At 38.1% G+C, this 288,358-nt stretch overlaps 1 protein-coding gene and 1 pseudogene across 1 annotated transcript; one reads left to right on the top strand and one right to left on the bottom strand.

The window, feature by feature from the left end:
• Positions 1-140,841: 140,841 nt before the first annotated feature.
• On the bottom strand, positions 140,842-253,756 carry LOC149244407 (exocyst complex component SEC5A pseudogene; annotated as a pseudogene).
• On the top strand, positions 207,871-210,426 carry LOC149244408 (uncharacterized). Its single transcript, XM_089367995.1, has 2 exons — positions 207,871-209,418; positions 209,571-210,426. Exons 1-2 carry the CDS (start codon positions 207,996-207,998, stop codon positions 209,948-209,950), a joined length of 1,803 nt encoding a protein of 600 aa, XP_089224121.1. The 5' UTR covers positions 207,871-207,995; the 3' UTR covers positions 209,951-210,426.
• Positions 253,757-288,358: the final 34,602 nt, after the last annotated feature.

Genomic DNA, 288,358 nt, shown 5'->3' with positions numbered 1-288,358 from the left:
TTTAATTAATAGATGAAATTATTTTCTAACAACTATAATAGGCCAGGAATGAATATAATAACCTCTGAGTACATGAGATATAATGCCCTTTAAGCTGACATGGGGAGGGGGATCAAAATCGAGGAAGCCCTGCTAAACAGGAAAGGGATCTGAAGATCTGAATGAATCATTTGGAGGAGACTGCATGCTATAGTCGTTACAAGCGGCAGAAACCGAACCCATCAAATCTGCAGAACTGCATCGGAGGTTGGATCAACATCTCTAGTCATTTGGGAATGTGGGGGGATACCTGAAGGGCCACCCCCTCATGAGGTCTGAAACATCTCACACACACCTGGGAATCACTGGGACAATCGTCTAGATCACCAAACTGTCAAGTGTACGAATCTCAATCGTGTGATAAGGAGCTGATGTCGAGCATGTGAGAAACAACCAAGTCAAAGGGCAATAATGAGTCCCTTTGCTTGATCCGAGGCACTGAACAAAGATGGAAGTTGGAACCAAGGTACATCGCCTTGTAGACTACCCTTTTAGAACAAATGTGCTGAGGTCGATAGAAGAAGGCTCACCATAGTTAAGGAAATGAGGAATCCTTAACAAAGACATGAGGGAATATAGTAGAGTGACTGATGGACTGAGACTAGGGATGGTGATGGAAGGAAGAAAGATGAATGGCGAACTGGTGACTTCCCTTATCAGAGCATAATAAAAAGTGTTTGACCTCATAGCGACTGACTAGATTCTAGAGGGGATGGTCGATGGCTCAAATGGGGGTTTGACAAAGATAGATGAGAAGGACTAGAGACCAAATATGAATAAAATGGAAGAAATGTGGCATGATGACTAATGAAACATTGTAACGGGACTCAATGGGGACTTCAAATGCACTCCATAATTATGAGGGTGACACATCTCGGATTCCTTGAACAAGGGTGACTCGATGATGTTAAGCAAGATTTGTCACTACAGTTACCTTCATCCCACAGGGGTGGTTGAGTCTTGAGCTTCTTGGTAGTCAACCACCACATGAATTCCCTGCCATGGGTTGGGTAGTCCTGAGGAGAAATACTCATTAGCTAGCCTAACCCCCTTTGAATCAGGTTTCTGATGCACTCCAGCTTTGACCGTGGGATGGTGAAGGATTTTAAGCTCCCTAATATGTCAACTTATATGTTTCAATGAAAAGTGACCGATGGGTGTTATTGGAAGCCTATCCCGCTACCCCTACCCCTACACTATAAAGATTGTTTGGCCTTGATGCCCAAGTGGGCTTAATCTATGTGTGTTGATTTATTAAGGTATATTGTTTAAAGTTTTGGCTTGGCGGTGTTAACCAGGCTCATGTTCGCTTAAGGTGTGAGTGTGTGAAAATGATGTGTCAATTGGATGAGTTAATTAAGCATGCTTCATGATGACATGTGTTGTTGAAAGTAAAATTTTGAAAATACTATAAATAAATTTGAAAATGATAGAAGAATAAACATCCAATCAATCACACAAAACCCCACCCACAAGGGCTACTAAGAAGCTAAGCAAGAGAAGGAAAAACAAGCAACTCAAAGACACAAAAAGAGGCCAAAAATATCTAATGTCAAGGGATTGGTATCTAAAGTCACTAATATGTTATAAATGATGTAGACAAACAATAAAATCAGAAGTGAAAAATGCTACAAAGGACAGATGTGAAGCTCAAAGGCCCAGGATTCTCAAGGGGATCCTAAGGTGGAAAAGGTAAACCCAAAATCTAAAGGGAGAAAGGTGAAATAAACATATCCAATGGATCTGAAAGTAATGGATCATATCTAAAAATTAGAGGCTGAGAATGTTGAAAACCCTAAACTCCTCACTCAACAAATCTCTTCCTAACAATGGGGAGGTGTACTCTAAAACCTAGGGGGCTATTTCCTTCATCAAAGAGACAAATAAAGTGGATCTAGGCCTAAGGGAGACTGAAAATAGAGATGAATAACCCAAACCAGTATGTAGACAACACTCTCTGCAAAACTGTAAAAATTTTGAAAAATTTCCAGAAAATTTCCAGAACACAACTACTAACCTGGAATTGAGGAAAACGTAGGTTTTGAGCCAAAATGTTTGCTCTGAAACACACTTATGGGGAAAAAAGTGCATTATGTTCCCGGGACTCTTGGTTGGCAGATCTAGCACCAATTTTGTCGTCTCCTGCTCGGCTGGTACCTGTGACCTACGGAAAAGACCAGAAACCCAATATAATCTGAAAAGTTGACGAAAGGGTTTAATATTATAAATAGAAATTTATATAAAAAAAAGTTGAATAAAACCCTAAAATTAAACTATATATATGAGCCTCTCTCTTGTGAACAAACTTGACATTGTTAGATATAAGGATGAACCACATTAGTTGGTTCGAAACGTTGACCAAATCCTAACGATGTGATTAATCCGAAAGATTGATATCTAAACTTGACATTATTTGATCAACTTTTGAAGAGTTTTTGTAGTAGACTATTTGGAGCACCTTTGAAGACCTTTGGAGCACTCTTTTTAAGCATTTTTTAACAAAATTGAATACATACTTGAGAAAGTTCTAGCAATAGCCTGTAGAAGACATGTTGTTCAGAATTGAAACCATTGTTGGAGCATCCTTTAGAAGACTTGTTGTGCAGATTTGAAGCCCTTATTGGAGCAACCTTTAGAACACTTGTTATGCAGGCTTGAATCCATTGTCAGATCAGCTTTTAGAATACTTGTTGAAGAAAAATTGAAGCCTTTGTTGGAGACATATTGCACAAGGTAATACTAAAGTCTATTTCGAAAGGTTGGAGCCTAGGAGGATTGGAGCCCTCATTTTGACCAAGTTGGTGCTTGTATTTGTTTAGAGGATTGGAGTCCTCAATATATTCATCAATAAAATTATTTTTTGTTCTATTTATTGTGTTATATTTCTTGTGGTTTATTTTAATTTGTGATAAAAATATTAACTGGCATAATATAACAATTGAAAAAAATATTGATTCACTTCCCCTCTCAGTATTTCCAACTAGTGGAATCAAATGCAACTTCTTCAAGATTAGCCTAATAGTTGGAAGAAGGATTTTTTAATCACAATTTCCAGTAAACATGGTAAGGCCTCCCAATTTGATGGAACAAATTTTTTCTTCTGGAAGGTCAAAATGGAGTACTACTTAATGTCTCTTGGAGTTGAAGTTTGGAAATCTATTATAGACCCATACAAGATCCCATCTCCTCTTCCAGTAGATCTGAATAGGAAGAAAGCATATTTGGCAAATGAAAAGGCCTTAAATTCTATAAAAAGTGGTCTATTAGATTCAAAATTCACCAAATTTATGGGTATTAAAATAGATAAAGAGATGTGGGACAAGATCATCCAGATTTATGAAGGAGATGAAAAGGTCAAAAAGGAAAAGCTTCAAACCTATAGGGGGTAGTTTTAAAGTTTCAAAATGAATGATGAAGAAGATATTGCTACTTATTTTCTTTGAGTAGATGAGGTAGATAGTTGTCTCAAAGGACTAGGTGAAGATGTCAAAGAAAATATGGCAGTCCAAAAGGTCCTGAGCTCTCTTCTAGATTATTTTGATGCCAAGGTTTGTGCCATAGAAGAAGTAAAATATTTGGATTCATTATCAATGGATGAACTTCATGGAATTCTCACAACATACGAAATGAGGTCAGGAAATTCAACTCATAAGGAAGTGACATTCAAGGCATCCATGACATCAAGAAAGGGAAAGAATTGAAATTGTAACAATGATGGTTTTGATACTAAAATGGCACAAATCATCAAGAATTTGAAGAAAGTATCCAAACCCAAATGTAAGTTACCTATCATTTTCTTTAGATGTGGTAAAATAGGAATTTATGTTGGAAATAATACTGAGAGGCGAGGGGGGGGCGCGAGGGTGAACCAGTCAAATCAATAACCTTTTCTTTTCATACTCTAATTTATATACGCTACATCAATGAAGGTAACTTGCATGTACACACAACTGTATTTAAGGCAACCAACGTATATCCAACAAACTTATGATTCAGTTAATTCATCATATGTTGATCTTTAATAAGTGCATTAGTACTTTATTAACCATATAAATAGTAACCATGTGCAATAATAATAGAACAAACCATCACACATAAGAAACAAAAATGAACACCAAGATTTAAGGTGGAAACCCAGTGCAGGACAAGAACCACCTCCTGCTGTCTTCTTTTAAAATAAGAAAAACCTACTTACAATCTTGTACTAGTGCAGACTCATACCATTATGTAGGCACCCACTTGCAGAAGGCTACAACCTTCTCTCTTTCTCCAGCTTATACTGGAAGGGAGCTACAACCCATAGTACTTTTATTAGCCAATCCATTTACTAGTACATAGGCATCGGCCTACAGAAGGCTCCAACATTCACTCATTTTCCAGTTGCTACTGGAGGGGAGCTCCAACCCCCTGTCTCTTGCACTAGTCAATCCATTTACTAGTATGTAGGCACTGGCTTACAGAATGCTACAACCTTCACTCGTTCTCTAGTTGCTACTAGAAGGGAGATCCAACCCCCTAATCAAATCACCAGCCACTACTGGTGGGAAGCTTAGACTTCCTCACTGAAAGCTCCAACCCTCAACATCCTCCAGGGACCACGTTTCATAAATTTTCAGACTGGATACTCCTGGAACACAACACCACAATCCAAAGGCCATGTTTCATCAAATTTTCATACTAGACCCATCAACAACATTGAAGCTAAAAGTCAATCACAATTGCAATACAACCATCAAATACATTTGCATCAACCAATCACTAAAACTTAATCATCAATATCTGAATCAATCAATCATTGACAACCCATCATCACTAAAGCAGATCACAATCAATCAATATGAACTTTCATAACACAGTCACCAGAACACAAAGTATAACCCAGAACTCTGCAACAACAACCAGATCCAACTGCAACCTCAAATATCATATTTCAAAATGTATGCACTACTTGGATGTGACTAACCAGCATGTATACGCACTTCTATCAAAGTGAACTAGCATACAGATCTGAAAATACTAACTTAAAACTTCACAACTATTCCAAACTTCAATCATACCCAGATCAGAACATTTAAAGTGTAAATCATGCATTAGCATTTAGATCTATAATATCCATGATCAAACCATATAATAATAATTGATTTTAGGTCTCATGATCCTAATCCATCATTATATCTCATCCCCCATCAACTGCTAAGGTTTATCCTTAGTTTAGATCAAGCAAAGCACTCGAAACCCATAACATGAATATTTGTTTTTGATCTCACTCTTCATAAGATATTCATTACTTGCACACCTATCCCTTTTATATTCTCCTCCTTATATAGTTTTAGGCCTTTCTCAATACCTCAGACCAAAACCACTTAGGACCAATACCTTGGAACAAATACCTCGGATCAATACCTCGGACCAAATACCTTGAACCAAATACCTTGGACCAATACCTTGGACCAAAACCTTGATTTTCAATCCTGTACGCGATTTTCTTCTTTCAAGAGTGTGTGTATACATATACACTCTTTTTTTTATGTGTACCTGTGCATACACGTTACTTGGAAAAAGTGAACGAGCGTATACCTCTCTTTCTTCAATCTCGAGAGTCTGATCTGTAATCATTTGTTGTTAATCATGTTGCACTGTGAACTGTTATCTATGTGGGTTACCATCAAGGACAACACCTGTATCACAATGCCAAAAATCTCCCCCTTTGGACTTGATGGCAACAAAACAACAACACCAATACACTCTTCCCCTTTGACATCAAGGGCAAAGGGCAGACGAAGATATTATCCCCCTCTGATATAAATTGTGTTTTCCATGTGCCCCCTGAGTACATGCTGAAATATCTGATTAAGCTCCCCCTTTGTACATGCTGAGATGCACTAAACTATCCATGCTCCCCTTGAGCACGTGCAAAGTCTGCAAAAATATCTTCCAAAAGAAAATCATGACTCTGTAACTCAACTATGTGAGTATTACCTTCGTATCACCAATGAATCATACATACATCAATCTCCCAACTAAGTGGGGACACACCAAGTGTTTATACATGAATGAAATAGCAATTATCCTTCCCATGCATAGTGGGGTTACAATTTAGGTATTTTTATGACCTTTACATCAAATGATATACATGACATTTATAACAAGGACCAACAATCTAGACAAGACCATGATAGTCATCAACAGTTATCATACACCATATATGAACTGCACCATCAACATCTTCCAGTAGCATCAAGATCAAAAGTCTGTATATGTCCATCATCAAAAGATTCACCTGAATCAAAACAACTATGTGGATCAAGCAATATAAGTATCTTCATGTACCAAGATATTCTAACATAATTCCAATAATGCATTATTAGAAGCATATGCTCCCCCTGAACCTTTACCAACTGTTAATTGTCAGATCTGATCATTGCAAATATCAATAAGAATCATCAAGACATCACCATCAACCAGTTATTCATCAACTTATTAAGAGTTTATGAGGGCCAAAAATACTTCCACATATCATCAAAAAACTATAACCATCATCAATCAGAACAAAACAAATAATTTATAATTGACTGAACCATATTAGATCACTTGTATGAGTATTTCCCACTATTTTTACTTCAAACCAACATATACACGATTGTGAAGCTTCGAACTCACGTATATACGTGACTTGTATTCATGATAACTGCGTATGAGATTTAGAGCACTAAATTTGCTCTTGCATTCCTTTGCTATATGTCCAAACTTGTTGCATGCATAACATCTTACATGTTTCATATTCCCTCTATAGCATTCAATGGCGTTGTGACCAAACATATTGCAAGAAAAACAATATCCCTTAAAGTACCTGGAAGCTGATGATCTTTCTATGCGATGGTCTTGAATCATTCTACTTCTGCATCTCGTTGCAACGTGTCCAAAATTATGACATATAAAAAATTCAACATTATTCATTAGAGAAAATAACTGACTATCACTTCCATAGTTAGGAGTAAAATATTTTATTTTAAGACTTTCTTTCCTTGGTTGTTGATGGGGTTTACCTCTCATCTTCTTGTTGAGAATTTCAGATTTTGCATTGGAGTTCCTTGCTTCATCTTGAGAGTTAGATTCACCTTCAACAGATTCATGAAAACCAAGACCAGTTTTGATGGTAGGAGACCTTTGACTACTAATAATATTATCCAAAATCTTAGTACTTTCTTGAAATCGTAATAATTTATCCTTTTCTTCTAAATTACCTTTTAATATATTTGACTCAACCTAATATTGCTCTTCCTTTTCCAGATATTGCTTCTTCAAGATTTCTTCAGCCTTTCTTCCTTCTTCCACCTATTGCTTTTATTTGAGAATCTCGTTTTCTTGTTCTTCATCTGCTTGAGGTAGTTCTTCATTCTGCTTATTTGATTTTTCAAGGTCTTGTTTTAGAAAGAGGATCTTAGCTCAAGACTTTCATAGTAATTGGATCTATCTTTAAGTCTCTTGATTGTTGTACACTTTTCATTTACTTCATTTCTTAATGATGTCACTTCATCCTGCAACTTTTGACATTGATCTTCCTTTTCCTTGTACTGCTTCCTTACTTTGTTTCCTTCCTCCAACTGAGCTTTTAATATGGTAACTTCTTCTCTGAAGGCACACTCCCTTTTGTTAAATAGATCTTGTTGATATCTGATTTTATCTACGAGTCTTTTAACTTATTCCTCTATGTTTCTTTCACAATCACATTCAATATATTCAACATTGCTTGAACAGAGAAAAATATCACTAGAATACCAAATATTTGTACCTGATACTTCTTTCGCTTGTTCATCTTCAATTTGAGGTGATTCTAAATCTTAATACTTTCTTCCACGTAACACCCAATTATCTCTACTGTTCCTTTGAGATGTCTTCTTCTTATCAGGTGCTTTCTTCTTCAGTTTCTTTCCCTTTGTTTCTATGGATCTCCTTCAAGCAATCAAGCTGCTGCCAAAGGACCTCCTCTGATAACAATTGTTGGAAATAATACTGGGAGGGCAGGGGGGGGCGACGGGGGGTCAATAAGTCAAATCAATAACTTTCTCTTTTCATACTCTAATTTATATACGCTACTTCAATGAAGGTAACTCATGTTTACACGCAACTGTATTTAAGGCAACCAACATATATCTAGCAAACTTATGATTTAGTTAATTCATCATATGTTGATCTTTAATCAGTGCATCAGTACTTCAATAACCATATAAATAGTAACCATGTGTAGTAATAATATAACAAACCATCACACATGAGAAACACACATGAACACCAAGATTTAAGGTGGAAACCTAATGTGAGACAAAAACCACCTCCTCATGTCTTATTTTAATATAAGAAAAACCTGTTTACAATCTTGTACTAGTGCAGACTCATACCCGTATGTAGGCTGTAGAAAATCTAGTGCAGGTTAACCCGATAATTCAATATAAATCAAAGCAAAATACTATAACCTACTTCTACTATCAATTTGTGGAAGCTTAAATATTGAGCTGAATAATATAACTAGAAGAAGAATCAATCGCACAATAAACATGAAAATACTTTGGGGAAAGCCTTAGCTAAAAACCCCACTATCTGTATTATCATACAAGGTGGAAATACATAAGAATTATACAAATCCTTAGCTCTCACAGCTAGCCAGCTCTCAGTACAATCCTCACAGATGCTCACAGCCAATCTTAGCTTCTCTCTAGCCTTCATCTCTACTGTCCAAGCTCCTATTTCCTTGAGATGTTCCTTGTGGATGATCTTCACCTCACCAAGTGGAAAACCTCTGCACCTAGTGGATGATCTCTTGATCTCACACACTGTCAGAACTGCACAATCCTCAAGGAATGATGCCTTGACTACATGCATGAGTTTTCTTTATAGGAAAACATATGCAACTGATAGTACATTATCCTTGACATTAATCTCAACTAGGTCTTTCTTTGAATAGACATGCATGAGTTTCTGATAAGGGAATCTTTAGTTAACTGGAGTAGCACTAGTTGAGTGCATACATGCATCAACTGACTATTAACTCACTTTTAGTTCCTCAAATAGTTTGGAACTAATTAAGCTGGACTTAACTCAGTAAATTGAGTTAACTAATTACATATCTAATATAACTCAATCTTATCTCATGTTGATGCCTTGAAAATCGCTGCAACAACATCGGGGAAAACCACTAGGTCCAAACCTTAAAGGCAACTCATTTTCCGTTTGGTGTGGTGGCTCCGACTGGAAATAATGGGACCAATTTACCAATGATTGGTAATTAGGATGGATAAGTGGTTGATTCTCTAATATAATGATAATGGATGAATGATTCGATCTAAAAAGTAAAATTATGAACAACTATCCTATCCTAGGGAAATTTCTGCTTTAGTGTAACTTTTGATGATCTTTATCCACAAACAGGCATATAGATGACGCTATTGGTAAACAAAGACATTTATTCATATGATAATTACTTTGTTCAAGTAGTTGAACAAAGTAATCATTAAAACATTTTTACACTATTCTTCATATATCATAGACATAAATATGATTGAAAGAATAACACTCCTTGAACATTCAATAGTGATAAGCATAAGGACTGCTATTAAAACACATACATATATCCAATGATAACAAGATTAAATAAACGTTGATTCACATGAAAGAATGAAACAAGAGCATAGATAATAGTACCATATGTTATTTGGATCACTCCCGATATCAATCGCATTCAAATTCCTTCTTCTAAGTTAGAAACACTTCCACAACAAGGCAATAGTGCACATCTCATCAAAGCTTTCTTCGTTAAAATTCAGAATACTAGCCCAGTCTTTATAAAAATATATCAGAAGCACAATAGTGTGACTTATTGATTTGACTTCATACAAAAACTGAGGACCCTTTCTAAATGCATGAAAGGGCCTATAAATACTAATTAGGCTAACTAATTACAAAATAATAATGTTATTAAATGGTACAAATATATCATGAGTATCTCCTCAAAATAGGCTTGTTCACAGTCGGCTCCATGATTCATTGTTTCGGATGATCTCCCTTTGGCTTGAGCTAGCATATAGTAAGCATCGGTTGCAATTCTGGAGGGCGACTCAGACAAGAATGCAGTTGGGCTGAGTATGTGGCATCATGGATTTCGGGAATCGTGTAACCGATCGCATCAGTTAAATATTTGAGTGCGGCCCTTTGACTATATGGTTTAATTAGGAAAAACCAAAAGGTATCCCAAGTTAAACTTTGGATGCCAACGATTAATATTCCATTCTTCTCCAATTCTTGATTGCATGTTTGTTCCAATGCTTTGGCTGACAACAATTTACCTGGAGTGCACTGTGAAATCATGTTAGACAGATAAAGAGTGTCATTGATTAACTCAATTAAATTACTGGTTGATAATCTGCATCTTGAGGTTTCTCTCTCTACTTTCATCAGTTGTGACTTCCATTCTAGGAAAATGATTTCTTTGTGTGATTCTAGAATTTTAGGCATATTCACGGCTTGCCCTTCACTGGTGTCTTCCCAAGCAAGAAAGTTGGTTAAATTCTCATCGGCCTGTTCCAAATCCTGCCTAGCATTGACTGATTTGTCAACTATTGATGCAGTAATCTCACAAAGGGGCTCAACTAGAGAAATGTTATGACATAGCAGTTTTAGCTGTGTAATCATTGCTTTATTGATTTGGAGGGCTTCAAACCTGAAATCTGCTGGTTGCGGAAGACTCTTAAACTTTTCTACCTGGTGTGACAGTTGAACGATTTGCTCATCTTTCGTCTTACTCATTTGTTCATTCATTGTCTTCAACCTTGCCAATGCTTCAGATAATTTCTTTTGTTTCTGTACTGCGCTTAAGTTTATCCTCTGCTTCTCCTTGAGCAATTGCTCATTTAATTGATTGTTTATCTGCTGCTGTGTTGATAGTTGCTATTCTAACTGTTCTATTTTTTGTTGTCTTTCGAACACCTGTGACTGCAATGAAACAATTGTTTGGTCTCTTTCCTTAAGTAGATTTCTTACTTCCGAGGCTTTATCCATGGTGGTTGCCGAATAGGCTCCGGCATACTGAGAAAGTTTTGTAAGGCCATCGGAAGGGTTAAATTCCTCCTTCCACACCACTTTAGCCATCTCTATTTGTGCTGATAAAAGGGAAGATTGATCAAGTCTTCTCCTTTTCCTTTGTCTTTTCACTACAACCCTGTGTTTGGGACTGTAAAAGACATCTAATGGTGGTATGTTTTCTATCTGCAAAACAATTTGATCGGATGGATCTTTAGGAATTATTTCTGCATCTTTGCTAGTGGATAGTCCGCTGGTCCCTTCAATTGGAACCGTAGTTGTTGTTGTCTCTTGACCGATTGTTACTTGAGGTGTGCTGAACCCTTGTGAAGTCTCGGGATTGCTTCTGATAGAGTCAAATTGTTGCCACTCTTTGAGGAGTTTGGGATCAATCTGAGTATCTATATCAATATATTCATTGTCCTGTTTCTTTTCTTTCTCGTGCTCTGTTTCCTTTTCTGGTTGCTTTTCTTGCTCAGGAATCTTCTCTTTAGCAGGAGGTTTGTCAATAATTTGTTGTTCAAGCTCACTTTACTGAGTTGTTGGGGTAGTAGCTAATAAGTCAAGAGGTAGAGTTTGCAACCTCTGTTCTCTGAGTCTATTGAATTCTACCAGCCCTTCATCTTTATATTTCATTTTGGCCAATGTTTTTACCTAAAATAATGATTTTGATGAAGAAAACAGGTCGTCAAATTCATCTTTTTCATGATCAAACTTTGTAATTTTGACTTGTTCAAGCATGTTATAGGCAAGCTTTCCTTGGGTTGTATTGCCTGTTAGGGATGGTTGCAAGATTGGGCATGTTTATTTTTTCTGTCTCCTTCTCCGCATGTTTGTAATCATGTAGAGTGTAAACACTGCACCTCAAAGGAAATGTAGGCCACGACTGTTTTTTAGAATTCCTAAGAGTTTTGGATGTTCCTGCTGTGGTTATTTGGTAGGCCAACTCTCGAGCCCCAAGAATCATGCATTCCCCACATTCTACACATCATTGCCCCAAGATAACAGTAAGGAGATGATAATGAATCCACAAAGTACTTACCCGATGATTCATGTTTGTGCTTTGCGGGATTATGTCTCCATTGCTTAATTGGGGCCGATTCAGTCTCGTTCTCTGCTGTGAATTTTTCTAGAAACGCTTTGTTGTATTTCTTTTCAGATTCGGGCAAATTATACACCTTCCTTAAGTCATCAGGCTAAAATGAACCAAAAATTCTTCCGTCAAATATGCAAAACATTCTATTTGAAACTGGAATTTTTTCAACCACCCATATGACTACATCAGTGTATGGAAGAATTTTCTCCCGTGCTGCTATCCTATGCAACTATGAGTCAGCTAAATCTTTCGGGGAAGCTTCTGATTTATTAGTTGAGTCTGTAGTAGCTTCTTCCGACACTTCCTCAGGCTCCTCTGCTTCAATTAAATTGTAGATACTTTGCCAACTTGTATTTCCAAGGCCGAGACTCGTAATGTCTGAGATTAAACCTTTTTTACTTGGTCCTACATCACTGGTGGGCAACACTGTTGCTGTAGGAGCTGCTGCTGCCACGGATCTCTTGGATTTCTTTCCCATTTGTTTCAAATTTGTTATTTCGGCGGAGTTCTGCGCAAGGAATGAAAACAACGTGATACAGAGAATAGGTAGTATGAGCCAATATGAAAGAATTATATCGATTAGCGGATAATAAAGGATTATAGTGAAACTGCCGCATATACAATCTAAAGGAAAATCTCGGCATAACTGCTTCATTAATTGGCCGTTTAACCTATCAATCATGGTAAAGGAGTTTTTAAATACCCATCATATCGTTTATATGATGAATGATCCATTCAAGCGTGGCTTAGATTTTTTGGCGGATAATCAGAAGTAAATCGCAATCGGTGATTGGTAATGTGAACGGGAAGGTTTTAATAATAGTCCAAAATATCCTTCGATCACCAAAAGGTGATACAATGCATGCAAGCCTTTTTTAAATATGTTTTGAAACATGCGCCTTGATTTAATGCATCGCAATCGGGGATGGGTTCGGGTCATATTACTTATGCCATTGCAAAATCTCCGATCGCCGATGGCGATTCGCCTTATCGCATCGAAGGATTTGAAGATGTCACAATTCATGTATTGAGTTGTTACGGCCGACTGCCAATGGTAATATCCTTTATTGCATCGGGGAAATGAGGGAGGTGTTTCTCTATACTATGTGTTTTTTCTTTTCCCCGATATCCGATAGCGATTTCCTTTTTCGGATCGGAGTGATTCATTGGGTCTTTTATATATGTTTTTCTTATTATTGCGATATGCGATCTTGCGATCGCTTTATCGTAATAACTAAGAACTTTATAATTATTTAAAAGACCTATTTTATTTCTGTTCATAAAGGTTTATTTTAAAATATATCATTTCCATTGGACCTTTTTGATGAGGGTTTTTCTAATGATGAGTTAATACCGATTTATTCACACATCTAAGTTTAAAAGGGACCCCCATTTCCTATTATGATTTCTTAAAGAAAAATTTATGAAATGGGGGGTTGTTGTACAGCACAACATCTCCTTAATTTAAGGGATAATGGTTGCATGACTTCAAAAATACTTCTAACTTGAATTTCTCCAACTAATTAATTAAAAATGGATTAATTAATTATTTCCAAGTAGTTGTTAAGACTAAATTTGATTTTAATTCACAATTTAATTCAAGGACAAATTAAATTGGAATATTCTTGTTGCCACATTTCAACACTCCCTTTCAACAAGAAAGGGATTATCTACCACCCAGATCATGTCTCTATGGAACTTGAATATACACTTTGACAATGCCTTTGTCAAAATGTCAACATCTTGCTCCTCGGTCGAAATATATTGTAGCAACATGATCCTCCCATCATTAGCAGCTTGCTTTACCTTGTAAAGCCAACGAGAACTCACAACTGACTTGTTCTCTGGTCTCAGAACCATGTCCCAAACAATGTTACGAACTATGGTTCATACTACTCCACCATAGCATCTGTTGGGTAGCAAAGGCCCCGCGTAACAGTTTTGGGGCTTAAAGCCTAGAAGTTTGGGAAATAATACTATAAATCTCCGAAATGCGCAGAGCAAGAAATGTAATATGTCGAGTCAAGGGGTTGTCTGCCCAAAAGTAATATAGAATAATATGAAAGTAGGTCGGTCTGCCCATGGTCCACGAACCATGGGAATGTATAAATAGAGTGAGGCTCTAAGGGTAGAAGGTAGTTTTCGGCTGAAGAACAGTGCTATGGGATTTTGAAAGTAAATGCACTCTTAGTCTATACGTCCGGGTTGTGAAATGTTAGTAGTTGGATAGAGGCTTCGCAGCTGTGTGCGCGAAGGCCTGATAGAGTCCACTACTGTGTGCGTGGACCCCTGCAGCTATGTGCGTAGGGCAGGAAGTGAATTGTACTGAATCTAGAATATTAATAAAGATAAGTTGGTTCTGAAATACTGTGTAAACTCTGAAACATTGTGGTTCTGGTTCATTTCTGGTTTATATATCTATGTCGATCTGTGTGCTATGCTTATGTTCTAAATTTATGCAAATCTATAACATTTTTGGGTGTGCGTATTGGTTATCTCTATTAAATAGTTGCTTAAAGACTGTAAGGAGTAGATCTGATCTATAACAAACTCCTAAATAATAACTATTAAGGAAGTGCCTTGTTTCGGATCTACGCGGAAGTAAAGTAGCGCGAGGCCACAGAACGGTTCACAACCCCTCTAGACCACATCAAGACATCCCAAGGGTGCGGAAACCTAGTTCTAGCACCCTCCCCTGCTACCTTGGGTGAGACCTCAGTCCGCGCTCCGTGGGCTGTCGCCGAAAGGGCTAGTAGCTGCGGGATTTTTTTGGTTAATAACTCTTCCGAACCTGGGTCAGGGCCCAATAAACCAATAAATGGTTCCATTACCGAGACTGTGATCTACCTAAGGGATGTTTTATGTCATGACACTGGAACCCTACGAAGAACAATTCTGAGGATTTATTGGAATAGGAGTGGTACAAGTTTATAGTAGGTCCTAGCACATTGACGTGCAAACTAGAGGTTAAACATGACAAGCGCGATCTATTTGCTAGTATTCAAAGGAGCACGAAGCGAATATCTAGAAAAATTTTGTTTCATAGTAAGGGTAGTATGGGAAGCGCACAGAGTTACAGACGATAACATCAAAAATGCCACCCGTGTTAGTGCACTACAGGACTGCGCACTAACATGGTATATAAAGTACTCAAGTGATCACCCGAATGTGGGAACAACAGAGATCTGGGCTAAATTGAAAAAAGAATTTAGCCGACCGAAATCAAAGATGTAATAGATCATCAGGTTCAAAGAGATCGCGATGTTGCCTGGTGAAACCCCATGGGATCTTGATTAGAGATTGAAAATCACAATCTGCGAGGCTAACATGACATTGAAGGATGCACAACACTTCACGTGGTTTGTGGCATCTTTGACACCACATCTGAGGATAGCACTATCACAGCAAAATATCTCAACCCAAGCCGAAGCATTAGAGACGGCAATGAGGTTGCACGAAAACCCAATACAGGATATGGGGTTGGGAGTTCAGCAAATCCACATGGAAATACAAAACCTATGTTTAGAAATGCAGAGTTTAAGACAAGAAAAGGAATCTCGGCCAAAGGCCCGGGAGGAAGTGTGGTGTATAAAATGTAGAAGCCAGGGCCATGATAAGTATCACTGTCTGGTCTTTGCGAACTATGTGGCAGTGGGGGGACAAACACCATTGTGACCAGAGGCACAAGCAGGGCCAAGCGCGACACCCTCGCTCTGGTGCACAATCTATTAGTTGAGAGGAAAGCACAACACATACAACTATCATCTACTCCCAAAATTTAACCAGACCCCCCAGCAGCAATTTTGCAACTTTAGCAGACCGGTGGGCCATGAGGAGTGAGATTGTCGTAGTTATCAATTATTGATGGATTGGTCACCTGCCTACAGAATGCAAACTGAAGTCCAAGGTCAGGATTGAGCTGCGATAGCGCGCAGTGGGTTCCAGGGATGTGGACAAGGACGGGGAGTAATGGGGCCAGGAAGGGGTCGTGGGCAGCTATTCTGTTACAATTGTGGAGGACTAGGGCACTACGCGTGATATTGTACTAACCTTACCAGAATATCATGCCCCTACTATGATCAGTTTGATCATGAAATGATAGATTGCCCCACACTGATAGCATAGATTCGTGAGAAAAGGGCAACACAACCTACAATGATGTAGAACGTCTAGATGATGAGGTCTAAACCACGCAAGGAAGACCGCAATGTGAACATGATGCTCAAAAGTAGCATGGCCACAGGGGAGGATAAGGGGAAACGAACCAAGGGCGACGCAGGGGTTCCGAAGGAGACATGTCTGGAAGCTAGGAAGAGCTTCGCGGAGGTCTCTACCCCAGGTAGTAAGGATCAACCCGAGCCAGAAAGGGATCCCTCGATGCTAACTACCTTTTTAGAGACATGCATGAAATTTCTTCATGACAATAGGGTGGTTAAAGGATTACAAGAGTTGATAACTAGGTACGCAGGTTCGGGTGAACCTCACGTGGTTTGAAAATTGGGGAAACATGCTTCGCGTACTGGGCGGGAAATGTGATTAACGATGTAGATTGGCGACTATGAGATGGATCAGATCATTCTGGACTTGGGCTCAGATGCAAATGTACTACCTAAACAGACTTGGGAGCGCATGGGCAAGCCCACACTATAATGGTCTCCTATTCAATTGCGAATGGCGAACCAATAGAAGATCCTGCCCATGGGAAGATTGCAAGGAATTATAGTAGATATAGAAGGTGCGAGCACCCAAACGGACTTTGAGGTAATAAAAATCATGGATGAAAGTAGCCCTTACCCTGCAATGTTAGGGATAGACTGGGCCACAGATATGAATGGGGTTATTAATTTAAAGAAGCAGAAAATGATATTTGAGAAGTCACTCCATGTAGTCATTCCGCTAGACCCGACTGAAGGACCGCATTACACTGAACCCATGCGCGACAAAGGAAGTGATGATGAACTAGATTGTATCTACAGGATTACTACATGAAATCAAGATTGGGTCAATCCAACTGTGGAGGGAAGAATATTGTGGGTCCATGCTGAGTCCTGCACCGAAGATTCAACTGAGGAAGATGAGTGGTAGCATAATCGGTTGAACGAAGTTACCACATTAAACTGCAACATGATGACTAGGTCGTTGTATTGCATCAGAGCTCAGAATCGCAACCTACCGATGTATGATGAGCTGACAACAGTAGATGAATTCCTGACCAAGTTTGAAAGCATGGTACCAGAGCACCAATGGTTTGATGCATTGAGATGGGCATTGCGCATGATGCCTGCACGTTGGTGGGGCACACATGAAGGAACCTTTGAAGATTGGCACGGCTGCAGGCGCATGATGTAGATAAGATTTGGGAAGCCGGAATTACGAATAACTGAGAAATACAATGGATGTGATGACCCGCGCATGCACCTTACCAAATGGGTCCAAGCCTATGGAGAAGAGCTTCAATCCGAGTGGGTACACTTATTTTATCATACCCTAGATGTCATTCCAAGGAACTGGTACACTGAAACATAGCTCCGACATGGTATAGGTGAATGGGATATCTTGTGAGAAGGATTTTTATTAACATTATTATTTGAGGACCAATGGATGGACACTATTGACGATGCATTACAAGTAGTAAAGGCTGCCATTTTCAAGGTACCATTGGAACCGGAAGAAATAGTGCAGCGAGAATGGTCGCGCCAGCTGATCCGGGCCCTTGAATGTTACAATGTACAAATTTAAGATGATGAGGATGGTCCTAGAAACATCAATATTCCAGAAATTGTGGGGAGTCACGAGGTGCGTGGACTAGTGATCGAGGACCCCGACATCACCGCACTACTGAAAACGAAACAATTGAACATTGGCACGAAGGAGGAACCGAAGTATGCAACACTTGGGGACTATTGGGATGATGCAATGGTGGAAAAGGTTGTCAAATTACTTCGCAAGTATCAGGATTTATTCCCAACCAAAATTAAAGAGCTAAAAGGAATCCTCGACGAACTCAAGATGATGAAGATAAATCTAAATCCAGATGCGAAGACAGTTAGTTAAGTAGCGGCCCTATTGGTTGAATCCAAAATATAAAGCAAAGGTCCGTGAAGAATTGGATAAAATGCTTGCAGTAGGAATAATTGAACTAGTAGAGGAATCCGACTAGGTAAGTCCTATGGTTGTACAGGAGAAAAAACAAAAGGGAGAAATTTGCATCTAGGTGGATCTCAAGAAGCTCAATGATGCATTTGTTAATGATCCATTACCAATGCCATTTACAGGTGAATACCTAGAAAATGTTGGGGGACAAGAAGCCTACTCCTTTACAGACGGTTTCTCGGGGTACCACCAGATCAAGATTGCACCGGAGGATAGGAGTAAAACAACGTTCACTACCGAATGGGGCTGTTTTCAGTATACAGTGATTCCCTTTGGACTAAAGAATGCACAAGTGATATTCTCATGCGTTGTGGTAGCTGCATTCAAGGAATTTATACACAAGTTCTTAGAGGTATATCTTGATTATTGGACCGTATTTGGGTTGGTTAAGAAACATACTGCGAGCTTACAGTTAATGCTGGATACTTGTCGACGGCACCAGATTGTGCTAAATATAAAGAAGTGTACTTTCCTCATCCCCTTCGAGAACTTGCTCGGCCATGTGGTCTGCAAGCAAGGCCTGATGGTAGACCCGACAAAGATTGCTGTCACACTCAATATGCAAGCACTGCGAAGGAACAGTTGTTGAAGAAGGACACTACTTATTGCTGGAATGAGGAATGTAACAAAAGTTTGGAAACACTCAAGCAAAAGATGACATCAGCTCCTATATTGGTCTTTCTAAAATGGGACATCGAATTTCACGTGCATGTTGACATGTCATGTATCACACTGGGAGCGGTACTCACACAGGAAGAAGTGGAAGGAATTGATCACCCAATCGCATTCGCAAGTTGAGAATTGTCCAAAGCTGAGAAAAACTACTCCAATTTTGAGTGTGAGGGATTGGAGATGGTATAAGAGCTCCATAAATACCACCACTACTTACTCAAAGGACACTTTAAGATGTATACTGACCACTCGGCGCTAAAATACCTAGTGAACAAGCCTGTGTTGGGGCGGCGTATTTGTAGATGGTTGTTATTGTTTCGAGAATATGATTTTGAAGTCATCGTAAAGCCAGGGCGTCTAAATGCGGGCCCTGATCACCTATCCCAAATTGAGAATGGTGAAGAACCCACGAACCTAGAGGAGGGACTACCTGATGCACAGCTTTATGCAGTACGCATCACGAATGGCCACTTTGAGGATATAGTCCACTTCTTAAACATAGGAACTACACCGCAGGGATATTCTATTCAGTAAAGAAAGAATTGGTGATACACACAGTGGACTTTACTATTATTGCAGGGAACCTCCTCAAAATTGTTATAGACATTTTTGGGCACTGCAACCCCAATCATAAATGTCCATAAACCAAGGTCTCCTAAGTCCCTAAAGGTGTTGTTCCAAACCCTAAAAGAACAAGGTCAACTGATTGCAGCATCTCCCAGAGTTCTCCATGAAAAACTACTCAGAACTGGTCAAAACTGGACCATTTCACCTGCTCCATGGTCAAAGTGCGTTGCATCCCACCTGAATACACACAGTAGGTGTGATGCATGTTGAAAAGCCATTCTATGGGGTGCGATGGGCGAGAGTGGACAAATGGCAGGGTCAATCCGCAAGGTGGAGGAGCATGGAATCTTCCAGAAACTTCTCCTGTGACACTTGCCTCTCTACATTCGCCCAGGGATGAGTAAGAGATCATCAATCTCCAAGTGGAATCAAGAACTATCAGAGAGAGGAAACTAATAAAATCTCAAAAGCTGACTCATCTCCCTTGCAAACATCTATATATGGATCCCTCATGCCAGAGATCCAGGGGCTGGAGTTTTGTATCTTGTAAGGAAGTGCTGTTGGTTTCTTGGTGCAATGTCATAGTGTTGGGTGATCTAAGATTTTCATGAGGTGAAGAAGGGCTTTCTTGCTGAGAAGATGATGCTGGGTCAGAACAATTGGTTGTAATCCTCTTTGCTCTTTCTTGATTATCAGTAAAGCTATTCAAGTTTTCCTCCACATTCTTGTATGATTGATGTTATATGCATTTGTGTGGTCAATATATCTCTGGTCCTATATTGTTTATGATAATAGATCTATGTTCTTGGATAGTGTTATGCTGCTTTGATTCTACAAGTGCTCTTTGAAGTTAGGTAGACGAGGAAGCGAGCGGCGAAGACCTATCAGAAGGGAGAGGAATCGAGCAAGGAACCAAGCGCAAGACAGAGGTTGGTCTCCTTATTCCCCTCTTATCTATTTTTCATAAAGGAAAATGAAAGTAGTTTTTAGTTTGTTTGTTTCTAAGGTAGCTACCAGCCTTAGTGAGACTAGCAGCTCCACATAGACACTAGTTTTCCCGATAACAAAAATGGGTAATGATGAAATGTTACACAGATCTGTACCTGAATTCAAGTGAGGACAGATCCTGGCCGAAGCACATGGGGGAGTCGCTGGAGGACATTATGCGGGCCACGCCATAGCATAGAAGATTCTTCGTGCTAGATTATGATGGCCAACTCTACATCAAGACTCAAAAGCATACTGTCAGGCCTGCGAGGTATGTCAATGCACTAGGAAACCATCGCGAAGGAATGAAATGCTGCTCAAGCCACAGATGACGCTGCAACCATTTGAGAAATGGGCGATCAATTTTGTGGGGCCTATCACACCTCCAGGAAAGACAAGGGTGTGCTATATCATCACGGCGACAGAATACTTGACCCGATGTGCATAAGAATACTCGGTTAAAGACTGCATGACCTCTACAGCTGTGAAATTATTGTTTGAGAATGTGTTAACGCGATTTGGATGTCCAAACATTCTAACGAGTGACCGCAGAACACATTTTCTAAATGAGATTATCAATGCACTCACTAAGGAATTTCAAATACATCATCAACAGAGTACACTGTACCATCTACAAGCAAATGAGACTGTTGAAGCATTTAACAAAATTTTGGAGACAACATTGACCAAGGTATGTAATGCGCAGTGAAACAATTGGGATTTGTGCATATCTAGTGTGCTATGGGCATACTAAACAACGTGAAAGAAGATGATGGGCCAGACCCCTTTTTGGTTAGTCTATGGCAAGGAGGTTGTCATGCTAATGGAGTACATTGTACCTAGTTTACAAATAGCAGCGGCGATAGGCATGGTAGACCATGTGGCTTTGGAAGAGAGGATTGCGCAACTGGAAGAACTTGAGGAGGAACAGCTTCTAGCAGGATTCCATCAACAGGTACAAAAGCAGTGGGAAAAATGTTGGTATGATTGCCATATGAAGTTGCACACATTCAAAGAAAATGATCTAGTATTACTATATGACAGCAAGTTCAAGAAATTCCCTAGAAAACTCTGAATGCATTGGTTAGGACCCCATGTAGTCAGAGAAGTCACAGATGGAGGCATGGTCCAGCATGACAAGTTGAATGGGGAGACTTTCCTAGGCAGAGTAAATGGAAGTTGCCTGAAGCTCTACATGGGTGGGCCAACAGCCTGACTAACCGATCGTAGGATAGTCTCACTGCTCCAAGCAATTGGAAGAGAGCACGAGACGTTAAAGCAGTCTGTGGGGGACCTGCACGACGATCAGGGGGCACGCCGAATTGGTATGAGATCGTGGTCGCGCAGAAGGGGATGCGCTGCTGCATGGAAAAGTAGAGAGGTGACCATTGTTGACACTATTCATGACAAGATGTCTAAGTTATGGCAAAAGGGAGCAGGCGGCGGGCAATTAAGAGACAAGGTATGAGCTAGATCTGCAATGATCTGCTGCAGGCTTAACGTTACAGCACTAGAAAATGAGGGAACCAATGAATTTGAATTTCAAAACACTTATAAATCATGGGGGGCATCCACCGAACAAGCTGCATTTCTGAGAAAAGAAAGCTATTGTGCCTTCCCGCCGCTAAGGAACTAGTCATTATCTATGCTTAAGGAATAAGACCGAGGGTTGTGATATGGCCAATGAAGATGCAGGACTTTCTGAATAGTATGGCATTGATGGCTACGGCCATCGCACAGAATTCAACATCGATGCTAAGGGATGTGTTGAAAATTGTTAGACACGAAGTAGAACTGGTCCGGATGCTACTACCAAACCCATGGGCTGGTCAGCGAACCATAAAAGATAAGGGAAAGGCTTTAAATATGGATACAAATGGTGGAATTGTAGTTCACAAGTCGTCTCTGATGCACCTTGAAGATTGGGATCTCACGGACAACAGACATGGTATTGCAAAATTGCAACACAAGCTATAGAAGACAGTGTGTATAGAAGATACAGAATTGGAAATTGGCTACATTGGCATGAAGAGAACCTGTATACGACACCCCAGCTCGAGCTAAAATGCTATGAGGGGGTGCTCTATGTTAACCGAGTAGACCAGAATGAGCATCATCGGTTGCATGAACTAGTGGAGGCAGTGGAGTAGGAGCGAGATGAAGAGTTGTAGGAGTCAAAGACGGAGCAGCAGAACAGAGTGCATCACTCATAGGGATGGTGGACTGCGAAGCCTAGGCATTGCGTATTGCAGCACCAACGAGTGACTCAAGACAAGTCACGTTGATTGTGTTGGGGGCCTATTGGGTAGCAAGGGCCCCGTGTAATGGTTTTGGGGCTTAAAGCCTAGAAGTTGGGAAATAATACTGTAAATATCCGAAATGTGCAGAGCAAGAAATGTAATAGGTCGAGTCAAGGGGTTGTCCACCCAAAAATAATATATAATAATAGGAAAGTAGGTTGGTCTACCCATGGTCTGCAGACTATGGGAATGTATAAATAAAGTGAGGCTCTAAGGGTATAAGGTAGTTTTTGGTTGGAGAATAGTGTTATGGGTTTTTGAAATTAAATGTGCTCTAAGTCTGTACGTCCAGGTCGTGAAGTGTTAGTAGTTGGATAGAGGCTCCACAACTATGTGCGCAGACCCCTGCAGCTATGTGCCTAGTGTAGGAAGTGAATTGTACTAAATCCAGAATATTAATAAAGATAAGTTGGTTCTGAAATATTGTGTAAACTCTGAAACATTGTGGTTTTGGTTCATTTTCGGTTTATATATTTGTGTCGATATGTACGCTATGCTTATGTTCTGAATCTATGCAAATCTATAACATTTTTGGGCACGCGTATTGGTTATCTCTATTAAATAGTTGCTTAAAGACTATAAGGAGTAGATCTAATCTATAATGAACACCTAAATAATAACTATTAAGGAAGTTCCTTGTTTCGAATCTATGCAGAAGTAAAGTAGTACGAGGCCACAGACTGGTTCGCAACCCCTCTAGACCACATCAAGACATCCCAAGGGTGCGGAAACCTAGTTCCAACACCCTCCCCTGCTACCTCGGGTGAGACCTCAGTCCATGTTCCATTGGCTATCGCCGAAAGGGCTAGTAGCTACAGGATTTGTTTGGCTAATAACTCTTCTGAACCTCGGTCAGGGCCTGATAAGCCAACAGCATCAACCCAAATCAACTACTGCATTTCTTCCTCAAAGGAATATGGCTCTATCTGAACACATTCCCGAGCAAGGGCCATGTATCTAGTGTACCCCTCAGGTGACCTCTTCTATCTGCGCTGAGAAGATGGTGCTCCCACATTCTCTCTCGCATCCATCAAAAATCTGTCAGCTTCTCTTGTGCGCTTCTGTCCATCTCTAGAAGACTCTTCTTGAGTGGATGTCTCCACTCCTGGAACCTCTACATGTGGCTACTCCGCATCAATCTGATGCTCCTCCTCCTTAGAAACCAACAGTTCCTCCACAACCTATAGTTGGAGCTCCCTCTCAAGGGAAACTCACATGGCCTTCTGCTCATCAAACTTGAGATCTCTATGAACCACTGTCCTCCGACTGATAGGCAAGTACACCTGATAATTGTGAGGTGTATCAGTGTACCCCATAAGTATCCCCAACTTTGTTGTCGGCTCAAGCTTCTTCCATGTATCCTTTGTCACATGGAAATATACCGATGAGACAAAGATCCTAAAGTGACCCACATCTAGTCTCTTACCAGAGAAAGATTCCTCTGTTGTCCTCATCCCAAGTATGCAGTGCGGTCTTCTATTTTGCAAACAGACTGCTGTGTTGCATGCCTCAACCCACAAGTGAAGTGGTAGGCCTTCGTCATGTAGCATTTCTTGTGCTGCCCTACAATATTTTTTTTCTTCCTCTCGGCCACCCCATTTTGTTGTGGGTTATGAGGTGCCGTCAACTCTCGTTTAATTCCTTCCACTGCATAGAAGTCCTTAAACTCTTGAGAGATATATTCTCCATTGTTGTCACTTCTCAAGGCATTGATCTTCTTCCCTGACTCTTTCTCGACCAAAGCTTTCAACTCACAAAACTTTATGAATGTTTGGTCCTTCTTCTACATGAAATAAATCCAGCATTTACAAGAATAATAATCAATGAAAATCACATAATACCTTTGCTTCGTTGTGGATTTCATCAAGAATGTTCCACACAAATCAGTATGAACTCGCTCTACGATAGCCTTTGCTTTACTGTCTCGATCATGAAAGGAATACTTGGTGTACTTTCCTAAGGTACAACATTTTCATGTGTCAACTTGCTCAATTTTACCTTTGGGGAGTCCTGTAGATATCTGCTACATTATCTTCAAGGCCCCATGACGCAAATGGCCCAACCGCCTGTGCCATAACTCGCTAATGTCTTGGCTTTGCACCGTCATCTACCTCTAGTTTATACAGATTCTTCACCCAAATCCCTATCCTCTTGGTCTAACCTGTGATTATGTGTCTTAGGAACGCATTTCCTTTACCAAAGATAACATCATAGCCTTTGTCCTCCAATATCGCAACCGATACCAATTTCTTCTTCAGTCCAAGCACATACTTCACATCTGTCAAGGTGATAGGAGCTCCATGCTCCCTCTGAAAAGCAACCGTGCCCATTCCTGAAACACTATACCTTCCGTCGTCACCCATCTCTATGCGCATCTTGAGGTCTTTCTCCTCCAAGGCACTAAATAAACTTTTATCACCAGTCATGTTGAATGGGGCTCCACTATCAAGATACCAGATGCAACCCATCATCGATGACACCATACATGCGATGAGGGTAAAGTCTATTTCGAACTGAGTGGCTAATGCCTCACCTTCTGATCCTTCTGAGGATCCCTTCTTGGACTTATTCAATGGGAAATTAGTCGCATAATGTTCCATCTTGCAACAATTAAAGCATATCACTTTAGACATGTCACCCTTCTTCCCTCCATGAGAAGAATTCGATTTGGAATGGGAAGCCTTCCCCTTCCCTTTCCTTGCCTTACTTGCTAAGGCCAAATTTTCTTCATCATCATCCTTGGATGAAGAACCATCTCGTGTTCTCCTCTTGATCTCCTCCTACATAAGATCTGACCATAGTCATTCCCAATCCGGTAGTTTCTCCATTCCATTCATAGAGTCCTGGTAGCTATTCCAACTCTTTGGAAGGCCAAGGAGAGTGAGTCTCACCATATCATTATCGACAGTAGTTATTCCCACACTGCCAAGCTCATCTCTGCAGGTGGTGAGCTTGTTCAGATATGTGGAAATAGTATTGCCCTTCTCCATATTGATTCTTCGAAGATTATCCTTGAGTGCTAGAGGTCCTTCAATGTCTTCCACATTGAAAATGGAGTATCCTTCCCATGGAGACTTGAGACAATATGGTCTTGAACTCCCTCAAGGATGATCTGTCCCACCTTTGCCACACGCTTCTTCCACTCAGCCAACTCTTTTGCATTAGTTGAAGCTAGACTTTGGATTTCTTAATCAATGAATTCCTTCAAGCCATTGTCTTCTAATACAACCTCCATTCTATATTTCCATGCTATGTAATTTGAGCTACCTTCCAGGGCATACTCGAGTCTCAAGCCATAAAACGCCATTGGCCAACCTTGAAGTATGATATGAATTCAATTTGCACCTGCAACCCCAAACCTCAAACTTCAAATTCTCTTCTAAATATATTTTTCACAGCTTCGATATGGTGTAGAAAATTTCTACAAATCTAGCTTCGATACCATGTAAAAAATATGGTGCAGGTTAACCTGATAATGCAATATAAATCAAAGAAGAATATTATAACCTACTTCTACTATCAATTTGCGGAAGCTTAAAGATCAAGATGAACAATATAACCAGAAGAAGAAGCATCAATCGCACAATACAAATGAAAATACTTTGGGGAAAGCCTCAGCTGAAAACCCCAATAACTATATTATCATACAAGGTGGAAATACATATGAATTATACAAAGCCTTAGCTCTAATTGCTAGCCAGCTCTCATTAAAATCCTCATAGATGCTCACAGTAAATATTAGCTTCTCTCTAACCTTCCTCTCTACCCTCCAAGCTCCTATTTCCTTACGCTATTCCTTGTGGATGATCTTCACCTCACCAAGTGGAAAACCTCTGCACCTAGTGGATGATCTCCTGATCTCACACACTGTCAGAACTGTACAATCCCCAAGGAATGATGCCTTGACTGCATGGATGCTTTTTCTTTATAGGAAAAAATATGCAACTGATAGTACACTATCCTTGACATTAATCTGAACTGGGTCTTTCTCAGAATAGACATGCATGAGTTTCTGATGAGGGAATCTTCAGTTAATTGGAGTAGCACTAGTTGAGTGCATGCATGCATCAACTGACTGTTAACTCAATTTTAGTTCCTCAAACAATTTGGAACTAATTTAACTGGACTTAACTCAATAAATTGAGTTAACTAATTACAACTCAAATATAACTCAATCTTATCTCCTTAATTTAAGGGATAACTATTGCATGACTTCAGAAAGACTTCTAACTTGAATTTCTCCAACTAATTAATTAAAAATGAATTAATTAATTATTTGCAAGTAGTTGTTAAGACTAAATTGGATTTTAATTCAAAATTTAATTCAAGGACCAATTAAATTGGAATATTCTTGTTGCCACATTTCAACACAGGAACCCACCTACTGAAGGCTACAACCTTCTCTTGTTCTCCAGCTTCTACTGGAAGGGAGCTACAACCCCCTAGCTCTTTTATTAGTTGATTCATTTACTAGTACGTAGGCACCAGCCTACAGAAGGTGTCAACCTTCACTCATTTTCCAGCTTCTACTGGAAGAGAGATCCAACCCCTTAGCTCTTGTACTAGCCAATCCATTTACTAGTACGTAGGCGTAGGCCTATAAAAGGCTCCAACCTTCACTCATTCTCCAACTGCTATTGGAAGGGAGCTCCAACCCCTAATCAAATCACCAACCACTACTAGTGGGAAGCTTCAAATTCCTCACTGAAGGCTCCAATCCTTAGCATCCTCCAGGGACCACATTTCATAAATTTTTAGATTGGATACTCCTGGAACACAACACCACAATTTGAAGGCCACGTTTCATCAAATTTTCATACTGGACCCATCAACAACATTGAATCTAAAAATCAATCATAGCTGCAATACAACCATCAAATGCATCTACTTCAACCAATCACTAAAACTCAATAATCAATCTCTGAATCAACCACAACTGAATCAATCAATCATTAACAACCCATCATCACTGAAGCAGATCACAATCAATCAATCTAAACTTTCAGAACACTATCACTAGAACACAGACACTAGAACACAAAGTAGAACCTAAAACTTTGCAACAACAACCAGATCCAATTGCAACCTCAAATATCATATTTCATAATGTATACGCTACTTGGATGTGACTAACTAGTGTGTATACATGCTTTTATCAAAGTGAACCAGTGTATAGATCTGAAAATACTAACTTAAAACTTCACAACTGCTCCAAACTTCAATCATATCGAGATCAAAACCTTTACAGTGTAAATCATGCATTAGCATTCATATCTAGACTATTCATGATCAAACCATATAATAATAATTGATTTTAGGTCTCATGATCCTGATCCATCATTAGATCTCATCCCCTATCATTCGCTAAGGTTCATCCTTAGTTCAAATCAAGCAAAGCACCAGAAAGCCATAACATGCATATTTTCTTTTGATCTCAGTCTTCATAAGATATTCATTACTTGCACACCTATCCCTTTGATCTTCTCCTCCTTATACAGTTTTATTCCTTTCTCAATACCTCGGACCAAAACCACTTAGGACCAATACCTTGGACCAAATACCTCGGACCAAATACCTTGGACCAATACCTCAGACCAAAACCTTGATTTTCAATCTTGTACGTGCTTTTCTTCTTTCGAGAGTGCATGTACACTACTTGGACAAAGTGAACCAGCGTATACCTCTCTGTATTCAATCTCTGGAGTTTGATCTATAATCCTTTGTTGCTAATCCTATTGCACTGTGAACTGTCATCTATGTGGGTTTCCATCAAGGACAACACATGTATCATAATACCAACACTTTGTGCAACAAAGTACCCTTTTAAAGATGATAATGATAATGAAGATGAATCTAAGATAATAATATTCAAGAGGAAAAGATTAAACCAAAGAATTTCTTCTCCAAACAAGATAGTGATGAATCTGATGAAGAAGAATAATATGGTGGGAGAAGTGAATTATTGTTCATGGACTTCACAAATGAAAAAAATAGTCCAAAATAAGAAGAAAATCCAAAAGAAATAGAAGGAAATGTGGATGAACTATTAATTAATGCCATAGAAGAAAATGAGAAACTTAGGAAAAATAATTAAAAGTTATCTAGAGAAATCAACTCTCTCAAAACCAAGAACGAAGATGGTAAAATAAGAGAAGTGTTGAGCAATAATCTAAAGGAAAAGGAAGAAATTTGCTAAAAAAATGGAAGTTGAATTTGTATCACTAAAAGGAGAGTTTTACAAAGCCAATAAGAATTTGAAGAGTTCCCAAACCTTGGATGTCATTCTCATCTCTCAAAGACCAATACATGATGAATATGGACTTGGGTATATAGGAAAATCTTCCAATTCAAAGGAAGAAATCAAAGTTCATCATGAAGAAAAGCCCAAAATTTTTGTTAGTGTCCTTAAAGGATCTTATCATTATAAACTTGTAGGAAACAAAATTCATCCTAGGAATGAGAAGCAACCCCTTCTTGAAAGGAATATATCATCAAGGAAATTTTCTCCTAATAGGTATTTGCAAACTATTTTCCTTGGCCATTTTTTCTTTCGTAAAAATTTCAGTCACCAAAAAACAATTGCAAGGCTTATTAGGGTAATCATGAAAATAAGATTGTTGAACCAAAGAGGAAAGGCCAAATGAGGACTTATAACTCCTTTGATCCTCTTTCAAACTATAGTATAGAATTTTACAAATGTAATAATCTAGGCCACATAGCATAAAATTATCCTCTAGAACAAAGACAAAAAGTTTGGAGAAAGAAAATTGGAGAATCTACCTCTAAAAATTGCAGTCTATCTTTATGTGCTCAGAAAAAGGAAAATCGATAGTGTGCAAATAGTGGATGTTCTAGGAACATGATAGATGACTACAAATTTTCATCTCAATAAGCAAAGAAAATGATGGAAATGTGACCTTTATAGAAAACGGATATGCTAAAATTATTGGTAAAGGCATAGTGAGTCTCATCAGTGGCAAGGGAAAAGCACAAAATGCACTATATGTTGAAGGAACTAGCATAATATTGTAAGTGTCAGCCAAATATGTGATCAAGGATATGATCTCATCTTTTGTTCCAAGGAGTGTGATATAAGGATATCATCTTCAGGAAAAATGGTAGAAAGAGTAGTAAGAACAACATATAATGTATACATTCTCAGTGAAATTCAATAAGAAAGATGTTACATGAGTCAAGCAAATAAAGGTTGGCTATGGCACAATCAAGTTTCGATAACTTGGTGAAGAATAGGAAAACTCAAGCAGTAAGAAATGTTAGTTTTTGGTAGGAGTGGACAGGTGTTCTAGTCTCTATGGTGTCTGAGAAGCTAAGGAACATAGGAGGATAATTATATCCAAGACCTAGAAATTATTTAGAAGGAAAATGATTCAATTAGATTAGTTAGTCAATTATTAATTATTTTCCTAATCCTAAATTAGGGAGGTTGGGTAATTAACTAGTATTAATTGAGGAAAATCAATTTTTTTCTAGATACTTCTGCAAAATTCACTTTATGGGGTCAAGATGATCTTAGCCATGAGATCGTGGCCATTGGTTTCCCAACAAGATATTATGAGAGAAAGTTGATGAGGATTTGGAGCATACACAAAGACACTTCATTTGTGATTTGGAGTGAGAGCAAGGGCATAGAGGGAGACACCAACAATGAAGTTTCACCAAATTATTCTGTAGAGGCCATACGATGCAGTGCAAATTAGCTAGTGTGTACAACTGGGCAAGAGATCAATTTCTAGTTGATAGAGACAGGTGTCAGAGGAGGAGCGAGTTTCTTAGTCTAGTTGCAGGTAGAAGAAGACATTGTAGGAATGATTTTCAAGAAGTAGGATGAGTTCTTGTTTGGGTCATATGAAATTTCAGATTGCTAATGCAAGTTGCAGGCAGAAGTTGTGAGTTGTAGGAAGGAGGTTGATATGTTTTGTAGAATGGAAACTCTTATTTCCAGTTCAATTTTTCCAGTAGGAGTGGAGAAAAATATATACTGGAGATTTGTTAGTGAGAGGCAAGTAGTTGTTGTATTTCTTAAATTGCTAAAGAATTATTAATAATAGAAAACCTCATTTGGAGAACTAGTTTTCCCCATATTGAGGTTTTCCTAGGGACTATTGTCCAAAAATATCGGTGTCAATAACTTTGTGTGTGTGCATTATTCCTCAGTTCTTGTATTTATTTTTGAATATTTCGATAGTGAATTAATCATTATTTTCTATAATAATTTCTAAAGGCAAATAAACTAAATAAGTTAGAAGATTAAATTTCTAGCTACTACAATTAAGAAAATATCAAATGGTATCAGAGTTGATCTAGTTGCAGAGAAATTTCAAGAGTAAATCATTGTAGCCCACGGGAAGAGAAAGTTGAGGGTTTTAATTGAGTTTGATTTTTTTAGATTTCTTATTTTTATTTGAGTCTCACAAATTTCCAGAGGTTACGTAGTAGGATTAAGATATCATGGTAGATTGGATGGAGCCTCCAAATTTTGTGTGTGGAAGGCCAAAATATCATTCTTATTGGATGAGTATAGACTGAAGAAGTACGCAGAAAATGTAATTATCACGCCTTTAGTTCCACAACAACTAGCAACCTACAAGAAAGAAAATTCCAAAGCGAAGAGGGTTATCCTTGATGGGTTCAAGGCACATATTGTTCTGCATATTGCTGAGATGGAAATGGTGAAGCAGATGTGGGACACCATGGTAAAATTGTACCTAAATCCTTCAGAGAATAGGAATATTATTCTCAAAGAGAGTTTGAGGACCATCAAATAGCATAAGGGTGAAGATGTGACTTCCTACCTCACCATAGTTTGAATTGTCAGAGATGAGTTAGTTGTAGTAAGAGACGAGCCAAGTGATGACGAGTTAGTACACATAACACTAAATGGGTTTTCCAAGGAATGGAACATCCAAGTGATTATAGGTTATACATATGATGAGCACCAGTATTGCAACAAGGATGCTGCGACTCCTGGGCTACCAGCTTTACTTATCAACCTAGGGTTCGTACAAACTTGGAGGTGACAGTGCTATATGCAAAAGTAAAAGTGAAGGTCCTACCTATTGTCACTGTTCATTCAGTGAGAGACCCCAGGGGTTCCAAGCCAGACTTCTATAGGGTCAGAAGAAGCTTGATTCTTTTATGGAAGAAGAGAAAATTTATTCTAAGAGAGCTACTCTATTGCAGTAATGAAGAAAAACACATGTAATTCTAAATCACACCATATCCTAATTAACCATTAAAACAGCTACGCTAAGAAAATTGTTGAATCAATCCTAACATAATGTTGCTATCTAAGTTACAATAATAAAGGGCATCAAACCATCACAATGTATAAGCAAGAAAACTACAGTAAATTTGTTTTCACTTTTTTGGTTTTCTTTGGTAAAATCAAGCATGCAATTTAATTGTTCTTGTGGATGTGACAGGTGGATGAAAGGTGGTTGAGGATGGCTAGAAGGTCTATGGAGTGTTTGGATGGTGTGGGAGGGTCCTAGGAGGATTTATGTGACTTACTATAGGTTTCCCATCAATTCGACCTCAAAACAGGTCGTTTCAGGAAAACCTACAGGATGTACTGTAAACCTACAGGATGATCCTGTACGAATGATAGGAAACCTACAGGATGTAGCCAAAAGCTAATTTTGAGGTGTTGCAGGTGTTTGGAAGCTTGGAAAATTTGTGTGATGAGTGGGATAGGGTTTTAGAAGGTCTAGGAACACTCAGGAGTCAATATCCAAGAGAAGAGATGGCTATATTTGCTCAATGTGTCTAGGGGAATTTCAATGAAAAAGGACAAAAAAAATAGTGAGGGTGATGGTAGACCAAGAGATGGTTGAGGTGGATGAGGTGGAAGATGGATGTTGGTGATGAAGTCTAGACCTCCTCCTAAAGTACCTGTAATTCTTAAAACGTGTGTCTTCCAAGAACTATGCAACAAGATACATTCTCATAAACTAGAAAAGCATGAATCAATTGCCCATATTATGCATGAAGAAAGTGCTGAAGGAAATGAGAACATGAGTGAGATCTTATTGCAGAAAGAGAGTGCTGGAAAAAGATGACAATGAAATGAACCAAGTACTGAATCAAGACAACAAACTCCAAATCTCATGCAAGAACTAGAAATCTGTTTTGTTGGGGTTACTGAAGGGTCTCTTCCTCAAGTCATGGTCTCAGAGGGAAGAGGTGAGGCCAAGATACCTGCTAAAAACCTTATGATGATATTTTTATCCTTGCTAACCTGATAATTGAAACAAGGCACAAATGGAAGAAAACTAACATACAACCAATCTAATCTACACTATTGTAATGGAAATGCAACGACTTAAGAAAATGAACAATCAAACTATGAATCTATACTAACATACATGTACAATAAAGAGGAGCCTTGGCTTCTAGGGTTGGGCCCTAACCCAAGAGCTTCAGCCCTCTGAGCTAATTAAGTGTTGGCTCAAAACAAAACTCATTCCTATTATCAAAACAATGGATTACATCAAAAATTGTCACAAGTCTTGCAGCTCGAAAATAGAGTAGAGTTTTACAATAAAAAATCTGAATCCTACTGAGGTCCTAGGCCTCTCTACTTATGCATCTGAAGTCTCCAATGACTTACTTAAAATTAGGGAGGCTCGGCTCCCAAACTTGAGATAAACAAGTGCTTTGTCTTTCACTTGCTCGGTTGCCTTCTAGTCCTCATGAATTGGTTGTTTGCACTCTGAGCTGATGGAGGAATATTCGAATGGAGGAGTGGTAAATGAGGAGGATTTACCTCCTATAATTCCTCTCCCTTGTCCGATTCGATTTTTGACCAAGGTATTTTCCAAAATTCCTTTCTTTTATCCTTTAATCCTGCATTAAATGCACATTATACCATAAAGAAAAATATCCAACTCTAACTCATCTCATAAACAAAATATAATCAAAAGTATGCAATAAGTTGTGAGAATAGCTAGTTTGACTAAGCTAGGAGGTGAATTAAGGCCCATATAATTACCCCATGATGAGGCTCATCATCACCCCTCTACTAAAAGTGTTGCTCATCCTTTGAGCAACTTAGTCAATGTCCATGTCCTTCATGGCGCTAGTAGCCTCTCTGACATCCCATGGCTTTGTTGTGGTCTCTTCTTGTTGTTCATAGAAGCCTATTTTCTTTTCTACTTATTCCCACTGCCTCTTTTCCTCTTCTTATTTTCTCCCTTCTAGCATCCCTAGGAGTAGTGGTGGACTAAGTTTTAGGCCTATCCAATTGACCTTCAACCTTTGCATTGATTTCTTATACATAGGTTTCCTGTTGAGTGCCTCTCTCAACCTTTGAGGGGAGTGGTATTCTCTAATATTCAAGCTATGTGGAAGTGTGTTCCATCTCCTTAGGTAGGCATGTATACTATCATCTCCTAGCAGCCTAAACATATCCTCAAAATGTGAAATTGCTTGCTCTTGGGAAGCAAGATATCTAGGTGCCAGCTGAGGATCATTTGCAATCATATTGTGGGTGTTGATTAGCGCCATGGGATTTGATTGTTCAGTTTTAAAAAAAGAGGCTCATTTTTCTCCCTGGCCAACATTGTTTTCATCTTTGTAGCCCTTGACTCCTCATTGTTCATCCATGATGCCAAAGCCATTAATTGTAGGTCTCCTAGCTTGGCATTAGGATCCCAAACATTCATGTCTGTGAGGGCCATGTTGTGCAAGTAGAACTCAACCATTTTGGCCCTATCCTCTAGTGTACTTTGATCACAAAGATCAATAAACTGCCTATAGTCCTCAAATGGCATGGTGCCCCTTTGTGCTAGTGTTTTAATCTGGAACTGCATCCATTGTTCTTTGAGGTAAAGAGCATAGGATTTAGTTGGTATCCTACACTAGATGGCCTCCAAGGAGAGGCTAGCCATACATGCTAGTTGGTTCTCCCTTTCCTGTAGCTGTCCTCTCAACCATGCATTTTCCCTCTCAAGTTGATCTCTCATTATTACTTCTCTATCCCTTAAGCCACTTAGCTTTTTGCCCATTTCTTTGAGCTTCTCTTCCATGTGCCCAGTGTCTTCCACCCCTTTCGACTTGCCGATTTGCATCCATCAATGGGTTATGTCCCTCTTCTCATCAAGTTCAAAAAACAATTGGATGGAAAAAATTTTAGGTATCACCCTGCCTCCTTCAATAAACTGGTAGTAGGAGTCTAGGTTAGGTTGGGGACTTGGTTCCTTTGTTTTAGGGTCTTCCTCTTTTGTTCCTTGTTGCTCCCCTATCTTGCTTTCCAATTTGTGTGCTTCTTGTAGTTCTTGCAGTGTATCCTGTAGGACTATTTTTGCTTCCTATAGGTTTTGTTGTGGATCCTGTAGGATGTTCTTACCATTTAAGGAAGTTGATCTAGTACTATGCCTCCTTATGTAGGTGATTGGTCAGTTAAGGGAAGGCATTTTGTCTCTTGGTGTAGGGTAATATTCAATCTCGATAGGGATTTTTGTTGATATTTTTGGCTTCCCTTGTTTGATTCTTGTGCTCTTTCTTATTTTGAAATATAGAGGGTGTTGCCTCCTTCTTTCCCCTTTTTACTTGACTGGTGTGCTGAGAGTAGTGAGGGAAGTTGCTTCCTCCCTCTCAGGGTCCTCTAGAGATGCCCTAGGTGACTCCTCCTTGTGTTCTTCCGCTTCTATTTCAATGCCTTCTTCCTCTCTGTTTTTCTTATCTTCTTCCTCTTGTTGTTCTTCCTCATCTCCATAAATTTCTTCCTTAGTTTCCTCCTTTGTTTCATCATCATCCTCCTTCTCTTCTCCCTCTTCTTATTCTACTTCATCATGTTCCTTTGTATTAGTTTCTTCTTCATCCATCTCATCCCCATCTAGCTCTGTATTTTCTTCTTTTTGTTTTGCCTCCTCCTCACGATATAAGGACTAACATCATAGGTGAGGGTTTTGATGTCATCCTCTGCTGTCAAGTCTATGAAGACTTACCATGTTATAGGGATCCTGAGGCTTTGGAGGGAATCATCAATGAGGATCCTGATCAACCCATGGTGAGCCAATTGTTAGGAAGTCCTTTCCTTTACTTTGTTGCTAGAGTCTATGAGTGATTGCATCAGGAAATAGGGTATGTTGAGTCTTTGGTGAAATGGTGTCTCTACCCCAAATATTAATTCTTCAAGGATCCTAAAGTGGTAGCCATAAACAACACTGTATCTACCCTCACATGAGATATATTTGATGAGTTGGTAGCCTACCTCACTCCATGGGTATGGCAGACTATCCCTCCTTACTCCATTTTTATCCTATGTGGGTTCTTCACCTTCTAAAAATAATTTCCTTTTTGCCACCGAATTGTCTTCTTTGTCTTCTTTTCTCCATGTAATTCCTAGGGAAAGTGTTGTGACCCTATTGATGAGCTCTGGGGTGAGATCTATAGTGAGCCCTCTAACTATAACAGTGGCATGGATTCTGCTATGTGGGGTGAGGGAATGAGCAAATTCTTGAGCCACCTAATCGTCATACCATGTGAATTTTTTGAAAAACCCCATCTAGTTGTGTCTTCTAAAGATTTCAAGCACTTGGGGGTGTTGTTGTATCCTCATAGTGTTTGTGGGTTCTGTCCTATTAAACCCTCCTATCATCTTTCTTGTGAGGCTTGAGGAGAAAATGAGAGGTTTGACACCAATTTTTTTAAATTTAGGAGGAAAACAGTGTTTATTGTGTATGTAATTTGCCTCCTACTGTTGCTAACTCCACTAGATTTTAGAGCACTTCTAGTTCATTTTCTTGTAAAAGGGGATGGATTTTTAGATCCTATCTCCTTAGAATAATGGCAGTGGTAATTCCCGTGATATCTCTTCTTGAACTCTTCTCTGCCTATCGTGTAGACTGCCTCTGTGTATCCTATAGACTGCTCTTGTAGGAATTCCTGTGCATGCTCATGTATAAATTCTCTTCCAGAATGATGGATCCTTGCTTTCGATGGGTGGCCAGGGTTATGAGAGTGACTTGAGTGAGGGAGTTTTGAGGAGGTGGAATGCATGAATGCATGCAAACGATATTTTATTTCCCTCTATGGTGTTTCGGGGTGAGGTGGTGTGCTGGCAACAGAGGTACATTGCCATTTTTGGACCGTTGATCCCCACTAACACTTCATCATTTCCTCTCCTCATAATTAGATCCCACCTCATAGATCTGTAGTTAACCACCTCTTGTCCTATTCCTTCTCTGTCTTTGAGTTCACTGCAGCCACATGTGAGAGGACACCTAGTTTTGTATGTGATGACTGAATGAAGGTGGCCAAGTTAACTAGCCACCTTTTCACTTATAAACCAACTATCTCATAACCCTTACAACTTTTAATCAAATGATGCATATGAGTGAGTGAGTGAGATACTTACCTGTGGTCTCGATGCCATGTTGCAATTGTCAAAGCTCAAAGGTGTTGTGTTGTTTATTTGCTGCATGGTCATTCTTCTTCCTCCTCTTTTTGTCTGTTGATGGTTTCTTGGCTTTTGCAGGTGTCTGTGACTGAAGATATGATATTGTTGCTGCTATGGAGCTCCTGGATCATCCTATTGAAGACCTATAGCTAATGATTGACATTCTGTGGGCTAGGCTATTACAAGATTTCCTACAAGATGTCCTGTAACTACTTCTCCCTTAGAATTTTTTAATCATGTTGCCAGTTGGGGCTGTGAGGATGGTGCAATGAATGGACAGAGGGAGTAGGAGTTTGTGTGGAGCAAGGGACATTCAGGTAATGCTCTTACTCTCCTCTATTTTTCCTTTTTTTTTCTCTTTTTTCATAACTGGCAGAAACTAATCTCTTTTTGTTTTGGATGGTGATTGCAGGGATGATGATAATGGACGAGGTGAGGTGTTAGATCATGTCTAGGATGAATTTTAGGGACCTACCAACCCTACCATTCACCCTCGAATTACTTCTTATAGGTTTTCCGAGCCACTGTAATTTCTACAGGATCATCCTATAGGTTTTCAATGGATCCTGTAGGAATACAGGGGATCTTGTAGAAAACACAGTCTACGCATAAATTGAAGTAGTGGAGTGGAAAACGATAGAAATGATGGAGTGATGCATGGTAAGCAGTGGAGGAGTTGGATATGTGTGAGGTAGGGTTCCCTTTGGATCCTCTTTTTGCTTCTTGATTGTCTTTCTCGGCCACCTGCAAATAACAATTATATCTTTCTCTCTCTCTCTCCTTTTTTTTTTTGAAAAACACCTAGGCTGCCTCAGAGAGGTTTTCACCCTATATTTTTGCCTAGCTACCTCAATGAAGGTTTTCACCGAGGGATATTCTTATTCTTCTTTCTATTTTTTCTCATCCTTGGGCTGCCTCACAAGGTTTTCAACCCAAGTATGGGACTCAGGTGCCTCATGGAGGTTTTCACCTGAGTCCTTATTCTTTTTTTTTTTTTACTTAGTGACCTGATGAGGGAGGAGATGGAGCTTTCTCCACCATCATCACTATTTTATTGATATTTTCAATGAACTCTTTCTTTGATAAAGGCCTCTTGTACATTTTCAATCAATGTCCATTAACAAGCAATGGAATGGCTTCTTCATCTATATTTCTGATTTGCATTGAACCATTATCATGGCATCTATCCACCACATAAGGTCCGAGCCATCTTGTCCTTAGCTTGCCCTTGAATTTTTCATATCTAGAGTCATATAACAATGCCTAATTTCCCTCTTGGAATTGCTTCTCCTTAATATGTTTATCATGCCATATCTTCCTATGAACCTAAACTATCTATGTATGTTGGAGGGCCTACATTTTGAATTCATCCAAGTCATTCAATTGGAATAATCTTTCTTTTTGTGCATGAAAAAGATCCAAATCTAGTTGGGCTGCCATCCTTAATGTGTTATATTCAAACTCAATGGACAGCAAATCCTTTTTCCCATAGACCAGCTCATAGGGTGTAAATCCAGAGGTGGTCTTCCATGTTGTATTAGAGGCCCAGGTGGCCTCAACTAGTCTCTTTGCCTAATCTTTTTTGTTGCTACTCACTACCTTGGTTAAGATGCTTTCCAGTGCCATGTTAGTCACCTCCACTTGCCCATTATCTTGTGTATTATAGGGAGTTGAGGTCCTATGCTTGATTTTGTTATCGCTGAGTAGTTCTTCAGTCATGTTGGAGGTAAATTGGCCACCTTAGTCTGTGACTAGCTCTCTAGGGTACCCAAATTTGTAGAATGCATTCTCCCTTAGGAACTTAGCCACCTTCTCTTCTGTTGCTACCTTAATTGCCTTGGTATCATCGCACTTATTCAAATAATCAATGCACACAATAATGTACTATTTTTGCTTTGAAGGAGGGTTGATAGGCCCAATGAATTCCATGCCCCACTTGTCAAATGGCTTGAAAGTCACTTGAGGCTATAGGGGAATTTCGTCTCTTGGAGTAGGCTTTCCCATCCTCTCACACCGATCACACTAACTAATGTACTTTTTCACATCCTGATGAAGAGTGCGCCAATAATAGCCTACTTGTAACACTTTGAATTCTATCCTCCTTGCTGCAAAGTGACCTCGACAAGGCCCATCATGACAGGTCAGAAGGATGTCAAAAATTCCTCTTCCCGTACACACCTTCTCAAGATTTGATCTGGGCCATGTTTGAAAATATTTCCCCCAATCCAGGTGAAGGGGGTGCTCTTCCTGACTATCTTGCTCTTTTCTTTGGAGGGCAAGTTTGGTGGGAATTGTGTTGATACAAAATAGTTTGCTATATCAACAAACCATGGAGAGAGAACTGAAATAGCAAACAAGTGCTTGTCTGGTAAATAGTCATCCACCATTCCTTCTTCACTTGCAAGAAGATTCACCCTAGACAAAAAATCTGCAACAACATTTTCTTTGCCAGGCTTATCAACAATGGTTAGATCAAACTGTTGTAATAAAAGAAACCACCTTATAATTTGAGCATTCACATCTGGTTTGTTCATTAAATATTTGATTGCAGCATGGTCAGTATGCACAAATGTTTGATAACCTATAATGTAATGCCTAAATTTGTTTAATGAATGCACAACAACCAGGAGTTCCTTTCTGGTCACTTTATAATTTAGCTCAGCCTTTGACAAGTTCTTACCGATAAAATAGATGGCATAGGGAACTTTCTCCTCTACCTAAGCTAAGGCTTCCACTATGGCTTTGTGTGAGGCATCAGCATGAATATGAAAAGGGAGGGCTCAGTTTGGGCCTCGGAGAAATTGTGCAGTGGTTAACTTACCCTTTAGAATGTCTAAGGCCTATTGATAGCTTTTTGACAATATAAACTTAGAATCTTTGGCCAACAACCCAAATAAAGGCGAGGCCAACTTGCTAAAGTATTTTATGAACCTTTAGTAGTATCCAGCTAACCCTAACAAACTTCTGACATCTCTCTAATTTTGCGGAGGTGGGACCCTTTGTATGATTGCTATTTTGTTTGAATCCACCTGCAGTCCTTGCTGAGATATTGAATGACCTAGCACAGTCCCTTCAATAATTAAGAATTCACATTTTTATGGACTAAGAGACAGGTTCATTTCAATTCATTTGTGCAATAATCTACCTAAGTTTGTTAGGGCTTCTTGAAAATCATAGCCATAAGGTGTAAAATCATCCATATAAATTTCCACTGCGTCATGCACTAATTCGGCAAAAATACTCAAGACTGCTCTATAGAATGTGGCAGAATCATTACATAGACCAAAAGGAAGGACCCTGTAGGCAAAAGTTCCCCAAGGACAGGTATCTTTCTCATCATTTTCCGAATGAGTTTCACTCGGTCCTTGATTCTTCGAGATAATCTCATCCTTATTGTTCGTGTTCTTGCCATATCCTGAATTTAAACTAATGGGGGCAGATTTGGATTTGGTTGTACCCATTGAATCCATCTAGGAAAGAAAATAACTTCTTCCTTGCCCGGCCATCCAACACTTGGTTAATGAAGGGTAGGGGAAAATGATCCTTCTTTGTGGTTTTGTTCAACTCCCTATAATCGACACAAATTCTCCACTTGTCATTTTTCTTGGGAACTAAAACTAAAAGAGAGACCCACTCACTGTTAGAGATAGGGTAAATGAATCCTGCATCTAGCATTTTTTGCATTTCTTCTTTCACTATATCTTTAAGAGATGGATTCATCCTCCTTTGTGGTTTTCGAATAGGCTTTGGTATGAAACTAGCTCAAGAAAAGATAGAAAAGATATATCAACGCCTTAGAATTCAGCCTCTTCGAGGGGGAAACCTCCTTTACATTACATAAATGAACAATTCTTGGATGATTCAAATGACAAAATCTCCTTTCTATATATAGGAGTCTAAGGAGTCACAATATAACCCAGCCGACCTAACAATAATAATATAAAGCCATAAAAATAACAATAGAGGGATTCTATGGGGCACAGTAATAACAATATGGGGATAATAGGGGCACAACAATATTAATAAGGGGTAAAACTACAATAGTAATGGGGTAATCACTAGTATTATAGGGACCCAACATGCCCCTCTCCTTCAAAAAAAGTTTTTTACTCAATGCTTGAGAAGTTCTGGATGCTTTTGTATAAAATTCGCATCCTCCCATGTGGAATCTTTAGCGGATAAGTTCTTCCACTTGATAAGATACTCTGAAATTGATCGATTCCGTAGCTGTCGAGTTCTTGTTTTTGTGACTGCTTCCAGTTCCAATATAATTTTTCCTTCCTCGTCAAGTTCTGGCAATATTGTTTGAACTGGGAGCTTGTCGCCTATAACCTTCTTTAAACATGAAACATGGAAAACTGGGTGCAATCGAGAAGCTGTAGGAAGCTCCAATTTGTATGCCATAGTACCAATCTTTTGCAACACCTTGTATGGACGATAATACTTTGGTGATAATTTATTATCCTTCTTAGCTTGCTTGAGGGACATTTTCTTATATGGTTGTAGCCGTAGGAATACCCAATAACCTACATCAAAAATTATTTCGCTGCGATGTTGATCTGCCTGTTGTTTCATTCTATTTTGTGCCAACACAAGGTTATTCTTTAAGAGATGGAGGACTTGTTGTTGATGTTCGATGTGATGTTCCACTGCTTGAACCTTAGAATTTTCTCTTAAATATGATGTGATGGATGGTGGCTGATACCCATAAAGTGCCATAAATGGGGTCATTTTTGTTGTTGTATGGAAGGAAGTGTTATACCACCATTCAGCCAGAGGCAACCATTTGACCCATTGTGTCTATTTATCAGATACAAAGCAACGAAGATATCCTTGCAAACATTTGTTTACTATCTCAGTTTCCCCATTAGATTGAGGATGATAAGATGAGCTATGAGCTAACTAAGTACCAAGACAAGAAAATAATTCTGTCCAAAAATTTCCAGTGAAAATGGGATCTCTGTCAGTTACAATAATCTTTGGGTTTCCATGTAGCTTTTGAATTGTTTCCATAAATGCAGTAGAAACTGCACTGGCTTTAAATGGATGTGATAATGCACAAAAGTGTGCATACTTGGTAAGTCTGTCAACTACCACCATGATGACACTCTTCCCCTCATACTTGGGTAAGCCTGTGATAAAATCCATTGAAACCTCCTCCCAACATTGGCTTGGAATGGATAAAGGTTGTAATAGACCCGGTGTCTTAATTGTTTCAACTTTATTTTGTTGGCAAACCAAACATTCCGCCACAAACTTTTGAATATCTGATTTAAGGCCATCCCAAAAAAATTCCTTCTTAACCCTGTGGTAAGTTTTTAAAAATCCTGAGTGCCCTCCTAAGGGAGAAGTGTGCAATTCCATAAGAATCTTTTGTTTTAGTTGGGAATTCTTACATAGGTATAAGCGATCTTTGTACCATAACGAATCATTTTTCTAGCTAAATGTATCAGAAATACTAGAATCTTATTGTAGCTTTCGAATAAGTGCCCACAATTCTTCGTCATTCTTCCATTCCTCCCTTGCTTCGTTTATCCAATCTGGTTGGATAATAGAAATGGCACACAACAATGCTTCCACATCCTCATCCTTTCTTGAGAGTGCATCTGCCACCACATTTTGCTTCCCTTTTTTGTAGATGATTTCAAAGTCATAACCCAACATCTTTGTGACCCACTTTTGTTGCTCTTTAGAGGATAATCTTTGTTCTAAAAAGTATTTAAGGCTATCATGATCCGTTTTTACCTTGAAGTGTCTTCCCATTAGGTAGGGTTGCCATTTCTTAAGTGCATGGAGTATTGCCAACATTTCCTTCTCATAAATAGCTTTGTGTAAAAAATTTCCCTTGATTGGACGACTTTCAAAAGCAATGGGTCTTTCATCTTGCATTAAAATAGCACCAATTCCATTTCCTGAAGCATCACATTCCACAATAAAGGTTTTTGTGAAGTTCGGTGTAGCTAAGACTGGTGCTTGGCACATTGCCTCTTTAAGATGTTCGAATTCCTTTGTTGCTTCTGGAGTCCATGAAAATGCATATTTCTTCAATAATGTTGTTAGACGTGCTGCTATTCTCCCATAATTCTTAACAAACTTGCGATAATACCTTGTCAACCCGAGAAATCCTCGCAGATGCTTTATGGATGTGGGAATTTTCCATTCCTTAATGGCTTTAATTTTGCTAGGGTCTACCTTAACTCCTTCATGAGATACAATATGACCCAGATATTCCACCTGTTGTACTCCAAAGAAACATTTGGATCTTTTTGCATATAATTGTTTCTCCTCCAATAGTTGTAGCACCCTGTCAACATGTTCCACATGATCCTTCCAAGACTTGTTGTAGATTAGTATATCATCAAAAAATACCAACACAAATTTTCTAAGGAATGGTTTGAAAATTGAATTCATCAACCCTCGAAATGTTGAAGGTGCATTGGTAAGGCCAAAAGGCATGACCAAAAATTCATAATGACCCTCATGAGTTCTAAATGTTGTTTTCGGAATGTCTTCAGTCTTCATTCTGATTTGATGATATCCTGAATGAAGATCCAATTTGGTGAAGTAAATTGATCCATGCAATTCATCCAGTAATTCATCAATGACAGGAATGGGAAACTTATCTTTAATAGTGAGCTTGTTGAGCTCCCTATAATCCGGACACATGCGCCATGATCCATCCTTCTTGTGCACCAATACTACTGGAGCAGAGAAAGAACTTTAACTCGGTTGAATTATACCAGCCTCTAGCATTTCTGCAACCATACGTTCAATTTCACTCTTTTGGGCATAGGGATATCTGTACGGCCTGATGTTTGGAGGAACACTTCCTAGAATCAGATGAATAGCATGATCATGATCATGAATAGGTGGGAGACCTTTGGGAGTCTCAAATACCTTAGAATGATTGTCCAAGACTTTTTGGAGATCTGGAGAAATAGATGATTCCAATATGGGAACATCTAGTGAACATAATTGTGCAATTACACCTCTTTGTTCCTTTTTTAGAAGCTTTGTCATACTGTTAGAGCTGATTATCTTTCCTGGTTTCCCTGTAATACCCCTTAATTCCACTTCCTTTCCTTCCACAAAAAATTTCATGAAAAGTTCTTGAAAATTAAAAGCTATTGTACCCAGGGATTGTAGCCATTGGACTCCTAGTACAACATCAACACCTCCCATTGGAATGGAAAGCATTGGGCTAGTCAACACATATTCTCCCATGGATAGATTGATATTACGGCACTTTCCAGAGAAATTTATTGTTCCTCCATTTGCAACCATTACTTGACACTCTGGTGCTGGATATAAGAAGCAATTCAATTCTTTTGCTACCTTACAATGAATAAAATTATGGGTACTTTCTGAATCAATCAACACTATTACCTTTTTCTTCTTGATTTGTCCTTCTATCTTGATGGTTTGAGGAGTGGTAATTCCCGCCAATGCATTACAAGATATGGTTGGATTCATTTCTTCTTTATCTAGGCTTTGTTCCTGGAGTATATCCTCTTCTTTTGACCTTTCTTGCTCTTTTTCTTCTTCCTCTTCACAATCTATGTAGAATAATTTCTTCTCAGCACACTTATGACCTTTAGTGTATTTTCTATCACAACTATAACAAATCCATTTTGCTATTTTTCTTCCAATTGTTGTGGTGTCAACCTTATAGGTTGTGGAATACTAGGGGCAACAACACTTCCATCTTTATAGTTGTAAGTGGTATGCGTCCTGGCTGCCATAATTTTGCTTTCCATTTACTGGCTAACCTGAATGCCTTCTCTAATGAGTCAGGTTCCCAAAGGCAAACATCATGTTGGATATTATCCTTTAAAGTCCCTATGAACACATCAATCCTATGCTCTTCTGGAATATTTTTTACCCGTATGTTCAATTTTTGGAACTCCTCAATGTGCTCCATTATTGAACCCTTTTGTTTGAGACTTATCAATTGGCTAAAAAAAGTGTTGCTTTTTGTATCCTCATAATGTGCTGTCAATTCTTCCGTAAAAATTTCCCAAGTGATAATTTGTTTACGAGAGCAAAGCCATTGATACCATACAAACTGATTTGGTTCCAAATATAAAGTTGCAATACGTACCTTTTGTGTGTTTTGCACATTATTGAGATCGAAAAATTGCTCCATTTGTAATATCCATGTTGCGGGATCCTTGCCATCAAACTTCCTCATATCGATTTTTGGAATATGGTGGGTCTTCGATCCAACATTAGGGTCTATGGAATCATGATTAACATTTCTTTTTTTCTCATCATGAGTTTCCTTTACTACCCTTTCACCATTAGTGACCATTTCTTGTAGCAAGTTATTCATATTTATCTTCAATTCTTCCATGTCTGTCTTCAAATTTGTCTTCCAATCATCCATCTTAGCTTCCGTGCCATTCATCTTAGCTTCCACGCCCTTTATCTTAGATTCCGTGCCATTTATCTTAGCCTCTATTAGCTTTTGTGAGCGTGACATTTGTTGCACTTGTTCCTGTAATTTTGATATATCATGTACCATTTATTCCTCTTCTTCATGAGTCATGCTAGGGCTTTCAGGTTCCTTACTAGGTGTTAGCATTTTCTTTCCTCGGGGCATCCGTTACCGATAATAATGTTCTACTATGCCCTTTGAATTCCTTCAAAATAAATTTTCAAACCAATCTTAAGCAAAAATTTAAAAGAATCTACACACCTTTTTTCACTTTGTATGAGCTCAATATTGCCTCTGATGTATCTCTGTATTTTCAAATCATCCAATTTTGAAATTACGACTTGCAGTAGCCCTCTATATCCTCTTTCCAATGCCACCAATCTGATCCAAATTTGATTCTCCAAGGAAGAGTTATGCAAAATCTCCCACAGTGACCTGATTATAGACTAGTTCAGTAGAGCGAACTTGTACGACGTGCCATGAGTCACTGTTTCGACCTTTGGCTCTGAAAAATATATACAAGAAACTACAATCTGTCCTCTTTATGTAACTTCTTACAAAATTTCAATCAGATGCTCAAAGAGAAAGTTATGATGATTTTCCTCAAGTCACCTGTTTGGAATGCAATTCAAGAGTCTGCAAGAAGACCAACTTCCTCAGATCATATCTCCACAGATATAGCGCGAACAACTCTGAAATTTGGGCCTGCGATTCAACACGATTTCTTCTCAAATGGGTTTTTTTTTTAGCTTCTGAAACATCGCAGAAAAAAGTTATAGTGAAAATTCCACGATGACCTGTTTGGAATGAAATTCAGGAGTCTACAAGAAGACCAACGTCCTCAGATCATATCTCCGCAAATATAGCGCGAAAAACTCTGAAATTCGAACCCGAGATTCAATGTGATTTCTTCTCAAATGGGTTTTTTTTTAGATTCTGAAACGTCGCAGAAAAGAATTTATAGCGAAAATGCCACGATGACCTATTTGGAGCAGCGAAACCTTAGAATCCAAAGCTCTGATACCAAATGTTATGAAACCAACCCAAGAAAAGATAGAAAAGATAGATCAACGCCTTAGAATTCAGCCTCTTCGAGGGAGCAACCTCCTTTACATTACATAAATGAAAAATTCTTGGATGATTCAAATGACAAAACCTCCTTTCTATATATAAGAGTCTAAGGAGTCACAATATAACCTAGCCGACCTAACAATAACAATATAAAGCCATAAAAATAACAATAGAGGGATTCTATGGGGCACAGTAATAACAACATGGGGATAATAGGGGCACAACAATATTAATAAGGGTTACAACTACAATAGTAATGGGGTGATCACTAGTATTATAGGGACCCAACACGCTTGCAACCTTCTTTGATGTATATGTAGTGAGTACACACTGAGGGGTGTACTCCCTTCATTTCCTTGTAACTCCAAGCAAAGGCTTCTAGGTTTTTTCTCAACATTTTGCATAGCTTTTCCTCTTCGAGAGAAAAAAGAGATGGATTAATTTTCAAGGTTTTCTCTAGGCCAAATTCTATGGTTTTGACACGAAGTGGGTTGGGATCAGCCAAGCATAAGTCAATTGGATGATTGTTCTGGGTTTCCCTTACTTCTTCTTCTAATGGTAACGAACCAGGAATTGGACTTTGGAGCAGTTGCTCAATTAAATCATCCTCATCTTGATTTCCTCTTCCTATGGTTGCTTCCAAAGCATATATTTGGGTGGAATAAACCTCATCTTCTTCCTCCTCCTCCAACCATAAAGGTAAATCATGCTCTAGAGAAGGTTGAGTAGGAGGGTATATGACTAACTATTTGGACATATGCCCATTCTTGATGGTCATATTCCTAGTCCTGCAGCTAATGTAAGCATCGATTGTGGCCAACCATGGCCTCCCAAGGATGAGAGGGTAACCAGTAAACTTAGCCTTAGGCTGGAGAACTAGAAAATCTGCAGGGTACTCCCAGGAGTCAATGGATACCATTACATCCTCCACAATTCCCTCAAGGGTGACTGTGCAACGTCTGCAAGTTGCAGAACTATTTTGGTCTTCTTCAATGACCCTTGGAGGTTGAGCTTGAGCATGGTGTCCTTGGTCATCACATTAATGGCAGCCCCAAGATCGATTAGAGTGTGTGGGACGATGGTGCCATTGATGTGCACATCTACTACAGGGCTTCCAGGGTCCAAATATTTCAGACATATTACCTGCCCTAGCATTAAGTCGGACAGTTGCCTAATGACATTAATGGTAGGGGCATCCCTTTTTCTTCTTCCTGGATGCTTGAAGCACTTCTCCTTAATCAACTTATTGTAAATGGGGACATCTTTTATTGCCTAGAGAAGGGGGATCTTTACACATAGATTTTTCAATTCTCCCAGAAGTTCAGTTTCTTTTGGGGTAGGCTGGAGTGGTTGGGCTAACCTCTCAGGAAAGGGTGGATTTAATTTAAGGTTTCTTTCCTCTCTTTCTTCCTCAACCTCCCTATGTGGAGAGGGAGGTTGGTTATCCGGGATAATTCTCCCGGATATTGTTGAGATTTTTTGTTTTAATTAATTTTGGAAAAAATCTCATGTATGTGACAACAATAGGATTAGTTGCTATATTAGCTCCAGTATTTTTTGAGGAGGAGTTAATGCATCCTATATTTGTTGTGAGGGAATTTATGATTCAGTTTTATACTCCAGCTATAAGAAATGTAATCCCGTAGAGGATTGTGAGAGTGTAGAGAAAATAGGGTGAGCTGAGAGTATGTGTGAAGAATTAAAATTGTTGTAATCTCCTGTTGAATAATAAGATTGCCGATGCCTCTGTTCTGGTGGATGTAGCCCAGATTGGTTGGGTGAACCACGTTAAAATATTTGTGTTATGGTTTTGTGATTTTGTATGTGTTGTGTATGTATGTTTATTTTTATTTCCGCTGCGCATTGTTTGGTCTAACAATTGGTATCAGAGCGGCGCAGCGGAAGCGTGGAGGGCCAGAAAGGGCTATTGGCGCAAAAACGAAAGGGTTAATCGCGCCAATTTCCTGCCTTGCGTGGATTTCGTTTCAGGCATGGGTCTTCCGCCGTCGAGGAGTGCCAGGCAGTTTATTTTGTTTCAGGCGCGGGTTTTCCGCCGTCGAGGAGCGCCAGGCAGTTTTTCCTTCTGGTAAACCTGCAATTTTTTGTTTTTCTTTTCAAATTGTAATTACACGGTACGACAGAGGCATTTTATAGTATAAAGAAAAGGCATTTTTAATTTGGAATTGGAGATTCTGTTTGTTACAACATGGAAAAAACTCAAAGTGCTCGTTTTGAGATCGAGAAGTTCAATGGCAAAAATAACTTCGAAATCTGGAAAGTGAAGATGCATGATCTACTTGTGCAACAAGGCGTGGCGAAGGCGCTGTTGGGAAAATCCAAACAGCCTTACACCATGACAGATGATGAATGGAATGAATTGGATGGAAGAGCTCTGAGCGGTATTCGATTGTGTTTGGCGGATGATGTTTTGGTTAACATCGTGTCAGAGAAAACTGTTGCTGGTTTGTGGACAAAGCTTGAGAAGCTATACATGACAAAATCCTTAACCAATAGGATTCTTCTGAAGCGACAATTGTACAGTCTGAGCATGAAGGAAGGCACAACTATTACTAATCATTTGAATGTCTTTAATACTCTCCTGGTGCAATTAGAAAGTATAGAAGTAAAATTTGAATCAGAAGATAAAGCTATAACTTTATTATGTTCGTTGCCCGAGTCATGGGATCATTTTGTTACTTCTATAAGTCTAAGTATATAAAAAACCCTTGAATTTGATGATGTTGTTGGAGCTTAGGTTGATAACAAATATTAGGTTGATCTCCTAGATTTCTACAGCATAAGCTAGTTATGATGTCTCTCCACTTTATACTTGTTGAGCATGCATATTGTTCAGGTTTGGATTTGGCTAGGCAGGCATCTGGGGTTGCTTGGGTGGAACAGAGTGTAGGGGTTGTGGTTGGGTAGGTGGTGGAGGCAATAGAGCTGGATCATTGTTGTATTTGGGCCTCCACCCCTGGAGTAGTGGACTCCACTGAGGTTGTGGCAGAGCATAAGGTTGAAATGATTGGCTAGCTAGCTGAGAATGATACTGAGCTGCATAGGACTAAGGAGGGTGTGTAGACCAGGAAGGATGAGTAGGGGGTCCACAAGAATTTATAATTATGGTTTGGTTGGGGTTGTAATATGCATGGGATGATCCTTGCATACCTTGCTGGTAAGGTTTAGGTCCAGGAGGTATCCTTTGGTTGATGTAGAAAAGCTGCTCAGTGACCCCTTCGCTCCTTGATATACAACTTTGAGTCTGGGAAAAGAAGGGAACTTGTCTGTGGAGTGGTTTTCTTCATATACTGAGAAAATTTTAATACAGTTTAATGGAAATTCATTCCTAGGATGCCTCCTAGTGCATCTAGGACAAAAGATGATCAAGGCTCTCTCTGATTCCTCTTGCTTTCTTTTGATGTTCATGGTATCCAATTGCAAGGTAAGGGTTTGCAGCATCTCACTTTTCAAATCTTCTAGCATATTTCCAATTTCACCCTTAATGGATGAGTTGGAAGATGATGCACTGGTCATAAGTTGACTACTCCTACCCTTTTTCCTGCCTGCCCTAGAATGGTTTCTAAAGACATTCTTGATATCCTCATAGGGTAATTGGTAGATATCTCTTCCTGCTAACAAATATAAGGAATATAGAAGATCTTCCATTACTCCTCTGAGGAGGACCAACTTTAGTGACTTGGGGTCAAGTGCGCACCAGGCCCTTTTGTAACTGAGCTGGAATCTTTCTTCATAGTCTTCTAAGGATTCATCCTGTACCATGGTCATCCTGAAAATTTCTTCTTTAGTATCCTTTGATCTACAGTAGTCCTGATATTTTTTGTTATAATCCTGCTGCATCTGAGCCCAAGTTGTGATGGTATTTCCAGGTAAACCCATGAACCAACGCAATGTTGCATCCTGGAGTGTACATGGAAACAATTTTAACTTTATCTCATCACCTGTATAGCCATAGGTTCATCATACAACAACAAACTCAAATAGGAAAGTGTCGGGGTCCTCTATGGCTAGACCATGGAACTGAGGTAGGGCAGAGGGGCTTATATTCTTCATCTTAGTGCCACATTGGTTTCCTTGATGGGGAAGGCACCCTCTGTTGGCATTATGATGCATGTGTTGTACTTGATGGCAACCCTCTCATAGAAGAATATCTCACTTATGTATAACTGGGTGAATCTTCATAAGAGATATCAGATGTGACTGATGGAGGACAGCTCAAAGGAATCAGATGATGAATCTTCAGAAGAGATATCAGATGTGACTGATGGAGGACAGCTCAAAGGAATCAGATGATAGTTCTAAGTGTGACAAGTTAGCTTTGCCATCAAGTCCAAAGGGGGAGATTGTTGGCATTATGAGATAAGTGTTGTCCTTGATGGCAAACCTCACTGATGACAAATCATAGTACAGAAGGTCAGCAGCAAGGAATTGATGATCAGACTATAAGAAGAAGAGAAAGTTCATACACGCAGGTTCGTTAAGCCCAAGTCACATGTACACGCAGGTTGGCTTCAGTAAAAGCGCGTGTATGTGGAAAACTTATCTTTGGTCCATGGCGGTTATTCCTTGGAAGTTGTGCCTATGGTTTTGGACCTTGGTGTCTCGGTGGACGTGTTGATCCCTAGTTTTGAAGTTGATGGTATTGGATTTCTATGGTTTTGGCTCTTGGTATTGAACAAGGCCTAAGGCTATATAAAGGGAAGGAAATCATTAGGCAAGTGTATCTGAAATGTCTTGAATATCTGATGAAGCATTAGATCCAGTATGCAGGTTATGGGTTGATGATGCATTGCTTGATTTGAGCTAAGGAGAGATCTCATCGGTTGATGGAGAGCAAGATCTAAGGAGAGATCGGGATCAAATGGTTTGAAATGAACTATCTTTATGATGCTTATTCTAGATCTACATACTGACGCATGTATTGTTCTATAAGTATTATGAGTATGATTGATGTCTGGTACAACTGCAAGTTATGAGAAATTATTTTTAGATCTGTACGCGGGTTGTCTTTGGAAAAAGCGCGTATACACGCGGGTTTGATTCATCGAAGTAGCGTATACATTGTAAAGCTTGATACTTGAAGTTGCAGTTGGGTCTGACTGTTATTGCAGAGTTCTGTAGTCTGCTCTGTGTTCTGGTGACGGTGTTGTTAACAGGGTTTCAGTGATTCAGAGTTTGATGATTGTTTTGAGCTTCAATGATAGTTATGGGTCCAGTATGAAAATTGGATGAAATGTGGCCTTTCAGATTATGTGTTGTGCTTCAGTGTATCCAGTCTGTAAATTGATGAAACGTGGTACCTGGAGGAGAGAAGATTGTAGGAAAGCACCTACGTACTAGTATCTAAGCTAGTACAAAAGCTAAGGGAGATCTTTGGAGCATTGTAGCAGGTAGCAGCCTGTGTACTAGTAAATGGATCGGCTAGTACAAAAGCAAAGGGGGTTGTAGCTCCCGTACTGGTATAAGACTGCACCAGTACAAATATTGTAAAAGTATTTTCTTATTAAGAAGAAGATTGAGATGACTTGCAGCAGGTGGTTTTCACCCACATTGGGTTTCCACCTTATATCTTTGTGTTCATGTGTGTGGCTTTTGTGTGATGATCTGTTCTGTTATACTGCACCTGTTTACTGTTAATATGGTTAATAATGTTCTGATGCATTTACTGAAGATAAGCTAACTGAATCATAAGATTTCTGGATATACGCTAGTTGCTTTAGACACAGCAGCGTGTACACGCGGGTTCACTTAACTGAAGTAGCGTATATGTTTTTGAGAATTGGAAAAGTTTTATTGATCTGATAATACTGATTCACCCCCCCCCCTCTCAGTATTATTTCCAACAATTGGTATCAGAGCAGGTCCTTTGGTAGAATCTTGATCGCTTGAAGGAGATCCGTGGAACAATGGGAAAGAAGCTTAAGAAGAAAGCTCATAAGAAGAAGAAGACATCTCAGAAGGACTATGACAGTGGGAGAGTCGATTGGGGATTAGGTATAAGAAGTTCCTCAGATTCAGAATCAGATTCAGAATCATTATCAGGTATGAATGATGTTCCTGCTATATTTCCTTGTGAAAGTGATGGAAGTGATAGTGAAACTACTGAACATGCTTTTATGGGTGAGCAAGAAAAGTATCAAATAGAGGCAGTATTTAGAAGGCTTACAGACAAAGTTAAAGATCAACAAGATCTATTGAACAAAAGGGAATGTGCTTTCAAAGAAGAAGTTACCAAACTAAAGGCCCAACTAGAAGAAGGAAACAAGGTAAGAAAGCTACTCAAGGACAAGGAAGACCAATGTCAAAAATTGCAGCATGAAGTGACATCATTAAGAAAAGAAGTCAACGAAAGAAGCAAAACCATCAAGAAACTCAAAGATAGATCCAGCTACTATGAAAATCTTGAAGCTACGATCCTCTCACTAAAGGAAGATCTTGAAGAATCTAAGAAGCAGAGTGAAGATCTACACCAAGCAATTGAAAAACAAGACAACGAAGTCATCAGCTTAAAATCACAGTTGGAATGTGCCTTTAGAGTTCGTCAAATTCAGCAGGATCTGTATGAAAAGCAAGAAAAGGAGATACTCAATCTAAGGCAACAAATGGAAGAAGGAAGAAAAGATGGAGAAGACATGAAGAAGCAATGTCTAGAAAAGGAGGAACAACTTCAAGTTGAGGTAAATATCTTGAAAGGTAAATTAGAAGAAAAGGATAAACTTTTGAGATTTCAAGATAGTACTAAAGCCTTGGATGATATTCTTAGTAGTCAAAGGTCTCCTGCAATCAAGACTGGTCTTGGTTTTCATGAATCTGTTGAAGGTGAATCTAGCTCACAAGGTGAGGCAAGGAACTCTAAAGAGAAAACTAAAATGATCAAAAGGGAGATGAAAGGTCAACCCCATCAACAATCAAGGAAAGAGACTCCTCAAAGAAAATCGTTTACTCCTCCTATGAATAATGTTGAATGTTATGTATGTCATAATCTTGGACATATTGCAGCTAGATGTGGAAGAAGAAGGGTTCAAGACCATCATGTAGAAAGATCATCACATTCAAGGTACTTTAATGGATATTGCTTTGCTTGCAATATGTTTGGTCACAAAGCTGCTGATTGCTACAGGAGGAATATGAAATATGTAAGATGTTATGCATGTAACACGCTTGGACATATAGCAAAGGAATGCAGGAACAAAGGATGGACATCACACCAAAAGGAGAAAACCTCATCACACTTGAAGATATGGAGGAAGAAGGAAGTACAGTCAGCACAATGTACTGAGACACAGCACAGCACAGACATATCAGACTCAGGGGGAGCTGAAAGTGTAAAAATTCAGTGTCCTGAATCTCATACGCAAGTTTCTTAAAGGGAAGTCGCGTATATACGCGAGTTAGACACTGAAAAGTCGCGTATATATCAGTCTGAGGAAAAGCAGTGGGGACAGGCTCAGAAAAGGGATCTGACATGATTCAGTCCATTATTTGCTCTATTGGTTAATTGTTCAGTCTGTTGAGGATGTGTAAAAATGTTTTGATACCTGTAAGATGTCTAGAAGTGTTTTGATCCTAACTTGATGATGATGATGTCTTGATGCTTATTGCTGATATATGCATGATCAGATCTAACAGATGGCACAGGTTGAGGGGGAGCATATGCCTTTAATAATTCATTGTTGGCATATTCCTTGGTGATGATTCTTATATGGCTAAATGATATATCTTGCTATGATGTGGTTGTGAGTTGTCTATGATAAAATCTCATATGATTCTTGGGGTTACATAGTTGATGATCAGATCAGATTTATGGTTGATTCTTTGATGATGCATATATGGTGCTTACATGGTGATCTTCATAAGGACAAGGAGAAGTACAAAGCTTGAATATACATCTTCCTCACTTGATGATGGGTCACTCATATACTGCTGTTGTCATATGCATAAAAATCATACAGTTATGATGCAGGCACTCTTGTGGATAAGGATTGTTGCTGTTGATGATATCAAGAAGTTTTGTCAAATGAGCTTGAGCTCAAGATACATAAAGCTGATACATGGATGACTACTCAAAGTTGCTTTATTGGAGACATGGTGATGAGTTCTTATCTATATGATGATAGGTTGATACTTACATATGTTGATTGATGCAGATGTTCCCAAGTAATGATACTTGGATCATGTAGATCTTGAAGTTGATGTAATGGCTATGGTGGTTTCACATGTAATGTGAATGATTTCATGATGATGTTTAAAAGGAGGAGTTGACATCTATGTTCAGACATACCTTGCTGCAGGACATTTACAGGTTGCTGATATGAAAATGGTTGTACGCGAGTTTCATAAGGCCTATCCGCGTATATACGCTTGTTTATGTGGATGAATACGCGTATATGGAGTTTTGAAGGAAATCAGCAGGGACAGATGTTGGTTGCAGAAAGTCTGATATGGGTCCGACAGAGATCATCTGGCACAGATTCAGGGGGAGCAGATAATCTTCCAATGATGCATTGTTGGCATTATCTTAAAGCTTTTGGTTCTAGTTCACATTTGTTGTTGGTTTCAAGTGGAAAAAAGGCGAATTGGTTGCTGATCTGAATGGTGATTATCAGATGCTGATAGTAACTTTCATAAATCTTGGTCTTTCGTCTCTATGTCATATATCTCTTTTGTGGTATCTCTTTCATGGTGTCGAGGTCATGTAACGGCCTATTTTGGTTTCCCCACTATGCCTGGGATGATTGATGCAATATGATTGGTTGTCATATGTAAACTTTTGATGTATCCCCACTTGGTTGGGTGGATGAGTCAATTTTTGTATATCCTCACTTAGTTGAGAGATGGATGTATGTATGAGTATTTGGTGATAGGAAGGTCTTTTATGATGTATAGAGTCATGTTCTTCTTGAAGAACATCTTTTGCAGATCTTGCCTACAGTCAGGAAGAGCATGTACAACACACTTCAGCGGTACAGAGATTCAGCATGTACTCAGGGGGAGCATGGATAGATTGGCACACCTTGGCATATACAAAGGGGGAGACTATTCAGAGATTTCAGCAGGTACTCAGGGGGAGTATGGACAGTGGAATGATTCAGCAAAGGAAGAGAATATCTTGGTCCACCCTTTGCCCTTGATGTCAAAGGGGGAGAGTGATTTGGTGTTGTTGCCATCAAGTCCAAAGGGGGAGATTGTTGGCATTATGATGCATGTGTTGTACTTGATGGCAACCCTCTCATAGAAGAATATCTCACTTATGTATAACTGGGTGAATCTTCAGAAGAGATATCAGATGTGACTGATGGAGGACAGCTCAAAGGAATCAGATGATGAATCTTCAGAAGAGATATCAGATGTGACTGATGGAGGACAGCTCAAAGGAATCAGATGATAGTTCTAAGTGTGACAAGTTAGCTTTGCCATCAAGTCCAAAGGGGGAGATTGTTGGCATTATGAGATAAGTGTTGTCCTTGATGGCAAACCTCACTGATGACAAATCATAGTACAGAAGGTCAGCAGCAAGGAATTGATGATCAGACTATAAGAAGAAGAGAAAGTTCATACACGCAGGTTCGTTAAGCCCAAGTCGCGTGTACACGCAGGTTGGCTTCAGTAAAAGCGCGTGTATGTGGAAAACTTATCTTTGGTCCATGGCGGTTATTCCTTGGAAGTTGTGCCTATGGTTTTGGACCTTGGTGTCTCGGCGGACGTGTTGATCCCTAGTTTTGAAGTTGATGGTATTGGATTTCTATGGTTTTGGCTCTTGGTATTGAACAAGGCCTAAGGCTATATAAAGGGAAGGAAATCATTAGGCAAGTGTATCTGAAATGTCTTGAATATCTGATGAAGCATTAGATCCAGTATGCAGGTTATGGGTTGATGATGCATTGCTTGATCTGAGCTAAGGAGAGATCTCATCGGTTGATGGAGAGCAAGATCTAAGGAGAGATCGGGATCAAATGGTTTGAAATGAACTATCTTTATGATGCTTATTCTAGATCTACATACTGACGCATGTATTGTTCTATAAGTATTATGAGTATGATTGATGTCTGGTACAACTGCAAGTTATGAGAAATTATTTTTAGATCTGTACGCGGGTTGTCTTTGGAAAAAGCGCGTATACACGCGGGTTTGATTCATCGAAGTAGCGTATACATTGTAAAGCTTGATACTTGAAGTTGCAGTTGGGTCTGACTGTTATTGCAGAGTTCTGTAGTCTGCTCTGTGTTCTGGTGACAGTGTTGTTAACAGGGTTTCAGTGATTCAGAGTTTGATGATTGTTTTGAGCTTCAATGATAGTTATGGGTCCAGTATGAAAATTGGATGAAATGTGGCCTTTCAGATTATGTGTTGTGCTTCAGTGTATCCAGTCTGTAAATTGATGAAACGTGGTACCTGGAGGAGAGAAGATTGTAGGCAAGCACCTACGTACTAGTATCTAAGCTAGTACAAAAGCTAAGGGAGATCTTTGGAGCATTGTAGCAGGTAGCAGCCTGTGTACTAGTAAATGGATCGGCTAGTACAAAAGCAAAGGGGGTTGTAGCTCCCGTACTGGTATAAGACTGCACCAGTACAAATATTGTAAAAGTATTTTCTTATTAAGAAGAAGATTGAGATGACTTGCAGCAGGTGGTTTTCACCCACATTGGGTTTCCACCTTATATCTTTGTGTTCATGTGTGTGGCTTTTGTGTGATGATCTGTTCTGTTATACTGCACCTGTTTACTGTTAATATGGTTAATAATGCTCTGATGCATTTACTGAAGATAAGCTAACTGAATCATAAGATTTCTGGATATACGCTAGTTGCTTTAGACACAGCAGCGTGTACACGCGGGTTCACTTAACTGAAGTAGCGTATATGTTTTTGAGAATTGGAAAAGTTTTATTGATCTGATAATATTGATTCACCCCCCCCCCCCTCTCAGTATTATTTCCAACACCCTCAACTCTCTCTCTCTATTCCCTCTGTCATTTTGGTTTTCATCCATTGGTTCAGTAGAGATGGGTTCTTTGTCTTCTTCTTCCCCTGTAGGTTCTTCAAATATTTTTGGTTGCTCACCTAAAGGGTCCTCCAGTTCACAGCCACCAAAGAAGAGAGAAGGTTGGTTGTTGGATACAGTGGGGGTATTTAGCAATAATTTCCCTATTTTTCCCTATTCCTACGAGGCATGCAAGGAAGTGTTTTTGGGTTGGATGGATAATACTTTGTAGAAATGAAATTGCTAATTGAATCAAAACTACTGATAGAAAAAAACTACTTATAGAATGGAAAGGAAAGCAGATAATGACAACAGAAAGAAAGGAATCTACTAGATTAATTTGCAGAAATAAGCTAATCCCAGAACATTGGAAGCTGATTCTTTGATGGAAGAAGAGAAAATTAATTCTAAGAGAGCTACTCTACTGCAATAATGAAGAAAACAACATGTAATGTTAAATCACACAATATTCTAATTAACCATTTAAACAACTATGCTAAGAAAAATTGTTGAATCAACACTAACCTAATGCTGCTATCTAATTTATAGAAGTAAAGAGCATCAAACCATCACAATGTGTAAGCAATAAAACTAAACTAAATCTATTTTCACTTTTTTGGTTTTCTTTGGTAAAATAAAGCATGCAATTTAATTGTTCTTGTGGATGTGATAGGAGGATGGAAGGTGGTTGAGGATGGATAGAAGGTCTATGGAGTGTTTGGATGGTGTGGGAGGGTCCTAGGAGGCTTTTTGTGACTTCCTAGAGGTTCCCCATCAATTTGGCCTCAAAGCAGGCCATTTCAAGAAAACCTACAAGATGTACTAGAAACCTATAGGATGATCCTGTAGGAATTACATGAAACCTACAGGATGCAGCCGAAAGCTAATTTTGAAGTGTTGGAGGTGTTGGGAAGCTTGGAAAAGGGGTGTGATGAGTGGTATAGGGTGTTAGAAGGTCTAGGAACACTCAGGAGTCAATATCCAAGAGAATAGATGGCTAGATTTGCTCAATGTGTCTAGGGGAATTTCAATGAAAAAAGGAAAAAAAAACTAGTGAGGGTGATGGTGGATCAAGAGATGATTGAGGTGGATGAGGTGGAAGATGGATGTTAGTGATGAAGTCTAGACCTCCTCCTGAAGTACATGCAATGCTTAAAACGTGTGTGTCTTCCAAGAACTATGCAACACGATACATTCTCATAAACTAGAAAAGCATGAATCAAGTGCCCATATTATGCATGAAGAAAGTGATGAAGGAAATGAGAACATGAGTGAGATCTTATTGTAGAAAGAGAGTGCTGGAAAAATATGACAATGAAAGGAACCAAGTACTGAATCAAGACAAAAAACTCCAAAGCTCATGCAAGAACTAGAAATATGTGTTTTTGGGGTTGTTTAATGGTCTCTTCCTCAAGTCATGGTCCTATAGGGAGGAGGTGAGGCCAAGACACCTGCTAACAATATTATGCTGATCTTTTTCTCCTTGCCAACCTGATAATTGAAAGAAGGCACAAATGGAAGCAAACTAACATACAACCAATCTAATCTACACTACTGTAATCGAAATGCAGTGACTTAAGCAAATAAACAATCAAACTATGAATCTATGATAACATACATGTACAATAAAGAGGAGCCTTGGCTACTAGGGTTGGGCCCTAACCCAAGAGCTTCAGTCCTCTGAGATAACTCAGTGTTGGCTCAAAACAAAACTCATTCTTATTATCAAAACAATGGATTACATCAAAAACTGTAACAAGTCTTGCAGCTCAAAAATAGAGTAGAGTTTTACAATCAAAGATCTAAATCCTACTGAGGTCCTAGGCCTCTCTAATTATACATCTAAAGTCTCCAACGAATTCCTTAAAATTATGGAGGCTCAGCTCCCAAACTCGAGATAAACTAGTGCTTTGTCTTTCACTTGCTCGACAGCCTTCTAGTCCTCATGATTTGGTTGTTTTCACTCCGAGTTGATGAAGGAATATTCAAATGGAGGGGTAGTAAATGAGGAGGATTTACCTACTATAATTCCTCTCCCTTGCCCCATCCAAGTTTTGACCAAGGTCTTTGCCAAAATTCCTTTCTTTTGTCCTTTAATCCTGCATTAAATTCACATTAGACCACTGTAAAGAAAAATATCCAACTCTAACTCATCTCATAAACAAAATATAATCAAAAGTATGCAATAAGTTGCGAGAATAGTTGGTTTGACTAATCTAGGAGGGGAATTAAGGCCCATATAATTACCCCATGATGAGGCTCATCGACATACTTCCAATGTCAGATTATGGAGTGACTTCGCTGAGGAGGAGCTTATGCTCATATTGGTTAATGGCACTAGTAGCAGCAGTAAGGCATCGAAGGTAGAAAAGGAATAGGAAAATGTCAATCTAGCAGGAAAGGGAAAGGTGAAGAAAGATTCTAGCAAGGGGTTCAGCTAAAAAGGAGAGAAAAAGAAGAAGACTTATCAAAGTGGTTGTGCTCAATATGGAAACTATGAGAATTAATGTCTGAACGGAAAGAAGGATAAGAAGGGGAAATAGACAACAAATTCAATGAAATTTGAGGATTTGTCTTCTCGGTTGGTACATGCATTCACTCTCATAACTTCCCTCTTTAGATCCATGTTTGTAGGTGTTTGATGCATAGACAGTATAGAATCAACATGTATGATGAAGAATAGAGATTATTTCTCATGTTTAAAAGGAAGAGGATATGGACTTCTAGATAAAGCTTGGAAACAAGATGAAGTGTCCTCTAATTGGGAGAGCTGACATCCAATTTTAGAGGGAATCAGGTAAGCGAAACAATGTTTCAGATGTGTTGCATGTACCAGGTTTTGGGCATGAACCTGATTTCAGTTTTTTCACTACAGGATAAGGGGTATGATATTTACTCCATGGGGAAAATGGTGTATAAAAAGAACCTGAGTTGGAAGAGAGTCAAACAGATTTGGGTTCAAAGAAACAAGTTATACAAGTTGCACTTTGATTCTCCAAAGACATTGATCAGTAACAATAGTAGTGGAAAAGACTTGGGAGATCTATGACATAGGAAGATGGGACACTTGGATCATGGAGCACTCAGGTTACTCAAGGAGACCATGACAAAGGTTCCAGAATTGAGAATAAAACATGATGATATTTGTAAGGAGTGCATACTTGGGAAGTTCTCAAAGACAACATTCCCAAGGAATGACAATAGATCCAGGGGTGTGCTTCAATTAGTACACTCAAATATTTGTGGTTTGACGTCCACTATATATCTCAAAGGCTATGAATATTTCATGACCTTCATATATGATTTCTTTGGGAAAACTTGGATCTATTTTCTAAAGACGAAAGATGAGGTCTTCTTTCACTTCCAAGAGTTCAAAGGTCTTGTGGAGAACATGAAAAGTAAAAATATCAAGGTGCTTTTAATGGAAAATGGAAGTGAGTATATGGAAAAAGCCTTCATTGGTTTTTTGTGGGAAGGAGGACATCTAGAGAGAGAGGAGGAGGACATCAAGAGAAAGTGGCTAGTCGTTAGGGTCCAACCCTAACCCATTAATTAATATAATAATCCGAAGAGTCCCAATAAGTGTCATGATTAGTTAGTTTAATAAATAAAGCCTCTAATCATTGTAAGTGGTTGACCTACATTATAAAAAGGGGACCACAATTAGTTATAATGGGTCATAGCTAATAAATAAAGTGGTTAAACTACATTATGTAAGGGATCATGACTAGTTAGGTTTTTGGGTCTCAGGAATCTATATATTTTCAAATATAGTAAGCGAAGCCTTCTCTTGTGTTGTGTAATTGACCTTTTCTCTACTGTAGCTTCCCTCCTCAAAGATGAAAGTGAATAGTATTGTTGCAAACCTTAATAAAATATTTCCATTGTTATAAGCTCATTGTGTTATTTTCTATGGTATCTTTGACATATTTTGCACTTATGATATTTTTTATATGTCAACCATACTATAAGTGGTACCAGAGCACTTTCCCGGGCTAGTCTCGCCACCGATTTTAGAAAAAAAATTAGGCTAGAGATGTGTTCCAATGTCTTTAAACTACATATATATGTCATTATGTGCTTCAACCGGTGGTTGGGGAATCATACACGCGGGAACTATAAGAGGTGGTCATGTCAATTGGACTCCCTTATAACCCTTGTTGGTACCCCTTCGAGTAGTAGTGCATCAGACAACACATGTACATGGGTTTCCCTAAAACCAACCTTAGATAAGCCTTCGATCGTCTTGGTGCTACAGTACAGCAAGAATAACACTCGAGGATATTACTCACATGTACCTAGGGTAGTCAGGTAGTACAGCTAAGGGCATAGTCAATCCTCCTTAGCTAGAGCTCTGAAATATTGGTTTGATTACTATTGTTGGACCCCTAATATATATCGTGAAATGTAGCACCTGCCACTCCATATTGCTATAGTTCTCTCACTTCTTTTCGATTGGCCGCCACATTTTGCAATATCCAAAAGTTGGGGTTTCTTCCACCACAGTCTTGATCAATTGAGATAGCCAAATTCCTACACATTTTTCCATTTCCAATAGTTGGGGTTTCTACCTTTGTAGTATTGATCAGTTGGGACTGCCAAATTCCTACACAATTTGCACTATCTAAATTTTGGGATTTCAATCGCCGCATTATTGATTAGCTCATATTAATACTCCTCTTGGAGTAAAAAAAAAGTCTTGTGGTTCCTAAATTCCACTTGCAAGAGGCTTAATCTACAAGATTCAAGATGATGAGCTAATTGTAGTGATACCATCCACCAGTAAGTGTCATTTTTTTTTGCATTCCCAATTTTTTCCTAGGTGCTTTCAAGTGACCTACATCAACAAACTCCTTGTCTCGCACCTACTGTAGCCATACTAATTTTAAGTAAAACAAAAAAATCACTCAGGAAATTGTATGGTAACTATGAGGGCTCAAGCTATGGATAAAATCCAAAAAAAAGGTGGAATATATCGAAGCAAGCATCACCACCAAAATCGAAGACATAGTTAAAAGGGCCCTAGAACCCATACTACCATACATTAAGGATAAAGGCACAATGGGGAAGGGAAACCATATCGATGGAAGCTTAAAAGGAGAATCTAGCCACCATCAATATGAGGGGTATCACCATTTCCATCACCAATATTTTAGAAATAAGACACCCAAGATTGGCATGCACAAATTTGATGGTTATAACCTGGTACTGTGGGTGGAACAAATGGAAAAATATTTTCAACTCAATAATTTCTGGGATGATGAAACCATACCACATGTGGGAGCTCTTTATCTGGACCAAGAATGCTCGTAGTTGTGGAAATGGCATAAAAAAATGCTACACAGGAAAGTAAACTTGGAATATATTCTCTAAATCCATTTATGCTCATTTTGATAGGGAATCTCACTTTTTGGGTCACCTCACAAAGCTCAAACCATAACTGGTACATTCTAAGACTACATCATGTAATTTGAAAAACTTGTCATCCATACCAAGGGCTTAGGGGACGACTTCTATATGGAGCATTTCATCAGTGGCCTCAAGGAAGCCATCCAGACACATGTTAGAATGAATCAACCAACTACATGGTTGGAAGTCTTCTAGAAATATTTAGATGCAAAAGATGTTATTAATGCCCAATCTAGTCATCCTTCATTCATATAAAAGGCATGTCCCACCTCTAATAGTGGCCCCACCCAAAACCTTAAGGTGCAAAAGGTGTCACCAATGAAAATGGCCAAAAGAAGAAGACAAGGACTATGTTAATATTGTCATGAAACATATTCCCCAGGCCACAAATGCAAGGAACCAAAGTTCTTTCAGATTGACACCACTAAAAAAAGCCCAAAAAATGAGGCCTAGCCTGCTGAAGTGTCTGGGAGTACGTAATGGAACCCCAAGATACTACAACATATACTACAACAACACTTGATGAATTAATTATATCACTCTCACATTAGCCTATATTTCTTCTCCATAAATTCTTAAAATCAGGGGCTTTATCAAGAATCAACCAATGGTGGTATTTTTAGTTGATAGTGGAAACAGAGAATATTGTCCACAAATGGTTTGTTGAGGCCATGGATTTTTTTTTTGCAGAAAATATCCAATTTTTATGTCCTTATAGCTAATGGGGGGACCATGAAATGTGAAGGACATTGTGAGAACATAAAGCTCTAGATACAAGACTATCACCTTAAAACACACATGTTTTCTATTGAAATGGGAGGTTGTGACATTGTCCTCGGATCTAAATGGATTCGAACATTAGGCCCCATTACCATGGACTTCCAAGAGCTATATATGAGCTTCAAATAGAATGGAAACACTCATCCTCTCTGTGGGATCCAAGCAGGTGCTGCTACTATCATCAGCTCACATTGAATGGAGAACCTTTTTAAAAAGGGACACCATGGGGTAGTTTCTCAATTCAATGCAATCCAAGCCATTAAATCAAGCCCTGCCAACATTCATCCAAATCTGCAATAGGTGTTGAGTCACCATCGAAAAGTGGTTGAAAAACCTAGGGAACTAACCCCTTCTTGTGGTGATCATGATCATAGCATCCCTTTGATTTGGGTAGCCAATTGCCCAATTTTTCCCCTATAGGTATTCATTCAAACAAAAGAATGAGATTGAAAAGATTATTAAGAAGCCACTAGAAGAAGGCATGATTTATCCCCAGTGGTCACGGTGTTAAAGAAATATGGGGAGTGGTGCATGTGTCTCAAATCTAGGGCCCTCAACAAGCTCACCATCAAGGAGAAGTTCCCTATTCTAGTAGTTGATGATCTCCTTGATGAACTCCATGGAACCCAATTCTTTACCAAGTTGGATCTCCACTTAGGATATCACTAGATCAAAATGAAAGTACCAAACATTCCCAAGACATCTTTCAGAACCCATGAAGGTCACTATGAAATTTTGGGTATTCCCTTTCATCCGTGTTGTTAGCGCAAGGAGTTACTCCTAGACTGCAAAAGTAGTAATCCTTACACATCATGATTTCATTTCAAAATTTAAAAGGGTTTTTTGAGTAGTGGGATGGCTTCTCAAGGAGTTTTAAAATGATTGTGTTCCTCTTTAACTTTCATGCATTTGGCAAGTTGTGGCAAGCATAAATTGTATGGTTAAGTGAGTAATATAGGGGAGCAAATGAAAGAGAATAGGTAGCTGATAATTATCCTAAGAAACTAAGTATCTTAGGACAATCACTTCAACTACATAAAGCCTTGTAACAAACTCTGTTTTTTGGCATGGAGAATAACAGTTAGAAAGTATAAAAATGTATAAAGTATTTCACAAATCCTTTGTGAAACCTTCATTAACAATTTCTACATAAACTGATATTATGATTTACAAAAAATTGAATAGTAGATAAGTCATCATTAAATCCTCTTAATGATTCTCACTCATACTATACTAGTTGTTGTAATTTATCATTTAAAAGATTAAAATAGGCTTGACATGGAAGACAACAATTAGGAAGTAAAAACATGTATAAATTATCTCACAAATCCTTTGTGAAACCTTCACTAGCAAGTTCTACTTGAACATATATTATAATTTACAGAAAACTAGGTAGTATATAAGTCATCATTAGATCCTCTTAATGATTATCACTCATACTATACTAGCTACTACAAATTTATAATTAGGAGATAGAAAAACCACACATTAGATATGACTCAAATCACAAAGCCCTCTAGCAGGAAGTGCATAAAAAGCTATTTTATTAGGTTGTGTCTTCAGGTGAGCCAAAATTGAACCCTGAAATGATATTTACAAAAGGTATATATAGGGAGAGAGGCACCAACTCCAACTCTCCTTTATTGGTGGTTCCACTATATGCTTGTTACATGAGTGTCTTTTAGACATTAATATCATCTCCCATCGAATCACAGCAGAAAGTATAGGTGTAGGTGAGAAGAAGGTGAAGAATGACACTTTGCTATTGGAAAACTAACTGGCTACTCCTTTTGCTACTAAATTTTCTCTTTATGGTCTTGCCTATTGAATGACCATATTTATTCATTAAAAATAACCTTCAACAACCTCATAACTATCTTATATCCATCATCTTTCTTATCCATATCGTTATGAGTTGTTGCCTTACAAAACTGGCTCGGAGGTTTGCTGCTGATAGCTATATATTTTTGTTGTGACAGGTGCTATCTGAAATTCCGGTAATATCTGTAATGGTGAAAAAACTGGAAACACTTCGAAACTTTCGGTAGGATAATGTTTCCACTTCAAAATTTCAACAAAAATGCTTCAAAATACCCTTTCATCCTATGTGAGTTGTAGCCTCTGCAAGCTTATCCAAGTTGGTTTTAATTCTAGTAGATTAAGATCTTGTAAGTTTTGTTGTGTCTTCTTTGATGATGGTCTCTCTCTTTTCTGCTTCTTTTTGGATCTTTTTCCTTTTGGAAGACTCTGATGGTTGGTCCATGGGAGCTTTTCCTCTTTGTTTCTTCAAGGATATTATGATTTCTGCAATTGAGGGATCCTTATTCTCCAACTCTATAGGCTATTCTTCTATAACTATTACTTCCGTTAGCAAACTAGGGTTATTTAGGGCCTTTGATTTTAGTCTGTATTTGTTCTTTTGCCTAGTATGCCTCCTCCTAGTTCCAACAACTAGTTTTAGCTCTTCCTTCTTGTTTTTATTGGTTCTTGTATACCCTGCTTCTTTCAATATTTCCTCATCAGAATCAAGAGGTTTGTCTTATTATTAATGTTCATGTGCTTCTGGAATTTTAGGAAACACCTGCACTTTAGATTTCTCTTCAGCTACAAGTTTTCTTCTCCTAGTTCTTATGTAAACCTTAGGAAAAGGTCTAATAGGAGGAACCATTTTTGAGCTTTCAAATTTCTGGGCAGAAGAGATTTCTCCTTACTCCTTTTTCTTTTCAGTTTTAGTAGCTGAAGGCTTCTTTTTGCTGCTTTTGGCACCTCTGCTCACACCTTCCCTTCTTGTCTTTCTTTTGGAGCTTCCCTCAGCTGATGCAGTTAATGTCCTCTTTGTTTGAACCCATGTTGAAGAAGGTTTAACAGTTTCTTGGGGTTTTGGTGCAAGTTGGCCTACTCTGTAAAATAAGAAATGGTCCCAAGTCTAGTTCCTCTTTTTCAATTCTTCTTCAACCAGAACCTTGATAATTTCCTGATGATACAGGCTATACTCTGATGCTTCTTGATGTGTTTGAATCCTGGCTGCCATTTTGGTCAGGCTCTTCAATATAAAATAAGGCAAATTAAGAGTCCTCATACCTACAAAATGAAACAGAAACCTCATATGGTAAAGAAAAACTATTGTATATCTTCTCTCACAAGTGAGGAAAATCTTAACTAGCTTGATTGTTTCTTCCCATTCTTTCTTCAGATAATTGCTGGGAATTCCTTTGCCCTGGTTGGGAAATCTATATTCATTTATGATAAAAGCATTAAGATCTCCCCCAATGATAAGTTTTCCTTTTAACCACTTTTCTCCTTCTTGGGGAAGGTTAAAAGCCTCTGCAATAGATTGTTCTGAAACCTGTGTTATAGGACAAATTCATCTCCTAATCAACTCAGAGGTGAAAGACAAGATGACTGAAGAAATGACCACAATTGTAGGCCCAGAATCCACACTAACGCTCTCTATACATTGAAAACCTGCTTTATAAAGCTTGTTAACAACCATAAAGGAGCATTAGTCACCCTGCTAACTCTTGTTGTTAGACCAGGGGGAGTGTTAGTGAACTTAAGTGATGTTCCAAAGGTTATGCCAACGAATCTGCTCATAATATCTAGATATTAAATCCCTAAATTTGTGCAAGAAAAGCAAGGAAACTCCAAAAGTCAAGATATTTGGAGAAATTCTATTCCGAGAATGAAGGAAAATGGGAAAAAGCTTGTAAACAGGGCAAGTTCATGGTTTTTGCCCTAATGAACTATAGGTGGAGTTTGGTAGCCCTAATTTGAGTGTTATATAAGCAACGAGAGGGCCATTGCAAATGGATCAGAGCATTTGGAAGGGTAGCCCATAGAGCTGTTGTGAACTATCATATTCTTGAAGGAGCTAGCTAAAAGAAGGAGAGAGAGAGAGAGAGGAAGAAGGGGTAAGGAAGGCTGATACAATGAATTGTTGTAATCACTCTTCCATTATGAATATAGAACTGTAGTTGTGTTCCATACTCCAAAGTGTCGGTGATATTGTGCATTTATTTGTTCATTCTGATGCTTGTCGAGTTGAGTAGTTAAGTTATACATTTATACATGTTTGTTACAGATTCTTACATTTATTTTCAGAAGCGTATGCTGTGATTGGTTTGCCTTGTCCTTTGTGCAGGAATTGTCTTGGAGTCGGCTTAGAAGGAGTTCTTCTTGCTGCATGGAGATCCCCAAGCGAATCTAGAAGGAACCAAAGGTGATCCTCTTTCCATACCCTGTCAATTTATGTTTGATAGATGAACATGTGTGTAACTAGTAGCTTTTGCAGATAATCTTACAGTCTGTCGAAGGTCCCAGGAAGGCCTTTGAGGGTAGTTTTCATCTCGTGCATTTTACCCCATAGCAAAATTGGTGACTCCACTAGGGACTATACATCTAGTTCCCGGTTACCTAGACTCCTCTCAGACCTTCTCTTTCTTCTATGAGCTTCTTGCTTCTTCAAATCCTTTTCTGATCCACCATCTATCTTGTTTCATCCTACAAAGTTGTATTCTCCTCAAAAATTGATCCTAAAGGCCCTCTTTTTGAGCTATTTCCCTCACTAACGCAGGCTGCTAGTCTACACAGAGCTTTATAAAGCTCTTTAACTGTGCACAGGGAGCATTAGTGGCCAAACTAAAGCTCTGTTTACACACAGACAGAGCATTAGTCTCCCATTTCCATGTCTTTCAAGAGATTTTGTTGACCAAAAGGAGGGGAAACTTGTCTTAGGGCCTAAAGTAAGATCTGCAACAGTATCATGCTAACAAATTTGGTGTCTTAAAATTTATTTTTAAAGAAAATGTTTTAGTTTTTCTCTCTGAAAAGTCATTTTTTTTTGAAAGAAAAGCTAAGAAATTGTATATCTCCTTCTGTTGAAATAGTTGTAGGTTGCTTCATTTTGGTTTTCAGTAGTTGTTAGGGAATATTGAAAAAAAAAACTTTCGGTTATGCAAGTGTTGAATGGCTTTAGATGCACTGACAAATCCATGAATATGTGAAATGGTACATGTGTAGAATAAGACTTGTTTGAATAAGAAATTGATTTTTTTTTTTCAAAGCATTGTTCTGCATGGTTTATTGAGTCGAGAGTCTCACCATTTTCATACGTCAACACCCCTACCGAAGACAAATAAGCAAGTACACTAAAGTTTACATTAAAATCAATCAATTACTCTTTTTTTTAGGAAATCAACATTAGCTAGATTAAGACCTTGGGATAAGCATGTGAGTGAACTACCCAAGGTTGAAAATCAAAAATAGTGTCGTTAACGAGTGAAAAATCCTTTTGCACTCATATTACCAGGACCACTCCACTCACAATGGAGTGAAATAGGAGACAACATCAGAGTGTGATTAAAGGTAGCCTGCCTTCTCTTACAACTCCTTTGGGAATTCTGTGTATTGGGGGTCTCTTTGGGGATTTCGAAACTGAGTCGGGGACTCAGGTATCCTACCCACACAGCGTACTATCTATGACTATGTCCCCCCTGGTAATGTCTGTGATTTGAGGTATCTATAGTGGCCAAACCTTCTAGGTACTTACACAAGGTGAGTAGGACAGGTTGTCCTTGTACCTAAAACGGACGGACCTACTTTGTCTTCAGTTTTTGGGAGGGTGCTCGTCTTCACGAGAGTACTTGGCCCCTCAATATGATGTATAGTTGAAGCTCAAAAGTGACCGTAACCATACATTTGGCCATCCTTCTCTGTTACTCATTGAGAATCTGGCTTTCATCTCCAGTAATCGGTGTTTATCAAATGAGGTAATTTCCTCTGTTTGCTGATTGACATATTTAGTGTATTTTTTCTTTTTAGATACCTGAGTGCTATTGTTTTTTGAGACTTTAAAGAATATCACATTAAAATCTATTTGTTAAAACTTAACAGTGATTGTGGCTACATCCAGCCCCCATCATCAATCTAGATGATTATTAGGACTTCCTCCACTCACTGTGGAGGATATGTCGAGTTCCATTGACTCGGATTCCTCATCTTCGAGGAATCAGTCTCTTAAATCGCACACGGGGTCTATGTGGATGACCGATGATTCTGATTTACCGGAGGATTTCTTCACAGAAGGATTTCTTCCTCATTTTAACACTCCGCTTACAGATTTGTCGGAACCTCTCATTACTCCTGCGGTACCAGTACTTCCTTCTTTAGTAGGTGGAACTTTCCCATCTATCCAGCTGGTGCCTCAAGGGTTGTGGAATTATAGAGACATTGTTGGTCCTCTACCACTTACCCAGTCGACGGTCATCACAACACTGATAATGTGGAATCCCACAATCCCGTTCGTCCCAAGTACTGCAACTCACATAACACCCTCTATAAGTGGAACCCAGCAGATGCCAGGTTCCACTCCTATGGTGCCACAAAGCATACCTTCGACTAGTGCCACATATAGTGCTCCATATAACACTCAATGCGGCACTATGGGCACAGTTCTAGTTTACCAACAACAAGGTCGGCCGCCAATGTATAGTTCCAACCCCCAGATTCAAATATCTAGGGTGGTTCCCAATATGCACATGCCGGTGGGGAATGTCACAGTTCCCCCGCCATTCTCAGGAATGCATGGACAGTCGCTGATTGACATGAGTGTTCCCTCTGTCAATCAAAGCCATATGGTTAGTTCTGTGTCGGTTGGGAATCCACAAGGGATTCCCACCCAATCGATGGGGGCACCCTACTCAGATGAGTCAAGGGGGCACTGCTTATATTGGGGGAAACTTCATACCCCAGTATCAAAATCCTCGTGGAAATCCCATCTAAAACACCATACCGCAAAGCAACTGTTACAACACACAACCCATGTACACCAAGGAGAACCAAATGATGGGAGGAGCACATATCTCCTTAGGTGATCCATCATCACCATGGTCCGAGTTGTGGGCACCCAACAATTTGCCTTTTTTGGCAATGTCGGATATTACCAACTTATACAAGTTGACAAACGACCCCATCTACCACAAATTATAATGGTCGCCGATCCCGCATAAAATACCGACATACATTCCTAAGTTCGACGGAAAACAAGGGAAGGATCCGGGCACTCATGTCACCACCTACCATCTCTGGTGTGTTTCGAACTCTATGGTGGATGACAGTGTCCGGTTACATCTTTCTCCCCACGCCCTCACTAGCAATGCTGCAAAGTAGTATATTGAGTTACCACGCGCATTAGTGAATACCTTTGACGCTTTAGCAATGGAGTTCCTGAAGCACTTTCAGTTACCTATCCATTATGAGACAGGGACAGAGCTCCTTACTTCATTTCGTCAGGATACTGCCACCCACATCTCCAATCATATCCATGAATGGAGACATAGGCAGAGGTTAGTCAAAGCTCCCATCCCTGATTTTCTATTAACAGACTGGTTCTGTAAGTCGCTACTCCCACAAATCACTAGAGATGTCGCTCTAAGTGGTGCGGTCACAGAAGACCAATCCATACGTCATGCCCAGTGTTTAGATCTGATCTATTCGCAATCTAGCACTCTTTACGACATAATCCCCTATGCTCCCGATAACCCCAATCCTCCCACCACTCAACACCCTAGAGCGCACGCCGACAGGATCGTCGGCGCAACCTCCGGGGGTCACTGTAAAACAACTTTGTGGTTCCATTGCCAAGCTAGTAGTGGACCCCTCTACGAAAGTGACTGCTCTTCCTGCCACTGTGATAAACTCTATGTAGTCTACACAAAATCCTAGTGGTAAGAAAAAGACCGCTCCTTCTGTGGAGCAGTAAACAAAGCGGCCCAACCTAAAACAGAAGGCCGATGCTCCTACTATTGATGAAAAGGATAAACCCACTAGATATCCATGTAAACTCTATGCTGAAGACCATGAAACCTGGTGTTGTCTATGGCTTCAGGAATGAACTGATTACCTTGCCAAAAGGGATACTGGTAAGACCCCTGTGGTCCTTAGGAATCATTTTCCCACTCAGCAGTAGGAAAATCTTATTGCAAACCAATAGCAACCCACGCCAGGGGGCAACAATGGTTCACAACACCCTTCAGCTGGAGAAGGATCTTCTACCGTTTAAACATTTGGAATGGTAGATCTCGCCACAAGAGCCAAATCTTATCGAGCTCCTGTCACTCATGCAAAGGAACCATCCTCTAGTCCAAACCCACCGCCGCCCAACAGTCTGCAAATCGAAAGGCCAGTTGCAGACCTTGTAATTCAACCCCCAAAAGGGGCACTTTGATGCACAACGCACAATACATCTACTCGTGCTGTCTAACACTACAACATCGTAGAGGAATTGGCACAAGTTCCATCGGCTATGTTGGCGCTCGAAGTATTACAAACATGCCCAACACAATGGAAAGCTTTGCTTTCAGCTATTGGTGGTATCGACCCAGAGGATTCCATGCTTGCTATTTTCAACATGGACAAGTGTAAACCTCCCCTTTTTGACCAACTTGCATTCCAGGTGCATATCACCATGAAAGGTAAAGGTATACATAGAACTGTCATCGACGAAGGTGCTTCGACCTGCATCATGTCAGCTTCATGTTGGCTCGCCCTAGGTTCTCCAATCCTAACCCTACCGTCGAACTGCCTGAAAGCTTTCGACAGCCACATGTTTATCCCAAAAGGATACCTAGCTAGTTTCCCCATCACTTTGAGTGGGAAATCCATAATGGTGGACATAGAAGTCGTGGACAGAAAACTCGACTATAATCTCTTGCTGGGTCGCAGTTGGACATATGCCATGATGGCCATCGTATCTACTATCTTTCACATAATCCAATTTCCTTTGGATGGAAAGGTAGTTATAGTAGACCAGTTGTCTTTCTGCACCCCTGATTATTCACCATTACCAAGTGCCTCCGAAGCCCTAGTAGGAGGTGGAACTGACTCTAATGTTAGTTTAGGTATCGGTCTACTGAAGGATTCTTCCCTCATGGGTTGTTTTCTTCTTCAGCCGCCGAAGGTTTCACAGATTTTCAATATGCTTTCATCTATTCCTCATGAACAAAGCGATCCATGGATCCTAATGACTCCTTCAGACATTGACACATACGGAGTACAAATTATGTTGTCAGCAGCTGAATTGGCTTGCGAAGCAATTCAAATTGCATCCAAATCTCCGGTCACTTTGGTTTCGACCAACGGTACCACTGCCCCTCCCATAACCGCTTTTTCTTTCGATCCACTCAATCAAGTCCTACCGATGGACGAAGCTATTAGAGAGATCATGAGGTTAGAAGGCTGACCTTGGGAGGATTTGCAACATCATGTTTCGATATCTGATTTGGACATGATGCCTCTTCAAATCCTGCCATCCGACACACATGAAATTGTTTCCTCACCGTATACGACTATCCAACCTTTGGACTCGGAAGGAAACAGGGGCAATATTTTGAAAACATTTCTCCTCGATATTTTTGTCATGACAGGCATCGTGGAAAACATATAGATTGGAGCCAATCGCAATCTTGAGGAAATTGTGAGCTTCACCTACCCATTTAGGGACTTCCGTGATGTTTTTCCTTGGTCTTATGAGGAAATGCATGGCATAGACCCTTCTATTGTAAAGCATGAGATCAAGGAAGATTGAGCATTCTTTTTATGGTATTTTTCCTGCTCGTTAATCTGAAAAACCTCAAGTCTCCTTCTTTAGGCTCGTTAAACTACTACAAAGAACAATAGAGCATTTTTGGAGATATTTTATTGCTCTATAAATATATATATATAGATATATATATATATATAGATATATATATATATATATATATATAGATATATAGATATATATATATATATATATATATATATATATATATATATCGATATATATATATATATATATATATATAAACATCTCCGAGTTTTTTGTCGTGGGGCTCGTTAAACATATACCGTGATCAATAGAGCAGTGTTAGGGATATTTTATTGATCTTTAAAAAATATAAACATCCCCGAGCTTTCATCATTGCGCTCGTTAAATCTATGCAACGATAAATAGAGCACTGTTAGGGATATTTTATTGCTCTTTAAAAAATATAAAAATCCCCGAGTTTTCATCGTTAAGCTCGTTAAAATCTATCTAACAATGGCAGAGCACTTTTGGAGACATTTTATTACTCTTTAAAAAATATAAACATCTCTGAGTTTTTTGTAGTAGGGCTCGTTAAAATATCAATACCACAATCAGTAAAGCACTTTTAGGGATATTTTATCGCTCTTTAAACAATGTAAACATCCTCGAGTTTTTCATCATTTTCACTCGTTAAATATATGCAAACGATGCTCTGAGCACCTTTTTTTTTTATCTTGTTCCAGCTTATAAACTGAAAAAGACCAACGGAGCATCCTTTTTAGGCACTTTTTTCTCGCTCTTTAAACTGAAAAATCCTGAGTTGTGTCTTGTTGCTCATTAAACATGCTAAAGATGACCCGAGCATTATTTCAGGTACTTTTTCTTGCTCATTAAAAAATGAAAAATCCTGAGTTTTTGTTACTGAGCTCGTTAAATTTCATGACAAAACACGAGTTTAGTCTGTCGCCTCGTATTCGTAAAAAAATGAGGCTGACATCTATTGGAAAAAGGTTTCTCTTTATCTGGGTTCCATAGATTAAAATAAGGAAAAGTAACCGATCTGGGTATACTATTAACCTTTTGCTGCACCCGGTTAACAACTATGACAAAGGGACCACTATGGAGTCTCTCTTTACGATCTTTTCAGACTCTGTAAATATGAAAAGACCACCAAGATGTCTAGTCTGGACTCTTTAAATACACAGACAAGATATAGAGTCGTTCTTTTTACGATACTTTTCAGACTCTTAAAAGATGAAAAAATTGATGAGTTTGCCTGTCTGGACTCATTAAACTAATCAGATAGGGCAAAGAGTCATTCTTTTTTTGATCATTTTCAAACTCTTTAAACATGAAAAGATCGATGAGTTTACCCATCTAGACTCATTAAAAATCAGACAGGGAAATTGGACAATACAACTGTATATTGTATTCAAAAGCGTGGTTTGGCAGCATTCGTTCCCTTGAACATGGCACTCCCTCAGATAAACCTTCATTTTGATAGCCTCTCAATATGAACTCTACCAACCTATGAGTTTTTAGCCTATATACCCTAATGTAATTGCATCTCTGTATCTTAAACACTCTGTAGTGTTCTGTTGAGGACCCCGAAATCGGGTCAACAACAAGGGGGATACCCACCCAGTCCGGAACCTGGTTGGCGGCTCCTTGCCCGTTTGGAGTAGCGGGTCCGACTGGGGGTCATGGGACCAGTTTCCCAATGTGAGGGGTGTGTGTGTGTGTAGAGTTTGATGGTATTGATCTAGGGGTATTTTAAGCTAATTTAATTCTAACTTCTAAACTAACTCTATGCTATTGTAATCTAATGAAAAACAATACATCTAATCTACGCTAACCCGGGGTATTTTCTTCTATTATGCGATCTAAAAAGATTTCGAACAATAGCTGGTAATAAAGATCATTCAGCTATCATAAGAATAGAAATCCATTAAGATAAACCATTCTGCATAAAAAGTTAGGCAAAACAGTTGTGAATAGCATATCGCATAATTAGTTATTCATATGTCAAGCACAAATAAATGATTCCACCGTACAGAAGTGCCAAATGGTAATACACACATTCATACATTAACATATAAAGAACTCAGCTGCATATCACTTTAGGAATATAAGCAGAAATTAGTCAAGAGATAAAAGTACCATTTATGACTGATTTCACTAATAAACTTCAAGCAATAACGATTTATTTCTACTTGTTCTAATATCTGCTAAGAGTACAGAAGTGCAACATCAGTAACAGACATTAAAATGCAAACATAAATAAATCTCGATCCATCCATTCATCAAAAACCCCCTCCGAGGGTGCAAAAGTGCATGTTCTGAGGACAAGTTTTTTGACAGATTTCCGGACCCTTCTCCAAATGCCATGAGAAGGGTTAAATACTACTAACTAATTAATCTTAATTACACAAATTTAGGGAACGACTTCAAATGACCGCCCTTTTACTAAAAGCAAATTTATTTCTAAAAATCAAATCTAATTTCTAACCATTTCTGTATCTACTCCTTAGTGTTGTAAGCAATGCGTTGTTCGCCCTGAAAGAGTCGGCTAGTTGTCCTTTCCTTTTGTTCGAGCTTGAAAATTAGAAATAACAAGAGCTGGCACCTCTTTCTGACAGACTAGAAGATATTTTCGAAAACCTTTCTCTAGCTGGGTGTATTCGCTGGGCGTATACTTAGTACAACCCAGGTTCCTTTCGAACTGATTTTGTTGTTGCTATTTCGGTTTCCGGTCGTGCGAATGACTCAATGAGTTAGGAGTCGCATTGTCTGGAAAATCCCCTGTATCGAGAATTGCTTCCGTTCTTTGTTCCAAGCTTTTCTGGAGCATCCTCCTTCTTTTGCGTTTCTCTTTTTGCTTTACCCAGTCTGAGCTTCAAGATCTTTTGCAAACACGTTGCTTTTGTGCGCCTTTGACTCTGAGTCTTAGATAGTCTATTTTCATCAGCGCCTGTTGGGTGATACTCTGGAATCCGCGGTCCTGCTGCATGCGGCGTCCATTTGCGGAGGCATCTTCTCTCTGTTACCCCATTGGCGCTTTCCTCTTTTCCTTAGATGTTTCCTGCATATAGATTTATATCAGTTACATGTCTTGCAGATTACACAAAGAAGAAGAGAAATGACGAAAAGATTGACATGAAAGCATTAAGTTCTAATGAATGCGTAATTCTGACACTCATCATGATTTGACTCTTCGAAAAACGCGATACAATCATTCTTGGATACTGAAGCATGCGATCATTAATTTCCCTTAAGGTGCGCGCTCAATTTTGGGTTTACCGTTTATGTCGGAGAATTCTTGCAATGAGTCCTTTCTGCGATTGGAATCGCAGTATTGAGGACTGCGACATCATTAAGTGTTATCGCAAATTGCCAATATCGCAGATCGCAGTTTTGTATGATCGCAAATCGCAAGATCGCAAGATCGCAAGGTTTTCGCTTTATCACTATGTGCTGCTTATGCGACATTGCGACATGCGACGTCGTATATCGGCCGTCGGCGATTCCTTAGGTTTTCCCTTTTTGAGCGCTTTTAATGCACGCGATGCGATGGGTTCTCGCGTCACTCTTTTTTTTTTTAGTGTATTTATGCGCTTTGGGAAAACGCTTCTCTCCACCTTTGCGACGCGATATGGCTCTTAGGGAGTTAATACAAAAGATTTTTTAAACAAAATATTTTTTGGATTTTTGGTTAAGGGTCCCCCTTTGCTTGATGTTATTACTAATATCAAACAAAGAGGGGGGTTGTTGGTGACCACAACAATGGCGATTCACTGTGAAGAACCAGTTATCTCTGCTTTTCTATTGACCGTTCACTTCCGAAACAGCAAAATTTTTATATGTCTATATTTTGTTATGGACAGATAGATTAGATTACCCCTCACCTTGTCCACGATACTTTGTCTCAACCTTTTTTTATATCCCAATTGCTTGCTTCCTCAGGCTTTTTCTTGCATTCGCACCAGACATTACTTGGTCTTGATTAAACATAAAATAAGGTCTTCTCTGCATACTGGCTTAAAATTATGCTCATTTGTCGTAGGTAGAGCCTCTGCTGCCCGCAAGCGTCCATAGCCTCGACAGGGTTACCATGTTATCTAGCAATGATCCTTTTTTCTGCTTGAGGTTACTCGCAACATTCCAGAGAAAAAATCCTTTTTGACACACTTTTCCTTTTTTAATTCTCTAAAGAACAATGTCTTGGTTTGGTGGCCAAATTATGACACAGTCATTCACTTGATTTACACTTTTACTGAACAAGCCGGCTCATGATGAGACCTCTTGTCTTTTGATTGCAACAATCTTAAGTCGTTGCTCTGTTTTGATAGACAGTATTGGCAAAGTCAGCAAGTTATAATATTTGTGATCATGATAAGCCGGCTCGTGATGAGACCTCTTATTCTTTGAGATATAGTGTTTTCCTTAGATTGTTTCTTTGAATGCTGCAATTTCCTTTTAGCGGGGAGGAAGTCATTGTTTTTCCTTAAGAAAGCTCTGGACGACAATAATAGAGTTTTTGAAAACAACAGTTTTGCAGAGAATACTTATTTTATTATTGATGATACCTTTCATTGTGCTGATACAAAACAATTATTTACCAAAGGTTGCTTTTGTCAAAGTTTTTAGAGGTTGAAACTAGCATTGTAATCAAGGTGAAGTTAACTCTATCTGTCAATAATAAAATTCAGATTTTCAAAAATTTTGCTATTTGTACAAGTGAAATCAAAATCTGATAGAGAATTGGCGTGCTCTTTCATGAATCCTTTTTAAATGATCATTTACAACGGGTTTTATTCATAAAAAGAGAAAAACAAAACAAAATAAAAACTAAAAATTAAATCTATCCTACAAAAATTAGAAGAATTCTCTTCTATGGAAAATACATTTTGAGAATTTGTCAATTCACAGGCAGAGAATCTCTCCTGCTTGTTAAATCCTGCAACACAAAAGTCGATGGGCCTATGACCTCTACAATCTGAAAAGGACCAAGCCACAGCTTCTGGAATTTCGTATGTTTGCCCTTTTCTTCATGAGCCTTATCCCATTTTAAAACTAAATCACCCATCTGAAAGTTTTTTCTGGTTATGATGCTTGAGTCAAAAGAAGATTTTATTAGCGCTTGGTGATGAGCATGGGCTTTCCTAGCTTGTTCTCTTTGCTCTTCTAGTTTGATTATTTCCATTTGTCTTAGTCGTAAAGAGGAAGTAGATACTTCATTGATATATTGCACTAAAGACAAAGAGGGAATGGCTAGGTGAGTCGGAAGAACCACTTCTCTCCCATAAACTAAATTAAAGGGAGAAGTGCCGATAGAAGCTTTCTTTGTAATTCTATCTGCCCATAAGGCATTTACCAGCGCTTTGTGCCAATTCTTTTGGTTTTGGTCGACTGTCTTTTTAATAATCCTAATTAGGTTCTTGTTTGTTGATTCGGCCAACCCATTACCTTGCGGATAGTAGTTGGCAGAATACTTCAGTTTGAACCCTCTTTTGTGCGCAAACTCAGTCATTGCATTTCCAAAAAAATATGATGCATTATCAAACATTAAGGCCGTTGGCAATCCAAACCTAGTGATGATAAAATGATCTATGAATTCAATAATGTTTTCAGAATTAGCTGTCTTGAGAGGAACTGCTTCTACCCATTTGGTAAAATAGTCAGTTGCCGTGAGGATATACCTATGCTGTTTAGAAGAGTGAGGAACGATCTCACCTATTATGTCCAAGCCCCATTGACTGAACGGTTGCTCAATGTTAACCGGCTGCAGTGGCATGGATGACTTCTTTTGTTTCCCTGCAGCAGTCTGGCAGACTTGGCATTTCCTTACGTAATTGTATGAGTCTTTGAACAGCGTGGGCCAGTAATATCCTGCACGCAAGATTTTATGTGCGATGGCTTCTCCAGCATAGTGTCCACCTGCTGGTCCATCGTGAAGTTCCTACAAAACCTTTTCGGCTTCAGTTTTCTCAAGACATCTAAGAAGCACAAAATCGTAATTTCTTTTAAACAAAACATCATTTATGAGCTGGTATTGTTTAGCTTTCAATCTCAGGGCTCTCTTCTTGGTGTGATCCAGGTGAAATGGAGCATACCCGTTCTTAAGAAAATAAATGGTGTCAGCATATAATGATTCTGCGTCGTTTAGGATTACCTCATACGTGTGTACCTCTTCAGACGAGTTCTCAGGAATTTGCGATGCTCCAGCTAACATCTTGCAGAAGCCTTGACCTCTCACGATGTGTGCTAGCTTGATCTCAAGATCGTATTCTTGTAAGGCGGTGATCCAATTCGCTCTCTTTTCGCCCACGTCCTTCTGTATCAGGAGGTTTCTTACCGCTGGGAACGGTACTATGGCTTTGGTATGGGCTTTTAGCAAGAAAGGTCTGAAATATTTGATCGCTTTGAAAACGACATATGCCTGTTTCTCTACGTCTGAGTAATTAAGTTCAGCACCTTGTAAGTTCGAGCTAAAGAATGCGATTGGAGCTTCTGCCTTTTCTTGATTCGCTTGAGTTAAAATCGCAGCATAAGATTTCTCTGAGGAAAACGTGTATAAGATAAAAGGTTCTGAAAAATTTGGGGTTGCTAAAGATGGAGCGTTGATGATAGCTTGTTTGATTAAGTTGAATGCTTCGTGCTCATCTAGACTCCATTTGAAATTTGAATTCTTTTTTATCATATTTTGTAAGGGAGAAATAATGCTTGAAAAATCCCGGACAAATCTTTTGACAAAATTGATCTGTCCAAGGAAGGATTGCATGGCTTTCTTGTTATGGGGTATGGATATTTCGGAAATTTCTTTGATTCTGTCGGGTTCTATGTGAATACCAGATTTCGACACTATTAATCCGAGCAATTTCCCTTCGCTTAATGCAAAGAAAGATTTCTTTGGGTTGAGCGAAATCCCATACCTCAAACATCTTTGAAAGATTTGCTTCAAATCTTTGAGACGGTTGCTTCATTTTTTGGAGTACACTGTTATATCATCCAGGTAAATCACTACTGATTTATTGACTAACCCTTTAAACGCGATGTCCATGGCTCTCTGAAAGGTAGCTCCAGCATTGATCAGACCAAATGGCATCTTCCGATATGCATAAGTGCCCCATTTGGTTCAGAACGTAGTCTTTAACTGATCATCGGGATGCACCAATACTTGATTGTATCCTGAAAATCCATCCAGGAAAGACATTAATTCTGAGCCTGCTACTGCCTGTAATATTTGTTCCATAGGTGGGAGGGGAAAGTTATCTTTCTGACAGGCTTTGTTGAGATTTCGGAAATCGATACAGATTCTAATGTCTCTGTTTTTCTTCCTAACGGGTACCATATTGGATACCCATTTGGAATGCCTGATGGGGAAAATTATTCTAGCTCTCAACAACTTATTAAGCTCAGTTTTTATCTAATTTTCTAAGTTAGGGTGTATTTTTCTAAGCTTCTGCTGGACAGGTTTTTCATTGTCAATCATAGGGATAGTGTGTTGAATGATAGAAGTGTTGTAAGTCTTCAGCTCATTGTAATTCCAGGCAAAAACGTTTTTGTACTGTCTCAGAAGACGGATATATGCTGATTTCTCTTCAGGGGCTAGGCCGTTGCCTAGGTGAACGTTTTGTGGCTTCTGATCGGTTCCTAGGTTCACTGATTCATAGTTCAGAGTTGAACTGTAGAGTTTGGCATTAGCTGACCTTTTGAACCGACTTTTCAAATCATATAGGTCTTCTAACTTGACCACCGATTTGGGTATAGCATTATCAGTGCTACTTTGTTGTATTTGGTGATCATGATGGCCTTCGTCGATTATCTGATTTGAGTAGGATCCTTCAGAAGTAAGGAAATTTACGATGTCAGGATCGTCGTTGAATACTCTCCAATTGGTGATGTTGTCGGGGATGGATGGTCTAAAGATTAATTCTATTGAAAACCTATCAGGACTAAAATCTTCGGAAGGAATAAGTCTAGAGGCTACGTTAGCTAACAGGTTTGCGCTCGCGTTTTGAATTCTTGGAATTGACGAGATGTTGAATGCTATGAAATGTGCAGTGAGATCTTGAACTAACGATTGATAGTGCTTTAAATGACTTGACAGGCAATGTATGGTGTTACATACCTGTTTTACGACGATCTCAGAATCTCCAAAGACTTGAAGATACTTAACGTTCAATCCGATTGCTTTGTAGAGGCCTTGAACCAAGGCTTCATACTCCGCTGTGCTGTTCGTGCAATCAAACTCAAGTCTGCATGTGAGCATAATCTTGTTCCCGTCCGGGCTAATCAGAACGCATCCTTCTCCTGCTCCCTCATTGGATTTAGACCCGTCAAAATATAATTTCCAAAATAAAGATGTATTTACAGAATTATCTAAAAAACTAAAGCATTTTGAGTCATCAGTTTGGGAGAAATTTTCAACTTGGGATAAAACTGAATTCTCTAAGTAAGGTGAAATATGAGCATTGAAATTGCCGAGGAAAGAATCTACTGCGCAATTGCCTACAATGCTGCTATTGTATGTTATGGCTTCATTTTCTCCTTCCAGTTCTGTCACTATGTATTTTTGGTGCAACTCTCATTCAACCTTTATCTGATTTGGTTTACCATTGTATGGTAACCACATGTGCGACCAGTCGGTTGAGAAATATCCGTGGAGTTTCTTCGACCAATCCCTGCTAAGAATCAAACCATAGAACTCAGGGATATCAGCTACTAGAATGTCGATAACCTGGCACACTTTTGGGTTAGACGACAATCTTATGGTCACCTGATTAAGTTCACCAATCACTTCGACTTGGGATCGATCAAGCTGAACTATACGTACTGCGGATTTTTGAGGTTGCACATTCAATTTGGCACATATTGACCTGGGTAAAATATTCGTTGAAGCACCAGAATCGACCAAGCAATTGTGCACGTTTTTATTGAAGATTTCATATGTGAGAAGAAAAGGAGGAGTATGAGATCTTGATCTTCCTCCAATCAAGGCGATGTCATTTGGATCAATCTTATTGATCGCGTTGGTTGGAGGCCTTCCCAGATTGTGGGAAGCTACAGCTGTAGGTAAAGATGTAGTAGGCACAGCATGTAATTCTTTCATCATTACTTTCTGCTGGTGTTTCAATTTACTCAATTCATAAAGAGTGATGTTAGCCCTAGTCTTCTTCATGTCATCAATGATGTTATACTCCATTTCATCCGACACTATCAGTGTTCTTGATGGAGGTGCTTGATCAGATTGCACTGGACTAAACTGGGTCGCTTTAGCAGTTGTCTTTTTTGTTGCGACCTTATCTTTTGTTGCAGGGCTTGCGCCCTTTTCTTTTGGGGTAGTTTGGGGAGGATCAAGTTGATTTTTGCTTCTCGTGCTAACAGGAAATGCTTCTTGATCCTCTTCTTGTGGGAGGATGAAGTCCCACATTCCTTGTAGTTCTACAACTTCTTCATCGTCGGTCTGCCCTTCAGTGCTATTCTCTTCTTCTTCGTCTTCTTCAGATTCAACGTTTGAGACAGCACTGGGTGGTTTTACCTCCATGGGAGGATTTCTTTTAAAAGTCCTATAGGGCTTTTTCGAAGAAGTCTCTGCTACTTGTTTCTTAATATCAATCATCTCATTGGACATGGCTTTCAACACTTTTTGTAATCCTTCCAAATCGAAAGGATCTTTCGTTTGCTTCTTCTTGGTGTCTTCTTTGAAAGAGATCTTCTTAGATTTGCGTTCTTCTACAGCAGATCTCTTTTCTAGGGCTACCATGCGTTTTTCCACTGCTAACGCCTCTGTCAAGTTGTCAACTAAGGTGGTCTTGTTTGCCCTATCTACGAAGATAGCCAAGTTTGGAGGTAAAGCCGTGATGTACCATTCACATCTTACTTCCTCGCTGGGTTGTGAAGCAGCGGGGATTTTGTTGAGGATCTTATTGAACCGTAAGTTAAAATCTTTAATGGGTTCTCTAGCCTCAGCCTTAAGATTAGATAGGTCATTGATCAATGTCGCCGTGGATCTGTCATCACCAAACTTGGTGAGGAACTGACTTTGAAAAATGTCCCAGCTTGTGATGGATCTGGAAGGTAACGAAAAGTACCACGACCCGGCTGTTCCTTGCATTGTATAAGGGAAAATCCGGACAACAGCGTCTTCGTTAGTAACTCCGTTGAGATTAACAGAAAGCATGAAATTATTGATATGTTCTTCGGCTAGCATGCCTGCTTCTGGATTGAATTTAGGCAGCCATTTCTCAGGATGGGCCGGTATAGGGCTCAGGGGTGGAGGCATTAAAACCGCCCCAGGATTGTTCCATGGATACTGGGCCATCGTTGAGCTACTAGTCAATGGAAGTGCAGAAGATGATCCCTGATGCTGAGAAGATGGAGATATTATGATCTTCCATGATCGCGGAGGAAGGGTTGCGGAAGATGGATGAGTGATCTGGGGTGAGGATGTGGGTGGCTGACTTCGCGGTGAGGGAGTTGAAATGGACGAGGTAGATGAAAGAGTCTCTCTGTCAGACTCTGGAAGTGCTTTCCTTGCTCTTTTCCTAGTGGGGAGAGGGATTTCAGTTGGCTGGATGCCAAACTTTTCACTCTTCAATCTGGTCAGGGGATGAGCAGGATTGTACTGCAAAGTCACGCTGCCTTTAGATTTATCAAACCTCTGAGTAAAAATAGAGAATCCCTGGAGTTTACGAATCAAAGTTTGAAGTTCAGGGGGATCAATGATAGGTTGGTCTGATATATTAGAGTGTGTAGCAGCGGTGGATGCCCGAGCGACTTCTAGCTCCGAGTTTAATCGTACTGGAGAAGTCGAGGGAGTTGGTGAGGGTGATTTGCTCTCAGAATGGTATTTAGATTTTGATTTATGCGCCATTCATAGCTCGTGCCCTCCTTCTAGCGCCAAATATGTTGAGGGCCCCGAAATCGGGTCAACAACAAGGGGGATACCCACCCGGTCCGGAACCTGGTTGGCGGCTCCTTGCCCGTTTGGAGTAGCGGGTCCGACTGGGGCTAATGGGACCAGTTTCCCAATGTGAGGGGTGTGTGCGTGTGTAGACTTTGATGGTATTGATCTAGGGGTATTTTAAGCTAATTTAATTCTAACTTCTAAACTAACTCTATGCTATTGTAATCTAATGAAAAACAATACATCTAATCTATGCTAACCCGGGGTATTTTCTTCTATTATGTGATCTAAAAAGATTTCGAACAATAGCTGGTAATAAAGATCATTCAGCTATCATAAGAATAGAAATCCATTAAGATAAACCATTCTGCATAAAAAGTTAGGCAAAACAGTTGTGAACAGCATATCGCATAATTAGTTATTCATATGTCAAGCACAAATAAATGATTCCACCGTACAGAAGTGCCAAATGGTAATACACACATTCATACATTAACATATAAAGAACTCAGCTGCATATCACTTTAGGAATATAAGCAGAAATTAGTCAAGAGATAAAAGTACCATTTATGACTGATTTCACTAATAAACTTCAAGCAATAACGATTTATTTCTACTTGTTCTAATATCTGCTAAGAGTACAAAAGTGCAACATCAGTAACAGACATTAAAATGCAAACATAAATAAATCTCGATCCATCCATTCATCAAAAACCCCCTCCGAGGGTGCAAAAGTGCATGTTCTGAGGACAAGTTTTTTGACAGATTTCCGGACCCTTCTCCAAATGCCATGAGAAGGGTTAAATACTACTAACTAATTAATCTTAATTACACAAATTTAGGGAACGGCTTCAAATGACCGCCCTTTTACTAAAAGCAAATTTATTTCTAAAAATCAAATCTAATTTCTAACCGTTTCTGTATCTGCTCCTTAGTGCTGTAAGAAATGCGTTGTTCGCCCTGAAAGAGTCGGCTGGTTGTCCTTTCCTTTTGTTCGAGCTTGAAAATTAGAAATAACAAGAGCTGGCACCTCTTTCTGACAGACTAGAAGATATTTTCGAAAACCTTTCTCTAGCTGGGTGTATTCGCTGGGCGTATACTTAGTACAACCCAGGTTCCTTTCGAACTGATTTTGCTGTTGCTATTTCGGTTTCCGGTCGTGCAAATGACTCAATGAGTTAGGAGTCGCGTTGTCTGGACAATCCCTTGTATCGATAATTGCTTCCGTTCTTTGTTCCAGGCTTTTCTGGAGCGTCCTCCTTCCTTTGCGTTTCTCTTTTTGCTTTACCCAGTCTGAGCTTCAAGATCTTTTGCAAACACGTTGCTTTTGTGCGCCTTTGACTCTGAGTCTTAGATAGTCTATTTTCGTCAGCACCTGTTGGGTGATACTCTGGAATCCGCGGTCCTGTTGCATGCGGCGTCCATTTGCGGAGGCATCTTCTCTTTGCTACCCCATTGGCGCTTTCTTCTTTTCCTTAGATGTTTCCTGCATATAGATTTATATCAGTTACATGTCTTGCAGTTTACGCAAAGAAGAAGAGAAATGACGAAAAGATTGACATGAAAGCATTAAGTTCTAATGAATGCGTAATTCTGACACTCATCATGATTTGACTCTTCGAAAAACGTGATACAATCATTCTTGGATACTGAAGCATGCGATCATTAATTTCCCTTAAGGTGCGCGCTCAATTTTGGGTTTACCGTTTATGTCGGAGAATTATTGCGATGAGTCCTTTCTGCGATTGGAATCGCAGTATCAAGGACTGCGACGTCATTAAGTGTTATCGCAAATTGCCAATATCGCAGATCGCAGTTTTGTATGATCGCAAATCGCAAATCGCAAGATCGCAAGGTTTTCGCTTTATCACTCTGTGCTGCTTATGCGACATTGCGATGTGCGACGTCGTATATCGGCCGTCAGCGATTCCTTAGGTTTTCCCTTTTTGAGCGCTTTTAATGCACGCGATGCGATGGGTTCTCGCGTCGCTCTTTTTTTTTTAGTGTATTTATGCGCTTTGGGAAAACGCTTCTCTCCACCTTTGCGACGCGATATAGCTCTTAGGGAGTTAATACAAAATATTTTTTAAACAAAATATTTTTTGGATTTTTGGTTAAGGGTCCCCCTTTGCTTGATGTTATTACTAATATCAAACAAAGAGGGGGGTTGTTGGTGACCACAACATGTTCATGAGTCTAGTGCGATCTGGTTAAAACCATTTTCATGCCTTATATTGTTCAAGGGTCCCTATTTGTTTCCTCTATCAACTAATCCTACATATCCTTTCATCATGCCCTCCGTTGTTTAGACCCAAAAGCTCAAAATATTCTTCAGAAAACAAAATCATCCTTGTCCGGTTTCGTGTCAACTGATGTAGGACACGTCATTGCCTACCTTTCGACAGGTTTCTTCCTATCGACTTCAACACTCTATCTAGGAAGATAACCTAGAAACACATTCAGTGCCTTGGTGCTTGCAGACATTAGTGGCAGGTTACCTTGTGTTTGAGCACGGGTTTTCATTATTGGCTCCTTCTTAAACAATTCTACGAGTGTTCAATGACAAAAAATCTTTCACACTCATTAGTTTGCACTGTGAATCATGGAGACCATCACCATTATTGGTGGCCTTCCTCACATTTGTTAACAGTCTCCATTATTGGCTGGTAATCAGATGATTTTGTGCATGTTCGACGTCAACTCATTTTATCACATGTACCGATCTATGTTGTTCAGTGAAGTGGGAATCAAGACCTTGGGTAGAGACTTGCATCATTCAGCCTTGTTTCCTCTCCCAAGCTGCGATATTGTTATTTGGAGATAGTTATTTCAAGATGATCTATTATGACACTGGATCTGCCCTGTGCCATATTGGCGGCTAGCATTGTTATATCTCCGAGGAGAAAATTACTCTGACATAGCTACTGAGCATGGGAATGCCCAACTTAGGACATGATTTTAGCAGTTTATATATATGTATCTTTGTTGTATCAGGTTTTCCTTACCGCCTGAAACTTCTCTCTCTCTCTACAAAGATTTTGACAGCAAATTACAATGTTTTTTCATAAAGTATTTCGGCCATCGTCTCTGCCTCTGATATCATACTTTAGGGGGCATTTGTTATAGGACAAATTGACCTCCTAATCAACTCAGAGGTGAAAGACAAGATGACTGAAGCAATGACCACAATTGCAGGCCCAGAATCCACACTAACACTCTCTATACACTGACAACCTGCTTTATAAAGCTTGTTAACAAGCATAAAGGAGTGTTAGTCACCCTGCTAACTCTTGTTGTTAGACCAAGGGGAGCGTTAGTGAACTTAAGTGATGTTCCAAAGGTTATGCCAATGAATCTGCTCATAAATATCTAGATATTAAATCCCTAAATTTGTGTAAGAAAAGCAAGGAAACTCTAAAAATCAAGATATTTGGAGAAATTCTATTCCGAGAATGAAGGAAAATGGGAAAAAGCTTGTAAATAGGGCAGGTTCATGGTTTTTGCCCTAAATTATGAACTATAGGTGGAGTTTTGCAGCCCTAATTCGATTGCTATATAATCAACGAGAGGGCCATTGCAAATGGATCAAAGCATTTGGAAGGATAGCCCATAGAGCTGTTGTGAACTGTCATATTCTTGAAGGAGCTAACTGAAATAAGGAGAGAGAGAGAGAGAGGAAGAAGGGGTGAGAAAGGTTGATACAACAGATTGTTGTAATCACTCTTCCATTCTGAATTTAGAATTGCAGTTGTGTTCCCTACTCCAAAGTGTCAGTGATATTGTGCATTTATTTGTTCATTCTGATGCTTGTCGAGTTGAGTAGTTAAGTTATACATTTATACATGTTTGCTACGAATTCTTACATTTATTTTCAGAAGCAATATGCTATGATTGGTTTGCCTTGTCCTTTGTGTAGAAATTGTCTTGGAGCCGACTTAGAAAGAGTTCTTCTTGTTGCACAAAGATCCCCAAGCAAATCTAGAAGGAACTAAAGGTGATCCTCTTTCCATACCCTGTCAATTTATGTTTGATAGATGAACATGTGTGTAACTGGTAGCTTTCACAGATAACCTTACGATTTGTAGAAGGCCCCGGAAGGCCTTTGAGGGTAGTTTTCATCCCATGCATTTTACCCCCTAGCAACCTGCAACTAAAAACCAAAAATGGTAGCTTCCTGTCCATTGAAAATCTGAGCAAATTCACAGGCTACTCCTTGATGTGAGTCTCCTAACCTCTTGTAGAGTGGATACCAGCCTGCCTGAACGAACAACCTTCTAACCTTCATATTAGGATCGACTAACTTATCTCCTTGGGGTTCAATTCTCTTGAGCTTTCCACCTTTCCTAGACTTTGGTTCCATAGAATATATGCTTTCTGATTATGAAGAATAGGTGTCAAAGTGTGAAAGCTTACCCAATAGTTGTTGCAACTATCTTGAGTTAGGCTGCCTAGAAATCTGGCATATGTTCTTAAACTCCTTAATGAGTGTCTCCTTAGCTACTATTCCAAAATTTGAAATGGTGACATTTCCTTCACTTTCGAATATTTGAGATGAAGCTATGGTTCAATCTCCCATGCATATAATCCTTCATGATTACACAAGATTTCATGTCATGGTAGACAACATGTAGTTGTAATGATGAAGTCGAGTTGCCTTGGAGAGTCCAGTTGATCTATTACAGGTGGTTGTATGAGAATCTTGCAAATCTGGCAATGTTCCTGCATTAATTCTGAATGGATGGAAATTCTGGTAGTGAAATACATGGAATGGAAAGAACGACCATTAGAATTTAAATAACTGGCTGAGACTGACTTTGTAGACACACTTAAGATTTTGGGAAACCAAAGTTATTTAAGATGGGTGGGGTAGAAAACGGTTGGCTATGGTTGTGGCTGACACTTAGCAAACATGATCAACCAAAACGAATAATGACTACTACTTGACTTGACTTGGAGTTTGTGACCTATCCAATCATGAAATCTCATGATTTGGATTAGATATTCTGATGTTATGACACGTGGACAGTAAAAAACGGTTGAGTTTCGGGTTTATTTTTTAAAAACTGGAAATGCTACAGGAAATTATGGTAGCATCAATTTTTTTTAAAGAAAATAGGAAATAAAACAATAATGGAAATACTGTCTGAAAAACAGGGGAGACTATCTGAACGAGAAAATCGGTTTTTTTTTTAAATTTACAAAATTAATCCTAAAAAATAAAAATTTCAAAACCTACTCATGACTTAACCTAGAATTGTGCTAACACTTGTAATGCCCTGTCCACCTTTCAAATTCTCATGAATCACCTTCTCAAGCCTTATCTCAGAAATTTTTTCCTAGTATTTTTTGATGATATACTCATCTACAACAAAACATGGAAATACATCTTCAACACGCTGACCAAGTATTACAACTTTTGAAGGATACTAAATTATTTATCAAATTGTCCAAGTGTTCTTTTGGAATGGAAGAAGTGGAGTACTTGGGACACATTGTGGACCACAAATGAGTACAGGTGGATCCAAAAAAGGTTCAGGAAATGTAAGATTGGACACAACCTTGGACCTTGAAAAGTCTGTAAGGATTTTTGTCTCATGATATACTACCACAAATTTTTCCTAAATTATGGACACATTGCCTAACCCATAACAAATATTTTCTAGAAAAATGCATTCTTTTGTGTAGATGAAACTCAATAGGCCCTCTTGGATCTCAAACATGCCATGTGTTCCACCTTGGTTTTGGCCCTCCCAGATTTTACAAAATGCTTTGTGATTGAATGTGGCACTTCAGGGACTGGCATTGGAATAGTCTTAACACAAAAAGGTTGACCAATAGCCTTCACAAGTGAACAATTAAGTGGAAAGATCTAAAATGACCATCATAGTCTAAACTTTTTCTCGAGCAGGTATTATCCTTTGTGTAGAAAATAAATCGCTTACCAAAATGTTGGGATATGACTATGAGATAGTATATAAGAAGGTTCGAGACAATGTTGTAGTTGATTCCTTGTCACAACAAGTTGAGGAGGATGACATCCTCTTATCCTTATCCTTTCCCATTCCATCTTAGATTATTGAGCCATACCAAGAATGGTTTTCCCATCCATCTATCTCCCAACAAATCTAACGGTTACAAGTGGATCCTAACCCCTCGACAAGTTACACTTGGCGCAAATATATTCTTCAATATAAGGATCATGTCGTTCTCTCCCCTAACTCTACTCTCAAACTACACATCCTAGAAGAGCTGCACTCCTCACCCATTGTAGGAAATTTTTGTTTTCAGAAGACTTATGCTCGGACGTGCAACTCCTTACTTTGGGAAGGGATGAAATAGGGCTTTCTTACATTTGTAGTTGAATGTGATGTCATCTAATGCAACAAAGGGGGGAAATTTAACATGCCATGTACCTTACAACCCTTGTCGCTACCTGCTTCTATATGGACGAATGTCTCCATGGAATTGCTTGAAGGCATCCCTAAATCAAAAAATAGTGATGCGTGGACTTATCCCTCTTTTGAACAAGATCAATATCCCTATACTTCAAAGAAACCTAGTAACAAACGACCAGGAACTACTACCTTTCTCTAGACTATGATTGACTGGAGTAGATACTATGATGGAGGCCACTTACCATTTAAATGAAATGATTGATGAAGTCCCCTTCAAAGCTTTCGACCATCCACTCCATGATGATTTAGAGATCCTCTCGTCACTCCCCATAACTTCTCCATGATGTCCTGAAGGATATCTTCATAGATAGAAATAAACAAGAGATCAAAGCATCCAGTATATAATATAAGAGATAAATGGAGTAATTAACCAATAAATATGTAATCATAATCTATATACGTGATCAAAGAACCATGCAAATCACATTAGCTAAGATGTAATTGAGAAGAAAAATTTCCTTTATATTGATAAAATGGGGAATATCCTTACAACCGTGTAGCCTTGATGTTGCAAGTCCCTTCCCACAATCTCCAACCCTCTCCTTGAATGAATAGCCTTCCAACTTTATTCCTGCAGCATAAGCCTACTTCCAACAATCCTCCTCAATCCTTAGGCTTGGGTTAGCTTTATAGGCCAAGAGTGGGAAGTTTGGAATCCATTTTCCAACGGATGAGATCCACTAATGGTGGGATAGGGATTCCTCAAAGAGAGGGATCTGCTCCATGATGGAAGGGATCATGAATGAATAGGAAACCATTCAAATCTTATTAGTTGAGATAGATGCTACCAACAATGCTTCTAGACTTTAATTTTTGTCTTTACATGCATTAATTCATGTTCACAGGTAATAGTGCAGAGTTCCTAATAGACTCCTCTCCATATGAGATTGACACAAAAAATAATATGAAAAACACCAAATTCTTGTTATTTTTTTCCATGATTGCTACTAATGATCTCTTATGCTTATTTGCAGGGTTTTGAGCTGCAAATATGGAGTGGAGAGAGTGTGAACATGAAGAAGAAGACATAGCTACTCTAAACCATCCAGAAACCATACAGGCATTGACAAACTATGGCCTATACAAGTTTTTCACCATTCTGGGCATGAAAGCCCAATTAGACTTGCTAGAATGGATGGTGGGCAAGTGGAACATTCAAGAAGAATGTTTCATAGTTGGAAACCATAGAGTTTTCATTGATGCTAATGACATGTACTTATTGATAGGACTTCCACGTCGTGGGGTGGAAATCAAACTGTTTGGGCATAGGCGAGGTGGTGAAACCAATCCCACCTATCTCATACAATATTGTACTAACAAAACTGCTCTAAAAGATGGAGAAATGACATTAAGACCATTTCATCAATTCCTTTTAAAACTATCAGGTTCATCGTTGCATGACTATGTGGTAGTGTGGATTTGCATTTACTCACAAAGGCTCAGATGCAAACCATCATAGAGTGTTTGAAACCTACAATATTCAACTTGAGCGAGATTGTAGTTGCCAATCTGAAAGGGAAACTAAGTAGAGTCAGTGGTTTCTAGTTTGCCCAGATCGCACATAATCGCAAGGTACTCTCCCTCTCAACCACCAAGTCTCTAACCATTTCCTTGCTCCTCAAGGCTTGACCTCTACAGTGAACCCTACATGCTTTCCCTATTGCAATAGGCTAAGGTTTGTGAGAAAATGATGAATTTCAGGGATATCAGTGATGGGAAGTGTTTAAGAAGGTATATTAAATATAGGGGAAGGTGAAAATTAAAATACTTTGGGTATGATGCCTTTGTTATGTCATTTTCTCTAGATCGGATCCCTCTTATCGCTCCATGGGTAGCTATAGATAGAGGAGGACCTCGGGACCCTCGTATGCTGAAATTGATCACACTTATGGCACACCACGAAGTTGGCCAAGGAACAATGATCATATATACTCCTGAATTCTCTGATTTGTTGGAAAACCAAATCATTATGATTGAATATTTACCATACGTAGGGATGGATTACATAGGTGATCTACAAATGCAACCGCCACCTCGGATGTAGTGGGTAACATAGGTAAAACTTCATACTTTGGTTGATTTTTGAAAATATTCAAATTTTTTTTTTTTTTGGTATCTGATGAGCCCCAAAAATGGATAATTATATGGGCTCATTCAGCCTCCTAATTCGACTTAATTCACCATTCTCATTAGTTTATTGCATGTTTCTGATTATATGTATGCTAATAGAGTGAATTGGGTTAGTCATTATGCCAACAAGTCTAATGGGTGCTTTGTGCAGATTTTTAGTCAATTTTGAGACAAAATCAAAGGTTTAAATGAGCACTTGGCAGCCAAATTCGTGGAGAGGATTTTTAGGAAGGCGTCCCCTTCATTTATGGGCCCTTAGCTCGAATTCTCCACCATCAGCTCGGAGTTCAAGGGCCACCACATCAATTACCACAAGGGCAGCCGAGCAAGGGCTAGTAAAGGTGTTGTTAACTACAAGTTTTGGCAGCTAAGTTCCTAAAGTTTAGGAGGGCTGTTGGGGTCCTCAATTTGTATAAATAAGAAGGCTTAGGGCCTCATTTCAGTTAGTCACTTTGTGGGCAGAAGTTAGCTAGTTTGTAGTTCAATTTTAGTCATTTTTTAGGTAGTAGATTAGCTCTGCATTTCAGCACACTTTCAAGCTTTCCCTTGTGGACAGTTTTTGATGTAACTATTATTTCTTGCTCAATAAAGATGAATCCAGCTTTGCAACAGCTCTAATCTCTCTTAGGAGGTTGTAGCTCTTAGGGTTGGGCCCAACCCAAGTGCCCAATACCTCCTTTGTTTACTTTTATGTGTTTTTGCTGCATTTCTGGAATAAAATCTGTTATTTAGATTTAAATCTTGTTTTGTTGTTTAGGTTGCTTTTGATGATTAAAAAGGATTTTCATGTTCATATTGATTGATAGGTTAATAACAGAGAATATCTTCAGAAAAAGGCTATCAAGCACCTTTGATCTCGCCTCTCCCTCAGTGGGACCATGAGCTGGGACCAAGGATTCCTTGCTGCCACCAAAAACATTGTTTTTGCTTCATCATGCAATTATTAGTGTTAGATTCTCATTTGCAGAAGTTGATACCAGTTGTGATTACATGCTCAGGTTCATGATTGCTTAGTTTGCATAGCTACTTCACATGATTTCGTTGCAAATAAACTGTTGTTCATCTTCTTTGCCGTTATATAGGTCAGATTAGGTTAAAGTAGCTAGGTCCTTGATTTTTCGAGTCTTTGTTTGTGCAGTTTGAGAAATAACTTGCAGATCACCTGTAATACCTCTCTATCTATCCTTACCCCATCCATGCAACCTGCTCCATCCTCTAACTCGGATTCTTTCCTTACAGTTGCCACATTTTCCCACTTTGCCCTAATTTCTACATTCTTGTGCATCATTGCTCCCTCCATCCTTGAACCAAATACAATCACTCCTTAGCCTCATGCACCAGGTCCTAGACCCCTTAACATCCTTATCCAACCTCCATGTCCACTTTCCCACCGTTTTTTCTCCATCAAGCCTCCAAAATCCTCTTTTCGGAACATCCTGTAGAACCCCTGCAAACTTCCTATAGAAGCTCAGAAAAGCGGTTTCTTGAGATCCGATCACTGTGAAACTCTCTGGAAGGATGCTAGGGACTCTTTAGGCCCTCTTCTAACCTTCCCAACCTCCTAAAAGAATTTCCTTTCACCAATCCACCTCTACACAGTGAAAAACAGTTAAAGCACATGCATAATAATTCTGCCAACTTACTCAAAAATACAAAAAGATGTTTTTTTCTAGATTTCATTGTAGAAGTAGCTTAGTCACATGAATTTTACCTTCCTAGAAGTCAATGGAATCCATTTCCACTCCTTTCATCGCTTTTCTTGCACCAGTAGGGTTAGTCGGTAAAACTAGGGTTTGCTAAGGTTTGCATTTCCTTTCCGCTTTCAATTTCTTTCTGCAAGTAGATTAGCCTCCTTTGAGTTAGCTTTCATCCATCAGTTAAAAAGCTTCTTCTAAGAGCCCATAGAAGTTGTCTTAAGCTCCTAGCGGACTTGTGCCAGCTGATCAAGTGACAACCGCGGCAAGAGCTAGTACTTGTGCATATAGCACAGTCGCTTCCAAGTTTGTTACGAACTACCGGGTTGATAAAATTAAAGAAGGGAGTTCCAGGAGTTGCAGCATTATTGCTGCAATGCTGGGGCCAACCATTATTTTTGGCACCATTGTCGGGGAAGCGTCAAAGTATTGGTGATTGCTGCTTTTCTTCTATTTTCTACTACAACCTTCTACTAAGTAGTTTATTTCATTTCCATTCTGCAATTTCATTTATGCAAAAGTAGATTAGACATTTCCTGCTTTCATTTCATTTCAGCAAGTGTAGATTAGATATTTCCTACTTTCATAGATTAGCATTTCAATTCTGCAATTTCAATTCTGTAAGCGTAGCTTAGCATTTCATTTCTGCAATTTCATTTCAGCAACATAGGTTAGTCCTTTCCTACTTTCATTTCAATTCCGCATTTTCATTTCAGCAAGATAGATTTTAGTTAGTTGCAATTCAATCTATTTCAGTATTGCAGGTACAAGCATAAAAAAAAAAAATCAACCAAAAAGATTTCCTTTCATGCCTTGTAGGAGTAGAGATAATTCAGAAAAATGATTGCACGACGCCCCCACTGCTTCACAAAGCCAACCTTCTCTCTTCTTCGATGGCTGTGATTAAAGAACCCCTAGGTGGACAACAAGACATATTTGAAGAACCTCTAGGGGAGAAGAAGAAGAAACCATTCCTCTAGAGCAAATGGCTACAAACAGAAATGTTGGGAGTAGTACCTTATCCAAAAATGAATTTGCAACTCAGATGGAAGATTTCAAGAGCGAGGTGAGGCAATTTCTTGCCATGCAACTGGATACCTTGAAGATCCAAAGGAAGCAAGAGGAAGCCAAGAGGGCTTTGGACATATTTTGTTCTAGGTGCACTAGAAAGCATCCTAGGAACGAATGTCCAATGCACTCCCTAGAAGTGTGTTTCGTCTGTGAAGAATACCATCCTACGAATTAGTGCCCTTCCTTGCCTGGAATTAAAGATTCATATTAGAGAGCCAAAGGGGTCACTGAATCACTCTATTATATGAACCAAAGGAGTCCACATGGACCCATACCCTACCAGCAGGGAATGCAAGGGACATCCTAGACCTATTACGACCCCTATCAAGCCACTTCCATGCCTTCCTGGGGTCCCCCTGCTCACCCTTCTTGGTCCACACCCCCTCCTTGGTTGTATCCTCCTCAATACCATGCTTCTCCAGTTGCTCATTCGTTTCACTCTTATGCTCAGCCACAGCCTCAGTGGAATGCACCTCATCAGGGGTGGAGGCCCGAGTACAACTCTCCTCCCGCTCATTTGCCTCCACCACCTGCCCAACCACAACCCCATCCACATCCATCTCAAATATACACCCCCACTCAACTACCCTTGCCACTATTTCCAAATCCACACAATGGAGTAGCTCAACCCAATTACAATGCTGAGGCAAAACATTTTCAAACAACTCCTTTTGAGCTCAATGATATTCACCATAGCTCAAGAAGAGTATTGCAAAATAGAGATTATATTGATAGCATTGAAGGACCACATCCAGCAAAAGAAGATTCAAAAGAGGAGATCAAAGGACCATGGGCTGCACTTGATGAAGAGAAAACATCAAAATCAAAGGTTGAGAGTGCTTCCTCATGGTTACCATCAAATCCTCCATGTATTCAAGAGAAATATTAGCAAAAAGAGGAAGATGTGAAGGTCATGATAGAAGAATATATGGAGAATGATCCAGATCAGCAAAAGGACCAAGGATATCAGAGCTATATTGAGACATGGATCCAGATGGTCACTAAGTTGTAGCAGTACTCTCTTCTTCAGCTATGTTTGATCCCTTCAAAGTCAAATCATTTGGTCTCTGAAATCTGGATAGCTATCAAAGCATGCATTTCAAGCTGCCACATCATTTTGTCTCTAATCTCGATGTGCACATGGCTCCATTGGAAGTATTCTTATACTTGAAAATGATTTTGTTTTTCGAATAGGGTAGGGTAGAAAAAAGAGAAAAGAGAAAAAAATGAAAATAAGAAAGAAAATAAAAATCTAAGGTGAAAACCTCCTCGGAGGCGCCTTAGATTGGCTCATTGATTGAAAACCTCCATGAGGCGGTCAATGGGTTGGAAAGAAGAGAAAATAAAAAGAGAATAAGATCTCTGGGTGAAAACCTCCGTTGGAGGCGCCCAGGGCAGGAAATTAGGGTGAAAATCTCTGTGAGGCGCCCTAGTTGTTTTCAAAAAAAAGAGAAAAAGAAAAAGAAAAATAAACCTAATTTCCATTTGAATAATTGTAGGTTGCAGCAAGGACATTGCAAGTTAGGAGGATCACTCAAAACAAAGACAAAGGAAGTTTTGTGCCTTCTACAAGAAGTTTTGTGCCTTCTACAGGAAGTTTTGTGTCTTCTACAGGAAGCCTACAAACAAGCCAAAATTGATATCCGAAGAGGACCAGAAGGCTAGGAATATGTCCATGAGGCCTGAAAGCATCCATGTTTCCATCCCTCACCCTTCTATATCATTTTTCCATCTCATTGTGCTTCTTTCCTAAAAATTGTGTGTTCTACAGGAAGTTCCTGTAGAAATTACAAGATTTCTACAGGAAGCTAGAAATGGATTTAAAAAAGGCAGTTTGGCAAACATGATGGCTTCCTCACGGGTTCATAAGTCCTCCTACAATCCTCCAACCTCTCTCCCATCAATTCCATGCCTGCATCATAGCCCAAGCTCATTTTTCCTTACCATGCAAAAAACGCAGAATGCTTGGAAGCAAAAATACATAGTGCTGAAATTTGTTTATTCCCTAGCTTGAAAAATGTGCATCCATTTGCAAAACTATTACATGGGGAGTTGTACAGGGATGATGGAAACATTCTCGAGCAATTTCAGCCAATTTCAGTGCACGGTTTCCAAGAAATTGGCCTCCATCACCTTTAGCAATTTTTGCATTTTCTCCATATCCGTGCATCTGTTTCAAAACCTGTTTCATGGGGAGATGCATATAGGTGATAGTAACCTACCCAAGCAGTTTCAACTGATTCCAGTGCACGGTTTCCAAGAAATTGACCTCTGTAATCTTCAACCATTTTCCATTTTTCTAGAAATCTATGCTTCCATTGATCGCAATTTTGCTATGGGAGGTGCATAATGATGATAGGAACACGCTTAGAAAGTTCCAAATCAATCCGGTCTATCATTCAGGAGCAATGGAGAAAATAAGTCACTGCCTTGTAAAAACTCAACATCAGCAGCTTGAGGGGGCAAGTCTGAATGTGGAAACAAATTCCTGCAACTTAGATCCAGCCAGAGGACACCTGCACAAGGAAAACAACCATGAATCAGCCACCAAGCCATCATGCAACCACAGAAACAAATGCATGCAGCAAATGAAAGGCCACAGCAACCACACTCGACTTCCAGGTACATGACTAAACTCGTTCCTCTGATTGCATGAATGTAATTTGAAAACTGCATGAACAATGAGATGGTTGTGGTTAAAAAAATTGGTGGCCAGCCAACTGGCCACCTTCATCCAGTTCAACAGCGCTCGGTGTGTGAATACGACAAGTGTGCTCAGCCATCTTAGTAGGAAATCTGGAAACAGGTACTGGTGACCGTTTAAACTTCAATGTAATTGATGGAAGTGATCACAGGTAGAAAACATGAAGTTTCGGGACAAAACTACCATATGCATGGAGCCAACGCAACTTTTTCCACCTCATCCCCTCACCACGAATCACGCCGCAATTAAAACATGCTCGGCTGAAACCACCTGTTGTTCATTTGAACTTGCAACTGAAGTATGCGTCGTCCACTTCCACAAAATGATTAACTAGTCATCCTCCACCTGTTTTTCTACTTGTCTTCGAGATTCTGTTGCGTATCGGGCTCACTCAGAGGCACAGTAGTGTTCTACAGGAACCGGGGGGGTCTTCTATAGGAAGTACGGCACAACTTTCTGGAGCAGAGAAGCCTGGACTTTTCTTCGTCGAATTTGGAGTTCCGAGAGAGGTAGGCTCAAAAAAAATCTTCCATGGATGGTATATTTCGGAAAAAGTGGTGAATTGAACTGTCTTGAATTGGAGGGTTAGAGACAAGTCTACCTGTGAGTTGAAAATAGCAGTTTTCCTGTGCGTTGCATGGAATTTCTCAATTGGTTTTGCGTCAAATTCTCCTCCACCGTTCCTATTAAGAAAATTCCTCCTATAGAAAAGATAAAGCACTGTGATGGCTAACGTGTGTATGAAGAATGTGAATTTTACATGGTTGTATGTATGCTGGGGATGAAAATTGAGCTTTGCACTCTGTTTGTGGAAACCTAATTCTTCCTTATATAGATGGACAACTGAGTTCTGGGCAGCAATAGCCTTAAAACCAGGGAATTGGTGCTAATTAAAATTTGAACACCCGAGAGATCCCTTCTTGAATTTCAGGAGAGAAAACCAATGATGAAGGAACACGGGACAGTGAATCACAAAAAGAAAAGAAAGAAAAAAAATGAGAAAGGGCCAGATTGCTGAGCCTAAAACAGGGAAGAAACAACAGTAAAAACACCAAGGGAAAAGAGGATGCAGCGCAGAATAGAGAAGGCCGAAAAAGTCCAACTGAAGAGTGTTACAGCCAAAACAACTACACAGAAACAAAAGGAGAAAACCAGCAAAATGGGCAGAAATGGGCACAAGGATTTCTACATGAAGTGGGGGAAAAGGAGCAGCAAGAGGAGAAATCACCCGAGATATTGGCTAGGGAGGCAGCAACAGTGCTTGCTGCCCTAAGCACATATCCAAAGAAAAAAGGGAAGCGAAAAAGGGAGACTCCCATGTACTTTAAGGCAAGAAGGAGCACACGGATAAAAGTGGGTAGACCGAAACCACAGGCAAAGGAGCCAATTGTCATTAAGGACACAACAACTAAACAAAAGGAGGAGTCTCATTCAAAGATAACCATCACCTATGAATGAGGAATCCAAAAACCTTCACTTGGAGAGAGAGAATTCAGATGATGGAATCAAAGACAGCTCTACAGGAAGCTGAGATAATTCTACAGGAAGCTGAGACAGTTCTACAGGAAGCTGAGAATTCTCTACAGGAAACTCAGGCTAAGTTAAAAGAGACCGAGAAATTGGGGGAAAACGTGGCCAAACAATCACAGGAAGAAGGAAAGACAAGGAAACATCTGATGAACAGCAAAGAGAGGACAAGTTGTAGGCTAAGGTTGAGGTGCTAACAAAACTGCTACAAGAAAAGGAGCACAGGAAGTGGGAAGAAGTAGAGAGAAAAGAATGGTTTCATGACCGAGAAGAGGACATCACTTCAGAAGCTTGGCATGACAAGGAGGCCACCAGGGCCATCAAAGATGAAGAGATAGATTAGTTGCTCAGAGGATGAGCAACACTTTCAGTAGGGGATGATGATGAGCCCCAAAAATGGATAATTATATGGGCTCATTCAGCCTCCTAATTCGACTTAATCCACCATTCTCATTAGTTTATTGCATGTTTTTTATTATATTTATGCTAATAGAGTGAATTGGGTCAGTCATTATGCCAACAAGTCTAATGGGTGCTTTGTGCAGATTTTTAGTCAAATTTGAGACAAAATCAAAGGTTTAAATGAGCACTTTGCAGCCAAATTTGTGGAGAGGATTTTTAGGAAGGTGTCCCCTTAGTTTATGGGCCCTTACCTCGAATTCTCCACTATCAGCTCGGAGTTCAAGGGCCACCACATCAATTATCACAAGGGCAGCCGAGCAAGGGCTAGTAAAGGTGTTGTTAACTACAAGTTTTGGCAGCCGAGTTTCTAAAGTTTAGGAGGGTTTTTGGGGTCATCAATTTGTATAAATAAGAAGCCTTAGGGCCTCATTTCAGTTAGTCACTTTGTAGGCAAAAGTTAGCTAGTTTGTAGTTCGATTTTAGTCATTCTTTTAGTCATTTTTTAGGCAGTAGATTAGCTCTGCAATTCGGCACACTTTCAAGCTTTCCCTTGTGGACAATTTTTGATGTAACTATTATTTCTTGCTCAATAAAGATGAATCCAGCTTTGCACCAGCTCTAATCTCTCTTAGGAGGCTGTAGCTCTTGGGGTTGGGCCCAACCCAAGTGCCCAGTACCTCCTTTGTTTACTTTTATGTGTTTTTGCTGCATTCTTAGAATAAAATCTGCTATTTAGATTTAAATCTTGTTTTGTTGTTTAGGTTTCTTTTGATGATTAAAAAGGCTTTTCATGTTCAGATTGATTTGATAGGTTAATAACAGAGAATATCTTCAGAAAAAGGCTATCAAGCACCTCTGATCTCACCTCTCCCTCAGTGGGACCATGAGCTGGGACCAAGGTGTCCTTGCTGCCACCAAAAACACTGTTTTTGCTTCATCATGCAATTATTAGTGTTAGATTCTCATTTGCAGAAGTTGATACCAGTTGTGATTACATGCTCAGGTTCATGATTACTTATTTTTCATAGCTACTTCACATGATTTTGTTGCAAATAAACTGTTGTTCATTTTCTTTGCTATTATTTAGGTCAGATTAGGTTAAAGTAGCTAGGTCCTCGATTTTTCGAGTCTTTGTTTGTTCAGTTAGAGAAATAACTTGCAGAGCACCTATAATACCTCTCTATCTATCCTTACCCCATCCATGCAACCTGCTCCATCATCTAACTCGGATTCTTGCCTTACAATTGCCACATTTACCCACTTTGTCCTAATTCTACATTCTTGTGCATCATTGCTCCCCCCATCCTTGAACCAAATCCAATCGCTCCTTAGCCTCATGCACCAGGTCCTAGACCCCTTAAAATCCTTATCCAACCTCCATGTCCACATTCCCACCATTTTTCCCCCATCAACTCTCCAAAATCCTCTTTTCGGAACATCCTGTAGAAATTTCAGAACATCCTGTAGAACCCCTGTAGACTTCCTGTAGAAGCTCACGAAAGCAGTGTCTTGAGATCCGATCACTGTGAAACTCTCTGGAAGGGTGCTAGGGACTCCTTAGGCCCTCTTCTAACCTTCCCAGCCTCCTGCAAGCATTTCCTTTTGCCAATCCACCTCTACACAGTGAAAAACAGTTAAAGCACATGCATAATAATTCTGCCAACTTACTCAAAAATACAAAAAGATGTTTTTTTCTAGATTTCACTGTAGAAGTAGGTTAGTCACATGCATTTTACCTTCCTAGAAGTCAATGGCATCCATTTCCACTGCTTTAATCGCTTTTCTTGAACCGGTAGGGTTAGTCGGTAAAACTAGGGTTTGCTAGGGTTTGCATTTCCTTTCTGCTTTCAATTTCTTTCTGCAAGTAGATTAGCCTCCTTTGAGTTAGCTTTCATCCATCAGTTAAAAAGCTTCTTCTAAGAGCCCATAGAAGTTGGCTTAAGCTCCTAGCGGACTTGTGCCAATTGATCAATTGACAACCGTGGCAAGAGCTAGTACTTGTGCATACAGCACCGTTGCTTCCAAGTTTGTTACGAACTACCGGGTTGATAAAATTAAAGAAGGGAGTTCCAGGAGTTGCAGCATTATTTCTGCAATACTAGGGCCCACCAGTATCCAAAACTAATTTTTTGAAATTATCATGCAGATGTGGTCCCAATAAGGCCAATTGGATTATGCAGGTATGATAGACGTTGTGAGCAACTAATAGCTCCTACAGAGCCGAACCTAGATGCGGTGGAGGCATTGAGAAAGATATAGCACAACCTTTTGATCCAGGTGGATGTTGTTGGCCACCCACCTATTCCACTTGGACCCCCACCACTGTCTCTTTCATTCTTTTAGTTTCCTTAATTATAGCAAAGTTTACTATTTTTGGTAGTTTTTCAGGTCCTCGACTTTTGGAGCCATTTTGAGGCCCTAAATGACGTTTTTTGGGAAACCTGGGGCCATCTTTAGTTTTTGATTGATATTGGTCACTCAAAGGTTGTAGTGCTTAGAAAGATATTTCTAAAGAGGTATTGTGCACATCAAATGGAGATCGTATGCCAGAGTTATGACCCCGGGAAGTTGATGTACCAATTTACCCAAATGGGGCCCATAGTTTTGGAGCTTCATCTCCTAGGGTTAGGTGTTTGGATGTTTAAGGTTTTCCATTGTTTTTCAATAATAAAGAGGCCTCCGAGCCTCATTTTAACACAATTAAGAGGCATGTAGCCACCACAGATCTTCTCCAAGATAAGCTACCATCACCCGAGCTAGTCTTATTTCCATTCTATTTGTAAGCATATTTCAGTATTTGATATTAGTGAAATGAAGTGTTATTTCTGTTGTATCTCTCTATTTATGGTTATATTTGTAATTTGTTGTATTCTTGTTTAATTTTAGATCATTGGTATCAGAGCGGGACTTTCTCTTTCTATGTTTTTCTTTGCATATCCCAACGAGGTCGGGATATAAGGAGTTAGGGCTTGAACTAGTCAAACCTTTGCAAGGCCATCCTCACAAATCCCGATGACCTCCCATGGTGGAAGAGAAGAAAGATGAGTGGGAAAGAGATCCTTTTAAATATTGGTTGAAGAAGCCCCCGAGCGACAGTGGAACGTGATGATGGAAAACTTTACCCAGATCCTTCAGTGGCTACCCAAGGGATACGCATCTCCTTCTAGCAGCTACAATGGAAGCGCCACACCCTTTAAGGTACAATTTAACTTTCACACCCCATATTTGAGGATAAGATAGATGTGGAAATCGTAGTTAAATGGATAAATATACTAGAAGGATATTTTTTTGTTCATGATTTTTCCATCCAGGAAAATATTATTTTTCCACTTCTCAAAGTCACCCCCCACATCAAGGACTCGTGGGAAACCTATTGTGGGAAGAAGGAAAAATGTACACCCTCACTATTTTCAGTCGTACCCACTTGGAATTTGTTCCAGGATGCCATCAAGGAGTAGTATTACCCTGTTAGGATCTATGAGGATAAATACATAAGGTGGACCATGTTATGGAAGGGAAGGGACCAAGATGGGCCAGACTTTACCAATGTTTTTCATACCCTTCACACAAAGTTAGGTAACAAGGATTCTAAGAAACATTTGGTGCTCAAGTACCACTACTTCCTAGAAAGGTATATCTAGGATGAGATGGAGTTCTTGGACATCTCCTCGCTTGGCACAATGTACCGATAGGCTATCAAGATTGAGTAGAAGTTTAAATAGAAAAAGCGAGACTTTGGATCTCTGAATCTAAAGTAAGGGAAAGGCACCCCCAAACCACAGAGCAAAGGGAAAAGCCAAGGCAAGGTGACCTAGGATACCCCACTAAAGCCATAAGAAAAGAACAAGACAATGAAGACAAAGAAGGACATTGGAAAGTGGTGTGAGTTCCATAAGAGCTCCACTCACAACACAAGTGAGTGTCAGGCCAAGCAATCTCTGGTGGCAGAGTTGAAAGATTCTGAGCCAAAACCCGGCCAGGGGAATGACAAAGGGAATAAAATCATTAACGCGAAGCCTAGTGCCAGTGTGTCCACCACCAAGATCCAAAATATTGAGCCCAAAGATCCAGAGGAGGGGGAATGCCTATTCCACTCACGGATGTGGGTGAAGGGTTCTCTGCTACAATTCATTGTCAACATTGGGAGCCAAAAGAAACCCATTTCAGCAGAGGTCATGAAGCGGTTGGTCCTAATGAATATAACACATCTACAGTCATAGACCATCAGGTGGCTTCACTAAGGACAAGATCTCTGCATCAGCTAGTAACGTCACCTTCCTTTTAATATCAATCCCTTTACAAATGAGGTACTGTGTGATGTTGCTCCCCTTGATGTTTGCAATGCATTATTAGGAAAACCATACTTGTGGAAGAGTTATCTTGCATATGAGTCTAGACTCTGCTCTGTTATTATTTCTTTGGGTACTAAGTTATACAGGATACCGGAGATAGCCCTGCCTACTGTTGTCTATTTGATCTCTTCTAAGAAATGCAATAACATCATCTCCTAGACTAGGAAATTTGTTTTCATTCTAATTCATTCTCAAAGTAAGGGGAAGATCATATCCACATCCATGGCACCCGGAAATGGTTCCTCCATGCATAATAATTAGGTGGATATAGTCGTGGAAGAATACAAGGACATATTCTCCTCACCCACACGGGTACCCTTGCACTGTTAGGTCAAGAATTTAATTGATCTGACTCCCGGAGCACCTCTACCCAATGGGCTCATATATCACCACTCCATTCTGGAAAATGAAGAGATCAAGCGGAAAATCTAGGAATTGTTGCAAAAAGGGCACATCTAACCAAGTTCCTTGCCTTGTAGGAGCCCGATTATACTTGTACAGAAGAAGGATGGGACCCTAAGGCTCTACATTGATTATCAAGAACTAAACAAAATCATTGTCAGGAATAGGTATCCAATCCCATGGATTGATGACCTTCTGGACCAACTCAAGGGGGCCAAGTATTTCAGCAAGATTGATATGAATTTTAGCTATCACTAGGTTCCAATAGAGCCCACAGATGTATGGAAGATCACCTTCAAATCCAAGGAAGGCCTTTTTGAATGGTTGGTTATGCCCTTCAGGTTAACAAATTTCCCTACAACGTTTATGAGGCTAATGGATGACATCTTGTAGCCCTTCACCAACTCATTCATGGTTTTTTATCTAGATGACATCCTCATCTTCAACAAGAGTTGGGAAGAACACTTGCAACACATTCGGTAGGTCCTTCAAACCCTTTAGCAACACAAATTGTTTGCCAACTTGGAGAAATGCACCTTCGGCATGAGGCAAGTCCAATATTTTGGTTACATCATAGATGAGCGTGGGGTGTATGTGGATCTAACTAAGGTCCAAATCATTCGGGATTGGCTATCCCAAGCACCATCTAACAAAGCTTCATAGTTTTTTGGGCCTTGTAAATTTTTATTGGAGGTTCATGTTGGGATTCTCCCATATCACTTGGCCTTTGAGTCAAACTACTAAGGGCGGGGCGAAAGAAAATTTTTCCTGGTCCAAGTCCCAACAGAAGGCATTCATTGAGTTGAAGCACCGACTCTACTTTGCACTGGTACTCACACTGCAAGACTTACAACAACCATTGGAATCAAGACAGATGCCTCAGACTATGCTATTGGTGCAATCCTCACCCAACACAGGCATCCAGTGGCCTATCATAGTGAGACACTTTCCAATACAATTCAAAAGTGCCTCAACTATGATAAAGAGATGTATTCCATCGTGTAGGCTTGCTCGTAATGGAAGCATTACATTATGAGGAAGGAGACGATCATCCACACCAATCACTGACCTCTTCAGTTTATGCAGACACAAGGGAAGTTGTAGAATGATTACCATCAGAAGTGGTCTACATATCTGCAACAATTCCAGTTGAAAATTAAATACAAAAAGGGAAGCACCAATAATGTTGTAGACTGCCTTAGCTAACCCCCAGTTGTAGCATTGACAACTGCTCTCAAATCTTGTGGCCATGAGACCTCTGGATGGCTACAACTATACAAAATTGTTCCAGAGTTAACCTCCACATACCAGATGCTAGTAGATGGAAGGAAAGTTCCTAATCTCCACCTCCAAGATGCTTTATTATGCTACCTGGGCCACCTTTGTGTTCTTTCAAGCGAGAGTGGCAAGCTAATTTGGGAGGCACACTATAGTTGGGTTGCGAGACACTTTGGTGTGGAGAAAATTGTGATTGTACTACAAAGGTACTTTTATTTTCCAAAACTTCGACTGGATGTTGGGAAATATATCAAATCCTGTACTTTTTGTGCCATTGCCAAGCCAACAATAAAGAAGCAAGGCATGTACACTCCTCTGCCTACTCCCAGCTAGCCATGGGAATCCATCTCCATGGAATATATTTTTAGCCTCCCTTCTACCAAGAAGAGTATCACAACAGAAGAAACTTGCAAACTCTTATTTGAATCAGTATGGGTACATTTTGGGATCCCGCAGACCATTATATCAAATCAAGATAGCAGGTTCCTGAGAAGATTTTGGTGGAGCCTCTGGACATTATTGGACATCAAGCTTACCAAGTCAATTGTCTTCCATCTCCAGATTGATGGCTAAATGGAGGTCGTCAAAAAAAAAACTCCAAATGAATACGACATATGTTCAAGCTACATGGCATGCCACTCCAAATGAGTATAACATGTTGTCACTCACTACTTTACAAGTTTCCAGCTGCCCAGAATGCCTAATAGCAATGAACTTGAAGCAATTTCCAACGCAAAAAATCTCTTAGAGATAAATCAGGCCCTCTCCATTGCCTAGTCCTCGAAAAGATATTTCTAATGGTATATGGAAGTCCAAAAATGGACTCTTGGAGCAGAAGTTAGAGAATTTTGAATTTACCATTGTAAAGCCCAGAAAATAAAGAGGAATGACCAAGTATGAAGGAAAATCGCAATATCGAGGACCTAGGAGCCTATCGCAATTGCAAATTAGCAATCAGAGGGATCCGGGGCATAGGCTTATGATATATCAGTGGGTTATGGTACCGATCGCTAATATTGCAGTCCTGCCCCCAGAGGCTCACATCATCGGCACATCGGCATATCAACGTATGGACGATGGGCAGAGTCCTAACTTTAAATCCTCGCTCTATTGCGATTTGCAATATAGTGTAACATCATCAGAGGAGGTTGAAAAGAGTTTATAAAGGAAATGCGGGAAAAGCCAAGGCAAGATCACCCCCTTCTCTCTCCTCCACATGGAAGTACGACTTATCGATGATCGGCAATGGGTAGTCCCACATCCCACAGTCCCGTATATTGGCCATGTCGCATTCCCACAGTACCGCGATCCCACAGTCCCACAATCCCACAATTCCGTAGTCCCACATGGACCCTGCAATATCGGATGGGCCATCCTTAAGGAATTTCGGGCGGAAAACATGTTGATAGTGTTAAAGTGTTGGGGAGGGAAGAGGTCGATTTACACTAAAAATCACTGAAAAATCAAGGGAAAGCAGACCCCCCTTTCTCTCTCCTCCGAGGGGCCACATGGAAAACTACCCGTAGTCCCGCGATCCCACAATCCTATAGTACCACAGTCTCACGGCCCCGCAACATCACGCGATATCATCGATTTGCAATCTAGTGTAAAAGCGTCAGGGGAGGCCGAAAAATATTAAGTAAGGGAATCCATGGAAAAATGAAGGCGGGGCAGACCCTTTCTCTCTCCTCCATGCAGTAGTACAGAAGGTGACATGGCAAGGACAGAGGACAAGTGTCACTCAGAATCAACATTTTCAAGGGTCCTACAGGGGCATTTCCAGGTGACACGTGTCACCACTCATAGGGTGACACGTGGCAGTGATGACGTCAACCCCCACAAATCGGTGATTGGCAATTACACAAATTAAATTGCTCCTACACCAAAGTCTCCCCATCTTTCGATTGTGATATGCATGGGTTTCTTCCCAGGTGCGATATTTCATGTTTTCTACCCTATAAGGATTTCGCATCCAGACAAGTCAGCCCACGCTATGAAAAGAAGTGAATGGGTCTTCCTCTCCCGGGTTTCAATTGCGATATCTTCAGTGGGCCTGATCTCAGTGATCGTAGATCGCCATGTCAAGGGGAAGCACCAAAGGTAAATCGTATCAATCTCTAGGATGTGGTATTCGAAGTAACAAAGCAAAATGCACCCTGGACAGGAGCCTGAAGGCCTTATCACTCAAGGGCTAAGCCCCTAGTTGTAGCCCCCGGTCATATGATAAGAAAAGCATAAAGGGGATAAACCAAAGGGGGCAAGGAAGCATCAGATCTGTTGGACACCTAATCCTAAATGGTTAGTGTGGAAGTTGAATGGACAAAGCAGTCCAAGAGACCTTGGGATCTGAAACTCAAGAGTCAGATATTGTACTATAAATGTAAATCAATTGTTAATAAAAATCGAACTCACTGATTTATCTTTCATATCTTTTGTGCTGCCCATGTGTGTTTGACATGGTATCAGAGCAGGCGTATTCCTGCCCTGCAAAATTAATGTGAGCCATTTGTCTTATGGCCTTTCTATGCAGTCATTTCTGCCATCAATTCTGCATCAGGAATATTTTCTCACTAATATTTCTTCAGCTAAATGTTAGCTGCTCCTGGCACTGTCCAGCACTGTCCTTGTACCTGCGCTTCTGTTGTGCTGTCATCCTGACATTGAAATGCCTGAGCGTTGTCATAACCTGAGCGCTGCCCTCTTCACGCCTCTGGTCTCATAGATATTTTAGATTCTCTTGTAACTCCTATTTTCTGCCCATATTGCAGCACTGACACCTCCCTGACCTGGTAGCAGCGTTCTCTGCATTTTTCTAAACGTTGTATGTACGTTGGATCTGTAATCTGACATTGGATTTACGTTTGGAAGGTGCAACGATTGTCAAATCGTGAACGACTTTGAAGCTCACCCCACACCAGTTGCCGTGTTCTTTACCCAGAATAATGCATTCAATTCTCTGCCTCTGTCGTTCTGTCTCTGCGCTGTTCCTGACATAACGCTCTCTGGCTGCCTCTGTCCTATAACTCCTATTTTCTTTAAAGACTATCGATTCAAATCCCTTGGAGCTAACTGTGAGCGCTAGTTTTGGTTCTACAGTGCATTGAAATGTATTCCTCAGTCTCGATCAGAATGTGCGCTTGTGAGCGCTAGTTTTGGTTCTACAGTGCATTCAAATGTATTCCTCAGAGTCTCGATCAGAATGTGCGCTTAAAATAATTGTATGATATATATTGGATGTCTTTATGCTACATTGAATTGGAGATATGATACGATGTTGTGTTGTGTGAATTCTTGAATTTTGTGCTGGTATGAAGGTTGCATTGGAAATTTTTTAAAGACCATATGGCATAACAACACATGTTGTGTGTTTGCATACACATACTCTACGTTGAAATTGTTGGTCCAATCTACCGGATTTATTGGTCGTTGATGGTTCGAAGCTGCATTCGTTTTATGGTGGCAGTCGTATTATGTATGTGTTGCATCTGTCATTTATAAACAGTTGATATAAATCATTGTGTACAGATATGTTAACGTACCAGCCTTCTGTTTGTATATTGTTATGAACCCCTCGGCAACGCAGTGGAACCGGGGTCTGTGTGCGCAGTTGGATATTTAGTTGATATTTCAGTGTCATCTGTGATTTTGGCACAAATCCTCCAAGATGCCTAGAAAATAATTAGGTTGTCATGATAGCTCGTCCACAGCTGTAGAAATCAAAGAGAAAAAGTCGTATTATTTGCAGACATTTGTGAGCAACGAATTATGATAAATATCAATCAAGATATCGTGTGTTTATGTTATCTATTCTCTCTACCGCATGAACCTAAAATTGTATGTACTCTGGTTTATTGAAGACCTAACACGACTGTTGAATTGTTGGAGAAATTTCTGTTCAGAACGACGTGCAGTGTGCGGCAGAAGTTTTCCATTTGGGATGAGGATATTTTGGGTTTCAATGTGTGCGCCTCCGGATTATGGGCATTGCAAGAGCACCGGTATTCTGTTGCATTCAATACTGTAACTTGTTTGGTGAGCTCAACTTTACGGTTCGTTTTCTATGGGCAGGTGATTCGTTTCTAGTTTGGGTTTCCTCAGGGATGTTCGTTTTAAAGAGGCTGTGTGGCAGGTGGTGGGCCCGGACACTGATCGAGTTATTCAATTGATTGATTATATTATTGCAAATTCAGCCGCATAGCAGAAATAAGTTCCCATATCTACGACTCGCATATAGATGTTGAACTTCGTTCTTCTGCATATTAAATGTGATTTCTACAAGTCATCAATGCAAGTAGGTTCCGGCGCATAGAGTTTTGACCACCATCTCAGCGGACTGAAGAAAACATTTTACTTTAATATTTGTAAATGCAACAATGACACTAAGGTACAATTATCTGTAGTCTATTTCATTCTAGATCAAATCTTTGTGCATAACAGATTTAAGACTGATAGCAGCTGAACGTTCAATTCTCATTCTTATGTTACCAAGCTACCAAAGCATCTGAATGTTGCAAGAAATCAGAATAAACTCTGATCTATCGATAGAGTATCTGCCCGCTAACCATGGAAAGGAAATTTACTTTCAACTCCAAGATGTGCATATATCTTACAACAAATGAATCCGAAACCATCAACTGACTCGTTGAGACAAATATTGTTGAGACATATATTGAGCCCGAAACCATCAACTGACTCGTTTTTGGGTTTTGAAATTCATACACTGTTCACTGCACCACATTTTTTGGCAAGATATATATTTCCTCCATTAGAAAGGCCGAGTGCATACTTTGGTGGTTGATAAATCACTGTTGGAAAGTCGAATGCTTTGTATTTTGCACAAGTCCATATTATCTTTGTTGTAGCAGACTCTTTTAGAGATGCCAAGTTGAATTGGTTAAATGATTTTGGTGATTGAAGTCGAGGAGTTCTTGCCTGTTCATTTTCAGAAACTTTGTTTCAGTCCTGTGGCTTTAATTTGAGAAGACAGTTGGTTCCAGGCCTAAAGCAATCTTTCTAAAGTTGGTTCGTGACCTGCATAGGCCAACTTTGTATTTTCTACAGCGACTTCCATAAAGAATGATCTAGCCCCAAGGCTACAAACTTGTATTTTTTGTGGTTGTTTCAGTTGAGCAGCATATCACTGTACCTAAATGAGTATAGACTATTGGAAGTGATGTTTGGTGATGTACCTCTGCTATAGAGGGTCTCAAACTTCCTCATCTCATTGGATGTGTGGTTGTGAATATATTGAAGACACTCCATATTTATTTCCCTGTCTTGGAGCTGAATACGTTGCATATATTATCACTGTGGTGTTTTCTCTGTAATGATGGAGCTTCTTTGATGTTATAACACTTATCTACAGCCACTGCTCTTCCTAACATTTGCTGGTATATTCTACTTCAGATCTCTGTTATTATTAAAGTTGATATATCAGAAGTATATGTAATCCATTCCTGTAGTTGAAGTTTGAATTTCAAAGAAGGAAGAAGTCATCTAGTTGTGCATCCATACAAAGCGTATCTTGGTATACCTGAGCATTTTAAGGGTGAAACATATCTATTGTATCTGTGTTGGAAGGACTTTGAGCCTCTCATTCTTGCTGTGAAATTTCTACAGAATTTAAAGAACAGAATCTCTGAAAGTCTGGTGATATTTGACAGTTTCAAGATATCTCTGGTTGATTTTTCCCTTTAAGCTATAGGTCTCTCTTGTGCAACTTGAAGATATTTAGCAGCTTACATTTTTCTGTGGGATTTGGAGATTTTTAAGGTGTAGAAAAATGGCTAAGCTTGAAAGAATATTAGAATTATTGAGAACTCTAATCATGTCCACTGCTAACAGCACAGTCAAAATTAACAAAGCCTCTCTTTCAGACATTCAAACATGTCTGCAATATGCACAAGAAAAGATAGAGTTTTTGCAGCTTGAATCACAACTGCAGCAGGAAGAATTACAGTAGTGGAGTCATCATTCTGAACCTGTTTCTGTTCATAGGATTGAAACAGACTCCCATAAACAGCAAGTCAATAATTTTACCATTCATTCAAATAAAGCAACAGTTGTATATGCAGATGCAGAAACTCAGTCTGCACTTCCCAAGCCCATCATCAGAACTTGGGAACAGCTTGTCCACAACAAGCACAGAACTGGTCTTGGATATGACAAGGACTTGTCCTTTCATATTCCAGACTATGCCAAGCCCATTCAGTTTCAGAGTGCTGGATTCATTTATGACAGTTCACCTGCTCCTTATGACAGTTCAGTTTCAGTTGTTCCAGATTCTACTCCTCTTCCACAACAACAACAACAACAACAACAGATTGAGAAATGCCAACACTGTGATCGAGTTGGCCATCTGAAAGATCACTGTTTTGATCTTCATCCATGTAAGCACTGTCATAAAACCAGCCATTCTTCACACAGATGCTTCAGAAACAAACGTCCTGCAAGAACAAAGATTCATCTTGGATGGATCGCTTCTTGGCAATGGGCATCAACAGCCAAGAAGATATTCCAAACACATGTTAGAACTTGTTCCAGAGTATTGAACAGTCTTGCAGTTGAGTTTTCTCCATCTTCTCACCTTGTATCTGACAGGGGGGGAAATGATGGTCATCTACAAGCTTCAAAGTCACATCAAGCGAGCCTGAGCCAGAGACAAAGATGCCCGTGAACACAGATTGAGAACACTTCCTCTAGCAGAAGACTCCAGCTTCTTGCCAGTTTTGGAAGAGTTCCAGAGTTGTTGGTCATCCTTAAACCATCACAGATTGAGAACACTTCCTCTAGCAGAAGACTCCAGCTTCTTGCCAGTTTTGGAAGAGTTCCAGAGTTGTTGGTCATCCTTAAACCATCACAGATTGAGAACACTTCCTCTAGCAGAAGACTCCAGCTTCTTGCCAGTTTTGGAAGAGTTCAGGAATTGCATTAAGCATTCCAGAGTTGTTGGTCATCCTTAAACCATCACAGGTTGAGACTTCCCTTTTCAGGTTGAAGTTTTACCTTTTATGTGGGGTGAGACCTCCCTTTTATGGTTGAAGGTTTCCCTCTTTAAAACAATAGGATCACTTCCTCTAGCAGAAAACTTCAGTTTCTTGCCAGTTTTGGAAGAGTTCCGGGAACTGCACTAAGCGTTCCAGTGTTGGTGGTCATCCTTAAACCACCGCCCTTTTTTACCAACATTTCATAGAGCACATTCAGCCTAGTGTTGCCATGCATTTTTTGCACATTTTGTATTACAGCTCTCTTCTTGGACTCATACATAACCCTTCGGATTAAGGGGGGGAATGTTGGACACCTAATCCTAAATGATTAGTGTGGAAGTTGAATGGACAAAGCAGTCCAAGAGACCTTGGGATCTGAAACTCAAGAGTCAGATATTGTACTATAAATGTAAATCAATTGTTAATAAAAATCGAACTCACTGATTTATCTTTCATATCTTTTGTGCTGCCCATGTGTGTTTGACAAGATCCTGCCATTCTACAATGCTTTCAAGAGTAAAAGTCTCGCTGCCCCAGAGCCCCTATAGTATGGTACATGACTCTTAAGGCAGATGGGTCAGCATCTGAATTGTTAAATCAAATCGTGGCACAACAGTAGACCAGTAAGGGGGCTCAAGAAAACTTAATGGCACGACATGGAGCTCCACTCCGATACCTGTAAAGCACTGTCGAGACTATCCCCCATTTCTACTTTTTGATAGGCACTTACATTCGACCCACTCCCTAATCCAGAGAACAAGTCATTCACGCAGTAAAGGTAGCAGTGACAGGGAACCCGCTGAACAACCAGAAGGACACATGATGACAGAGATGTGGCTTGATAAGAAGGCTTCACAAGAACCTGTGTGACCTCTTCCTCCATCTTCCTATTGTTTCTTATTATTTTCTATAGTTTCTTATTTCCAAGAAATGGAGCAGATCCCGAATGTAATATTTGGGAAACGAAGCCTTACACTGGCCGAGACAGCTAGTCTAGCAGAAAGTTGGAACTCAGGCCAAGATATTTGTCTTAAATGTAACCCAAGCTCTTCCCCTCTTCTTATAAATAGGGGAAAGCAACATTATACAAAGGTTCCAGAATTTCTCACCCGATGGGTCTGAACACTGTGATACCAATTTGGATCATAAATCTATAAGAGAATGACTTGTATTTCAGGTTGTATTACTTTACACAGGTAGATATTTTAGACTAAGCAAAGAAATGGTGGTGATTCCGCCTTCTAAGTATTACAGTATGTTATCCTCCTATTTAATTCCATTATGTTCATATTCTTCTTTACATTCATTCTATAATAGCTGCTAGAAACTATTTCATGCTTCCCTGTAGATCCATGTGTGTTGATTTATAATGCATATACCTTAATGAAGGGCTGAAATTATATCTTTAAACTACTCTATGTGAATCGTAGCACCCATCCTCTCTCCAGTCCATTATCTCTGCTTGTAACTCAAACAAATGTATAATTTCCCATTGCTTGCAGCTCTATGTGTTCACTATATAATTCTGGATGTTTTGGGCTCTATATGATGAGTTATGCTTTCTCCTAATCCTCTCGCATTTACTCAACAAAACCTATTAAGCTATAATCCCATTTGAAGTAATTGAACTCCGCTTTTTATGTGATACTTCTAGGAACTGTGTGTGTGAGGAAGTACCTGAAATACATAACTCGTACCTTTGGAGGAATGAACCAAGCCCCCTTATTATCTTTCATTACATGACAATTGGAGTGCTACAAACCCCTCACATATAACCTTTCATGCACTCCTCTACTTAAGATGTCCTAGGCACTGGTCTATAATCAACCCAGAGGTTGTCTCTAGGAATATTTCTATCTCTCCTGTAGTACTTGTGTTGTCGATGCGATCTGAAGCGACAACATCTTTCTAGCATCATTGTCAGGGAACGGATTAGAATATTTTTCCCTAGGTACGACAAAAATTTACATTTCCTATGTTAGGTGAGTAGGGGAATTGTGGGTTGAAGATCTCTCACCTTGGTGACTCCACTGTTTCATTCTATGGTAAACATCCTAGCGACTCCACTGTCCATTTCTCTAGTTGATCATCCCGGCTTTCAGCTAGCCCAATACTTACTCTGATGCTATAGCAACCGAAGCTTTCCCTACTTTTGAAACTAAAATAACTCATACATGGAGGTTTTCGAGATGGCCCTTCCTGCATTTCTAGCCAACCAATTTGCCCCACTAGATTTGTCTTCTATTGTTGGTTATCCCAATCATTTCCCTGCATTTCATGAGTGGAATACTCATTTTCCTAGATTTAGTGGGAACACAAAGGGAGGACCTGACCAGCACCTCAAAAACTTTCATGAATGCATGGAGAAACAAGGTATTCTTCTTGAAGATGTACAAATGAAGTTGTTCAAATTGTCCTTAGATGATGATGCTAGAGTCTGGTACATAAAAATACCTTGTGGCAACATATCTTCCCTAAGAATTTTTCATATAGCATTCAATGACTATTACAAAGGATTATATCCACTGAATGCTCTATTTGAAGATTGTTTTGCATACTTTAATGACGAAGACATTCCCGAGGTTGATGACTCTACTAAAGATGTTTATGGAGCTCCACTCTGGGAAAACATCTACTCGCATCAAGAAGCATCACACACTAAGCGAGAAAGTGAAGAAGGAAACATCATTGAGCTGCCAACAAACCCTCCAGGGTCTGATTCAACCGAATTTGATTTTTTCCCGTCCTATGATGAATATGACTATGGTGAAGAGTCAAGTGATGCAGAGCCACAATGCTTCCAATCAGGGGAATTTGTGCAAGAAGAGGAAGCCAATCAAGAAGTCAGCAAAGAGCCTCCAGTTTTCAATGCTCAAATTTTTGCTAGAGAAGAAGACAAAGAACCTCCTCCAAATCATGATTCATATTATTCATAGGAGGAAGAGATGATCACTAGGGTCAAAAAAGGGTCATTTACTATCAAGTGGGGAGAAGGCTCCCAACAACAAGTTTTTCAAAAAGAGCCCAAAGCTAAAAGACCATGCAGAGCCTGTTGTTGCCTGCTGCAGAAAGATTACTACCAAGAATTTTCAACATATTCTCTAATATATGACTCTTACAGTTCATAAAATGAAGAATTCGTTGCAGATTTCTAAGAGGGTTGGCCCATTGAAGAATGGGTAGTAAAAGATCAACAACAAGTTTTTCTTGAAAAGGCTAAAGTGGAGGATCTGGTTAGTGGTTGTGGATGCCCTGGTCAAGAGGATATTAGTCAGTAGACTGCTCATGAGAAAGAGGCAGCTACAAACTTTCCCTGTCCATTCCATGATCCTATGGCTGAGCACATGAGCTTATTCTTAAGCCAACAACAAAGGTTATGCTAGAAGCATGCATCAAACTTTTCATTTGCAAATTTTTCATGTTGCATGCCTGTTTTAATTTTTAATTTGCAGTAGTATGAAGGCATAAGGTCCATTACTCAAATGAAAGTCCCATGGAGATTTTGCTGGTTACAAAGTTCATATATTACTGACTCCCTACCGAATACTGAAGGATTATGGTCTGCAGGTTCTCAGCACCTTGCCAGCAAGGAATTGTCCCTAGTTGGAGCCAATGTTGTCACTTACTCCTTTATAAGTTGCCAGCTATCCAAAATGCCTAACAACAATGATTTTTAAGTCATTTCCAATGCCAAAAAATCTCACAAAGATAAATTAGACCCTCTCCATTGCCTATTACTCAAAAAGAGCTTTCCAATGGTATATGGAAGTCCAAAAATGGACTCCTGGAGTAGAAGTTAGAGCATGTTGAAGTTACCATTGTAAAGCCCGAAAAACAAAGAGAAATGACCAAGTATGAAGGCAAATCGCAATATCAGGGACTCGAGAGCCTATCGCAATTGAAAATTGGCTATCAGAGGGGTCTCAGGCATAGGCTTATGGTTTATCGACATGTTATGGTACCGATCACTGATATCGCAGTCCCGCCCCCACAATCCTGCATCATCGACACAATGGCATATTGATGTATTGATGATCAGCGGGGTCCTAACTTTAAAGCCTCGTGGTGTTGCGATTTTCGATATAGTGTAACATTGTTAGAGGAGGCCGAAAAAAGTGTATAAAGGAAATGCAAGAAAAAAACAAGGTAGGGCCTCCCCCTTCTCTCTCCTCCATGTGGAGGTATGGCTTATCGGTGATTGACAGTGGGCAGTCCCACATCCCACAGTCACGCATATCGACCATGTTGCATTCCCGTAGTACTGCAATCCCGTAGTCTCGCAATACCGCGATCCCACATTCCTGCAGTCCCATGATCCCCCAGTCCTACATGGCCCCCACAATACCCGATGGGCCATCCTTAAGAAATTGCGGGGGGAAAACACGCTAATAGTGTTAAAGCATTGGGGAGGGAAGAGGCCGATTTATACTGAAAATCAATGGAAAAAAAAGGGCTGGCAGACCCCTTTTCTCTCTCCTCCAGGGGCCCACGTGGCACACTACTCACAGTCCCGCAATCCCGCGATCCAACAGTCCCACAACATCACATGATATTGTCAATTTACGATCTAGTGTAAAAGCACCATGGGAGGCCGAAAAAGACGAACAAAGGAAATGCATGGAAAAATCAAGGATGGGAGGACTCTTTCTCTCTCCTCCATGTGATAGTATGGAAGGTGATGAGGAAAGTACAAAGGAAACTGTCACTCAAAATTGGCATTTTGAGGGGTCCTACGGGCACGTGTCACCACTCACAGGGTGACACATGTCACCACTCACAGGGTGACACATGGCAGTGGTGACATCACCCCGCGAAGATCAGTGATCAACGGTCACACAAGTTAAACCACTCTTACACCAAATTCTCCCCGTCTTGCAATTGTGATATGCGAGGGTTTCTTCTCAGATGTGATATTTCCTGTGTTCCACCCTGTAAGGATTTCACGTCTGGACAAGTCAGCCCGCGCTATGAAAAGAAGTGAAAGGGTCTTCCTCTCTCGTGTTGTGATTGCGATATCTTCAGTGGGCTCAATCCCAGCTATTGGCGATCACCATGTCAAGGGGAAGCGCCAAAGTAAACCGTATCAAGCATCGGGATATGATATTTGAAGTAACAAAGGAAAATTCTCCCTGAACAGGCACCTAAAGGCCTTAGCGCCCGAGGGCTAAGACCTTGGTTATAGCCCCCAGTCATATGATAAGAAAAGCAGAAAAGGGGCTAAACCAAAGGGGGCCAGGGAGCATTAGATCCCATCTTTTTGCAACACTTTCAAGATTAAAAGTCTCGATGCCCGACAACCTTGATAGTATGGTATAGGACTCTTAAGGCAGATGGGTCGGTAGCTGAAGTATTAAGCGAAAGCATGGCGCAACGGTAGACCAGTAAGGGGGGCTTAGGAAAAATTAATGGCATGGCATGGACATCCACTCCAATACCCAGTAAATGATTGTCGAGACAAGCCCCCATTTCTACTCTGCGACAAGAACTTACAGTCAACCCACTCCCTACTCCAGAGAACAAGTCATTCACGTAGTAAAGGCAGAAGCGACAAGGAACCAGCTGAATAGCCAGAAGGACGCATGATGAAAGAGATGTGTCTTTATCAGAAGCCTTCACAGGAACCGCAAAGGACCTCTTCCTCCATCTTTCTCCCACTTCTTATTATTTTCTATAGTTTCTTATTTCCAAGAAACAGAGCAGATCCCAATTGTAATCTTTGGGCAACAAAGCCTTACACTAGGGGAGATAGCTAGTCTAACAAATAGCTAGAGCTCAAGCCAAGATATTGTTTTTAACTCTAACCCAATCTCTTCTCCTCTTCTTATAAATAGGGGAAAGCAACATTATACAAAGGTTCTGGAATTTCTCACCCGATGGGTCTGAACTCTGTGATACCAATTTGGCTCATAAATTTGTAAGAGAATGACTTGTATTTTAGACTGTATTACTTTACACAGGAAGATATTTCAAACTAAGAAAAGAAATGGTGGTGATTCCCCCTTCTAAGTATTACAGTATGTTATCCTCATGTTTAATTCCATTATGTTCATATTATTCTCTGCATTCATGCTATAATAGCTACTAGAAATGATTTCATGCTTCCTTGCAGATCCATGTGTGTTGATTTATTAATGCATATGCTTGAATGAAGGGTTGAAATTATATCTTTAAACTGCTCTATATGAATCATAGCACCCATCCTCTCTTTAGTCCATTATCTCTTCTTGTAACTCAAACAAGTGTAGAATTTCCCATTGCTTGTAGCTCTATGTGTTCACTATAGAATTCTGGATGTTTTGGGCTCTATATGATGAGTTATGATTTCTCCTAATCCTCTCTCATTTACTCAACAAATCCTATTAATTTTTAATCCCCTTTGAAGTAATCGGCTTCCGATGTTCTATGTGATACTTCTGGGAACTATGTGTGTGAGGAAGTACCTGACATACATAACTCATACCTTTGGAGGAATGAACCAATCCCCCTTATTATCTTTCATTACGTGACAATTAGAGTGTTTCAAACCCCTCACATATAACCTTTCATCACTATTATACTTAAGATGTCCTAGGCACTGGTATACAATCAACCCGGAGGTTGTCTCTAGGGGGATTTCTATCTCTCCTACAGTACTTGTGCTACTAGTGCGATCTGAAGCGATAACACAACATATCATCCCTAGGCAAATATTCAAACTGAAGCAGTAAACAAATGTTTGGAGACCTACCTATGGTGCTTTGCATCTGATAGAAAAGACCAATGGGTGCAGTGGTTACATTTAGCAGAATGGTGGTATAATAATAATTATCATGAGGAAACTAAGATGACACCGTATGAGGTGGTGTATGGCCAACTTCCACCTTCGCTAACTTCTTATATTCTAGGATATTCCAAAGTGCAGGAAATTGATAATTTTTTTTAGAACTGAGCCTCCACTCTCACCCTTCTGAAGGATAATCTCCATCAAGCGCAAAACCAGATGATGCAATAGATTAACCAACATTTCTCAGAAAATGTATTTTCGATTTAGTGACCAAGTGTTTCTTCAATTCTATCCTTCTAAGCAGATGCCTCTCAAAGAAATGGGCTTCCAAAAAGTAGCTCCAAAAATTTATGGGCCTTATCAGGTGATTCAACATATTGGCTTTGCTTCCCACAAACTAGCCCTACTAGCCACTTCAAAAATCCACCCCATATTCCATGTCTCTTGCCTCAAGAAATTTGTCGGGAATAATTGCAAGGTACAAACTATACTTCCTGAATTGGACGAGGAAGGTTCTATTTTGCTCAAAATAGAACATGTCCTATATTCACAGGAATGACATCTTCATGGACACATTATCAAGGTATTCCTAATCTAGTGGAAAGACACCTTACCAAAAGATGTGACATGGGAACCAACAATTATTATCTAGAGATTTCCACACCTCCATCCTTGAGGAAAAGGTTGCTTTTGAAGGGAGAGGGCATGTTAGGGTCCAACCCTAACCCCTTTATTAGTGTAATAATCCCAAGAGCCCTGTTAAAATCCATGATCAGTTAGTTTAATAAATAAATCCTATAATCATTGTAAGTGGTTGACCTGCATTATTAAAAAGGGGCCACAACTAGTTATAATGGGCCATAGCTAATAAATAAAGTGGTTAACTTGCATTATGCAAGGGACCATGAGTAGTTAGGGTTTTGGATCTCTGGAAACTATATTGTCAAAGATAGTAAGGGAAGTCTTGTATTTTGTTGTGTAATTGAGCTTTGCTCTACTAGAGGTTGCCTCCTCGAAGAGGCAAGTGAACAGAATTGTTGCAAAGCTTAATAAAATATTTCCATTGTTATCATCTCATTGTGTTATTTTATGTGGTATCTCTAGAATATTTCACACTGTCAAGCCTCAATTTTGTCATATTTAATACATCTTTTCCCTCATATTTTTACTTAGTTCTCATAGTTATTGTCATCATTTTCCACATTCTTGGGCTAATTCTCTTAAAAATAAGCTTGAAGAGGTAAATTAATAAATTTCCTTTATTTTCACTGATTTAAGAGTATTTATATAATATCAACATTAATTATAGATGTTTTCTTCTTCTCTGTGCAACATTATCTTGCAACCTTAATCTTGTATCATGATTTTGCACTCTTGATGATTCCCACACTAAGAAAAGATTGTGTATGTTGTCTTCATCACTCTGCAAATCTTTGGCATGTTAAGGTTCTCAGGAAAACATATGGAGTTACGAACAAACAATTGGACAACCAACTTCTATGTGCAACAAATTTCTAGTTTATTCCTGCACCAACAATAGTTCCTACACTAATTTGGGGCTTGACCTATTAACGTATTTCTGGTAGAAAACCAAGACATGGTTTTGTTACAGGGAAAAGTGTCTATACAGAACTGCTAATCCCACTAAGGCAGGTAACTATCTTAGAAACAAACAAAGTAAAACTACTTTCGTTTTCCTTTATGAAAGATAGATGAGAGAAGAATAAAAGAGACCAACCTCTGTCTTGCGCTTGGCTCCTTGCTCGATTCCTCTCTCTTCTGATAGTCCTTTGCTACTTTCTTTCATGTATACTTAGCTTCACAGAGTACCTGTAGAATCAAAGCAGCATAACACTATACAAGAACATGGATCTACTATCATAAACGATTTAGGATCAGATGTAAATTGACCATACAAATGCGTAAAACATAAATGACACAAGAGTATGGAGGAAAACTTGAATAGCTTTATTGATAATCAAGAAAGAGCCAAGAAAGTTACAACCAATTGTTCTGACCCAGCATCATCCTCTCAACAAGTAAGCCCTTCTTCACCTCATGCAAAACTTAGATCACCCAACACTATGATGTTGCTTCAAGAAATCAACAGCAATTCCTTACAAGATGCAAAATTCCAGCCTTTGGATCTCTGGGATGAGGGATCCATATATATATGTCTGTAAGGGAGATGATTCAGCTTGTGATTTGATTAGTGTCTTCCCTCTGATAGTTCTTGCTTCCACTTGGAGATTGATGATCTCTTACTCATCCTTGGTCGAATTCAGAGAGGCAAGTGTCACAGGAGAAGTTTCTGGAAGATTCCATGCTTCTCCACCTCGCGGATTGACACTGCCATTTGTCTCTTCTCACCCATCGCATCCCATAAAAGGGATTTTTGAAATGCAATGCACCCACTGAGTGTACTTAGGTGAGATGCAACGCACTTTGCCTATGGAGCAGGTGAAATGATCATGTTTTGACCAGTTCTGAGTAGTTTTTAATGGAGAACTTTTGGGAGAAGTTGTAATCAATTGACCTTGTTCCTTTAGGGGTTGGAACAACACTTTTAGGGACTTAGGAGCCCTTGGTTTATGGACATTTTATGCTTGGGGTTGTAGTGCCCAAAAATGTCTATAACAGTTGCCCCCTAAAGCATGAGGTCGTTAATCTTTTTGATGTCGGGTGAAATGCTTTATCATGAGGATCCGAAGTTCTTTCAAGTTGGAAGGAGACCTGTAATAAGGTACAATAAAATAAATTATCTCATAATATTTTCATGATCTAGCTAAGGCAGGCAGTCCCATGCTCAGCTTTATAAATTCATTTTCATGTACATAGGACAGACAATTGTCTAAGTGTAGACTGATGATTCTGGTAGAGCCATCATCCCTTTGATTGGATGATTATCTGTGCAACAATGATGTACATTTGATGTCTTTATTTTCCTGAATATATATCACAGCCCGGATGGATGAAACTAGATCTGGGGTCTTCAGTCTCGTTCGATCTTCACTCAAAGTACAAGTTGATCCATGTGAGAGATGTTCTGGAGTAAAACATGAAAGACATCACCTGATTACCAGCCAATGATGTAAGCTGTTAACAGGCGCGAGAGGAATCACCGATAATGATAATGACCCTCAAGGTACTACAGTACAATTCACGTGGTATGAATAAAGGACTTGGCGTCAAACACCACACAAAATCTTTCAGTCGAAGGTCATTGATATAAACCTGTCGCCGGAAGTGAGAAACTTTCCATTAAGGCATGCAAGCTTCAAAGTACTGAAAGGGTTGTCCCTAGATCGACTTCTTGGATAATGAGCTGATGTCGACAAGAAGCGATCCATCATAGGAGGGCCTTAATGAATCCCACATCAATGACACGGAACAGAGCAAATGATTTTAATGGAGGTGAAAACGGTCTGGTGATATAAGGTTCAGGGTGGCGGTCATGAAAGAATGGAATGCAAATGTATTGTAGCGGGTGAGATACAGGTGAATTCTCTGAGTGACTTCTCTTGAACATATCGGCGAAACTGACATGATGGATTGGTAGCATTAACCCCAAATGCGAATGGTGTGATGTGACCATGGTGATGTGACCGGTAAATGAAACAACCCAACCCGACTTAGATGCGGAGTGAAAGTGTCATGTTCAAGAGCGACTTGCTACCAACAAAGTTTCTTCAAGTTTTCTTCCCAATTTTTCCCCAGTCATTACTGACCAGTACCTCTTTATTTTTGTCAAGCTTGAGGAGGATAACATATGCTTTTTCTATAATTTTCCCTTTGGGAAAACCCATCGCTATGTTTTAACGAGCCTAGCGATAGTGAAACTCGTTATTGTCTGCTATGGACAAATTTGTCGCTATTAGGTTTTAACGAGTTTAACGACAAAGATAACTCGGTCCTTTTTAATTTTAGAGAGTCTGAAAAGGGACGTAAAGGAAACTCCAAAAATCCTTTTTCGTCATCTAATCCCTTAAGTCCAAAAAAGTATAAAACAATACAAAAGGGATGAATTTTCGATACTTTTAATGAGTCGAACAAAACAAGCACTCGATCTTTTTGTGTAATAATCCCTCAGGTCCAAAAATATTAAAATCTAAGGGAGGGATAGCACTTCCGATCCCTTTAACGAGTTGGAGAGGCCAATAGCTCGGCAATCTTTTCATATTTTACGAGTCAATTGAAAATAGCTTAAAGGAGACTCTTCTTTGAGGAACAAGTGATAAATTTGGGTAGCAGTTGATTCCAGGTAAGGTTTGGAATTTCCCAATCACGGTAGTGTTACAACGACGGCTAACAGGGTCACTCTTCGCAGCTGTTCCTCAAAAGGGGTAAACAATTAAATGGAGGTGAATGATCGGCCAATACAGAGTGGAGGTGATGATGAGAATATGACCAAGGCTTTAAAGGCTGAAGTACTACATTCACGACGGTTATTTACCAGAAATTGGTTCATTTTTTATTGATCTTAAACGCTAGGGGAAACATTTGCTCATTGCTTATGTTTATTTTTTAACGAGCATGAAGTCCGCGTTAAAACTGCTCGATATATCCAGTCATATAATAAGGATGTCTCATATGTAAAAACGGCAATTTTTCAAATCTTTGCCCCACATCCTTTATTTATGCAAGTTAGGAAATGACCAATCCTACGAGTTTAAAGGGTTAGAGGACCTACAAATTTAAAAAATAAATGGTCGCTTTTCGCTTGCATGCCAAAAGGTTTGCATGCCCCCAGGTATAGAGACATAGAGTTTCAAGGTTACCCCGCAATTTCGTAGACAAAACATTTGTTTGCCAAAAGGTCTACCTCTTTTAGGTTACCAAAGATTGTTTTATCTGCACCGCAAATAAAACACTTCTTCGGCGATGCCTACCGAAATAGACAAAGGCGAGTGGCGCAGACGCCTCCACCCACATAACTTTGACGAGGGAATCTTATTCCAGTCTAATCCCTTTTTCCAATTATGGACGGGAGTGTCAGACTAGTCATAATCTCTCATAGAAACCTATCCTATACCTGAAGTTTTCCTGCCGAAGTAGACCAGGGTGCATGCCCCTTGGGTTTCAGTCCTGTCCCTCGAATTACTCGCGCTCATCGGGTGGACGGACTGGAGATTGATGAGACATTCCTTGCATGAAAAGACCATTCAGGGATGATATATGACTATTTACTATGCGTGAACCGGGGAATGAAAGCTGGTCTACGAGCTTGACCACTCTTCCTTCGTGCGGAAAACACATTACTCTAAAGAGTGATGAGACAATGGCTCCCATGCAATAAATATAGTCTCATCCAAGGAGTAGATTATAATCCAGGGGTCCTTGGACTACCATTACGTTCATGTGAATGGTTTTCCCTCTCAATGTTATGGGCACATTGGGAAGGATCCCTAACAGTCGATTGGTTCCTTTGTCAAAGCCTGTTAGATTCCTCATCTTAGGCAAAAGCGATGGCGAGCCAAGCGCTTTCAAAGTAGTTGAGGAAAGGATACTCACAGAAGCCCCTTCATCTATGATGGTACCGACCATAACCATTCTATATACTTGAGCAATGATTCGGAATGGTACACTAGCCGGTAAATGGGGTCTGCCTAGCTGACTCCAGTCGAAGGAAACAACTAGGTTGCTTGGAGGTGGGACCGAATAGATGGCCGGGTATGACTCTGACGAACTTCCTTCCTGTGGTAAAGGAATGGGTAAATTGCCCCCATGTTCATCGGAGTCTATGTTTACGAAAAGAATTTGGACGGTGTCATCCTTGTTCTCTTCGGTGAGTGTATCATCTGAAGATGGAACCTCTGCAGGCAAGACCAGGTCAACTGCCGCCTCGACCTTTTGACTTTCATCTGGTATGGATTCAGATGGTTTATCTTCAATGATAGACGCTTCGTCCGACCACCTGGGCGGGCCAGCCGGATTTTCAACTAGTGACAGACTCGGCAAGAGTTTCTTATATCCAGGAGGAAGTCGTAACGGTGAAACTGGACGTTCGTCCAAAATTCTTTTAGCCTCGTCTAAGAAGGGACAGCGGTGGACGGCGTGATCATCTTCACACAATTTACAAGGAAATTTGCACTTTCCTTTTTGTCCAAGGGCTTCACTTTCACTAGTTGACGGTGTGCTTGCAACATGATCATCAGGGGTTGACGACACTGGGTTGTGCAAACGAGGGGACCAGTCCCTTAACATCCGAGGGATGCAGGGACAATCTCTGTGATAGTGGTCTCCTTTGCAAATGACACATGGCAATTTAGGCCTGGTCGGTGCAGTGTGTGGATTTTCGCTAGACGACGCTTGGTTGCCCCTTTTCGCCTTTGGCTCCTTCTTCTTCTTCTCTTTCTTCTTCTTTTCCTTCTTCTTCTCAGGTACTTGATTTTTGGCTTTTACCAGCCTCCTCAAGCGAAAGGAAGGAGGAGAGGAAGAATTGGACGAAGTAGAGGGTTGGGGGGTAACTCTGGAATTGTCTAGCTGCTGACTTGATTGTTCAGGAATTGTGGTGTTCTGAATGACGGAGGTTGAGAAAAGCCATACAGGCAAACCAATCGTCAATCCTGGAAGTGACAATCTGGCCATGTGGGGTGCACCAACATCTCCCCAAGAGGAGAAGGGACTAGGATTTCCTCCAAGGGGAACTCCTTGGTTGGTGGACTCCATTCTCTCAACCTAAGACCAACGTAGGAAAGGTGGTGATTATTCCGTTTAAAATAAATTTTAGATGCTTTGACACAACTTGTTTTTTCAATTTTTAAGAGTCGAGAAAAAACAAAAGATGACTCTAGTCGCCTTCGATTTTTAATGAACCTGAAGTGACAAGTGCTTAGATGGACCTTTTCCGTTAACGTGTCTGAAAAGGAGTGAAAGGGACTGCTATGGAAATCTAGGCAGAGGGATTACCAAACCAATCGCAAAATTGCAGAATACTTTTTACGGTACGGCAGTCAATCTTCCCGAATGTTGTGTTCAGTGCATTGCGATCGATAGGGCGGCAGACACGGCTTCCTATGGATAAAGGATTAAGCCTATTGTGGTCTCCCAAAATATACTCGACGGTACGTGGGAGCACAAGTCCGTACTGGCACTTATCGTCTCAAAGTGGAGGAATCACCCAAACAACAGTGAGAACAACAGTTACCAGGCTTTACGACGCTGGAATACGTCTCAGCCTAGACTTCTAGATGTTGTGTGTTAGGTTCCAAAGCATTGTTAGATTCATTAAATTTATTTTATAGTTGATATTGCTTAAGAAATTTTCCTTTCAGGTTCACCGCGTGATGTAGATGTGCAATTCCTAAAATGCAATCTAAGATGATAAACAACCTTTTTATCGAATTGAGACTTCTGTGATCCATATCAAATTTTTGAAGAATTCTTCGGCGAAAATCACATGGAGAAATTTATGTCGACGCGTTTCGAACCAACCAGTGTGGTTCATCGTCAGGACAAGTTGAATGAGCAGATCTTGCCTATGCACTTTAAATAGACTGGGCAGAATATCCAATGACTCATATTACTAGAAAGACAACAGCTCGATTTGGCCTAATAACGGCTAGTTTGACCATTATATTATTTATTTTATTTTATTTATATAACAAAAATTTTAGTTATAGAATAAATTAATCATAAAAAAAAAAAAAAAAAAAAAAAAAAAAAAAATTAAATATATTAATAAACTTAAATACATTAATAAACTTACAGCCTTTTTATCTTCTTTGTGCAATGAAAATCCTAGCTACTAAGGAAAGAGAGACAGTATTCTTTCAGCAAAGAGCATAGAGCACACATTATATGCACTGTCCTAAATCAGACCAATCAAACAGTCTAAATGAAAATGCACATGCATGTATTTGTTTTCAGCTTTCTTAATATGTGAATGATAAAAGAAAGCTAATGCGCAAATCTGAATTACTTTTCAAAGTGACAATTACTAACAAGTTTCTTTTCAAAATCAAAATGAAGACAATGACAACACTTTGCTATTTGGAAACGAAAACTTGCTTTCGATACTAGAAAAACCACTAATTCAGATCAAATACAATAGTAACAGGGCAATCGACTATTAAGAACAATCATATTCTCTTCTATGACTAAAAACGACACTTGCGACACTTTCAAATCAAGAAACGACAATACAATTACGTTACTTTTTTGCAAAGGAGAACTGAAAATGACTCAAAAATACACAAAAACATTTACAGTTCTTTGCACAATGGAGGCGGAATAACAGCAAGGAGTTTCAAACAGAGGTGTACTAATTACAGGCAGCAAAATTCTTGAATAGATCTGAAAAGAGTGAACAGAAATTCAGAACCAATGCCTAGTCTGATCAGCGCACCTGTAACACAGTGAATTTGAAATGCAGCGCACCTACTACACTCGGGAAGTGCGCTGAATTTGAGATTCACATAACAGATAGTGCGCTGGACCAGAAACGAGACTTTTCTTGGGTTCCGGGTCACATTTTGCAGTTCAGTTCAGGGATTTTGGCCGAGCAAGTGGTAATTAGTAAATCAACAACAGGGGTAGATCTAAGGAAGTTACTAGAGCCACCACAAGGGAAATTAGAGAGTTTGTAAATCAGTTGTTTAATTCATAAAAAAAAAAACCCGGAGATTGACTGAAGTGGCATTTATCTACTTTGCATTTGCATAGAAAATGTAGTTCGAAAGCTACCTGGCTCAACTTCAGGCTCCATCTGTAAGTTTATAAAGTAAACAAATGTAGATAGACAAACAACCTAGTTCCTCCCCAGTGGAGTCGCCATTTTGTTACAAGGAAAAGTGTCTATACAGAACTGCTAATTCCACTAAGGCGGGTAACTACCTTAGAAACAAACAAAGTAAAACTACTTCTGTTTTCCTTTATGAAAGATAGATGAGAGAAGAATAAAAGAGACCAACCTCTGTCTTGCGCTTGGCTCCTTGCTCGATTCCTCTCTCTTCTGATAGTCCTTTGCTACTTGCTTTCTTGTATACCCGGCTTCACAGAGTACCTGTAGAATCAAAGCAGCATAACACTATACAAGAACATGGATCTACTATCATAAAAAAATTAGGATCAAATGTAAATTGACCATACAAATGCGTAAAACATAAATGACACAAGAGTATGGAGGAAAACTTGAATAGCTTTATTGATAATCAAGAAAGAGCCAAGAGAGTTACAACCAATTGTTCTGACCCAACATCATCCTCTCAGCAAGTAAGCCCTTCTTCACCTCATGCAAAACTTAGATCACCCAACACTCTGATGTTGCCTCAAGAAACCAACAGCAATTCCTTACAAGATGCAAAATTCCAGCTTCCTGATCTCTGGGATGAGGGATCCATATATAGATGTCTGTAAGGGAGATGAGTCAGCTTATGATTTTATTAGTGTCTTCCCTCTGATAGTTCTTGCTTCCACTTGAAGATTGATGATCTCTTACTCATCCTTAGTCGAATTCAGAGAGGCAAGTGTCACAGGAGAAGTTTCTGGAAGATTCCATGCTTCTTCACCTCACGGATTGACACTGCCATTTGTCCCTTCTCGCCCATCGCACCCCATAAAAGGGCTTTCTGAAATGCAACGCACCCACTGAGTGTACTTAGGTGAGATGCAACGCACTTTCCCTATGGAGCAGGTGAAATGATCCTATTTTAACCAGTTCTGAGTAGTTTTTCATGGAGAACTTCTGGGAGAAGTTGTAATCAGTTGACCTTGTTCCTTTAGGGGTTGGAACAACGCTTTTAGGGACTTAGGAGCCCTTGGTTTATGGACATTTTATGCTTGGGGTTGTAGTGCCCAAAAATGTCTATAACAGGTTTATGTTCATAGTGATGTTTTCATGCTTCCACATGAGATAAAATGCATCTAGGTCATACAGATTGATTTTTAGAGAATAATTAATGCTTCAGACCCAAATTTGCACTAGTTTTCAAACTTTCAACTCCCTTCTTGATTTGCGTGCAAACGAGGGAAAATCTAAAAATTATAGAACATGGGTTTTTCTCAAAGTGTACGAAACTGATAACAAGTAAGCTGTTTTCCAAAATTCGACATGTTATAGGAGAAACAAAGGGTTTTATGGAGAAGATTTGTTAAAAATGCACAAATTTTTAGATTTATGAGTCATGCACAAATTTGAAAAAATGGGTTGTTACATCCTAAATTCGTAATGTAACTTGTATAGAAAGACATCCATGGCATGTGCTAAAGGAGGATGATGTTATTCTAGTCTTATATTGTTGGTTTGGACCTTGACCACATGGCCTCAAATGTAAAAGACTCTGTATTATTCAATACAAAGGATTCGTGGCACATTTTATTTTATCCATTTGTGAACTTTATGATTAATTTTGTCTCTGTAAATTAGATCGCTTTTACAGGGAGCGAGCTGGTTAGTTTCGGCCCACCAATCTAGCTCATCAACCCCTCTTCTTTGCACCTATTTATATCATAGTCTATAGATCTATTGATTGGTGTGTTCTTTGTTATTTGTGTAGAAATTAATGTGTAGATTCTAAACTTCTCATGAAATTTTCTAAATCACAATACTAGAAGCTACTCTACTAATCTGTGGAAGTAAATTCATGATTGAGAACACAAATCAATAACATGCATCAATATTCAACACATATACACATATATTTATCTAGGGGAAATAAAATTCTCAAAATCTCTTGCTATTTGTATTTCATTAATCAAATAATCATGATGAATATAATATGCTCTGCTCAAGCTTGAGCTCAACCTGCACCTGTATCTTTTATCCTCTACCTAACTAACTAACTTTGGCTAATACTTAGCCAAAAATTTGAGCTTCCAAGCTTTTATTTCCTTACATTGTTCCGTTCGTAAATTGCCCCTATTTTTTTAGGAATTTCTCACTAAGGAATTGTGCAATTATCATAAGTCAATTATTTGACTACATGCACCACCTGTACAAATTGAACTAGCTTACAACTAATAGTACACTGCCTTTGAACTCCTATATCAACTGGGAAACTCAAATTCTCTGCATGCAACAATTATTTTGGGCTAATTGATCAATTAACTAGATGATCACTCAGTGTGGAAAATGTTACACACCCACAAATTGACCTCCACTTGTTCTTCTTACAATGAGAACTAGTTAAATTGACAATAACTCAAATTAACTAAAATAGATTGCTACAAATTAGCAATCAATCATGTAAAACTAAACTCAAGTGTCTCCAACTCAAATTTACTGAGTTAACTGAGTGACAAGAGCCATGTCACCTCAGTTAACTACCTCCAAGTATTCTTCTAAAATTGAAATTTGAATTTTAATCTAGTTTGACCAAGGCAAAGTCAAAACTAGATTTTCTTGCTACATTTTCAACACTCCCTCTCAGCAAGAAAGGGATTATTAGATACCCCAATCCTGCTTCTATGGAAATCAATTTTTCCTCTTGACAAGGCCTTTGTCAAAATATCTGCATCTTATTCCTATGTTGGAATGTAATACAACAACATAATATACCTCTGCACACAACCTTGTAGATGGTGATACTAGATGTCGATATGCTTGGATTGATCATGAAATACTAGATTCTTAGAGAGTTTGATACAACTTTGATTGTCACAGTAAATCATTGTAGGATCCATATTCTGACCAAATAACCTAAAAATAATATTTCTCATCCAGATAGCCTCACATGATGCTTGACTTGCATCCATGTACTCTACTTCTGTTGAGCTGAGTACCACAAATCTTTGTGTCTTGCTGTACCAAGAAACTATTGCTGACCCAACACTGAAAATTCTTCCTGAAGTGCTCTTCCTGTATGATGGACTCCCCGCCTAATCTGCATCTGTGAAGCCTTGCAGCTTCACTCCCTCTATTTGTTTGTACCAAAGACCAAACTGAGTAGTTCCTCTGAGGTATATCAACATGTCCTTTTCTTCTTTCCAATACAATTTGGTTAGATTAACCATTTCTTGAATAAGTTGGTTAACTACATAACACATGTCTAGTTTTGTGTTCACCAAATACATGAGTGAACCCACAAGTGGCCTATAAATGGTAGCCTCCACTTTCCCACCTGAAGTGACATCCTCTTTCTTCCAATTACCTGCTAGAGGAGTGTCCAGGGTTTTCTACTCTCCATGTGCAACCTCTTCAGTATCTCATTGGAATACTTTCCTTGAGAGGAAAACAGTTCCCCATCTCCTTTCCATACCTCCAAACCAAGGAAATAATGCATGAGTCCCATTTCCTTCATCTTGAACTCTCTTGCAAGGTCCTCCTTCCAAGATTTGATCAGTTTCTCATCACTAGTAAGGATCAAGTCATCGACATATAACACAATAATCAATAATTTACCTTTTACGACAATGTGACAAATGCTTTCATTTTATTCACTTTTGGTGAAGCCCAAACCAATGAGATAGATATCGATTGTGGTATACCAATCATGGGTGCTTGCATGAGTCCATACAATTCTCACTTGAGTCTACACACATGCGACTCTCTATCAAAGATCTCAAACCCCTTCAGTTGCTCAATATACACCTCTTCCTCAATAACTCCATTGAGTAATGTTGTCTTCACATCCATATGGTGGATCTTCCACCCCATCTATGCTATCAATACTAGAATTGACTTGATGGATGAATACCTTTCTACTGGAGAAAAGGTCTCCTCATAGTCAATTCCCTCCACATGAGAGAACCCTTGGCCACAAATCTGGCCTTATGTTTCTCTATGCTCCTGTCTGCTGCACGATTTACCTTGTAAATTCATCTCGAACCAACCACTGATTTTCTTGTTGGTCTTGGGACCACTTCCCAAACATTGTTTTTGACAATGGAATCATATTCATCTACCATAGCATCAACCCATACTAGTTGTTCTGCAACTTCCTCTAATGAGGACGGTTCTATCTCTACCATCTCACTCATCATAGCCATGTAGCTAATGTACCAATATGGTGACCTCCTCTACCTGTGTTGTGATGTGGGTGCTCCCACATTCTCTCTAGCATTTTGTAATAAACTATCAGCTTCCTTGGTTTTCTTCCTTCCTTCTCTAGATGTCTTTGCTTGAGTGGATGCCTCCACTCTTTTCTCCTCTACTTGTGGTCGCTCCACAACTTCTTAAGGCTCCTCCTTTGGAGCCAAAAGATCCTGATTAGGCCGCAATTGAAGCACTGTCTCAAGGGAACACCTCATTTCCTTCTCCTCATCAAATTTCACATCCCTCCTAACCATTGTCATTGATCCAAGTGGATAGTGGTGGCCACTCGTCAATTCCACTTGGACCCCCACCATTTTTTCTTTCAGTTTTTCAGTTTCCTAAATAGTAGCATAGTTTACTATTTTTAGCATTTTTTCGGGTCCTAAACTTCCGGAGTCGTTTTGACACCCTAAACGGTTTCTTTTTGGAAATCTACCGTGAGTGACTTACGATAAGTCATTTTTTTCATCGTAGTCCATAGAGAGATATTTCCAACGAGATATCATGTGCGTCAAACAAAGACAATATGACTAAGTCACGACCTCAGGAAGTTGGCTACCCAACTAACCCAAACGGGGCCCATAAACTCTTGATGTTACATCTCCTCAAGTTATGGTTTTGGTTGTTTAGGGTTTGCTCTTATTGTTCAATAATATAAAGGCCCTTGAGCCTCATTGTAATGCAGTTCAGAGGCATGTAGCCACCACATCTCTTCTCAGAGATAAGCTACCATCGCCGAGCTAGTCTCATTTCCATATTGTTTGTAAGCATATTTCATTATTTGATATTAATAAAAGGAAGTGTTATTTTTGCTACATCTATGTATTTATGGTTATATCTATAATTTTTTGCATTCCTATTTAAATTCGGATCAGTCATATTGAGAGATGGCAAGTACACATGATATTTGTGAGTTGTATCAATGTACCCCACAAATATGCCCAACTCTATTGTAGGCTCTAGATTTCTCCTTGCTTCCTTGGAAACATGGTAGTAAAGTAATGACCCAAAGATCCTGAAGTGTGACACATCTACTTTCTTCCCTAAAAAATCTTCCTCCGGTGTACTCATGCCAAAAATCTTGTGAGGACTCCTATTATACAAATAGATTGTTGTGTTGCATGCCTCAGCAAACAAGTGTAGAGATATGCGTTGGTCATGCCACATCTCCCACAATACTTCTATTCTTCCTCTCAGCCACCCCATTTTATTGTGTGTTATGAGGTGTTGTCAACTCCCATTGAATGCCTTCCTTTGCACAAAAATTTTAAACTCATTCGACACATACTCACCACTGTTATCGCTCATGAGAGCCTTCACTTTCCTGCCACTCTCTTTCTCAATAAGTGCTTTAAAGTCAAAAAATTTGGAGAATGTTTGGTCTTTCTTCTACATGAAGTAGATCCAGAACTTCTATGAGAAATCATCTACAAAGATAACATAATACCTGTGTTTGACAGTGGAGGCTATCAAGAAAGGTCCACAGACATCATAGTGGATCCTTTAAAGGATTGCATGTGCCCTACTATCCCGATCATTGAAGGTGTATTTTGTGTAATTACCCAATGTAACCCTTTGCATGTATCTCATTGTTCTAGTGCTCCATTGGGGAGATATGTAGAAATTTGTTGCATGATCTTCAAAGCGCCATGACACAAATGGCCAAGTATTCTATGTCATAATTCATCGACATTTCAGATCTGTACCTTCTATGCTTTTGTGCTCAATGTTGCATAGTATTATACATCTAATTTATAAAGGTTCTTCACTCGAACCTCGATCTGTGTCACTTGTTCTGTGGCGATGTGTCTCAAGAAAGCCTTCCTTTTGTTGAATATCACATCGTAGCCATGGTCTTCCAACATCGTGATGAAAAACATATTCTTCTTCAAACCCAATACATACATCACATCCTTAAGCCTGAGAGGGGAGCCAAAATCCCTATGAAATGTAATTGTACCAATAATAGTCATGTTATACCTTCCATCATCTCCCATATCGATGTGCATCTAGAGACCCTTCTCCTCCAAGTCACTGAAAAAATATTTATTTCCTTTCATGTGGAATGAGGCATCGTTCTCAAGATACCACACACTACCCATCATTTTGCTTGTCATGCATGCAATGAGGGTAAAATCAAGTTCAAAATATGAAGTCAAGGCTTCACCCACTGTTTCTCCTGCAGTCTTCTTGCTTGTCTTCTTGTGTGGACATTTAGTGGCATAGTGTCCCAGTTCATGACAATGAAAGCACTTGATTTTGGACAAGTCTTTCATTTTCCCCCCTTGATTAGATTCTTCTTTGGATTAGTATTTCTTCCCTTTCCATTTTTTTTTCCTTTCCATCCAAGGTGTATTTTTCTTCATCCTCGCCCTTGGATGAATTCTCGTCTCTGTTTCTCCACCCTATTTCTTGTTGCACTAGATTAGACCATAACCATTCCCATCTTGCTAGTTTCTCTCTACTGTTTACCGAATCTTGATAACTATGCTAACTCTTGGGAAGGCCCAAGAGGGAAAGAGATACCAGATCTTCTTCAAGGACAGTAACAATGACCCTTCCAGGTTCATCATGACACTGTGTAAACCTGATCAGGTACTGCAGAACTATTTCATTCTTTTGCATTTAATAATTTGAAACTTATCCTTGAGTGCTAGGTTCCAGTGGTCACTATTGTTCTAAAAAAAAATTGTTAGTGTTTTCCACATCGTGACATAGTCTCTTTCCCATGGATATTCGAGACAATATGATCCCAAACTCCCTCTAATATGATCCTCCTCACTTTAGCCACATCCTTCTTCCACTGAGCAAGATCCTGGGCATCAGATGCTGGGGGTTTTTCTACATTTGTCTTGATGTATTCTAGCAGCCCATTATCATCCAATACTACCTCCATGTGGATCTTCCATGCCACAAAATTTGTGGTTCCTTCCAAAGCATACTCGAGCCTAAGTCCATTGAAATCCATCTTCTCAGTCCTGGAGAAAACCTATAACATTAATCTTTAAATTTGAACCTCCTGCAATGACAAGTTTGAAATATCTTGTCTACTGTGAATCTAGCTCTGATACAATGTAGAAATGAGTGTGTATATTCTAACATTCTCATGAAATTTTCTAAATCACAAGACTAGAAGCTACTCCACTAATCTGCGGAATTAAATTCATGATCGAGAATACAAATCATTAACATGCATCAAGATTCAACACATATACACAGAGATTTATCTAGGGGAAAGCAACTGATCAAAACCCCTTACTATCTATATTGCATTAATCAAAGAATGTTGATTAATACAATATGCTCTACTCAATCTTGAGCTCAACTTGCACATGTATCTTCTATCCTCTGCCTGACTGACTGCCCTTGGTCAACACTAATCCAAAATTTTGAGCCTCCAAGCACCTATTTCATTGTGATTTTCCCTTTGGAAATTGCCCCTATTTTTTTAGGAGATTCTCACCAAGGAATTGCGCAATTATTATAGGTCAATTATTTGAATGCATGCACCACTTGTACAACTTGAACTAGTTTAAAGCTGATAGTACACAACCTTTGAACTCCAATCTCATCTGGATAACTCAAATTCTCTGCATGCAACAATTATTTTGGGTTGATTGATTAGTTAACTGAATGATCACTCAGTGTGGAAAAAATTACACACCCATAACTTGACCTCCATTAGTTCTTCTGATAGTGAGAACTAGTTAAACTAACAATAACACAAATTAACTGAAATAGATTGCTACAAATTAACAATCAATCATGTAGAACTAAACTTAAGTATCTCCAACTCGAATTTACGGAGTTAATTGAGTGACAAGAGCCATGTCACATCAGTGAACTACCTTCAAGGATTTTGTTGAAATTCAAATTCAAATTTTAATCTAGTTTGACCAAGGCAAAGTCAAAACTAGATTTTCTTGCTATATTTTCAACAATTTGAATGTGCTAGTCCATTTTATTACTTTCAGATCTGAATTTTTTTTCAATATGTCACATGATGTATTCAAAGTAACCCATTTTAAGCCTGTGTGGAATGCATGTAGACTTGTAAATACGATCAATACAAAGGTGATAAACTAATGTTATGATTTTAATGTTTGAAAATACTTGGAACATGACGATGAAGGTTATCTTATAGATCCATAGATTATTGAGATGCATAACTCTTTTGAAAATATTTTAATTTTAATATAAGATTGGATTTTATTATCATGGATTGTGACACACTTATGTTAGCGTTTGTTATATTTTTTACAATGGAAACCAAACTTTTCATGCAAATTGAGAAGGATCACTATTTGAGAGCTACAACTTTGCACACAAATTTGATATAAATCTATTGAGGAATTCTGAGATCAAAAATGAATTGTTTCTTTCCCTAACTTTGTCAAGTTTGGTTGTGACAATAAATACACTTTCCAGAGGTCATATATTCTCCAAATTTTGATTGGTTATGGTTTTATATGCACAGGCTTCGTTTTTTAGTGATGAGTTTGAGAATATTGAGTTTGTATCATCACATGAAATTTCATTCTTATCCCATGATGAATTTTTTATTAAATTTTTTTGTTGTAGATTATCTCTTCTAGACGTCAATTGGATTGACTTAATTGGTGCACACCAACTTTTGTAGTGATTTTCATATTTGGGATGTATTGAATTTACATTGCATAAGCACCAACTCCACAAAGAATTCAGGTTTCAAATTCACTCGTTGACATAGATCTGTAACTCTTTTAAGAAGTTATAAACAAAATAATGATTTATGCTTTCAGGGTCATGATTTGGTTGATTAAATTGAATTTAATTTTTTAATGACATTTTGGAATTTGTGTGTAACTTTTTGTTGAAAAATGTAGCAAGAAATTTTCAATTTTATTTTGCCTTGATTAAATTGAGAAAAATCGAATTTCCACATTAGCAGACAACTTAGATGTACTTCACTTGTGTGACATGGCTTGTGTCACTTAGTTTACTTAGTAAATTCAAGTTGGATGAGTTAGAGTTCAATTAAGCATGTGTGATTGCTAATTTGTAACAATCAAAGTCAGTTATCTCAAGTTGTTTTTAGTTAAACTAGTTCTAACTGTTGGAGGAACTGGTGGAAGGTCAATTGTACAATGGGACTTCAGTCAAACTTAGTGATAATCCAGTGAACTGATCAATCAACCCAAAATATCTATTGCGTGTAGAGAATTTGATTTCCCTTGCTGTGGTGGAGATTCCAAGGAAGTGTAACATCAATTTTAGACTAGTCTTGAGTGTACAGGTGTTGCATGCAGTCAAATGAACAACCTTTGGAATTGTGTAATCCATTTTGGAGAAATTCCTCAATAATAGGAAATTAGGGTCCAAGCAAAGGTGGAAATTAACTAAGTCTGGGTCAAAACTTCTCAGTGAGAGGAGAGATAGGTTATTCAGTTGCACGTTGTGCTTAGTTGAGAAAAGCATTTGTAATACATGTTTATTCATTAGATTAATGCAAGCACGTATTGGGCTTTTTAGAAATTTCTTTCCTCAATAAAAATATTATGTAATGTGTGTTATTTCTTATTGCATGTCTGAAATTTTTGTTCTAAATTGTGAATTAACTTCCGCAGAGCAGTAGAGTAGGTTGTGTCTTGTGATTTTGATTAAAACTTCATGATCAGTTGCAAATCTACACCATGATTTCTACATGGTATCAGAGTAGGATTCACAATAGAACAATAATTTCGAAGTTTTTGATAAGGAGGATCAAATTTGTAGTTTAGTGTAGCATGATCTCTCCAACGCTGAGAATATGACCTTTAGTGGGCTAAGGCTAGAGTATGTCTCCGAAGGCACCTGGGTGAAAATGTGAATCTAGATTACACTTTTGTGAGAATTTCCCTCGAAAAAATCATAATCATATTTTTTCAGCGCAACTAAAAAATCGGCCTAACTAGTTAAAATTTTTCAAACAAACTCTTCTTCTCACCTTTAACCAAAAAAAAGTGACCATTTATATTAACTCCAACCATTTATTGATTCTTGTGTTGGAGGGGTTAAAGTTGAAAATAATTTTTTCCGACCGAAAAATATTTTCGGCCGAATATTTTTTTCTAGCCCAAAAAAATGTTTATATATATGACCGTCATCAGGTCGTTGCAAACTTTTCTATAGTTGTTGGTTCATTGTTGGTTTCCGCTCATTGTTCGGTTGGCCTATTAGTGCGCTGGAGGAATTTTCTCTGTAAGTCCTTATACCTTAATACAAAGCAGTTTTTTTTGATGAATTTTTTTTTTTTTCACATAATACAAACAATTTTTACACTGCATTAATGGGTGCACAATCCTTCGTTTGTAATGCAAACAATGTTTTCACTGGATTCATAACTTTTGTTCGTAATGCTCTCCTTCTGGAGTGAATTTTGTTTTTTATGGTTATTTTGGGCGTTTTGACAGACTTCACTCTAGCTATGGTCATAATTGATTTAAAAATTCTTATGTCCGTAGGCTCTTGATGACTGGGATGACCATATAAAATTTGTCTGTGACAATGGAGATTAATACTCATTGTATCTTCTTTGTGGCGTTAGAGATTAGTTCTCATTGTATCTTCTTTGTGGTGTTAGAGATTAATTCTCTCGTATATATGTACTTTGTTTACCTTAATAGAAAGCAATTTTTCTTTGTTGAAAAAAACTTTTGTTCATAATGAAAACAATGTTTGCACTGCATTCATGGGTGTATAGTCCTTCCCTTCAAAGGCAGAACATGCTTTAGATATTTCACGAATTTCTCGTCTCATAAATGGACAAGAAGATCAAATTCTTCAAGTTCCCAAAATTCATTTTGTACCTTAGTTTCGTAAACAAATATAATGTCTTATACCATTCCACCAACTTCATCCAAGGAATGATTTGAATACTTTATGTCACCAAAGTTGTCTTCAAAGGAATTTTGTCTAGAAGTACTTCTTTAATATTTCACTGAACCAGGAGTGCCATTTGTTTTTGGTTTTTGCTCGTTGTTTGGTTGGCATGTCAGTGCATTGGAAAAAAATTTGTATAATTCCCTAGCCTCTATTTTTATTTGTTACATCTTCGTTGTTCTTCATCGCTATTTTCAGTCCTTTTGTTTTTATTCGTTACTTCACATTATGAAGGTATGGTGTATGGTTTTTTGTCAACATTTTTGTCTTCCTGTTTCGAGATCCAACATTTGAGGTGATGTTTTGAGTTTTGTCTTCCTCCACAAGGAATGTCGATGAGAGGCTTTGGGAGAATTTGAAAGGGAATATTAAGAGACTAGTTTGTTGTTTATTTGGCTTAAATCACTGGAAGTTGTAATGAATTTGTGCATTTCTGAAAATTTCCAGAAATCAGAGGAAATATATTTTATATATTTCTAAAAAAATGTCATTTATCTTCCACAAACTGATTATTTGGAAATAAATTAAAAACATATTATATAATGTGTTAAAAAAAAAACCTGGAAATTATAAAAGAGAAACATGTATAAAGTAAGCAATTTTCTTCCTCTTTGGTCTTAATCCAACTTACAATAATATACTCTTTACTAAAATAAATAAAGTACTCCTTATGGGAAAAATAGAAAATAAACATGTATAAAGTAAGAAATTTTCCGTGTCTTTCATCTTAATCCAATACTTGTGAGTTCCCATTTTCTACGGTTGTAGAAACATTCTTACCCTTGATTTGAGAGAGCTCAGCTGCAATTTTCTCTAGAGATCTTGCAAACTCTATAAAACAATTAAAAAAGGTGAATATCATAGAATCTTGCATTTGGTGAACTTCCATATTCATATCATGGGCCTTACACGAATCACACTTCAAAGTTTCTACTAACTCACTAATTTCATCCATTGCAGAGACTAGAATTTCACAAAAGGATAGAGGCAAAGAATAAATAGCAAAAGTCGATCCATTGCATTCAAGAATAGTTATTGGCACCCATTATTCATCATTGACAATATCCAATGTAGTCGTTTTCATCCAAGATCAGAGCCTCAATATGACACCTTTATAACTTCTGTCCATAATGCTCTCCTCTCTAGAGCGACTTTTGTTTTTTATGGTTATTTTGGGTGTTTTGATAGACTTCTCTTCAGTTGTGGTGATAATTGATTTAAAACTTTTGATGTCTGTAGACTCTTGATGACTTGGCCGACCATATTGTATTTATCTATGCTGATAGAGATTAATTCTCATTATATCTTCTCTGTGGCGTTCTAGATTAATTCTCTTTGATATATGTACTTTCCTTACCTTAATCGAAAACAATTTTTCTTTGTTGAAAAAATAATTGTTCGCAATGAAAACAATGTTTCCACTGCATACATGGGTGCACAGTCCTTCCCTTCAAAGGTAGAACATGGTTTATATATTTCACGAATTTCTTGCCTCATAAATGGATGAAGAACATTGGATTCTTCAAGTTCCTGGAATGCATTTTGTACCTTAGTTTCATAAATAGATATAATGTCTTGTACCATTCCACCAACTTCCTCCAAGGAATGATTTGAATACTTTACGTCACCAAGGTTGTCTTCAAAGGAGTTTTTTCTAGTAGTACTTCTTTCAAGTTTCATTGAATCGGGAGCACCATTTGTTGAACCTCGCTTAGCAAACTTCCCATTGAATATTGAAAGAGATAATCTCCAAAATATTGGTACATGGTGCACAATGACATATGTAATTCTATGAATGAGTCTTCCTCTAGGCGCATATGCTTCTTCACTAGTCACCTATTTAAGATGAGACTCCCCTCTTATATCATTATCACCCAGCAGAAGGGAATAATCTACTAAACAATTTTTTTTTATTCTTGTTGAATCTACTTCTTTCATCAATAACACATGTTCACAAACATGGGAATGAAGAGCATCCATTTGTGCCTCAGGATCAAATGTACATCCTTCTAAGAGGCCACAAATTTTGCGGTTCTGAATATTAAGATAATGCCAAACTGGATCTGACTCAGGCTCCAACTTCGGCAACATCCTAATGGTATTCTCAATATTAGATTGTTGTAGTTGAGGATCCTCCATAGACTTGTAAAGTTTTGCCTTGAATTCTTGCACCACCTTTTCAACCTCTTCGAGAACTCCCTTTATTAGGCCTACATGAGAAGGCAACACAATTGACTTCACTTTCCTATATTCTATAACTGCCAAGTCATACTCCCCATTGTTGATGAATTCCCTAATTGTGTTGGCAAATTAAATATAGTAAGAACTCTTTTCAACATCCCTTGCAAAGACCTTATTTTTCAGCTTGAACCTGGCATTCGAAAAGGGGCTCAAAAGGATGGTTTGCAACAATATCCACGTCATGAACAACATTACCTAGACCTTCTGGATTTGACTCTATTTGTTTTAATTTCGACTAAATATCATCAATTGTAGTTTTACAAGTGTTAAACACACGCATGGTAGCAACAGAAATGATAAACAGGAGAGTGCATTTATTATTAAAAAATGATATACATCTATAGTACATGGTGTGACCCTTGGATTCATATTACAAGTGGTCTATTGGACTCCTTTTGGCTGTTCAGCTTCCACACCAACCCTTAGAGGATTAGGTGTCCAACATTCCCCCCTTAATCCGAAGGGTTATGTATGAGTCCAAGAAGAGAGCTGTAATAAAAAATGTGCAAATATGCATGGCAACACTAGGCTGAATGTGCTCTCTGAAATGTTGATATAAAGGGCAATGGTTTACGGATGACCACCAACACTGGAATGCTTAGTGTAGTTCCCAAAACTCTTCCAAGTCTAGCATGAAGCTCAAGTCTTCTGCTAGAGGAAGTGCTCCTATTGTTTTGAAGAGGGAAACCCTCAACTATGAAAGGGAGGTCTCACCCCGCATAAAAGGGAGAACTTCAACCTGAAAGGGGAAGTCTCAACCTATGATGGTTTAAGGATGACCAACAACTCTAGAATGCTTAATGCAATTCCTTGAACTCTTCCAAAATTGGCAAGAAGTTGAAGTTTTCTACTAGAGGAAGTGTCCCCAATTCTTTGAAGAGGTGTTACAAACTGAAGGCATGCTCAGGGGCATCTTTGTTTCTGGCTACAACTCTGAATCTGGTATGGCAAGTTGTGGCTCAGGCTCACTTGATGTGGCTTTGAAGCTTGTATATGACCATTATTTCCCCCCCTGTCAGATACAAGGTGAGATGATGGATAAAACTCAACTGCAAGACTGTTCAATACTCTAGAACAAGTTCTGACATGTGACTGGAATATCTTCTTGGTCGTTGATGCCCATTGCCAAGAAGCGACCATCCAAATTGAATCTTTGTTCTTGCAGTAGGCTTGTTTTTGAAGCATATGTTTGAAGAATGACTGGTTTTATGACAGTGCTTACATGGATGAAGATCAAAACAGTGATATTTCAGATGGCCAACTCGGTCACAGTGTTGGCATTTCACATTCTGTTGTTGTTGCTGTTGCGGAAGAGAACCAGAATCTGAAACAGCTGAAGATGAACTGTCATGAGGAGCAGGTGAAGATGAACCGTCGTGAAGAAATCCAACACTTTGAAATTGAATTGGTTTGGAGTAGTCTGGAATATGAAAGGACACGTCCTTGTCATATCCAAGACCATTTCTATGCTTGTTGTAGACAAGTTCTTCCCAAGGTCTGATGATGGGCTTGAGAAGTGCAAACTGAACTTCTGCATTTGCATGTACAACTGCTGCTTCATTGGGCACTAGATCTGAATCAACTTGCTGCTTATGGGAGTCTGTTTCAATGTTCTGAACAGAAACAGGTTTAGAATGATGAATCCACTGTGGTAATTCTTCCTACTGCAGTTGAGATTCAAGCTGCAAAAAATCAATCTGTTCATGTACATCTTGTAAACAACTGTGAATATCCGTGAGAAAATCCTTGTTGATTTTCACCGTATTATCCATAGTAGAGAGTATTAGATTGTTCAATAACTTTAAGATAGCACTAATTGGAGCCATTTTTTTTGGCAAGTCAATCTCAAAAAAATAGTAAAACAATGAGAAAAAGATGGACACCAATTTCTCTTTTATATAAACTTATGGCAACAACTTCAAATCAATCTTGGAAGCTTGCAATAGATTCAACACAAACAGATTCCTCATGCAAAAATGAATTTTCTCCAATTCACCTAAGAATTTAACATCCAACAAGGCAACAAGAAATTCAGGCCTCAAAAAAATATATTACTGTACCAGCCTCGAATCCAAGAGAACTTTTCGTGGCAACAACTTCAATCTAGTTCAATGAACAACCTTTAAGAAAATACACCAATTCTAGTTCAATAACAATCTTTAATATGATCAACTAGTAGATCAAATTAAAGGTTAAGATGGCTATACTATAGAGCTCGGATGGCGAAATGTTCGAATTGGAAAAGCCTGTGGCATTGATGTCCAATGTTCTGAAGTTGTCGATTGAGATGGATTAGAGAGATGGGATAACCACACTCATTTCTATGTTGAGCGTGGACAGTTTAAGCAAAATTGTGAAATTGGTTAAGGAGTTTTGCGAATTCCATCATGCCCACATGTGTTCGATTCCCCTGGTCTTTGGATCAGAGTTGATGCGTGTTTTGCATCAAAAGCCTCGTGTGTGGAGGAGACAGTGCAATCGAATGAATTTGAAAAACTCTGTGAGAAGCGTTGAAGAAATTCAGCTCATGGACAGGAACCATGAGAATTTCTTCAATTAGTGATTGTAGTGATGACGCTTCCCATAGTTGTTCTAATTCTAGTTCTGTCTTGATCGACTTTGGCAATCAGTCGTTGATGTCTATCTCTCTTGAAAGGTATTCCAGCGAGGGTTCTAACGCAGCCCAGATATATGGAGACAGAGGTATCACATTTGCGCAAGAGAGGATAAAGGGATCTTCATCATCTGGTAATTATTTCCACATCCTCCTCCGTAGAGAAATAAGCGGGAAGAGAACCCGGGTGTTCCCTTTCATTTTTCGGGATCATTATCATGTGCAAGCCTTCGATATTATCGATTGTTTGCTCGATATCAGCGACGTGGTATTTGCAGGTGAGTTGCTATTACTCTTCGGTAGTAAACCCGCGATTAATCCATACATTACACGGGATGGAGAAATCAAAGTTGGAGTGGTAGTATTAATAGCCTTTTCGTACATGTGTTACAACAACAACAATCAAGGACAATCATTCCTGGATAACTGTAACATTTTTTTTTCAGAGAGAAAAAACCATCATAACTTATATTAAGAGAATATAATGATCTGAATACATAGATATGTTGGAAACAGATTTTCCAAATACGCTGAAGAGTATCAAGTATTCCAAATAACTAATTACCAGATACCAAAATATAATATCATATCAGTCCAAAAACTTTCAGAATTGTCTTAGACCGATCAGCACATATTAACATGCCAAACTGAAAAGATTTACAAGATTGAAACGCTTTCAAAAACATATCAACAATCCTTGATAAGAGACACATAATTGAGAATCAAGGTCCAAAATCAGCCATTTAGGTCGTGACTTGCCAAAATTCGCAACAGAATAGAGTTCAGAGGTGCCCTTGAATCTTGAAAAATATTAGCATTCCTCCATTTCCACAAGAACCAGCAGACAAGGATAAACAAAGTTCGCCAGGATAAACTCTGCTCGCTCCACCATTTAAAGCCATCCTGAACAGAGGAAAAGACCAGGTAAGGAAAACCGAAAGACAAAGAAAGTTCATACCAGATATGGAGAGATGTAGCACATTGGAAGAACATATGAAAATTTGTCTCAGCCACATTTTGGCACATGGCGCATCTGCCCGGACCATGCCAACCTTTCTTTTGTAGGACCTCCCAAGTAAGGTTCCTGTTCCTGAAGACCAGCCACGAGAATAAAATCATTTTAAGTGGACATGTCGCCTTCCATAGTTGAGGAGGAAAGAGCAGGTCAGAATTACATGAGAGGCCTGAAGACATTGAAGCATATAAATCCTTTACTCGAAAAGGCTGAGAAGATCGCGGAAGAGCCTAGACCAGAGCATCCCTGGAGCCCGAACAATGAATCCCCAAGCCGTTTAGGCTCTGTAAAACAGAGTGCCAAAGGGGACGCATGGAGAGAGGCAAAAGTAAGTCCTCCCCTTCCTTCCATACAGGAGATGAGTGAGACCAAGTTTTAATCAGCTTGTCCCACGTGAAAATACCCTTTGAATGAAGGAAGGAAACCAAGCGAGGAGAGAAAGAGGAATCCAAACCATTAACTATGGAGTCGAAACCAATGAGAATGCTTGAGCCCGAGAATATTTTCCATCGTAAATTTTCCATGAAAAAAGGCTGAATTTTCCTGAAGCTTAACCAGATAGCAGACCCTTTTTTAATGCCCAAAGATTTCCTTCTGTACCAGGACTCCAAACTCCTGCCTTTTAAATATTTCATATTAATAACTTTGCTCCACGGACCCTTACCAAAGATACCTCTATGAAGGGACTTACAAAGAAGGGCTTTCCCGAAAGTCCTCATATCTAAAAGACCCCAGCCCCCCGCCTTCTTCGACTTAGAAATAGAATCCATCTTAACTAAATGAATCTTATTCTGAAAAGCTTTACCTCCCCATAGAAAATTGGCAGCCAATGAGCTCATTTTGTTAATAATAGAAGCGGGAAGGAAATAGAGGTGGGCCCAGTAAACCGCCAATTGAGATAGAACTGCCTGCACTAAAATAAATCTGCCAGCTAAAGAAAGAAATCTTGACTCCCATCCAGAAATTTTTTTGTATAAGTGGTCAATTAACCATTGCCAATCCTATTTGGAATTACCTTTTGCCTTCAGGTTGAAACCCAAATATTTGAACCCTTCCTTGATCGAAACCGGGTTGATGCCGATCAGTGCAGCTATCCATTGAACAGTATCCATATTTGACTCATTGTGATACAGCGAAGATTTGTTCATGTTGATAACTAATCCAGAAACTTATCAAGGATTTCATTTAGGCAATACCTGGTTGCCCTGCAGAGCATGGCAAAAATGAGGACATCGTCAACAAAGAGATTGTGTGATAGGAAAGTGTCCTTGCAGATCCTGATCGGCCGACATCTTCGTTCTGAAACAGCTTTGTTGATCTGTAGGCTGAGAGAGTTCATTACCAAGATGAATAGCAGAGGGGAGAGGGGACAACCCTGACGAAGTCCCCTCTCCGCTAGGAAAAAAGATGATGGAATTCCATTTATAATGACTGAATATCTGACATTTTCCACACACGCCATTATCCAGTTGATGCCTTGTGATCTCAACCCAGTTTTTGCCAGCAAGATTCTTAAGAAGCCCCAGTCGACGCAATCATACGCTTTTTCAAATCAATCTTTAGGATAGCCACATCGATATTGTTTGACAACATTGAGAACAAACATTCCTGAGTCATGGCCACAGCATCCAATATGTTCCGGTCTTTTAAAAAAGCGTGTTGATCCCTTGTTATAAAGGAGTTAAGAACTGGCTTCATCCTTTCAGCTATAATTTTTGAAATGATTTTAAACAAAATATTACATAAAGAAATAGGTTTGTAGTCGTGAAAAGAGTCTGATCGATCCTTTTTCGGAATAAGAGCAATCAGCGTGGAAGATAAAGCACTGTGAATACTACCTGACATACGGGAGGCCTCCACCATCCTCAGCAAATCCGCTTTAAACATGTCATAGAAGTGTGAGAAGAATTCGATTGGCCACCCATCTGGCCCGGGACTTTTATCCCTTTTGAAAGCTTTGATAGCAGCTTGGAGCTCCTCTTCCGTTACCGACTTAAAAAAGTTATCATTTGCTGCCTCGTCAAACATCTCTGGCATCAAGTCCACAGCCCAGAAGATATCATTAATGTTACCCTGTTGCCTTCTATATTGATTCTGAAAGAACCTTGTTGCTTCTGCAGAGATTTCTTGCTGAGAGTAGAGGAAACCTCCATTGCCATCTTCGATCTTCCAGATAGAGTTTTTCCTTCTTCTGGCATTTGCAAAATTATGAAAATACTTCGAATTCCGGTCCCCTTCCTTGAGCCATATGGCTCTGCTCTTGAGCCTCCATGAGGCCTCTTCCTTTAGCAGCAGCATTTGTTTCTTTTTTTCCAGTTTTCTAATATGACTTTTTTGCTCAAAAGTCAGGCAGTCTGGGTTTGCTGAGTTGATAAAAATTTCCAATTCATTTTGGATGACTTTCAGCTCCTGTTTATCCTTCTTTTTCTTTCAGATTTGCCAGTCCTTTGCTACGGCCCTCAGACTTTGGATCTTTTCCCGAAAAGTCATGAGAAGGGCCATTTCAGATTCCTGTAGTTCCTTCCATTTTTTTAATATAGTTTCATTGAAGGATTGGTCTTCTAAAAAGATCCTGTTGAATTTGAAGGAATAACCAAGCCTATAATCCTTTTCACGCCATTCAAGGAAAATAGGCCTATGATCAGAGGTGAAATCATTCCCAATAAGAGAAAACGGCATTCCCCATTTCGCAATGATGCTAGCATGAATGATAAAACGATCGATCCTCTTTGCAATGTAGGCTTGCCCCGTCCTACTGTTATCCCAAGTAGGCATCATTTTATCAGGCATGATATCCACTAAGTTCCTATTTAGAAATTCCTTTCGAAGTCTGTCAGCCAGAGGATCTTTTTTCCTTATGGAAGAAGCCATAACCGAGCGTCGAAGCAATAGAGATCGAAAACCGGGACGAAACCGAAAAAACCCGACCGGAAAGCGGAATGAAGCCCAGTCTCAGAGGGCAGGGAGCTTCAATTTTCAGAGAAAAAATTAAAAGCTACGTTACCTAGATCACCCACAACAGGCAACTGTCCATAAGAGACCCAGACCCGGAGAGTACCCAGTACCCCGGCCGGGAGGCCGAAAGAGAAACCTAACTCCGCTCGCAGAGGACTTCTCTTAAAGGATGACAGAATGAAGTTACAAACCAAAGGATTTCTTACCAGGTGTCAGCCTGCATGCAGGGGGAGGACACGTCCATCCTTCATGCAGAAAACTAAAAGCGTGTCCTGAAAACTATTAAGGTGGTCATGCAGGAAAAGGTGGCGCTAAACCTGGTTGGCTGTATCTGCAAGGTGGCTCTAACACCTGGTTGGTTGTATCTGCAAGGTGGTTGGCTGAGCAGTCGGCCGCTCGCTGGTCGATGCTCTCCCGTGTTCCTCTCCAAGCCCGCCTTGATAACTGTAACATAGTCCGTGTATAATTTCCGAGATATTTTAAGCTTACAAATTTCATCAATAAAAGAAAGACGGATGATATAGAGGTTATAGAATCCTATTTCCAGGAGAGTCCAACATATCTTGTTGGGAATTTGATATCTCAAATTGCAGGGGCATAATTCACAATATCAATGACAATTTGTTCAAAGTTTTCGAATTGAAGGAGCACTCATGCATAGGCCACGAGTGTATATCCCATGATATGGAGCAGCGATGAAATGAATAGTCCAGTGATGAAATGAACAGTCCATCCAGTGTGCCAAGGATATATCCCACGATATGGAGCAGCGATATATCACACGATATGGATGAAGCCCAAGTTATGGGAGGAGCGGTCGTAGTTCTGTCCCACTTACCATGATCCCACGCAATGTTCACCTTATGGAGGCTGTTCTCCTCATCATGATTAGGCTGGTCCTCGAGCTGCAAATGGGAGACCACATTACAGAGATCGTTTAAGGTAGAGGCGGGAGCGGCTACGATGGGAGTCTCCATGACTCTTCATCTTTCTGCCATGGCAGAACAGTCTGAGAGAGATTTTCTAAAGCAACCAAAAGTCTTTCTCAATTCCAAGACGTCTGGAAGGGGAAACGACCTGGAAAAGGTGGCAATAGGTTTTAGAAGAATGTTGGTATTGGCTTCAAGGGACGTACATCGACAAGAGGTGTCCATTCACTAGTACTGTTTCAATAAGAGGTTGTATATTAGCTGGAACATGTTACAGTGTGGAAGAAGCAACGCACATTGAATGAAACCGTTTCAAAATTAGGGTGTCGACTATGTATGATGAGCACCAATGTAGGAGTCGATTGTATTCTTGGATGGGAGGTAGTGTCAGAGCTGTCAAGCTAGCCAGAATCAGCAGAATAATAGTGAGAGAGATGTCAGTCTACATAGGCAGCATAGGGAGTTACAAAGGATAGGGAAGCCAAAAATGGCGCTGGAGAAATGACAGAGGTTGCAGCTAGAATTTAGCTGAAAAAATATTCATGAAATGCAGAACTGATGGTAGAAATGACCTGCATAGAAAGGCCATAAAATAAATGGCTCAAATATCAGCAGGGCAGGATATCGCCCGCTCTGATACCATGTTAAACACACACATGGCAACAACAGAATATGAATGATAAACAGGAGAGTGCATTTATTATTAACAAATTATATACATTTATAGGACATGGTGTGACCCTTGGATTCATATTCCAAGTGGTCTCTTGGACTCCTTTTGGTTGTTCAGCTTCCACACCAACTCTTAGAGGATTAGGTGTCCAACAACAAGACACAATGCAGCCAAATTTTTCTTTGACGAGTTGCTTCCATTGTTGTCCTCTATCATGCAAATCAATTTTCAAGGATAGAGCACCAAACTCCAGGTTTGTTGCACTTGTATTTTGGTGGATACGAGATAAGAAACATTTTGCATCAAATTTTCAGAACGGTACATTTCCTTTCCAATTGACTTTTAAGAGGGATATTAGAGCATTGAGCTTCCATTCCTCAATATCATTTAATTACCTCCTATTTCGATTTACTCAGGTGGACATTCATCTTATGTAAGTATGTAAGCAAAGAAATTCCAATTATTTCAATAGCATACCCCATTTGGGGTGGCTCTTGAAGTAGTTTACCCTTAGGAGATAATATATCTCACTTTATATCCTTCCCTATAACGAGTAAGCTTCTATATATAGAACTATTAACACTAGAAAATCAAATACGACTGAACATATACACATTAGGATCTGATATCCATATAAGGAAACCTTGGGCAAGAAGGCATAACGATCCATTTTGCATACCAAACTCGATGCACCCACATAAGTCCAGATAATGATTTCTTCCTCTACATGTTTTAACCTTAGCATATTCCTTTGTTGGAGTTAATCATCATATCAATGTCAGATATAAAATTCTAGGCTAAATCCTTCTTGTAATATTCCATCATTCAATTACAATAGATATTTATTTTTCACGATTCTCCCATAATCGAAGGCATTTGAAATAAAGAAATACATTATTCATTTTATTGAATTCGTTTTCTACATGGATCAAAAAACCCATTAAACATGCTTGAAAAATGGACATTATGCATAGAAGTTTCTTGTCATCCCAATCCAGGGAAAGAAGTGATTACTTATGTGTCATACAATATTGCAACAAACAAAGTCCTCTAAAAGAAAAGGAATGTACTTGGAAGGACAACAAACAATGAGGTATATTATATTGCATTGATAGAAGGCTTAAGAACAGTTAGGGAGTATGGATCCAATGGAATTTTATTCTTCACCAATTATAAAATTTTCTGCAACCAGATGAAAGGCACATACCAAGTAAAAAGGGAGAGGTCAAAACAACTGCATGGAGAAGAAAAAAATATTGTTAGTCAATTTCAATCATTTAGCATAAGACATTGTGAAAATTTTAATAGGATGTCTAACAATATATTGTATGGGGCAATGCAAATTCAAGATTTGTATGTGAAAGATGAATTGGTGTCAAGAAGCTCTCCATCAAAATTTATTGATGGACATTGTAAGATATCTTTGATATGTGTGTGTTTTTTAGTTATAAATGTGGCATTTTTAATGACCATGTGCTTTTTTCAATACTATACAAGTGTGCACCCACTATGTAAGTACAACTTGGTGAACTTGACATGTTTTAGAAAATTTTGCATTTAATTCTCAAAATGTGCACTTTAGCATTTGTGTTTTTAGTCTTGAGTATATTTGAAATGAAGAATTTACACCAAATAATTTTGAAGACACCCTTGGATAGTTACATTTATTTGTCTTATTAATTTTATGAATTCTTGATCTTTTTAAATAGCAATTTTAAAGGTTTTTAAATGCATGAGGGTCTGTATCATCACATGAGCAATTATATATATGCCTTACCTCAAGGACGAGAAAATGGGTTTAAAAATAATCCCCAGCCCACCTTTAAGGGGTTTAAAAAGAAAAAAGAAGAAGAGAGCGCTTTCAAAAGATTAGAAACCTTTAATAATAGGTGAATTTTTAAAATTTACATTAAGAATTTGACTATGGAAATTTCTGCAATCCCTATAAATCCTTCCTTTAAAGGGCATTTTACACGTTGGATTTTCAAAAATGGAAGTAGTCTTTAAACCAAAATTTCCAGCTATACGCTAATCAGTAATGTTGGTGGCCACTTACACTCAACTGGTTTCAGAGATAACAACTACCAATAATCGCGAGCTCACACAGTCATTGGTCATACACGAATTACCCGCACATAACATTTCTTATGCATTACTCATTCGCAATAGATTAACAAGTTTCTTTGATATCCAATTCTAACAATAGTTTTAGACCATCTTTGTGTCTTTGCTTCCTCACATAATATCTCTCTCCAGATATTTTTCAAAATTCTTTGACATACTCCCATACACTCGCTTTCCTTCTACTCGCGCCAATCATCTTCAACTAGTTAGCTTCCTACATTGGTGTGTGGTTGAGATATTCACTTAACCAAGAGATTGTATGTCCAAGATAGATTAATTATCTCGAGACATATCTTGTTGTATTTATATTGTATTATTATTTCACGTGAATAGTAATTTTTAGTGCATTTAGAAAATCTTTGTGGCACAGATTTTACAACTGAACTCCCTAGCATGTCGTTTTCCATTAGGATTGTCCTTTGGAAGTAGGTAAAAATATTCAGATTGTATGGGGATTCAAAAGTCTTTATGGTCTGGTTGAATGAAAGAGTTGACTTAAGGGTCCTTCATTTACAATTACGGGAAAGGAAAGTCTCCTAGATAGAGGAGCATTAAGATGATGTGCAAGTTCTTAATACTTACAGGGAAAATAATGCATTACCCTATATGTTATCCAAGGAAGCTCTAGTATTAAATGTTGGGTTAGTTTCCATCTCAAAAGTGTCTAATGGTAATGTGTTGTTCATTTTGTCCTTTAACTTGTTTTGATCTTGTTCAAATAGGATTTAGTTATGTTTTAAGATATGTTTAAGGTCCAAAATGTATCTCGGATTTTATTCTAAGCCAAGTTTTTAAGTTGTCGAGTGTGTTTTTATGCAACCAAGGGATTGTACCTTTTGGTTTCTTATGAAATATCAAAAGTATGTTTTTTCTTTTCATAAAAAAAAAAAACAAAGTAAGCAAAGCTAAAGTGAGAATAATGAAGGGTAGGAATTTCAAATTTGAAACACCTATAAAATTTGCCAATTTATGCAACTTTAGTGCCTGTTTTGTGCATTTTTATAAGAAATATTGATGAGCAAAGAAAATTTCTGGTTATAGTTAATAAGAAAATCCCCTGGTAAAAACAACTTTCCCATCAAATTTCTTCCCTAAATTATTGATATTTTATAATATTTTATCTTTTATTTAATGAATAATTTACTTTTATTATTAAAAAACAGAAAATGTAAACACTAAATTTAACTCAAAGAAATTACACAATTTTTTTAATACTAAATTTGTAAAATAATTGTAAACAAATATCTTTTCGATTAATCTCATTATTAAAATTTGGTCGAATTTTATTGTTTAAATTTCAATTTAAACCATTAAAAAACTATTTTTTTAAATATAATGATATGAGTGTAGGTAAACCTTAAAACTAACAGTTATAACCATGTGATTCGAGTGCTTAGTAATGAAGGCCGTAGTAGATAGATCAAATATTTAATGCTATGCGCCAAACAGTTAATAGTGCTTGTCGGAATAGTTATTGATCCCCGTCATTCCAAATCAAACATTAATTTTTAACGGTGCCGGAATAGTTATTGATCCTTGTGTGAAGTGCGTAAAGTGCGTTGGGTGGGCGGACATTTTCCATTGAAAAAGAAAACAAGAATCCATCGAAACTTGTGGTCACGAGGATACACTAAACAACTCGCGTACATAAATGCTCTCTCAAGCATATACATCTCATTTATTAAAAAAACATAAAAATTAACCATCTTATTTATTTAAAGTCTACTAAGATTCACATGGTTTACCAAACCTTAAGATTAAATAAAATTGTTTAAAATCTTATTTTTTTTTATGATTATAGTTTTTTTGAATTAAAAAGTCAACGAGGGTGGTAGTGTGATAAATATTCGCAAAATTAGATCAAATGTGAATATAAAAAAGTTAATTTTCATTAATTTATTTATTTTTAATAAATTTGATTGTGTAAGAGTAAATATATTAATTTAAATCGAAAATTTAAAATATAAATGATTTAAGCAAAATCTTTAGGTAGAAATTACATAAGAGAAATTTTTGGTTTAAAAAACTAGCCGTTTAATACACCCGTTTCTTATTAATATTTTTAATAAAGTAATATCATTATTTAAATATTATTTTTCAAAAACTAGTAATATTTGGTTTTAATAAATTAATTTAAATATTATTTTCCAAAAACAAGTCGTTTAATATAGTCGTATCTATTAATATTTTCTAATAAATTAATAAACTAATATCATTATTTAAATATTATTTTTCAAAAACTAGTCATTTAATATAGCCTTGACTTACCCGGATGCGGGTGCCACGCAGAGGAAGGGAGGAACGCCACATGGTCAGCATGGGCGGGCTCAAGCTTAAGCAAGTCATTAAATGCTCTACGCCGCCCTGGTTGGCAAGCGTGAGAGCAAGGGAGCGAGAGGACGACCATTCATTGCCGCGGCTGCGCTCCATTAACTGTGGCAGAGACGAGTTATGGCTTACCAGGACCGAGGCAAACCAATGCAGCATAAGTATGGCGAGAATTGGGAATGTTTTGTGTCGGATCAAGTCCGAATTGTGGAGGTGGGTTTCTGGGCGTCAAGGCTCAGAGCACAAGCTCGAGAACTCCCTCTGGCTTCCGGAAGTGGTGAAAGGGCATCAAAAGGGATTGAAGGCAGTCTTGCGCCCTCATCGAACCTCAAGGAAATCATGCCGCCGAGACAGAGGCTCATTAGCCGTCGCGGTACAGGACGAGGCGGAACTTCACGCCCCCCGGCTGCCAATCCGTCTTCAAATTGTTGTCGCTGTCTGTGCCACCGGGTGGAGGAAGCAAATCCCATCCAGTCGCAGCAATTTATGGATGTCAGGACGCAGGATTCAAGAGCTGCCCGCTACCTGCTTTTGGCACAGCGGTTTTCTCTTTCAGCAATGCCCAAGGCAATTCCAACATTCAAGCTCATGTCTCAGTCTTATTCATGGAAGAAGCGAAAGAAGAAGTTGGGGAGCAACCCAGTGCCCAAACTCATCCTGCAGAGAGCTCCAGAGTTGCTGAGGAAAAGGAAGGGGCACAATCCGAGCCAGGGGTCACTCCACCAACATCTCAACCAGCATCTGCGAAAGGCAAAGCCAAGTATGATTGGGGACCCCCACCAGAAGGCGAGTACTGGATTTATCCGGAAGATTCGGATGAATAGATGCTAGCTCGACCAAGCTTCAGTCCTCAGACCGAGATCAGGTTTTTTTGTGAACTGTTACTCTTATCACCAATGTTTAATGTATGTCGTGAATATGTATGTTTGGCTTGACAATTATGTAGTTCAGTGCATGTCCACTCCCCTGCGAGGGATTCTGCTGAAAATTTTCCTTTTCTCTCTTTTGCCCCTGCGTGGGATAGACATTTTTGCTTTTTCTGGTCTTCAAAGCTCTACAGCCTCTGCGTGGGCTTCCAGTTTCAGTCTTGGTCTCAATGATATCGCCCCTGCGTGGGTGTTCAGTCACAAGGAGAATGCCCCTGCGCGGGTAGTTGTTTTAGTGAATCTCTATCATCCAGAGTGCCACCCCAGGCCTCTGGCGACATGTAATCCTGGATGTAATTGTTCGCTGCTGTTACTGTAAATAATAGAATTAGTATAGTTTTAACGATAAAAAAAAAAAAAAAATATATATATATATATATATAGCCCTGACTTAATAATGTTTGTTTTTAATATATTAATAAATTAATATCATAATTTAAATATTATTATATATTGCTCTTTATTATTATGTCTCTATATTGCTCTCTATTTAAGCCTTTGCCATGGTATTTCATCTAGTCCTGATGAATTATTATTCAAATATAAAGGTTACTTGAAATTATGTCTCTATATTGCTCTCTATTTAAGCCTTTGCAATGGTACTTCATCTAGCCCTGATGAACCACACTTTTTGGTTTGAAACACATAGGCCAAAAATTTCTCTTATGTAACTTTTACCAATTTTTTTTTTACTTAATTCATTGTGATTTAATAGATCACAGGAAAATATATATATATATATATATATATAATTAAATTAATTTTATATAATATATTTAAAAAGCCATTAATTAAGCTGATAGGACTTCCTTTTGAATGAGTTCAATCATCAACACTTTCATTCTCTTATTGACATCTGGCATATGGTTTCCTACTTGACATCTGGCTATATCTTTTGTTGTTTGACACTCTCTCCAAAACCCAGTTATGGTTTGGTGGCATTATTGCTTAGCTCTCTCCAAAACCCAGTTATGCGGTGCACGATCAACAAATTCATGCTTTGAAAACCCTGTTTTGCGGTGCACACAAATTCGTGCTTTGAAAACCCTGTTTTGTGGTGCACGATCAACAAATTCGTGCTTTGAAAACCCTGTTCTATGGTGCACGACCAATTAAGATGTGCTTATTCCGTGCTTCCATGACCTTACCGGCAGCCTTCCTAGATCAAACTTCATCAACAAACAAACAACCCTATTTGACAATCCCACAAAGTATAACAATGTTCAAACTGACAGAGGAGCCTTGTCTGAAAATTTCATGAACGGAGCCGCAGTTCGTGAGCCGAAGCTGTGTTCGTAATACATATAGAAAATACGGCAAAGCGCTAGAGCCCTTTAGGTAAATGTAATGCGAATCTCTGTTGCATACAGTTATTTTAATGAATCTCATCTTTTTTAGGTTTTGTTGAATGCACTCTCTATAGCCCATGAATAGCAATGAAAATCGTAGATTATCTTAAGTTTTGCATATCAGTGATTGTAATATTATTTTCTTCACCCTCCTACAATTTTCCCAGCCGCCACACTATTCACGACCTGATCCAAAGCACTTTGCCTTTCAGGGTTCTTGGTAGTGAACAGGCTCCAGAAAGCCACTCTCTACTTTGGACTGCGAATAGTGCTCAAAATTAGGGCTTTTTCTTTTGGCGATTAGTATAAGGGAAAAACATGTTCAATTTTATCCCATCCTCACCCCCATTAAAGCTCGAAGCTCTAAATCCTAGAGGTTTTCCTCACCCCCATTATGACCAACCACTTTTAATAGTATATGCTTGGAGATCGTAGGTTGAGGACAAGGAGGAAAAGCTCGAAGCTCTAAATCGTGGATGTTTTTAGTGAGAAATTTGAGAGGTTCAGAAGAAGACTCATTCGCCTTGGAATTGCATTGTAGTGCCCGCTAATTCTTAATTATCTGGTGCAACTGGCTGGGAACAACACGCCTTTCATTCCCAAGGTAAAATTCTTCTGAATTATCAGCGTTAGATCTCGAATTTCGAGCTGGGAATTGCATTCCAGAGTTTGAAGGGGTTTTGTGGAGGATTTTAGCATTAATTTACGCATTTTATCCATCCGTTACCACAAATTCTCAGCGTTTGTGGGAAATTGGGGATGAAAAATCTCTTCTTCGGAGAAATGAAGGGTTTAAGGTCGAGAATTCTGAGACTTTAGCATCAATTGATGACATGCAGAAATAAACACTGGCCAAGAATTCAGGGACAAATGACAACAGTTCCTCACTCAACTAGCCATGAGTCTCATAAACTTGGAATAGGGAAAATAACCTTAGAAACTCCCTTATGCTTCCCTTTCTTCCAATACTTGTCATATTTGTCGAGACATGAAAACAATCTAGATGAACTTTCTGGTGAATAAGATGAAGCTTATCGTCGTTTGTGCTTTCTCTTCCTTTTTTCATTTCTCTCAGTTGCATCTGAAGAGGAAAAACCTGCCTTCTCGTTTTCCTAGGTTCCTTCTCCTCTTTGTTAACAAATTCTCCTTTGAGCCTTTTCTTATTTCTGCAGCTCGGAGAGCAGCTGCCTTAGTAGCAGATTTTACTGTTGATGCCCTGTTGGCAGCCTACTGTGATGCCAATGTCTGTGATCCGGATTTAAGCAGGAACGCAATAGATTACAGAGATAACCATAAATACAGAGATGCGATAACCATCAAAACAGAGATGCAGCGGAAATAATACTTCATTTCATTAATGGAGAATACTGAAATATGCTTACAAATAGAAATAACCCAACTAGGGCGATGGTAGCTTATCTCTGAGAAGAGATGTGTCGGCTACATGCCTATAAACTGTTTCGAACTGTGTTACAATGAGGCTCGAGGGCCTATTTATTGTTGAGAAACAATGGAAAACCCTTCACATTTAAAACCTAACCCTAGAAGATCAAACACCAAATTGTGGGCCCCGTTTTTGGGTAAGTTGGTACATCAACTTCCCGGGGTCGCGAATTGGTCGTACTATCTCCGTTTGACGCGCATGATAGCCCGTTGGAAAGATCTCTCCTAGGACTACGACGGAAAAGACGATTTTTAGATAGAATAAGCGTTGGCGGTGGATTTCCCAAAAAACGTCGTTTAGGGCCTCAAAACGGCTCCGGAAGTTTAGGACCCGAAAAAACTGCTAAAAATAGTAAACCGTGCTATAATTAAGGAAACAAAAAAACTAAAAGAGACAGTTGTGGGGGTCCAAATGGGATAGGTGGGTGGCCACCAACATCCACCTGGATCAGTCTGTTGCATCATCAATGCTTGTTGAAACTGTAGTTGCTGCATCATCACCGGCAAAGAGCCTATTTGAGTAGTATTTCTACTTGCATTAGAAGCAGATGTTACCATCTTTGGAGGCACTACTTTTCTCATCTCAACATTTAAACGTTGCCCACCAACGTCCATATTGTTCAATGACAAAGCACCCTGGGTTTCTTCTGGCTTGGAATACTCTACATAAAGCAATTCTTTTGAATCTATTAGCATGAAGTCAATGAGAGTTCCATAGTAACTAAAAAGCTGACGCAATTTCTCCAATGTAAGCAACATACTGATATTGCTAACTTGGAGTGTCCTTGACAGAAGATCATGTTTAATTGTTTCCTTTGATAAAGTACTATTGTCACCCTGTACCTTTAAACCTGATCATGAAACAATGTCACTGCCTTATTATGAAGTGAGTGTTTGAAAGTATACAAAGGCTTTGAGTGTTGCAGTGTGAGATTTCAACAAATGGATTGAAAGATGTTTAAAAAGAGATATATCGAACAGGATGATAGAATAGAATTTCAAGAACTAAATCATCTTCGTATGGATTGAAGTTTCAAAAACAAACTCATTTTTGTTCATAAATCAGAGAAAACTAATTTCCCACACATGCATCTTTGCCGAATAGTTTAGGCATTTGCACAGATTTCCCCGATTATATATTTCCTTAGCATGAGAAATACCATCACAAGAAACTTTATGATTTTCACATCAACTTCAATTTCATCTTAGGGAACTGTATAACTACTAAATTTTCCAGCCAAGCATGTAGAAAACTTCTCATGGAGCTATTCGAATGCAGGGGAAAAAAAACTTTTTTCTATCACTAGCAGAGAAGAAATAGTTTACTAAATTTATTAATTGACAATTTAATTTGAAATTTATATTTCATATTTGCACATCACATATCTCATACAGTTATATAGAGCTATATAAATCTTCCACACTCTACGTTTGGATCCTATAAAGGTCTTCCAAAGGCAATAATAATAGTTCAATTCATTCATACATCATTATCTTCCTTTAGCATTTCTTCTCTTTTTATAAGTGGCCGATCCCAAACTTTAGTATGTAAATTGGAAAAGATGAGCATAAATAATGAAGTCTATGAAATGAGGGCTGATTCAAGCGCACATATTTTGAACCTGAGAATTAATTATGAATGAATGAAACATCTCTACATGGATAAGGATGATTGAATGCAAATGCAAATATATATTACCTTTCTTTGGGATATCAAGTCCTGCTTTAGCACTATTTTGAACAAATGGCAGAGTGCAAGGAAACCATCTGATGCTTCCCAAAGTTGGACTTTTGCACCAACATTTGTGTATGCAATTCAACTTCCAGGGCTATTGTTGACCTTAGTGATATATCACACAAGGTTGACTTGAACTCAAAACTGTCCCATTTAAGAAGCTGGCATCCAAAAGTTTAATTTGTACTTTTGATTGTCATTTTACTTGAATGTGAAAAGAAGTTCTGTAAGATGTGGAGATCCTTCAACAAAAGAAACAATTAGCATGCAAAATTCTTTGCATACCGATCTCAATGAATTCTCAAATACTATTTCATCCAATTTTTATTGTCAAAAGAACATGATACAACTTCATCATATTGAGATGTCCAAATCTGTCATAGACATTATTGATTGCATTCGAACGGATTATGAAATGGTGTTTATGAGTTAGATAATGAGCTAAAAAGAATAGTAGATACATTTTCAAACCTGAAAAAGCTTTGTATTCTACATGTTAATCAGGTAGATCTAATGATTTTGATCAAGGACAGGGTTTCCCAAATAGGTTCCTTCAAATACGATACAACTTTGAGAGGACTAGATCATATGTTATCATCACTTGAAGAATACTTAAATCATATTTCTTGCCTTAGAGTGATCACGAGGTCTTGGTTGTGTCCAGAAAAAGTGCATTTTTTCCTCTATGAAAGAAAATATCTATACTAGGTTTGAAGCTTCATGCCCTTGATTGGGATTAGGGAGAAAATTTGGACAAGTAGCAAGATAAAAAATGTAGATCAAGGGAGGGAAAGGCATATTATGTTTATGGGCTGAGTTCGTTTAAGAACAATGAACCAAATTGGGAAACTCATGATTACATTAAGCAAGGCTTGAGTGGAGTAGTGACAGAGGGTATCCCATGTTGTAGACCAATTCAGCTTCTGGAGCTGGGGGTATTGTGGGAAAAATCAGATGAGTCCAAATTAATATCACATGGATCTTTTGATGAACTAGTAGTTGTACCTAAGCTAACCTTAACTGACAACACCTACAAGTCATTACCAACTCCCATGTTTTGTGATGCTAAACAATAACTTATAGCCTTATCTGTTACAAAAATGCTTCTCCATCAACAAAAGGAGCATTCTACATCTGCAAGTGAATGGACGGAGGGGCCTGCAACACATAGTTGTTTTCCTCTTCACAAAAATTTACAAGATGAAGACAATTGCAAATTGATTAATTTTACAGATCCTTCTTTGAAAGTGACTTCAATTTTTTTTTTAATATAATGGAGTATTTTGATAAGCACCAGGATAATCAATCTGAAAATAATGGTCCAGAGCTCTCCGACAGTGTTGGTATATCAGATATTCCAAGGTTCAAGTCTGAGACTGTTCTGGGCGGGGTACCTGACAACATTGACATGAAAACATAGGATAATCTACAAAATTAACTTTAATCAAGAACTAAGAAGGTCTCTTTATTGTTCAACTCTATGTTTGTATCTAGTGATCTGTCATTTTACTTGAATGTGAAAAGAAGTTCTGTAAGATGTGGAGATCCTTCAGCAAAAGAAATAAGTAGCATGCAAAATTCTTTGCATACCGATCTCAATGAATTCTCAAATACTATTTCATTCGATTTTTATTGTCAAAAGAACATGATACAACTTCATCATATTGAGATGTCCAAATCTTTCATAGACATTACTGATTGCATTTGAACGGATTATGAAAAGTATTCAACAGGATTCTAGAAATTGGAATCTAATAAATAGACTAGAAACCGCCCTAAAAAAAATCCATTCACCGGGAATCTAATCAAAGTTTGATAAATCAAAACATAATTAATATTTTTGTAGCTCTAATATATCATACATCATAAAATTTGCCATGTTTAATGTGCTTCGGCCATCCTATGCATCAAGATATGTATCGTTGAGTTTCTTGAGGGATTTTACGTGCCTTAAAGAGTCTCTACCTTTTTTAAATTGTTTTTCAGTAGTTGTACGTTTGAATGAAAACAATGTGTTTTTCTGTTCTGCTCTCTTAATTCCCTTGGTGTTGCCTTTTAAGCATAACTATTGAAAAAACCGTATAAACTAGTTAGTGAGCCTTATGAAAAGTAACAACGTTGAACCATAAAAGCCCGCTTGTTCATATATGAGAGTTGCATTACCCAAATTGAATTTGAAGTTTTCTTGATGCAATATCTATAGGAGTCATGACTTTTGTCATTTAGTAAATTACTCTAAGTAAGAAGAGTTACAATTGTGGAAGCATATGTTTGCGTAAAAGTTAACCAATACCCAAATTGAAAATACAATTGAGGTTTTAATATATATCTATATATATATATATATATTTATTAATAAAATATTTTAGACTGTACATCTTTTTTTTTTTTTTTTTTCCGAAGGTGGTAAAACCTATCAACTCAGGTGTCAAACCAACAGTGAGGACAGCCATCTCTGGCTGCTATATGCGAATGCTGGGTTTGACTCATCACTGTTAAATAGGAAAACCACGCCACCTGGCATAACCCTGCTGGTGGTCCGTAATCGGGAGCAGGTTCTCACTCCTGCCAGATGCCTCTGGGTCTTGGGCCGTTAACCTGTTTCCTTACGTCCGAGGAAGACGAGCTCTTAGCCAAGCAGAAGCAGTTTTACGGCATACTCCAGGCCGATTTAGACTGTACATCTTATATGGTTTCCAACATTCATTATTTTCTATTTTTAATAGTTTTTACAAAAATACTTGTACTTTTAAATCTTTTATAAAAATTCAACAATTCTAACTTCATAAGTCTATCGGCCTCTCTTTGTACCTTTTGGGACAATTTCTAGTAATAAAATAACACACTTACCCAATGTCCTTGCTTCTCTATTGTCCATCTCCACTTGATCCGCTCGGTACGCTTGTGGGAAAAACAAATTGGAAACAAATTCTGTGAATTTCTTCGTTTCACCCATAGGCAGTTGTAGCTGAGAAATAGTTGGAACTATCATCATGTTATGGTGTGCCAATATCCATTGATATCTAATTGGGATAAGAAAGGCATCAATAACTATACACTCACTTACTAGCACTGAACAAATTTTATAACATTAATTGCAAAAGACTTTTTATCGATAAGCTTGCCATTCCATGATGATGTCAATTTCTTGCGATATATCCACGCTTTCTTAACTATCAAAGGATTTTTATTTTTATTTTTATTTTTTTCCGAAAGTTTCTATATATTTTTTAAAAGTGATTTATTATTATAGTAAAAACATATGTTAATAAATTTAATTATAGATAATTATATAAGTATTTTAATATAGATAATATTAATTAATTATATTTTTTAATTTTTAGTAATGATATTCAACAATATAATATTGTATTAGTTGTTTTATTTTTGTGATGAAATTTGTTTTTTTCATTAAGTTATATTTAAGCTAAGTGACATTGTGTAGCTTTTGTTTCTATTTACTATTACATTTAAAATAGTAGAATTTTTATTTATTTATTATTTTAATTAAATTCTATTAATTCAAAAAAACAGATTACATCAGAGGGTTAGAAATTTTAAAGAACATCTTTAACATTTCTAGTTTGACACACCAAAATTGTTATGGTATGTTTTTTCCTTTTCTCCTATAGATATCTACCCAACCTACAAAATTATCAATTACAATTGAGGATAAGACCATATCCTCATTTTTTTTAGAGAGCTTGATTGCTTCCAGCTCACCCGAGCACAATTTTCTTTATCATTGTTGGAGTGGTCAAACTCGTGGGTGCACTTCTACCTGTTGATTATAGACGTGATTATTGTTGATGCTCATTCATTATCCCTTGCCGGGAGATTCTCCTTACTAAGGGATGAGGTTTTGTCACTGGGATCTGCTCTAGATTTTGAGAAGCCAAGATGTCTGGGGTTGTCTTATGTTGTTGTGAATGGTTCTTTTTCCTTGTGAAGTTCTTGACACTGCCTTCTGATTCGGCCGACCACGATTGGATTTTCTTGGCTCCAAGGAGCCGCACAACCCTTTTGAGGATGAACATGCATTCGGAAGATGCTCTTGCTGTTAATAAATTATACACCTGAAAGCGGTGTTTTCGTAATCCAAGGGTTGAGAATGTTCCTTTCCAACAAACTTAAGACTAATCTTATTCGGTAATCATTCACTCAAATCGAGAAGAATGAGATGAAGCCTTTAGCCAATCTTTCGCTCTCTATTTTGATGAAGCGACCAATTAAATTACCAATTTTTTTTAGGATATCTGGTTGAATTCATAGGAGGGGTGAATTTGGGAGCCTTACCCGTACCAAAGTAGCTAGACATTTTATGGAAAGAAGGTTAAACTCTGGAAACCTTTGCTGAATTGAAAGACCTACATGGCCCAGAAACAGGCCCCTAGTCGAAACCCTCTATTAGTCTTAAAAAAAACCCTTTTAAAGAATTTGATTAAAAATATTAGGTTTTAAATTATATTTTTAATATTGAATTAATTTAAAATTAATACATTTAATTTATATAATTCCATTTAAATTGGAATTAATAAGTTTAAATAAAATTTAAATAATAATTTTTATATAAGAATTAAAAGTATAATATGATTACACTTTTCTTTTAAAGTTACAATAAAATTTTGTTACAAAACATATTATAAGTTTTTTGAATTGATTCAAATTGGATTATGATATGTTTTTTTTCTGTATATGGGTTGGTTATTGGAATATTATATTTTAGGTTCTGTTTTAGTGGTTGATACTAATTTGGAAAATTAAGAATTAGATTTTTCTAGAGTATTTTGAGGCATAAAACACCATTTTTTGTGGTTGCAATGTCCAGAGCTTGTGCCACACCCTCAGAATTATTCTAGACTCTGAAACCTTTCCAATGGTATAAGAATCACTTCAATCATACCTTGTATGTGAAAGTTATGCCCCTCACAAATTCACCTACTATGTTGACCACCATGGTACAAATGGTTTCCATGTCAAGCCCACCACTCATGCATGTGGGCATAGCCACATGTAGAGGGATCTCTCGTTGATTTCCTCAGCTATATGAATTAAAGCCTAGACTTTGCAACCCAAATTTTGAACACAAGTTTATAGTGGTTATGGGTTTACACATAATTTGGGTTTCTTATTTTCTTTGTTTATGTCTCAAATTGCTACAATTCTCCTCTTCAAATGAATAACTCCAAAACTAGCTCTTTTTCCCCATCATCATTGAACATACGACTTTGTCATGAGGTACATAGCCCATGCTTGGGCAACTCTAATACCTCTTCTCCCATATTCTCATAACCACTTGGGGCAATCGATAGTTCAACATGAAACATCATCTATCAAAACATTAAATTAAGCCAAGACAACAAACTATCTAATCTCCCTTATGACTTCCTAATCAAGCTATCATTCAAGGCATCAGGATATGTATAGGATTACCCTTCTTCTTCAGCTTTAGCAATTTTATAATTAAATCAAAATATTTGTACATCAAACAACCTTGGTAATATATCCATATTGGATTTCTAGAATTATATCCTTTAATAACATTACATTACAAAACTCGGAATTTATAAAAAGGGATATTACAAATTCAGTGATAACCAAAGTAATTATCAAGTTTGGTGAAGAATTGTTCTCCTTGTAACTAATATAAGAGATTAGCAATAAATTGATGGGGAATTCAACTTTAACTATTAAGTCATTAAAATCATCAAAAGGAGAACACATGCACCATGTGCCTTCTAAGGACTATGACAATTGGAGTAGAGTGGGGATTGGTACTAGTATATATGATACCATTAACTAATAGCTCTCGTACAATCTTTTCAATTTGATTCTTTTAGGAAAAAGGATGATGATATGGGTGCACACTAGTTGATAAGATATTATGAATCAATGGAACGTTATGACCATGCTCTTCACATGACAGTGGAAATCCTTGTGGATGTTTAAAGACTTATTAGTGTTTCTCTAATACTATATACAAATTTGGATGAATTGGATGAGAGTAGTCCTAAAATTGAATAGATACAAACCGACCCCTTTTTAGAACCTTTTCCATACAATAAGAGTTGTTGATTTTTGTAGAGATTAGTTTGAAACCTTTGAGCATGTCATAATCACATCAAGCTTTCACTCAATAGACCTATAATATAGCATGTTATCACCAAAAAAGTATCACCTAGTCATTTCTAACTAGGCATATTGAAATCACCATGTAGGATTAATTTTACCATAGTAAAATCACTTTCACCATGGGAAATAATTTAGTAAACCTTTTTTTTAATAATATCTGATTAAAACTAAAACTCCATGAGAATAATTGAATAAATCATTATTTTTTAATTTTCTCTACGAATAATTATTAAATCGTTTGTGATAAGTATTCCTTGTCACATTTAACTAAATAACCTAAGAATAATTAAATAAATCACTATTTATTTATTATTCCTTAAATCTATTAGTGGAATAATTGTTAAATTACTATTTAATAATTATTTCAATTTCACACCATTCTTAATCCTCGTGAAATAGTTAATAAATCATTTTATTTGTTAATTATTTCTAAATAAAGATATTTGACCATTTTGAATATATTTTCCCTCTTCAGAAAATATAATAAAGTATTCCTAACAATTAGATCTTGATTTGGTCAATATTATTTTATTATTTTCCATTTTCGAGATCAGCCCATTACTTTGTTATAAATAAGAGAATTTTCGATTCATTCTTCAGCATGATCATTGTCATCGTCACCACTATCGTATTCTTGCATTTGAGATTCCACTAGAGTTCTACATACTGTTTTGGGTTTTTCTCATATTGAGAGAGAGAGTCGATCACTAAAACATCAAGGACATCAAAGAACCCATCCCACAGAGGGTGATTTGCAGACCCTTTTGTAGATCTCCTTCACTAGGTGTTATCAATAAAGATTATTATTCATTTAAAAGTCTTTCCATATTTGGTTATTACATTGGATTTCTATTGTTATTTGCTATTTTGGATCGGATATATCTTTTTATTGCAGGTTTTTATCATTTTATTATTGTAGATCTGAAGCGTAAGCAACCACAAATTGTTGTTAGGGTCACTTGTCACCAGTGACTTAAGTGAAGTCTTTATGGTACACCTTCCAAGAAATTTCATACTAACATAGCATGTTGGTCATGGATATTAAATAATAACCCTAATCTATCTTGATATTGGAAAATATCTACCATTATCCTTTTATTGAACCCATATTGAACCACCCTCCCAATGCAAAAACAAAAACAAAAACAAAACCAAAAACAAAAACAAAACTATTTTTATGAGATATCTTATGCATAATTTTTTGTGACATTTTTAATACCTATTTTTATTGCTTCCCCTAGTATAAAGATATGACATTACTCTTATAGCCCTATCGATCACAAAATTATCTAAAATATGTAAACTAGTGCATTAACATCCCTACATAGGGATATTCCATTGTATGAAGATAGACCTGGGTTCAAGGGAATGGTATTATATTACTTTTACCCCTCTTCATGGTTATAAATTTTCTAAGGAGGGGCTTATGTATATGGATATCTGTTTGTAGACTTAGAAAGGCAAGCCACCTCAATTTGTAACTCTTCATCCTTTAGATCTATGATCCAATGGATGTTTTAAGAAAAGTTAAGTATTTATATATAAGTCTTATCATTGTAGTAATCCTTAGGTGAGTGACTTGACTGATAACGTAATCCCATTTTCATATCATTAAAATTCAAAAGAACTCTCATTTATAGATATTTGAGAGATTGTGATCCTAGGGCTCAATCTAATTTAGGGAATTCTTATTGTCCTTTTAGGTCGAATGAGTCATTTCTTCCATGTACTCTATCATTTGATTATGTTTTTAATATATTAATATAAATATCACTTTTCTTAAACAATAAAGTATGTATATTATGTTGTAAAAGGGGTATATGGATCCTATGGGTTAAAATTATGATCCAATAGTGTTTGAAAAATCCACCCATCTTCGCTCATGTGTTCCCTTCCCATCCGATTATTATTGCAGGTTGCCAAGGGGTGCACTCATCTCAACCCACCTGTGTTAGAACCTCTCATGCACCTTCCTTGACTCACTACAACAGTCACATCCTTGCTACCAACAAAGTTGCCTTACTTTCCTTTGTGCGAAATCGTGGTCAAGCCATTGTTATACAACACACTACTGGGACTCCTACACCAAATGCTCTGAGGTCTAATTGGGAATTCTTAAGGGGAGATCCCCTGACATGTTGGTGGGTCCAGCACTATCAATAGGGGGTTAGGAAGAAAAGATCAGTGATCATGGTAATCATTCCATGGCATTTCATCTGAAGTAATGACCTCCATAATACTTTCGTCGATTGGAAACGTATAATCGAAAGGATTAGGGAGTGAACATGGCTCTAACCAAGGTAAAGGAGAATAATCATCATTGGTCGCATTCACTCGATCAATATTAGAAGATGATGGGTCAGAAAATAATTGAACTTCCTGATAAGCCAATTCAAACGGGCCCAAAGGAATCTCATTGCCATAGGAAGCTAATTTAGACTCTAAAGGCAGTATCAATGGATCAGAATATTCTATAGTGCTTGATGTAATCATGTTAACCTTGAAAATATTAGAAGGAAAATTTGGTGGAGGGAGCGCAAAGGTTCTCATCATTGATGAATATTTGAGTAAACCAACAATAATATCCTCATAAAGAGTATATGTTTTTCTAACAAAAGGTATGCTACCCATAGAGTTAGGGTTTGACATGTAGTAAGACAACTGGTCTACTTTGACAATTTTCCCTTTGTGATGAAATTTTATCATTCGAAAAAGGGATCAGACCACTATTGACATAGTGTATGTCCAACTTCGACGAATTAAAAGGTTGTAATTAAGCTGAGCATCAACAAGTTCAACTTCGATCATGACTGTTTTACACTCTATCTCTATGGGAAGATCGTTGAGGATTCCATAAGAGAAAAAACCTCTTCCATCAAAGGCTTGCAGAGTGATAGTTGACTGATTGATGGTTGGAGAACCTAAAGCTTTCCAACAAGAAATCGAAATAATACACATAGAATCTCCTTTGTCAACGACTGTGTGAAATAATTATATGGTTTTAACAAAAACTGGAATCTGGAATGATAGTAGATGAGGGTGTCTTGGGATATGACTCTCAAGATCAAATATAATTAGGTTAGAATCTTGTGGATAAATAGATCCTATGGCTGATAATAAAATCTTTCGTTGTCTCATGCATTTTTGCAGCACTTTGAGAGTTGACATTGCAGAAGGAGACGTAGCCAGGTCTTCAACAATGTTATAATTTTGTGTAGCTCTAGCATGTGGGTTGAAATCTGATTTCCGAAGCACACCTTTAGGAGGCGGTCTAATCATCATGTCAAGATTCAGTTTCTTGTTCTATATTGTTTCAACAGGAGGAGGAGGAATTGAAATAGAAGGTTGAGTAGATGAGCTAGACTCATTTCCATTATCAACAGGACAATTAGACCTGTAATATTTTGATCTTGTAGCTACCATAACTTGTTGTGAAGACATCATTGATATCTTGCGATGTGGAAGAGGAAGATGTATTATGAGAAACAATTTTTCTATCTTAAGAAGGAAATGGATCCTTCAAAATAGTGGGAGTTGGAGAACCATTAATGAATTTGGAAACCTCTGCCTGATGTGGGAATTCCTTCATATAATGATCCTCATTGCAACTAAGGCAAGGATAACGAGATTTTTGTTTCTCGTTAGTAGGCTCAGTTTTAGCGGGTTTCTCTTTAGAAGAAGCATTTTGTTTCGATTTACCTATCCCCTTATTTTTACCTCTGGTTGACTAACTCTTGCCAATATATGATTCTACGACATTAATTTTGGAAATAGCTTCCGGAGAAAGGTTTTGAGACAGTGAATCTTGTATGGCCAAAGTCTGAGTACTTTTAAAAAAATTCTTTTCCCTTTAGAATGTTGGCTAATAGAACCTATTATACCATCAAAGGGATTAGATCATGTAGGAGTTGTAATTATTGGATCATCTGTAGGGTAAGATAAATTCAGGATTTTCTCGTACAAGATGCCAGACTGGGTGTAGACTAAGTCTAAATACTAGGCACGAGCAATTACCTGCTCTTACGTGATGACAACTCCCTTAGCAATATCTTTGGTAATAACAGGAAGAAGTGACTTCGTAAACCATTCAGCTAAAATATGATCTAGAATAAAAGCTTTGACTAAGTGACATCTACCTCTCCGTTCATGTATATGATCGGAAATATGAGTCTATTTTTATTGTTTCAAAGAAGTCAATAGTTTGGTACCAGTACCATATCGAATCAGTAGTTGGAAATGGGTTAAAACAATTGTTTCTAGAGAGTTAAAGTTATGGAAAGAGGTGTGAGGAAGCTCAATGTACCATTTGGCTACCGAACCGGTTAAAGTTCGTTGGAAAAGGCAAAGGTAGATAGAATCATCAATTAGAGTCATCACATGATTAGATGAGTCTTCTCCTTATTTGCCTTCAATATCTCGTATGTCACTCGATAACCTAGTACGAATCATCGGTCAATAAGGATAATAGAAAATGGGATGAATCTTTAACCGGGATAAATCAGGTAAATCTAGGGTTGCAATAAATGGTAATTTTCGATTAGGGTCTTATGGTAAAGTTTGATAACCTTGCGGGTTAAGACCAACCACTGGAGGAGCATACCCAGGATATCCTAGAATAGCATGTGCAGCTAGAATTGGAATTCCACCAGGGTATCCAGGGTGAACCATACTAGGTTGAGGCTAAATAGGGACTTGACAAGTATGACCAAGGTATGGTTGAATCTACAAAGGTTGCGCTTGACCCATTTGACCTAAGTAATATTTCCCATGTATAGGTTGAACTTGCAAAGGTTGACCTTGAACAAATTGACTTTTAATAGGTTGAATTTGAATAAATTGATCTTGAAAATGTCAGTTTTAGAAAGTTTGACCTTGGAAAGGTGGAATTTGAAAAACTTGTCCTTAAAAAGGTGGAACCTGATAAACTTGACCTTGAAAAAGTGAGCTTTGGAAAGCTTGATCTTGAAGAGGTGTTTTCATTGTTCCTATAGTGGGTTTCCCAATAAGAATATGTGGTATACACTGGACCATAGGAATGGTTTAATAAGAAGAAAGCTAAGGGATCCCCTCAGTGGTTTGAGGAACTAATATTTGAGGGGTAACTGGAATAATCATTTGTGATACTCCTGGGATAGGTTTCTGAGGAGAACCTAGAACCAATTGCGAAACGGGTGTTTGAATAGTTGTTTGTGGTGCACTCTGAAAAGCTCATTGAATCAGTTGTTAAACTGGTGTTTGAGGAATTCCCTTGACATGTTATTGGACAATTGTTTGTGGAATCACCTGAACAGGTTGTTGGATAGGTACAAAACTACTTGGAATAGGTATTTGAGGAATAGTTTGTCCACTAGGCTAAACAAGTTGATAAAGTGGCACTTGTGGAGTAACTGGACCAAACTATTGAGTAAAAGCAGGATTTCAAATAGTGTTTGTCCCAGGGTAAGCATTATTAAGAAAATGTTGAGTTACAAAAAGTTGACCTAGATTGGGCTAAGGTATATGACCATAAGCTCTGGTGAAAGGTTCACCCCCAATCGTAGGATAAGATTCGACCACAGGTTATCCTCCAAGTGGAGGATAATGTTATTTCCCCCCAGATGGGTAATAAACACCAGTTGGGGTTACTTGAGTGTACTTGAGATACCATATACCATGTGAATTTGTTGGTCTGATGCTGTAGGCACTTCAGGCATGGATGTCACGCTCTGAGCAGTAGATGTAGATAGACCAGATGACCAAGTAGAAGTTTGGGGAGAAGAAGAAGTTCCTGAAAAAGTCCTAGTAAGTGACTGGTATCTAGGAGGAACTGATGGACCACCATACAATAATGATTCCAGGGAGATGGTAAACAAATATGAATCAATGGGTTGGATCCCAATAGGAATTTCTGACATAGTTCTTTCTGGTGAATAAAAAGGAATACGTGGCGGCAACAAATTATGACCTAAAAAGGTTAAAGTGGTATAATACCAAGGGTCAGGTCGGAAATGAGAGAAAGGAATTCTTAGGTCAAAAGATTCACTACCGGTAAATGGTGAATGAGGTGTTTTATTTCTCTTCATTTCTAGTAATATCTTCAATGATAATTAACCCAAGAGGTAATCTAGTCATAATTATCAGCGTCCTTCGAGGTGAAGGTGGCTTAGGAGTAGGAGCTATAACAGTCAAAGGTGATTCAGGTTGAGAAACTTCAGACTCAAGTTCTTCTACGTCTAGTTTATTTAGTTCAGTGTCTGAAACTTCACCAGTATCAGATTCAGTTTCAACTACTTCGGTAATTTCTGGGTGAGAGTGAACTAAGCCTGATTCTACTTCTTTCTATGGATTCACATTGGTTTCTACTATCTCATATTGTAAAATTGTCGATGTTTCAATTTCTTCTAAGGCTTTAGATGTTATTGAATTTGACATTTTAGTTTTTATCTTTTCCAATTGACTAGGTGTGTATTTAAGAGGTCTACCTTGCATTCTACGTGACTGCCTTGGTGATTTAGCCAGGATGGAAATTTATCACAAAAAAAAAAAAAAAATATTCACAATCCAATCCTATGTTCTCTAAAAACTAAAAGAAAAAAAATAACACACACTAAAAAATCGAAGGATTCAAACCATGCAAACAATCTTTTCACAGCGAGATCACTAGTTGTTAATGAAATCTAGCGTCATAGAAATCAAAGTGAAAAGTGGCTATAGATAGAGCGGGTGGAACAAGATACGCTTACATCCTAATTAATGTACATGATCTAGTGCAAGAAAACTTCATTTATGTCATCTCGAATGAAGAATACCCTCTAGAAATTTCTAAGTGAGTCTAGCCAATATCTGTTCCAGGTACAACAAAGACTTCCCATCCGTCGTCACCTTAGGTAAAATCCCTAAGAATATGGTCGCTAAGGCTACCATGTAAAACAATTCAACCTAGGGGAATAGTTGCAGATCAGACGTTTACTTCCAAGTGACTCCCAAGTACCTTTCGACACTGTTTTTAATACGTGTAAACCACTCTACCTTAGCCAATGAAGTGGGGTTGATAAATTCACTGGGTCCAATATGATCTCGTGCTTGACTCCTTTGTAAGGGGAGCTTCCTAGAGAAAATTTGTAGTAAATGGATTTTTCTCCCTATCACAAGATGTTAATGTTTGTTTGCAGCTTCAAAAAGTTAACTCTCTTCCATATTCCAAAGCCCTACAACATGATCTACTGTAGGTGGAAAATATCCCTAAAATAAAACTTTCTATATTTATTTTATTTCCGTTGATTTTAAGAGATGTTATTTACTCAAAGGTAACGGATGTGAAACTGATGAAATTATGACTTGACACAAATCTTAATGCAGTCGAAAATTAAAATGTAATTTTTTTTGTTTCAATGAAAATCTATCTGAGGTAAGGGAAGAGTCTTTCACTTTTTTCAACTGAATGCAAACAAAACTCTAAGTCCCATTATTTCCCTTTCCCTAAAATGAAGATATCCAATTTCAAATCACCCAAATATTGAAAATAGTTTCAAACTTTCACTTTTCCCAATAGCACAAGAAATCAAAAAATCTCTCTTTTCATACCATCACTCACAAATTCACAAAATGCAACAAGAAACCAATAATCACTAAAAATGAATTTTCCCTAATTGAATTTCATGAATTCACTTGCAGGGAAAGTACAGTTCATGAAAACTTCAACGACAACAAAAAAATGACTTTTCATTTTGAAACTAGCTCAAGAAGTATTTTTCATAAACAATACCTAATCTTGTAAATCATTGATTTTAACACACAAAACTAACTTTCACAAAAGAGAAAACTAGACTCAAAGCATGATGTAATCGAAAGAAGAAAGATACGTAGTCAACACAACAAGACCAACAAATCTTTATTTTGATAGATCAATCATTCATTGAATGAGACTTTACGCTTATTTGCAAAAACAAGACAATCACAAGACATTTTTTTCATAACACTCAACTAGATTGAAGAACACTCAGAGAAGGTAAAAACAAATGTAAATTAATAGGAAAAACCAAAAAGGTTTGACTGGATGAGGATAAAATTGAAATTTTTAACAATTCCAGGTATGTGCGCAGGTTCTAGAGGAAACCACTGCATATACACTCTATTGCTAAAATACGGGTGCATAGATATGTGCACTGTGCCTAAAACTTAAGTGCACACAGTAGGGAATTTTGGAAAAAATAAAAAAACAAGTCAAATCCAACCCAAAATCCAAAATTTTAAGATTTCCAAACACTCAAGGAAGGCTTGTACAGAAGGTTCAAAAGGTCAAACAAGAAAACTAATGGAGAGTGAAACAAGTCCCCAGTGGAGTCACCAATTTGTTATGTGGACTTATCCCTCTTGTGGACAAGAGTGATCTCCCTAGACTTCAAAGAAACCTAGTAACAAACAACCATGAACTGCTACATTTCTCTAGACTATGATTCACTGAAACATATATTATGATAGAGGCCACCAACCATTTAAACGAAACGATTGATGAAGTCCCCTTCAAAGATTTCAACCATATGCTCCTCAATGCTTTAGAGATCCTCGCGTCACTTCCCACAACTTCTCCATGATGTCCTGAAGGAGATATAAATAAATAAGAGATCAAAGCATCTACTATATAACATAAGCGATAAATGGAATAATAAACCAATCATGTATCATAAATTGATCAATATGCAGTCACAAGCTATGTAGGTGATTAATGAATCCTACAAATTACATCAACTAATATGTAATTGAGAAAGAACAATTACCTTTATATTAATTAAAATGGAGAATAGCCTTACAACCATGTAGCCTCGATGTTGCGAGTCCTTTCCCACAATCTCCAACCCTCTTCTTGAATGAATATCCTTCCAACTTTATTCTTGTAGCATAAGCCTACTTCCAATAGCCCTCCTCAATCCTCAGGCCTGGGTAAGATTTATAGGTCAAGAGTCGGAATTTTGGGATCCATTTTCCGAGGGATGAGATCCACCAATGGTGGGATAGGGATTCCACAAAGAGAGGGAGTTGTCCCATGATGGGAGGGATCATGTTTGAATAGGAAACCATTCGAATCTTGTTGGTTGTGATAGATACTACCAATAATGCTTCTAGAATTTACTTTTTTATTTTTACATGTGTTAATTCATGTTCATGGGTCACGATGTAAGAGAGTGTGTACTTCTGCACAGTTCCTAATGGACTCCTCTGTGTATGCACATAGATTGACTAGGGAACTGTGCAGGAAGCCAAAAACAAGATTTTGGACCATGGGATCCAAGAATTCCAGTTTCTTTGGGATAATTTGGATTCTAACTTTGCAGGGGAGTGCTTTGGCACACATTTGTGGATAGCGAAAGATCCAAACCGATGGTCATTTCCCTGATGTTAAAAAATGATATGTATTAGATTCCCCCCTAAAGTGAAAAGACAAAAGAAATATTTGATGACTGAAATGATTTATCATGCCAAGGTTTAGGTTAGATATTGTAGTCGGAGACCTGAAACAATAAAAAAAAATTACAATGGAATATATAATATCATCGTTGAGGTAGGCATTCACATACTCAGAACATAAATGTCTTAAAGAATAGTATGAAAATACATTTGAAGATCCATGTTAATAGAGGTCATTGTATGGATGCAACCATCAATGGATCTATGTTTTCAATCATGAATATTTAATAAATCCACACATCCTAGATGGATGAAACTAGGTCCATGGACTTGATCTCCACCTCTCAATCCGTAGTATGAATCTAGCCATGTGATTGAATGTCTCATAGTCAAACATGGTAGAAACCACTTGATTACAGGTCAATGATGTGTGTTGAAAAGTTTGCAACAAGAAATGCATGTTGAGAATGCAACAAGATGATGGAGCTTAGTGGAAAGGAGTCGCCTTCACTAAGTGGGCCCGCAAGCAAATTATGGCGCAAAGTCTATTTTTGGATCACATCAGGAGTGATTACAGCAGGAGTGATCACAGCAGGAGTGATCACAGCAGGAGTGATCAGAGTCTATTTTTAGACTGCTAGTCAAAAATAGAAAAGTCAAATATTATTGTCTCATAATAATATTTAGACTATAAACTTTATCTTATCCTCTTGGAGCACTTCAGTTTGAGCTACAGATGTGGCACATGCAGCTGACAGAAGGAAATACGTTTTCTTATGTGTTAGTTGAGCTATTTCATGCAGGACATCAGTTAGAACTCATGTGGTTGAGTTCTGTGGAGTTGGATGAGCAGTTAATGGAGTTGTGTTCAGTTTGACTTAGTTGAACTAGTTGTATTTAGTCTAACTGATCAATAGACTAAGTGATGAGTTGTGTGAATTAGTTATTAATTAATTCACTAATTATTAACTCATAATGCAACTGAAGAATACATCAGTTAACTCAGTGCATGTACAGTTCAGTGGAGACAGGTGTTAGAGGTTGAGATTGCTATCAGTTGTGCATGAGATTATGCACATGCATGGGATTGAGTTATGCCAATGATCTCTGCGTAGTGTGGGCCAATACCAAGTGAAATATAGCTTGTGCTCACATGATTTACAGTGTGGGTGATTTTCACAAGGTAAATAGGAGTTTGGATCAACCATTCTCATTCATTCTCAGTAGGTATTGTGCAGTGGAGGCAAGCAAGAAGCTGAGGAGATTTGGAGATTAGATCTAAGTTGTATTGTGTGTAACAGGTGGAGATAGTACTGAGTACTTGTGAGGAGTATTGTACTATGTTTGTTACATGTTCTTAATCAATATAATATACAGATAGTTGGGGTTTTTAGCGAGATTCTTTCCCGGGAAAATACTGTGTTGATATGTGTGATTGATGCTTCTATGTGCGCATGTTATTGTTTCTGCTTCTGTAAATTGATGATCAACGTAGAGGAGGTTATGTATTATGCATGTATTCCGCAATAGTGTATAATCGGGATAATCTCTGTTGAATATGTGTTTATTATTCAAAATTTCTACATGGTATCAGAGCAGCTGATTTGTAGAAGTTATACATGATATCAATGCTGTATTGATCATCAGATCTACTATTCAGGAAGTGTTTACATTCTATTTCTTCAGGCAGAGTCTGTAATCGGGCCAGGTAGCCTCTGGATTCATCCTTGCTTTGGAAGGTGAGATATCCGGTGAATTCCCATACAGTCGATCTCTATACAAGAAATACTTTGTTCTCACGAATTTTAGATCAGAAGCGGTTGAGTTTTGAGCTGGTGGAATGGCGTTCAAGGATAAACTCAAAAACATTAAGTGTGAGAATGGAGACAGTATGCCCCAGTATCTCACGAAGTTCACCCAATGCCGGGATGAGCTGGGAAGTGTGGGGGTAACTGTTGAGGATGAGGATATGGTGAGTCTAGCACTCCTTGGCCTTCCTAAGAGTTGGCATAGCTACCAGGACTTGGTGAATGAAAGGGAGAAATTGCCAGGATGGGAGAGACTTTGGTCGGATCTTGTGCAAGAGGAGATTAGACAACGCACCAGAGACAGTTCTTCATCTATGCATGATGAGGAGAACTGTGCCTTAGCGAGTAAGGCGAAGAAGGGGAAGGGGAAGGTTTCTCTTTCCGAATCTAGTTCTTCCAATGATTGGAAGAAGGTTGACAAGTCGAAGGTGCGATGCTTTCGTTGTCATGAATTGGTCCATTATGCTACTAATTGCCCAAAGAAGAAATCCAAGAAGGGATCCAGGGAAGGATCTGAAGGTGAGGCACTTGCTTCACAGGTTGAGTTGGATTTCACACTCTTCGCATGCATGGTTTCATCCATGGTGGGAAGTCGTTGGTTTCTTGACAGTGGAGCTTCTTTCCACATGACCGGTGACAAGATTTTGTTCAGTACTTTGGAGGAGAAAGATCTCCAGATACTCATAGCAATGGGTAATGATGAGAAGTATAATGTCTCAGGTGTAGGCACTGTTATTTTTCAGAGGGAGCATGGAGCTTGCCTTACCTTGACCGATGTCAAGTATGTACCAGGACTGAAGAGAAACTTGGTGTCGATCGCGATGCTGGAAGACAGAGGTTGTGATGTAGTTTCAGTAAGGGAAAGGTTTTCCTTAGACACATCATCACTAGACAGGTGAAGCAGATTGGTTCACAGGTCAAGAACCTATATGCTCTTGAGGTTCAAGATGCATGCAAAGCCTTGAGCAGCGAGGCAACTGATGGAGACTTGGTGGTTGAGATGGAGCGTACATTACCTCTCAACATGCAGAGCCAGAAGAAGTCTCAGACGATTGTGGAGGAGCCACGATTGGTGCAGCAGCTTCAGGAGGTTATGGAGCAGCCACAACAAGGGAAGTTGAGAGGAGATCGAGTAGAGACATCTACTAATGCAGAGACCTCTAGTAGGGGGAAACTTCGAGCCAGGTGGGCTGAGGGATCACATGCAGCCATGCCTCCAGGTAGGAGGTGGGGCGATATAGAGTGATCGTTCCAAGGAGGAGGGGCAGGATCCTTGAGGTACCCAACCTCTTGGCTGAGACCTTGCTACGGGAGCCCCGATGTGGAGTAGCAGGAACTGACTGATTGGGTAGAGACAGATGCAGATGGAGTGGCAGAGAGAGCGACAGTGCAGGGAATTCCAGGACAATGCATAGCATGCAAGCTGCAACAATGCGAGAGGCACAAGTGTTTTGCACAGTGCTAGGTGGCACAGAGAGGTGTGCAATGGTGCGAGATGCATGGAGATGTTTCAGTAGCGCAGATGTCAGAGAGGGAGCACTTGCCAACAACAGGTAGAGCTTCAGCATCAGAGTATGTTCCTAGCCCAACAGAGTGGTCATTTGGGAGTGTTTTTGTTCCAAGTGTTGTTGGAGCAAAGTGGATCAGGCAAATGTGTTGCATGCAGAACATTCCAGAGTTACAAGATCGGGTTTGAGAGGAAGCCTTTCTTGTTGAGAGGGAGTGTTGAAAAGTGTGCAACAAGAAATGCTTGTTGAGAATGCAACAAGATGATGGAGCTTAGTGGAAAGGAGTCGCCTTCACTAAGTGGGCCTGCAGGCAAATTATGGCGCAAAGTCTATTTTTGGATCACAGCAGGAGTGATTACAGCAGGAGTGATCACAGCAGGAGTGATCAGAGTCTATTTTTAGACTGCTAGTCAAAAATAGAAAAGTCAAATATTATTGTCTCATAATAATATTTAGACTATAAACTTTATCTTATCCTCTTGGAGCACTTCAGTTTGAGCTACAGATGTGGCACATGCAGCTGACAGAAAGAAATATGTTTTCTTATGTGTTAGTTGAGCTATTGCATGCAGGACATCAGTTAGAACTCATGTGGTTGAGTTATGTGGAGTTGGATGAGCAGTTAATGGAGTTGTGTTCAGTTTGACTTAGTTGAACTAGTTGTATTTAGTCTAACTGATCAATAGACTAAGTGATGAGTTGTGTTGAATTAGTTATTAATTAATTCACTAACTATTAACTCATAATGCAACTAAAGAATACATCAGTTAACTCAGTGCATGTACAGTTCAGTGGAGACAGGTGTTAGAGGTTGAGATTGCTATCAGTTGTGCATGAGATTAAGCACATGCATGTGATTGAGTTATGCCAATGATCTCTGCGTAGTGTGGGCCAATACCAAGTGAAATATAGCTTGTGCTCACGTGATTTACAGTGTGGGTGATTTTCACAAGGTAAATAGGAGTTTGGATCAACCATTCTCATTCATTCTCAACAGGTATTGTGCAGTGGAGGCAGGCAAGCAGCGGAGGAGATTTGGAGATCAGATTTGAGTTGTATTGTGTGTAACAAGTGGAGATAGTACTGAGTACTTGTGAGGAGTATTCTACTATGTTTGTTACATGTTCTCAATCAATATAATATAGAGATAGTTGGGGTTTTTAGTGAGATGTGTTCCCCGGGAAAACACTGTGTTGATATGTGTGATTGATGCTTCTATGTGCGCATGTTATTGTTTCTGCTTCTGTAAATTGATGATCAACGTAGAGGTGGTTATGAATTATGCATGTATTCCACAATAGTGTATAATCGGGATAATCTCTGTTGAATATGTGTTTATTATTCAAAATTTCTACAATGTGAACCATTAACAAGTGCGAGAGAAACCACCAATAATGAAAATGACTATCAAGGTACTTCTAGTACAATCTATGAAGTGTGAGTAGATGTTTTAATGTCTAGCACCTATAGAATCATTCGATCGAAGGTCGATGATGATAACTTGTTGTCAAAGGCGAGAATCCTGCCATTAAGGCATACAAGCCTGAAGGTAATGAAGGTTTCTAGATCAACTTCCTAGATAATGAGTTGAAATCGATAGGATGTGACCTGTCGTAGGAGGGCCTACGACACGATACTCATGTCAATTTTTGAAGAACAACAATTTGGAGTAATCTAGGACTGACTCAGGGATGGACAACGCGATTGAAAGATATGACTGTAAAAGTAGTTTCACTGAGGTTGTACTTCTCTTGTACATATCAGAGACATGGCATAATGACTTGGCAGCATTTCACTAAAAAATAATACCCAAACCAATTGACGACTTTCAATGAGATATGGTCAATTAGGAGACAAATGGATTTCCCAACTCGGACACAAAACATGACGGAGTGTCATGTTCAAGAGTGACATACAACCTTTTACAAATACAAAACAAAGATTCTTTCTCACTTTTCCCCCACCATTAGAGGAAAGTACCTATTTATTTTTTACAAGATTGAGGAGGATAAGATATGCTTGTCATGTGATCTCATCCTTCAAATGAGTCCTTTGAAGTATTTTTAACGAACCCTTGGAAGGAGTGGTTTAGCCTCGTCATGCTTGATGAGTCCTACACTGTTTAGATTTTAGGAGTCCAATAAAGAGGTAGCTCGATGTCGTTTTCATATTTAAAGAGTTTGAAAAGAAATGAAAAGAAAACTCACGCAGTTCTTTCAACATAAATTTTAACAAGCTCAGAGAAAGTGAAGCTACTGTTTTTCAGTTTTAGGGAGTCGGGAAAAAAACATAAGTAAACTCCACAGTGTCCTTTTTCATAAATTAAGTCTCTCAAGCCCAGAAAAGGGTAAAATAATGCATGAGAGAACTCTATTGACCATGGTTAGTCAATTTATACCTTTTTCATAAATAGTCTGATTCAGTCCGTAAAAGGGGTAAACTTATATTGAATAGACGGTTGTGTATTTACTTTTACGAGTTTGAACAATCAAGTACTCGATGATATTTTCATTTCGAAGGAGTTTGGAAAGGGCGTAAAGAGAACTCCAGGGTTTCAATTTTTGAAAGTTTTAACAAGTTCGATAAAGTTATAAAATATACTCAACACCAAAATGATTTTTTTCTTGTAAATAACCTATAACCTACAAATGTAAACTCAAAATAATAATAAATTTGTGTTTTAAAGGTTAATAGGAAAAACAACTCCAAATGAGTATAACATATCACCCCTAGGAAAATATTCAAACCAAAGTGGTAAACAAATGTTTGGATACCTACCTATGGTACTTTGCATCTAATAGAAAACACCAATGGGTGCAGTGGTTACCTTTAGTAGAATGGTGGTATAATACTAGTTATCATGAGGCAACTAAGATGACACCATACGAGGTGGTGTATAGCCAACTCCCACCTTCACCAACTTCTTATCTTCTAGGATATTTCAAAGTGCAGGAAATTGATAATTTGCTTCAGAATTGAGCCTCCACTCTCACCCTTCTGAAGTATAATCTCCATCAAGTGCAAAACCAAATGAAGCAATAGATTAACCAACATTTCTCAAAAAGGTATTTTCAATTGGGTGACCAAGTGTTTCTTAAATTCTAGCCTTATAAGTAGATGTCTCTCAAAGAAATGAGCTTCCAAAAATTAGCTCCAAAATTTTGTGGGCCTTATCAGGTGATTCAATGTATTGGCTTTGTTTCCTACAACTAGCCCTGTTAGCCACTTCAAAAATCCACCCCATCTTCCATGTCTCTTACCTCAAGAAATTTGTGGGGAATAATTGCAAGGTACAAACTATACTTCCTGAATTGGACGAGGAAGGTTCTATTTGGATCAAAATGGAAAATTTCCTATATTCACGGGAATGACATCTTCGTGGACGCAATATCAAGGAATTCCTCATCTAGTGGAAAGACACCATACCAGAAGATGACATGGGAACCAGCAACTATTCTCTAGAAATTTCCACACCTCCATCCTTGAGGACAAGGTTTCGTCTAAAGGGGGAGGGCATATTAGGGTCCAACCTCGACCCCTTTATTAATGTAATAATCCCAAGAGGACATGTTAAAATCCATGATTAGTTAGTTTAATAAATAAAGCCTATAATCATTGTAAGTGGTTAACCCGCATTATAAAAAAGGGACTGAAATTAGTTATAATGGGCCATAGCTAATAAATAATGTGGTTAACCCGCATTATGCAAGGTGTTATAGACAATTTTGTGCCTTACAGCAACAGACATGAATTGTCAATAATCCAAGGGATCCAAAGTTCCCTAAACATGATGTTCCTACCCCTAGAGGAACAAGGTCAGCAAACCAACAGCTCTCAGATCAGTTCTCCACCTGAAAATACTCGAAAACAAGCAATCCTGAAATCAAAGCAGGTGCTCCACTAGGTTTCTGCGCTGAAACTCAGTTGCTCCATGGTGTACCTGCGTTGCAAAGCAAGTGGGACAAAGGCCACCTGTGCTGAGCGAGATGGGACAAGTGGCACACTGAGTCATTGCTCTGGAATCTTCCAAAAATGACACTTGGATCAGGTATTTCGCCTTGTGATGAGTCAGAGGCTCTGTTTCTCCAAGTGGAAGCAAGGTTCTCCAAGTGGACTCAAGAACTGAAGATCAACTAAAGATTAACTGAAGAGAGAGAGGACACAAGGCAGCTACACATCAGTTGCAAGCTGACTCATCCTTTCTCAATTCATCTATATATTGAGCTCTCTCCTATGAGCTCAGGAGGCTGGAATTTGGTGCAAAGTAATGATATGCTGTTGGTTTCACTATAGAGCTATTGGGTGATTGTTTGAGAGAGGTGAAGAGGAGAAATTCTTTCTGCTGGGAGGTGTTGCTGGATTGGAGCCTTCAATGGTTGTAATACTCTCAGAACCTTTACTTCTTCATTAATAAAAGCTGTTGAGGTTCTTCTATGTGCTCTTGTTTCAATAATATATTGTGATAATTGCATGTTTGGTTTACACTAATCCTTGAACCAGTTATGATTGCATGCTTCTTGTAGTTTCCTTCTTTGTTATTTTGCAGGATCTCATTGTAGTTGGGCCAGCAAAAGAGCAAGGAGCTGGGATCAAGCAGCCAAAGAGAAGAGTTTTGATTCGACATTAAGCGCAAGGCAACGGTTAGTGCATTTATCCACTCTCTTTTGCTTTCATAAAGAAGTAAACCTTAAGTAGTTTTCTTTACAGTTGTTGCTGAGGTACTATCACCCTTAGAGTGGGATAGGGTCATCCGAGTCGGATACTTTTCCCTACAACAAACTGGCGACTCCGCTGGGGATCGTATCCGTTTGATTGTGTTTGTAGTATTTTGCTATTCATTTCCTGAACAAAAGAGTACCAAATCGAAAAGCTTTTGACTATATCAAAAGCGAAGTAGAGGGCAGCTACTCTAGCTCATTTCTGAGCAAGTTCATGATTTGAAGAGCTGATCTACAAGGATCCTTGTAAGCTCTTAGTGATAGCTTTTCACCTTCCTAATCATCCCTTTGAGTGTGCTTGACTGATTGTTTCTGATTTGAGCAAAAACTGTGCATTTTTGAGAAAATTATGACCCGGAAACTGTGAAAACGCAAGTTTCGTTTTCCAAAGCAGGTAGTACACAGGCTACCTGCTTTGCAACGCAGGTCCCGAAGGGGCTACCTGCGCTGAGAGCCAGACTGGCTGTGCAGCACCTGCGTTGGCCCAATTTTGCCTAGTGCTGTTGGGGTTTCCTCCTTTTCTCTTGCCTGTTTTCACTATTGATTTGGCTGCCAGTTACCAGTCTTGCACCTGTTCTGAAACCAATATTACTTGCCATCATTCTGCCTCTGTTATATAACGAAATTGTACTTGTTCTTTGTATTTCTTACTCATTTACAATTTCCCATAACGAAGAGTAAACTAGTCTTGCTTTTGGCCTCTTAGATCTGAACCTGTGTTAGGCATTTTGCTGGTCTAAAGAGTTAGCTTGTTTGCTGTCCATAGCTGATTAGTCATTTTTACTTTCGTCAGTATGGTTTGATTTCATGTATTTCCAGTGATTAAGCAAGTGAATCTTAAGGTGTCTTTTGATTTTGGACAAACTTGTTTGTTTTCGCTCTAAATCGAAATCAAAGTTATATAACCACTTTCTTTTTGTAATCCATCAACATTAAGAAAAGGAAAAGAAAATACATGCATTGTGCATTTTGCATTTGAAAAAGTTTGCATGATGATTTAGGAGAAAGTGCATTAGTTTGTGCTGTATGAACTGTGTGAAAAGAATTTGCCTTTCTTCTCTCTCAGTAGTTAAGATTTTCATCAGTCAAAAAGATTTGAAAAAGCTTGCTTCTCATCTTAGGCTGCATTTAGGAATTTGTCATATACATCTCGTGGTGAACCTTGAAAGGCAAACTTTAAAAAGATCAACTTAAAATATACTGAATGAACCTAACAACGCATTGTAACATAACACAAACATCTAGAGGTCTAGGTAGAGACGTGTTCCGGCGTCGTTAAACATAGTGACTGTCGATCTCTACGAAGGTGGGTGATTCCTCCTGAGAGTCGGTGGCACTAATACGGACTTGTGCTCCCACGTACCGTCGCGTATATATTGGGAGACCCCTATAGGCAATTATCCTTTATCCATAGGAAGCCGTGTCGGCCGCCCTACTGATCGCGATGCAGTGAACACAGCATTCACGAAGATCGACCACCCGTACCGTAAAACGTATTCTGTGGTTTCGCGAAAGGTTTGGCACACCCTCTGCCTAGATCTCCAGAGCAGTTTCTTTTGGCCTTTTTCAAACTCTATAACTGAAAAGGTCCAACCGAGCATTTGTCACTTCGGGCTCGTTAATACATCGAAGGAGACTAGAGTCATCTTTAGCTTTTTCTCGACTCTTAAAACATGAAAAAGCAAAGTTATGTTTAAAAGCGTCTAATAAAATTCATTCAAATCGGAAACACAAATTTTCCCCTTTATATTTTAGTTGATCGAGTAATCCGCAATCGTGGAAGAAAAGTCAATTGAATACCCGTCGTTCTCGGAGGCTTGCGAGTCAACCATCTTTGTCTCCGGAATCGAAAACAATCCGGGCAAAGCGAACTCGTCGAACCAGTTCAAAATCTCCTTTAAAAGTTAGAACAAGTGTTCCAACAACATCTGAGATTCTGGTCACTCCAAACATTTCCGGAAACCCTGCCTCCATAGAAGAAGTTCAACTGCCACAGAGGGACAGTAATACTGATCCTAGTCTGGGGGCAAATACTTGTATGACTGAACCAGTTCCATCTGTAACTGGTCCAGAGAGTTTTGTGCCTCAAACATCTGTCGCTTTTGATACAACCCCTTCTTCGGCACCGGAAATCTTTTACGGACCTGACGGTCTTCCTCTTCCACCTGGTCTGATTGCGATAGAGGAAATTATAGAGGAACCGCAAGTATCCACTCCAATTCAGTTTGGAGTAGAGGTCACTCTATTTCCTGCTACAACAAAAGTTTGTCCATCACCAGTGGAAGTTCCTGTAGAATCACTAGGCGATCAATTGGATAGACTAAAAATGTCTGAACAACCGTCAACATCTAGGACTGTGTCAAATGACACGGCGACGGCAGAATTACCTGCTGCAAATCCAACAATGTTCACCGGCATACCATCTGTCCCAACTAGCTCTCAATCGCTAGAAGGAGTCCACCAAGAGACTATCTCGACAGTATGGTCTGTTCCTGTTTGTTTCGGAGTAATGTCTGGTAACTCTCATGGTGAGACTCATCAAATTGACCCTTTTGGGAATCTAATTAGGCCATCCAGTCCTCCAAGACAATCAATTGCCTTGAGTTCTGGATTGCTACCGTATGGGGGGCAGTATGCCTTTTCATTACCCCCTCCGGGAGGGTACCCATACGGGAGTTCTCAACCTTATTCAAGTTATGGTGGAATTGCAACGAGTAGTTGGGTACCTATGCTATCCCAGCCACCAAGAGTTGTATATTCTATGCAACAGTGTGTACCTGTGACAAACATCCCAACTACACCGGCTATTGTGACCGTGTCGCAAGTTCAAACAATGCCTGTTGTGTGTCAACCTCAGATTTCTCAGGTTCTCATGCAATAGCCCCTTGACCCTGCGACCCAACCACAATCGCCTACTGGTGGGGCAACACAAGTACAGTCGGGTACAACTACCCCACATCTTGGTCCAATGGTTAGTATAGCGCAACAACCCATGGTGTCGCAACCGTGGATAGTGCAATACCAACAGCCACAATTCCAACAAGTGTACCATGGTTTTGAACAACAAATCTTTGCGAATACGGGACAACCATATAATCAAAATGGTCAAAATCAACCACTTTATAGTGGTCAAGTCCATCAACCGTATCAATCATACCAACATCAACTCCATTATGCTGGTATGCAAAGACCAACTGTTCAGGCGATTCCATCGTATCCTGGTTACGCTTCACCTAACTTGAATCAACAGTTACCATTCGTGGCGACTTTAGAGTTGCCTGATTTACATTGGTTAACCAATGATCCAATTGCTTACGCCCCATGGTGGCCAGTGATTCCGCACAAACTTCCATCCGATATTCCTAAATTCAATGGAAATCCAGGTGAAGACCCGTCGAATCATGTGATGACATTTCATCTATGGTGTTCGTCGAACACTTTGAATGACGATTCGATAAGGCTTCACCTCTTTCAGAGGACATTGACAGGTCCAGCGGCAAAATGGTATATAGAATTGCCTAGAGCTTCGTTCGACAATTTTAGCTCCCTTGCCACGACATTCTTAACCCACTTTCAATTACCAATAAGGTATGAAATGGGAACAGAGATATTGACCAACTTCAAACAGACAACCGCAACTCATATATCAGATCATATACATGAGTGGCGACGTCGACGAAGAATGGTTAAAACATACGTTCCTGATCAGCTTTTAGCTGAGTGGTTTATAAAGTCGTTACTTCCGGCCATAACGGAAGATGTGGCAAAGGGAGGAGTCGTAACAGAAGAGCAGGTTATCGCTCGTGCACAATATTTGGACTTAGTATATACTCAGTCCGGCACGCTCTATGACAAAATACCAGACGCCCCTAGACCAGAGTTTTCAATCCCTCCTCCTCCTAAATCAAACAGTGACTCTCATGCCAGTGATGGCGTGATTGGCACAGCAAACACGAATCCGAAAAAGACCCAACAAAAGAAGGCCCGTAAGGATTCGAATCAAAATGCGCATGAAGAAGTTCTTGCTTCGGAAGTAAATGCCGTATCGACAGATAAGGGCAAAGAAACCAATCAACCAGGAAGCAAGAAGAAACAAAACCAGGGGAAGAAGAATAAACAAGGTGAGTCATCTCCTAAGAAAAATTCTTCAAACCCTCCTGGGAATAGGAAACGGTATCCATGTCAAATATGCGATGACAAAGATCACAACACTAAGGATTGCCCATTCAAAGCTGAGCTAAAGAGGTTCTTTAAAAGTCCTCATACCTCAACTGTGTCAAGTGATCAATTTCCTAACCCAGGTCAAAATCTGGTTGATAGTGGAAACGCTTCCCCATCTCAAGTGCTTATGTTGTCGGTTTCAAAACAGCAAAATGATGCTTTGATTTCGACAAGGAACAAAGATTACGGGAACCCACAGGTGTCGAACGATAAAGGTAAAGATCAACCTAGCAGTTCGACAACAACTTCGGCAGAAGTCGTACCCCCCATCACGCATGAATTAACAATAAAACCGCCAAAGGGAGTAGTGCACAAGTCGACCTTTAATCCTCGTGCCAGAGCGGCACAGCATTATAACATAGTGGAAGATTTGGTGCAATCGCCATCTGCTATGTCGACTCTTGAGGTACTACAACATTGCCCATCCCAAAGGCAGGCATTGTTATCAGCAATTGGTGGGGTGGATCCTAAAGATTCCAATCTAGTGTCCTTTGATCACAAAGGTTATGATCCTCAGTTACCAGCTCAACTAGCTTTCCTCGTCCAAGTGAAAGCCCTCAACAAAACAGTTCATAGAACGATTATCGATGAGGGAGCATCGACATGTATTATGTCGATGAGTTGCTGGAAGACTTTAGGATCTCCAACCTTGTCGCGATCATCGACAACATTAAAAGCATTCGACGGAAGGATATATACCCCTTACGGTATCCTTAGTAACCTGAAAGTTGAACTAGGGGGCAAAACAGTAGAAATAGATGTTGAAGTCATTGATGGCAATCTTGACTATAACATCCTACTGGGAAGACCATGGATTTATACCATGCAAGCTGTTGTGTCGACTTATTTTAGGAAGATCGCATTCCCCTTTGAAGGAGGGATTACGGTCGTCGATCAACAAAACTTCCTCCCTAATGGTTCACAAGTTACAGGAAGCGTTCCCATGATCCATGGCAGCGACCGGTCGATTCAAGATATTGGGGTAGGTCTGTTGAAAGATCCCACTATGATGGGAACTTTCGCGCTACCACCTCCTATCTGCATAGGAAATGTACCATTTGTAGCAACATGCAATATGGTATCCACCTTGAAAGTCACAGAAGGCAGAGTCGCTATGGATCATTCGATGGTTTTGCCACCAAGCCCCATTGAAATATTGTAGCAATCAATGTTTCAGGCCTGGGAGGCGAACCCCAATCAGCGCTCATCGAGCGTTTGGGTAGATAGATCTAGAGAAAATGGTACCCCATTAGATCCTTGGTCGAAAGTACATGGGACTGACGAAGGAATCTTACAATCAATGATGATCGAGGGGGCACCATGGAATGATCACCACCATCGTTCCCTTCTTCCAGAATACGAAGAAGATACTCAGAAAGATCTTTACCACCCTTCAGTCTTTGAATTCCTAACAAATACTGTAAACACGGTGGATTCCGAGCGAAACTTATCAAATATTGAAGAGACTATAGCCATAAATATCTCGACAAAACCTGATGTTGTAGAGAATATTCATGTTGGCAAAGGTTGTTCCCCTTCAGAACTGGAAATATATAACGCTCTCTTTCGCGAATTTAGAGATGTCTTTGCTTGGTCATATGATGAAATGCCAGGCATCAACTTGAGTATCGTTGAACATGAAATTAAAATGTATCCTGATGTCAAACCAGTAAGACAACGGCTTCGACAGGTGCACCCTAAGAAAGCCGCTGCCATTAAAGCAGAAGTTGAGAAACTTCTCCATGCTGGATTCATCTACCCGGTTCCTCTAACCGATTGGGTATCGAATATTGTCCCTGTTATGAAAAAACAAGGGACGATAAGAGTGTGCGTCGATTATAGGGATGTAAACCAAGCTTGTCCGAAGGACAACTACCCTACGCCCTTCATCGACCAGATAATTGATGAATGCGCCGGATGTGAAATCTTTTCCTTTATGGATGGATTTTCCGGGTATAATCAAATAAATATCCGCCCACAGGACCAGTCAAAGACTGCATTTATATGTCCGTGGGGCACGTTCGCTTATCGAAAATTACCCTTTGGCTTGAAGAACGCAGGGGCAACTTTTCAGAGGGCTATGAATTACGCCTTCCATGACATCAAGAGCATTGTTCAACCATATCTCGACGATCTTCCGGCTCATTCGCGAAAGCGGACTGATCATCCGCAGCATTTAAGAGCGATATTTCTACGTTGCCGACACTACAAGATAAGACTCAACCCTCACAAATGTGTGTTTTGCGTCAGTTCTGGTCGTTTACTTGGCTTTGTAGTCTCTAAAGATGGGATTCGTCTCGACCCCTGTAAGGTTCAGGCAATCATTAATTTGCCTCCACCTTCGAATTTGCTTCAGATTCAGAAACTCCAAGGGAAAGCAAACTTTCTGAGGAGGTTCATTCCAAATTACGCAGAACTTGCTAAAGGTTATACACGTCTTTTGAAAAAGGATGTACCCTTCGATTGGGACCAGGTTGCGCAAGCTTCCTTTGACGCTTTGAAAGAGTCCCTAGTAAAAGCATCATTAATGTACGCCCCAGATTATCTTAGGGATTTTAACCTGTATCTAGCTGCGGCAGATACGACCATTGCGATGGTTTTAGTACAAGAAGTCAATGGAGTTGAACATCCTGTATATTATTTAAGTAAAAACTTAAATGATACAGAAAGTAAATATTCTAACGTTGAAAAGCTAGCGCTCGCTGCTGTTCAAGCGGTACAAAGATTTCGACATTATATCCTCTTTAAGAAAACTACCATTCTGTCAGATTGCAACCCCATGACTTATATACTGTCGCGACAGTTGCTGGGGGGCAAATATTCCAAATGGATAGCGATCCTTCAAGAGTTTGATCTGGAATTTGTGAAATCCAAGTCAAAGAAAGCTCTGGTATTCGCAGAATTATTATGCGATCTCCCATCATCGTCCAACGACGAAACTTCCAAGGAGTCAATAGTGGACGAGACTTTATTTCTGATATCTGCAAGCGATGAATGGTATGGAGATATAATTATCTATCTCCAAACCCAAAAGTTTCGGCCTGACACCTCGCACTCCGAACAGAAACGTATACGATACCAAGCAAAAGACTACATGATCGTCGGTGATACTCTTTACCGTCGTGGTATCGATACCGTTCTGAGGAGGTGTCTCACCCATGAAGAAGCCAAAAAAGCCCTGAATGAGTGTCATTCAGGCGCGTGTGGGGGGCATCAATAAGGTTTCGCTACAGCCCAAAATATATTAAGAGCAGGATATTTTTGGCCAACAATGTTCAAAGATTGCATAATCGCAGTCCGAAGTTGTCATTCCTGCCAAATCTTTGATAGCAAAACCAGAAGACCACCCGCACCGCTGCAACCAATAGTTGCGGTTGGGCCTTTCGCCAAATGGGGCATCGATTTCATGCAATGTAACCCCACCTCGATCGGGGGGCATGGGTATATTATAGTCGCAGTTGACTATTTTACCAAATGGGCCGAGGCGATGCCTACATTGGACAATACTGGTGAAACCGCTGCCCTATTCTTTTTCAATCATGTAGTCGCCAGGTTCGGTGTACCCCAGGCTATAGTTACAGATCATGGATCGCATTTCCGCAATCACATGATGGTCGAATTAGCTGCCAAACTAGGGCTATCTCACGACAGCTCTACTCCGTATTATCCACAAGCCAACGGACAAGTTGAAGCAATCAACAAGGTCCTGAAGCATATGTTGCAGAGGATGATCAGAGTTCATAAAAGAAGATGGCACCTAATCCTGTATGCAGCCTTGTGGGCCTACCGAACCTCGGTAAGAAACGCGACCAGTTTCACACCTTTCCAATTGGTGTACGGTCTAGAAGCGGTCTTACCGATCCAGTGTGAAATTTCGTCGCTTAAACTCGCAATTGATCTCCTCCCCGGAACTTCGGAAGAAGAGGCTCGTTTCTTGGAATTAATCCAATTGGATGAAACCCGTCGTGATGCCGCTTTGGCTAACGAAGCCCATAAGAAACGAGTCAAGGCTCAGTTCGACAAAAATGTCAAACCCCGTGTCTTCTCAGAAGGTGATTTGGTCTTGCTTTATGACCAAGAATCCGATAAATTAGGAGCAGGTAAATTCAATTCCTTATGGATGGGCCCCTATATTGTTAAAAGAGTGTTAGCAAAAGGAGCCTACGAGTTAATAGATTACGACGGAATTCCACTGGCGCAGCCCCGGAACGGGCTGTACCTCAAGCGTTACTATGCTTAAATAGTAACCTGCATGCTTTTGTTGTATTTTGTTTTCGCCAAAGTTCTTGTTCTGGTTGAGTGATTCCCTTTTTCATTCGTTGCAGATGTCAAACCTTATGGAGACATGTGTTGGATATGCCGACGGAGCGAGTCGTAGTTCGCGGAACCTATCCTCCGCAGCATGGGCCATTTTTGATCCAAGTGGCGAGTTAGTAAGTTTCAGAGGTGTATGTATTGGGCAATCAACGAATAACATCGTTGAATATAGCGCGTTGATAGAACTACTCTCTGATGCCATCACACGAGGCATACGCCGACTAATTGTCAGGCTAGACTCACAGCTCGTAGTACTACAACTCAATGGTATATATTCTGTTCGTAATCCAGCTATTTATCGCATGTTCCTAAGAATAAAGATCTTGGAAAGATGATTTGATTCAATTCAATATCAGCATATTTCAAGAAATCAAAACACATTAACTGACTCATTGGCAAACTATGTGTTAGATAGACATTTGCAACATTTATAAAGGACACATCATAAAAAGTGTACATATGAATCATCCAAATCAACCAGAATAAGACTCGAAAATCAAAATATATATATAAGTTGTTCATAAAGTTCATACATAATGTTCTGTAACCAAGACAAAATTGGTCATATGACCTAAAAACTCAAAATGCTAGGGGGCACCCTAGCCTAGTGATGCTCCTGATAGTAAGCCACAGTCTGTGCGATCATGCGCAGAAGACGGGTCCATCGTCTAGGTACACCGATAGTATGCTACTGCATCGGTAAAGGTAACTCGTCAATCTGTACGTCCGGAAGACCACGGGTAAGGTTCTCGACCTGCCCCTGCACAGCTGTAAGGGTCTCTGTGTCGCTAAGATCACGGATAATAACTCTCCGAGCAGGTTCCTCTGCCGGAGCAGTAACAGGTGGTCTCGGACGAAATGCCGGACGAACAGGACCGACATCTGCAAGCGCACATGAGTTCAATTAAAGTCTTGAAAGAATAAAGCACAAGAACATTATGAATGAAAACAATGAACGGTAATATGGTTGAAGTTCTTACCAGTAGCATCCCACTGAGCACCGTCTGGCAGTACCATATCCGGATCACCCCGGAAATCCATACCAACATATGGGTACTCGAAAAAAGCCATCTCCTGGCGATCAAACCACCTAAAGAAAGCAGCATTAAAAGAAATCTGGGATTGACCTGCATGCCTGGACATGTGATCGACCCATCGCTGCATACGTGGCTCGGTAGGAGAAGGCACTCCGAGATCAATGTACTGAGGTTGCATCAGAGGGATCTTCTCCAAGGCGAAGGCAGTCAGAATCGAACCAAAACCAAAGTTCTTCAGCTTCCCGTCCTTCACCTTGTTCAATTGATTTTTCATTTGACTAAGCACTGCATCACTCCAGTTGAAGATTTTCGGTTGGAGACATTCCAAGGCGTGCTGCATGTGAGACCTATTGGCAACATGTAAAGATGCGCTACCGGCCATCCTACCAAGAGTATACAGAATGGACCTGAGAGGCCTGCTAGTAACATCACGGATAACCACCTTGCCGTCTCTGCTCGGCTGGGACCCCTCCCTGCAATACTGGCGAACATAATCTCTCACGGAATCATTCCCCCGAACTGTACCTGATAAAGAAATGGGGGCACCCCGCCTTGACAGGCCAGTCAAGAAGTAAATATCTGTCACAGTCAATGGAATAGGTTTGTTCCTGATCTGGAATACTTGGTTAACAGGATCCCAAGCATCAAGCAAATACTGCAGTAGTGAAATCTGTGCTCTCATGCTAGAGATACGGAAAAACTTCAGTAAACCACAGTCTCGTAATGCGCCCACCGTAACAGGATCATGAAGGGCAATCATATCTTCTTCTTCATGTCCTCGTTCTCGCCATGTTAGGGCCATCTTGTTCAAGAATCCCTGCAAAACAAACAAGAGAATGAGTCAGCTCCTGAAATTGATGAAAAACTGGCGAAAATTTCATCAAAATCTGTAAAAAATTGTTGCTTTTATGCCCCAAAGCAGGTGCCCAGTGTACTACCTGCGTTGGGGGACGAGCTGCCTTCAAGCAGCTTGGATCCCAACGCAGTTTTCGAATGAGGAACCTGCGTTGATCAGAGGGCGCCCTGGCAAAACCCCAGAGGCTCAATAGAACAGCAAAACAGGCATAAAACAGGAAAATGAAACCATGAAAATGAAGAGCTAAGGTTTAGCTCCTACCTAGTCCAAACGGCACCGAAAATCGTCCGCAGAATCTCCCGGAATCAGCTGATGAAAATCGAGGGGAAAGAGGCTCCTCCAAAGCTCCAACAAGCAAAATGCAAATGAAATGGTAAAATGAGAGGTAAAACCCTTTTTATTTGCTTTCTTACGTAATTCAAGGTAAATATTAATGTGTTAATCTCATTTTCAAGTAAATATTACCCATTTCTAACTAGTTTGTTGCAGCAAATTGAAAATGCAGTGCTATCAATGAAAAAGAGAAGATAATTATGGTAAAAATCAAAAGTAAACCATATAATCGAGCAGTTTTAGCAATGTTCATGCTCGTTAAAAAATAAACGCAAGAATTGAGCAGTTTTAGCAATGTTCATGCTCGTTAAAAAATAAACGCAAGAATTGAGCAGTTTTAGCAGAGTTCATGCTCGTTAAAAAATAAACATAAATTGTGAGCAATCTTTCCCTAGCAGTTCAAGCTCACTCAGAAAAAATGAACCGGTAAATAACCATTGAGAAAAGTAACCTTTGAAAGCCATATTAAAAGCCCTTGGTCGTGTTTATATGCCATCACCTCCATCCGTTCATTTTGGCCAATCGTTCATCTCCATATGTGTGTTTACCCATTTTGAGGAACAGCTGCGAAGAGTGATTTCACTTAGCCATCCTTGTGACACTGTCGTGATTGGAAAATTCCAACCTGTACCTGGAATCTGCTGCTATCCCTGTTCATCACTCGTTCCTCAAAAGACGAGTCTTCTTTGAGCTCTTTTCACTGACTCGTGAAATATGAAAAGTTTGCCGAGTTTTGGCCTTCCAGCTCGTTAAAAGGACCGGAAGAGCTATCCCTCCTCTAGATTTTAATCTTTTTGGACCTGAGGGATTATTGCACAAAAAGATCGAGCGCTTGTTTTGTTCGGCTCGTTAAAGAAATCGAAAATTCATCCCTTCTGTATGGTTTTATACTTTTTCGGACTTAAGGGATTAGAAGACGAAAAAGGAATTTTGGAGTTAACTTTTCGTACCTTTTCAGACTCTCTAAAAATGAAAAGGACAGAGTTTTCCTTGTCGTTAGACTCGTTAAAATGATTAAATAGCGACAAACTTGTCTTTAGACGAGAACGAGTTTCCCTATCGCTAGGCTCGTTAAAACATAGCGATGGGCTTGCCCGAAGGGCAGGTTATAGAACAAGCATATGTTATCCTGCTCAAGCTTGACAAAAATAAAGAGGTACTGGTCAGCAATGACTGGGGAAAAATTGGGAGAACCTCACAGCATTAATGGTAGCAAGTCGCTCTTGAACATGACACTTTGTCCTCCGTATCACATCGGGTTGGGTTGTTTCATTCACCGGTCTCATAACCATGGTCCTTGCCACACCATCCACAATTGGGGTAATGCTACCAATCCATCACATCAGTGTCGTTATATGTTCAAGAGATGTGGTTCTGCAAAGAGTCAATCGTGTCCCATCCACTGCCATACATTATCTTCATCCACTTCATGACCACCACCCTGAATCATACATCACAGTTTGTTTTCACCTCATCACAATCACTAGCTCCGTTCCGTGTCACTGATGTGGGATTCATTAAGGCCCTCCTTTGACGGATCGCTCCTTGTCGACATCAGCTCATTATCCAAGGAGTTGATCTAGGAACACCCCCTTCAGTACTTTGAAGCTTGCATGCCTCAATGGCAAGTTTCTCACTTCCGGCGACAGGTATACATCAATGACCTTCGACCAGAAGATTTTGCATGGTGGTCGACGCCAAGTCCTTTATTCCCGCCATGTGAATTGTACTGCCGTACCTTGAGGGTCATCATCCTTATCGGTGATTCCTCTCGCGCTTGTTAACGGTTTACATCATTGACCGGTAATCAAGCGATGTCTTTCCATGTTCGACTTCAAAAAATTCTCACATGGATCGACTTGTACATCGAGTGAAGATCGGAAGAGATTGAAGACCCCGGATCTAGTTTCATCCATCCGGGCTGCGATATATATTCAGGACATAAAGACATTTGATATGTACATCATTACAGCAGATGATCATCCTTCTCAAAGGATGATAATTTCAGCAGAGAATTATCAGTCTACAATCAGACGATCGTCTGTTCTATGTACCAAAATGTATTTATAAAGCTGAGCATGGGAATGCCCGCCTCAGCTAGATCATGAAAATGTATGAAAAATAATGTATTGTATTGTATCTTATTACAGGACACTTCTCAGCAGATTGAATGAACTTCGGATCCTCTCAATAAAGCATTTCACCCGATAAACGACCTCATACTTTAGGGGGCATCTGTTATAGACAATTTTGTGCCTTACAGCAACAAACATGAATTGTCAATAATCCAAGGGATCCAAAGTTCCCTAAACATGATGTTCCTACCCCTAGAGGAACAAGGTCAGCAAACCAACAGCTCTCAGATCAGTTCTCCACCTGAAAATACTCAAAAACAAGCAATCCTGAAATCAAAGCAGGTGCTCCACTAGGTTTCTGCGCTGAAACTCAGTTGCTCCATGGTGTACCTGCGTTGCAAAGCAAGTGGGACAAAGGCCACCTGCGCTGAGCGAGATGGGACAAGTGGCACACTGAGTCATTGCTCTGGAATCTTCCAAAAATGACACTTGGATCAGGTATTTCGCCTTGTGATGAGTCAGAGGCTCTGTTTCTCCAAGTGGAAGCAAGGTTCTCCAAGTGGACTCAAGAACTGAAGATCAACTAAAGATTAACTGAAGAGAGAGAGGACACAAGGCAGCTACACATCAGTTGCAATCTGACTCATCCTTTCTCAATTCATCTATATATTGAGCTCTCTCCTATGAGCTCAGGAGGCTGGAATTTGGTGCAAAGTAATGATATGCTATTGGTTTCACTATAGAGCTATTGGGTGATTGTTTGAGAGAGGTGAAGAGGAGAAATTCTTTCTACTGGGAGGTGTTGCTGGATTGGAGCCTTCAATGGTTGTAATACTCTCAGAACCTTTACTTCTTCATTAATAAAAGCTGTTGAGGTTCTTCTATGTGCTCTTGTTTCAATAATATATTGTGATAATTGCATGTTTGGTTTACACTAATCCTTGAACCAGTTATGATTGCATGCTTCTTGTAGTTTCCTTCTTTGTTATTTTGCAGGATCTCATTGTAGCTGGGCCAGCAAAAGAGCAAGGAGCTGGGAGCAAGCAGCCAAAGAGAAGAGTTTGGATTCGACATTAAGCGCAAGGCAACGGTTAGTGCATTTATCCACTCTCTTTTGCTTTCATAAAGAAGTAAACCTTAAGTAGTTTTCTTTACAGTTGTTGCTGAGGTACTATCACCCTTAGAGTGGGATAGGGTCATTCGAGTCGGATACTTTTCCCTACAACACAAGGGACCATGAGTAGTTATGGTTTTGGGTCTCAGGAAACTATATTTTCAAAGATAGTAAGGGAAGTCGTGTCTTGTGTTGTGTAATTGAGCTTTGCTCTACTAGAGGTTGCCCCCTCGAAGAGGCAAGTGAACAGAATTGCTTCAGATCTTAATAAAATATTTCCATTGTTATCATCTCATTGTGTTATTTTATCTGGTATCTCTGGCATATTTCACACTGTCAAGCCTTCATTTTTTCATATTTAATACATCTTTTTCCCTGATATTTTTACTTAGTTCTCATAGTTATTGTCATCATTTTGCACATTCTTGGTCTAATTCTCTTAAAAATAAGCATGAAGAGGTAAATTAATAAATTTCCTTTATTTTCGTTGATTTAATAGTATTTATATAATATCGCCATTAATTATCGATGTTTTCTTCTTCTCTATGCAACATGATCTTGCAACCTTAATCTTGTATCATGATTCTGCACTCTTGATGTTTCCCGCACTAAGAAAAGATTGTGTATGTTGTCTTCATCACTCTGCAAATCTTTGGCATGTCAAGGTTCTCAGGAAAACATATGGAGTTATGAACAAACAATTGGTCAACCAACTTTTATGTGCAACAATATTCTAGTTTGTTCCTACACCAACAGTAGTTCCTGCACTAATTTGGAGCTTGACCTATTAACGCACTTCCGGGAGAAAACTAAGACACAGTTTATGTTCATAATGATGTTTTCATGCTTCCACATGATCTAGAATGCACCCAGGTCATACGGATTGATTTTTAGAGAATAATTAATGCTTCGAACCCAAATTCGCACTAGTTTTCAAAATTTCTACTCCCTTCTCGATTTGCGTGCAAACGAGGGAAAATATAAAAATTATAGAACATGGGTTTTTCTCAAAGTATATGAAATTGATAACACATAAGTAATTTTCCAAAATTTGACATGTTATAGGAGAAACAAAGGGTTCTATGGAGCAGATTTGTTAAAAATGCACAAATTTTCAAATTTATGAGTCATGCACAAATTTGCGAAAATGGGTTGTTACATCCTAAATTTGTAATGTAACTTGTATAAAAAGACATCCATGGCCTATGCTAAGGGAGCATGATGTTATTATAATCTTATATTGTTGGTTTGGACCTTGAGCATATGGCCCAAGATGTAATAGACTATGTATTATTCAATACAAAGGATTCGTGCCATATTTTATTTTATCCATTTGTGCACTTTATGATTAATTTTGTCTCTATAATTTAGATCTCTTTTACAAGGAGTGAGCTGGTTGGTTTTGACCCACCAATTCAACTTGTCACCCCCTCTTCTTTGGACCTATTTATATCATAGCCTATAGATCTATTGATTGGTGTGTTCTTTGTTTTTTGTGTAGAAATTAATGTGTAGATTCTAAACTTCTCATGAAAATTTCTAAATCACAAGACTAGAAGCTACTCTTCTCATCTACAGAAGTAAATTCACGATTGAGAACACAAATAATTAACATGCATCAATATTCAACACATATACACATATATTTATCTAGGGGAAATAAACTGCTCAAAACCCCTTACTATATGTATTTCATTAGTCAAAGAATCTCAATGAATACAATATGATATGCTCAAGATTGAGCTCAAACTGCACCTGTATCTTTTATCCTCTACCTAACTAACTAACCTTGGCTAATACTTAGACAAAAATTTGAGCTTCCAAGCTCTTATTTCGTTGCATTGTTCCCTTGGGAAATTGCCCCTCTTGTTTTAGGAATTTCTCACCAAGGAATTGTGCAATTATCATAGGTCAATTCTTTCATTGCATGCACCACCTATACAACTTGAACTAGATTACAACTAATAGTACACTTCCCTTGAACTTCTATATCAACTGGGCAACTCGAATTCCCTGCATGCAACAACTATTTTGGGCTAATTGATCAGTTAAGTAGATGATCACTCGATGTGGAAAATGTTACACAACCAAAAATTGACCTCCACTAGTTCTTCTTAAAGTGAGAACTAGTTAAACTGACATTAACTCAAATTAACTGAAATAGATTGCTACAAATTAGCAATCCATCATGTAAAACTAAAATCAAGTGTCTCCAACTTGAATTTACTAAGTTAACTGAGTAACAAGAGCCATGTCACCTCAGTTAACTACCTCCAAGTATTCTTCTAAAATTGAAATTTGAATTTTAATCTAGTTTGACCAAAGCAAAGTCAAAACTAAATTTTCTTGTTGCATTTTCAACACTCCTTCTCAGTGAGAAAGGGATTATCAAATACCCCAATCCTGCTTCTATGTAAATCTAATTTTCCTCTTAACAAGACCTTTGTCAAAATATCTGCATCTTGTTCCTATGTTGGGATGTACTGCAACAACATAATCTGCCTCTACACACAATATTGTAGATGGTGATACCATATATCAATACACTTGGATTGATCATGAAATAATGGATTCTCAGATAGTTTGATACAACTCTGATTGTCACAGTAAATCATTGTAGGATCCATATTCTGACCAAATAACCTAAAAAGAATATTTCTCATCTAGATAGCCTCACATGATGCTTGACTTGCATCCATGTACTCATCTTCTACTGAGTTGAGTGCCACAAATCTTTGCGTCTTGCTATACCAAGAAACTATTGCTGACCCAACACTGAAAATTCCTCCTAAAGTGCTCTTCCTGTATGATGAGCTTCCCACCCAATGTGCATCTGTGAATCCTTGCCACTTCACTCCCTCTATCTGTTTGTACCAAAGACCAAACTAAGTATTTTCTTTGAGGTATCTCAAGACATGCTTTGCTTCTTTCCAATATAGTTTGGTTGGCTTAACCATTGCTTGAATAAGTTGGTTAACTTCATAACACATGTATAGTTGTGTGTTCACCAAATATATGAGTGAACCCGCAAGTGGCTTGTAAATGGGGTCCTCCACTTTCTCACCTGAAGTGACATCCTCTTTCTTCCAGTTACCTTCTAGAGGAGTGTCCATGGGTTTGCTACTCTCCATTCGCAACCTCTTCAGTATCTCATTGGCATACTTTCCTTGAGAGAAAAACAGTTCCCCATCTCCTTGCCATACTTTCAAACCAAGGAAATAATGCTTGAGTCCCATTTTCTTCATCTCGAACTCTCTTGCAAGGTCCTCCTTACAAGATTTGATCACTTTCGCATCATCGTTAAGGATCAAGTCATCGACATATAACACAATAATCAATAATTTACCTTTTACGACAATGTGATAAAGGTTTTCATTTGCTTCACTTTTGGTGAATCCCAAACTAGTGAGATACATATCAATCCTGGTATACCAAGCATGGGTGCTTGAATGAGTCCATACAATTCTCGCTTGAGTCTACACACATGCGTCTCTCTATCAAATATCTCAAACGCCTTCGGCTGCTCAATATACACCTCTTCCTCAATAAATCCATTGAGTAATGTTGTCTTCACGTCCATGTGGTGGATCTTACACCCCATTTGCACTGACAATGCTAGAATTGACCCGATGGATGAATACCTTGCTATTGGAGAAAATGTCTCCTCATAGTCAATTCCCTCCACATGAGAGAACCCCATTGGCCACAAATCCGACCTTTTGTTTCTCTATGCTCCCGTTTTCTGCATGCTTTATCTTGTAAATTCATCTCAAACCAACCACTGATTTGTTTGTTGGTCTTGGTACCACTTCCCAAACACTGTTTCTAACAATGGAATCACATTCCTCTACCATAGCATTAACCCATACTGGTTGTTCTACAACTTTCTCTAATGAGGACGACTCTGTCTCTACCATCTCACTCATCATATTCATGTAGCTAGTGTACCAATATGGCGACCTCCTCTGCCTGCGCTTCGATGTGGATGCTACCACATTCTCTCTATCATTCTGTAATAATCTGTCAACTTCCCTGGTTTTCTTCCGTCCTGCTCTAGATGTCTCTGCTTGAGTGGATGCCTCCACTCTTTTCTCCTCTACCTGTGGCTTCTCCACAACTTCTTGAGGCTCTTCCTTTGGAGCCAAAAGCTCCTGATTAGGCTGCAACTGAAGCACCCTCTCAAGAGAACACCTCATTTCCTTCTCCTCATCAAATTTCATATCCCTCCTAACCATTTTCATCTTGAGAGATGGCAAGTACACACAATATTTGTGAAGTGTATCAATGTACCCCACAAATATGCCCAACTCTATTGTAGGCTCCAGATTTTTCCTTGCTTCCTTGGAAACATGGTAGTAAACTAATGATCCAAAGATCCTAAAGTGTGACACATCTGGTTTCTTCCCTAAAAAATCTTCCTCTGGTGTACTCATGCCAAAAATCCTATGAGGACTCCTATTCTACAAATAGACCGTTGTGTTGCATGCTTCAACCATCAAGTGTAGAGGTATGCATTGGTCATGCAGCATCGCCCATGATACTCCCACAATAATTATACTCTTCCTCTCAGCCACCCCATTATGTTATGGGTTATGAGGTGTTGTCAACTCCTGTCGAATTCCTTCCTTTTCATAGAAATTTTTGAACTCATTCAACACGTACTCACCACCGTTATCGGTCCTGAGAGCCTTCACTTTCCTGCCAGTCTCTTTCTCAACAAGTGCTTTAAACTCAACAAATTTGGGGAATGTCTGGTCTTTCTTCTGCATGAAGTAGATCCAGAACTTCTATGAGAAATCATCTACAAATATAACATAATACCTATGTTTGACAGTGGAGGCTGTCGAGAAAGGTCCACAGACATCATAGTGGATCCTTTAAGGGATTGCATGTGCCCTATTGTCTTGATCATTGAAGGTGTATTTTGTGTACTTACCTAGTGCACACCCTTTTCATGTATCTTGCTACTCTAGTGCTCCATTGGGGAGGTATGTAGAAATTTGTTGCATGATCTTCAAAGCACCATGATGCAAATGGCCAAGTCTTCTATGTCATAATTCGTTGACATTTAGGATTTGCACCTTCTCTAATTTTATGCTCAATGTTGCATACTATTCTAAATCTAATTTGTAAAGGTTCTTCACTTGAACCCCGATCTCCTTCAGTTGTCCCGTGGCGATGTGTCTCAAGAAAGCCTTCCTTTTGCTGAATATCACATCGTAGCCATGGTCTTCCAACACTGTGATGAAAACTAGATTCTTCTTCAAACTGATACATACATCACATCCTTGAGCCTGGGAGGGGAACCAAACTCCCTATGAAACGTAATTCTACCAATACCAGTCGCGTTATACCTTCCATCATCTCCCATCTCGATGTGCATCTAGAGATCCTTCTCCTCTAGGTCACTAAAAAATTCTTTTTTTCTTGTCATGTGGAATGAGGCGTTGTTCTTAAGACACCACACACTACCCATCACTTTGCTTGTCATGCATGCAATGAGGGTAAAATCAAGTTCAAACTATGAATTCAAGGCTTCACCCACTATTGCTTCTGCAATCTTCTTGCTTGCCTTCTTGTGTGGACATTTCGTGGCATAGTGTCCCAGTTCATGACAGTGAAAGCACTTGATTTTGGACAAGTCCTTATTTTTGCCCCCTTGATTAGATTCTTCTTTGGATTAGTATTTCTTCCCTTTCCCTTTATTTTCCTTTCTAGCCAAGGTGTATTTTTCTTCATCCTTTCCCTTGGATGAAGTCCCATCTCTGTTTCTCCGCCTTATTTCTTGTTGCACTAGATCAAACCATAACCACTCCCAGCTTGGTAGTTTCTCTCTACCATTTATCGAATCTTGATAACTATGACAACTCTTGGGACGGCCCAAGAGGGATAGAGATACCATATCTTCTTCAAGGACAGTAACAACGACCCTTCCAAGTTCATCATGACACTATGTAAACATGATCAGGTACTGCAGAATTGTTTCATTCTTTTTTCATCTTAATAATTTGAAACTTGTCCTTTAGTGTCAGCTTCCTTTGGTCACTATTGTTCTCAAAAAACTTTGTTAGTGTTTTCTCTGACGAGTTGCTTCCGTTGTTGTCCTTTATCACGCAAATCAATTTTCAAGGATAGAGCACCAAACTCCAGGTTTGTTGCACTTGTATTTTGGTGGATACGAGATAAGAAACATTTTGCATCAAAATTTTCAGAATGGTACATTTCCTTCCCAATTGAATTTTAATAGGGATATTGGAGCATTGAGCTTCCATTCCTCAATATCATTTAATTACCTCCTATTTTGATTTATTCAAGTGGACATTCATCTTATGTAAGTATGTAAGCAAAGAAATTGCAATTATTTCAATAGCATACCCCCTTTGGGGTGGCTCTTGAAGTAGTTAACCCTTAGGAGATAATATATCTCACTTGATATCCTTCCCTATAACGAGTAAGCTTCTATATATAGAACTATTTAACACTAGAAAATCAAATATGACTCAACATATACACATCAGGATCTGATATCCATCTAAGGAAACCTTGGGAAAGAAGACCTAACGATCCATTTTGCATACCAAACTCAATGCACCCACATAAGTCCAGATAATGATTTCTTCCTCATCATGTTTTAACCTTAGCATATTACTTTGTTGGAGTTAATCATCATATCAATGTCAGATATAAAATTCTAGGCTAAATCCTTCTTGTAATATTCTGTCATTCAATTACAATAGATATTTATTTTTCACGATTCTCCCATAATCTAAGGCATTTGCAATAAAGAAATACATTATTCATTTTATTGAATTTCTTTTTTTTTACATGGATCAAAAAACCCATTAAACATGCTTGAAAAATGGACATTATGCATAGAAGTTTCTTGTCATCCCAATCTAGGGAAAGAAGTGATTACTTATGTGTCATACAATATTGCAACAAACAAATTCCTCGAAAAGAAAAGGAATGTACTTGGAAGGACAACAAACAATGATGTATATTATATTACATTGATAGAAGGCTTAAGAATAGTTAGGGAGTATGGATCCAATGGAATTTTATTCTTCACCAATTATAAAATTTTGTGCAACCAAATGAAAGGCACATAGCAAGTAAAAAGGGAGAGGTTAAAACCACTGCATGAAGAAGAAAAAAATATTGTTAGTCAATTTACATTAAGAATTTGACTATGGAAATTTCCGCAATCCCTACAAATCCTTCCTTTAAAGGCCAATTTACATGTTGGATTTTCAAAAATGGAAGTAGTCTTAACCAAAATTTCTAGTTATACGCTAATCAGTAATGTTGTTGGCCACTTACACTCAGTTGGTTTAAGAGATAACAACTACCAATAATCACCAGTTCACACAGTTATTGGTCATACACCAATTGCCCACACATAACATTTCTTATGCATCACTCATTCACAATATATTAACAGGTTTCTTTGATATCCAATTCTAACAAAAGTTTTAGACCATCTTTGTGTCATTGCTTCCTCACATAATATCTCTCTCCAGATATTTTTCAAAATGCTTTGACATACTCCCATACACTCGCTTTCCTTCTACTCGCACCAATCATCTTCAACTAGTTAGCTTCCTACATTGGTGTGTGGTTGAGATATTCACTTAACCAAGAGATTGTATGTCCAAGATAGATTAATTATCTCGAGCCATATCTTGTTGTATTTATATTGTATTATTATTTCATGTGAATAGGAATTTTTAGTGCATTTAGAAAATCTTTGTGGCACATATTTTACAACTGAACTCCCTAGTATGTCGTTTTCCATTAGGATTGTCCTTCGGAAGTAGGTAAAAATATTTAGATTGTATGGGGATTCAAAAGTCCTTGCGGTCTGGTTGAATGAAAGAGTTGACTTAAGGGTCCTTCATTTACAATTACGGGAAAGGAAAGTCTCCTAGATAGAGGAGCATTAAGATGATGTGCAAGTTCTTCATACTTACAGGGAAAATAATGCATTACCCTATATGTTATCCAAGGAAGCTCTAGTATTAAATGTTGGGTTAGTTTCCATCTCAAAAGTGTCTAATGGTAATGTGTTGTTCATTTTGTCCTTTAACTTGTTTTGATCTTGTTCAAATAGGATTTAGTTAAGTTTTAAGATATGTTTAAGGTCCAAAATGCATCTCGGATTTTATTCTAAGCCAAGTTTTTAAGTTGTCAAGTGTGTTGTTATGCAACCAAGGGATTGTACTTTTTGGTTTCTTATGAAATATCAAAAGTAAGTTGTTTCTTTTCATAAAAAAAAAAAACAAAGAAAGCAAAGCTAAAGTGAGAATAACGCAGGGTAGGAATTTCAAATTTGAAACACCTATAAAATTTGTCAATTTATGCAACTTTAGTGCATGTTTTGTACATTTGTAAGAAATATTGATGAACAAAGAAAATTTCTGATTATAGTTAATCTGATAAAAACAACTTTCCCATCAAATTTCTTCCTCAGATTATTGATATTTTATAATATTTGATCTTTTATTTAATGAATAATTTACCTTTATTATTAAAAAACAAAAAATATAAACACTAAATTTAACTCAAAAAAATTACACCATTTTTTTTTATACTAAATTTGTAAAATAATTGTAAACAAATATCTTTATGATTAATCTCATTACTAAAATTTGGTCGAATTTTATTGTTTAAATTTCAATTTAAACAATTAAAAACTATTTTTTTAAATATGAGTGTAGGTAAAACTTAAAACTAACAGTTATAACCATGTGATTCGAGTGCTTAGTAATGAAGGCCGTAGTAGATAGATCAAATATTTAATGCTATGCGCCAAACAGTTAATAGTGCTTGTCGGAATAGTTATTGATCCCCGTCATTCCAAATCAAACATTAATTTTTAACGGTGCCGGAATAGTTATTGATCCTTGTGTGAAGTGCGTAAAGTGCGTTGGGTGGGCGGACATTTTCCATTGAAAAAGAAAACAAGAATCCATCGAAACTTGTGGCCACGAGGATACACTAAACAACCCGCGTACATAAATGTTCTCTCAAGCATATACATCTCATTTAAAGCCTACTAAGATTCACATGGTTTACCGGACCTTAAGATTAAATAAAATTGTTTAAATCTTATTTTTTCTATGCTTAAAAAAATAGAGAAACATTTATGATTATGGATTTTTTAATTAAAAAGTCAACAAGGTGGGTAGTGTAATAAATACTTGGAAAATTAGATCAAATGTGAATATAAAATAGATAATCTAAAAAAATTGCTTTTCATCTTCAACCCTTCTAAACTTATATAAACTTTTTTATATTCATAATAATTACTAAAATACTTCAAAATAAAATAAAAAATTTCAAATCTTACTTTTAAAGAAAGGAAAAAAAGATAGAAATCATTAAAATGGTCCCTTTCCTATTGCAAAATACAATTCCAATTTTTACCGTGCCAATGGTAGGATATTGATATTGATTGATAAACTAATTAAGTTAATTTTCATTAATTTATTTATTTTTAATAAAATTTATTGTGTAAGAGTAAATATATTAATTTAAATCGAAAATTAAAAATATAAATGGTTTAAGCAAAGTTTTTCTCTAGAAATCACATAAGAGAAATTTTTGGCCAACGTGTGCAGTTCATCATTTTTGGCCACTTAATATAGCTGTTACTTATTAATATTTTTAATAAATTAATATCATAATTTAAATATTATTTTTCAAAAACTATTAATATTTGGTTTTAATAAATTAATTTAAATTTTATTTTCAAAAAACTAAAAGTTTAATATAGTTGTACTTATTAATTTCTTTTACATAATTTTTAAAAGTTTATATGAAATTCATATAAATATTTAAAAAATATTAATAATAATTAAAAAAACAAAGGACAAAGTATGATGAAGAAATGTAAGGTTGCAAACAAATGAAGGTCTTGTGAGTAGCTCAAAGCATCTCGTTGAAATCTGGATATAGTTCTCGATAGTTGAGCTGTAATATTGTATAACATTTTGGCTGGGGAAAGCCGGAATTAATTAAGGCAATTTAGGGACAGGCGAAAGAAAATGAGCTTCAGTGATTTCTTGAAGGGGCAACTTTTCATCCTCATACAATGGCTGTATGCGATCTGGCAGATTGCCAGGGACACCACCTTTGTAAATTCTGTCTATTATCTCTGCCAAATGGCAATAAAGGGCCAGCTGAAGTTTTTGTTCAGAAGGAACACACACATTCAGGAAGACACCTATGGTGTTCCTTACACTAAAATGGAAGATGGAAACGAGAAGTCGGATGTTATACACATATCTAAGAAATATAGTCTTGGGAAATCATGGGAACCACCGTGGCAAGAATTTAAGAAGCACTATTTCGATGAGAAGAGTAACAGAAATATAAGTGGTGTTACTTTGATTGATTTTAACTTGTACTGGTATACCGTTCAATTCAATGAAAGGTTTTACTTCTGCCATCAAGACATACTTTTTGAGTGGGCGATGTATGATATTCATGATGGTATGATTCTGTTAAAGGAAGTGGAGGTCATTGGCAACGAATTGGTTATGGGGACAGTCATCAGCAAAGAAGAAATGTTTGAAATGATGCTTTCCAAAGAGTACCACATAAATGAGTTGTATGCACCCTGCATATTCGGAAAGCAATATAACATTTCATGGAATGTGAGGCTTTCTGCCTTCCTAGCGACCATACCCCTGCTATTACAGGCCAAGGGATTGTCTAATCCATCAGCTCTCTGCACGCTCATTCTGATTATTGTAGATTTAGTAAGGACCCCTTTGTTGAAACTGTACGAGCATTTCATGTCTTATTTAACCAAAGCAGTGAAGTTGTGGATATTCAGAAAGTGCAAGCTTCTTTATATTTTCTTCAGTTGGTTTAGCAAGAGATGGGCAGCTTGTGATAGGAGGTATGGCTATGCTTATTACACCACAACAGAAGAAAAGAAAAGTGTTTACCCTGTAACTACATTTGTCAAATTCAAAAATTTGGATGAGTGCCAATTTGTTGCTGTGGTTGAGAGAGAAAAGCCTTGCATAGAATCTTATGGATTTCAAATCAATGATGGTATAATACACTCAGCAGAGTTGAGCTATGGGAAGTACTGCTTGTACGTGAAGGTCAAAGAGGGATTTTTTGTATCCAGTGTAGATGCCCTGACCATGCTCAAGTATAATCATATCTCAAAACTTGAGCTGGATGTGGAACTTCTTCCCAAAATTTTGAAATTGGGGGAATTAGTCATGAGGGGACTAACGAAGATCCTGGAGCTACAAATACTCAAGAAGGGATCGCAGAAACTTCGGAAGGTTCTGGATCAAAGGAGAGAAGAAAGAAAAGCGGACAACTTGTTGCAGACTGCGGGCAACATAAATATGGAGGAGCATCCGAACCAAGGTGGAGAATCAGACATTATGGATGTTTGGAAGAAACGGCTGCAAGAGACATACGCATTAATGAACGTTATAAAAGGCACTCCGTGCTCTCTTTCTCTCTCATATATTATTTCATTCTGATGCTCTTTAACCATTATTTTAAGTCTTTCTTCCCTTAACAATTTTACCGATTGCTCTCAGTGGCCATGCATTTAAATCTATTCTTGTCTCTTCTTTCAATTGTTACAGATGAGATTCCAGAGAATATGGACACATTTCATGTCATTGCCGACAGTTTTGGTGCTTTTGTTATTCCATCAGTGGCAACTGCAGCATCCCCTGTTTTGGTCGTTGAGATATTACAAGGGGAATACCGTGCGAGAAAGCCCTTATTCTTTGTAGGGACTTCATTGTTTTCCATGAGCTGGTATGGAAACAGAATTGATGGAAAGCAAAAGGTCACGATTGGCTGCTTGTGTGATGTTGGAAAAGATGCTGGTTCGTGGTCCGCTCAAGAGCAGTTTATGAAGGTTGCTAAAGAATTTAGCATTATGTTGACCACGTTCCATGACCGCGGTGGAAGTGTGGCTCCAGAGGCAATCCATTGCTCCAGCTCATGGAAATCATAGAGCAGTCACAACGACTTCCTGTAGCTGCCCGTCTGGAACGTGGAATGCATCCTGCAAGACCTGGATCGATCGATCAAGCCCACTTCGCTATATTACTGTCTTCAGAAACAATTCATGGCTCCATCTCGCGGGTCAGTGTTCGAAGGGAATTCATAGACCAATCATTTGTCGAGGAACACTTGCGTTTGAGAATCCTTAGAGAAACATGGAATGCATCCTCCAAAACCTGAGCGGCCTGAATTGATCGCAATGGTTAGTATTTCACATTAAATCTAGGAGTATAGGTCAATTGTGGTCTAAAGAGTATTTGGTCAAAACTTGATTGCTTACTGTTTTTTTTTAATAGGTAAATAGCTTGATTGGTTACTGCTAGATCATATGGTTTATTGTGTATTTTGTATCCTGGGTTCAAAGTGATATAATTTGTTTTGTAAGTGATGGTTTCACATTGGTAAAGACCACAATCTTCCACATATGAAAAAACAAATGCTACTCATGGTGAATCTGCATCTGTTTCTGCATAATCTTTAAATTTAAGTAAAATTGAAATTGTTACTATTATTAATTAGAGTGAGTACTGATGCTCTGTAGATGTGTTCTTTTCAATAATATTATCATAATGTAGTTGGTTATGTATGCCGTTTAAATTTAATATTTAATAAAATATTAATAATGGAAATAAATTTAATACTATATAAAATAAATAATTAGTTAAATGATAATCATAATATTGTTTAAAGTCTATAAAGATTAAAATGATTTATCTGACTTGAAAAGGTAAGTGATTAACTAAGGCTCTTTAATAATTTATTTCTATGATAGAAGAGAAGGGAGAGAAGAGTTTTTAGATAATTGTAGTTTTGTTGAATTAACAAGTCAAGAAGATTGGTAGTGTGGCAAATGTTTTGAAAAGGAGAACTGGTATAAGTAAGGGTTGGGAAGTCCAAGAGAAAGTGATTTTCATCTTCAACTCCTTTAGTATCCCAAAAGGGGCAAATTCTTTAGTCCCAAGGTTTTTTTTGGGAATAGACCAATGCCCAACTTCACTTTGAAGCTCATGAGAATTAGTTCTTATCTTTGCAATTCATTTTCTTCTTAGTAGTGGTGTTAACAAAAGTGGAGTTGATCATCTCCTTATAGTATCATAGCTTTCTTTTTCCCTCCAACTCCTTATCATCCCATAGCTTATCCTTAAATTTTGAAGTATTAGTGTTTCTAATATCATCCTTATCCTCCATGATGCTCTCCTCCTTTATCCCCCAATTGTCGAGCTAGGACTAGGCATTCTTAAGCGAGTCTCACTTGAGTTGGAGGTGGGGGTTTTGACTAGAGTTAGAGAAATTTTGGGGAGCCCCTTGGTTTCCATGTTGTACAACTTCTTCTTGTAGATCAAATACCTAAACATAGCCATGCTTTCAATGGGGGAGAGGCTAGCTTCAATCAAGAGAATAGGGTAGGGAGTGCTTCCTTTAATCTTAAGGTTGTATGTTACAAATTGCTTTTGGATCATCTCAATCTTTCTCCATGATTATCTAGATATATAGCAACCCCAAACCTCAAATCTATATAAAATAACAGGGGTGATGAAATTCTCGAAGAGGAAGTTCCTTCTACTCCAAATCCAAAAATCAGTTGATTTACAATTGTTTTCAAGCTAGTAGTAAGCTTTACAACCTCCTGTAATCCTTTTCTCAATGATATAGTTCCATTTGAGCCGATGATGACTATGAATACCTAAAATTTTCTATGAGGAAACCTTCTCCAAGTAGTTGTTATCATAAATGAAATTATCATAGTTGATCTTTTTGGATTTAATTATCATGACTTAGTCTTTTTTCTATTAATAATCATACTTGTATTGGAGGAGTAATCATGGAGGATTCTAAGTTGTTTGTCAAAATCATCATAGTTTCTAGCAAAAAGAATGATATTGTCACCATAAAGGAGAAGAGTAATGACTATACCATCGAGCTTGGGTCCATCACATCTTGTAGCTTCTAAACACTCTTATAGCTTATCAATGTAAATGCAAAAAAGGGTAGGGGATAGTGGACATCCTTTCTTAACCTTGATATTACCTTTAATCTCCTCACACCAACCCTTAATGGTCTTAAGCTTGGAAATAACATTCTCGTATAACATTCTAGCAACTCTCACCTCAAGAGGAACGATTATCTCATCTAGCCTTGGCCATAACTTCTCCTGAGGAACAATGTCGAAAGATCTTCTGAAGTCAACAAAACAATATAAGTGATAAGTTTTATTACTGCGAAACTCCTCGGTAGTGGTCCCAAGAGTGACAAGGTGGTCAATAGTTGAGTGATGCCTTCTAAAACCAACCTACCCTTTTACTCTTTTACCATGAATCTCAAGCCACATTCTAATATTATTTTCCAAAATTAGCCCATAAAATTTGGCTAGAGGGAACATTTTTATCTCCAATTTTAAATATAGGAACAATAAGGCTTTGCGTCCAAGGGTTAGGGAAGTCATGTTTCATCGCCAAGTTGAGGAGTTTGTGCGAGATGAGGATAGACCTTCCCATTTTGAAAATTTTAGCTTGGTATCTTTCAATATCCCTAGCCTTCCCATTAGTGAGCTTCATAATCCTGAATTCCATGTCTTCCAAAGGAAATATATCTTACTCTATAGGATTGTTTACTATATTTCCCATGGTGTGTGGGGAGTCATAAATATTCTTAAGATAGATATCCCATTCCTTTAAGGGGATTGAATTATCTTCTTTCGTTTTACAAACAATGATATTCCTACAAAACTTTCTAGGCTTAGCTTTAGAGATGTGAAGAAGATGCTCTTGCCTCTTCTTTATATAATGCCTTTTCTTCCTTTAGATAAGAGATTTATACACACTTACTTTTTCAAGTATCATAATTTCATTAGGAGCATCTCTCATCTCTTTCTTCGGAAACGTACAATCCTTACCATACCAAGGGTTGGAATTTCTATTGTTCTTTTTATACAATACCTCAGTAGAGAATTTATTACTAGTATTGGAGAGGGACCAGGGTTGTAGTAAATTTGTGATAGATGCGATCAATGTTATCATTATACGTTAAGATACCTAAATTGCTTGTTAATTCTTTTAAGAAGAGATCCTTTTTACTTTATTCAAAGAGAGTGTGCCTTTGGCTCTCACCATTATTTTGCATGTGATTAGTGTGTATATCAAGGTTTAGGGTTAAGGATAGATGTATACAGTCACAATGAGGCTTGTGATCATCTAGGAGGTCAAAATTAACAATACAGTTGAGAACCTCAATATCATATATCCCATATTCCACAAAACTATTGCCAAGCCCATGACTACAAGTCATTTCGCTAGATGTTTGCCACTTGTTAATATTGTTACAAATAATCAAGTCTTGGGAACTACAAAGCTTTATTAGCTTGGTACCAAATAGGTTTGCGGTAATGTCTTCAAAATTTCTTTTTAATTTACTATTCAAGCCATAATCCTCATCAAGTCAAAAGGGGGTTAGGATTATTGTTATTACTTAATAGAGTAACTTGGTTAGTAGAGGTTCTAGAATTGAAGTCCCCAAACAAAAGGATGTTTCCTTCATTCCTTAGATTGTGAATATCTCATTCTAAAGTAATGAGGGGGTAGTTCTTATCGAGACTGTTTTTCTTATAGGAGGTGTTAGTGTCCTATGTTATAGTAATTAAATTCAAGCTTATTCCTTTTATTATTTTGGTCATTTTGTAAACTTTTGTTATGATCTCTTAGAGATCAAGTTATTAGTCTTTTGAGAGAAGTGTTAGACCATGTCATTAGCTTGAGTCTAAGTGAGGTTATGTTAAAAGCAATGATGGAACTAGTCATTGATTTCCTAAAGTCTAGGTTTAGTAAATCTAGGGTTAATGTATCATCCAAGTCATGGATAAGGTAGGAATTTCAAATTTGAAACACCTATAAAATTTGACAATTTATGCAACTTTAGTGCCTGTTTTGTACATTTTTATAAGAAATATTGATAAGCAAAGAAAATTTCTGGTTATAGTTAATAAGAAAATCCCCTAGTAAAAACAACTTTCCCATCAAATTTCTTCCCTGGATTATTGATATTTTATAATATTTTATCTTTTATTTAAGGGATAATTTACCTTTATTATTAAAAAACAAAAAAAATGTAAACACTAAATTTAACTCAAATAAATTACACAATTTTTTTAATACTAAATTTATAAAATACTTGTAAACAAATATCTTTTCGATTAATCTCATTATTAAAATTTGGTCGAATTTTATTGTTTAAATTTCAATTTAAACAATTAAAAACTATTTTTTTAAACATAATGATATGAGTGTAGGTAAACCTTAAAACTAACAGTTTAACGATGTGATTCGAGTGCTTAGTAATCAAGGCCATAGTAGATAGATCACATATTTAATGCTATGCACCAAACAGTTACAGTTAATAGTGCTTGTCGGAATAGTTATTAATCCCCGTCATTCCAAATCGAACATTAATTTTTAACGGTGCCAGAATAGTTATTGATCCTTGTGTGAATTGCGTAAAGTGCGTTGGGTGGGCGGACATTGTCCATTGAAAAGAAAACAAGAATCCATCGAAACTTGTGGCCACGAGGATAGACTAAACAACTCGTGTATATAAATGTTCTCTCAAGCATATACATGACAAATGACAATAGTTCCTCGCTCAACTAGCCATGAGTCTCATAAACTTGGAATAGGGAAAATAGCCTTAGAAACTCCCTTATGCTTCTCTTTCTTCCAGTACTTGTCATATTTGTCGAGACACGAAAACAATCTAGATGAACTTTCTGGTGAATAAGATGAAGGTTATCGTCATTTGTCATTTCTCTTCCTTTTGTCATTTCTCTCAATTGCATTTGAAGAGGAAAAACCTACCTTCTCGTTTTCCTAGGTTCCTTCTCCTCTTTGTTGACAAATTCTCCTTTGAGCCTTTTGCTTATTTCTGCAGCTCGGAGAGCAGCTGCCTCAGTAGCAAATTTTACTATTGTTGCCCTGCTGGCAGCCTGCTGTGATGCCAATGCCTGTTGCATCATCAATGCTTGCATTAGAAGCAGATGTTACCATCTTTGGAGGCACTACTTTTTTCATCTCAACATTTAAACGTTGCCCACCAACGTCCATATTGTTCAATGACAAAGCACCCTGGGTTTCTTATGGCTTGGAATACTCTACATAAAGCAATTCTTTTGAATATGTTAGCATGAAGTCGATGAGAGTTCCATAGTACATAAAAAGCCGATGCAATTTCTCTAATGTAAGCAATGGACTGATATTGCTAACTTGCAGTGTTCTTGACAGAAGATCAAGTTTAATTGTTTCCTTCGATAAAGTACTATTGTCACCCTGTACCTTTAAACTTGATCATGAAACAATGCCACTGCCTTGTTATGAAGTGATTGTTTGAAAGTATACAAAGGCTTTGAGTGTTGCAGTGTGAGATTTCAACAAATGGATTGAAATATGTTTAAAAAGAGATATATCAAACAGGATGATAGAATAGAATTTCAAGAACTAAATCATGTTTGTATGGATTGAAGTTGCAAAAACAAACTCATTTTTGTTCATAAATTAGAGAAAACTAATTTCCCACACATGCAGCTTTGCCGAATAGTTTAGGCATTTGCACAGATTTCCCCGAGTATATATTTCCTTAGAATGAGAAATACCATCACAAGAAACTTTATGATTTTCACATCAACTTCAATTTCATCTTAGGGAACTGTACAATTACTAAATTTTCCAGCCAAGAATGTAGAAAGCTTCTCATGGAGCTATTCGAATGCAAGAAAAAAAAAAAAAAACTTCTTTTCTATCACTGGCAGAGAAGAAATAGTTTACTAAATTTATTAATTGACAATCTAATTTGAAATTTATATTTCATATTTGCACATCACATATCTTATACAGTTATATAGAGCTATATAAATCTTCCACACTCTGCTTTTGGATCTTGTAAAGGTCTTCCAAAGGCAATAATAATAGTTCAATTCATTCATACATCATTATCTTCCTTTAGCATTTCTTCTCTCTTTATAAGTGGCCGCTCCCAAACTTTAGTATATAAATTGGAAAAGACGAGCATAAATAATGAAGTCTATGATATGAGGGCTGATTCAAGAGCACATATTTTGAACTTGAGAATTAATTATGAATGAATGAAATGTCTCTACATTGATAAGGATGATTGAATGTCAATGCAAATATATATTACCTTTCTTTGGGATATCAAGTCCTGCTTTAGCACTATTGTGAACAGATGGCAGAGTGTAAGGAAACCATCTGATGCTTCCCAAAGTTGGACTTTTGCACCAACATTTGTGTATGCAATTCAACTTCCAAGGCTATTGTTGACCTTAGTGATATATCACACAGGGTTGACCTGAACTCAAAACTGTCCCGTTTAAGAAGCTGGCATCCAAAAGTTTAATTTGTACTTTTGACTGTCATTTTACTTGAATGTGAAAAGAAGTTTTGTAAGATGTGGAAATCCTTCAGCAAAAGAAACAAGTAGCATGCAAAATTCTTTGCATACCGATCTCAATGAATTCTCAAATACTATTTCATCCGATTTTTATTGTCAAAAGAACATGATACAACTTCATCATATTGAGATGTCCAAATCTGTCGTAGACATTATTGATTGCATTCGAACGGATTATGAAATGGTTTATGAGTTAGATAATGAGCTAAAAAGAATAGTAGATACATTTCCAAACCTAAAAAAGCCTTGTATTCTACATGTTAATTAGGTAGATCTAATGAGTTTGAGCAAGGACAGGGTTTCCCAAATAGGTTCCTTGAAATATGATACAACTTTGAGAGGACTAGATCCTATGTTATCATCACTTGAAAGAATACTTAAATCATATTTCTTGCCTTGGAGTGATCACGAGGTCTTGGTTGTGTCCAGAAAAAGTGCATTTTTTCCTCTACGCAAGAAAATATCTATACTAGGTTTGAAGCTTCATGCCCTTGATTGGGATCAAGGAGAAAATTTGGACAAGGAGCAAGATAACAAATGTAGATCAAGGGAGGGAAAGGCATATTATGTTTATGGGCTGAGTTCGTTTAAGAACAATGAACCAAATTGGGAAACTCATGATTGCATTAAGCAAGGCTTGAGTGGAGTAGTGACAGAGGGTATCCCATGTTGTACACCAATTTGGCTTTTGGAGCTGGGGCTATTGTGGGAAAACTTAGATGAGTCCAAATTAATATCACATGGATCTTTTGATGAACTAGTAGTTGTACCTAAGCTAACCTTAACTGACAACACCTACAAGTCATTACTAACTCCCGTGTTTTGTGATGCTAAACAATAACTTATAGCCTTATCTGTTACAAAAATGCTTCTCCATCAACAAAAGGAGCATTCTACATCTGCAAGTGAATGGAGGGAGGGGCCTGCAACAATCATAATTGTTTTCCTATTCACAAAAATATACAAGATGAAGACAATTGCAAATTGATTAATTTTACAGATCCTTCTTTGAAAGTGACTTCAATTTTTTTTTGAATATAATGGAGTATTTTGATAAGCACCATGATAATCAACCTGAAAATAATGGTCCAAAGCTCTCCGACAGTGTTGGTATATCAAATATTCCAAGGTTCAAGTCTGAGACTGTTTTGGGTGGGGTACCTAAAAACATTGACATGAAAACACAAGATAATCTGCAAAATGAACTTCAGTCAAGAACTAAGAAGGTCTCTTTATTGTTCAACTCTATGTTTGTATCCAGTGATCTGTCATTTTACTTGAATGTGAAAAGAAGTTTTGTAAGATGTGGAGATCCTTCAGCAAAAGAAACAAGTAGCATGCAAAATTCTTTGCATACCGATCTCAATGAATTCTCATATACTATTTCATCCGATTTTTATAGTCGAAAGAACATGATACAACTTCATCATATTGAGATGTCCAAATTTGTCATAGACATTATTGATTTCATTCGAATGGATTATGAAAAGTATTCAACAGGATTCTAGAAAATTGGAATCTAATAAAATAGACTAGAAACTGCCCTAAAAAAAATCCATTCACTAGGAATCTAATCAAAGTTTGATAAATCAAAACATAATTAATATTTTTGTAGCTCTAATATATCATACAGCATAAAATTTTCCATGTTTAATGTGCTTCGGCCATCCTGTGCATCAAGATATTTATAGCTGAGATTCTTGAGGGATTTTATGTGCCTTAAAGAGTCTCTACCTTTTTTAAATTGTTTTTCAGTAGTTGTGCGTTTGAATGAAAACAATGTGTTTTTCTGTTCTGCTCTCTTAATTCCCTTCGTGTTGCCTTTTAAGCATAACTATTGAAAAAACCGTATAAACTAGCTAGCGAGCCTTATGAAAAGTAACAATGTTGAACCATAGAAGCCCACTTGGTCATATATAAGAATTGCATTACCCAAATTGAATTTGAAGTTTTCTTGATGCAATATCTATAGGAGTCATGAGTTTTGTCATTTAATAAATTACTCTAAGTAAGAAGAGTTACAATTGTGGAAGCATATGTTTGCGTAAAAGTTAACCAATACCCAAATTGAAAATACAATTGAGATTTTAATTTATATATATATATATCTATATATATTTTAGACTTTACATCTTATATGGTTTCCAACATTCATTATTTTCTATTTTTAATATTTTTTACAAAAATATTTGTACTTTTAAATCTTTTATAAAAATTCAACAATTCTAACTTCATAAGAGTATTGGCCTCTCTTTGTACGTTTTGGGACAATTGCTAGTAATAAAATAACACACTTACCCAATGTCCTTGCTTCTTTATTGTCCATCTCCACTTGATCTGCTCGGTATGCTTGTGGGAAAAACAAATTGGAAACAAATTTTGTGAATTTCTTCGTTTCACCCATACGCAGTTGTAGCTGAGAAATAGCTGGAACTATCATCATGTTATGGTGTGCCAATATCCGTTGATATCTAATTGGGATAAGAAAGGCTTCAATACCTATACACTCACTTACTAGCACTGGACACATTTTATAGCATTAATTGCAAAAGACTTTTTATCGATAAGCCTGCCATTCCATGATGATGTCAATTTCTTGCGATATATCCATGCTTTCTTAACCATCAAAGGATTTTTTTTTTATTTTTTGTTTTTTGTTTTTATTTTTTGTTTATTTTTTTATTTTTTTATTTTTTATTTCCGAAAGTTTCTATATATTTTTTTAAAAGTGATTTCTTATTATAGTAAAAACATATTTTAATAAATTTAATTATAAATAATTATCTATATATTTTTTGCTTAAGCAAGAGTAGTGCCTTCTATTTCATTACAACAAGTATAATTTACACAATTTACACCAAGCAACTAAACTGAGTGGTAAAGGGCTTGCAAGGATCGGACTCGACAGAACCTAAGACATCATACCCCCAAAAAATACCTCCCCTCCAAAGGTAACTTACAAAAATAAACCACGGGACCCACAGGTTCCGCGAACCCTACCCTCAAAATCCATGTCATGAACAATCTCATCCTACCTTGAAATCTCCACCATCTAAACTACTCAAGAGATCAGAAAGAAACCCGAAGGATAACCCCCGGCCCTCACAAAACCTTTCGATTAATTCTGACTATTGATCTGCTTGATCCCATCGGACCGCTGAACTGTAACATCGTACGACCAAAGTGATCGCTATTTAGCGTGCGATGAGGGTGGTTTTCAGACCCTATCCTCATCCACGTGTCAAGAGTTGTATGGAATTGTTGCCCGAAGTTCAAAATTGTCTTCTGTATGTAAGCAGTGTGAACGCACCTAAACCGCTTTGGAAGCGGTTTAGAGACCCGCCACTGAAACTTGTGAAAAATTTCCCGCCGACTATTGTTCCAATCTTCCTTCCTGCTGAAAGAGATAACCCTGCTCCTGACCTCAGGACTGTGCATGGAAGAGATACCCCCTGAAGCCGAGGCCGACTCTGACCAATCTTCCTCCATAGTCTTGACAGACCCAAAAAGAGAAGCGTACCAAAACCTGATCATTGCAAATTAGCTTCCTATGTTTTGTTCCTATACACCTCTTTGTCCTCTTCCCCCTGATTATAGCAGAGCTCTTTTAGGTTGCTCAGCGGCATTGCAAGCCAATCCATCCAAACTCTGCTATCCTTACACCTGACATTGTGTAGCTTTTGTTTGTATTTACTATTACATTTAAAATAGTAGCATTTTTTTAAATTCCTTTTTAATTAAATTCTATTAATTCAAAAAAGCAGATTACATTAGAGGGTTAGAAATTTTATAGAACATCTTTAACATTTCTGGTTTGGCACACCAAAATTGTTTATGGTATTTTTTTTCCTTTTCTCCTACAAATATCTACCCAACCTACAAAATTATCAATTACAATTGAGGATAAGACCATATCCTCATTTTTTTTAGAGAGCTTGATTGCTTCCAGCTCACCCGAGCACAAGTTTCTTTATCATTGTTGGAGTGGTCAAACTCGTGGGTGCACTTCTACCTGTTGATTATAGGCGTGATTATTTGTTGATGCTCATTCATTATCCATTGCCGGGAGATTCTCCTTACTAAGGGATAAGGTTTTGTCACTAGCATCTGCTCTATATTTTGAGAAGCCAAGATGTCTAGGGTTGTCTTATGTTGTTGTGAATGGTTCTTTCTCCTTGTGAAGCTCTTGACACTGCCTTCTAATCCAGCCAACCACGATTGGATTTTCTTGACTTGAAGGAGCCGCACGACCAATTTTTTTTTAGGATATCAGGTTGAATTCATAGGAGGGGTGAATTTGGGGGCCTTACCCATACCAGAGTAGCTAGACATTTTGTGGAAAGAAGGTTAAACTCTGGAAACCATTGCTGAATTGAAATACCTACACGGCCCAGAAACAGGCCCCTAGTCGAAACCCTTTATCAGTCTTAAAAAAAAAACCCTTTTAAAGAATTTGATTAAAAATATTAGGTTTTAAATTATATTTTTAATATTGATTTGATTTAAAATTAATACATTTAATTTATATAATTCTATTTAAATTGGAATTAATAAGTTTAAATAAAATTAAGATAATAATTTTTATATAAGAATTACAAGTATAATATGATTACACTTTTCTTTTAAAGTTACAATAAAATTTTGTTACAAAACATATTATAAGCTTTTTCAATTGATTCAAATTGGATTATCATATGTTTTTTTTTGTGTATACGGATGGGTTATTGGAATATTATATTTTAGGGTCTATTTTAGTGGTTGATCCTAATTTGGAAAATTAAGAATTAGATTTTTCTAGAGTATTTTGAGGCATAAAACACCATTTTTGTGGTTGCAATTTCCAGAGCTTGTGCCACACCCTCAAAATTATTCTAGACTCTGAAACCTTTCCAATGGTATAAAAATCACTTCAATCAGGCCTTGTATGTGAAAGTTATGCCCCTCACAAATTCACCTACTTTGTTGACCACCATGGTACAAGTGGTTTCCATGTCAAGCCCACCACTCATGCATGTGGGCATAGCCACATGTAGAGGGATATCTTGTTGATTTCCTCAGCTAGATGAATTAAAGACTAAACTTTTCAACCCAAATTTTGAACATAAGTTTATAGTGGTTATGGGTTTACACATAATTTGGGTTTCTTATTTTCTTTGTTTATGTCTCAAATTGCTACGATTCTCCTCTTCAAATGAATAACTCCAAAACTAGCTCTTTTTCCCCATCATCATTGAACATAAGACTTTGTCATGAGGTACATAGCCCATGCTTGGGAACCTCTAATACCTCTTCTCCCATATTCTCATAACCACTTGAGGCAATCGATAGTTCAACATGAAACATCATCTATCAAAACATTAAATTAAGCGAAGACAACAAACTATCTAATCTCCCTTATGACTTCCTAATCAGGCTATCATTCAAGGCATCGAGATATGTATAGGATTACCCTTCTTCTTTAGATTTAGCAGTTTTATAATTAAATCAAAATGTTTTTACATCAAACAACCTTGGTAATATATCCATATTAGATTTCTAGCATTATATCCTTTAATAACATTACATTACAAAACTTGGAGATTTAGAAAAAGGGATATTACAAATTCAGTGATAACCAAAGTAATTATCGAGTTTGGTGAAGAATTGTTCTCCATGTAACTAATATAATAGATTATCAATAAATTGATGGGGAATTCAACTTTAACTATTAAGTCATTAAAATCATCAAAAGGAGAACACATGCACCACGTGCCTTCTAAGGACCATGACAATTGGAGTAGAGTGGGGATTGGTACTAGTATATATGATACCATTAACTAATAACCCTCGTATAATCTTTTCAATTTGATTCTTTTAGGAAAAAGGATGATGATATGGGTGCACACTAGTTGATAAGATATTATGAATCAATGGAACGTTATGACCATGCTCTTCACATGACGGTGGAAATCCTTGTGGATGTTTAAAGACTTATTAGTGTTTCTCTAATACTATCTACAAATTTGGATGAATTGGATGAGAATAGTCCTAAAATTGAATAGATACAAATTGACCCCTTTTTAGAACCTTTTCCATACAACAAGAGTTGTTGATTTTTGTAGAGATTAGTTTGAAACCTTCAAGCATGTCATAATTGCATCAAGATTTCACTCAGTAGACCTATAACATAGCATGTTATCACCAAAAAAGGATCACCTAGTCATTTCTAACTAGGCATATCGAAATACACCATGTAGGATTAATTTTACCATAGTAAAATCACTTTCACCATTGGAAATAATTTAGTAAACCTTTTTTTAATAATATCTGATTAAAGCTAAAAACCCCATGAGAATAATTGAATAAATCGTTATTTATTTAATTTTCTCTAGGAATAATTATTAAATCGTTCGTGATAAGTATTCCTTGTCACATTTAACTAAATCACCTAGGAATAATTAAATAAATCACTATTTATTTATTATTCCTTAAATCTATTAGTGGAATAATTGTTAAATTACTATTTAATAATTATTTCAATTTCACACCATTCTTAATCCTCGTGAAATAGTTAATAAATCATTTTATTTGTTAATTATTTCTAAATAAAGATATTTGACCATTTTGAATATCTTTTCCCTGTCCAGAAAATATAATAAAGTATTCCTAACAATTAGATCTTGATTTGGTCAATATAATTTTATTATTTTCCATTTTCGGGATCAACCCATTACTTTGTTATAAATAAGAGAGTTTTCGATTCATTCTTCACCATGATCATTGCCATTGTCAGCACTATTGTATTCTTGCATTTGAGATCCCACTAGAGTTCTACATACTGTTTTGGTTTTTCTCATATTGAGAGAGAGAATCGATCACTAAAGCATCAAGGACATCAAAGGACCCATCCCACAGAGGGGGATTTGCAGACCCTTTTGTAGATCTCCTTCACTAGGTGTTATCAATAAAGATTATTATTCATTTAAAAGTCTTTCCATATTGGGTTATTACATTGGATTTCTATTGTTGTTTGCTATTTTGGATCGCATATATCTTTTTATTACAGGTTTTTCTCATTTTATTATTGTAGATCTGAAGCGTAAGCAACCACAAATTGTTGTTAGGGTCACTTGTCACCAGTGACTTAAGTGAAGTGTTTTTGGTACACCTTCCAAGAAATTTCATACTAACATAGCATGTTGGTCATGGATATTAAATAATAACCCTAATCTATCTTGACATTTGAAAATATCTCCCATTATCCTTTTATTGAACCCATATTGAACCACCCCCCCAATGCAAAAACAAAACAAAAACAAAACTAATTTTATGAGATATCTTATGCATACATTTTTTGTGACATTTTTAATACCTATTTTTATTGTTTCCCCTAGTATAAAGATATGACATTACTCTTATAGCCCTATCAATCACAAAATAATCTAAAATATGTAAACAAGTGCATTAACATCCCTACATATGGATATTCCATTGTATAAAGATAGACCTGGGTTCAAGGGAATGGTATTATATTACTTTTACCCCTCTTCATGGTTATAAATTTGTTGAGGAAGGGCTTATGTATATGGATATCTGTTTGTAGACTTAGAAAGGCAATCCACCTCAATTTGTAACTCTTTATCCTTTACATCTATGATCTCATGGATGTTTCAAGAAAAGTTAATTATTTATCTGTAAGTCTTATCGTTGCAGTAATCCTTAGGTGAGTGACTTGACTGATAACCTAATCCCATTTTCATATCATTAAAATTCAAAAGAACTTTCATTTATAGATATTTGAGAGATTGTGATCCTAGGGCTCAATCTAATTTAGGGCATTCTTATTCTCCTTTTAGGTCGAATGAGTCGTTTCTTCCATGTACTCTATCATTTCATTATGTTTTTAATATATTAATATAAATATCACTTTTCTTAAACAATAAAGTATGTATATTATGTTGTAAAAGGGGTATATGGATCCTATGGGTTAAAATTATGATCCAAATTTATGAAGGAACGAAATGGAATACAAAACTAAACATAACACATAGATACAATGAAATAACAAAACTTCAATTAATTAATAACAAGTACTGAAAATTGTTTACATAGTGTTTAACATCTAATAGTGTTTAACATCAAATAGTGTTTGAAAAATCCACCCCATCTTCGCTCGTGTGTTCCCTTCCCATCCAATTACTATTGCAGGTTGCCAAGGGGTGCACTCATCTCAACCCACCTGTGTTAGAACCTCTCATGCACCTTCCTTGACTCACTGCAACAATCACACCCTTGCTACCAACAAAGTTACCTTACTTGCCTCTGTGCGAAATCGTGGTCAAGGCATTGTTATACGACCCACTATTGGGACTCCTACACCAAATGGTCTGAGGTCTAATTGGGAATTCTTAAGGGGAGATCCCCTGACATGTTGGTGGGTCCAACACTGTCAACACGGGGTTAGGAAGAAAAGATCAGTGATCATGGTAATCATTCCATGGAATTTCATCTGAAGTAATGACCTCCGTAATACTTTCGTTAGTTGGAAACATATAGTTGAAAGGATTAGGGAGTGAACATGGCTCTAACCAAGGTCAAGGAGAATAATCATCATTGGTCGCATTCACTCGATCAATATCAGAAGATGATGGTCAGAAAACGATTGAACTTCCTGATAAGTCAATTCAAATGGGCTCAAAGGAATCTCATTGCCATAGGAAGCTAATTTAGACTATAAAGGCAATATCGATGGATCATAATATTCTATAGTTCTTGATGTAATCATGTTAACCTTGAAAATATTAGAAGGAAAATTTGGTGGAGGGGGCGCAAAGGTTCTCATCATTGATCAATCTTCAAGTAAACCAACAATAATATCCTCATAAAGATTATATGTTTTTCTGACAAAAGGTATGCTACCCATAGAGTTAGGGTTTGACATGTAGTAAGACAACTGGTCTACTTTGAAAATTTTCCCTTTGTGAGGAAATTGTATTATTCGAAAAAGGGATGAGACCACTGTTGACATAGTGTATGTCCAACTTCAACGAATTAAAAGGTTGTAATTGAGCTCAGCATCAACAACTTCAACTTCGATCGTGACTGTTTTACCCTCTATCTCTATGGGAAGATCGTTGAGGATTCCATAAGAACAAAAACCTCTTCCATCAATGGCTTGCAGAGTGATAGTTGACTGATTGATGGTTGGAGAACCTAAAGCTTTCCAACAAGAAATCGAAATAATACACATAGAATCTCCTTTGTCAACAACTGTGTGAAATAATCGTTTGGTTTTAACAAAAACTAGAATCTGGAATGATAGTAGATGAGGGAGTCTTGGGATATGACTCTCAAGATCAAATATAATTAGGTTAGAATCTTGTGGATCAATAGCTCCTATGGCTGATAATAAAATATTTCGTTGTGTCGGGCATTTTTGTAGCACTTTGAGAGTTGACATTGCGGAAGGAGAGATAGCCAGGTCTTCAATAATGTTATAATTTTTTGTAGCTCTAGCGTTTGGGTTGAAATCTGATTTCCGAAGCACACTTTAGGAGGCGGTCTAATCATCATGTCAAGATTCAATTTCTCGATTTATATTGTTTCAATAGGAGGAGGAGGAATTGAAATAGAAGGTTGAGCAGATGAGCTAGACTCATTTCCATTATCAACAGGACAATTAGACCCGTAATATTTTGATCTTGTAGCTACCATAACTTGTTGCGAAGACATCATTATGATATCTTGCGATGTGGAAGAGGAAGATGTATTATGAGAAACAATTTTTCTATCCTGAGAAGGAAATGGATCCTTCAAAACAGTGGGAGTTGGAGAACCATTAATGAATTTGGAAACCGCTGCCTGATGTGGGAATTCCTTCATATAATGATCCTCATTGCAAATAAGGCAAGGATAATGAGATTTTTGTTTCTCGTTAGTAGGCTCAGTTTTAGCAGGTTTCTATTTAGAAGAAGCATTTTGTTTCGATTTACCTATCCCCTTATTTTTACCTCTGGTTGACTAACTCTTGCCAATATATGATTCTACAACATTAATTTTGGAAATAGCTTCCGGAGAAAGGTTTTGAGACAGTGAATCTTGTATGGCCAAAGTCTGAGTACTTTTAAAAAATTTCTTTTTCCCCGTAGAATGTTGGCTAATAGAACCTATTATACCATCAAAGGCATTAGATCATGTAGGAGTCGTAATTATTGGATCATCTATAGGGCACGATAAATTCAGGGTTTTCTCGTACAAGATGCTAGACTGGGTGTACACTAAGTCTAAATACTAGGCACGAGCAATTACCTGCTCTTACGTGATGACAACTCCCTTTGCAATATCTTTGCTAATAACAGGAAGAAGTGACTTTGTAAACCATTAAGCTAAAATATGATCTGGAATAAAAACTTTGACTAAGTGACATCTACCTCTCCATTCATGTATATGATCGGAAATATGAGTCGATTTTGATTGTTTCAAAGAAGTCAATAGTTTGGTACCAGTACCATATCGAATCAGTAGTTGGAAATGGGTTAAAGCAATTGTTTCTAGAGAGTTAAAGTTATGGAAAGAGGTGTGAGGAAGCTCAATGTACCATTTGGCTACCGAACTGGTTAAAGTTCGTTGGAAAAGGAAAAGGTAGATAGAATCATTAATTAGAGTCATCACATGATTGGATGGGTCTTCTCTTGATTTGCCTTCAATATCTCGTATGTCACTCGATAACCTAGTACGAATCATCGGTAAATAAGGATAATAATAAATGGGATGAATTTTTAACTGGGATAAATCAGGTAAATCTAGGGTTGAAATAAATGGTAATTTTCGATTAGGGTCTTATGGTAAAGTTTGATAACCTTGTGGGTTAAGACCAACCACTGGAGGAGGATACCCAGGATATCCTAGAATAGCCTGTGCAGCTGGAATTGGAATTCCACCAGGGTAACCAGGGTGAACCATACTAGGTTGAGGCTGAATAGGGACTTGACAAGTATGAACAAGGTATGGTTGACTCTACAAATGACCCATTTGACCTAAGTAATATTTCCCATGTACAGGCTGAACTTTCAAAGGTTGACCTCGAACAAATTGACTTTGAATAGGTTGAATTTGAATAAATTGATCTTGAAAATGTTAGTTTTAGAAATTTTGACCTTGGAAAGGTGGAATTTGAAAAACTTGTCCTTGAAAAGGTGGAACCTGATAAACTTGACCTTGAAAAGGTGGGCTTTGGAAAGTTTTACCTTGAAGAGGTGTTTTGACTGTTCCTATAGTGGGTTTCCTAATAAGAATATTTGGTATACACTGGACCATAGGAACAATTTAATAAGAAGAAAGCTAAGGGATCCCCTCAGTGGTTTGAGGAACTGATATTTGAGGGGTAACTAGAACAATCATTTGTGATACTCCTGGGATAGGTTTCTGAGGAGAACCTGGAACCGGTTGCGAAACGGGTGTTTGAATAGTTGTTTTTGGTGCACTCTGAACAGGTCATTGAATCATTTGTTAAAAAATTGTTTGAGGAATTCCCTTGACATGCTATTGGACAAATGTTTGTGGAATCCTCTGAACAGGCTGTTGGATAGGTACAAAACTAATTGGAATAGGTATTTGAGGAATAGTTTGTCCACTAGGCTAAACAAATTGATAAAGTGGCACTTGTGGAGTAACTGGACCAAACTATTGAGTAAAAGTAGGATTTCAAATAGCGTTTGTCCTGCGGTAAGCATTATCAAGCAAATATTGAGTTACAAAAATTTGACCTAGACTAGGCTAAGGTATCTGACCATAAGCTCTAGTGAAAGGTTCACCCCAATCGTAGGATAAGATTCGACAACAGGTTATCCTCCAAATGGAGGATAAGGTTATTTCCCCCTAGGTGGGTAATAAACACCAGTTGGGGTTACTTAAGTGCTACTTGAGATACCATATACCATGTGAATTTGTTGGTCTGCTGTTGTAGGCACTTCAGGCATGGATGCCACGCTCTGAGCAGTAGATGTAGATAGACCAGATGACCAAGTAGAAGTTTGGGGAGAAGAAGAAGTTCCCGAAATAGCCCTAGTAAGTGACTGGTATCTAGGAGGAACTGATGGACCACCATACAATAATGATTCCAGGGAGATGGTAAACAAAGATGAATCAATGGGTTGGATCCCAATAGGAATTTCTGACATAGTTCTTTCTGGTGAATAAAAAGGAATACGTGGCGGCGACAAATTATGACCTAAAAAGGTTAAAGTGGTATAATACCAAGGGTCAGGTCGGAAATGAGAGAAAGAAATTCTTGGGTCAAAAGATTCACTATCGGTGAATGGTGAATGAGGTGTTTATTTCTCTTCATTTCCAATAATATCTTCAATGATAATTAACCCAAGAGGTAATCTAGTCATAATTATCAGCCTCCTTCGAGGTGAAGGTGGCTCAAGAGTAGGAGCTATAACAGTCGAAGGTGATTCAGGTTGAGAAACTTTAGACTCAAGTTCTTCTATGTCTAGTTCAGTTAGTTCAGTGTCTGAAACTTCACCAGTATCAGATTCAGTTTCAACTACTTCGGTAATTTCTGGACCAGAGTGAACTAAGCCTAATTCTACTTCTTTCTTTGGATTCACTTCGGTTTCTACTATCTCAGATTGTAAAATTGTTGATGTTTCAGGTTCTTCTAAGGATTTAGATGTTGTTTACTTTGACATTTTAGTTTTTATCTTTTCCAATTGACTAAGTGTGTATTTAGGAGGTCTACCTTGCATTCTACGTGACTGCCTTGGTGATTTAGCCAGTATGGCAATTTATCACAAAATTAAAAAAAATATTCACAATCCAATCCTATGTTCTCTAAAAAGTAAAAGAAAGCAATTAATACACACTAAAAAATCTAAGGATTCAAACCATGGAAACAATCTTTTCATAGTGAGATCACTAGTTGTTAATGAAATCTAGCGTCATAGAAATCAAAGTGAAAAGTGGCTATAGATAGAGCGGGTGGAACCGGTTACGCTTACATCCTAATTAATGTACATGATCAGGTGCAGGTAAACTTCATTTATTTCATCTCGAATGAAGAATACCCTCTAGAAATTTCTAAGTGAGTCCGTCGTCACCTTGGGTAAAAGCCCTAAGAATATGGTCACTAAGGTTACCATGTAAAACAATTCAACCTAGGGGAATAGTCGCAGATCAGATGTTTAGCTCCAAGTGACTCCCAAGTACCTTTTGACACCATTTTTAAGACGTGTAAATAGCTCTACCTTAGCCAATGAAGTGGGGTTGATAAATTCACTGGGTCCAATATGATCTCGTACTTGACTCCTTTGTAAGGGGAGCTTCCTAGAGAAAATTTGTAGTAAATGGATTTTTCTCCCTATCACAAGATGTTAATGTTTGTTTGTAGCTTCAAAAAGTTAACTCTCTTCCATATTCCAAAGCCCTACAACATGATCTACTGTAGGTGGAAAATATCCCTAAAAAAAAGCTTTCTAGATTTATTTTATTTGCGTTGATTTTAAGAGATGTTATTTACTCAAATGTAATGGATGTGAAACTAATTAAATTATGACTTGACGCAAATCTTAATGCAGTCGAAAATTAAAATGTAATTTTTTCATTTCAATGAAAATCTATATGAGGTAAGGGAAGAGTCTTTCACTTTTTTCAACTGAAATGTAAACAAAACTCTAAATCCCAGTATTTCCCTTTCTCTAAAATGCAGATATCCAATTTCAAATCACCCAAATATTGAAAATAGTTTCAAACTTTCACTTTTCCCAATAGCAAAAGAAATAAAAAAATCTCTCTTTTCATACCATCACTCATAAATTCACAAAATGCAACAAGAAACCAATAATCAATAAAAATGAATTTTCCCTAATTGAATGTCATGCATTCACTTGCAAGGAAAATACAGTTCATGAACACTTCAGCAACAACAAAAAAATGACTTTTCATTTTGAAACTAGCACAAGAAGTATTTTTCATAAACAATACCTAATCTTGTAAATCATTGATTTTAACACACAAAACTAACTTTCGCAAAAGAGAAAACTAGACTGAAAGCATGATGTAATCGAAAGAAGAAAGATAGGTAGTCAACACAACAAGACCAACAGATCTCTATTTTGATAGATCAATCATTCATTGAATGAGACTTTACCCTTATTTGCAAAAACAAGACAATCGCAAGACATTTTTTTCATAACACTCAACCAGATTGAACAACACTCAAAGAAGGTAAAAACAAATGTAAACTAACAGGAAAAACCAAAAAGGTTTGGACTGGATGAGGATAAAATTGAAATTTTTAAAAATTCCAGGTATGTGCATAGGTTCTAGAGGAAACCAATACATATACACTCTATTGCTAAAATACAGGTGCGTGGATATGTGCACTGTACCTAAAACTTAAGTGCGCATAGAAGGGAATTTTGGAAAAAATAAAAAATTGAGTCAAATCCAACCCAAAATCCAAAATTTTAAGATTTCCAAACACTGAAGGAAGGCTTGTACAGAAACAAGTCCCTAGTGGAGTCGCCAATTTGTTATGTGGACATATCCCTCTTGTGGACAAAAGTGGTCTCCCTAGACTTCAAATAAACCTAGTAACAAACAACCATGAACTGCTACATTTCTCTAGACTATGATTCACTGAAACATATATTATGATAGAGGCCACTAACCATTTAAACGAAATGATTGATGAAGTCCACTTCAAAGATTTCAACCATATGCTCCTCAATGCTTTAGAGATCCTCCCATCACTTCCCACAACTTCTCCATGATGCCCTGAAGGAGATATACATAGATAGAAATAAACAAGAGATCAAAGCATCTACTATATAACATAAGCGATAATTGGAATAATCAACCGATCATGTATCATAAACTGATCAATATGCAGTCACAATCTATGTAGGTGATCAATGAATCCTACAAATTACATCAAATAATATGTAATTGAGAAAGAATAATTACCTTTATATTAATAAAATGGAGAATAGCCTTACAACCATGTAGCCTTGATGTTGTGAGTCCTTTCCCACAATCTCCAACCCTCTTCTTGAATGAATATCCTTCTAACTTTATTCTTGCAGCATAAGCCTACTTACAATAGTCCTCCTCAATCCTCAGGCCTGGGTAAGATTTATAGGTCAAGAGTGGGAATTTTGGGATCCATTTTCCGAGGGATGAGATCCACCAATGGTGGGATAGGGATTCCACAAAGAGAGGGAGTTGCCCCATGATGGGAGGGATCATGTCTGAATAGGAAACCATTCGAATCATTTTGCTTGTGATAGATACTGCCAATAATGCTTCTAGAATTTAATTTTTTATTTTTACATGTGTTAAGTCATGTTCATGGGTTACGGTGTAAGAGAGTGTGTACTTCTGCACAGTTCCTAATGGAATCCTCTGTGTATGCCATAGATTGACTAGGAAACTGCGCAGGAAGCCAAAAACAAGATTTTGTACCATGGGATCCAAGAATACCAGTTTCTTTGGGATAATTTGGATTCTAACTTTGCAAGGGAGTGATTTGGCACACAATTGTGGATAGTGCAAGATCCAAACCAATGGTCATTTCCTTGATGTGAAAAAATGACATGTAACAGATTCCCCCCTAAAGTGAAAAGACAAAAGAAATATTTGATGACTGAAATGCTTTATCATGCCAAGGTTTAGGTTAGATATTGTAGTCGGAGACCTGAAACAATAAAAAAAAACATTACAATGGAATATATAATATCATCGTTGAGGTAGGCATTCACATACTCAGAACATAAATGTCTTAAAGAATAGTATGAAAATACATTTGAAGATCCATGTTAATAGAGGTCATTGTATGGATGCAACCATCAATGGATCTATGTTTTCAATCATGAATATTTAATAAATCCATGCGTCCTAGATGGATGAAACTAGATCCATGGTCTTGATCTCTACCTCTCAATCCGTAGTATGAATCTAGCCATGTGAGTGAATGTCTCATTGTCAAACATGGTAGAAACCACTTGATTATAGGTCAATGATGTGAACCATTAACAAGTGCAAGAGAAACCACCAATAATGAAAATGACTCTCAAGGTACTTCTAGTACAATCTATGAAGTGTGAGTAGACGTTTTGATGTCTAACACCTGTAGAATCATTCGATTGAAGGTCGATGATGATAACTTGTTGTCGAAGGTGAGAATCCTGCCATTAAGGCATACAAGCCTGAAGGTAATGAAGGTTTCTAGATCAACTTCCTAGATAATGATTTGAATTCGATAGGAAGTGACTTGTCGTAGGAGGGTCTACGACACATACTCATGTCAATTTTTGAAGAACAACAGTTTGTAGTAATATAGGACTAACTCAGGGATGGACAATGTGATTGAAAGATATGACTGTGAAAGTAATTTGACTGAGGTTGTACTTCTCTTATACATATTAGAGACATGACATAATGACTTGGCAACATTTCACTCAAAAGTAATATCCAAACCAATTGACGACTTCCAATGAGATATGGTCAATTAGGAGACAAATGGATTTCCCAACCCGGACACAACATGATGGAGTGTCGTGTTCAAGAGTGACATACAACCTTTTACAAATACAAAACAAAGATTCTTTCTTACTTTTCCCCCACCATTAGAGGAAGGTACCTATTTATTTTTTACAAGATTGAGGAGGATAAGATATGCTTGTCATGTGATCTCATCCTTCGAATGAGTCCTTTGAAGTATTTTTAATGAACCCTTTGAAGGAGTGGTTTGGCCTTGTCATGCTTGACGAGTCCTACACTGTTTAGATTTTAGGAGTCCAATGAAGAGGTAGCTCAATGTCATTTCCATATTTAAAGATTTGAAAAGAAATGAAAAGAAAACTCATGCAGTTCTTTCAACATAAATTTTAACAAGCTCAGAGAAGCTATTGTTTTTCAGTTTTAGGGACTTAGGAGAAAACATAAGTAAACTCCATAGTGTCCTTTTTCGTAAATTAAGTCTCTCAAGCCTAGAAAAGGGTAAAATAATGCAGGAGAGAACTCTATTGACCATGGTTAGTCAATTTATACCTTTTTCATAAATAGTCTGATTCAGTCCGTAAAAGGGGTAAACTTATATTAAATAGACGGTTGTGTATTTACTTTTACGAGTTCGAACAGTCAAGTACTCGATGATATTTTCATTTTGAAGGAGTTTGGAAAGGGCGTAAAGAGAACTCGAGGGTTTCACTTTTTGCAAGTTTTAACAAGTTTGAAAAATTTATAAAATATACTCAACACCAATTTTTTTTTTTTTTGTAAATAACCTATAACCTGCACAATTAAACTCAAAATAATTATCCCTGCTAAAAAATAAAGCGAAAAACATAATAAATTTGTGTTTTAAAGGTTAATAGGGAAAACAACTCCAAATGAGTACAACATATCACCCCTAGGAATATTCAAACCAAAGTGGTAAACAAATGTTTGGATACCTACCTATGGTACTTTGCATCCAATAGAAAACACAAATGGGTGCAGTGGTTACCTTTAGTAGAATGGTGGTATAATACTGGTTATCATGAGGCAACTAAGATGACACCATATGAGGTGGTGTATAGCCAACTCCCACCTTCGCCAACTTCTTATCTTCTAGGATATTTCAAAGTGCAGGAAATTGATAATTTGCTTCAGAATTGAGCCTCCACTCTCACCCTTCTGAAGGATAATCTCCACCAAGCACAAAACTAGATGAAGCAATAGATTAACCAACATCTCTCAGAAAGGTCATTTCAATTGGGTTACCAAGTGTTTATTCAATTCTAGCCTTATAAGTCAATGTCTCTCAAAGAAATGGGCTTCCAAAAATTAGCTCCAAAATTTTGTGGGCCTTATCAGGTGATTCAATGTATTGGCTTTGTTTCCTACAACTAGCCCTGTCAGCCGCTTCAAAAATCCACCCCATCTTCCATGTCTCTTGCCTCAAGAAATTTGTGGGGGATAATTGGAAGGTACAAACTATACTTCCTGAATTGGACGAGGAAGGTTCTATTTGGATCAAAATGGAAAATTTCCTATATTCACGGGAATGACATCTTCATGGACGCATTATCAAGGAAGTCCTCATCTAGTGGAAAGACACCATACCAGAAGATGTGACATGGGAACCATCATCTATTCTCTAGAAATTTCCACACCTCCATCCTTGAGGACAAGGTTTCGTCTAAAGCGGGAAGGCATATTAGGGTCCAACCCCGACCCCTTTATTAATGTAATAATCCCAAGAGGACATGTTAAAATCCATGATTAGTTAGTTTAATAAATAAAGCCTATAATCATTGTAAGTGGTTGACCTGCATTATAAAAAAGGGACTGAAATTAGTTATAATGGGCCATAGCTAATAAATAATGTGGTTAACCCGCATTATGTAAGGGACCATGAGTAGTTATGGTTTTGGGTCTCAGGAAACTATATTTTCAGAGATAGTAAGGGAAGTCGTGTCTTGTGTTGTGTAATTGAGCTTTTCTCTACTAGAGGTTGCCCCCTCGAAGAGGCAAGTGAACAGAATTGTTTCAGATCTTAATAAAATATTTCCATTGTTATCATCTCATTGTGTTATTTTATCTGGTATCTCTGGCATATTTCACACTGTCAAGCCTCCATTTTTTCATATTTAATACATCTTTTTCCCTGATATTTTTACTTAGTTCTCATAGTTATTGTCATCATTTTCCACATTCTTGGGCTAATTCTCTTAAAAATAAGCATGAAGAGGTAAACTAATAAATTTCCTTTATTTTCATTGATTTAAGAGTATTTATATAATATCGCCATTAATTATGGATGTTTTCTTCTTCTCTATGCAACATGATCTTGCAACCTTAATCTTGTATCATGATTCTGTACTCTTGATGATTCCCGCACTAAGAAAAGATTGTGTATGTTGTCTTCATCACTCTGCAAATCTTTGGCATGTCAAGGTTCTCAGGAAAACATATGGAGTTACGAACAAACAATTGGTCAGCCAACTTCTATGTGCAACAATATTCTAGTTTGTTCCTACACCAACAGTAGTTCCCGTACTAATTTGTAGCTTGACCTATTAATGCACTTCCGGGAGAAAACTGAGACACGGTTTATGTTCATAATGATGTTTTCGTGCTTCCACATGATCTAGAATGCACCTCAGTCATACGGATTGAATTTTAGAGAATAATTAATGCTTTGAACCCAAATTCGCACTAGTTTTCAAAATTTCTACTCCCTTCTCAATTTGCGTGCAAACGAGGGAAAATATAACAATTATAGAACATGGGTTTTTCTCAAAGTATATGAAACTGATAACACATAAGTAATTTTCCAAAATTTGACATGTTATAGGAGAAACAAAGGGTTCTATGGTGCAGATTTGTTAAAAATGCATAAATTTTCAAATTTATGAGTCATGCACAAATTTGAGAAAATGGGTTGTTACATCCTAAATTTGTAATGTAACTTTTATAAAAAGACATCCATGGCCTGTGCTAAAGGATCATGATGTTATTATAGTCTTATATTATTGGTTTGGACCTTGAGCATATGGCCTAAGATGTAATAGACTATGTATTATTCAATACAAAGGATTTGTGCCATATTTTATTTTATCCATTTGTGCACTTTATGATTAATTTTGTCTTTGTAATTTAGATCTCTTTTACAAGGAGCGAGCTGGTTGGTTTTGACCCACCAATTCAACTTGTCACTCCCTCTTCTTTGGACCTATTTATATCATAGCCTATAGATCTATTGATTGGTGTGTTCTTTGTTATTTGTGTAGAAATTAATGTGTAGATTCTTAACTTCTCACGAAAATTTCTAAATCACAAGACTGGAAGCTACTCTACTGATCTACAAAAGTAAGTTCATGATTGAGAACACAAATAATTAACATGCATCAATATTCAACACATATACACATATAGGAGTACGAATGGTAAGGAGGAAAGCGATGGCTTGCGCGAAGGTTATTCCTGGTTCTGGTATCGAAACCACAGGCAATGCGGCTGCGGGAGGAGGCGTGGCTGGCTTGGCCACAGCCATTACTTTCCACTGGTCCGGCCAGAAGAGGGAGCTGTACGATGACTTCAAAGGCGCCGACACGGGTCTGGTTACGAGGCCTAGAAACTGGAAAACACCGAAAGTTTCTGATGTAGCAGAAAACCCACGCCCAAAACACCATTTGCGTGATGGGTCAAAGCTAACAAAGGTAGATCTGGAAGGAAAGATCGCCAAGAGGTATGAGCCGCACACGGCAAGTGTTTCTAGGTTCAGAACTCACCACGGAGGCGGGAAATCGATAGGGTTCGGCTCCACAAATGCTGCCCTCCTCCACACGAAATCTGCATGCAAGCTTGGGGGACTGTGGGCCGCAGATCCGAGCCACAAAATCGTGAGACCCAATCTCGGCAGATCTGGGTCGGATCAACCAGATCTGAGCCCCAAACAATGTAGATCTCGGGCGGATCTATCCGTTTGGAACAAGATCCAGGTTTATACAGCACCCAGGCAACAGATCGGAAGGAATAGACAACGACTGAGAAGAGGGCACGCAGGATCTGTCATACAAAAGGCAGATCGACTCAGTAGGAGGCAAGATCTGGAAGAATGCTCATACCCGGATCATTTGGCAGCCAGCCTTCAGCCAGAACAGGTAAAAAATTCTTGTTTTCAGATTCTGATTAATCCCCCTCAGGGGAAAACTTGCCTAGTTTGGGTTCATGCAGGAGACACCCTGTTGCAGTTGAAACAAAAAATATGGGCTGAACTGGGTTACCCAGTCCAGATCCAACACCTGGTCAGTGGTAGGCGGTCCCTCCAGGACGGTAGATCGCTGGAAAGCTATGAGATTGGGCCAGGATCAACCATTACGGTAAACCTCAGATTGAGAGGAGGGGTTCTGCCTCAGGGACAGACAAGCTCCTCAGGGGCAGATAAGGGGAAAAAACCTGCAGCCCAGCACCAACCCAAGGGAGGGTTATCCTACAAAAACATCTTACAGGGCAGCAGGAACTCAGGACCCGCCCCAGAACAAGGTGGACACATTCCCAGGCCATACATAGTAGATCAGTCAGAGCAAACTCCAGCTTTAAACTTAGATTCGTCAGGGATTGATGACTTCGTAAAGTCCTATGAAACACAAGCTTTAATCTGTCGTTTCAACAGTTTCTGGCCAAAACCCATGGATTTATTCCACTGGATCTTCACCAGCTGGACCATGGAGTGTGATATCCATCTCTGTTCGAAGGGTTTCTTCATAGTAAGATTTACATCCAAGGAAGTCAGAGATACAGTCATAAATGCTGGGCCATGGTTCTGGGGAACAGCGGGGCTGTTTATGACCCCATGGTTCCCAGATTTTGATCCAAATAAAATGACCATAACCAAAATGCCAGTATGGGTCAGATTATACAATCTTCCACTGCACTTTTGGAATGAAAGAGTGTTGGAAGGCATTGGGAACAGCATAGGGAAATATATCAAATCAGATCTAGAAAGGATCGATGAAAGGATCTACACTTTTGCTCGTATCTGTGTGGAAGTTGATTTAAGTAAAGGGTTGCCGGACAATATAAGGCTGATCTACAAACAACAGAACTGGTTACAGGTACTAGACTATGAAAACACCGCCTTCAGATGTAGGCTCTGTAGGCAGACAGGACACCTACAAAGCTCATGTCCAGAAGTTAAGAATAAAAAGAAGCAGAAAAAAGGATGGAATTTTTCACACTCAGACTCAGAGGATGAAGAATCAGAAGCAGCAGAGGAAGAAATTCCAGCAGAAAAGACCGAGGCATCTCAAGAAATGGAGAATCAGAAGGAAATCCCATCAGACAACAAGGCAGAGAAGTCAAACATGGATTTGAGCACGGGAGGCATCAAACGGCAACACCACTCAGATACTTCAGATTCAGACAAAGAAACTGGCCCACAGAATACAGAAACACAATTAGTCATTGCTTCGATCGAGCCCACTCCAGGAGCGTGGCGCAAGGTCGAAAAGAAAAAGGGGAGAAAAACTTGAAGCGTGAGTCAAACTCATTGCCGGAATTCAGTTTTTTGCCTCTTTTCTCTCCTCCCTCCTTCTATTCTTATTCTTTGTGCACGTTAGTCCTCTAACGTTGCGTGGGGTGCGGAAGCACTCGAGCCCTTGTGGCAGCTTACGGAATGCTTAATTGCATCTGCTAGTGTAACTTTTCATTATCTTTTTAATAAAAAGTTACCGTTTTTTTTCCTTGGAAAAAAAAACACATATACACATATATTTATCTAGGGGAAATAAACTGCTCAAAACCCCTTACTATATGTATTTCATTAATCAAAGAATCTCGATGAATACAATTATATGATATGCTCAAGATTGAGCTCAACCTGCACCTGTGTCTTTTATCCTCTGCCTAACTAACTAACCTTGGCTAATACTTAGCCAAAAATTTGAGCTTGCAAGCTCTTATTTCATTGCATTGTTCCCTTGGGAAATTGCCCCTATTTTTTTAGGAATTTCTCACCAAGGAATTGCGCAGTTATCATAGGTCAATTCTTTGACTGCATGCACCACCTATACAACTTGAACTAGATTACAACTAATAGTACACTTCCCTTGAACTCTTATATAAACTGGGCAACTCGAATTCTCTGCATGCAACAACTATTTTGGGCTAAGTGATCAGTTAAGTAGATGATCACTCGGTGTGGAAAACATTACACAACCAAAAATTGACCTCCACTAGTTCTTCTTAAAGTGAGAACTAGTTAAACTGACAATAACTCAAATTAAGTGAAATAGATAGCTACAAATTAGCAATCAATCATGTAAAACTAAAATCAAGTGTCTCCAACTCGAATTTACTAAGTTAACTAAGTAACAAGAGCCATGTCACCTCAGTTAACTACCTCCAAGTATTCTACTGAAATTGAAATTTGAATTTTAATCTAGTTTGACCAAAGCAAAGTCAAAACTAAATTTTCTTGTTGCATTTTCAACACTCCCTCTTAGCAAGAAAGGGATTATCAGATACCCCAATCCTGCTTCTATGGAAATCTAATTTTCCTCTTAACAAGGCCTTTGCACACAATATTGTAGATGGTGATACCATATATTGATACACTTGGATTGATCATGAAATAATGTATTCTCAGAGAGTTTGATACAACTCTGATTGTCACAAGAAATCATTGTAGGATCCATATTCTGACCAACTAACCTAAAAAGAATATTTCTCATCTAGATAGCCTCACATGATGCTTGACTTGCATCCATGTACTCCTCTTCTGCTGAGTTAAGTGCCACAAATATTTGCATCTTGCTATACCAAGAAACTATTGCTGACCCAACACTAAAAATTCCTCCTGAAATACTCTTCACGTATGATGAGCTCCCCGCCCAATGTGCATCTGTGAATCCTTGCCACTTCACTCCCTCTATCTGTTTGTACCAAAGACCAAACTGAGTATTTTCTTTGAGGTATCTCAATACATGCTTTTATTCTTTCCAATATAGTTTGGTTGGCTTAATCATTGCTTGAATAAGTTGGTTAACTTCATAACACATGTATAGTTGTGTGTTCAACAAATACATGAGTGAACCCACAAGTGGCTTGTAAACGGTAGGTTCCACTTTCTCACCTGAAGTGACATCCTCTTTCTTCTAGTTACCTTCTATAGGAGTGTCCATGGGTTTGCTACTCTCCAATTGCAACCTCTTCAGTATCTCATTGGCATACTTTCCTTGAGAGGAAAACAGTTCCCCATCTCCTTGCCATACTTCCAAACCAAGGAAATAATGCTTGAGTCCCATTTTCTTCATCTCGAACTCTCTTGATGGGTCCTCCTTGCAAGATTTGATCACTTTCACATCATCGTTAAGCATCAAGTCATTGACATATAACACAATAATCAATAATTTACCTTTTACAACAATGTGATAAAGGTTTTCATTTGCTTCACTTTTGGTGAAGCCCAAACCAGTGAGATACATATCAATCTTGGTATACCAAGCATGGGTGCTTGCATGAGTCCATATAATTCTCGCTTGAGTCTACACACATGCATCTCTCTATCAAATATCTCAAACACCTTCGGCTGCTCAATATACACCTCTTCCTCAATAAATCCATTGAGTAATGTTGTCTTCACGTCCTTCTAGTGGATTTTCCACCCCATTTGCACTGATAATGCTAGAATTGACCTGATGGATGAATACCTTGCTATTGGAGAAAATGTCTCCTCATAGTCAATTCCCTCCACATGAGAGAACCCCTTGGCCACAAATCTGGCCTTATGTTTCTCTATGCTCCCATTTTCTGCATGCTTTACCTTGTAAATTCATCTCGAACCAACCACTGATTTTTTGTTGGTCTTGGTACCACTTCCCAAACACTGTTTCTAACAATGGAATCATATTCCTCTACCATAGCATTAACCCATACTGGTTGTTCTACAACTTCCTCTAATGAGGACGACTCTGTCTCTACCATCTCACTCATCATAGTCATGTAGTTAGCGTGCCAATATGACGACCTCCTCTGCCTGCGCTTCGATGTGGATGCTCCCACATTCTCTTTATCATTATGTAATAATTTGTCAGCTTCCCTGGTTTTCTTCCTTCCTGTTCTATATGTCTCTGGTTGAGTGGATGCCTCCACTCTTTTCTCCTCTACTTGTGGCTTCTCCACAACTTCTTGAGGCTCCTCCTTTGGAGCCAAAAGCTCTTGATTAGGCTGCAACTGAAGCACCCTCTCAAGAGAACACCTCATTTCCTTCTCCTCATCAAATTTCATATCCCTCCTAACCATTTTCATCTTGAGAGATGGCAAGTACACACGATAGTTGTGAAGTGTATCAATGTACCCCACAAATATGCCCAACTCTATTATAGGCTCTAGATTTTTCCTTGCTTCCTTGGAAACATGGTAGTAAACTAATGATCCAGAGATCCTCAAGTGTGACACATCTGGTTTCTTCCCTAAAAAAGCTTCCTCTGGTGTACTCATGCCAAAAATCCTCTGAGGACTCCTATTCTACAAATAGACCATTGCGTTGCATGCTTCAACCATCAAGTGTAGAGGTATGCATTAGTCATGCAACATCGCCCATGATACTCCTACACTCATTATATTCTTCCTCTCAGCCACCCCATTATGTTATGGGTTATGAGGGGTTGTCAACTCCTATCGAATGCCTTCCTTTGCATAGAAATTTTTAAACTCATTCAACATGTACTCACCACTGTTATCGCTCCTGAGAGCCTTCACTTTCCTGCCCGTCTCTTTCTCAACAAGTGCTTTAAACTCAACAAATTTGGAGAATGTTTGGTCTTTCTTCTGCATGAAGTAGATCCAGAAATTCTATGAGAAATCATCTACAAATATAACATAATACATGTGCTTGACAGTGGAGGCTGTCGAGAAAGGTCCATAGACATCATAGTGGATCCTTTAAGGGATTGCATGTGCCCTACTGTCTTGATCATTGAAGGTGTATTTTGTGTACTTACCTAGTGTACACCCTTTGCATGTATCTTGCTACTCTAGTGCTCCATTGGGGAGGTATGTAGAAATTTGTTGCATGATTCAAAGCACTATGATGCAAATTGCCAAGTCTTCTATGTCATAATTCGCTGACATTTAGGATTTGCACCTTCTCTACGTTTATGCTCAATGTTGCATAATAATCTAAATCTAATTTATAAAGGTTCTTCGCTTGAACCCCGATCTTCTTCAGTTGTCCCGTGGCGATGTGTCTCAAGAAAGCCTTCCTTTTACTGAATATCACATTGTAGCCATGGTCTTCCAACACCGTGATGAAAACTAGATTCTTCTTCAAACCCGATACATACATCACATCCTTGAGCTTGGGAGGGGAACCAGACTCCTTATGAAATGTAATTGTACCAATACCAGTCGCGTTATACCTTCCATCATCTCCCATCTTGATGTGCATCTAGAGATCCTTCTCCTCTAGGTCACTAAAAAATTATTTATTTCCTATCATGTGGAATGAGGCATCGTTCTTAAGATACCACACACTACCCATCACTTTGCTTCTCATGCATGCAATGAGGGTAAAATCAAGTTCAAACTATGAATTCAAGGTTTCACCCACTATTGCTTCTGCAATCTTCTTGCTTGCCTTCTTGTGTGGACATTTCGTGGCATAGTGTCCCAGTTCATGACAGTGAAAGCACTTGATTTTGGACAAGTCTTTATTTTTTCCCCCTTGATTAGATTCTTCTTTGGATTAGTATTTCTTCCCTTTCCCTTTATTTTCCTTTCCAACCAAGGTGCATTTTTCTTCATCCTTTCCCTTGGATGAAGTCCCATCTCTGTTCTCTGCCTTATTTCTTGTTGCACTAGATCAAACAATAACCACTGCCAGCTTGGTAGTTTCTCTCTACCATTTACCAAATCTTGATAACTATGCCAACTCTTGGGAAGGCCCAAGAGGGATAGAGATACCATATCTTCTTCAAGGACAGTAACAACAACCCTTCCAAGTTCATCATGACACTGTGTAAACATGATCAGGTACTGCATAATTGTTTCATTTTTTTTCATCTTAATAATTTGAAACTTGTCCTTAAGTGTCAGCTTCCTTTGGTCACTATTGTTCTCAAAAAACTTTGTTAGTGTTTTCCGCATCGTGACAAAGTCTCTTTCACATGGATATTCAAGACAATATGATCCCAAACTCCCTCCAATATGATCCTCCTCGGTTTAGCCACATACTTCTTCCATTGAGTAATATCCTAGGCCTCACATGCTGGTGCTTTTTCTACTTCTGTCTTGATGTATTATAGCAGGCCATTATCATCCAATACTGTTTCCATGCAGATATTCCATGCCACAAAATTTGTGGTTCCTTCCAAAGCACACTTAAGCTTAAGTCCATTGAAATCCATCTTCTCAATCCTACAGAAAACCTCTAACACTAATCTTTAAATTCGAACCTCCTACAATGACAACTTCGAAATATATTCTCTACTATGAATCTAGCTCTGATACCATGTAGGAATTAATGTGTAGATTCTAAACTTCTTATGAAATTTTCTAAATCACAAGACTAGAAGCTACTCTACTAATCTTCGGAAGTAAATTCATGATCGAGAACACAAATCATTAACATACATCAAGATTCAACACATATACATAGAGATTTATCTAGGGGAAGAAACTGCTCAAAACCCCTTACTATCTATATTGCATTAATCAAAGAATATCGATGAATACAATATGCTCTTCTCAACCTTGAGCTCAACCTGCACATGTATCTTCCATCCTCAACCTGACTGACTGACCTTGGTCAACACTTATCCAAAATTTCGAGCCTCCAAGCACCTATTTCATTGTGCTTTTCCCTTGGGAATTTGCCCCTATTTTTTTAGGAATTTCTCACCAAGGAATTGCGCAATTACCATAGGTCAAATATTTGAATGCATGCACCACTTGTACAACTTGAACTAGTTTAAAATTGATAGTACACTTCTCTTAAACTCCAATATCTTCTGGGTAACTCGAATTCTCTGCATACAACAATTATGTTGTGTTGATTTATTAGTTAACTTGATGATCACTAAGTGTGGAAAAAATTACACACTCACAACTTGACCTCCATTAGCTCTTTTGATAGTGAGAACTAGTTAAACTGACAATAACTCAAATTAATTGAAATAGATTGCTACAAATTAGCAATCAATCATGTAGAACTAAACTTAAGTGTCTCCAACTCGAATTTACTGAGTTAACTGAGTGAAAAGAGCCATGTCACCTTAGTTAACTACCTTCAAGTATTTTGTTGAAATTGAAATTCAAATTTTAATCTAGTTTGATGAAGGCAAAGTCAAAACTAGGTTTTCTTGCTGTATTTTCAACAATTTGAATGTGCTAATCCATTTTATTACTTTCATATCTGATTTTTTTTCAATATCTCACATGATGTATTCAAAGTAACCCATTTTAAGCCTGAGTGGAAAGTATTTAGACTTGTAAATATGATGAATGTAAATGTGATAAATTGATGCTATGATTTTAATGTTTGAAGATGCTTGGAACATGACGACGAAGGTTGTCTTATAGATACACAGAGTATTTAGATGCATAACTCTTTTGAAAATATTTTAATTTTAAAATAAGATCAGATTTTATTATCATGGATTGTGATATCCTTATGTTAGTGTTTTTTATATTTTTTACAATGGAAACCAGAACTTTAATACAAATTGAAAAGGATCATTATTTCAGAGCTACAACTTTTCTCATAGCTTTGATATAAATCTATTGAGGACTTCTGAGATCAAAAAGGAATTGTTTCTTTCCCTAACTTTGTCAAGTTTGCTTGTGACAATAAATACACTTTCCAGAAGTCATATCTTCTCCAACTTTTGATTGGTTATGGTTTTATATGCATAGGCTTCCTTTTTAATGATGAGTCTGAGAATATTGAGTTTGTATCATTGCATGAAATTTCATTCTTATCCCATGATGAATTTTTGATTAAATTTTTTTGTTGTAGATTATCTCTTCCAGACGTCAATTGGATTTGGCTTAATTGATGCACACAAACTTTTGCAGTGATTTTCATATTTGGGGTGTATTGAATTTACATTGCATAAGCACCAGCTCCACAAAGAATTTAGGTTTCAGATTGATTCGTTGACATAGATCTGTAACTCTTTTAAGAAGTTATAAACAAAATAATGATTTATGATTTCAGGGTCATCATTTGGTTGATTAAATTGAGTTTATTTTTTTGTGACATTTGGAATTTATGTGTAGGTTTGTGTTGAAAAATGTAGCAAGAAATTCTTAATTTGATTTTGCCTTGATTAAATTAAGAAAATTCGAATTTCCACATTAGCAGATAACTTGGATGCAATTAACTTTTGTGACATGGCTTGTGTCACCTAATTTACTCAGTGAGTTCGAGTTGGATGAGTTAGACTTCAATCATGCATGTGTGATTGCTAATTTGCAACAATCAAAGTCAGTTATCTCAAATTGTTTTCACTTAAGTTAGTTCTAATTGTTGGAGGAGCTAGTGGAAGGTCAGTTGTGCAGTGGGACTTCAGTCAAACTCAGTGATCATCTAGTTAACTGATCAATCAGCCCAAAACATATAGTGCATGTAGATAATTCAATTTCCCTAGCTGTGGTGGAGATTCCAAAGAAGGGTAACATTAGTTGTAGGCTAGTCTTGAGTATATAGGTGTTTCATGCTGTGAGATGAACAACCTTTGGAATTTTGCAATCCATTTTGGAGAAATTCCTCAATAATAGGGCCTAATTTCTCAGGAATTGTGAAAGGAAATTCGAGCCCAAGCAGAGGTGGAAATTGACTAAGTCTGGGTCAGAGCTTCTTAATGAGTAGAGAGATAGGTTATTCACTTGTAGGTTGTTCTTAGTTGAGCAAAGAAATTGTAATACATGTCTATTCATCCTATTAATGCAAGCACGCATTGGGTTTTTTAGAAATTTCTTTCTCCAGGAAAAATATTATGTAATGTGTGCTATTTCTTATTGCATGTCTGAAATTTTTGTTTTAAATTGTGAATTAACTTCTGCAGAGCAGTAGAGTAGGTTGTGTCTTGTGATTTTGATTAAAACTTCATGATCAGTTGCAAATCTACACCATGATTTCTACATGATATCAGAGTAGGATTCACAATAGAACAATAATTTCGAAGTTTTTGATAAGGAGGATCAAATTTGTAGTTTAGTGTAGTAGGATCTCTCCAGAGCTGAGAAGATGACCTTTAGTGGGTTGAGGCTAGAGTATGTCTCCGAAAGGACATGGGTGAAAATGTGAAGCTATGTTACACTTTTGTGAGAATTTCCCTTTAAAATTCATAATCGTATTTTTTGAGCCCAACTAAAAAAATCGGCCAAACTAGTTAAAATTTTTCAAACAAACTCTTATTCTAACATTTAGCCAAAACAAATGACCATTTATATTAACTCCAACCATTTAATGATTCTTTTGTTGGAGGGGTAAAAGTTGAAAATAAGATTTTTCGACCGAATATTTTTTTCTAGTGGAAAAAATGTTTATGTATATGACCGTCATCAGGTCGTTGCAAACTTTTCTATAGTTGTTAGTTCATTGTTGGTTTCCGCTCATTGTTTGGTTGGCCTGTTAGTGCGTTGGAGGAATTTTCTCTGTAAGTCCTTATACCTTAATACAAAGCAGTTTTTTTTGATGATTTTTTTTTTTTAATAATACAAACAGTTTTTACACTGCATTAATGGGTGCACAATCCTTCGTTTGTAATGAAAACAATGTTTTCATTGGATTCATAACTTTTGTTCGTAATGCTCTCCTTTTGGAGTGAATTTTGTTTTTATCGTTATTTTGGGCGTTTTGACAGACTTCACTCTAGATGTCTGTAGACTCTTGATGACTGGGATGACCATATAATATTTGTTGTGACGATGGAGATTAATACTCATTGTATCTTCTTTGTGGCATTAGCGATTAATTCTCATTGTATCTTCTCTGTGGTGTTAGAGATTAATTCTCTCTTATATATGTACTTTGTTTACCTTAACAGAAAGCAATTATTCTTTGTTGAAAAAAAGGTTTGTGTTCATAATGAAAACAATGTTTGCACTGCATTCATGGGTGCATAGTCCTTCCCTTCAAAGGCAGAACATGCTTTAGATATTTCACGAATTTCTCCTCTCATAAATGGACGAAGAACATCAGATTCTTCAAGTTCCCAAAATTCATTTTGTACCTTAGTTTTGTAAACAAATATAATGTCTTATACCATTTCACCAACTTCATCCACGGAATGATTTGAATACTTTATGTCACCAAGGTTGTCTTCATTACATTCAACCTAGTGAAAAATTCTTCTTACGTTCGCTGCGGCGAGCTTTTCCCCTTTTTTTTAAACTAATGAACAACCACTCAAAAAAAACATTTCATTACCTTTTTTTACTTTTGCCATAAACCAAAACTACACCCGAGAATAAAAAACTAATAAAATTAAAATCTTACCAACGTTTACCAACCCATAGTAAATTACATTTACTGTTTTACTGACATTTACTGTTTTACTGACAAAACTGGCAGTAAATGAAACTTTTACTTCACGTAAATGGCTGCAAGCCTGTACATCATGCGATTTGCGATTTGCGATTTGATCGCATCACGCAATCGCATTCAACGGAAGAATAAAAGTGGAGCACAAACATATGGGTGTGATCTGCGATATGCGATCGGATCGCATCGCAACATCGCATTGGAAGAATTCAAGTGAACAGATGGAGGTAGCAAGCATGCATGCGATTTGCGATCTACGATCTAATCGCATCACAAGGGTAAAATAACGCTGCAGTTGAAATTATCATTTCAACGCTCCCCTTTAATTTCAACTGCTGGGTTATCGGTCATACGCAGACATTTCCTCAAAAACTAAAAATTTTTCTACCCCAATGGTTTGGTTAGAATGTCTATGACCTGCTCCTGAGTTCTGCAATGTTGGAAGGCAATTTCTCCATTGTTTACCAATTCCCTGATGTAGTGAAACTTTGTGTCAATGTGTTTCGTTCTCTTATGAAACATAGAATTCTTGGATAATGCAATAGCAGAGCTATTGTCACAAAAGATCACAGTTCCTTTTACTTGCTCTTGGCATAAGCTCCTTAACATTCTTCTCATCCAAATTGCTTGACATGTTGCTGCTGTAGCTGCCACATATTCTGTCTCTGCTGTAGATAATGCTACAATAGGCTGTTTTTTAGAAGCCCATGAAATAGCTCATAAACCCATGTGAAAAACATAACCGGATGTGCTTTTCCGATCATCTACACTTCCAGCCCAATCGCTATCAGTGTATCCAATTAAATCTGAACATTCTGAGACAGTATATAAAATGCCAAACCGTTTAGTACCTTTAACATACCTCAGAATTCTTTTTGCAGCCTGCCAATGTGCTTCTTTTGGCATCTCCATGAATATGGAAATTAAGCTAACAACATACATTATATCCGGCCTAGTTGTAGTCAAATACATGAGGCTGCCAACTATGCTCTTGTACAAACTAGGATCAAAATCCTTGCTGCTGTCCTCTTTGCTGAGTTTTAATCCCATCACTGTGGGAGTGATTACTGCCTTACTGCCCTACATATTAAATCTTTCCAATACTTCATTTACATATTTTGCTTGTGAAATAAAAATTCCATTTTCATTTTGATCTATTTCTATTCCTAAGAAGTATCTCAGCAAACCCATGTCAGTCATTTCAAATTCTTCTTTCATGACTGTTTTGAAGTTTTCAATGAGATGATCATCATTACCTGTGAAAATAACATCATCAACATATAACACAACAATTAGAATTTTACCATCCTTTTCTTTGATGTAGAGGGTGGGTTCTCGCTCACACTTTGCAAATTCATTTTCCAGTAGATAGGAATCTATCCTACTATACCATGCTCTTGGCACTTTCTTCAACCCATAAAGAGCTTTCTTCAATCTACATACTTTGTGTTCTTGGCCTTTCTTCTCATAGCCTGGAGGTTGTTCAATGTAAACCTCTTCCATTAACACTCCATTTAGGAATGCTGACTTCACGTCCATTTGGTAAACTTTCCACTTGTTTTGTGCTGCTATGGACAACACTGCTCTCACTATTTCCATTCTTGCAACCGGTGCAAATGTTTCCTCATAATCTCTCCCATACTACTGCTTATATCCTTTGACAACAAGTCTTGCCTTGTGTCTTTCTATTTTGCCTTCAGCATTACTCTTGGTCTTGTAAACCGATTTAACTCCAATGACTTCTTTTCCTTTTGGTAGCTCAACCAAATCCCATGTCTTGTTTCTCTCTATGGCATTGATCTCCTCATCCATAGCTTCTATCCATTTCTTATCCTTAATTTCCTCTTCGAAATGAATAGGGTCATCAACATGACAATATAAAGCAAACAAAGAATTCATACATTCATCATAAATGTCACTTAAATTTCTGAATTTCTTACCTCTTTCATTTGGTGTATAAGTGCTTGAAGATGCACTTGCATTTCCTCGTTGTGGTGTGCTTGGAGAAGCACTTTCATTTCTTCTCAAGGGTGCCCCTTGCTGTCCTTGTGTTGGCGCTGCTGTTTGGGGATGTATTTCAGCCATTTCCTTATCATTTTCATCATGAGACAAACAATTTTTAACATTTACTGTTTTCTCTATGCTTCCATCCCAAGCTTCCTCCTCAATGAATTGAACATCTCTGCTCACAAAAAACTTCTTGGTAGATGGGATATACAATCTATAAGCTTTGGATTCCTCACTGTATCTAATGAAAATACATTTCTCCCCTTTGCTGTCCAACTTCCTCCTTAGCTGATCTGGAATGTGTGCATAAGCCACACAACCAAAAACTTTCATGTGGGTGACTCCTTGTTTTCTCCCACTCCATGCTTCTTCTGGCACTCTGTTCATGACTGCTTTTGTAGGACACCTATTCAAAATATATACTGCACAGTGTATAGCTTCAGCCCAATAATCATTTGGCAAATGCTTTGCCTTTAACATACTCCTCGCCATATCCATGATTGTCCTATTCTTCCTTTCAGCAACTCCATTTTGCTGCGGAGTGTACCTTGTGGTAAACTGTTTGTGTATTCCATTTTCTCTACAAAACCGTAAAAATTCTTTGGAGATATACTCACCTCCTCTATCAGTTCTTAGAACTTTGATATGTAGCCCGCTTTGGTTTTCTACAAGTGCTTTGAAATTCTGAAATTTTTCAAACACTTCAGTTTTGGTCTTAAGGAAATAAACCCAAGTTTTTCTTGTAAAATCATCAATAAATGTTAATATGTAGTGGCTACCTGCAAGTGATGGAGTTTGCATCGGTCCACATAAATCTGAGTGGACAATCTTTAAGGGTGCTTTTGCCCTTATGCTTTTCCCTGATGGAAAACTTTCTCTGTGTTGTTTCCCCAATATACAACCTTCACAAAGGCTGTCCGATTTCTCTATCAATGGTAATCCTCTTACCATTCCTTTTCTACTCAACAAGTTAAGACCTCCAAAGTTGAGATGTCCAAATCTTAAGTGCCACAACCAATTTTCATCCTTTGGTTCCCTTTAGAAAGCCTCTTGTGTAACTGCTGCAATTACTTCTTTATTTTTTAAATCTGCCTTTATTCTGAGAAGGAACATCCTGTTCCTTGTCATTTTCACTTCAGCAATACATCGTTTGTTGGGTGCTCTATCCATAATGGTGCATACATCATTCACAAAGAAGACATTGTAACCCTTTTGAACAAGTTGTCTAATACTTAAGAGGTTACATCTCATTCCTGGAACATAATAGACATCCGCTATGGTTTTCTTTTCACCTTTCTTTGTAAGTATTTTAACTTCTCCTTTTCCCATAACAAAAATTTTACTATCAGTCCCAAGTGTGACTTGTAACTTCACACTTTGATCTAAAGCAGAAAACAGGGCTATGTTTCCTGTCATATGGTTGCTGCAACCGGAGTCTAGAAACCATATATCATCACTGTTTGTTTCAGCCATGTTACAAGCTAAACGCACATTATCTTGGTTGATATTTTCTCTAGTGATATTTGCACTAGATCTATTATTCATATCATGCTGCTTCTTCCTACATTCATTGGCATAATGCCCATATTTTTTACAATAATAACATTGGACATTGGATTTTTCATACCTTTGTCCTTGAGCATGATGTTGTCCACTTGGTTGGCTGCTGCCTTGGCCTTGGTTCTGATTTGGATTGCTGCCTCTTCCTTGAGCATTTGCTGGACTGTTCCTTCCACCTCTGTTTTGGCCTCTACCTCTTCCTTTCTTGCTTCCTCTGCCTTGACCTCTTCCTCTTCCAAAGGACATCTGGGTCTTGAAGGCTTGCTCTAGAGATGAGTTTTCATTTCTACTCAACCTCTGCTCATGTGTTATCAGTGATGCATGAAGTTCATCAACTGAAAAGTTTGTGAGATCCTTTGTCTCTTCTATGGTGGTGACAATCACATCGAACTTTGAGGGTAGGACCCTCAACAGTTTCTCCACAATCCTCCTTTCTTCAAGAGTTTCTCCATGAGACCTTATCTGTGTGACCAGACCAATCACATGTGTGAAGAATGAGTCAATATTATCTAACTCCTTCATACACAGGTTCTCAAAATCTCTCCTCAACAACTGTAGTTTTGCTGTCTTCACTTTCTCCATGCCTTGATAGGTTGTCTTGAGAGTTTGCCATGCTTCTTTGGATGTCTTGGCTGTTGCTATCCTTGGAAACACACTCTCATGCACTGCTTGATATAAAAATACGAGGGCTTTTGAATCCTTCTTCTTATAACTCTTCAACAGATCTTTCTCTGCCTGTGTCAAGTTATTAAACTCTTCTTCATCTGCTGGTTCTTCAAATCCATCTTCAACTAATTCCCATAAATCTTGTGAGGCAAACAGGGCTCTCATGGTTATTGCCCAATAGTCATAGTTTTTCCCATTAAACTATGGGAGCTGAGTATTAAAAATACCCATGCTAGTGCTGGTGCTGGAGCCAGCCATTCCTTGCACTCTAAACTATGCTTCAAATATTTTACTGTGTATTTAAAATAACTGAGAAATACGTTGGATTCTTTTGCCTGAGTCTTCACTCTGCTGGAGAAGTTACAGCAGTAAGAATCCTTCCTTCAGCTTCTTTGACACCTTCAAAGAGCCTGTACAAGCTCTGATACCACTGTTGGGAATTGAGTTGTTTAATTCCAAAACAAAATGGCTTGAACAAAGAGTAATACTCTGTTTTTACCACACAGGATCTTAACACAGCGGAACAAAAAAGAATGTTTCTAGAACACAGAGTTTTATCCACACACATAAAACTTGTATTCATTAAAATATTGTAGTTACAAAAGATTCTTCCTCTTACAGAGGGATTACAACCAGAGACTGCTTCAACTGTCGTTCCAAAAACTCACTCTGTCTCTCAAGAAAAATTTACAATGTTGTGTAAAGAAAATTTCTTACGTTCGTTCTCTTCTTGAAAAGATTTTTTTACTGCTATGTAAAAACCTCTTTTTTACTTATTACAGTTACACGGCTGTGCATTACATTCAACCTGGTGAAAAATTCTTCTTACATTCGCTGCGGCGAGCTTTTCCCCTTTTTTTTTTACTAATGAACAACCACTCAAAAAAAACATTACATTACCTTTTTTTACTTTTTCCATAAACCAAAACTACACCCGAGAATAAAAAACTAATAAAATTAAAATCTGACCAACGTTTACCAACCCACAGTAAATTACATTTACTGTTTTACTGACATTTACTGTTTTACTGACAAAACTGGTGGTAAATGAAACTTTTACTTCACGTAAATTGCTGCAAGCCTGTACATCATGTGATTTGTGATTTGATCGCATCACGCAATCGCATTTGGCGGAAGAATAAAAGTGGAGCACAAACATATGGGTGTGATCTGCGATATGCGGATCGCATCGCAACATCGCATTGGAAGAATTCAAGTGAACAGACAGAGGCAGCAAGCATGCATGCGATTTGCAATCTGCGATCTGATCGCATCGCAAGGGTAAAATAATTTTGCAGTTGAAATTATCATTTCAACAAGATAACGCATGTTCACAGACATGGCAATGAAGAGCATCCATTCCTGCCTCATGATCAAATGTACAACCTTCTAAGAGGCCACACATTTTGCGGTCCTGAATATTAAGATAATGCCAAACTGGATCTGACTTGTGCTCCAACTCCAATAACATCTTAATGGTATTCTCAATATTAGATTGTTGTGCTTGAGGATCCTCCATAGACTTTTAACGTCTTTCCTTGAATTCTTGCACCACCTTTTCAACCTCTTCGAGAACTCCCTTTAGTAGGCCTACATGAGAAGGAAACACAATTGACTTAACTTTCCTATATTCTCTAACTGCCAAGTCATACTCCCCTTTGTTGATGAATTCCCTAATTGTGTTGGCAAATCGAATATAGTACGAACTCTTTTCAGCGTCCCTTGCACAAGCCATATTTTTTCAGATTGAACCTGGCATTCGAAAAGGGGCTTAAAAGCATGGTTTGCAACAATATCCACATCATGAACAACATTACCTAGACCTTCTAGATCTGACTCTATTTTTTCTAATGTTAGCTGAATATCATCAATTGTAGTTTTACAAGACACAAAGCAGTCAAATTTTTCTTTGACGAGTTTCTTCCGTTGTTGTCTTCTATCAAGCAAATCAATTTTCAAGGATAGAGCACTAGAATCCAGGTTGGTTGCACTTGTATTTTGGTGGATGTGAGATAAGAAACATTTTTTATCAAAATTTTCAGAATGGTACATTTCCTTTCCAATTGAGTTTTAAGAGGGATATTAGAGCATTGAGCTTCCATTCCTCAATATCATTTAATTACCTCCTATTTTGATTTATTTAAGTGGAAATTCATCATATGTAAGTATGTAAGGAAAGAAATTCCAATTATTTCAATAGAAAACCCCCTTTGGGGTGGCTCTCCAAGTAGTTAACCCTTAGGAGGTAATATATCTTACTTGATATCCTTCCCTATAAGGGGTAAAATTCTATATATAGAACTATCAACACTAGAAAATCAAATACGACTCAACATATACACATTAGGATTTGATATGCATCTAAGGAACTTAGGGAAAGAAGACCTAACGATCCATTTTGCATACCAAACTTGATGCACCCACATAAGTCCATATAATGATTTCTTACTCATCATGTTTTAACCTTAGAATATTCCTTTGTTGATTTTAATCAGCATATTCAAGTGTCATAAATAAAATTCTAGGCTAAATCCTTCTTGTATCATTCCATCATTGAATTACAATAGATATTTATTTTTCATTATTCTCCCATAATCTAGGGCATTTGCAATACATTATTCATTTTATTGAATTTGTTTTTTACAAGGATTAGAAAACCCATTAAACATGGTTAAAAAATGGACATTATGCATAAAAGTTTCTTATCATCCCAATCGAGGGCAAGAAGTGATTACTTATGTGCTATACAATATTGCAACAAACAAATTCCTCCAAACGAAAACGAATGTACTTGGAATGAAAAAAAGAATGAGGTATATTATATTGCATTGATAGAAGGCTTAAGAACAATTAGGGAGTATGGATCCAATGGAATTGTATTCTTCACCAATTATAAACTTTTGTGCAACCAGATGAAAGGCGTGTACCAAGCAAAAAAGGAGAGGTTAAAACAACTGCATGGAGAAGCAAAAAACATTGTTAGTCAATTTCAATCATTTAGCATAAGACATTGTGAAAATTTTAAAAGGATGTCTAGTGATCTATTGTATGGGGCAATGCCAATTCAAGATTTGTATGTGAAAGATGAATCGGTGTCAAGAAGCTCTCCATCAAAATTTATTGATGGAAATTGTAAGAAATCTTTGATATGTGTGTGTTTTTTAGTTATAAATGTGGCATTTTTAATGACCATGTGTTTTTTTCAATACTATACTAAGGGTGCCCCCACCATGTAAGCACAACTTAGTGAACTTGACATGTTTTAGAAAATTTTGCATTTAATTCTCAAAATGTGCACTTTAGCATTTTGTTTTTAGTCTTGAGTATATTTGAAATGAAGAATTTACACCAAATAGTTTTGAAGAAACCCTTGGATAGTTACGTTTATTTGTCTTATTAATTTTCTGAATTCTTGATCTTTTTAAATAGCAATTTTAAAGATTTTTAAATGCATGAGGTAACTTAAGTTTTTTTAAAGATCACACACACACACACACAAATATATATTGAGGGTCTAGATCATCACATGAGTAGTTATATGTATGCCTTACCTCAAGGATGAGAAAAGGGGTTTAAAAAGAAAAAAGAAGAAGAGAGCGCTTTCAAAAAATAAGAAACGTTTAAATTTTTAAAATTTAAATTATGAATTTGACTATGGAAATTTCCACAATCCCTACAAATCCTTCCTTTAAAGGGCATTTTACATGTTGGATTTTAATAAATGGAAGTAGTCTTAACCAGAATTTCCAGTTATATGCTAATCAGTAATGTTTTTGGCCACTTACACTCAGTTGGTTTCAAAGATAAAAACTACCAATGATCTCCAGTTCACACAGTTATTGGTCATACACCAATTGCCCACACATAGCACTGCTTATGCATCACTCATTCGCAATATATTAACTGGTTTCTTTGATATCCAATTCTAACAATAGTTTTAGACCATCTTTGTGGCACTGCTTCCTCACATAATATCTCTCTCAAGATTTTTTTCAAAATTCTTTGACATACTCCCGTACACTCACTTTCCTTCTACTCATACCAATCATCTTCAACTAGTTAGCTTCCTACATTGGTGTGTGGTTGAGATATTCATTTAACCAAGAGATTGTATGTCCAAGATAGATTAATTATCTCGAGACATATCTTAATGTGTATGGAATTTTTTAGTGCATTTAGAAAATCTTTGTGGCACAGATTTTACAACTGAACTCCCTAGTATGTCGTCTTCCATGAGGAGTGTCCTTTGGAAGCAGGTAAAAATATTCAGATTGAATGGGGTTCAAAAGTCCTTGTGGTCTGGTTCAATGAAAGAGTTGACTTAAGGGTCCTTCATTTACAATTATGGCAAAGGAAAATCCCCTCGCTGCAGTAGTATTAAGATGATGTGCAAGTTCTTCATACTTATAGGGAAAATAATGCATTACCCTATATGTTATCCAAGGAAGCTCTAGTATTAAATGTTGGTTAGTTGCCATCTCAAAAGTGTCTAATGGTAATGTGTTGTTCATTTTGTCCTTTAATTTGTTTTGATCTTGTTCAAATAGGATTTAGTTAAGTTTTAAGATATGTTTAAGGTCCAAAATGTATCTGGGATTTTGTTCTCCGCCAAGTTTTTAAGTTGTCAAGTGCGTTGTTATGCAACCTAGGGACTGTACTTTTTGGTTTTTTATGAAATATGAAAAGTATGTTTTTTCTTTTCATAAAAAAAAAGACAAATTAAGCAAAGCTAAAGTGAGAATAATGTAGAGTAGGAATTTTCAAATTTAAAACACCAAACAAATTTGACAATTTATGCAACTTTAGTGCTTGTTTTGTACATTTAATAAGAAATATTGATGGGCAAGGAAAAAGAATTGGTTATATTTGATAAGAAAATCACCTCATAAAAACGATTTTCCCGTGAAATTTCATCCATGGATTATTGATATTTTATAATATTTTATCTTTTATTTAATGAATAATTTATATTTATTATTAAAAAAAATAATGTAAACACTAAATTTAACTCAAAGAAATTACACAATTTCTTTTATACTAAATCTGTAAAATAATTATTTTATTATGAAAAGTCTTTCGGTAGAAATCACATAACATAATTTTTTGGCCCACGCTTTTCGAACCAACTAGTGTGGTTATCATCAGGTTCAGATGAAGAGGCAGACCATGGCAACGACTTAAATAGAGAGCAATGCAGAGACCAAAATTGTTTTTGAAAAATAGTATTTAAATTATGATTGTTAACACTGATTATCAAATCCAAGAAGGACACTTACACTAATTTTATGTATGACAATAGTAACTTGGAGGAAGTGTCTTCCTACAAGTACGTAGGAATTGATATTCATCACAAGATCAACATGAACTATAGCATTGAGAAAAGGATTAATGGGGGATGGAAAGCTTATTTTGGTCTTGAAAATAATTGTAAAACAACAAACCTCGTAATGTGGGATAGAAAGAAGTTCCTCTTTGAAACTTTAGTCACTCTGGTTATCTTATATGGATGTGAGGTTTGGGGTTGTAGCATCTCTAGAGAATCTTGGAGAAAGATTGAGCAAATCCAAAAGCGTTTTATAATGTATAACCTCAAAATTAAAAGCAACTCACCCTATCCTATTCTCCTTATAGAAGTGGGTATTTCCGCTATCGAGAGCCTAGCTATGACTAGGCTTCTATTGTACAAGCACAAACTCAATAACATAGGAGACCATAGACTTCCTAAGCTAGCTTAAAATTCCAGCCAAAACCACCTAAGGCTCAAACGAGGTTGGTATAAAGACACCAAGACCTGGTTAAACAATTGGGAGATCGACGAGAATGTTGCATTCCAAAACATTAATAACATTAAAAATATTGTTACTTCTAAGTTCAAAGAAAAATGTATGTGAGAAAGATGTAGCAGCTAAAAGAAAATTAAGATATTATAAGGAGGTCACCAACCCCACCCTAGAAGATCAAAAGTATCTCTCTGTTTTATCTAGCTCAAATAAGAAAATTAATATAGCCAAGATTAGAATGAACTCTCATGAGCTCCATAGTCAAATGGGTCGTTGGGCAGTTCCTAAAACACCATGGATGGAAAGGTTTTGCCATCTCTGTGAGAATACGAACATCGAGGATGAAAATCACTTCCTCTTAGAGTGTCCCACATACAACCACATTAGATCTCGGTTTCAAAATCTTTGTTGCAACACTGACTTCCTAGCCTTTTACGTTGTCAAAATTATAGTGAGCTAAGGAGGCTTTTCTCCAAGCTTTTTGAGCATAGGAATAAAATCTTAAATCAAACTAAATAATTCGTTTCTTTAAGTCCAATAGGTCAAAGTTTGGTCTCAAGTAAACATTAACCATCATCATCATTAATAAAAAATATAACAAAAATAAATAAATTAATTAAAAATTAAAATCAATAATATTTAAAAATATAACAAAAATAAATAAATTAATTAAAAATTAAAATCAATAATATTTAAATTATAATATTAATTTATTAAAAAGAAATATCATGAAGTAATTATTTTATTGTTTAAATTTCAATTTAAACCATTAGACTATTTTTTTAAACATAATGATATGAGTGTTAGGAAAACGCTAAAACCTAACCTTTTAACGATGTGATAGTAATGAAGGCCGTAGAAGATACATCAAATATTTAATGCTAAAGCTATGCATATGGGCCAAACAGTTAAGAGTGCTTTTCGGAATAGTTATCAATCCCCGTCATTCCACATCAAACATTAATTTTTAACGGCGCCGGTCCACGGAGAGGACCCTTTTGTTAATTGCCTAAACTGCACTGGGTGCATCGAGAAGAAAAGAATCCGTGGCCACGAGGATAGACTAAACAACTTGCGTATATAAATGTTCTCTCAAGCATATACATCTCATTTATTAAAAAAAAAAATTAACCATTTTATTTATTTTAAAAAAATAAATTATTTGACAACTGTTGCACATCATCACTAGTATTTTATTTTGAAATTGTTTAAATTTAATTTATTTTTAATCAATTTAATGATAAATAAATTATGAGTAAAATTAATTATCTTATTTATTAAAAAAAATTAATATAGAACCAGTGTTGCACATCATGATTAGTAATTTATTTTAAAATTGGTTAAATTAATATATTTTTAATAAATTTAATGATAAATAAATTATAGACAGATGTAGTTTAATTGGTGATGGCCTTGTTATGAAGTAATATATTAAATATGAAATTTAAAATTCAAATTATTTGGTATGAAGTAATATTTAAAAACATAAAATTCAAATCATCGTGGGAAAAAATCAATATACTAACGTAATAATTAACTTGAAATCTTAAAAAAAAATTATTATTATTATTATTTTAACTAAAATATGATGATAATGATTAAAAAGCCTACTGAGATTCACGGGATTTTAAGAAGGTAACAGATTAAATAAAATTGTTTAAAATTTTATTTTTTCTATGCTTAAAAGAAGTGAGAGAAACACTTATGATCATAGATTTGTTGAATTAAAAAGTCAACAAGGTTAGTAGTGTGATAAATACTTGGAAAATTAGGTCAAATGTGAATATAAGATAGACAATCTAAGAAATTTACTTTTCATCTTCAACCCTCTTAAACTTATATAAATTGTTTTATATTCATAATAATTATTAAAATACTTTGAAATGAAATACAAGAATTACAAATCTTACTTTTAAAGAAAGAAAAAAAAAAAGATAGAAATCATTAAAATGGATACCTTTGTTATTGCAAAATATATTCCAATTTTAACTGAAAAACTAATTAAGTTAATTTTCATTAATTTATTTATTTTTAATAAATTTTATAGTGTAAGAGTAAATATATTAATTTAAATCGAAAACTAAAAATATAAATGATTTTTGTATTCAGATTTATGTGATTCATAATAAATTAAGTAAAGTCTTTTGATAGAAATCACATAATAGAAATTTTTGGCTCACGGGTTTACCAACAAGTGTGGTTCAACATCAATCAGATGAAAAAGCAGACCATGGCAAAACCTTAAATAGAAAGCAATGTAAGAATGAACCACACTATTAATCGGCCAATTTTTTTTTTATATAATTTCTACTAAAATTTTTACTCAATATAAATAATATATAATTAAATTAATTTTATATAATATATTAAAAAACCATTAATAATAAAATAACACACTTACCCTACTGTTGTTGGTGCTTCTTTATTCTCCGTCTCCACTTGATCTGCTGGTACGCTTCTGCGAAAAAAAAATTGGAAACAAATTCTGTGAATAGGCAGTTGTAGCTGAGAAATAACCGGAACTATCATCATGTTATGGTGGGCCAATATCCCAGCGGATATCTAATTGGGATAAGAAAGGCTTCAATATCTAGGTAAATTTTATAACCATACTCTCAATTACTAGCCCTGAACAAATTTTCTAACATTAATTGCAAAAGACTTTTTATCGATAATGTCACTTTCCATGGAATATTTCTGATGATGTCAATTTCTTGTGATATATCCACGCTTTCTTAAATATCACGGGACCTTTTTTTTTCTGTTGGTCACATGTGGCTTTTTGAAAGTTTCTTTATATTATTTTTTAAAGCGGTTTATTATTATAATCAAAATATATTTTAATAAATATAATTATAGATAATTATATATATATTAATAAAAATTATATATATATTAATATAATCAATATTAGTTAATTATATTTTTCAATTTTTGTTGATGATATTAAACAATATAATATTGTATTAATTGTTTTATTTTTTTGATGAAATTTGTCTTTGCTATATTTTTTGTTTTATTAAGCTATATTTAAACTAAGCGACACGTACTAGCTACTATGTAGCTTTTGTTTGTACTTACTATTACATTTAAAATGGTAACAAACTCTTTTTTTTTTTTTTTTTTTTTTTTTTCTATTAATTCGAAAAATGTAGATTACATCATAGGGCTAGAAATTTCAAAGAACATCTTTAACATTTATGGTTTGACATACCAAAATTGTTCATGGTATTTTTTTTTCCTTTTCTCCTACGGACATCTACCTAACCTACAGAATTATCAGTTTCAATTGAGGATAAGACCATATCATCATTTTTTTAGAGAGCTTGATCGCTTCTAGCTCACCCGAGCACAAAGTTTCTTTATCATTGTTGGAGTGGCCAAACTCATGGGTGCACTTCTACCTGTTGATTATAGACGTGATTATTGTTGGTGCTCATTCATTATCTTGCCAGGAGATTCTCCTTGCTAAGGGATGAGGTTTTGTCACCGGGATCTGCTCTGGATTTTGAGAAGCCAAGATGTCTGGGGTTGTCTTATGTTGTTGTGAACAGTTCTTTTTACTTGTGAAGTTCTTGACACTGCATTCTGATCCGGCCAACCACGATTGGATTTTCTTGGCTCCAAGGAGCCGCACGACCCTTTTGAGGATGGACATGCATTCTGAAGATGCCCAAACTACTAACAAATTCTACACCTGAAAGCGGTGTTTTCATAATCCAAGGGTTGAGAATGTTCCTTTTCAACAAACTTAAGACTAATTTTATCTAGTAATCATTCACTCAAACCCAGACGAATGAGATGAAGCCTTTAGCCAATCTTTCACTCTCTATTTTGACAAAGCGACCAATCGAATTACCATTTTTTTTAAGATATCTGGTTGAATTCATAAGAGGGGTGAATTTGGGAGCCTTACCCATACTAGAGTAGCTAGAGATTTTATGGAAAGAAGGTTGAACTCTGGAAACCATCGCTGAATTGAAAGACTTACACGGCCCCAAAAACAGGGCCCTAGTCAAAACCCTCTATCAGCCTTAAAAAAAACTCTTTTAAAGAATTTGATTAAAATTATTAAGTTTTAAATTAAATTTTTAATATTGAATTAATTTAAAATTAATACAGTTAATTTATATAATTCTATTTAAATTGGAATTAATAAGTTTAAATAAAATTAAAATAATAATGTTTATATAAGAATTAAAAGTAGAATATGATTACACTTTTCTTTTAAAGTTACAATAAAATTTTGTTACAAAACATATTATAAGCTTTTTCAATTGATTCAAATTGGATCATTTTTATATGGGTGGGTTATTGAAATACTAGATTTTAGGGTCCTTTTTAGTGGTTGACACTAATTTGGAAAATTAAGATTTAGAATTTTCTAGAGTATTTTGAGGCATAAAACACCATTTTTTGTGGTTGCAATGTTCAGAGCTTGTGCCACACCCTCAAAATTCTTCTAGACTCTAAAACCTTTCCAATGGTGTAAAAATCACTTCAATCAGACCTTGTATGTGAATGTTATGCCCCTCACAAATTCACCTACTTTGTTAACCACCATGGTACAAGTGGTTTCCATGTCAAGCCCACCACTTGTGCATGTGGGCATAGCCACATGTAGAGCGATCTCTCTTTGATTTCCTTAGCTATATGAATTAAAGCCTAGACTTTGCAACCCAAATTTTGAACATAAGTTTACAGTGGTTATGGGTTTACACATAATTTGGGTTTCTTATTTTCTTTGTTTATGTCTCAAATTGCTACAGTTCTCCTCTTCAAATGAATAACTCCAAAACTAGCTCTTTTTCCCCATCATCATTGCTTCACGCAGAGAGGTCCAAGGGTCCCCTTTGTGGGTTGTGAAGTCAACAAGACTTTGTCATGAGGTACATAGTCCGTGCTTGGGCAACTCTAATACCTATTCTCCCATATTCTCACAACTACTTGGGGAAATCGATAGTTCAACATGAAACATCATCTATCAAAACATTAAATTAAGCGAAGACAACAAACTACCTATTCTCCCTTATGACTTCCTAATCAAGCTATCATTCAACACATCAGGATATGTATAGGCTTACCCTTCTTCTTCAGCTTTAGTAGTTTTATAATTAAATCAAAATATTTGTACATCAAACAACCTTGGTAATATATCCATATTGGATCTCTAGCATTATATCCTTTAATAAAATTACATTACAAAACTTGGGGATTTAGAAAAAGGGATATTACAAATTCAGTGACAACCAAAGTAATTATCGAGTTTGGTAAAGAATTGTTCTCCATGTAACTAATATAAGAGATTATCAATAACTTGATGGGGAATTCAACTTTAACTATTAAGTCATTAAAATCATCGAAATCAGAACACGTGCACCACGTGCCTTCTAAGGACTATGACAATTGGAGTAGAGTGTGGATTGGTACTAGTATGTATGATACCATTAATTAATAGCCCCCGTACAATCTTTTCAATTTTATTCTTTTAGGAAAAAGGATGATGATATGGGTGCACACTAGTTGATAAGATATTCTGAATCAATGGAACGTTATGATCATGCTCTTCACATGACAGTGGAAATCCTTGTGGATGTTTAAAGACTTATTAGTGTTTCTCTAATACTAACTACAAATTTGGATGAATTGGATGAGAAAGCCCTAAAAGGATTGAATAGATAATATCAAATTGACCCCTTTTTAGAACCTTTTCCATACAATGAGAGTTGTTGAATTTTGTAGATATTAGTTTGAAACCTTTGAGCATGTCATAATTGCATCAAGGTTTCACTCAATAGACCTATAACATGTCATGTTATCACCAAAAAAGGATCACATAGTCATTTCTAACTAGGCAGATCGAAATACACCATGTAAGATTAATTTTACCATAGTAAAATCACTTTCACAGTGGGAAATGATTTAGTAAAGCATTTTTATTAAATTATTTCTGATTAAAACTAAAAATCCCATGAGAATAATTGAATAAATCATTATTGATTTAATTTTCTTTAGGAATAATTATTGAATCGTTCATGATAAGTATTCCTTGTCACATTTAACTAAATCACCTAGGAATAATTAAATAAATCATTATTTATTTATTATTCCTTAATTCTATTAGTGGAATAATTGTTAAATTACTATTTAATAATTATTTCAATTTCACACCATTCTTAATCCTCGTGAAATAGTTAATAAATCATTTTATTTGTTAGTTATTTCTAAATAAAGATATTTGACCATTTTGAATATCTTTTCCCTCTCTAGAAAATATAATAAAGTATTCCTAGCAATTAGATCTTGATTTGGTCAATATTATTTTATTATTTTCCATTTTCGAGATCAACCCATTACTTTGTTATAAATAAGAGAGTTTTCGATTCATTCTTCACCATGATCATTATCATCGTCACCACTATCGTCTTCTTGCATTTAAGATCCCACTAGAGTTCTACATATTGTTTTGGGTTTTTCTCATATTGAGAGAGAGAATCAATCACTAAAGCATCAAGGACATCAAAGGACCCGTCCCACGGAGGGGGATTTGCAAACCCTTTTGTAGATCTCCTTCACCAAGCATTATCAATAAATATTATTATTCATTTAAAAGTCTTTCCATATTGGGTTATTACATTGGATTTCTATTGTTATTTGCTATTTTGGATCACATATATCTTTTTATTGCAAGTTTTTCTCATTTTATTATTTCAGATATGAAGCATAAGAAACCACAAATTATTGTTTGGGTCACTTGTCACCAGTGACTTAAGTGAAGTGTTTTTGGTCCACATTCCAAGAAATTTCATACTAACATAGCATGTTGGTCATGGATATTAAATAATATCCATAATCTATCTAGATATTGCAAAAAATCTCCCATTATCCTTTTATTGAACACATATTGAACCACCCTCCCAATGCAAAAACAAAAACAAAAACAAAACTATTTTTATGAGATATCTTATGCATACATTTTTTGTTACATTTTTAATACCTATTTTTAGTATAAAGATATGACATTACTCTTATAGCTCTATCAATCACAAAATTATCTAAAATATGTAAACAAGTGCATTAACATCCCTACGTGGGGATATTTCATTGTATAAAGATAGACTTGGGTTCAAGGGAATGGTATTATATTACTTTTACCCCTCTTCATGGTTATAAATTTGGTTAGGAGGGGCTTATGTATATGGATATCTATTTGTACACTTAGAAAGGCAAGCCACCTCAATTTGTAACTCTTCATCCTTTATGTTTTTAATATATTAATATAAATATCATTTTTCTTATACAATAAAGTATGTATATTATGTTGTAAAAGGGGTATATGGATTCTATGGGTTAGAATTATGATCCAAATTTATGAAGGAACGAAATGGAATACAGAACTAAACAGAACACAGAGATACAACAAAAGAACAAAACTTCAATTAATTAATAACAAGTACTGAAAATTGTTTACATACAAAATGGAATAAACTAGCTCGAGGGATAGTCGTTTATCTCTAAGAAGAGATGTGATGGCTATATGCCTTTTGAACTGTGTTACAATGAGGCTTAGAGGCCTTTTATCATAAAGAAGAAGTGTGAAACCCTAACCCTAAGAGATGGAGCGCCAACATGTTTGGGCTGCATTGGGATAAGTTGGACTGCCAACTTCCTAGGGCTGTTGTTTGGGTATCAAATACCTTGTTTCAAAGATCTCCATGAGGAGGGAAAGAAATAATTTTGTACTAGATTTCAACACTTTCCCGATATCTCCATTTCCCCGAAAGTGACTTTTAGGACCTCAAAATGGCTCAGGAAGTTTAGGACCCAAAAAATTACCAAAAATATAAAGTTATGCTAGAATTAAGGAAAATGAAAGGAAACAAGGTTTGGGGTCCAAGTGGAATAGGGGAGTAGCCACCAATATCCACCTAGATTAGTCCTCCCCCCTTAGGAAGCAATGCTTCCCATTGCATTGAGTGCCTCCATGATATGAGGAAACCTTTGTCGAACTTGGCCCCTAGTGAGTCACTTACCTTGGTGTAGGAGCTTGTCATCTTTGACAACTTGATACAATTGGATCCTCTATTGGCGAGTGTGCTTAATCTATGTGTTCATGATTAGATTACTCACGGTATGTTCAATGCAATATGGGTTGAGCTTTGTTTGTGTCAACTTCTCAACAATGTCTTATGTGTCCAACAATGGTGGAAAGTATGGTTGAAGGCAATCCACATTGAACATTGGGTGCATGCCAAGGAATGGGGGAATGTTGAGCTCGAAAGAATTGTCACCCACAACCTTGGTGATGGTGTAACACCCATATAGGAGTGGTCAAAGCTTCTAATGGGCTCCAGTAACACATTCCTTCTACAAATGTAACCAAACTTTGCCGCCCAATTGAAAATTATGTGGCACCTTATATTGATCATGATGATTTTTGTACTTGGAACTGGATTTATCTAGGATATCATGGACCTGGTAGCAGATGTGCTGGATTCATTCAATAAATCTGGTGGCTTTATCAGCTTCAGATGGAATTTGTGCATATTTTTCGTATGTAGTTGGAAGAGGCATTGCGAAATCAATGGGATACAATGGTTGAATTACCATGCCCACCTAGAAATGGTTATGGCTAGTCGAGCCATGGAGAGCTCTATTATAAATGTGTTGCACATAGGGAAGACTCTTGCCCCATGTTCATGAATGCTTGGAGTTGTACATGCATAGTATGTGCACTATCATCCCGTTGACATCCTTTGTCTAGCCATCAATCTGCAAATAGAATGCAGTCAAATTAGTGAGCTGAGTGTCCAATAACGACTAGAGGCTTGACCAAAATATGCTTAGGAACCTGCTATCCCAATCTTATACAATGGTCTGTGGAATCCCAAAATGAACCCATGCTCGTTCGAAGAAGAGTTTTGCAATGTATTCTGTTGTGATGCTCTTCTTGCAGGCCATCAATATAGCCATCTTAGAAAATCAATTGACGACCACAAATATGCAGTAATTACCATGCTTGGTGGAAGGGAGGACATACATATAGCCCATGGAGATGGATTACCAAGGTCTGCTAGGAGTAGGAAGAGGAGTGTACATGCCTTGCTTCTTAATTGTTGGCTTGGTGATGGCACAAACAGTGCAATATCTAATATATTTTCCAACATCCTGTCGGAGTTTAGCCAATAAAAATATTTATGTATTAATTCCATTATCTTCTCAACACCAAAGTGTCCTACAACCCTACTGTAATGTGCCTCCCAAATCAACTTGGCAGACTTGCTTGAAGGAACAAAAATATGTCCCTGATAGCACAATAGTCCATCCTATACATGGAATTCTAGAATTGGCTTTCCATCCATCGACATCTTGTAGGTGGCAGAAAAATCCGAATCACTTTCATATAGTTATGGCCATCCATAGGTCTCGTGCCTGAAAGAGTCAGGAACCATAATTAGTTCCACAATCGGGGTTGATTGAGGCAATCTGCGACATGATTGGTGCTTCCATTCTTGTACTTCATGTTGAAATGGAATTGTTGCAGGTATGTGGACCATTTTTTATGGTGATCATTCTATAACTTCCCTGTGTCTGCATAAATTGACGAGAATGGTGATCTGTGTGGATGATCATCTCCTTCCCTAGAATATAATGCTTCCATTATTGGTAGACCTGAATAATAGAGTACATCTCCTTATAATAGGTGGGGTACCTATGAACAGTATCATGGAGTGTCTCACTTTGATAGGCCATTGGGTGCCCTTTGAGAGTGAGGAATAAACCAATAGCATAATTTGAGGCATTTTTCTCAATCTCAAATGGTTGTTGTAGTTCTAGCAGGGTGAGGACTAGTGTAGAGCAAAGGCAATGTTTCATTTAAAAAAATGCCTTCTATTATGCCTTAGACCAAAAAAACATCGCTTTTTCTCCACCCTTGGTAACTTGACTCAAGGGAAAAGTAATATGAGAGAACCCCAACACAAATCTCTAGTATAAATTAGCAAGGCCTAAGAAGTTGCAAATTTCAGTCATAGTCGTTGGGGCTAGCTAATCTTAAAATACTTGGAAATTAGCCAGATCCACATGCATGCCTTGCTCGTCAATTATCTAGCCAAAAATTTGGACCTGGTCCATGCCAAAGGAGCACTTCTCCAGGTTGGCATATAGCTTGTGTTGTCGTAGGGTTTGAAGGACCGATCAAATATGTTGCAAGTGCTCTACCTAAATCTTGATGATGTGATCCAAATATACAAGCACGAATGAGTTGGTGAAAGGCCACAAGGTGTCATCCATTAGCCATATAAAAGTTGTAGGGGCATTTGTTTACCCGAAGAGCATGACCTACCACTCAAAAATGTACTCCTTAGATTTGAAGGTGGTCTTCCACACATATCTGGGATCTATCAGAACTTGGTGATATATATACTTCAAATCAATATTGTTGAAGTACTTGTCCCCCCTTGATTTGGTTAAGAAGGTCATCTATCCATGGGATCGAGTACTTGTTCCTGAAAGTGATTTTATTCAGTGCCCAATAATAAATACTGAGTCTCTAGGTCCCATCCTTCTTCTGTACGAGTACAATTGAGCTCCCACAAGGTGAGGAGCTTGGTCAGATGTGCCCTTTTTGTAGCAACTCCCTGCATTTGCCACTTGATATCCTGATTTTCCATAAGAAAGTGATGGTATATTAAACCATTGGGTAGATGAGGTTCGGGGATTAGACCGACCAAGTGCTTGACTTGATAGTGCAAGGATACTCCTATGGGTGAGGATAATATGTCCCTATATTCTTCCATGACCTTATCAACTTTCTTTTGCTACGCAGAGGGGCCCTTTCTAGGGGCCATTTATGTGGCCACAATCTTCCCCTTACTTTGAGAACCAATCAGAAAGAAAACAAATTTCCTAGTCTGGTATATGACCTTACTGGATTGCTTAGTAGAGATAAAAAAGATGGTGGTAGGGAGGGCTACCTCCAGTATCCTGTATAGTTTCTTTACCAAAGTAATAATAAGAGTGTGAGGCCTAGAATCATAAATGACATAATGCTTCCAAAAATATGTTGACATAATAAAACATCAAAACCTTCAAGAGGAGCAACATCACCTAGTACCTCGTATGTGAAGGCCTTGATGTTGTAAGGAAGGTGACACTGCTGGCTGACACAAAGATCTTGCCCTTGGTGGAGCCACTTGACGGTATATGGTTGTGGGTTTGGTGTGGTTGGTAGACCCAACCACTTAATGACCTCTACTGAGATGAGGTTATTTTGTCTCCCAATGTCGACAATGAACTACAACAAAAAACCTTTCACCCACATCTATGAATGGAAGAGATGTTCCCCCTCTTCTAGATCTTTGGGCACATCCTTCTGGACCTTAGTGGTGGAAACAGTGGAACTTAGTTCTGCATCAATAATTTTCTTCCCCTTGTCATTTCCCTTGTAAGGTTTTCACTCAAAATAAAAACATTCATAGGAATATGAAGATTTTAGCTCAACCACCAACGACTGCATGGCGTGACACTGATTTGTGTTGTGGGTGGGGTGCTTGTGGAACTCACACCACTTCCTTGTGTCCTTCTTAATATTTCTGGTGCCATTCTTTGATTGTGGCTTTGATGGGTTGTCCCTCCTGGGGTCTGTCTTTTGTTCTGTGGTTTAGTGGTGCTCTTGCCCTACTTCAGATTCGCAGATCCAAAGTTGCACTTTTTTGTCTTTCTTTGTTCAATCTTGGAAGCCTAGTGGTATATTGTACAAAGCAAGGAGATGTGCAAGAACTCCATTTCTTCCTGAATGTATTTGTCTAGACAGTTGCAGTACTTTACCACTGGGTGTCACTCAGAGTCTTTGATACCTAGATTTGTGCATAGAGTATGAAAAATATTTGTGAACTCATGCACATATTGTTCCCTTTACTGCCATAGTGTGGTCCATTGTATGTATTTATCTCCATAGATTCTCCTAGGGTAATATTGTTCCTTGAAAGCATCTCATAAAGTGTTCCAAGAGGGTGTGGATGTAAACAGAGATGGTTCCTCTACCCTTTTATCATAGTAAGTTTCTCTCCAATATTTGACATGGGGGGCAACCTTAAGTAGTACAAATGTAATATGTTTCCTATTGAAGAAACTACGGACCGAAAAATAACCTTCCAATAGACTTAAGCATTTATCTACAACATATGCATTTTTCTGACCTTCTAATATAGGGATATCAAAGTTAATTTGTACCTCAAAGGGGATAGCACCTCTGATGTGGCTGCTAGATGAAGATGCATTTCCTATTGGCATCTACTGAAGGATATTGGCAAGGTTGTCTATCATTTCATTCCTTTGTTGCTCAAGGGCTTCTTCGAGAAACAATTTCATAGTATCTCATGCTCCCTCGTATTTATTTTCTTCTACCAAGGGAGGTCGTTGGCGTCGACGGGGATGGTCTTGTAAGGGCTCAACCAATTCAAGTCCCAACTCCTTATACCCCAACCTCATTGGAGACATACATGAAAAAATGGAGAAAGAACAGATTTCTTTGATACCATTGATACATATTTATGAAAAAACAAAATGAAATACAAAATTAAACATAAAACAAAGATACAACGAAACAAAAAAACTTCAATTAATTAATAACAATTACTGAAAATTGTTTACATGCAGAATGGAACAAACTAGCTCGGGTAATGGTAGCTTATCTCTGAGAAGAGATGTGATAGCTACATGACTTATGAACTATATTACAATGAGGTTCAGAGGAATTTTTATCATAAAGAAAATTTGTGAAACCCTAACCCTAATAAACGAGGTACCAATGATTTTGGGCCTTGTTGGGGTGAGTTGGTCCACCAACTTCCTGGGGTCATAACTTTGGCATACGATCTCTATTTGGATATCATAATACCTCATTTCAAAGATATCCACAAGGAGAAAAAAAATATTAAATAAATTTTGGCACTTTTCTGGTGTCTTTGTTTTCCGTGCAAATGTCTTTTGAGACGTCAAAATGGCTCCAGAAGTTTAGGACCCAAAAAACCACCAAAAATATAAACTTGTGCTAGAAATAAGGAAATTGAAAGGAAACGGTGTTGGGGGTCCAAGTGGAATAGAAGGGTGAACACCAATATCCACCTGGATCAGTCCTCTCCCCTTAGGAAGAAATGGTCGCCATTGCGTTGAGTGCCTACATGAGATGGGGAAACTTTTGTTGAAATCGGTCCACAGTGAGTCACTTTCCTTAGTGGAGGAGCTGGCTAGCGTTGAAAACCCGATACAATAGGATCCTCTGTTGGCGAGTGTACTTAATCTATGTGTTCGTGATGTGGTCATTCATGGTCTGTTCAATGAAATATGGGTTGAGCTTTGATGGAATCAACTTCTCAACAATGTATAATGTGTCCAGTCATGGTGTAAATTATGGCCAAAGTCAGTCCACATTGAACATTGGGTGTAGGCAAAGGAATGCGGGAATGTTCAACTCGAAAGAATTGTCACCCACAAACTTGGTGATGGTGTGTTGATGCCTTGAAAATCACTGCAACAACATTGGGGATATCCACCTAGTCGGGGACTTGAATACCATCCCTTTTGTTTTTGGACTAGTGGCTCCGACTGGATATAATGGGACCAGTTTCCCAATAAAATGTGATACAATGGATGTAGAGTGCTTATAATCGAATCTAGCTAATAAATGTAAGTGATTATAAATAGAAATACATGTATTAATCTATCTATTACCCAAGGTTACTTATGTTTATGCAATGTAAAATAATTGTCCTTAGTGCATGATAATAAATATTGATCAAACATTTGCAGAAATGAAAATCATTTAAGATAATTATTTTGACTAAATAGTTAATAATTTTTTTTATGAAAATCATATCAAAATCAAATAAATTAACAAATCTCTTATATATGTATTAAATATGACAATTCTAGCATGTTCAAAAATGTATTAATGCAGAACCACATTAGAAAAGATACATTTAATAAACAATATAAAGAGGAATGACTATCAATTCATAAATAAAACATAAATATAATGATAAAAGCACCCGATGTATGTTACTCTGCTCATTAAAGAAATAGTTCTAGTCCAGTCTTTCTCATTAAGATGGTTTCAAGAATACAAAAGTGCAAGCTCTCAAATCCTTCTCTACAAAATTTCAGGACCTTGATCCAGTCATTCTACTAAGATAAACTTGAAAGTATAGAAGTGCAAGCTTCCAAAGCCTTTCCCTATAGAATTTGGGGACATTTTCTTTGTAGACATGAAAGGGTTTATATAACAAAACTAAAATGTAAAAATAGAAAAATACATAAAAAGTGTCGAGGAGGTTAAAACAACTCTCCTTAAAATAAGAGACAATAAGATAGAAATATAAGTTTTTGAAATGGTGAGCTCATGAATGTAAATATGTCTATTCTTCCATTCGTTGTTTGAGCTCGTAAATATCTAACATTGGCTTAAATTCAGGTGACTGACCTGTCCTCATGTGTAGTTGTCCAGTGTACACTGCATCTGAAAGCGTAGGAAGCATATGAGTGGATGAGTCAGCAAGGCAACGGAGCATTAGCCACTGACTGTGTGGCTTCACAAGATATTTCCAGTACATCTCCCAGTCAAGTTTTGTCAACTTTTTAATTGCTTCTTCCTTTTCTTTTGAAATTTCCTGCCATTTCCTTTCCAAAACTTTAATATCAGGAAGATTACCAGGTGGGCATTCTTGAATCATGTTGGAATTATGCAGGTTATCATTGATAGTTTCAATGATGTTATTGGCAACATCATTTTCCCTAGAGACTGCTCTTTCTTCCTGTTTCAACTGAATGTCCCAATCAGTAAAGAGGATTTCCTTGTGAGATTCCTCTATTCTGGGAAGGTTTGCTGCTTTGCCTTCTGGTGTATCCTGCCATGGTTTTCTTTCCTTTCTTTGATTTGGTCATTCTACTACATTGCTTCTTTTCGAGATTAGCCTGCAATTAGAAACACATAGGAATGAAGAACAACATGTTTGAAATGTGGGAGCATTGAACATACAAGGTTTGAAATGTAGGAGCATTGAACATACAAGGTTTGAAATGATGGAAAATATAGTTTAAATGTGAAAAAATATGAAATATCTACATACAGACCATCAAATCACCTTGGGGCTTTAAATCATAAATACCGTTACAAGTCCTTAATAACCAAAATCATGGCTTCACGTGATAATTTATTATTCCATTAATAGATCGTATCACAAAAACCTTTCAAACGGTAATCGTAAACATGTCTCAATGTGTTTTCCCAATATGCGATTGTGATACCATTATATCGGCAGTTTGGGTATTGGAAGTCTGTGATGCAATGATCGTAATATTACAATTGGGGGTTTAGAGCGGAGGACAATGGAAATGACCAAAAGCCTTTTGCGATTGTGAAATCATGAGGAATGATGTGGCAGTGGAGCGGGCCCGACCGATGACTTACTATTATCTTTTAACGCGTTTTTCCTTTGTTTTATTCATTCTTATGATTTTATTAAAGTCACGCTTTAATAAAGAGATTTATCGCAGTCGAGAGATCGGAAGTGAATGGAGCAGCTTGCCTTTTTCCAATTTTCAATTCATCCAGACGCGACATATTTATAGGGTTGCATTAACTGTTATATCGGGTCCGAAAGGTTTATTGCATATCGAAATCGGAGTGGTCCTCAGGTCTTTTTAAATTGCACTCGTTATAAGTTTTGCGATGTGGGTAAGCTATAATATAGAGAGGACATTTAACAATACTTAAGGCTTTTCAAGATTAAGTATGTTTTTGTTCTCGAGGGCTATACACTTTGGGATATGTGATTGCAATATAATTTATCACATCACATCATTTCAAAAGGATAAAACAGGGAGTTTCTCATTAGGACTTGCGAAGTGCGATAACATCGAGATTTCTTTGAGGCCATCTCATTTGAGTTGTTTGGGCCAATGAAATTTGGATTTTTTATTCAAATAAACTCAAATTTGTCCTTTGAAAATAATAAAATATTTTATTTTTCTATGATTGAAAAATTTGAAGGGTCCCCATTATTTATATTATAATTCCCTAAGAGATTTATATATAAATAAATGGGGGGTTTGTTGAATAGCACAACAATTGGTGATTCATTGGAAGAACTAGTTACCTCTGATTTATAATAATGAAATTTCTAAAACTTCACTAAGTAAAAATAATTCAAGAAAGGAAAACTATCGAAATATTTGGACAAGTAAAATTACTTTGAATATAAAAACTCAATAAAATTCCTTTTAAATCCTCTTATAGATGAAAATACTTTTTGTCTATATCATTCCTTAATTGGTTGTAAAGATAAAGTAGGGGGCTTCTACAACTTAGCCTTTTAATATACTCATTTTTCATAGGTAGAGCCACTGTTGCCGGCAAGCATTCATAGCAGCGATAGGGTTACCTTTTAACCATCAATGATTTAGAATCCCATCCATTTAAGAGTGCAATCTTTAGAGATAATTTCAAAAGTATATGTATATTTCATTTTTTATTTGTTTACTTTTCTTTTGATAATTTTTTAGCAATACCTAAAAGCCATTGTCTTCATTTGGTGACTAGAAAGTGACAATGCCATTCACTCGTTCTAATTTAACTAAACAAGTTGGATTGTGATGAGACCCCTTGTCTTATAAATAAAATAATCATAAGTCATTACCTTGGTTTGATATTCAGTATTGGTAATTTCATTCTATCATTTCCATATAATCATGGTAAGCAGGCTTGTGATGAGACCCCTTATATTTTAAGTTTAATATATTTTTGAATTACACTCTAAAAAAAATAAGGTTAATGGATGACAATTTTAGAGATAGAGATGCTTAGTTGTAAATAGTATTTAATTTGTTAAATATAACCTTTCTTGTCTGATAATAGAATAAAATGATTTTATGAAGTTTGAGGTTTCAAAGAATTTACAACTTTAATGGAAAAATAAAATTTTAGAGTTTTATGATACTTTATCTAATTTTCAATGTTCCGAGCACTTCCTTAAGAATTCCTACTTTCAAAGCGAAAGATCATAAGATGATTTAAGAGATTCTAATGTAAAGCCAAAATTATGTTATTTAACATTATTTTCCAATAGAACTTAAAAACGTAAATGTGATAATGTTACAGTAGAAGATATTATCTTCTAAGATTTTTTTTTTTCAAAATAAGCCCATTGACAAGAATAGAATCTCTCTTTCCTGATAAATCTTACAATATGAATGTTGATGGGCATATTTGTTCAGCAATTTGAAATGGTCTAAGCCACATTTTCTGGAATTTAGTATGCTTTCCTTTTTTCTCATGTGCCTTGTCCCATTTAAGGAAGAGATCTCCAATTTGAAAAGATTTTTGGGTAATAGAACTTGCATCAAAAGAATATTTGACTATCTGTTGATGGCGAGCATGTGTAAGCTTGGATTTTTCTCTTTCTTCTTCTAATTTAAGGATTTGAGACAATCTTAACTATAAAGAAGAAGAAGGTGTTTCTTCTATAAATTGGACTAGGGCTAATGAGGGAAGGGATAAGTTTGAAGGAATGATAGCCTCTTTCCCATCTACTAGATTGAAGAGAGAAATGCCTATTGAGGTCTTCTGGGTTATTCAATTTACCCATAGAGAAAATGTCAAAGATTTGTGCCAATTCTTTTGGCTCTAATCAACGATTCCTCTAATAATTAATTCTTATGAGGTTTTTATTGGTTGATTTTGCTAGACCATTTCCCTGGGGATAGTAGTTAGCAGAGTATTTAAGTTTAAAACCCCTCTTAAGGGAAACTTCAGACATATTATGTCCTGAGAAGTAAGATGCATTATCAAACATAAGTGCAGCTAGTAAGCCAAACCTAGTAATAATGAACTGATCAATGAATTCAATGATGGCATTGAAATTAGCTACCTTTACTGGAATTGCTTTCACCCACTTAGTAAAATAGTATGTAGTTGTAAGGATATCCTTATCCTGCTTGAAAAGGTGAGGAGCAATCTCACCTATGATGTCCAGTCCCCATTGTTCAAAAGGTTGTTCAATGTTAACTAGTTGTAGAGGTAAGGACGGTTTTCATTGTCTTCCAGTAATAGTCAGGCATATTTTGAATTTCCTTACATATTCATGGGTATCTGTTGACAGTGGTTGACCCATCAACATGTCAGGGGATCTCCCGGGTAAGAAGTCCCAACTAGACCTTAGACCATTTGGTGTAGGAGTCCCAAGAGTGGGTTGTATGGTATCAACTTGACCACGGCTGCGCATAGAAGCAAGCAAGTTGTACTTGTGGTAGCAAGGGTGTGACCAGCGCAGCAAGCCAAGGAAGGTGCATGAAGGGTTCTAACACGGGGAAGGGGGAATGAGTGTTTCCCTTAGAAACTTGTGGAAACACGCAACTTGCAAGGGAACACACGAGCAAAGATGCATCACAAGCTGGAAGGTAGGGAAACCAATGATCCAAAGTGATGGTTAAACCAACAACACATCTCAGTAAGATTCATACACACATATATATAAATATTACATATATACATGCGTAAGAAAACTGCTACTTATATCATTTGAGTAACCAAGATCGCTGAAATACAATAACAACATATGCATGAAACGTGTTGGATCTGTTATATTAAGAGTGAAATATCCAATCATACAATGCAACCATGACCAACCACTAGTTCCGACAGCGGAATGTTACAGTCACTGCTACCTCCTCCTCTAAAGAGATATACGAGCTCTGCAATGTGGAGAAGCCAAGGCTCGTTACAATACACTCCAAGATTTCTATAAGATACACCTATAGGAAGCTTGGCTCCCAAAAGCCTGTACAATGAGTTATAAGCTTCTATAAATAGCAAAGGGTGGGGTAACCCTTGACATTCCCCTTTGTGACTCTTCACCTACCCTCATGACTCTTCAACTGCTACATGACTATTACATTCGACCATCAACACTTGGTCTTTCACTTTTACAAGATTTTACATTACGATCTGCACATGTACCCATGTGAGACAAAATAGGCTTGAGCAAGCCATGCAAGCTATTACTAAGACTCAAACAACAGTGGGAAGACCAACTCTTCGACATCCTTGAGATGATCGACGGTGGCAATATGATGCCAAGCTTAGTAGTCTGTGGTGGTTTCTGCATGCTCAATGGTGACATCCTACTAAGAGAAAACCTTACCTTCGTTGCATCTGAGTACATTGATTTGGCACCTCTATCCAAATTGTTTGATAACATGCACATGATAGTATTGAGTGGAGCTAGACCAGAAACATATTGATGCATAGTGTCTGTGTTGATCTCCAAGTGTGTGCTAGTGGCTATGCACATCAAATTGTCGAAGAACATGTCTAGCTTTAGTCAGACTTGGTTCTTGTCTTCGCCTTGGTGAGTGTGCCAATGGGTGGGATGGCATGTGTGTGCACAATGACATCGATGCTATTGAACACTCGTGCATGTGATCATCATCATCGCTAACCCTGTCTACTCTATGCCAGCTAGTGGGATGGGTTTATAACATGTATGGCACAGTTTCATTAGTTTGTGCATGTTGTACCTCCTGCTAGATCTGTTCCTCTTGCGCTTCCTTCTCTGCTCTACACAACTCCTATTCTTCCTTGAGTTGTCATTCCAACTCCTACAACTCCTTCTCTGTTTCCTCCATCCTTTGTTTGTCTCTTTGCCTTTGTATGATCCTCTTGTCATGTTGTCACCTCTTAGCCTCAACCTCCAAAGTTGCTTTCATCACAAGTGGATCTGCTTTGAACTTGCAACTTTTCTCCGCCTCTATGATGTCAACAACCTTCCTCTTGCCTTTGTGCTCATAGGTCTTCTACCCTCTACTGTTGTTGATGGTGCTTCTCTCTACACTTCCAAGGTCATTTCATCTTGATATCCTTGTCTAAGAACAACTTGGTGTTTTCATAGATAGGTAACCTCATAGACACTTGCTCAACTGCATCTCCAGTTGCGCTCTCAACGGGGTTCTTTGACCCTGCTCCCTGGGAGGCCATTATACCTGTGCTACTGAGAGGTAGATGAACACCCGTGATACCTGGAGACATAAAAACACTAATGGAAAGAATTTCATCAGTTGAAAACCAAAATAAACTTGAGAACTGACTTGCAACATACCTGTATGACTAATTGTGAAGATTGCGAAATTTCCACTGGGAGGTTGGGAGACTGACTGCCAAAACTACGCAAGGCACAATCTGGGTTGCCAAGAGGCTAAATGACTGCTGGAAATGCATAATGCATAGTCCAGCCTGGGCTGCTAAGGACTGAGACTGCGCAATGTGTAATTTCAGTCAGCAGTGACATGCAAACCAGCAAACTACATTGCGTAATTTCTAGGGCCAGTAAGGCACTTCCTCCCATAATTGCACAATGCAAGCCTCAAGGCTAGTGCTGTACAGATTTGTGCATTTTATGGGAGGAAGGAAGAGCCTTCATTCTCAAGAATGTGCATTGATGGTCGGGCAAGGCAAAGTCCGGGCCACGATAGCCCAAACGTGCCAACGGGCGATCGAAAACATGAGAAGGTTGGAATGCATGGTGAGACTGAGTGTAAACAAGAGTGAATAATCATGCATGCAAACAGTGAGTGCAGGATTCAGAAATCTAGAAAACAACCATGTGTGTGAAGCGAGGCGCCGTAACAATGACCGTGAGTGCAGAAACAGTGTCATGCATGCGATAATAGTGAGATGCAATGAAAAAATGAAATCATGCTTCTACAACCTAACATGCATCAAAATAACAACAAGCGTTCATTGAAAACAAGTAGAAAACACTTACATAAAGCAAAATACAAAAAGCGACAAAAATGCAACAAAAGACATGAAAAGCATACTTACCCTAAAAAAGCTGAGTTGAATGTGCTGAAGACTCCTAGATGCGATGTGGGATGTTAGAGATGCAAGATCGGCATGACGAATGAGCTCTACAGTGTTCGACAAATGATTTTTGATAAGATCAAGGTTATGATGTGCATGCCACAAATATAGGAAAAAATGACACTTAGAGGGAAGTTTCTAAAACGATATTTTCATGTAACCTCCAGTTGCTAAAAATAGATCCCTACAATTTAAGGATGTATTTTTCATGTTGCTTTTTGCTATTTCAGGAAAAATTAGCCCATGCATCCAAATCAAGATTTCTTAATCCCGAATGGAACCGATAAAATTTATGGCACATACAACAATATGCAAGCCTAGGAAAGGGATTTTCGTAGCTTTTGGGCTGAGTAGGGCTAGATGTCCCTCAAGCATTAGGCAATTTCTGGGGTCAACAAGTCACTGCCTCCCAGAATTGCGTAATTTCTGGGTTGAAGCCCAGTCTCAGGCTGGATTGTGCAATTTTCTAAGCGAGGAATGCCTAGATGGATTGCGCAATTCTAGAGCTCAATAGGAAACCCATCAAGGATTGCACAATTTATGGAGGGAAGGATGGTTCCCCTCTAAAATTTCTCAATTTTTTGAGTGAATATCTTAGCCAGAAAATTACCTAACTCCGGAATGGTAGCCTATGATAGGAGACAAAGAAGTTGACATGCACAGGTTGGCAAGCCAATGAAACTCAGCTGAAGCCTATGTACTTGAAAGTGAAAGACATGTTGCTAAGGATGGTTTGTAGGGAGGCTCCAAAATGAAGCTAAGGAAAAATTTTGGAGGGTGGTTGTAGACACTACAACACTTAGCGACACACTGGTAGAACTCTAGCTCTTTGAATGAACCCTGTTACACAAAAAGCGAGTCTAACACCTCCACAAGTATTGTTCAGTTCTCTAATAATCTTGACTCCCACAATAGCTTTATTGAAAGATGTATCACCTGCCATTCTCTTGGTCGTTCAACACACATTCCAAGCCAAGTCAACTCATTTGTTTCAATTGGGATGAGGTGTATATTGGTACACACGCAATATAATAGTCAGAGTTTAAGTTTCATCTCTGGTGTTGCTTCGCTATCAACAGGCTTGGACAATACCTCAATGGAGTCACGCAGGAACACAGGCATCACTCCGCTGCCAACGAGCCTGGTCAGTATCCCGACGGAGTTACTTGCATCACCTCTCTACGTAGGAAGCCTTTCACTTCTTTTGCCTTATTCATTTTTCATTTTTTCAAAATTTTTCACATTTTCAAATTTTCATTTTTTTCATTTTATAACTTTGCATAACACTTATTCATTTTAGAGGTGGAACAGGGATACTGAATTATTGAGAGTAAAATAGGTTGTTCCTTCATATAAGTATTTTGTATATACCTCTGACATACTTGTTAAAGTTTTACCCCTCACCTTACTCTACTTGACTGAGCTGACAAGGGTTAACCCAAAACAACTAACTATAGTAGGTGTTACTAGTTAGCGCGCAAGTGTTGTGTTCTCTTCAAGGTTAACTTTGAACATCATGTATTTTCCATTGGTGTATCATCGATTGAAGACAACAAGTTCCACACGCAGAGACAAGATGACAGATAACCAAGTATTGATAACTGCACAAGTCCTCTTGCACTTTACCTTGGCTTGTTTGAAGATTTGCACATGGTTTCATATGAAACTAACCTACAAACGTGAACAAGAAAACGAACAACTAAAAGAGCGTAGCGCAGAATAAAAATGTGAAAGAAAAGCAAGTAAGCAAACAAGCAAGAAAGCAAACAAGCAAGAAAGCAAACAAACATAGAAAGTAAGAAGCAAACATGCATACAAGAAAACAAGACAAGAAGCAAACACTACTCCTACTCCTAAACTAATGATGCATGGGCCTTGTTAGTGTCGGTCTTGAGCCCTCCATCAGTGATCAATAACTCTTTGCATATGCATTAATAGGTGTCTCATCAGTGTCAGTTTTGCATCCCACTAGGCATGCCATAACACTGAATGGAGGAGCTGGTCTTTGTCCCCTTCTTGGCTTTGCTGGATCAGGTCATACAACAATGTAATTGAGTCATGCTTGTTCTTATTTTTTGTCTTGAGATCCCATGGTCTTAGGTCTAGGGTTTTGAGTCAAAATAATTTCAAGGTAATGAGTCATGGTCAGTAAGTGCCCAGCAAGCCGGAAGGAATTTTGCACATATGTTTCATTATCATTTTCTTCAGCTATAGCTCACTTTATGCCTTGGATTTAAAAAACCCTGTTTTTAAGTCCAAGGCCATGAGGAATTTGTAAAAATAAAGAAATTTCCAAAAATTTGTAAAAGTGCCGGCAACAACCCTGGTTCCTTCACTACAGTCCATCAGGCGGTCAACCTGCAAAAAGAACGGAGTCAAACGCATCAAAAGAGCTCATTTCAGGACAAAAAGACTCTAAACAGTGTTAAAAAGAAAAGCAAGTTGAAAACATTAGAAAGTGGGTTCTAAAGTTAATTTTTTTTTAAATGACCCTATAAAAGCTAACTTCCCTCTTTAGTCACTCTTATTGTGCAATTGAAAGTGAAAATTTCGTGCTAGAGGCAAAGAAGGCGATTTCGTGGCAATTTTCTGCAAATCCAGCGCTTGGGAAGGTGCGCGACCATTCCACAGGTGTGCGCGACCATTCCACGAGCATTTCCCTGTGTAAATTTACACAGGCGCGACCATTCCAGTGGTGCGCGACCATTCCAGGGTGGTGCGCGACCATTCCACGAGCATTTCCCTGTGTAAATTTACACAGGCGCGACCATTCCAGTGGTGCGCGACCATTCCAGGGTGGTGCGCGACCATTTGGTCCGCCTGCACAGAAAACTCACCAAAATTCATCCAAACTCCAAATTTCTCCAAATTTGCTCGGGTTTTTTCCAAGGTATGCCTCCTTTATCAAGTTTATGAGTGTGTCATGGTTTCAAAGGAGATTTATGGTCATGTTTTGTCATGCAAGAAAACAATGAAAAATAGGTTAAATGATGGTTGTTTTGCAAGCATATGCTTTGATAGTTTGTTCGTTTTTCAAGGTGATTTTTCCTTTATTCCCTTCCATTATTTTCCCATGTTAAATCACAAGTGTTAAAATGTCATATTCATTAATCATATTTGCAAATTAACCATACCAAACCTACCCCTAAATCCTATGAAACCCTAGTCACAAACCCTACCCCCAATCCTATGAAACCCTAACCCCTTCTAAACCATTTCAAACCCTAATTTTTTGCCATGTTATATGCTCAAAACCTAAACACTAGTATACACAGCAAAGTAAAAAGGAAAACATTGTAAAAAACAAAAAAGAAAAGTGATGACAAGGCATGCACACAAGAAATTGTAAAAACAGTGAAAATTACCATTTGCATAGCCTTAGAAAAAATAAAGAAAAATGTCATCTTGCTGTATGATGTCAAAGGTTACAAGCTGTGTAAAATTCATGATAAAATTCATTAAAGGTATCAGCTGCTAGTTATCCAAAAAGAGTAGTCTTGCTGTGGTTAGAGTTTGCAGTAACATGGTATCATCTCCCTTTCCTAGAACTCTGTTTTTCCCTATCTATTCCCTATATTAAAACCCTAATTCAATTGCATTTCCCTTCATGCAAAACTCCTTATGCAAATTGAATGTCCCTCCCTACGATCACATTGTAACATAATCACAGCAATCCCCTCTCCCTTCCTCTTGCAATCAAATACTCTAACTCCCTGTTTCCCAAAGCATCAAATGGCCATTCAAAAAGTTATAAAAAACAGAGTATGCTCCTCAAGGACATGCAAAAGCAAAATGAAATGAGCTGCCTGTTACTTGTACATAAGTGATGCTGCCCTATCCCCCTATGCCCATGACATCCTCCCCTCCATCATGAAGATTTTCATTGTCCTTTCCCTTGGTGCTTAAAAAACACAGTTTCCCTAAATAAAGTATTGATTTGCAAATGGTGAGAGATGGAATGACATGTTTAGCATTATGTGATGTTTTCCTTCAAAATTCCCTGCTTATATATATTTTTCCCTTTCCTATATGTAAATTCCCTCCCCTAACACGTCCCTCATGATGTTTCCCCTTGAAAACAGCATACTTCACAGCATTTTGCAGGCAGGGCAGCGGTCATTTTGACTTGTTTATTCCACCTTGCTCAATAACACCATGTCAACTACTGAGACTAATGAGCAAGGTGATGACCGATCATCATCTACTGAGATTGAGACACAGCGGAGGCCTCGTAGGGGAGGCAAAGGTGGTCACCACAGGAGAGAAGAGCCCACATCATTGACAGAGTTGCAGGCTTGCCCATTGGCAGTGGCTTGTTTTCAGCATATGGCTTGTTATCAGTTTTGCGAGAGGCTGTCACACATTCAGCATCACAGAGAGTTGGCCCGGTTGTTTGTCCTACATCTCCATGACAGGCAGGTCACCCTTGCAGGGGTGAATTTTGTGTTTTCTCTAGAGGCTATCACAGAGGCTACCGGGATACCCAATGTCGGTGAGGTGTGGCCGAAGCGCAAGTGGCTGGACCTAGTATACTATGAGCCATATGTCAGGCCTACACATGTGCGTAACTTGACAAGGAACTTTCCTATCAAGTTCCTCCAAGCAGAGTATGTAGATATCATGAGACTCATTATGCACTACTTCACATGCGAGGGGAGATTCTCACGGGTAGGTCCTGGTCATATCCGCATGCTAATGCACTTCACCAGAGTGAGGATGATGAACATCTCAGCATACTTATTTCACGACACTCAGAGGATGGTCTCTATCTTTCAGAGACAGACCCTAGTACAGCAACTTCGGAGCCTATGCCATCATGGTCTTATTCAGCTAGTAGTTTCCCATCAGCTGAGCCAGCAGGGCATTCCTTGGGCAGATTTCATCTGCCGACATTTTTTCACACAGCCACATCTAGGGCCGGAGGCAGTTCACGAGGAGGGAGGGCCATCACATCAGCCCGAGACCAGCATTCCGAGACACATGGCTTCTTCTCCTAGGGTCACATATCAGAGAGGTCATAGGACCTTATTTGCAGCAGCTCGACGAGTACTTTCTCCACAGCCGGTGGAAGGGGTCTCGTCATCATCTTCAGAGAAGTGAGTGTTATCTCCACACCAGGTGGAAGGGGCCTCGCTTTCTTCATCGGCACAGGCAGTACGAGAGGGCAAGCAGCCCATGGTTGAGGATGAGGCAGTTGGCGAGGCACATGATGATTTCATTGGTCGTGATGTCCGCTCTCCTCCTTCAGATTTTTATGAGATTATCAGGCAGAGAGAGGAGGAGAACCTCGTGTTGCAGCAAAAGCTCCAAATGGCTCAATGGACCATCACTTATCTAGAATAGCGCACCAAACAATTAGAAGAAGAAAAAGAACTTGATGAGCTATGGAGGATCCGCAATGATCGAACTTTGAACCGTAAGAGGCCCGGTGACCCATTGCCTGCTGATCGGGAGTCCATGCTTATCAGTGTGAATGCACATTTGGAGAGATTGTTGGAGAAGGCAAATCGTGATAAAGAGCTTCTACGCAACATGAAAACACACTATTGGGCAAGATTGCATGTTTGCAAGGCTAAAATGAAAATTCTCCAAAGGAAGCTGTCAGAGGCCCAGAAGAAGAAGAAAAGGACAAACCCACTCCGTATCTTGGCTGAGGCATCCCTCACTCATCATGGTACTGATCAGCCTTGATCTAGCATCAAAATCTGAAAATTTTGAGAATTTTGGAGCATTTTGCAAATTTTTGGTAAAATTACAGGTTTTTTCCCGTGGAATGGTCTCACCCCGGGTGAGACCATTTTGGAGGACTGCTCGGAATTTTGAAAACTTGGAATTTTTGGAAAGGGCATGCAAAGAGAAAAATTACCAATACTTGGAAGAAGCCTGATTTTGAGATTTGAGCCTCCAAAAGCTCAAAATACATCAAAAAAATGACTTTCTGCCCACTTTTTGAGTTGCAGAAAGTGACCTTGGGAGAAATGGTTTTTGAGGGGGAAAAACAACTCCAAATTCAAAAATTCCACTTGGGATGGAAAGTAGACAGACCAAGCTTTCCAATGAGCCATCTTGCACCTGATTTGGACCAGTGGAACCCACTCAAAAGTTGCTGCAAAGGGGCGCGACCATTTGAACAGGGGGAGCGACCATTCGAGCTAGCTTTGCCAGAATTGACCTTTTTTGTCAAAAAACACTGTTTTGACTATGGTTGACCATTTTTACTTGTAGATGATGGATAAATGTAATATTTTCATGGCACTTTGATATATTTTATCTCTCTTTACCCTTCTAGAAGCTTCCTTGATGTAAAAAGTGAATAATTAATGCATGAATCAGTTAGCTAAGTAATAGAGGCAAGTTGTTGGACTGCCTATTATCTAGTGCTTAATTTAGAATTAGTTCAAACTGCCCCTAGGAAGCTGAGCTCGACCCCTAGAGGTGGGGAAAGGAGTTAGATGGTCTAGATGGTCTATATTATGCTCGCTCCTTCTCATTTTCATGGTTGGACTCTTGTGGGAGAAAGCATTATTGTGTATTGTACATCTACTTCTGCAATTTAAGGAAAGGAAGGCCAGGGTTTTGCAGACATCATTGTGGATTCTTGTGGATTGATGTGTTGATGGTGTGTTTTCTACATGTTCTTGTAAGGTTGTTTATGTATTCCACATCTCTCTTTTGCTTCTAATTGGACAGATGAAGTGGTAAAGTTTGAATTCATGCTTTGACATGCTCAGCTTTTTAGTTTGTTCAATATTTATGTTTTCTACTGTCTAGAGAGGATTCAAAATGGTTGTTTGCCCTCTTTAGCTCCTCCTCTACCATCCCTGATCATCCATCTCAGATTAAGGCATCAGCGCTCACTCCTACCTTGCCCCAAAGATCCCCCTGCAAAAACTGTGCTCAATCCCCGCACCCTGAATTGCACTCCCTCCAATTGCCACCAAAAACCCCAAAAATCATTAAATCAACCTCCCTATCAAATTACTAGCCTAAAATATTTATTCTTAATTGGTCAGCCTAATCATATTGAAAGATCTATCAAATCTGACCCGAGAGAGCCTTCTCATACCTCGTAGGGCTAGCTACGAGGTGAAATGGTTTGATGTAGCCTTGAGAGTTTGTCTATCTCAGCCTAGGTGAATTCCAAGCGCTAACATATTGGCAACCATACTGGGGAGAACAAATTTGTTATTTGCTCATTGTTGTGTAATTTCTTAAGTCTTAGACGGAGTCTGAAGATACGCCAGGTAGCCTTCGAACACGCTCTTGTTTTACATCAGCGTTAGTAGATAAACGCTGCTTCAGTCGATCTCCGTGAGCTTCTGAAATCCGCACTTCATTGACATCTTTATCCCAGTATCATTATGGAACTCTAAGGTTTGGATGATAGGCTAAGAGTTTTCATACGGCTGAGCGGTTTTTCCTTTCCTAGTTTATTCGTGAAAGCAAGCTGGCTTCTGTTTCAAGACCAATTGTTAGATCTAATTCATCACCTGCTGTTATTAAATATTTTGAAGATCTTGAATTCGACGAAAGTTTTGAGTTATCTTTGTTTAAAGCTGAATCTGAAAGTGCTCTCGATTCTTTAGTCCTTGACCCTGATTTTGCAGCTTCTCTTGCTTACGAAAGACACAACAAGCTGATTGACAATTTCATTTTGAGACATCTCCAAAACGACTTGCATACCACTACTCTTGCTGATCTACTTGAGAATATCTATGAGAATATTGCAGCTACTATCACGGCTCACGAAGCATCGTCCCCTCCCTTTGTTTCCGTTTCACCGATAATCACTTACCCCGAATCTTCGGCTGGTTCTCCTTCCACACCTCGCACTCCTTCTACCCCTCCATCTCCACAAACTTCTCTTCCCCTTGTTACAGCTCCTGTTATCATACTTCCACCTCCCCCTCCTCAAACTCATCCTACTCCCCCGCCTCCTCCACCTAGAGCCATGGCTGCCCGCTTTGCCCCTCTTGCTTTACCACAAAACCTTCATGATATGCCCGCTGATTACCAAAGCAAGATTCCCATGTTTGACGGCACTCCTCAAAGTGTCACGGCGCAGCAACACATTGATAAAATGACCACTTTCTTTGATCTCTATGAATTGGATGAAGAAGATGTTACGATGCGGCTGTTTGTTCAGACATTTGGAGGGGAAGTTCGTAAATGGTTCAGAGGGTTGGCAGCTCGTAGTATTGTTTCCTTGGAAGCACTTCAAACTCAGTTCTTGGACCGATGGGAAATAAGAAAAGATCCGCTGCAAATCAACGCTGAATACAACAACCTCAAGCGAAATCCGGGTGAGTCGGTTCAAGACTATATCATCAGATTTAATTCAGTGTATAACGCTATACTCGATGATTTGAAACCATCAAGAAAGTCCGCATTGCTAAAGTTCCCGGATGGTTTTGATCCGGAGATGGCCTACTCACTGCGGGACCGAGATCCTCCTACCTTGGAGGAAATGCAGAAAATTGCAGTCAGTGTGGAGGCTAATTTGAATGATAAAAGAGCAAGAATGAAAGCGGAAAAGAAGGTCACAATCAAAGAGGAGGTGCCCTCCACTTCTCAAGTTATTCGGAAAATGGAAGAGGTGTCAAAGGCACTCCAAAATCTCAGTCTTGGCAAACCGGAACCACAAGTTCGAAACCCAAATTTCAGAGGTCAACAACAACAGCCCCAATATAGGATAAAACAGCGGGAGCCACGAGGACAAGAGGCGGCAGTACAGCAACCGATCCAACCCCCATTTCAGCAAAACTATGTTACTCAAGAATCTGATGATGAGGGTGAAGGTCCCGGTGAAGAAAATCATTTTTTCACTCCCGATGACATGCCCACTTACATCACGGAAGAAGATGAGCTGGTAAGTAATGCTTATGCACCTCAAGATGAGCATTACATTCTATCTAATGATGTGGCACTTCAGGATGAGTCTGAGGAATATCAAAGAGGTTATCTACATGCTTTATCAGCTCAACAAGGTAAAGAGAGCAGCTGAGAAACCAAACAGTACCTATACATCCACTTCAAAAGAGGGCAGAAAATGTGGCAAAGAATGGTGCTGCTGTTCCACAAAGAAAGGGTAAGGAAGTCATGGATTCTTCATCAGCCCCAACAGCTCCAGCAAACAAGATGGATCAGCCATCAAATGTACCCAAAGATAGAGCAGAAAAACGAGATAATCCGGCAAAAGAAAGTGAGAAAAGTCAAGCATTCAGCATTGAGAACGAGGTTTCGAAATTGAAATTGTCCATTCCACTAACAGAAGTCATGAAGAACACTACCTACAGAGCACAAATTTCTAAGATGTTCAATACTGATCCAATGTTAGATGCGGTAAATGTGGAGGATGATCAGCCGGAATTAATCTTTGGGCCAGCTCTAAACGGTGAGTCTTCGGAAAGTGATGTCCCGCCATTCTATATCAGCTTAAGAATTCATGATTATGTGCTTCATAATGCTATGTTCGATTCGGGAGCATCACACAATTTAATGCCCAAGGCAATAATGGAGAAGTTGGGACTTGATATAACTCGTAACTACCATGATCTATATTCATTTGATTCCAGCCGAGTTAGATGCATCGGTTTGATTAAAGATTTGGTTGTTAGCTTGGATCAAATTCCCGCAAAGAATCTCTTGATGGATGTGGTAGTGGCGGACATTCCTCCAAGGTTTGGTATGCTCCTTTCAAGGTCATGGGGATCAAAACTTAAAGGTACTTTACAGCTGGACTTTTCATATGCCACTATTCCAGTGTTTGGCCAAATGAGAAAGGTGTACCGAGAGCAAAAGATGAAGTATATGATTACTAGCAAGGAAAAGCCAGTAAATCATCCTGTAAATTATGTACAAACAGATTTAGAATCCTATGTTTTATTTGCTGATAGTTTTAATGAAGTAGATAGTCAATTAGTTCAGATAGAAGATATCCCAGGCATTGCTGAAGAT

Source organism: Pinus tabuliformis, chromosome 8 (assembly GCF_031772625.1).
Source record: "Pinus tabuliformis cultivar Carrire ecotype Pingquan chromosome 8, CPIR1, whole genome shotgun sequence".
Lineage (NCBI taxonomy): Eukaryota > Viridiplantae > Streptophyta > Pinopsida > Pinales > Pinaceae > Pinus > Pinus tabuliformis.
Note: the sequence above shows the minus strand (reverse complement) of the source record. Positions and strands in the feature narration are given on the sequence as shown.

Coding starts and splice junctions, on each gene's coding strand:
- LOC149244408 (XM_089367995.1), top strand. CDS start 207,996: ATGAGCTTCAGTGATTTCTTGAAGGGGCAACTTTTCATCCTCATACAA. Junction 209,419..209,570: donor ATTAATGAACGTTATAAAAG/GCACTCCGTGCT, acceptor CAATTGTTACAG/ATGAGATTCCAGAGAATATG.